We start from the raw sequence: 288,358 nt of genomic DNA on the forward strand, positions 1-288,358 counted from the left end.
GTTATTTTCTAAACCCATGCTATGTATTTTTTAAACTGGTTTGATTTTATATTGGCTCATTAAATTCTGTTTAAAGATAGAATATAAAGGAACTCATTTAAAAATATTTTTATTAGTTCTTTTTTTTACAGAGAGGAAGAGAGAGGGATAGAGAGTTAGAAATATCGATGAGAAACATCGACCAGCTGCCTCTTGCACACCCCCTACTGGGGATGTGCCCGCAACCAATGTATCCATACATGCCCTTGACCGGAATCAAACCTGGGACCCTTGAGTCCGCAGGCCGACGCTCTATCCACTGAGCCAAACCGGTTTTGGCAAGGAACTCATTTTTATACTATAGTTACATTGTATGCCAAGTGATTATTGGTTTAAGTAATTATCAGGCAACTACTTTATTAAAATATTCATTTTATAAAATGTTTGGTACTTGAGAAAATTTAAAGATAATACAGAAACTCTAGGAATTATTAGTCCAGACATGCTGCTGAATACATTTTAGAAAAGTAAAGAATTATACTAGTATATTTATATAGGAAATTAAATGGTTATTCAACTCCATTAGTTTCGGATTTAGGTTGATATACTTTACCAATAAATACTAAGTGACAGGCACCGTTCTGGACATCGGGGGAGTTTTTGTTGTTTTTTTTTTTAAAGCGTGCTCTCATGTAACTTACATTCTAATACTGTTTATTAATATACCATGTTACTCTGAATAGGAAATATTGGCCCATAGTAGGAAAGTGAAGACGTAACTCTGGAAATAGCTATACTTTGTAGTATGACTTATTCTTGGACTTACCTCCCCCCCCCCCATTTAACATTACAGTTAGCAAGGCTACCCCGATTATGTCCAAACGCACACAAATACGTTAGATCTGCCCAGACCAAGGTGCGGTCCTACCCGTCAGGTTTGGGCCATTCTGGTGAGCCCAGGTCTGCACAGAAGCCGCACGCACGCCACCTGCACAGAGATGCAGTGGTTACCGGGCGGGGCTTCCTCCCGGCCCTGCAGCTCGGAGGCTGAGCAGAGGGAGGGCCACGCCTGCTAAGTGGACCTCCGTAGGCGTGACGGAAGAAAACCAAGTAGCAAAAGACTGAAAAGATTAAACGCCATTTATCAGTCCAAATAACACACTAATGAAGTAACGCTAAGACATTTTTAACAGTGTGACGGGGACCCTCGCCTCCCTGGAGGGGCCGTTTCGTGCGGCATGACGCACTTCCGCTACGCGAGCTCCGCCCCTGCGCGTCCCGCCGCGGGTTTGAACGCTGCTCCCGCGGATACCGCGGCCCCGCACGATGGAGCCGAGGGTCGTCAAGCCGCCGGGCCAGGACTTGGCCGTGGAGCGTCTCAAAAGCCGCTACGGGCTGGGGGGCTGCCGCCCGGCGGAGGTAAGGCCCTCGCTGCCTGCGCCCGGCCGCTCGGGGAAAACGGGCGGAGGATTGGTAGCCGCGGGGCGAGGCTCCGGACCGCCGGTGGGTAAACGGTGGGCCGGGGACAGTCACACACTGGGGAAAAGCAGGAAAGTGCCTTCACCATACGCTTTTGAAGGTTTATGCTTTACAAATCGTGGTAAGTCATTGTTGAAAGTGTTTTTGAACTTTTATTTACAGTGACTTGAATGGAGTTAAAAAACAATTTAACTCCTTTAAGAGGCTTATTTTGAAATACGTTCAAACTTTTAGTTGCTAGAATCCTCTTCTACCCTTCTCTTGTGTTCACCATTATTATTTTGCCACATCTGCTTTACCATGCTCTCTCCCTCTTTTTGATTCCCTTTCCATACAAACATTTCCCCCTTGAACTATTTGAGGATAATTTGCAGACATCATGACTCTTTACATCGTCAAGTATAAATGCTTCAGTGTGTTTTTCTAGAAATAAGGGCATTTGTCTTGTATAAGCAGAGTAGAGTAATAAATTCAGGAAACTTAATATTGGTACAATATTATGTATTTCATATTCAAATTTTACCAATAACCTCAGTAATGTCCTTTGTATACAAATATTTTCTCCTGGTGCAGATAGAATCAAAACGAGCATTGTATTTGTTTGTTTGTTTGTTTGTTTTCCTTTTGCTGCCTTTAATTTAGAATCGGTCTTTTGCAATATTGATGTTTTTGAAGAGTTAGAACAATTATTAGAATGTCTGTGGGTTTGATGATATCTCAGTAGATACTGGTTATATATTTTTGTCAAGAATGTTACATGACTGATGTGTGGCTTGCGATGTTCATCAGGAGACACTTGATGTTGCTTTGTCACGTTATTGATGTTAACTTTATCACTTGGTTAAGGTGGTGCCTACCAGATTTTTCTACTGGTCTAATTAAAGGCTAACCTTTGTACATAATTTATAGGGAATTATCTTGAGACTGTAAGTTGATTCTTAGTATACACATTAAATGTCATGATTTTTCTTTTTTTAGTATTCTGTTTCAAGTTTTGATCAGGCTAAATGTAAGAGAAGGTATCTAACCTCCCCAGGTAAGCTATTAGAGAATTTTCTGTATTTGGGGTTTTATCAAATTTAATTTGAGAGAAAAGACTTTTAAAAAATGTTTAGACTTAATTGCTATTGCCAGATGCCTTGTAATGCTAAGCTTTTTTTCAGTTTGGTAATGATCTAATAGTAATCATGATATTTGGGGTGAATGTGTAAGATGTCTTTAAAGATAAAATTGAATTTTTTGGTGTTTCAATTATAGTATTTTTATATTAAAAATTAAACAGAGTATATTAGGTAAAGTAGGCTAAATGGCTATTTTTTCACACAAGCTTTCCCAAGTTATTAGAATAATTATTGCACTGGAGGAATTTATCAAATAAATTTATTTAGTAAAGTTAATTATACTTGTGGGATTGGATAATCTGTGACTAATATGCGTAGCTAATTCATCATTAGAGTTTTTATTTTTTTGATACTTATTAGTGTCTTTAGTAAGTGTAATTATTGAAGTTTGAAATGATTTTAGCAGAAACAGTAGTTAATATCTTTAAAAGTTCATTAGATGGTGGATTAAGGAATTTCACTTTTTCCAAGCTTATTTCATTTTGAAATTTTAATTGTATTTTAACAATCTTCTTAAACATTTGTTGAATATGAAAAAATATTCCAGTTATTACTGAGTCCAGTATCTTAAAAATAGCTTGTAAAGATTGAATTTTAATTTTGAAAATTCCCCTAAAACTTCATTCTTCCAAAATATAACTGAAAAGTAGAGGTTATTACATTTCTGAGGTAAAAATGAGTGTTAAAGTAGGGTGCATACATTTATAAGTAATTCTAAAAAGCTTATCAGAGAAGTTCTATTTTCCTTTTTTATTTTTAACTGAATTTAGTTATAGGCTAACAGTTTATTAAACATATCTTAATGTTTAAGTATATAAAATTGAAAATAAAATGTTTCATGGTTGAGGACTGATGAAATGCCATAAGTATTTAGAAAGAGGGCTCGATTTTCAATTTTATTCTTTCTATTTGCTGGTTGTGAAAAAATTTGCATAACTTCTCTGATTTCTCGGTTTCTAACCATTAAAATAGAATTAAAAGAACTTGTACTGCTTGGTTTTAGGGGTTAGTATCAAATAAGGTAATGGATGAAAAAGCTTTTTGTAATCAGTAAAGTGCTATAGTATAAATGTAAGAGTTGTTTATTTTCTGGAAGTTTGCATTAAGGAGACATAGATATAAGAAATTCTTTCACTAATTTTGCTATTTTATCTTTAGGAGCCTAGAATAATATAATTAGGTAAGTAATCTCTGCTATTTTCTTTTTTCCTTAATAGATGACTTGGATGTCTGCTCATCTGGAGATAAAATTGATTCCTCATTAAGATCATATTCTGATGAAAGAAAGCATTCCACTATACCTCTTTATAGTTCATCCAAGCACTTCAACATGAATTGGTAAATTACCCTGTATCCTTACTATTGTTAACGCTTCAGTTCCTCAAAACACTGAAAAAAGGCAAAGGATGGATTATTTATGTGTTTGCTTTTCTCTGAGAGGAAGTACAATATTATATAAGCAATCTGGAGCCTGCTGAATAGCAGTATATGTCTAGTAGTGTGATATGCAATGGATTTTAGATAGGCTGAGAGAGAGATGCTAAGTGGGCTGTGAGGGTTTAGTAGTTTTTGTATAGGAGGTTTTACCCTGGATAAAACAAGTATAAAAACACTGGAAGCTATCTGGCCAGTGTGGTTCAACGCTTGAGCGTTGACCAATGAACCAGGAGGTATTGGTTCAATTCTTGGTAAGGGCACTGGCCTGGTTGCAAGATGGATCCTCAATAAGGGGCCAAAAGGCAGTGGATCATTTGATTTGTTCTCATCATTGATATTTCTATCTCTCTGTCCTCCTTTCTGAAATCAATAAGAATATAATTAAAAAGGCACACACATATATACATAAAACAATAGTAGAAGCTAAGTTAAAATTCCAAATTCAATCTTATTAAATGCCAAAAATATGTGTCAGAAGAAAGTACTATTTGTGTTAAGGGTTAAACATTCTATCTAATAAAAGAGGGAATATACTAACTGACCATCACATGTCACAAAGATGGTGGCGCCCACAGACAGTGAGGGAATATGCTATTTGACTGCCAGACCCTCAAAGGTGGCGGCACCCACAGACACAGGATGGCGGTGCCCAGTCCTCTCAGCTTTCCAGCTGCCCAGGGCCAGCTCGAGGCCCAGGGCTGCCCAAGGCTCAGGTAACCAGGGCCAGCTGAGGCTTGCACTGCCGGCAGTGGCAGCAGCAGAGGTGTAATGGGGGTGTTACCTTCCCCTGATCGCCGGGTTGCCTCTGCCCCTGAGGTTTCTTGGACTGTGAAAGGGGGCAAGCCGGGCTGAGGGACACCCTACCTCCAGTTTTTTGTTTTTTGTTTTGATTTGTTTTTAAATATATTTTATTGATTTTTTTACAGAGAGGAAGGGAGAGAGATAGAGAGCTAGAAACGTCAATGAGAGAGAAACATTGACCAGCTGCCTCCTGCACTCCCCCTACCGGGGATGTGCCCGCAACCAACGTACATGGCCCTGACCGGAATTGAACCTGGGACCTTTCAGTCCGCAGACCGACGCTCAGTCCGCAGACCGACGCTCTACCACTGAGCCAAACCGGTTTCGCCTACCTCCAGTTTTGAAATTATGTTAAACAACTAAGACAGATACAGAATGAAATTTTGAGATAATTATGGAGTGAAAAAAAGACACTTGTGCCTAAAATGCCATATATTATTAAAGTAATTGATATTTGGCAGCTTAAATTTTTTTTAAGTATATTTTTTTATTCATTTCATAGAGGAAGGGAGAGAGAGAGAGAGGGGGGGGGGAGGGAGGGAGGGAGGGAGGGAAACAGAAACATCAATGATGAGAGTAAATCATTGGTCGGCTGCCTCCTGCACACTTCCCACTGGGGATTGAGCCCACAACCCCGTGCCCTTGGCTCGAATCAAACTCGGGATCCTTCAGTCTGCAGGCCAACGCGCTATCTAATGAGCCAAACCAGCTAGGGCTTGTAGCTTAAAATTTTAATATAATTGTTTCATTCTCTCCTTTAATGAAAATCTATGTACAGCACTTAAAACAGTGTTCAGCACGTAGAAAAACATTCAAATATGATCATTATCGTTATTACTCTATCATTCACAGAGTAGCCTAGTTGATCTGGATTAAGCATTTGGACATGAGGTATATTGAATAGAAATTAAGGAAAGTGAAAATTACTTTAAAATAATTAAGAATTCATGGAAATTATTTTCTTACTAGTGGCCCGGTGCACAAAATTCATGCACATTAAAAGGGAATTAGAGGAACTATTTTATTATTGCTATTTGCCCTTTCTCTGTAATAGAAGTGTCAGAGATGAAAGAAAATTAGTAAAATATTTATGAAAATCTCCCTTCTGTCAGAGTCTGGGGCATGCTGCAGGACCCACAGTCAAGTCCCTGCCCACCAGTGTGCATCTCAAAATTGTGCGATACCCAGACCTGGACGACCCCACCACCATTGAGTGAGACCCAGACCTATCTGGCCCCACTCCCTCAAGCCCCACTGGGCGGGGGGGCGCAGACTCAGGTCCCCCAGCCTGGCATCAGGTGGGGGGCACAGCCTCAGGTACCCCAGCCTGGCGAGAGGCAGAGTTGTGGCCTGAGGTACCCCGTCAAACCCTGCCTAATGGGGGGTGCAGCCTGAGGTTCCCCGCCCGTCAAGGCCTGCTGTGCGGGGGCATGGTCTGTGGTCCCCTGTCCAGCCCTGTCAGGCAGGAGACACAGCCTCAGGTCCCTGTTGATCGGTTGTTATGGTGTCAACAGTGTGTGACCATTTCATATTAGCCTTTTATTATGATACTGGTAGCCCTGCATATTAATCCATGTACCAGTAGGTTGCTTTTGTCCTCCTTTGGCTCTCCACCTGCTGCCCTGCCCTCCTATAGCTGCCCTGCCCTCCGATAGCTCCTCCATCTTCTTTCCCCCTCTCCCCCCAATAGCTTGTTGCCTGCTTGTAGTTCAATGCCCCACCCTCCTGCAGATCAGTGATCTGGTTGTTACAAATTCAATCGTTATGCCTCAGGGCTTAACGGATAATTAGCATATTCCTCTCTTATATAGGATTTAACTGGTAATTTTATAACTTTTTGTTTCTTGGTATATTTCAAATTATAATTTAAAGCTTTTTTTTTTTTTTTTAATATATTTTATTGATTTTGTACAGAGAGGAAGGGAGAGAGATAGCTAGAAACGTCGATGAGAGAGAAACATCGACCAGCTGCCTCTTGCACACCCCCTACTGGGGATGTTCCCGCAACCAATGTACATGCCCTTGACCCGTTTCGGCAATTTAAAGCGTTTTGACTATAAAGTGTTTTATATCGTTGGACAGTTTTTTCACTCATTATGACCTACTGTAGAATTATACTAGTCCAGCACAGTAGCTGCAAGCGGCAATTGAGTTCTTGAAATTGGGCTTTTCTGAACTGAGGTATGTTGGAAATCTAAAATACACATCAGATTGAAGAAAATGAACCCCAAAATGTAAAATATTCTAATTTTAAAATTCTGATTACATCTTCAAAGGATAATCTTTTACAATAGATATACTAGGTTAAATATAATATTGTTAGAATTTTATAATTGTTTATGTTTTTCATGTGGCTACTAGAAAATTTAAATAACCTTATGTGACTTGCATTATGTTTTTTTTGAATAGTACTTTCAGCTTTGAGAAAGTTCAACTTTGAGGTCATCTTTTTGATGAGAACACTTAGGAGTCTAGTTCTCTTTCATATTTTATTAGTTGCATCATCTGTCAGTTATTTAAATGATTTAGGGATCAGTTTCCTCATGTTAAACTAATTCTTTTAGCACCAGGCCTATAGTATTTGTATCTGTAGGAAGATACTTTTAGTGAGTTTGCAGGATCAATGACTTACTGTTTATATTTTTACTTTTTGCTTTTAAAAAAATGTTTATGTGTTACATTTTTCCCAGTTGTGATGCTGTTAATATTTAAAAACCAATTTTATCTTTTTAGAATGCTAAAGTAAATTTCTAGAATGCTTTGACATAATTTTTCTTAAAGCCTAGATGATGAACTGGATACTTTTCATAATTTGAAGCAACAGGAAAAAGAAGTAGAGTTAATTGAGAAGGATCATAGAGTGAATAACTCCAAAGTAACCAAGCAGTCTTTTAAAGTAGAAAAAGGTAAAAGAAATATTCTTTTTAGAATAATCATTTAAATAATAACTTTGTGAAGTAGTACATATAAAGCTTATCCCATAGTTATAACACTTGTCCTCAAGTGTCTGCATTTCTGTGTTCTAATTTTTGTAAACCATGACATAGGTACTGTGCTTATTATTAATCTAAAGCACATGTGTCAAACACAAGGCCCGTGGGCCAAATCCGTCCCGCCAGGCCTTGCAATGTGGCCCGCACCGCGCTGTCATCACTGCACTCCGCTGCGTTTCCATCACAATGGCAGTTTATGACTGTTCAGTAAACCATTCGGCCCTCGATTTAGGCTGGATTTTAGATTTTGGCCCCTTCTCTGATTGAGTTCGACACCCCTAATCTAAAGGAAAGAAGAAAAATAAACTTCATTTTTTTCTAGTAGTATTCCTAAATTCAAAACTTATGAAAATAAGTTAATCAAATGAATACTTTGTATAATTTCTTTAGTTCTTTTTCATGTCAGTATTTGTTGGGAAGTGAGTAAAATATTGTTAGTAGTATTTGACTAATACTTTAATATTTTTAGAAAATATCCCAGATTACTTAAGGTATGGCCTCCTTAGACACTGAATTGGTATTTAATCTCTATGTGCCTGGCTGCATAGGTCTGTTAGAATTTTAGGGAAAGAGGCAGTCAGAGATGAGGCCCTCTTGGCTGTAAGTTTTTGAGAGCACTATTGCCACATTGATAGCCATTATGTGGCATATCTTTACTAAAAAAAGGATAATTAGAATGGACATCTTCCAGTCATCCTTCCTGACAAAGCCAAGGAGACGGGGCCTAGGCAGAGGTGGTTAGGGGCAATCAGGGCGGCAGGGCGGAGCAGTTAGGGGGATCAGGACAGCAGGGAGAGCAGTTAAGAGCGATCAGGCAGGCAGGCAGGAGAGTGGTTAGGAACCAGCTGGCCCAGATTTTGAGAGGGATCCCGGATTGGAGAGGGTGCAGGCTGGGCTGAGGGACCTTCCCTCTCCCGTGCATGAATTTTGTGCACTGGGCCTCTAGTAAAAATATATATATCGAGTCTAGTAATAATTAATGTCGTTTTTAAACATTCGTTTAAAATCTTGCTTGGCGTTGACTTGTATTGACATAACCTTCAAACATGTGGTATCTACAGAACGTGTGAAGTGCAATTAACAAGTTTTACTTGAAATAGTTTGTGTTTGGTTTGGTTTTTGTTGCAAAACTAGGGCTAAGAAGATGGCGGATGAAGAGCATATTCGGCACTGCATGCTTTACGAGTTCCAATTAGGAAGAAAAGCAAGTGAGGCTGCAAAAACATCTGTAGTGCTCTTGGTCAAGATGCAGTTAGCGCCAGAAAATGCCAGCGTTGGTTTGAGAAATTTCGCGAGGGAAATTTTTCGTTAGGTGACAAGAGTGGTCGAGGCCGTGTGTCCAATTTTGATCAAGAAGCTCTTCAAGCTCTTTTGGTGCAAAATCCTCAAATTACCCAACAAGAGCTTGCGACAACTTTAAATTGTTCACAAAAAACAATTTCCAATCAATTGCGTGCACTTGGCAAAGTCCAAAAGTTTGGAAAATGGGTTCCTCATGAGTTGACCAACAACAACCGTAATCAAAGAGTCACAATTTGCAGTTCGCTCCTCTCTCGTCAAAACCGTTTGCCGTTTTTAGAGCAAATTGTTACCGGAGATGAAAAATGGGTGCTGTATGTTAATTTGAAAAGGCGGCCTCAATGGTTGGACAAAAATGAGGCTCCACAGCCCACGCCAAAACCTGACTTGCATGCGAAAAAAGTGATGTTGTGTGTTTGGTGGAATTTTAAAGGAATTCTTCATTATGAACTTTTACCATCTAACCAAACCATTACAAGTGCAGTGTATAGTGCCCAATTGGAAAGGTTAGCCCAAGCTTTAAGAGAAAAAGAACCCGCGCTGATTAATCGGAAGGGCGTAATTCTTCACCACGATAACGCACGACCGCATACTGCAAGAATCACTGCTGAAAAACTGCGCCAGTTGGAATGGGAAGTTCTCCCTCAGCCTGCATATTCTCCTGATATTGCCCCTTCCGATTACCATTTGTTTCGTTCTTTGCAAAACTTTCTTCTTGGAAAAAAATTTAATAATGAAGAATGCCTCAAAAATGCATTGACCGAATTTTTTGCATCAAAATCACAAGAATTTTACAACAGAGGGATTAAAATGCTTCCTGAGCGTTGGGCACAAGTAGTAGAAAACAATGGCAACTATATTGTTGATTAAATTTTGTTGTATTGTTTAAATAAATTTGATTTAAAAAAGTATTAGAAAACGACATTAATTATTACTAGACCTAATATATAGGATAAAGCAGTCAAGATAATTCTGGCATTAAACTAAGAACATACTATTTAAATGAGGAGGTTATAGGAAGTACATAATTACATTATATACTAAGAGACATTGTACAAAGCTAAAGATAGGCAAAAACCAAATAAATCTTATTTATTTTATGTTTTTGTTTTTTTTAAATATATATTTTACAGAGAGGAAGGGAGAGGGATAGAGAGTTAGAAACATCGATGAGAAAGAAACATCTATCAGCTGCCTCCTGTACACCCCCTACTGGGGATGTGCCCTCAACCAAGGTACATGACCTTGACTAGAATCAAACCTGGGAACTTTCAGTCCACAGGCCAACTTTCTATCCACTGAGCCAAACCAATCAGGGCAAGTCTTTTTTTTTTTTTTTTTTTTAAACAGAAAATGATTATATATAATACACAAGTTTGGTACAATAAAAAAAAGATAAAACATCAAAGTAAAATACCCTGTTTTCCCGAAAATAAGGCAGTGTCTTATATTAACCCTTTGCACTCCGCTGTCCCCTCTCAGGAGACATCGGAATTCTAGCATATCACTCGGATGTCCCCTCTCAGGGGGGACATTGCAGTTAATTAGTGATTACAGGGAATTGAGTTAATTCAACGCACGTGTCTGCCGCAAAGTAGCGTCGAGTAGCTGGTAGCCAATGTCCAGAATGGTTCGGAGTGCAAAGGGTTAATTTTTGCTCCCAAAGATACGCTAGGTCTTATTTTCAGGGGATGTCTTATTTTTCCATGAAGAAGAATACGGTACACATTTATTGTTAAATGAAAATAAAGGAAAGTTATTACCTGTATACGGTACAGTAGTACGGTAGTTGTCAACACAAACCAGACAAACTGTGAATCCTACAGTATCAAGAATTTACTCATTTATTCAATGACAACCATGTCATCATCTTCTGGAACATCATCATAACAATCCAATTCCTGAATTTCCTGGTGAATTTCTTGTGACTCCATTTCTTTCAGAATCAGTGAACCAAATCTCTCATGTTTAGCCTAGGGGGGCCTTATTTTTTTGGGGGGATTCCTTATATTTCACTCAGAAGGAAACGTGTAAGTAGGTCTTAATTTTGGAGGATGTCTTATTTTTGGGGAAACACGGTAGTAACAAAAAATATGGTATTTCATTTGCATTGCATGAGAAATTGTTAACATCTTTAGTCATAAAATAGCTCTTAAAAACCAGTAACAGTTTCACTACAATAGAAGAAAACTGGAAAAACTAAAATGAAATAATACAAGTGTTGATTAAGCATTAAGCATATATGATGATTTTGCTGAGCAGTGATGAAGAATAATTCTCAATAGTGAGCAGAATAAAGATACACCTAATATTTTTCAGTTTTGGGCAGTGTTGTAGAGGTTGAATGCATAAATACTGGGGGACAGATTGATGAGAAGTATATATAATTAGGGGGAAAGCTAGTTTGAATCTAAATAAAAATTGAGTATCCTTAGCGAGAGCAATTATAATTCACTGGAATTATTTTAACAAGTTAGTTAAGTAAATTCAAAAGGAACTATATGAAAGCATATTTAATGCAGAGAAAATATGTAGTCAGTATAAGCCCCTAAAACACTACTTGCTTATCAAGGCAAATAAGGCCTTTTTAAAAAATATAAGTAGCAAAATTTAAAAACAAGTGAACAATGATTAACACTATATTTGGGTTAGTGGTTAATATATCATCAGAAGTTTCTGAGTAATTGTCTAGGACATTTCTTGTCCTAGACAGTTAATACATGAGTGTTTTTGTGCACTTTGAAGTCTATTTTGAAACCATTTCAAACTGAAAAGTATCCAAAAGATCACAAAGAATTCTGTATAGCCTTTATCCACATTTTTACTACCTTTGCTGTATCATTCTTTCCGCATAAGTTACTTGAAACTTCAAAAATATACTAGAATTCATATTTAAAGTAGTTCTTCCTGAAGATTATCTGTGAATATTTAAAACTAAATTAATAAAGTTTAAAACTTTTATTTTCTTAGCAGCAGTCTGGCCAACTAATTTGGCCTCAAATTCAAGAAATTGGACTGAATGTTGTAGTGATGCAAGTGACTCTCCTTTGAAATGTGTGAGCTATCCAACATCTAAAGCATCAAATAAGCAGAGTTTCCTTCCACATCAGATCAATCAGATATATGATGAATTATTCCAAATACATCAGAAACTGCAGGTAAGAACTCAATACTGGGTTAAATATTTAGGAACGTTTATGTTCTAAACACCAAACATTTACAAAATTTAAGTGCTACAAGGTATTTCATTTTGTTTTCAATAAGTGTGTCAAAAGATTGGAAGGGAACAAACACAATTATAAGAACTATTGAAGAGGAAAATGTGTGGCTGAGAGAAAAAATAAACAGTGGTCTTTTTACGTGTAGGTGTATTTCTTAGACTTTAGAGTATTTTTTAAAGAATTCTTTATTGTTGCTGAAACCTGTTTGGCTCAGTGGATAGAGCGTTGGTCTGCGGACTGAAGGGTCCCAAGTTCAATTCCAGTCAAGGGCATGTATGTTGGATACGGGCACATCCCCGGTAGGGGGTTGTAGGAGGCAACTGGTCGATGTTTCTCTCTCATGGTTGTTTCTGGCTCTTTATCCCTCTCTCTTCCTCTCTGTAAAAAATCAATAAAATATATTAAAAAAAAGAAAAAAAAGAATTTATTGTTTAAAAGTATTACATATGCCTCCTTTTCCCTACATTGACCTCTCTCTGCCCATTCCCACCCCCTGGCACATGCCTTTACCCCTGTACTGTCTGTGTACATAGGTTATTCTTATATATGCATGCATACAAGTCTTTGTTTGACCTCCTGTCACCTGTCCCAACTCCCTGCCTTCTCTCTGAAGTTGTTCTGTTTGATGCTTCTATGTCTTTGGATCTTTTTGTTCATCATTTTATGTTGTTCATTATAGTCCACAAATGAGTGAGATCATGTGATATTTATCTTTCTCCGACTGACTTATTTCACTTAGCATAAGGCTCTCCAGGTCCATCCATGCTGCTGCAAATGGTAAGAGTTCCTTCTATGTTACAGCAGCGTAGTATTCCATTGTGTAGATGTACCACAGTTTTTTAATCCATTCATCTGATGGGCACTTAGGCTGTTTCCAAATCAGCTATTGTAAATTGTGCTGCTATGAACATCAGGGTGCATGTATCCTTTCTAATTGGTGTTTCTGATTTCTTGGGATATATTCCTAGAAGTGGGATTACTGGGTCAAATGGAAATTCCATTTTTAATTTTTTGAGGACATGCCATGCTGTTCTCCACAGTGGTTGTATTCCCACCTGCAGTGCACGAGGGTTACTTTTTCTCCACATCCTCTCCCCACTTATCATTTGTTGATGCGTTGATGATAGCCATTCTGACAGGTGTGAGATGGTACTTTATTGTCACTCTCAGATAATTAGTGACTTTAAGCATGTTTTCATATGTCTCTTGGCATTCTGTATGACCTCTTTTGAAAAGTATCTATTTAGGCTCTTTGCTTGTTTTTAAGGGAGGGGGATAGAGAGTTAGACACATCAATGAGAGAGAAATATCAATTAACTGCCTCCTGTGTCTTTCAATTGGAGCCTTTAAGGTTATTTTAGGTACTATTGTTGCCATTTTTATTATTTATATCTGTGCTCCTTCTTCCTTTTCTAGTTCTTCTTTTTACAACAGTTCTTTTATCATTTCTTACATTGCTGGCTTGGTGTAATAAACTCCCTTAGCCTTTTTTTTTTGTCTGTGAAGCTCCTGATTTTCCCTTCAGTTATGAATGGTACCCTGACTACATAGTATTCTTAATTTAGTTCCTTGCCTTGCATCATTTTGTATACTTCATTGCATTTCCTTTTGGCCTGATATGCTTTTGTTGAGAAATAGGTTGATTGTCTAATGGAGTTCCCTTGTAGGTAACTTTCTGTCTCTGTCTGGCAACCTTTAAGATTTTCACTTTGTCCTTGACGTTTGATAATTTACTAGTAAATATGATGTGTCTTGGTGTTGGTCATTTTGTGTTCATCTTGTTTGGGACTTTCTGTGTTTCTTAGACTTGTCTGACATTTTTCTTCTAAAGTCAGGGAAGTTTTCTGACTTTATTTTTCAAAAAGATTTTGTATTCCTTGTTCAGCTTCTTCTCCTTCTGGCATTCCTATTATATAGATGTTGTTTCTTTTTCTTTTTTTTTTTTTTTTACAGACTTTTTTTTTTTAATATATTTTTATTGATTTTGTACAGAGGGGAAGGGAGAGAGATAGAGAGTTAGAAACATCGATGAGAGAGAGTCATCGATCAGCTGCCTCTTGCACACCCCCTACTGGGGATATGCCCGCAACCAAGGTACATGCCCTTGCCCGGAATCGAACCCGGGACCCTTCAGTCCCCAAGCCGACGCTCTATCCATTGAGCCAAACCTGTCTCGGCTAGATGTTGTTTCATTTCTTGTTGTCCTATAGCTTGCTTAGATTGTTTTCCTTTAAAAAACTTTTTTTCCAGTTGCTGCTTTGTTGGATAGTTTTTTCTACTTTGTCTTCTAATTCACTGATTGGGTTCTCAGTTTCTTCTAGTTTACTGTTGAAACATTCCATTGTGTTCATTATTGCCACTATGTCATTTTTCATTTCCTCTTGATTTTTATACATGTTGGTGAATATCACATCCAGACATTTCAATATCCTTATAACCATTTCCCTGAATTCTTTGTCTATGAAATTGCTTGCCTCTGTTTCATTTATTTCCTTTTCTGATAATTCTTCCTTCTTTTTCACTTGGTAGTTGTGTCTTTGTCTCTCCATTTTTGCTGTTCTTTGTAGTTATTCCTATGTATTAGATCAAACTGCTATGCCATCCACATTTTGAACTGATCTTTTTTAGTAGATGTCTTGTGGGACCCAGTGGTGCATTCTTTCAGGTCTCCTGGGCTGTATGTTCTAGGGAAGTTCCCTACTTGAGATATTTGTGTTCTCCTGATGTAGTTGGGTCTTTTTTTTTAAATACCGTATATATATATTTTTTTTTATTGATTTCAGATAGGAAGGGAGAGGGAGAGAGAGATGGAAACATTAATGAGGATAGAGAATCATTTCAGCTGCTTCCTGCAGGCTCCTTATAGGGATCAAGCCCTCAACCTGGGGATATGTCCTTGACTGGAATTGAACCCAGGACTCTTCAGTCTTGCAAGCTGGTGCTCATATCAACTGAGCCAAACTGGCTAGGGCTTTAGTTGGGTCTTGAATGTCATTATTCCTTTCATGTATAGAGTCTTCTCTCAAGGTGTTTTACTACCGTGTTTCCCTGAAAATAAGACCTAGCGCATGGAAAGATAAGACATCCCCTGAAAGTAAGACCTAGTGCAACTTTGGGAGAAAAAATTAATATAAGACACTGTCTTGTTTTCGGGGAAACAGGGTATGTGGCTTGCTGCCTGCCACAAAGTCCCAACTGTTGTGGAAGTACTGACTGAACGGCACAAAATACAACAAGCTAAGACATGACACAGAAGGAACAGAACACTAGTGTACACAGGCACCTATACCCCGTTTAAATGTGACCACCAGCCAAAAGAGAATTAGGAAAGAGAAAAGAGAGCATGAATGATAGCGAGAAAAATAGAATGAAAAAATATGTGAAGAAAACACAACAAAACAAGCAAATAAACCAAAATGCACAAACACCTAGAAAGGGATGGAGGGCAGAATCTGTAGTTGCAGGGCTTAAATAAAGAACATAAGGTTAAGGAATTAGAGGAATAGGGGAAGGACCCTGGTTTAGGATATAGAAGGGAGAAAAGAAAGGAAACAAGAAGAAAAGAAAAATATTAATTAAAATTTTTTATTTCTTTGAAAAGGAGAGGAGAGAAGAGTGCAGATAGGCCTAAATTGAGGATCTGAACGAAGTTTAAAAATTAGGAGAAAAGAGTAAGATAAGAGAGAGAAAAAAAAGAGTAGTGAAGAAAAAGAAAAGAGAAGGGGTAATGGAGTAGAAGCAGGGAAGAGGAAATTAGATAAAATGAATAAACCAAGAAATACTAGAATAATATATCACTCAGGTGATAAAGAAGATCAATTTTTAAAAAGGGGAAAAAAGAAAGAGAAAAATTAAAACAGAAAAAGGAGTAGGAAAATGGGAGCGAAAAAAGAGAAGAAAGGAAGAAAATAAATAAAATTAGAAAAACAAAAATTTTATATAATAAAAGCTTATTATGGAAGTGTCCAGTCGGCTGGTCAGTCAAAGCGTAATATGTTAATGATATTCTAAGGCCGCTCAACTGCTTTTTATGATGTGCACTGACCACTTGGGAGCAGTCGACTGGTCAAATGGTCGCTATGACATGCACTGACCCCTAGGGGGCAGATGCTCTGACCAGTAGGTTAGCTTGCTGCTGGTGTCTGGCTGATGGGGACTGAATGAGGCAGACTGGACATGCTCTGGAGCCCTCATGCAGTCCCTCCCTGGCTGGCCAATCTTCTGTGTCCCTCCCCATCTCTGATTGTGCTCTGATGGGTCCCTCACCCTAAAGGGGTCTCACAATCCAGGACCCCTTGGGTGATGTCAGAGAGCCTGTTTTGGCCCCATCTCATAGGCCAGGCTGAGGGACCACACTTATAAAACAGAAATGAAGTGTCATTCGCTTTTGCTAAGTTTTAATGCCCCATGGGAGTTGGTTTAGGGCCCCACTCTTCAGTTCTGTCTGCCAATTCTAGGCTTCCTGTTAGTTATTTAGGTGCTAACCATTGTTAGGCACTTTCAGCTTTTAGTACCCTGCTTTAAGCTCCAAGCAATCCACAGGTTCTCTGCTTGTGTGTCTCATGCTTTTTCTGCAAGCAGATGGGACCAATATGCCCTCTTTGCCTGTCTGCTAGCTGTCATTCTTAATTGCTCAAGCATCTATTTCTGAGAGCGCTTTAACTGGGGTTGGTGCTGTTTCACTTTCAGGGAATAAGATGGGTATTTTTAAAAAATATATATTCTTATTGATTTCAGAGAGGAAGGGAGAGGGGGAGAGAGAGAAACATCAGTGATGAGAGAGAATTATTGATTGGCTGCCTCCTGCATGCCCCACACTAGGGATCCAGCCTGCAACCTGGGCATGTGCCCTTGACTGGAACCTGGGACTCTTCAGTCCACAGGCTGATGCTCTATCCATTGAGCCAAACCAGCTAGGGCAAGATGGGTATTTTTTCCTGCCCCACAAGTAGTGCTCCACAAGTAACCCAAAATATCATTCTGTCCTTGGTTGGACAGAGATCCTTGTATGGAGACCAATGGGTTTGGCTGGCAATCTGGAGTTTTTATCAGTCTGGTTCCCAGAATATCGGGGTCAACAGGGCCTTCTTCCAATCCAGTCACTGAGGACTCCTTGAGACTATTTAGACTTGTAAGCTTGGCCTCTGTCTTTGTTCCCTCTGCAAAGCTGAAAATACAGCATATGGCAGGCTGCATCACCTGCCCTGAGGCTACTGGGAGAGGTAAGCTCCTCTGGGAGAAATGGCCCCTTAAGTGTGGAAGCCTAATGCTGGACCCTTGGGCAGGTCTCTCTGCCCTGCTTCCCTCCCCAGCCTCTCTTCAAGCACCTCAAGTCAGTGCCTCCCTCCCTGTGCCAAAGCCTTGGCTTAGTGATTGCAATGAGTGTTCTGGGTTTAAAAAATAAAAACAAATACACAATGGAATATAGCACTGCTGTAAAAAAAGAAAGAACTCTTACCATTTGCAATGGATGGACCTGGAGAGCATTATGCTAAGCGAAATAAGCCAGTCAAAAAATATATATATATGTATCACATGATATCACTCATTTGTGGGATATAATGAACATGTAAACTGATGGACAGAAATAGATCCAGAGACATAGAAGTGTCAAACCTCAGAGGTAAGGCAGGGGTGGATGGGTGAGGGTTGGGGGCTACTGGTAAGAGATAAACCAAAGAACTTGTGTGCATATAAGCATAATCAATGGACACAGACAATAGGGAGGTGAAGGTCTGGGTTGGAGTTGGGAGTGGGCTAGGAGAGGACAATGGGGGATTAAAGGGGCATATGTAATACATTCAACAGTAAGAATTAAAAAACAAGAAGTACAAATTAGCTGGTACAGAATAGTCATGTAAAGTACAGCATAGGAAATGTAATCAATAATATAACTCTATGGTGTTTGATGGTACAAATTTTTCAGCATGGTCACTTTGTAAGTTACATAAATGTCCAATCAATGGGTTGTGCACCTAAAACTATACTATAATTAAAAAATATTATTAAAAAAATAAAGAATAAGCCTTGAAAACATAACAAAATGAAATACAAAACAAAAACAATGAAATCATGGCTTTCTCTCCTCCCCAGCACTCTCGTGGTGCAGCCTTTCACCGCTCTGGTCTTGGGTCCAGACTCCCCAGCAGCCCTGTGGCTCCTTTTCACAGTTGGATGTAACACCTGCCACCAAGGGACATGGTTTTGGTGCTCAACCTAGGCTGGGCATCTGTTTTTCTGAGGGAACTGCTACTTCCTTAATGCAGCTTCCTCCTCTACCTCTTGGCCCGGTGGCTTGGTGGCCTGCTGCCCTCTAGAGCTCTTGCCACCCTCCCTACTAGTCTCCAGGCATTTTCTGCCCTTCCTTGTTGTGGGTTGCCTCCGCAGCTGTGCCTAATTTAATTCCAGGTGTTCTCCGATTTAGGTTTCCAGTCTGGCCCCTGGATGAGGTGCACTACACTTCTGCCTAATTTGGCTGCCATTTTTTCTTCTCTTTATATTTTTATTTCAGTGATGAAGGGGGAAGGAGAGAGAGATAGAAGCATCAATGATGAGAGAGAATAAGTGATTGGCTGCCTCATGCGTGCCCCTCTACAGGGTTCCAGCCTGCAACCCAGGCATGTGCCTTGACCAGGAATCAAATTGTGTCCACTTGGTTCATAGGTCAATACTCAACAATTGAGCAACACTGGCTGGGCTCTACTTTTTTTTATTTTTATTTATTTATTTATTTATTTATTTAATATTTTTTTATTGATTTTTTACAGAGAGGAAGGGAGAGAGATAGAGAGCTAGAAATGTCGATAAGAGAGGAACATCGACCAGCTGCCTCTTGCACATCCCCTACCGGGGATGTGCCCGCAACCAAAGTACATGCCCTTGACCGGAATCGAACCCGGGACATTTCAGTCCTCAGACGGACGCTCTACCACTGAGCCAAACCGGTTTTGGCCTCGTTTGTATTCTTAGGAGTAGAGTTACTGGGTTATATGGTAACTGTTTAATATTTTGAGGAACTGTCAGACTATTTTCCAAAGTGACTGCATCATTTTACATTCTCATCAGTGAACAAGGATTCCAGTTTCTCCTCATCCTTGACATTTGTTATTTTGTCTTTTTGATTCTAGCCATTTTAGTGGGTGTAAAGTGATATTTCATTGTGGATTTTTAAAAGTATTTTTTTTTAAATTCATTTTTTCTTGATTTCAGAGATGAAAGGAGCAGGAGAGAGAGATGGAAACATCAGTGATGAGAAAGAATTACTGATTGGCTGCCTCCTGCCTACTTGGGATTGAGCCCACAACCCCCGCATATAACCTGATCAGGAATTGAAACTGTGACTTCCTGGTTCATACTTTGAATCTCAACCACTGAGCCATGCCGGTCTGGCTAAAGTATTTTTTATTAAAGTATAGTTGGTATATAATATTATATTAGTTTCAACATAGTGATTCAACATTTTTATATACATTGTGGTATGCTCAGCACACTAAGTCTAGGGAAGTTGCAAAGTTATCACACTGCTTTTGACTGTATTGCCCTTCACTATTTTCATCCATCCCTCCACTATCCTCCCCCCTGGCAACCATCAGTTTGTTCTTTGTTTCTATGAATCTAAGTGTGTTTTGTTTTCCTTATTTGTTTTGATTTTCCAAAAAACCCTCACATATTAGTGAAATCATGTGGTATTTTTCGTTGTCTGACTTATTTCACTTAGAACTATACCCTCTAGGATGATCCATGCTTTTGTGGGTGGCAATATTTTGTTCGTTTTATTGTTCATCATGGTAGTGTTCATTTCCATTTTCCTGATTGCTAATTGAATTCAGTTTTAGACATGTTTATTCAAATAGGTTGATTGGACTTGAGTTTGGAGCTTAGAGAAAGAGCTGAGTAGTTGTAGGTTGGGTGAAATTGGCCATTGTGTGGATGGAACCAAGCAGAGAGTGTGTGAAAAATGCGAAATAAATGGCTGAAGTCCAAAGCCTGAGAAACATTAGTAATTAAAAGACAAAAGATGAAACAGAGCCCACATAGGAGACAGAGAGGGATGTGGAAAACCAGTAGAATGTGGAAACTGATGAAATAATATTTTAAGTTGGAAATAAAGGGACAATAATATAAGACATTGCTGAAGATTCAATAAAATTAGGACTGAAAGGTGATCTTTAGATTTTGTAATAGTTAAGTCATTTAAATAGGGGTACATTGGCTGAGGCCAGATTAAAATAAATTCACAGATATTGAGAGGTACAGAAGAGGGCTCAGCAAATGTAGACACAGTTTTAAAGAAGTTTGTGAAGGGGAGGAGATAAGTTGAGTGGGGTCAAAAGATTTCATTTCAGATAAGATGGAAGATGTCAAAAATATTAAAGGAATACTCAGTATGGCAGTCTTCACAAGAGGGCAGAAGGCAATGAGATCCTGAGCTTATCTTACCTAATAATAGACAAACATGTAAACTGACTCTACCTCAGCTTTGCCCACAGCCAATCAGAGTGAGTATGCAAGTTAGAAGGCCAAAGATGGTGGCCACCCAAATGTTCCAGGTTCGGAGTGGCCAGGAGGGGCAGGACACTTGCTATGAGAGAGAGGGCAGGGGAGGGGAGGGAGTGGTGAAGGGATCTACAGGAGTGGAGTGCCGCAGCGAAGACAAGATTGCAGACTCTGGAGTCTGCAGCGCAGATGAGGATGGCAGACACTGGCTGGAGTCTGTAGTGAAGACGAAGATGTCAGATTCCAGCTGGAGTCTGCAGCAAAGACAAAGGCAGACTCTGGCTGGAGCAAAGGCCTGGGTCCTGAGTGCCGGAGAAAAAGCCAAGGGAATCCCTTTGTGCAATGGGCCTCTAGACCTATATAATAAAAAGATAATATGCAAATTAACTCTCATGCCCTCACAAGATGGCTGCCTATGACCAGGTCAGCGGAGTGAGGGACCACCAAACAATTGAACAGGAAGGCTGCGTAGGGCAACCAGGCTGGTTGGAGGGGCTGTGATGGGTGACCAGGCTGGCAGGGGGCAGTTAGGGGTGGTCAGGCAGGCAGGCAGGTGTGTGATTAGCATCCAGTGGTCCAGGATTGTGAGAGGGATGTCTAAACCGGCAATCAGACATCCCTGAGGGGTCCTGGATTGGAGAGGGTGCAAGCTGGGCTGAGGGGACCCCCTCCTGTACATGAATTTCATGCATCCAGCCTCTACTTTTATAATACGGAGTAAGGGCACATTTATAAATGTGTGTATTGAGGGCAGGGGGTTGATTTCTTTGGCTTTCTTCTATTTTCCCTGTGAAGATAGAGATGAGGCTGTTTGCACTGAAGGACAGAGAAGGTGATATGTTCAAGGTAAAGAGTGGAGAAGGTTTGAAATAGACACTGTGGAGAATGGGAAAGAGAGAGCCAACCATGAAAATATAAATAAGATTTCTAGACTGCATTAGAGGTGTGAGACAATACATTCACAATGGTACTGCTTTTCATAGTGTGTGATTTTTCTCCAGCAGTATTTAGCAGTATAGAACTGAGGTAGGAAAGGCAGTTAGTGCTTTAGTTCAGGGCTTGGGTCTTTTAGCCCAACGTAACAGAAGTAAAAAAGTGGAGCAGGGAATTTAAGCTGGATTAGAAAGAGGGTTAATTCAGTATAATACTGTAATTTTGGACCCCAAAATCTCACTATAGTATCATGTTATTTTTACAGCAAATTAAAATTTCTGTACAAGTTTACTTGCTGTTGTACTATTCTAATTATTACTGTAATTCAGATTTTGCTTGGTACCATTTGATTATTCTGTTTTAGTAAATAAAATATAATTTGAAGAATTTGTGAATGTACTTTTAAAAACACATTTTTAAATCTTACATTTTGATACAGTGTGAAACTGCAGCACAACAGGAATTTGCTGAAGAACTTCAGAAGCGAGAACATTTTTTAGTTGAAAGAGAACAACTATTGTTCAGACATGAAACTGCCTTGAGTAAAATGAAAGGTGTGGAAGAAGAAGTTCTTATAAGATTTCAGATTATGAAGGAGGTAACTATAGCATTTGAGTTTAGAGTTTCTCTTTTTTCTCTTAATTTAGATCCACTAGTTATTAGCATTTTCCATAGAGGCTTTTAAGTAATTTGATGTACAGTTCACACTCACTTTCCCACCTGGGAGAATGAAATGTATTTTATTGCTGCTTTTGTTGTATTTTTGGATCAAGAAACTAGACATAATCCATGCATTATGTTTCCTTTTCATATCTTTGTGCTTTCTTTGAATCTAGAGCAGTCAACTCTACTACAATATTTAAAAAAAAATATTTTTTTAATTGATTTTCTCACAGAGATAAAAGGAAAGGGATAGAGAGCCAGAAACATCCATCAGCTGCCTTCTGCACACCTCCCACTGGCACGTGCCCTTGACCGGAATCGAACCTGGGACCTTTCAGTCTGCAGGCCTCTGTCCATTGAGCCAAACCAGCTTAGGCCTATTTTTGTTTTTTGAAAGACTTCTCTTTGAAGGCTCCAGGCCAGTATTCTTATAGAGCAGCAGTTACCAACCTTTCGGACCTCATGAACCACCAGTGGTCTGCAGACTACCGGTTGGCGACCACTGCTCCAAAGGTTTTCTTAAACCGGCCGTTGCCAACCTTTTCAACCTCATAGACCACTAGTGCTCCCTGAGCACTGGTTGACGGCCACTATTATAGAGTATGTCTTATTCTGGATTTGATTATATTCAGATTAATTGTTTATGTGAAAAATGTTATATAGGTTGTACTAGAGGCCCTGTGCACAAAATTTGTGCATGGGGTATGTGTCCCTCAGTCCAGCCTGCACCCTCTCCAATCTGGGACCCCTCGAGGGATGTCCAACTGCCTGTTTAGGCCTGATTTCAGTAGGATTGGGCCTAAACAGGCAGTCGAACATCCCTCTCACAATCCAGGTCTGCTGGCTCCCAACTGTTTGCTTTCCTGATAGCTCCAAACTGCTTTGGCCTGCCAGCCTGATCACCCCCTAACCACTCCCCTACCAGCCTGTTGATGCCTAACTGCTCCATGCCAGCCTATTTGCCCCTAACTGCTGTCCCCTGCAGGCCTGGTCACCCCTAAGTGCCTTCCCTGAAGGCCTGGTCACCCCTAACTGTTCTCTGCAGGCCTGGTCCTTCTCAACTGCTTTCCCCTGCAGGCCTGGTCACCCCCAACTTCCCTCTTCTGCTGGCCTGGTCACCCCAACTGCCTTCCCTTGCAGGCCTGGTCCCTCCCAACTTCCCTCCCCTGCTGGCCTGATTGCCCCCAACTACCCTTTCTTGCAGGCATGATTCCTCCCAACTACCCTCCCCTTCTGGCCATCTATGGTGGCTGTCTTGTGTCCACATGGGGGCAGCCATCTTTGACCACATGGGGGCAGCCATCTTGTGTGTTGGAGTGATGGTCAATCTGCATATTACTCTTTTATTAGATAGAGGCCTGGTGCATAGGTGGGAGTCAGCTGGTTTGCCCTGAAGGGCATCTTGGATCAGGGTGGGGGTTCCCTTGGGGCGTGGGGTGGCCTGGGCAAGGGGCCTGTGGTAGATTGCAGGCAAGCCACGCCCCCTTAGTGACCCAAATGGAAACCCTGGTATCTGGGATTTATTTATCTTCTAAAATTGAAATTTTGTAGCCTTCAGTGGAGCCAAGCCTCCTGCTTGCTCCATGGTTGCAGCCATTTTTGTTGGGATTTCTTTATCTTATATAATTGAAAATTTGTAGCCTTGAGTGGAGGCCTAGTTCTGCCAGGGTGTGGGGAAAGGTTAGCTTCCTCCATTGCCAGGGAAACCCAAACCTCCTGCTCACTAGTGGCTGCAGCCCTCTTGGTTGGGTTAATTTGCATACTTGCTCCTGATTGGCTGGTGGGCATGGCTTGTGGGTGTGACAGTGTTGGGTAATTTGCATATTACTCTTTTATTAAATAGGATTGCTCCCTTCTTTGTTTCATACCAAGAAATATATTCCTGTATGTATAATATATAGTGTAGAATTCTTTCTGTTTTAAAAGTCTTGTAATCACCACCATAATCAAGATAATAATTCCAGCACTTAAATTTTCCTTATTCTCCTTTGTAGTTATCCTTATTCCCCTAATCTCAACCCTTTAAAACCACTGATCTTCTTTCTGTCCCTGCCTTTTCCAAAATGTCATGTAAATAGAAACATTACATGAATTTTCTATTATATATCTTAGCTTTTTTTAAGCTGCAATTCAATTATGCTGAATCTCCCTATGCTTCTTACAAAATCTTTATTGTTGATATTATTACAGATGTCCTTCATTTTCTCCATTATCCCCCTCCACTGGGTTCCCAACTTGCCTGAGAGTTTTATCAGCCTACACTAAAGCTGTACTTTGCAATTACTGAGGCCTGCCCTGGCCTAAGTCTGCTATAGAAAATGAGTAGGAAAAAAATCTTAGGAACTACTTACTTTAGGTTACTTCAAGTTTTCACTTCTTTTTACAATTTCCTGCTTTGTTTTCACAGTTTTTGTGCTTTGTCTAGGGGTTTTAGTTGTAATTAGTAAGAGAAATACTGTATACTGGTCTTATCTTGCCATACTGCAAACGAAACTCATATATTTTCAATATCTTTGGGATGTGCAAAACTTGAGAAATGAGAATTTTAACCTGATTTTTCAAGTAAGTATAATTTTAAATTTAATTTTTCTTTATTATTATTTTTTTAATTCTCACCTGAGGATATTTTTATTTATTTATTTATTTATTTAGGGACTTGGCCTCCAGCCCACTTCTTTTTAATTTAATTTAACTTAATTTTATTTATTTTTATTTTTTTATTATTAAGGTATTATATGTGTACATATCTTACCATTGCTCCCCACCATGCCCATACAAGCCCTCCCTCCCCAGAGTTTTTTGTCCATTGGTTATGCTTATATACATGCATACAAGTCCTTCAGTTGATCTCTTATCTCCCCCATATCTCCCTACCCTCCCCACTGTAATTTGACAGTCTGATTGCTTTACTCTCTCTGTATCTATCTTTTTGTTTATCAGTTTATAATGTTCTTTATTATCCATAAATGAATGAGATCATGTAGTGTTTTTCTTTCATTGACTGGCTTATTTCACTCAGCATAATGTTCTCCAATTCCATCCAGGTTGCTGCAAATTATAAGAATTCCCTTTTTTTTTTTTTTTTTTTGGTGAGTTAATTATTCTATTTTTTATTTATTTTTTAATTAAAAAAATCAATCTTTATTCATATTATTACAAAGGTTCCTCATTTCTTCCCCCCTCCACCAGGTTCCCACCCCACCCTCTGCCCTTTCCTCACCCCCCTTGTCCTCATCCATAGGTGCACAGTTTATGTCTAGTCTCTTCCCGCATCCACCACTCCCCTTTTCCCCCCGAGAATTGTCAGTCCACTCCCCTCCTGTATCTCTGATTCTATTATAATCAACAGTTAATATTGTTCATCAGGTTTTTTAATTTCCTCTTTTTTTTTTAATTAACTTTTATATTTTTAAGAATAAATTTTAAAATCTAATAATTTTAAACCTTGTTTTTTCTGCCCTGGGAACTGAGAAGCAAACTTGTTTACATGTAAACTTGCCCTTAGGCTATCAAAAGGCATAGCCATTCAAATGTAAATGAACACATTGTTTAAAGATAGCTGCTGGCTGGAATTGGATTACCTGTTCTGGGTGGGTAGGGGTTGTTTTCCCCTTTCTCCATTAAAATTAAGGTGTTAGCTTTAAAGCCTCTTTTGGCAAGAGACCTTAAACCACATGTGTCAAACACAAGGCCCGCGGGCCAAATCCGTCCCGCCAGGCCTTGCAATGTGATCACTGCACTCCGCTGCGTTTCCATCACAATGACAGTTTATGACTGTTCAGTAAACCATTTGGCCTGCGATTTAGGCTGGATTTTAGATTTTGGCCCCTTCTCTGATTGAGTTCGACACCCCTACCTTAAACTTTCAGAACTTTTAAATTTTTCAGGCAGTAAATCAATTACTTAGCATTTTCTCAAATCAATAATACCTCCACATGCCCAATGATACACTTCACACAAAAGACATTTCCAAATAGATCAACCAACCTCATCCAGACCCCACACAAGGCACTCACAGATCAACACCCCAGTGCTATAATAACTCAGCACATCCAGATCTAAGCCTTCATCACTTGATTCAGCAGACCCTCAAGTTCCCCCGAAAGTTTCCAGCCATGTCTTAGAAGCAGCTCTGGGGCATGGGCAGGCGAGGAGCGAGCTGTTCAGGGCCCAGCTGGTCCGGGCCTGGCCTCTGTTGCTCTGGGCCGCTCCACAACCAGCTGCTCCAGGTCTGGTCGCTGCTGCTTGGTGCCCTGTTGCTGCCGCTCCGGGCCTGGATGCTGCTGCTCCAGGCCTGTTCCGTGCCCTGCTGCTCCAGGCCCGGCTACTCCAGGCCTGGCTTCTCCGGGCCTGGCCGGTCCCGGCCTGGCTTCTCTGGGCCTGGCTGCTGCTGCTCCGGGCCTGGAAGCTGCGGGCCTGGCTGCTCCCGACCCAGCTGCTCTGGGCCTGGATGCTCTGGGTCTGGCTGTTCCAGGCCTAGCTGCCCTGGGCTTTGCCGCCTCCACCCCAGGCCTGGTTGCCACTGCCCCAGGCCTGGCTGCTCCGGGCTTGGCTGCTGCTGCTCCAGGCCCGGTTGCCACTGCTCTGGGCCTGGCCACTCTGGGCCTGGCCGCTGCCGCTCCAACATTTTGTCTTTTATTTTTTTATTTTTTAACGCACTTATGTTGCATTGTTGGCTGCTGAGTTGAATTCTGTCTTAATCTTCGATTTTTCAATATCTTCTTTGTATTCTTTCTTAAGTAATTTTACTATCTTTTTGCTACAACTTGATTTATTCACATGGAAAACTTCTTTGGTTTTTTCCTCCTCGTCCTGGAAGCTCAGCAGGCTGGCTCGCTGCGCCCCTTTTTTCTCCTCGGCCTCCTGCGCAGCTTCAGCCACCCAGGAAGCAGCCCTGGGTCTCGGCTCCGTGGCCGACAATTAGTGGTTGAGGGCCCAGCAGCAACAGCCCCGCCGCCCCCCGCCCCCTGGGGGGGCCCTGTTGCCCGGCTCCTTGCCAGCGCCCAGCTTGCTGGCCCTTGGCAGTGGCTCCCGCTCCTCATCGCGCGCCTCCCAGCCTGGAGCCTTTTTGAATTTCTTCTTTTTTTATGGCAGCATAGTATTCCATTGTGTAGATGTACCATAGTTTTTTGATCCAATCATCTACTGACAGGCACATAGGCTGTTTCCAAATCCTAGCTATTGTAAATTGTGCTGCTATGAACATAGGGGTGCATATATCCTTTCTGATTGGTGTTTTCAGTTTCTTAGGATATATTTCTAGAAGTTGATTACTGGGTCAAATGGGAGTTCCATTTTCAGCTTTTTGAGTAAACTCCATACTGTTCTCCACAGCTATGAACTTCCTCTCAAGATTGCTTTTGCTGTGTCCCATAGATTTTGGATTGTTGTGTTTTCATTGTCATTTGTTGCCAGGATGTTTTTAATTTCTCCCTTGATTTCTCTGGTAACCCAGTCCTTGTTTAATAGCACGCTGTTTAGTCTCCATGTGTTTGATTTCTTTGGATTATTTTTATTGTAGTTGATTTCTAATTTTATGCCATTATAATCTGAGAAGATGCTTGATATGATTTCTATCTTCTTGAATTTGAAGAGACTTTGCCTATATCCCAACATGTGGTCTATCTTTGAAAATGACCCATGTGCACTTGAGAAGAATGTATATTCTGTGGCTTTGGGGTGAAATGTTCTGAAGATGTCAGTTAATTCCAACTGGTCTAGTGAGTCATTTAGGATTGTTGTTTCTCTGCTGACTTTTTGTTTAGATGATTTGTCCAAAGGTGATAGTGGGCTATTAAAATCTACTACTATGAGTGTGTTGCTATTAATCTCTCCTTTAATGTCCTCTAGCAATTTTTTTTTAATGAATTTGGGTGCTCCTGTATTGGGTGCATATATGTTTACCAGGGTTATTTCTTCTTGTTGGATTGCTTCCTTTAGTATTATGAAGTGGCCTTCATTATCTCTTGTTATGTCCTTCACTTTGAGATCTAATTTGTCAGATATAAGTATTGCTTCCCCAGCTTCTTTTTCATTTCCATTCACCTGGAAAACCTTTTTTCATTCCTTCACTCTCAGTCTGTGTGCGTCTTTTTTTCTGAAATGGGTTTCTTGTAGACAGCAGATATATGGGTCTTGTTTTCTTATCCATTCTGTTACCCTATGTCTTTTGATTGGGGCATTTATTCCATTTACATTTAAAATAATCACATTATTATTAATAGGTACTTATTTGTCGCCATTTTTTATTCTTTGACCACTTCCTGTTTCTTTATTTTCACAGTAGACCCTTTAGCATTTCTTGTATTGCTGGTTTGGTGGTGATAAATTCCCTCAGTCTTTTTTTTTCTCTGTGAAGCTCCTGATTTCACCTTCAGTTTTGATTGATGGCCTTGCTGGGTACAGTATTCTTGCTTTCAGACCGTTCCTTTGCATGACTTTGTATATTTCATCCCATCCCCTTCTGGCCTGATGAGTTTTTGTTGAGAAATCAGTTGCTAGTCTGATTGGGTTCCTTTATATGTAACTTTCTGTCTCTCTCTGGCTTTTAAGATTCTTTGTTGTAAGTGTTTGCCAATTTAATTATAATGTGGCTTGTCGATCTTTTTGGATTCATTCTGCTTGGGACTCTGCGAGCATCTTAGATTTGTGTGGGTTTTTTCTTCTCTATCTCAGGAAAGTTTTCTGTCATTATTTCTGGAAACAGGTTTTCTATGCCTTCCTTAGTTTTCTTTCCTTCTGGAACCCCTATTATTCTAATATTGTTTTGTTTTGTCCCAAAGTTCCCTTAGGCTAGGGGTGTCGAACTCAATCAGAGAAGGGGCCAAAATCTAAAATCCAGCCTAAATCGCGGGCCGAATGGTTTACTGAACAGTCATAAACTGTCATTGTGATGGAAACGCAGCGGAGTGCAGTGATGACAGCGCGGTGCGGGCCACATTGCAAGGCCTGGCGGGACGGATTTGGCCCGCGGGCCTTGTGTTTGACACATGTGCCTTAGGCTTTCCTCCTGCTTTTTAATTTTTTTTTCCAGAAGCTGCTCTAATTGGGTATTTTTTTCCATCTTGTCTTCTAGCTCACTGATGCGGTCCTCTGCTTCTTCTAGTGTACTCTTGATGCTTTCTATTGAGTTCTTCATGGTAGCGCTGTCATTTTTCATTTCTTCTTGGTTCATCTTCATTTCCTCTTGGTTCTTCTTCATTTCCTCTTGGTTTTTATTTATATTGTCAAATTCGTCTTCGATTCTTTTTAGCAATCTTATGATCATTTCTCTGAATTCTTTTTTTAAAAATTTATATTTTATTGATTTTTTACAGAGAAGAAGGGAGAGGGAGAGAGAGTTAAAAATGGGGAAGTTCCTGCAACCAATGTACATGCCCTTCATCGGAATTGAACCTGGGACCTTTCAGTCCACAGACCGATGCTCTACCACTGAGCCAAACCGGTTTTGGGCATTTCTCTGAATTCTTGCTCTGATAGGTTGTTTGTCTCTAATTGGTTTACTTCCTTTTCTGCTGATGCATGCTTTTCTTTCATGTGCAGGCTATTTCTTTGTTTTCCCATGGTTTCTCTTTTCAGGATGTCTGATTATGTAGTTCTCTCTCTTTTGTGTTGATTTAAAGGTACAAAATACAACACAGAAGGCATTGAACAAAAATTTATTTGCGATATTAATAACCTCTAATAAAGGTGACCACTAGAAAAAGGCAAATTAGGGGATAGGAGAGAAAGAAGAGTAAAAAAAAGAAGAAGGAAAAAGAAAGAAAAGAAAAGAAAGGAAAAAAAAAGTAGTGTCGAAATGAAATTAGGAAAAGGAAAAAAAAAGAGAGACAAGAAAGAGACCAAGAGAGAAAATGGTAACAAACTATATATATGTGGAGAAAATTCCAATAGAACAACCACAACAAGGAAATGCCTGCAACAGTATTGGAGATTAATACAAACTACAATACCCACTAATACCAAGCAAGGCAAGGAGAAACAGAAGTGACAAAGAAAATAAAAAATACCAAGCAACAATAACAATGAAAGAATAAGCACATCAATCTCACTAAAAAGCATAAAAATTCAATATAATCAACATTCACTCAAACAACAACAAAGGGACAGAGAGGAAAACTTTTTTTTTTAATAGTTAAGATAGTGAAGAGAGTGGTATGTATGCACTTGGAACAGGGGATTGGAAATTAGGTTTATAAGTAGTGTGAATATTTTAGCAGGGGGTATACATAAAGACTAAAGCAGAAAATTTTAGGTGGGGGTATATAGAAAATCTAAAACAGGAAAGGGTTAAGATAAACAGGACACCAAAAGGGGAAAGGTTAGGAAGAGAGTGATGGTGTAAACGTTGAGTTGTGATAGGAAAAATGAAAATAGAATAAAGAACACTATTCCCAATGTAAAATAAAGAGAAAATAAAATGGCACTTAAAAAAAAGAAAAGAAAAGAAAAACAAAAAAAATGCAAAATAGCAGTAGTAATAATGATGATTGAAACTAAAAAATAATTAAAAAGGTAAAATCAAGTGAGGATAAAAGAAAAAAATTGTTTCTTAAGTAAAAGATGTAAAAAACGAGAATAAAATAAAAAATCGAAAAATTAGCATAAAAAATGTGCATTAGTGAAGGTCATTCACTTCTTCTATTCTATTTGGCACCCCTGTTTCTCAGACCAGACAGTATTGCAGTTCCCTGCATCCCAGTACATCCCAGTTTTGTAAGCTAGTCCTTATTTTTAAGTAGGCTATTTCTTAGTTAATTATGTCCCTTTATTTTTGATTAATTAAAAGTAATAATAAAAGAAGTCAGTTTGTAATTCAGCCCCTAGGTGGCAGTGTTTCTGGATTGCCTTCCTCTACTTTTTGGCTCCTTTTGCCTTCTTTCTCTATGGCACTCAATACCGCTTTGTGGAAGTGGGCTGCCTTGGTGCTGGCTCCCAGATGGTCTCTCCCCGCTCTGATCCCATTTACAGGAAGGCAATTTCCCCCTGCAGTCTCCCAGGATATGCCAAACTGGGTAGTCTTTTCATAGTACTCAGAGGCAAGGGGATGAAGGGCAGCAGGCCCAGGAGTGCGCAGGATGGGTTTGTGCTAAGGTGACCAAACTTTCTGCTTTTGGCAGGATAGTCCTGATTTTTAACAATTTGTCCTGCGTCCCGCAGCGTTTTAAAGAAGTCCTGATTTTTGGAAGGATCACACCAGACCCAACAGTGGGCCTTGCAGCACGTGCGGTTCTCTCTATAGCTGCTGCCTCTTTCGGCGCCCCTCTGGCTGCAGGGATGCCGGTGCTGTGGCCAGGACCCAGGTCCCTCACATTATTCCTGGCAAACTCTGTGCTTTCCATTGGTGATTGAAGAACTCCCTTGAATTCACGTGTTTGCGCTGATTAGGGCGTCACAGCTGTTTGGTGCTCTCCACTGTTGTGGGTTTTTCAGGCCTCAGATAAGATCCACTTTTCCTTGTAAGGTGGAGTAGTTTTTCCTCTGAGCCCGTAGCTCCGGGAGAGGTCTCCGCTATAGTGTGGGCTGCATTTAGCCCACCCTGAGGATATTTTTAAATTGATTTTAATGAGAGTGGAAGATAGAGGGAAAGAGAAACATCGATATGAGAGAAATGCATCAATTGGTTGCCTCTTGTTTGCACCCTGACCAGGGCCTGGGCTGGAGAGAAGCCTGCAACCAAAGTATATACCCTTGACAGACTCTATCCCTATCTCTGAGCCATTTTATTTTGAACTAGTTTTAGGTGCATAGCATAGTGATTAGATAATCATATACTTTTACAAAATGTTCCACCCAATATTTATAGTACCCAACTGGCACCATTTATAGTTATTATAATATCATTGACTGTATTACTTGTATTGTACTTTACATCCCAGAGACTATTTAGTATCTACAAATTTGTACTTCTAAACCCTTCACATTATTCACCCAGTACCTCAATTCTGCTCTAATCAGTTTGTTCTCTATATCTATGAATCTGTCTCTTTTGTTTGTTAATTTATATTGTTCATTAGATTCTTCTTATAAGTAAAATTATGTTATTTGTCTTTCATTGGCTGATATTTCATTTAGCATAATGTTCTCAATGTCCATCCATGCTGTCACAAATGGTAAGATTTCATTCTATTTTTTATGGTGAGTAGTATTCCATTGTAAATATGTGCCATAATTTTTTATTGATTTCAGGTCAACCACGCTGGCTGAGCTATACCACAATTTTTTTATCCACTCATCTATTGATGGGCACTTGGGTTGCTTCCTTATCTTGGCTATTATAAAAAATGCTGCAATGAACATAGGGATGTATATATTCTTCCAAATTAGTGTTTTGGGTTTCTTCAGATATACCCCAATGTGGAATATTTGGGTCATATGGAAGTTCCATTTTTAATTTTCTGAGAAACCTCCATACTGTTTTCTGTAGTGGATGCACCAATCTGCATTCACACCAACAGTACATGAAGGTTCTCATTTTTCTACATCCTCTCTAGTACTTGTTGTTTGTTGACTTATTAATGATAGTCATTCTGACAGGTGTGAGGTGATATCTCATTATGCTCTAAATTTGCTTTTTTTTCTAGTGATTGGTACATTGAGCATCTTTGAAAAAAAATATGCTAGTGGCCCGGTGCATGAAATTCATGCATGGAGAGGGGTGTCCCTCAGTCCAGCCTGCACCCTTTCCAATCTGAGACATCCCTCTTGCAACCTGGGACCGCTGGCTCCTAACTGTTCACCTGTCTGCCTGCCAGATTGTCCATAATACTCTGCCTATTGGCCTGCTCTCCCCCAACTGCCCCCCCCCTGCCAGCCTGATTGCCCCCAACAGCCCCCTGCCAGCCTGCTCAACCCCAGCTGACCCACCCTGTTGGCCTGCGTGTCCCCTGCTGTCCCCCTTGCTGGCCTGATCACCTCCATCTGCGCCCCCCCCCCCCCCCACCCCTCCACGGGCCTGCTTGCCCCCAACTGATACCTCCTGCCAGCCCTAGCCAGTTTGGCTCAGTGGAAGTAAACAAATATATATATATACATACTAGAGGCCTAGTGGATGAAATTTGTGCACCAGGGGGATATCCCTCAGTCCAGCCTGCACCCTCTCCAATCTGGGACCCCTCAGGGGATGTCTGACTGCCAGTTTAGGCCCAATTGGGCATCCCTCTCAAAATCCGGGACTGCTGGCTCCTAACAACTCACCTGCCTGCCTGTCTGATTGCCCCTAACCACTTCTGCCTGCCAGCCTGATCACCCCCTAATCGCTCCCCTGCCAGCCTGATTGATGCCTAACTACTCCCCTGCCAGCATGATTGATACCTAACTGCTTCCCTGCCAGCCCAGTCTCCCCCCACTTCCCTTCCCTGCTGGCCCGATCACTTCCAACTGCCCTCCCCTTCCAGCCATCTTGTGACAATGTGGGGGTGGCCATCTTGTGATGTGAGGGTGTGAGGGTCAATATGCATATTACCTCTTTATTATATACTATATATATGTATATATTAATAAAAATAAAGATGCTCAATGTACCAATAATTAGAGAAATGTATCAGCCTGCAAACTGAGGGGGCCTGGGTTCAATTCTGGTCAAGGACACATGCCTAGGTTAAGGGCTTGATCCCCAGTGGGAGGCATGCAAGAGGCAGCCAATCACTGATTGTCTCTCATCATTGATGTTTATATCTCCCTCTCCCTCTCTAAAATCAATAAAAATACATTAAAAAAAATAATTTAAGACTCGAAATCATAAAACTCCTAGAAAAAAAACACATATAGGCAGTAAAATCTCTGACATTTCTTTCAGCCATATTTTTGCAAGGGAAACAAAAGAAAAAATAAAGGGACTACATCGAACTAAAAAGTTTTTGCACACAAAGAAAACCATCAATAAAACAAAAAGACAACCTAGTAAATGGGAAAAGATATTCACTAATGATATCTGATAATGGGCTAATATGTAAAATTTTTAAAGTACTTATATAGCTCAAACCACATGCAAAAAAAAACAAAAAAAAACTTCAATTAAAAAATATGCAGAGGACCTGAATTCACACTTCTCTAAAGAGGACATGCAGATGGCCAATAGATATATGAAAAGATGCTTGCCTGGCTGGCATGGCTCAGTGGTTGAGCATTGACCTTTGAGCCAGGAGGTCATGGTTCCATTCCCAGGCAGGGCACATGTCCAGCTTCCGGGCTTGATCCCCAGTGGGCCTGCTACATGCCCATCAGTGATTCTCTGTCATTGATGTTTCTATCTCTCTTTCTCTCCATTCCTCTCTGAAATAAATATATCTATACTAATAAAAGGATAATATGCTAATTAGACTGGGAGATCTTCCGGATGTCCTTCTGGACAAAGCCATGGTGGTGGGGCCAAGGCAGAGGTGGTTAGGGGCAATCAGGCCAGGAGAGGAGGGCAGTTGGGGGCAAAAGAGCATGTTAGTTACACCAGTAATAAGAGTCTCATTCATTAAGGAAAGCAAAAAATAACTAAAGCCACATGAGCCCAAAATTCATGAGATCAGTTTTTAAAGATTCCCTTAATTATAAAAGTTTCTAATGAAAACTGGAACCTCTTTTCTCCTGTAGACTTTCCAGTTCACTATTCAGGGGATTTGAATACTTCTATTAAGGCAGTTTAGAAGTATACAGGAAGCTTACCTTAGCCTTGAATGGTGACTTCTGCCCAATATGTGGCCTCTTTTTCTTTTGTTAATAATACAATTCAAGTGAATATGCTGTGGGAAAAATAGTAATTTATACAGTGCTGCCCTCTGATAAAAGGAAAACAGCACTCAAAGCAAAAGGCCACAGAGGGCTCCATGCAAATCCAGTAGAACTAAGGCCTTCAACTTTCCAAATAAACTTTGTAACTGGATCCAGGTGGAACATTGCTCTACAGTAAGGAGTAGTGTATATGCCAATTAGCGGACCCAGCTTCCAAGTACTGTTACAGTGACAAGGAATCCTTACCAAATTTTTAAATAAGATTTTTTTCCCCCCCTAGCAACATGATGCAGAAGTTACACACTTAACTGAGGTCCTCAAGGATAAAAACAAAGAAAGCAAGAGGCTAAGGTCTTCTTTTGATGCCTTGAAAGAATTAAATGATAATTTAAAAAAGCAGGTAAGACCCATTTTAATATATATTAGATTATAAGACATTCTGGCTAGAGAAATGTTTGATTAACTTTGCTTTTGGCTTTATTAGAAAACTAGCAGCCCTGTGCACAAATTCGTGCACATCAAAAGGGGGACCCAGAGTCAAGTTCCCGCCCACCCACATGTCCCTCAAAATCACATGAGACCCAGACCCAGCCTGGGCCTTTCCCCCCTATTGGGCTAGATCCAGACCTGGCCAGTCCCACCCTTTTCAAGCCCTGCCGGGCCGAGGGCGTAGCCTCAGTTCCCCTGTGTGGCACCAGGATGGGGGGGCGTGCCTTGCGGTCCCCCGTCAAGCCCTGCCAGGTGGGGGCAAGGCCTGAGGTCCCCATCAAGCCCTTCTGGGGGGGAGGCATGGCCTGAGGTCCCCTGTCAAACTCCACCAGCAGGGGTGTGCAGCCTCAGGTCCCCCGTCAAGCCCCCCTGGGTGGGGAGCACGGCCTGAGGAATGCTATTCCCGCCAGGCAGGGCTTCTCGCCCTCAGGTCCCCTGGCCTAGTGCTGGGCAGGGGAGGGGGGGCGAAGCACGGCCTGAAGTCCCCCGTCAAGCCCCATCTGGTGAGGGGCATGGCCTCAGGTCCCCTGGCCTGGCGTTGGGGCGGGAGCATGGCCTGAGGTCCCCCAGCCTGACTCCAGGACCGAGGGGTTGGGGTGGCCTGAGGTTCCCTGTCAAGGCTTGCTGGGTGGGGCATGTGGTCTGAGTCTCCTGTCAAGTCCCATGGGGGCGGGGGAGGGTGTAGCCTCAGGCCCCTACTGATTGCTCATTAAGGCACCTTATGGAAACTTGGCTTCAGCTGTGGGTGCAGCCAGCTTTGTGATGGAGTTATAGCCAATTAGCATATTCCCTCTTTATTAGATAGGACTAGAGGCCAAGTGCACAAATTCATGTATGGGTGGGATTTAGCTGGCCCCAGTTGGTGGATTGGGGCTGGTCCTTTTGAGAAGAGGAGATAGCAGGAGGTTGGCTGGTGGGCCCGCCCTGATTGGGGCTGATCAGGGTTGGGCCGGCTGGGGGGAGGGTCCGAGGGCGATTGGTGGTGGGGAGGGAACATGGAGGCTCTGCCCCAGATTGGGGCAGGGTGCTGATTGGAGTTGGGGCTGGCCATGGGGAGGGTCTGTGGGTGGTGGGCCAGCTGGCCCTGCCGCTGATTGGAGCCAGGGGAGGTTGGTAAAAACCAATTGGTATAATCAGGCATGGAGCTGGCTTGGGGCAGGGGCTGCAGCCAATAGAATGGTAGGGGTCCTTCTGGAGTGGGGCTGGCCAGGGGGAGGGGCTGCAGGAGGTTGGCTGGCTGGCCCCACCCCCTGTTGGGGTAGGGAGGGGCAATCAGGTGTGGGGTGGGCCCTGGGGATGGGCTGTGGAAGGTTGGCTGGCCGCTCCATCCCCCAAGCAGTGAGTGTCATAGTGACTGGTCGTTATGGTCATTATATTGTTATGGTCTCTGGCTTTTTATATATATAGATACTTCCAATATAAAATACACTATTCTTAAGCTTTTGCTTTCTCATCATCTGTTCTGGCAACCATCTGAGAAGTTTGGCAAGTTGACATTTTTAAAAATATAAAAGCAAGTACTATATTTAAAAACATGCAAAAGTAGCCGAAACCGGTTTGGCTCAGTGGATAGAGCGTCGGCTTGGGGACTGAAAGGTCCTGGGTTCGATTCCGGTCAAGGGCATGTACCTTGGTTGTGGGCATATCCCCAGTAGGGTGTGTGCAAGAGGCAGCTGATCGATGACTCTCTCTCATCGATATTTCTAACTCTGTATCTCTCTCCCTTCCTTTCTATACAAAATCAATAAAATATATTTAAAAAAATATATAAACAAGCAAAAGTAAAAACCCCAATAACCTGGGGACTTTTAACTACTTTTAAGTGCTTATGTAACATTCATCTGTTTTGTGGGTATCTATTAACACGTTAATTGCCATATCAGTCACCAGTGACAAAACAGGCTGGGCGCATACTAGGCACTGTACTAGAAGGTAGTCTACGTTGTTCATACTCTTGTGAGTATAGGCTGGTATATTGCATTATAATTATTTATAAAAGTGGTGTAATTTAAATAGTATTCGATTATAGTAAAGTTGCATAAATAATAGTTTTGCACATTTTATTGGGTTTCTTTTTTCAACTTCCCTTTGCCAATTTTTTATTGGAAATGTGAAAGTGGAGGTATATGTTGAAGATGGGCAGGAGAAGGTATTTGTGGGAAGGAGAAATGGATGAGCAGAAAGGAATAACTTTAACAATTAAAGCACTGGGCTGGGAAAATTTATAGATTCTAAAATTTAACTTAACTCAGAATCTTAGAGTTAATTTGCCTCCTGGGATTCCTTAGTTGGCTGTGTGTTTTCTGTTTGTATTCTTTTTTTTTTTTTAATCCTCCCCCGAGGATACATTTTTATTGACTTAAGAGAGATAGAAAAATATCTGTCATTTGCACCTGTATGCTCCTGTAATCTAGGTATGTGTCCTGACCAGGAATTGAATCCACAACCTTTTGATTCATGGGATGGTCCAACCAACTAATCCATCTGGTCAGAATTTTGTTTTTATTTTTGATATTTCCCAATGAGTCTTGAACTGCTTGTAATATTTCTACTTTGCAGTGATAAATAGGTACCTTATTTTTCACTTCATTTAGTTGTTTGGCTTCCCTGAGTTCATTTGTGGTCTCCTGCAATTAGAATATGACCTTGACTTAATGTTGTCTGGGAGTTTGCTGTATCCCTAGAGAGATTCCTTTTTCCCATCACAGTCTCAGTCTAGCACTCAAAAAAGACAAGGATTTCTTTTTTTGCTAGCATAGGTACATCGTTGCCCATCCCTATCTCTAGGTTTTTTTTTTATATATACTAGAGGCCCGGTGCATGAAAATTTATGCCCTGGAGGGGGAACCCTCAGTCCAACCTGCCCCCTCTCACAGTCCGAGAGCCCTTAAGGGTGGGAGGTAACCTGGCGATCAGGGGAAGGCAATGTTCCAGCACACCTCTGCTGCTGCCACTGCCAGCAGGACAAGACTTGCCATCGAGACTTTCCTGTGCCTCAGGCCAGCCCTTGGAGGCTGGGCAGCCGCCACCTGAGGCTTGCCTGTGCCTTGGTCCTGCACTGGGTGGCTGAGGGAACTGGGGGGGGGACTTCTGAGGCAGGTGTGTGGAGCAGCCGGGTCCGCCTGGGGTTGGGCCTGGCCTTGCCGCGCACCTGCTGCTGTACGGGGCTGAGGGGACTAGGTGCTGCCTTCTTGTGGCTGTGGACAACCCATCTTTGAGGGTAGAGAAGTCAATTAGCATATTCCCTCCTTATTGGCTGTGGGCAGTACCATCTTTCTGTTGGCATGAGGGTCAATTAGCATATTCCCTCTTTATTAGATTGGTCTAGAGGCCTGGTGCATGAAATTTGTGCACTGTTGGGGGAGGCCCTCCGCCCAGCCTGTGCCCTCTTGCAGTCTAGGACCTTGTGCTCCTTACTGCCTGTCTGCTCGCTGCACCTTACAGCTCAGCTCACTGCTCCTTAGCGCTACCATGGAGGCGGGAGGAGCTCCTACCTCTGCCGCTGTGCTTGCCAGCCATGAGCCCGGCTTCGGGGCTCCCCTTGTTGGAGGGCATTGACTACCAGGGAGCAGCTCTTGTGTTCTGCATCTGCTCCCTATTGGTCAGTGCACATCATAGTGACCGGTCCGTCTGGTCATTCTGCTGTAGTGGCCGCTTAGGCTTTTATTATATAGAAGACAGTCCTTACTAATTTTACATGTGCTTGCATGAGTGTGTGGTGATTCGAGTGGCTATCAGTAAGTGATTGAATCTATTGGTAATTGGATTTATGGCAATGTGTCCAAACTGATGCATTGAAGTTGGGAGAAACTTTTTGTATTAAGTGGCAGAATACTTTAAAAAAAATGTTTTTATTGATTTTAGATAGAGAAGAAGGGAGAGGGAGAGAGATAGAAATATAGATGAGGAAGATACATCAACATTGATTGGCTGCCCCCTGCTAGGGTTTGAGCCTGCAACTCGGGCATGTGTCCTGAGTGGGAATCGAACTGGTGACCTGTTGGTGCATGGGTTGACGCTCAACCACTGAGCCATACTTACCTGGCCAGAATGCTTTTTTTCGTTGGTTTCCTTAAGTATATAATATGGGTCAGCAAATATTTTCTGTTAAAAGACCACATAGTAAAAATTTTGTACTTTGAGGGCCATATGATTTCTATCATAATGCCTCAACTCTGCAAAAGTAATTATAGACAGTAAGCAAGTGAATGAGCGTGAATATGTCCTAATAAAAACAGGCAGTGGTCAGATTTGGTCCACATGCAGTGGTTTGCCAAATTCTGGCATGATGGGCGATACATGCTTTGAAAAATTGCTAAATATAAAAGTTAGCGGGGAAAGAAAAGGAGAGATATGTACTATTATTTGTAATACTTTAAACAATAAAGAAAAAAATTAAAAATAATAGACTGGAAACCCCACTCCCGAAAAAATATCTACATTAATAAAAGAGAAACATCCATATTGGCCATCATTCCACTATGCTCACCAGCCAATCAGGAGGGAATATTCAAATTAGAAGGATAAAGATGGCTGCTGCCCAGCTGTTCCAGGTGCAGTGTGACTGGGCAGGGCAGGGAATGAAGGGATCTATAGGAATAGCACTCCAGCTGCAGCAGAGAGGAAGACTGTAGACTCCAGAGTCTGTAGCAAAGACGAAGATGGCAGACTCCGGCCAGAGCGAAGGCCTTGGTCGGTCCCAGGTGCCAGAGGAAATCTGGTGCTGGAAGCCAATGGGAAGGAAGGCTTCTAGTATATATAAAAGTCAGTTGTTTCTGTGATGCACTTACATAGCATTTTATGATAGCATTGGATATAAGTAAATTTGCTTTAGTAGTAGTAGTAGTAGTAGTAGTAATGATCCCATATAAGAAAAGCCTAATATGCAAATTGGCAAACAAACAACTGAATGACTGGTTGCTATGACATGCACTGACCACCAGGGGGAAGACACTCAATGCAGGAGCTGCTCCAGCCCAGCCAAGGCAGGTGCCAGCGGGAGCCCCCCCAATTGCCCCACTGGTCACCTGCAGAGGGAGGCAACCAGTGGCGGTGGTAGGGCGATCAGGCAGTGGAGCCAGAGAGTGAGCGGCGCCAAGATGGGTGCCCATGGGGGCCCCCCACGATCACCCTGGTGATCACCCCACAGATGGTCCCTGATCGCCGGCGAGGCCGAGGGACCCTACCCATGCACGAATTTCATGCACTGGGCCTCTAATAGTAATAATAATAATAATAATAATAATAATAACAACAACAACAATAAAAAAATTTCCCATTAAGTCTTACCCAGCTGAAGAGACAAAGATTAATATTAGGACTCATTGGGGACTGAATCCCAGTGAATATCCCAGAGTCACAGTTGAAAGCAGCAGGGTTGTACCCTAGGAGGAAGTGAATTAAAGGTAGGTAGAATCCTCTTCAAACTGAAACCTCTCCTTGACTCATCTCAGTTCCTGATCAGATTAAGATGATCAATCCCATTTTAAAGACCTAGCAGAGAAAAGGATCAGCCCTCATTAAAGAAGATATCATTTGTTTAAAAATTGTAATTTTCTGTCATTCTATACAGAATTCATAAGTACATTAACTAGACAGAATCATAGTTTCTGGTCTGGTAGTATTGTCCTGATACACTACGGTTGTGGGTTTTATCTCCCATCAGAATACACATAAGAATCAACCAGCCGAGACCGGTGTGGCTCAGTTGCCGAGACCGGTGTGGCTCAGTGGATAGAGCGTCAGCCTGCGGACTGAAGGGTCCCGGGTTCGGTTCCGGTCAAGGGCATGTACCTTGGTTGCGGGCATATCCCCGGTTAGGGGTGTGCAAGAGGCAGCTGATCGATGACTCTCTCTCATCGATGTTTCTAACTCTCTATCTCTCTCCCTTCCTCTCTGTACAAAATCAATAAAATATATTTAAAAAAAAAGAAAAAGAAAAAAGAATCAACCAATAAGTAAGTGGAAAAACAAATCAGTGCTTTTCTTTCACTTCCTACTTCCTTCCCTCCTTCTCTCCTTTCCTCTCTTTTTTTTCTAAAATCAGTTAAAATGACAGAATCATATGACTAAATATGAAGAGAAAAACACTCCAAACAATATGAACATACCTACAGGTGATCCAGATTTTAGAGTTAATAGGTAAAGACTTAAAAATAATGATTAATATGCTCTATAAAGTAGAAGGAATTGAGAACTTCATTAGAGAATTAGGATCTATAAAAGGGAATTAAATTGAAAATCTAAAACTGAAAAATGTGTTAATTGAATTTTAAATCACCAGTAAATGGGTTTAACAGCAGATGAGACACAGCTGAAGGCAGGTTAGTGAACTAGAAGATAGTTTCATGAAAAGTCTTGAAATGAAAACATTGAATGGAGGAAGAATAGAAAATTCATAAAATAGACATGGAATCTAGTTTAAAAGTTTAACATGGGATTCCAAAAAGAGATAATGGGGAAAAGCAAAATATGTGAAGGGATAATGGTCACAAATTTCCAAAACTGCTGGAAGTTGCCAATCCACAGACTTAAGAAATTATGTTAACCCTAAGCAGAATAAATTTAAGGAAAACCATACATATATAGACACATTATTTTTACGACTGTTGAAAAGTTTGGGTAAAGATAAAATCTTAAAAGTGATCAGAGGAAAATAAGATACTTTACCTTCAAAGTAGGAGCAGTAGGACTCATGGCTAACTTTTATGGATGAAGTATCATGTACCTTAAACATAGATAGAAAAAGAGGTAAAAATTCCCCTTCTTGTTGTATAAGGCCAGCATAACCTTGAAACTCAACCCCGTTGAGAACATTATAAACAAAGGAAAATGGAAACCAGTTTTAGGAATATAGGTGCAAAATTTTAAAATATCAGCAAATTGAATTTAGTGATGCATATAAAGGATAATACAGCCAAGTGGATTTAGTTCAGGAATACAAGGTTAGTTTATCATTTGAAAATTAATGCATTATTTCATAAAAGGAGAAAAACCATAATTTCTATGATAAAATTCAGCACAAATTGATATAATTACTAATAATAGAACTTCATAGTTCTAATAGAATATCTAAAAAAATCCAATAAATTTATACTTAATGCAAATTATTGAAATATTTTCCATCTGTAATCATAACAAAATAAATGTGCTCACTATTTGTTACTTTTTCTATTGAGCATTATACTGAAAGCCCCGGTCAATAAAATAAGGCAAAAATGGAAAGTAAGGATTGGAAAGGAAGAAATCAGAATTATGCACAGATGATATTATTTACCTATGTACCTAGGTATCCAAATGAATGTACAGATGAGTTATTAGAATTAAGCATATTTAGGAGAATCTTTGGATATAACTATGTATAAACAAAACTAAGTGTATATCTATATTCTAACCATCAAATAGGTAATAGCATAGAAAAACATTAGCTATCCAGAAATAAATCTAAAGAAAGATGTGTAAAACATATATACTGAAAAGTCAAAACATTATTAAACTACAGAAGACCTAAATAAATTGAAGGCTGTGTTATGTTCATAAATGGAGAGATTCAATATTATATAGTTATCAGTTTTCCCCAAATTAATATATTTAATACAATCCCAATAATTCACTACATATTTAATGATTTGCACACTTTTCTGTACATATAGTTCCATAAAAAGTTCAATTAAAAGAATTTTAAGATGTCTCGAGACTTGCAAATTTTTATTGAATGATACAGTCTTAGATAATGTATTATTATTTTGGGGACAAATGGTGATGTTAGCTATGATCTTTAATTATGAATGCTGCCTTTGTTTTGTTTCATTGCTTGGTTATGCGGATGAGATTATATAGATTATCTGGGAAATCTTTAGTATGAAGTCAGTTTAAGGGTTATATTGAAGTATCTAACATTTTTATATTTTAGTTAAATGAAGTTAGTGAAGAAAACAAGAAGATGGAGATTCAGGCTAAAAGAGTTCAAGCTCGTTTAGATAATTTACAGGTAAGTTGCTTGTTCTTTATGGCATAAATGAATTTTATAATGATTGCCTTTCGATTTTCTCACTTTTAACATAATTGTTCTTTAATTCATGGATATGTGCTATTGCAGAGGAAGTATGAATTTATGACAATACAGAGACTGAAAGGAAATTCCTATGCTGTTCATGAAATGAAAAGTTTAAGACAAGAAAAAGTACCAGTTTCAAAAACATATAAGGTATGATATTATTGAATTTTTCTCCAGTGGAAAGTCAAGAATTTTCTTTGTTCTTTAGCCTTTTTATTTCGTTTAGCAAACATTGTTTTTGGTATGAAAGGAATCCTATATAATAGAAACCTAGTGACCATAGCAACGTAAATTGACCACCCTTTGGCCGCAGGCTCCAGTTGCTGCATGGGAACCCGGTGGGTGACGGTGGGGCAGGACTGGCGATGGGTGGAACTGCCGACCTCTTGGTCCCTCCCCCTGGCCCAAAGGCTCTGATTACAGCATGGTGAACAGGGAACCAGGAGGGTGGAGGAGGGGCGGGACTGGGAACTGGCCAGCTGGTGGAAGATGGTCCTGATTGCAGGCTCGGCCTGGGGACCCTACCTGTGCACAATTTCATGCGCTGGGCCTCTAGTATCTTTATAATATTTCAAATAAATGCCTTTTAAAAATAATATATATTTATTGATTTAAAAGGGGAAAGGAGAGAAGGAGAGAGAGAGAAACATCAATGATAAGAGTGAATCATTGATTGGCTGCCTCTTGCATGCCCCAGACTGAAGATCGAGCTTACAGCCTGGTCTTATACACTGACCAGGAACTGAAATGTGACCTCCTGGTTCATTTGTCAACACTCAATCACTAAACCACACTGGCTGGGCTCAAATATACTTTTTTTTTTTTTAAATCAATCTTTATTGTTCATATTATTAAAAAGGTTCCTCATTCCTTCCCCCCTCCATCAGGTTCCCACCCAACCCTCCGCTCCCTTCCCCTCTCCCATTGATGCACAGTTTATGTTCAGTCTCTTCCTCCCTCCCTTTCCCCGATAGTAAATCCCTTTTCAGATAGTAAATCAGTTACTTAGCATTTTCTCATATCAATAATACCTCCACATGCCCAAAGATACACTTCACACAAAAGACATTTCCAAATAGGTCAACCAACTTCATCCAGGCCCTGCACAAGGCACTCACAGATCAACACCCCAGTGTTATACTAACTCAACATATCCAGATCTAAGCCTTCATCACTTGATTCAGCAGACCTCAAGTTCCCGCAAAAGTTTCCAGCCATGTCTGAGAGGCAGCCTTGGGGCGGGGGCAGGCGAGGAGCAAGCTGTTCTGGGCCTGGCTGCTCTGGGCCTGGCCTCTGTTGCTCTGGTTCGTTCCACAACCAGCTGCTCCAGGTCTGGCCACTGCCACTCCCGACCTGGTTGCTCCGGGCTTGGCTGCTGCTGCTCTGGGCCTGGCCTCTGTTGCTCTGGTCCGTTTCATAACCAGCTGCTCCAGGTCTGGCCACTGCCGCTCCCGACCTGGTTGCTCCGGGCCTGGCCGCACCCAAACCGGCTGCTCTGGGCCTGGCCGCTCCCAGCCTGGCAGCTGCTGCTCCGGGGCTGGTCGTACTGGACCCAGCTGCTCTGGGCCTGGCCGCTCCCAGCCTGGCAGCTGCTGCTCCGGGCCTGGCCGCTCCCAGCCTGGCAGCTGCTGCTCCGGGCCTGGTTGCACCCGACCCGGCTGCTCCAGGCCTGGCTGCTCCCAGCCTGGCAGATGCTGCTCCGGGCCTGGCCGCTCCCAGCCTGGCAGCTGCTGCTCCAGGCCTGGCCGCACCTGACCCGGCTGCTCTGGGCCCGGCTGCCCCGGACCCGGCCTGGATGCTCCGGGCTTGTCTACTGCTGTTCTGGGCCTGGCTGCTCCCGACCTGGCTGCTCTGGGCCCGGCCACTCCGGGTCTGGGTGTTCCTGGACTGGCCACCGTGGGCTTGGCCGCCTCCACCTCAGGCCTGGCTGCCACTGCCCCAGGTCTGGCTGCTCCAGGCCTGGCTGTTGCTGCTCTGGTTCTGACTGCTGCTGCTCTGGGGCCTGGCTGTTGCTGCTCCAGGCCCGGCTGCCACTGCCTTGTGCCCGGCCACTCTAGGCCTGGCCCCCGCCGTTCCAACATTCTGCCCTTTTTATTTATTTATTTATTTTTTTTATTTTAAAAACGCATTTATGTTGCAATGTTGGCTGCTGAGTTGAGTTCTGACTTAGTCTTTGATTTTTCAAGATCTTCTTTGTGTTCTTTCTTAAGTAATTTTACTATCTTTTGCTCTCCCTTGATTTCTTCACATTGAGAACTTCTTCGGTTTCTTCCTCCTTGTCCTGGAAGCTCAGCAGGTTGGCCTGTGGCACCCCTTTGTTCTCCGCGGGCTCCTTCACTGCTTCAGCCTGTTGCTGGGGTCGGCACCGCCGCCCAGGAAGCAGCCCCCAGCCTCGGCTCCATTGCCCACGCTCAGCGGTCGAAGGCCCAGGTGCACCCCCCGCCCTCCCCCGGGGGTCCCGTCGCTGGCTCCTTGCTGGCGCCCGGCTGGCCGGTGTCCGGCAGGGGCTCCTGCTCCTTGTCGCGTTCCTCCAGTTTGGAGCTTTTTTTCTCCTTCCCGCTAGGGGAGTCTAGGATCAGAGTCAACAGACTGTCCTCTGCACGCAATGTGCGCGACTCTGGGGGCTCGCTTTTCGCCGCTCCCCCAGGACTCCACCTCATAGCCCCGTCTCCCTCTGCTTGAGCCTGGGTCCCCAGGGATTGTCCTAGAGCTGGACTTCAGGGCAGTCGGGAGTGGGGCTCAGCACTGGAGGAAATTTTGTTTCTTCCCGCGAGGGCAATACAGCATCAGAGTCAACATTCTGTCCTCTGTGGGCAATGTGCGCAACTCCGGTGGCCCCGCTTTTTGCTGCTCCCCTGGGATTCCGCCACACAGCCCCGTCTCCCCCTGCCTGAGCCGGCTGGGGCTCCTGTTTCCTTTCCTCCAGTGCAATCCCGCATCAGAGTCAACATTCCGTCCTCTGCGAGCAATGTGCGTGACTCCAGGGGCCCTGCTTTTCGCCGCTCCCCTGGGCTTCTGCCTCACAGCCCTGTCTCCCCCTGTCCGAGCCTGGGTCCCCAGGGTCTGGCCCATAACTGGGGCTTAGCGCTGTCGGTTTGGGGGTTCAGCCCAGGCTGGGGGTTTTATTTCCTTCCTGCTAGGGAACGCCAGGCAGGCACCCAGCCTTCTCTTCCTCTCCGGCTGCTACCTTTCCGCGCGTGTAGCATGTCTCCATACCTTAGTCTTTTTTCAGTTCCTCTGATTTTCCTTCTGGTTTTCTCTTTCCTTCTTGTTGTAGAATTTTCAGTCAGTCGACTACCTGTAGCTCTGGGCAATGTCCACTCTACATTTTAGTTGTATTCCATTGAAATTGTTGTGTGCTGCTGCGGTTGTGTGTCTACCTGAGCAGCCATCTTGGATCCTGTACTCTCCTCTTTCTCAAATATACTTTTATTTGCAAAAGGAAAACAGTGTTTCACCAGTGTTTCAGGCACAATAACACTGATAGACCACAGGAATTTAAACTTAGTAACAGCTTTGTTATTCATTGTGTTTTGAGATTCCATAAGCTTTCATTGTTACTTTTCTATCAAAACTGCAATCCATCCCTTTGTTGGGTTCCATTTATTATTTTTTCCCTAAGAATTTTACTTATTTATTTTGGGGTATAAATTACATATACCAGTAATAAAATAATACACAGATTCTTAAGTGTATAATTTGACTAGTTTTGATAAGTGCCTACACTCATGTAACCTACAACTATAGAATATTTCCATTACCCTAGAAAGTTCTCTCATGTCCCTTTTTAGTTATTCCTTGCAAGAAATAGTTTATCTGATTTCTATTATCGTAAATTAATTTTGCCTATTTAAGAACTTCAGTCAATGGAATTAGGTAGTATTTACTCGTTTGTGTAAGGCTTATTATGTTTACCATAGTTGGGTATATCAGTAGTTTGTTCCTCTGTATTGCTCAGTAATTTACTATTGTATACAGTATGTTTATCCATTTTGTTGTAGACACTTGGAAATGTTACCAAGACTGGAATTTCTGGGTCATAAAGCAGATGTATATTTAATTTTAATGAAATTGTCAAACAGTTTTACAAAGTGGTTGTATCATTTTATTCTTCTGCTAGCCAAATTATTATTCTGGTTGCTCCACAACCTTGTCAACATTTGGTGTTTTTAGTCTTTTTCATTTTGACCTTTCCAATGGGTGGGTAGTGATATCACATTGTGGACTTTTATAATTTTGATAAATTCTCTAGTTGTTTTCATGAAGTAAATTGGGAGTTTAATAAGGGTGGCAGAGGTACCTCAGCAAGGGAAGCAGGACTAATGTTGGGCAGGGACTTTACAGTTGTTAATTGTACAATGATGAAGTCATCATGGCTCTACAGAACCAAATTCAGCAAAAAGATTGCTGTGTAGAGCTCTCTGGTCTCAGCTGCTGGAGCTTTCAGTCCTGTAACAAGGAGTTTGTGGAGGATGACACCAGTCAACAGAAGATAAAGACCTCCACACAAAGTATGTGGTTCATAGGTCGACACTCAACTACTGCAAGAGTAGGCCTGATTGTAACTGCTCCTATTGACCTTTGTAGGTGCAAAGAATTATTGTGATTCAAGGCTGTATCTGCAAAGAGCAAAGAGGACCTGGTGTCCCAGGGCTTCATGAGTTCACAGTTGAGGATTTCCACAACACTTTCATAAACTTGGTCGAGCAGGTTGATTAGCAGATTTTATTAGTCAACCTGTTGGCCTCCTTCAATGACCAGAGAACCTTGAATTACCTTGTGGTCTACCTGCAACTGCTTATCTCAGACTACTTACATTGTGAGAGCAGTTCCTTAAGCACTTCATCGTTGGGGGGGTGGGAGGAGGATGTCAAGGAGTTCTGTCTTCAGAAAGTCGAGGCCATGTACAAATGGAATAACCACAGCCATATCATCATGTTGACACAGGCCCTCAGGGTCCCTGGAGTCCAGGTACTCAGTGAAGGTGGAAACACATATCTGCACATATTTCCTGAGTGGTCTAAGTCCAAGGTCTGCCTATTCTATTGGCTTGGGCCTGTGATGTGTTATGCACATAGGGTTGGCCCCATTTGGCAGCTACTGCTCTGCTGGCCCTCCCCTTTGCCAGGCATGAGATATGTACAAAAGTTTTTTTTTAAAGTTCTACATGGTCATATTTCATAATTCCCACAACCCTCCTTTTTACTGGCATTCAGCTTTCCATGTATGCTGGCTATGGAACAAATTTTTAATTTAAAAAAGAATTGGAAAAAGTGGAAATTTTATATCAGGTACTCAAGATAATTGAAATTCTCATCTAAAGATTTTATTTGAAGAAAATTGAGGAGGTTAAAAGTTTATTTTATACAGAATAATGTAGCTTTTTGTTTTCAATAATCTGATTCACTTTTCATGAATTTCTATCTGCTTAATGTTAACCTTTATAATAATTTTAAAATTTAATTTGCTTTTATAGTTCTTTTTGGATTTTTAAAAATCTAATGAAGTATTGCATAGTTTCCTGCTTTAAGTAGATGTGTGATATTGAATTAAATTGACTAAAGGTGATATTAACTAATACTAAAATTAGCCTAATTAACTTTATAAATTGTTTTGTGACATTTGGTTTTTATTTATTTTTTCTCCTATTTGGGTAGACTCTCAGAGAACAGGATTTCAAAAAAAAAATTTTCTTAAATAAAAAATTTTCTTAGTAATGTAAACATGAAAGAAACATTTTAGAGAAGAAGAAAAGATAAATTTTTTAAAAAAATATATTTTATTGATTTTGTGCAGACAGGAAGGGAGATAGATAGAGAGCTAGAAACATCGATGAGAGTCATCGATCAGTTGCCTCCTGCACACCCCCTACTGGGGATATGCCCGCAACCAAGGTACATGCCCTTGACCGGAATCGAACCCAGGACCCTTCAGTCCCCAAGCCGTCGCTCTATCCATTGAGCTAAACCAGTTTCGGCGAAAAGATAAATTTTCATAGTAGAAATTATTTAGCTTTTGAAATCTTTCGTTTGTTGAAGTCTTTTAGTCATAGTAGTTCAGACTTTCAAGTTAAGACTAATTTTACTTTCCTATATTATCAAACTTGGGCAAAGAATTTTTATGAAACTTCTTTGTTTTGATAATGAGCTGTAGCACTTTCAGTATCCTTATTATGATAAGTTTCTCCTCTTTTCTCAGCCAGCATTTAATATGTTTCTAATATTAATTGGATATATTTGATTTGGAATTTTTTTCATTTGGAGCTTTTTGAATCCATATTTTTAGTGAAGTGGTTTAGATAAATTATTCTATAATCACTTAACCAAATTTAAAGCTTGCCTTTGAAGTTTTATGAAGTTGTGAACTGAAATGTTTGATTCAATTTTTTACATACAGGTACCACTTAATGCACAAGTTTTTGAACTTTTAACAGTCTTCATGGATTGGATTTCGGATTATCACCTTAGCAAATTGAAAAGTGAAGAATCTGGGATGGATGGTGAAAAGCTGCTATTTAAATTTGCTACTCAGAGAAATGATATTCAGGAGAAGTGTATAAAGGTTTGTTTTTTATTTTGAAATATATGTCTCTAAAAAGATTTGTTTCATACTTAATTATAAGTAATTCATATTTATATATTTTTTAACATGATAGGAATTAAAAAAAAAAATGGAGACCAGAAATTAAAAACCTACCTTCAAAATGAAAAAAATAATTGCATATTAGATTTAGGCAAATGATCAGTGATGTGAACAGTTTGTGATACACACCATTTTAGGATTTATTCCCACTAAAATAACTTTTATTTTGCCTTTTGTTATAAAGGGATGAAAGGTCTATTTTTAGGGGTCTTCTCATCAATAAAGAGAGATGTCTGTTTTATTAAATTATAGACATTAATTTGTATATTGGTACTCATGATTTCTAGTTCCCTATACGGGGAATAAAAAATTACACAAGCTCTTTTGCAACTTGCCACCTGGCTGGTTGCTTTGAAGGAATCGGAGTGGAATTTTAGAAGTCTTAGTACAAGACTTTGGTTTTTGGGGAAGGAAAGGTGACAGGTCTGTCTCTCTTGAAAGCTGAGCAAGTGTCTCTTTTAAATGACATCTTTTGCGATTGCTGTTTGGAATACTTAGAGAAAGCAGTGACACTGATTTCTTGAGCTCAGGTGTATTAGCTTTTTCATATAAATACATAGTTTCTCCAGCTTGGGCATCCATTTGAATGCTTCCCCAGAACCACTCTGGCTTGACAACATAAAATTTCTTTGAAGGTTCAAATTCTTTTACTATATTTTCTTCAACTATAAGGTGAGTGTACCTTTCATCTCCAACCTGTAAATAGCTACCTCCTTGCATTTCAGTTATTTCTTCCACATTGGTTTTCTCTTTATCTGAAAATCCCAGGAAACTTAAAATGTAATCTTGAAATGGAGGAACTTTAAATTCATTTCTTAAAGTCATCAGCTGAGGTGCAGAAATACTATTCATTCTGCCTTTCCCAAGCTTTATAAATCCATTCTGGCTTCATAATTGGAGTACCCAGGCCCACTGCAATCTGAATTTTTCTCTTTGTGTACAGTTTGCCACCAAGTGAATTACTTTGGAATTCAAGTCTTTTCGAATAACTCCACCCATGTGATGGACTAATGTCACCAATCTGACTAATTCTTTCTTACTAGATTCATCATGCTTATACAGTAGAGTGGATGACATGAAAATAGCAAAGGCTCTCCTTTTTGTACACAGTTTAATACTACTGGTGGTCCAATAACTTCACAGTCAGTCTTGTATAACTTAGTAAAGACAGGGTACATTTTCAAATTCTGGAGAATCCAAAATTTCATATTCTTTTATTGATTCCATCTTTACAAAGTGCACTTTAATTTCCATATTAACAACACTTTTAATTAATTTTTCGGGGCAACTTTCTTTTTATAACTGGTACATTTATTATTTTAATAGTCTTTAAGGCTTTTATAAGTTCTTGTTTCTTAGCTTCTTGAACCAATACCACTCTTGTTTCAAACTGAGGCATTTCTTCTTCAACGCATTTCTTCTTCAACATTCCAAGTAGGCCCATTAAGTTTTCCTTAGAAGTTCCCTAACTTTAGAATAAAAAATGGAAGAGTCTGCCGAGCTTGTCCTGCCAGCAAATGTTTGTACACTGTTGTCAGCCATTGTTTGTGCTCTTCTATTTTCACACTCTCACAAAGCGCCTGGAAATGCTACTTCTTCAGACTGATTCTCTCACCATTACTGCCATTCCTCCCTCTCTTTGTTTCTTGATTACTAGTAGTCTGGCTAAAGATTCATCACATTTGTTTATTTTTTCAAAGAACCAGCTCTTGGAGTCATTGATCTTTTATATTTTATTTTAGTCTTTATGTCTTTTCTGCTTGAATCTTTATTATTTCCTTTCCTCTTCTTATTCTGGGCTTTTCTTTTTTATTGTTGTTCTCAGTATTCAGTTTATTCTCCACAAAAGACAATTACGTATTTTTACATATGGCAGGCCTTCCAAACCTGTGCTTGTAAGTATTAACAGAGCCTGAAATCAGTGTTTCATTTCTTCAACTTGGAACAAGTTCTGTTCTTTACTGAGCATTTATCATAATAGAAGTCTCTTCTTCCAAATAAAATATTTAAGCATCAAAACTCTTGTGTTTCTAAAACCATATGGAAGAATAAAACTCTATTTAGTATTCACCAAGAACCATTCCACAGTAAATTGTTAAGTGATAACATTTTTCTTGGGACATTTTTTGGCCTTTTGGAAGGCATTCCATTTTTTGAAAATTTAGAAAGGATATATACGTACAATGTCGTTGCAACAACCTGTTTATTTAACAGGAAAGAAGGAAAGGGAAGACGAGGTATAGGCATGCCATTTATACAGCTTTGTGAAAAGCTGTGTTTAAGCCGAAACCGGTTTGACTCAGTGAATAGAGCATCAGCCTGCGGACTGAAAGGTCCAAGGTTTGATTCTGGTCAAGGGCATATATACCTTGGTTGTGGGCATATCCCCAGTGGGGGGTGTGCAGGAAGCACCTGATTGATGTTTCTCATTGGTGTTTCTAACCTAGTGGGGGGGGGAGGGTGCAGGAGGCAGCTGGATTGATGTTTCTCTCTTAAATATATTTTATTGATTTTTACAGAGAGGAGGAGAGAGGGACAGAGAGCTAGAAACGTCGATGAGAGAGAAACATCGACCAGCTGCCTCTTGCACACCCCCTACCGGGGATGTGCTCGCAATCAATGTACATGCCCTTGACCGGAATCGAACCTGGGACCTTTCAGTCCGCAAACCGACGCTCTACCACTGAGCCAAACCGGTTTCGGCTGATGTTTCTCTCTCATCAGTGTTTCTAACTCTCGATCCCTTACCCTTCCTCTCTGTAAAAAATCAATAAAATATATTAAAAAAAAGAAAAGCTGCATTTAACTTTTTCTTAGCCTGCTCCCTGCTGATCAATGAGGGAAGGGACTGGACAATAAACACATGCCCAGTAAAGGCTGGAGTGACGTGGGAAGGTGCCTATCCATCTGCCAGACATACCTGGGAACAAATTAGTGTCCAGGATGGGAATGGCCACTGCAAGAACATGAAACATGAATATTTATAACTTTCAAACAAAGGAGTTTCTCCCTCTCAGCTCCAGGATGCAAGGCTCCTATGACTTCTGTGGTACAAGGGTGCACTCCCCCTCAGGCTTTGGGTTTTTCTTGTTCTGTTTCTAATTCTTTAAATTCTAGTATTAGTTTATTACAGTCTTTTCTTGTTTCTTGAGGACTGCATGCCGCTAATGCTATGAATTTCTCTCTCAGGACTGCTTTTGCTTTGTTCCATAGATTTTATTTGTGTGTGTGCATTTTTGCTTGTTTCCAGGATGTTTCTTATTTCTTCCTTGATCTCTTGGCTAACACATACATTGTTTAATGACATGCTATTTAGCCTCTATATGTTTGGATATTTTTGGGTGCTTTTATTGTAGTTGATTTCTAATTTCATGCCATTGTGATCCAAGAAGATGCTTGTTATGATTTCAGCCCTCTTGAACAAAGACTTACTTTGTGTCCTAACATGTATTCTATCTTTGAGAATGTCCCATGAGCAATTGAGAAGAATGTATATCCTGCAGTTTTGGGATAAAATGTTTTGTAAATGTCAATTAAATCCATCTGCTCTAGTGTGTTATGTAAGCTCTCTGTGTCCTATTTGATTTTTTGTCTGGAAGATCTGTCTAGTGATGTCAATGAGGGGATTAAAGTCCTCTACTGTAACTGTATTGCTGTTAATCTACCCTTAAAGTCATCCAAGAGCTTTTTTTTTTTTTTTTTTACATATTTAGGTGCTCCTATATTGGTTGCATATGTTTACCAGGGTTATATCCTCTTGTTGAATAAATCCCTTTAGGATTATGTAGTTGCCTTCTTTGTCTCTTGAAGTCTGTTTTGTCAGCTTTTGCATTTTTTTTTTCCTGTTTACATTTGCATAAAAATTTTTTCCTCATCTCTTCACTTTTATTCTCTGTGAGTCATTTATTCTGAGGTGGATCACTTGTAAACAGCATATATATGGGTCATGTTTTCTTAACCATTCACCTACCCTTTGTCTTTTGATTGGAGCATTTAATCTATTTACATTTAAGATTATTATTATTGAGGGGGAACCAAGATGGTGGCCTAGGTAAGCACCTAAGCTGCCGACTCACACAACAATTTAAAAAACAACAATTAAAATCAGAATGGACTTCATCCAAAAACACAGGAAAGCTGGCAGAGTGGGAAATCTACAACTAGAAAGAAGGAGAGCGGCTCACAGATTGGACTGGGAGCTGCAAAGTGCTGAGGTAGGGTGACACTCGTGTGTGCAGAGAGGAAGTATGGCCTAATGCCTGGCTGGCAGGAGGGGAGGAATTCCCGATTGCACTGAACCCTTTCTGACTGTACTGAACCCCAACCCCGGCTGAAACCCCGTGAACCCAGGTTCATACGGGTGGAGTCTGGACTGTAGAGAAAGGTACCTAGAGACTCAGAGACTGGGAGACTGGTGGAGCCAGGAGCCGCAGCAGGCAGGTTCTACAGTTGCATAGTGTGAAAGTGAGCATGTGCAGAGGTCTGAGCGTGGAGATTGCCGCAGCCTCTCCATAGCGGAAGGAGTCAGAAGTTCCAGACTACAGAGACCCAACCCAATTCCGGGCAAGCCCCTGGGGCACCCACACTCTTGCACAGGGAATCTGGGACGGTCAGGCGGAAACTCAGGAGAGCTGCGCAAGATAGAGGTCAGGCGGAAACTCAGGCAAGCGCACAAGGGCAGGCTGACAGGAAGCCAAGACTGTCAGCTCAGCCCCGAGATCACCCTATCCAAGCTGAGCACAGAGGCTTCTGCAATTTTGCAAGTTTGATCCTATAAGACTGTCTCCAATACAGAAGGTATCCCAGAGTAGATGATACCCACATCGAATTGGCCTGAAGGTCAATTCCTCCCAGGGATACCAACAACAATAAAGACAGCTACAACAGGGCTGTACGCGCAGTCCACAAAGGGGAGCACCAAGAGTGTCTACCTTAGGTAACTGAGGAGGCTGAGCCACTGAGCCATATAGGACACCAAACACAAAAAACCAGCCTACGAACTCTGGGAAGCAGCGAAAATGCCGAGACAAGGAAATAGATCTCAAACGAAAGAGATGGAGGATATAGAGTTTAAAACCACGGTTTTAAGGTTATGTAAGAATATCCTAGAAAAGGCTGATAAATTTCATGAGACCCAACTAAAAATTAAACATAAACTGATTTCGGCCGGGGTTGGGGTTCAGTACAGTCAGAAAGGGTTCAGTGCAGTCGGGGACTTCCTTTCCCCTCCCGCCAGCCAGGCATTAGGTCGCACTTCCTCTCTGCGCACAAGTCACCCTACCTCAGCGCTTTGCGGCTCCCAGTCCCATCCGTGAGCCTCTCTCTTTCTTTCTAGTTGTAGATTTCCCACTCCGCCAGCTTTCCTGTGTTTTTGGATGATGTCCGTTCTGATATTTTATTTTATTTATTTTATTTTATTTTGTTCATTTTATTTTATTTATTTTATTTTGTTTATTTTATTATTTTTATTTACTTTATTTTATTTATTTATTTATTTATTTATTTATTTATTTATTTATTTTCCGTTCTGATTTTAGTTGTTGTTTTTAATTGTTGTGTGAAGTGGCAGCTTAGGTGCTTACGTAAGGCGCCATCTTCATGTTGTGTACCTTGTTCTGTTGAAGAAATACTTTATAGATAATTCCGTGTACTTTATCTTGTATATAAATGTGTGGTCTCATTTGAAAGATACCTCTCTAAAACAAATCCCTTTCATTTTTACCAATTTACATCTTTTTTAAAAATATAGTGTGGGTAGAGATTAAGCATATAAAATTTTATCATAGTGTTTAGTTGTCAAATTCCATTCATCCACAAAAGTATAATTTAGGCATTTATCAACATTAGGTGTCTGTAATTTTCAATTTTGCATGAAATGTCATTCAAGAAAGTGATAACCAAAACTACTAATAGGAAACCAATGAAAAGCTTTAAAGAGAAAATAGATTATATCGGCTGTTAGATGACAATAGGATTGAAGGGACAAAGAAGTGGATGTTAGAAAATAATTAGAAAACTCTTATGTAGTAAAATAAGATAATGTAACTTGCAATTAGGTGAAATAAGATAGTAACTTGAATTACAATTGTGGCTATGGAATTAGAAGGCAGCTATGCTCACCACCTGAATGGTTACCACCAACGCAACTTGAATGGTGGCTATGGAATTAGAAGTGTTCTATTTAGAAAATATTTAGGAGGTAAAATAAATGAGACTTTATAATAGATTCAGTATAAAGGTTGGATTGTCCAGGTTGATTTCAGGTTTCTGACTTTCGCAACGGTTTAATGTTGGTAGCATTTATTCGAAGTATATTGGAGGAGATACAGGTTTTTAGCCTCCTTAATTTAATACGTTCTTTTTTTAGACAAGTTGATTTGAGGTATCAAAATGGATGCATCTGGAAAACATTGATATAAGGGACTCACCTTTTTTAAAATTTTCTATTATTTTTACAAATTGACATTAATTAATATATTTATGCAAAACACACATAAAGAGGAAAGTAAATATTACCTCAGTTACTATAATCTGTTAATATATTTTTTAAAATTCTTCAATATGTTTATTTTTCTCTTTAAAAAATATGGTTTATTGCCGAGACCAGTTTGGCTCAACGGATAGAGCGTCGGCTTGGGGACTGAAGGGTCCCGGGTTCGATTCCGGTCAAGGGCATGTACCTTGGTTGCGGGCATATCCCCAGTAGTGGGTGTGCAAGAGGCAGCTGGTCGATGACTCTCTCTCATCGATGTTTCTAACTCTCTATCTCTCTCCCTTCCTCTCTGTACAAAATCAATAAAATATATATTTTTAAAAATGGTTTATTGATTTATTTTTAGAGAGAGAAAGGGTGAGAGAGAGAACGTTGATGTGAGAGAAACATTGATCAGCTGCTTCCCACATGCACCCTGACTGGGCATGTGCCCTAATTGCATGGGAAACGCTCGATGAGCCACACCAGCCCGGGCACTCTGTTTCTCTTTCAATGTTAATTCATATAGAAATGTTTTATATAAATGGGATCTTATTACATCTGCTCTTTTGTAACCTGTTTTTATCACCCAAAATAAGCCATTATAAGTATAGATGCCATTATCATTTCTAATGTTTATATATGTACCTTAAATTTATTTAACTATTTAAGGTTTGGAGTGTATGTTTGTCTAGATTGATCTCCTTAAAATACTAGATGTGCTAGCCCTAGTTGGTTTGGCTCAGTGGATAGAGCATCGTCTTGTGGACTGAAGGGTCCTGGGTTCGATTCCCAGTCAGGGCACACATCCAGGTTGCAGGTTAGACCCCAGTAGGGGGTGTGCAGGAGGCAGCCAATCAATGATTCTCTCTCATCATTGATGTATTCATCTCTGTCTCCTCCCCTCCTCTCTGAAATAAATAAAAATATATTTTAAAAAATCTTAGATGTGCTAATAATGTAGGATCAATGCATTGTAGGCAATTTGACCATGAGAACATCATGGGATATACTTACAGAAACTTAGCCTACACATGTAGGCTAAGTGGTATAAGGTACCACTCCTAGACTGCAAACTTGTACAACATATTATACTGAATACTGTAGGCAATGGTAACACAATGGTAAATATTTGTGTATATAAACATAGAAAAAGTATGGTATAAAAGATTTAAAAATGGTACACATATAGGGCACTTGACATGAATGGAGCTTACAGGACTGGCAGTTACGCTATGTGAGTCAATGAGTGGTGAATGAGTGTGATGGCCTAGCAGGGGTCCTCAAACTTTTTAAAGTGGGGGCCAGATCACGGTCCCTCAGAGAGCTGGAGGGCCGGACTATATGAACTACTAATTCCTACTGTAACACCTCGGCTGCGCTCACTGCCCAAAAAACCTGACGGGCCGGATCAGACTCCTCTGCAGGCCGTAGTTTGAAGACGCCTGGCTAGAGTATACTGGGCACTGCAGTAGACTTTATAAACACTGTACACTTAGGCCACTCTAAATTTATAAAAAAAAATTTCTTCAATAATAAATTAAGCTATAACATTTTTACTTTTTATAAACTTTATTTTTTTAAACTTTTTGACTTTATGTTAACACTTAACTTAAAACACAAACACACTGTGCAACTGCACGAAATATAAATTCTTATTCGATAAGCTTTTTCTCTATTTTTTCTTTTTTTCTTTTTTCTTTTAAACTATTTCGTTTAAAACTAAGAAACACACATTAACCTCTGCCTGCACAGGGTTAGGATCATCAATGTCACTGCCTCCACATCTTGTCCTGCTGAAGGCCTTCAGGGCAGTAGCACACATGGAGCTGTCTTCTCCTATGATGACAAGCACACCTCTTCAATGTCCTGCCTGGTGCTCATTTTGAGGAGGTGTCACTCTTTTCAGAAATATGTCCAGGGTGGTTTGCTTTTTTTTTTTTTTTTTCAGCATAGATTTTCTTGTAAGCAGATAATACACCATTAACATTCCTCTATATTAATAAAAATCCTTCCGAGTTCTCCTGGAGGTTCTTATTTTTCTTCAGCAGTTTTCCTTTCTCTTGCCCTTCTGCTGTGTATTTCTCTTCTAGTTCCAACAACTCCTCTTCAGTCAGTTCTTCAGGAACCCCCTCTTTAAACTCTTCAAGGTCATCCTCATCCACTTCAGGTTCAAGTTGTTTTCCATCTCAGTCAGAGCAGTCTTTGTGCTAAAATCTCATGATGGCTATGAAGTCACTAGGTGCTAGGGATTGTATAGTTCTGTTAATGATAATCTCATGAGACCATCATTGTATATGAGATCAATCATCTTTATGTGGCACATGACTTTATTTAAAATTTCAAATACATATCTCCATATTGTATTGCATGTCATTTTAAAGTAATTTTTGTTAGAGAACGCTTTTTTTTTTCTTATTTTGGAAAATTATGGTAATTGGTTTCAGATATCTAAAAAATTCTGTTCTTTTATATTTTCCATAATTTTAGCTTTTGCCTCTGATGACAGAGCAACTACAGTGGATGCCATTTGTGAATGCCAAACTTCATGAGCCTTTTGTAAAATTTATATATTGGTCTCTACGGCAACTAGAAGCTGGAACACTGGTAATTTATTAATAGGAACCTATTTTCAACTACTACTCTGTTGGCATTATTTTTCTTGATGTTCTTTCACTTTTTTTGCATGTATTTTGTTTATATTTCAGGACTTCTCCTTGCTTCCCTTGCCTCATTTACTACTTTCTCTTCTTTCTCTTTTCATATGTCTTATTTCTCAATGCCTTAGATGTGGCTCAATAATGTAATGCTTTGTTTTGAGTTTCAGAATTGTATAAATAAGGAGTTAAAATCAACTGTCATTCCCCCATTATTTAATTTATAATTTTTTATATTCCATTGAAGCTAATAGAAATTAATGATTGTGCTTATGCTAACACATTTTTTGCGGGAAACGAATAAACTCGTCATATCGCTTTTTATACCAAAGCGCGGGAGACGAGTTAACTCGTTTTGTTCCGCTAAGCGGTGGGGCGCGGGAAACTTGTAAACAAGGGCGCCAAACGGGTGACGGACTACGCATTATCTATTGTCAGCGGTACCCTATGAGTCTACCTGCCGATACAATAAATTTGGGCACGACCTGACGTGACCAGGAGAGGAGCTTCTGCCTCAGGACGCCTGGGTCCCGGGGGGGACAGGACGAGGGACGGCGCCGCCCGCACAGACCTTCCCCCAGGACAGCACCACGGCCTGCAGGACGCCCCCTGCCTCCGTGCATGACGGGCCGCCCAGCTGTCCGTGTACACGCACACATGTGCACTCCTGCGCACACACATGCACACCCGAAGCCAGGCAGATGGCCGTCTGTTTCTCCTTTTTTTTTCTTCCTAGAAACTGGAGAAACGGATTTTTTTAGAGCCCACCTCTCCCAATATTTAATACTCCTCCGCGGGCCCGGGCTGCCTCCCCCAGGAACGCAGCGGCAGCGGCAGCCCGCAGAGATAGCGTGTATTTTTCTAGGAAGTAAAGGATCTTCACAGACAAAAAAACAAAACAATAAATTTGGGCCCGAACAAAAACAATAGCCATAAAAATAAATAGCAGTAAGTGGAAAGATATCACTGTGAAAGAAATGAAGTTTTTGGGGCTTGTAACACTTATGGGACAGGTACACAAGGACCGACGAGATGATGATTGGAGCACGGAACCGTGGATGGAGACACCGTTTTTTCCAAAAACGATGAGTAGAGACAGATTCCGTCAAATATGGAGGGCCTGGCATTTCAACAGCAACGAAAATGTGCAAGACAAATCAGATAGACTGCAAAGTCAGACCATTATTGGATTTCTTTCTTCCCAAATTCAAAGAAGTTTACAAGCCTATTCAGCAGTTGTCTTTAGATGAAGGCATAGTACCGTAGAGGGGAAGATTATTCTTCAGGGTTTATAATGCAGGAAAAATTATAAAATATAGGATTCTGGTGCGTATGGTATGCGAAAGCAGTGCTGGCTACATATATTGTACAATTTTGAAATATATTGCGGTGAAGGAAAGATTAATCGAAACAATTCAAACAGTGGTATCTCCTTATACAGATTTATGGCACCATGTATACATGGATAATTATTACAATAGTGTTCAAAACAGCGAGATACTCTTGGGGAAAAAAAACAATCAGAATTTGCGGTACCATACGGAAAAATAGAGGACTTTCGGATTGTCTAAAAGGTTTCATTGAAAAATAGTGAAACAACTTTCAGAAGGAAAAAGGATATTTTGCTGCAAGTCTGGCAATAAAAAAAGACAGTGTTTCTCATATCCAGCATTCACTCTGCTGAGATGAGGGAGAGTCAAAACATCGATAGAAGGAGAAGACAAAAAATTATAAAGCCAAATGCTCTGATCGATTACAATCGATACATGAAAGGCGTAGACTGGGTGGATCAGTACTTGTTGTATTATTCAATTTTATGCAAAACGGCTAAATGGACCAAAAGAATGGCTATGTACCTTATAAATTGTGCCTTATTCAACTCATTCGTAGTATGTAATTCGGTTAATTCGGCTAACAAAAAGAAATATCTAACTGATGAAATTTCGATAGATGAACCAGCCGAACCTGTACCATCGACATCTAGGAGCAAGGGTTGCAAATCGGATCCACCAGGGAGACTGTCAATGGACATGAAACATACATGGAACCTCTAGTTGGAACCGGCAAAAATAAAAATGTTTTACGTCGTCGTCGTGTGTGCCGCTCATAAACTACGAAGTGAAACGTGGCACTTGTGCAAGTTTTGTAATGTACCCCTGCACAAAGGAAAGTGTTTCAAACGCTGCCACACAGTGAAGCACTATTAGGTTATAGTTTTTTTTTTTATAAGATCTGTTGAAAATTTCGAGAAAATATATTGTAATTTTGTATAAATAAAATTATTTTGATTGTGAAAGTGTTTTTTTCTATGTTTACCTAGAATGTAGTGATTTTGTGTACATGAAAAATAGAATAGCACATATTTTGCAAAGTAAATAAGAGACCTCTTTTTAAACTAAAACACTGAAAGTTTCATAGAAAAATATCAAATAGATCGAAAGATATGAATATTTTACGGAAAGTCTAATTTTGGCGAGAAAATGTCAAAAAAGCTCCGCGTTACGACGCAATTTGGCGGGAAAATGCCCGATTACAAAATGCTAGTGAATACACTAGCTAATGGGATGATAAATTTTAGGGTAACCTAATCAAAGAATAAATTTTTTGCACCTTATAAAATGAATGGTATGTTACCTACTCATATAAGGGCCATTTATTCCAGATTATGACATGTATATATAATCATTAGTGCAAATTGTAGTAAGTTTGTAAATCCCCCCTCAGCCCTATTACTATGAATAAATGTTATAGCTTTCATTTAGTTAAAAAAGGAGAACAAATTTGTGCATATGTAGTTTAATCTTAGCTGTGTGGAATTGAAGAAGCACATAGCTAAACCACTCAGTGCAGTATTGAGGATTAAGTAGCATTAACCATCAGTGATTGAGTTGCATGATAATTAAATAATGTGATGGTTAAGGTTAAGGAAACATATTTTTTTCTGAGGTTGTATCCTAGATATTTTGTTCCCATGCTGCACATGAGTAAGAACATGAATATTTATGTTAGTGTGTACATATATATATATATATATATGTGTGTGTGTGTGTGTGTGTGTGTGTGTGTGTATATATATATATAACTTTTAATTTATTGGTCTTAATTATGTCTTACCAAACAAAGATATGTAAATGACAAGATCTATACCAGGTGTACCGGTATAGTGGCAGATTTTGTATTCAAAGAAAACACGATAATTTCAAGAGAAACATCAAAAGTGGTTTATTCAAACTAATGTCCATTGCTAGCTACACATTTCCTCCATCTTTAAGGTAATTTGTGGATACATCCCAATAGAACTTACCTTGTTTTGAGGCAAATCATTCAGAGACCCAATTTTCCACTTCTTACATTTTGAATTGCTGCTCTGAAAGTATGTGTGCCATCTATCTGAACAAGTGCAAAAATAAAAAAAATCCTATCTAATAAAGAGGGAATATGTTAATCGACCCTCACACAATTGCAAAGATGGCAGTGCCCACAGCCAGAAAGGAGGGAATATGCTAATTGACTGCACCTCCCTCAAAGATGGCGGCACCCATAGCCAATTAGGACGAAATATGTTAATTGACTGCCTCGCCCTCAAAGATGGTGGACCCATAGCCAATAAGGAGGTAATATGCTAATTGACTGCCATGACCTCAAAGATGGCAGTGCCCAGTCCCCTCAGCCATGCTGGGATGGCCAGCCTGAAGCACAGGCAAGCCTTGGATGGTGGCTACCCAGCTACCCAGAACTGCCTGAGACTCAGGTAATGAGGGCTGACCAAGGCTTGCACTGCCGGCAGTGGCATTAGCAGAGGTGTGATGGGGCGTCGCCTTCCCCTGATCCCTGGAGCACTTCCTGTCCCTGAGGACTCCTGGACTGTGAGAGGGGGCAGTCCTGGCTGAAGCAACCCCCCATCCAGTGCATGAATTTTCATGCACCGGCCTCTATTCTTTTTATATTAACCATCATTTAATTGGGTTGTTTATTTTTTTTTTTGGTGTTGAGTTATAAATTAATCCCTTAGCAGTTGTATCATCTCCTTACCTTTTGTCTGTATGTGTCTTAGGTTCTGAGGGGGACCTTTTATTTATTTATTTATTTACTTATTTATTTACTAGAGACTTGGTGCATGAACTTTCTCCCTCCCCATCTTCTCCCCTCCCTCCCACCTTCTCCACTTAGCATTTTTTGCAATGCAGGTTTGGTGGAAGTAATCTCTTTTATCCTTTTTTGTCTGTAAAGCTCTTTATTTTACCTTCAATTTTTGAAAGATGGCCTTGCTGGATAGAATAATCTTGGGTTCAGTCCCTTGGTTTTCAGTATTTTTTATACTTCATGCCACTCCCTTTTGGCCTGAATTGCTAAGTCAGCTGAGGTTTAATGGGAACTCCCTTGTAGGTAACTTTTTTTTTTTAAAATATATTTTATTGATTTTTTACAGAGAGGAGGAGAGAGGGATAGAGAGCTAGAAACGTCGATGAGAGAGAAACATCGACCAGCTGCCTCTTGCACACCCCCTACCGGGGATGTGCCCACAACCAATGTACATGCCCTTGAATGGAATCGAACCTGGGACCTTTCACTCTACCACTGAGCCAAACCGGTTTCGGCAGTTGTAGGTAACTTTCTTTTTCTCTCTTGAAACCTTTGAGATTGTTTCTTTGTTTTTAATGTTTGCTATTTTAATTATCATGTGCCTAAGTGTGGCCCTTTTGGAGTTCATATTGACTGGGACTCTGTGTTTCATGTTCTTGAGAGAATTTTTTCTCTACCAAGTTTGGGAAGTTTTCTGCCATTGTTTCTTCACACAGGATCTCTGTTCCTTTCTTAGATTCTGCTACTTCTGGTACCCTGTAATGTTGCCCATGCTCCTTTAGACTTTCCTCCTGCTTTTTAATTTGTTTTCATTTGCTTCTTTGAATAGGTGTGTTTTTGTTTTTGTTTTCTTTCTTGCTTTTTAATTCACTGGTTCAATCCTCAGCTTATTCTAGTTGACAACTCCCAGCCAGGCCAGAATGTCCTTTCTTCTTCTTCTTTTTTTTTTTAAACATAACAATTATTTTATTTTTTTTAATCTTTATTGTTCATATTATTACAAATGTTCCTCATTTTTTTTTCTCCCTCCATTGTTCCCCTCCACCAGGTTCCCACACCACCCTCTGCCCTTTCCCCACCTCCCATTGTCCACATCCATAGGTGCACAGTTTTTGTTCAGTCTCTTCCCACACTCCCCACTCCCCTTTTCCCTGAGAATCGTCAGTCCACTCCCCTTCCATACCTCCGATTCTATTATATTCACCAGTTAATATTGTTCATCAGATTTTTTTTAATTCCCTTGGTTTTTAGATTCACTTGTTGATAGTTTAATATTTGTTGTTCATAATTTTTATTTTTATTTTTTTTCTTTTCCGAAAGAACCCCCTTCAGCAATTCATATAATTCTGGTTTGGTGTTGATGAACTCCTTTAGCTTTTTTATTTTTTTATTTTTTTATTAGTGAAGCTCTTTATCTGGCCTTCGATTCTGAGTGATAGCTTTGCTGGGTAGAGTATTTTTGGCTGTAGGTTCTTGCTATTCATCACCTTGAATATTTCTTACCATTCCCGTCTGGCCTGCATGGTTTCTGATGAGAAATCAGCTGACAATCGTATGAGTGCTTCTTTATAGGTAACTACCTGTTTCTCTCTTGCTGCTTTTAATATTCTCTCCTTGTCTTTTGCTCTTGGCATTTTAATTATGATGTGTCTTGGTGTGGTCCTCTTTGGATTCCTTTTTTTTGGGGGGGTTTGTGCACTTCCTGGACTTGTAGGTCTAATTCTTTCACCAGGTGGGGGAAATTTTCTGTCACTATTTCTTTCAGTATGTTTTCGGTATCTTGTTCTCTCTCTTCGTCTGGGACCCCCATAATTCTGATGTTGGTTCGCTTGAAGTTGTCCCAGAGGTTTCTTACATTATCTTCAACTTTCTGGATTCTCTTGTCTTCTTGCTTCTGCGAAGGAGTTTCTTCTGGCTCTTTATGTTCCAAATCTTTGACTTGATCCTTGCAATCTTCCATTCTGTTTTTAGGACTCTGTATAATATTTTTTATTTCAGACAATGTATTCTTTATTTCTTGTTGATCCCTTATTATTTCTAGTTGATCCTTTTTCATATCCTCATAGGTCTCATTTATTTTATTGGCCTTTTCTAGAAAATTCTTGAAAAACCTTATAAGCGTGGTTTTGAACTCTATATTCAGTCATGATTATAGAGCATGATTAATATTTCCCGTAACCATAGCTAGTCCCCAGTATTCTACTTTTGCCCCTAACATTTGTATGGAGACCAGTGGCATCAGCTGAAAACCTGGAGTTTTTATTAGCTCTACCCTGCAGGATTCTCTTGAGACTGTTCTAATCCATGGGCTTGGCCTCTGCTTTTGTTTCTTCTGCAAAGGTTAAAATGAAGAGTGTGGCATGCAGAGCTCCTGAGGGTGAGCCAGGCTGTATCACCTAGGGTGGGATCTTTTCTTTTTCCTGCCCTGTGGCAATTGGGAGCAGCTTGCTCACCTCTGGAAAAAATCTTCCTATGGGTTTGCGGGACTACCACCAAATACTCCTGACTGCTGCTTTTCCCACAATGCTTCCCATCCCAGCCTCTTTGTAGGCACCTTGAGTCTGCAACTCCCTCCCTGTACCAAAGCTTCAAAATAAAACTGTGCCTAGGTTTAAAACAAACAAATAAAGGAAAACACAAAAAATGAAACTGTAGCTTTCTCTCTGACCAGCTCCAGTCTACTGACTCCAGACTCCGCCTAAATGAGCAGATCTGCCACATTTCATGGCAGGACTGGGACTCAAATCTGGGTCTGGCAACTCTAAAACCCAGAGCTCCTACCCATTCATTAAACAATATATATGTATTTATATTGACTTCAGAGAGGAAGAAGGGGGGAGGGGGAGTGATTGTGTTCCTCCTGCACATTTCCTGCTATTGAGCACCCAACAGGAGCATGTACCCTTACCAGAATTGAACCCTGACCTTCTGATTCATGGTTTGATGCTCAACCAATAAGCCATACTAACTAGGGAAGAGTCTATTTTGGAGGTAGTTATATGCTATAGTTTCAGTCTTGCCCATTTTCTTGCTTTAGTTTATTTTTCATGAGAATTATGATTCTAATCCAGCATTTTTTCTTCTGCAATTATTAAAAGTTAGCAAAATCATTGACATTTATAGTCATACTGAGCTGTGTAAGGTAGTGAGGTGTTTATAAGCTAACACTATCAGATATATCTGATAAGCCATTTATCAGCAATGGTAGAGCAAAGAAGACCTTTATTCCTTTGATTTCTCTATGCCAGAAATACCTCATGATCCTATGTTCTTCAATGTATTGAAACTGAATTTTCTCTCAGTTCTTCTCCTAAATTTATACTTAGAAAATTACCTTTCCAATTTTCTAATTCTAGTAGACTGCCAATTTCTTTTAGAAAAATATCTAGTTATGCCGAAACCGGTTTGGCTCAGTGGTAGAGCATCAGTCTGGGGACTGAAAGGTCCCAGGTTCGATTCCGGTCAAGGGCATGTACGTTGGTTGCGGGCACATCCCCAGTAGGGGGTGTGCAAGAGGCAGCTGGTCAATGTTTCTCTCTCATCGACGTTTCTAGCTTGCTATCTCTCTCCCTTCCTCTCTGTAAAAAATCAATAAAATATATTTAAAAGAAAGAAAGAAAGAAAGAAAGAAAGAAAGAAAGAAAGAAAGAAAAATATCTAGTTATAATTTTTAAAAGTTGATTACTTTTTAGACTTGCATGTTTCAACTCTATTTTATTTTCTTAATTAGAAAAACATTGACTTATCAGAGATAATAAAGATCAGAATAGGAATAAATGACAAGAGACAAAAAAAAAAATAACACACCACAAAACACAATTAAAAAGATCAATGAAATCAAGAGCTGGTTCTTTGAAAGGATAAACAAGATATATGAACCTTTAGCCAAGTCATCAAGAAGCAAAGAGAGAGGACCCAAATAAACAAAATAAAAAATGAAAGAGGTGAAATACCAACAGGCCCCACAGAAATATAAAGAATTGTAAAAAAATACTATAAACTCTATTCCAACAAACTAAGCAACCTAAAGGAAATGACCATATTCCTAGAAATATACAACCTTCTAAAACTCAATCAGGAAGAATCTAAAAATCTCAATAGGCTGATAACTATGGAGAAGGTGTGGCCAACCTTTTGGACCTCACAGACCATCAGTGGTCCATGGAGAAAATTTCTGCTATGGAGAAAATTGAAGCAGTCATCAAAAAGCTTCCAGCAAACAAAAGCCCAGGGCCAGACAGCTTCACAGGGGAGTTTTACCAAACATTCAAGGAAGAACTAAAATCTATATCCTTCATACTATTCCAAAAAAAGTCAAGAGGAACACTTCCAAGCTCATTATATGAAGCCAACATTACCCTAATACCAAAACCAAATAAAAACAGCACCAAAAAAAAAAGAGAGAGAGAATTAAAGGCCAATATTCCTCATGACATATATGCTAAAATCCTCAACAAAATTTTTAGCAAATCGGGTCCAGCATTTAACATATATGCTACAATCCTCAACAAAATTTTTTAGCAAATCGGGTCCAGCATTACATCAGAAAGATTATATACCATGACCAAGTAGGATTTATCCCAAGCATGTACAATATCTGCAAATCAATAAACATCACATAAACAAATTGGAAAATAAAAGTCATGTAGTCATTTGATGCAGAAAAAGTATTTGACAAAATCCAACACACTTTCTTGATGAAAACCCTGAGCAAAATTGGAATAGAGGGGTCATACCTCAACGTAATAAAAGACTTACATGACAAACCTACAGCCAACATCATACTCAATAGGCAAAAACTAAAACCATTTCACTTAACACGTTGCAGACCAGTAGTTTTATTGCTAGCTTTACTCAGTTTCTAGATAAGTTTCTATTGAATAAGTACAAAAAATGTTTTGTATAAATGTTATAGACATGCTTTAAAATTAAATACCCATTGCATTTTGAAGTTATATATTACATGTTCTGACAAGCTAATATCTTTTTAAGTATGATACTTTGTGAAACACTGTGTAATATAAAGTGAGAATTCTAGTGATCCTGCCGCCCATGTGCTAAGACTAGTAACAAGACAGGGATGCTGACTTTTATCACTCCTGTTGAACATAGTACTGGAAGTGCTAGCCATAATGATTAGACAAGAAGGAGAAATAAAAGGTATTCAAATTGGAAAAGAAGTAAAACTATCATTATATGCAGATGACGATATTGTACATAGAAAACCCTAAAGACTCCATCAAAAAATTATTAGGCTTAATAAATGAATTCAGCAATGTAGCAGGATACAAAATTAAAGCCAAGAAATCTAAGGCATTTTTACACACCAGTAGTGAACTTACTGAAAAAGAGATTAAAGAAACAATCCCATTTATTATTGTCAAAAAGAAATTAAGATGCCTAGGAATAAACTAAGGAGGTAAGAGACCTGTACTCAGAAAACTACAGGACACTGAAAATAGAGATAGAGGAAGACATAAACAGATGGAAGAATGTACCATGTTTGTGGAATGGTAGAACCATTATAATTAAAATGTCCATATTACCCAAAGAAGTCTATAAATTCAATGCACTCCCCATTAAGATGCCAAGGACATATTTCACAGACCTAGAATGAACTCCAAAAATTCATCTGGAATAAAAAAAAAAGACCCTGAATAGCAGTAGCAATCCTAAGAAAGAAGAATAAAGTAGGAGGGATCTCAATACCAGATATCAAGCTATATTATAAAGCCACTGTTCTTAAAATTACCTGGTACTGGCACAAGAACAGACATGTAGACCTATGGAATAGCATAGATAACTCAGAAATTGACCCAAACCATTCTGCTCAATATTTGACAAAGGAGGCAAGAGCATACAGTGGAGTTAAGACAGTCTCTTCAATAAATGGTGTTGGGAAAATTGGACAAATATATGAAAAAAAACCAAAAAAAAAAACTATACTACCAACTTATACCATACACAAAAATAAACTTAAAATGGATAAAGAAGGTAACCATAAGACTGCAAACCATAAAAATATTACAGGAATGCATAGGTAGCAAAATCTCAGACATATGTCATAGCAGTATCTTCACCAATACAGCTCTTAGGGCAATGGAAACTAAAGAGAAAATAACCAAATGGGACTACATCAAAATAAAAAGCTATACAGCAAAAGAAACCATCAACAAAACAACAAGATAGCCCACTGCAAGGGAGAACATATTTGCCAACATTATCACCAATAAGGGTTTAGTCTCCAACATTTGCAGGGAACTCGTACAACTTAACAAAAGGTAAAAAATCTAATAAAAAAATTGGCAATGGACTTAAATAGATTCTTTTTAAAGAGGACATATAGAAGGTCAAGAGACACGAAAACATGCTCAAAGTCACTAGTCAGCTGAGAGATGAAAATCAAAACAACAATGATGTACCACCTCCCACCTGTCAGAATGGCTATCAACAAATAAACAAATGACAAGTGATGGTGAGGATGCATTCCCACCCTCGTGCACTGCTGGTGGGAATGCAGACTGGTGTAGCCACTGTGGAGAACAGTATGGAGTTTCCTTTAAAAAAAATACCACTAAAAATGGAACTCCCATTTGACCCAGTAATCCCACTTCTAGGAATATATCCTGAGAAACGTATAATACTAATCAGAAAGGACATATGCACCCCTGTGTTCATAGAAGCACAATTTACAGTAGCTAAGATTTGGAAACAGCCTAAATGCCCATTAGTAAATGAGTGGATTACAAAACTGTGGTACATCTATACAATGGAATACTACACTGCTGTAAAAAAAGAAGTTCTTGCCATTTGCAACAGCATGGATGGACCTGGAGAGCATTATGCTAAGCAAAATAAGTCTGTCAGGGGAAAATAAATATCACGTGATTGCACTCATTTGTGGAATATAATGAACAACATAAACTGATGAACAAAAATAGATCCATAGACAGAGAAGCATCGATCATACCGTCAAACCTCAGAAGGAAGGTAGGGGAGGGTGGGCAGAAGCAGGAGAGATCAACCAAAGGACTGGTATGCATGCATGTAAGCATAACTAGTGGACACAGAAACCAGGGGTATGAGGGTACGAGTAGGGGATAATGGGAGCATTGATGGGAGGATAAGGACACATACGTAATACCTTAATAAAGAAAAAACAAAAACAAAAAATTGACATCTTTAGTTCATTTTATATAATAAAAGCATAATATGCAAATTCACCTGATGTCAGGTTGACTATTTAGTGGGAGGTGGGGCCAGTGAGCAGGTGGCATTGGGAGGAGGGCAGAGAGATTGGCCTCTCACTGGCCAGTGCTGTCCCCTGATTGGCCCACCTGGTCACCTCTCACAGAGGGAGTACACTGGCAGTGTCAGTTGACGGGGTGGTTGGGGGCAAGGCTGGACGCTCACCAGCTGGCACCATCCCCTGATCAGCCCACCAGTCGCCTCCTGCAGTAGGAGACCAGTGGTGGCAATGGAATGGTGATGGGGGGGCGGTCCGTCGCTGGCCTGCGCCATCTTCTAATCGGCCTGCCTGTCACCTCTCGCAGAGGGAGACCAGACTGCAGCTTAGTTTCTCTTCCTGCAGGGAGCTGGCTTAAGCTGTCAGTCGGACATCCTGTGAGGGCTCCGGACTGCAAAAGTGTGCAGGCTGGGCTAAGGGGCCTCTCCCCCACCCAGTGCACAAATTTTATGCACTGGGCCTCTAGTATGTTTATAATGTTTAAAATTATATTTTCTGAACATTAATAACTATACTAAGATAATACATATTTTTTAACAGCATTCAACTATGACTTCAACATTGAGGAGATTGGGTGAAGACATATTCAAAGGAGTAGTAAATAAGGGAATTCAGGATAATTCTTTGGAACATACTGTGGATAATAAACCAAAGACAGCTGCTTTCTTTAGGAGTTCCAATTTGCCATTGAGATTTTTGTCAACTTTAATTGTTCTCAAAACAGTCACTCAAGGTAAGCTTTCAGATATATTTATGGTATAATTTTTCTTAAACAACTAGAAGAAAATACTATACAATGAAGCAATTCTTACTCAAATATGGTTTGCATTTTTAGAATGAGATTTTAAATTGTTTTAAAAAAATTATAAAAACTATTTTTGTTTCCTGAATTTGAGACAATGGAGGCATTAGTTAAAATTGTTGCCCCCTCCCAGAAGCCTATGTTGATTCTCTTAGATCATGTTCCATAACAACCTTTGCCCATTATCACTGCATTTACCATGTAGTATTGGAATTGCTAGTTAATTTCCACTAGAGCAGATGTTGCCAAACTATAACCCATGGGCCAAATCTGACCTACCACCTGTTTTTTTTTTTGTTTTTTTGTTTTTTTTAAGAATAAAAATAATTATAAGGTTTATTGGTTAATTAGCCACTCGTTCAACAAATATTTATTGAATGACTGTAATACCAGGCCCCTTGCTGGATACCAGGAATACAGCAGTAAACATAGATATTCTCCATCTTAGAGCTTGCATTCAAATTATATTTACTGAACTTTGTATCTCATAGATGGAGAGCACACCTTTTTCAATGCCAACAAAAACTTACAAATATTGACCCATTAAACTCTGAAAGAAATACCAAATTCCCCAAACCTGAATTTATCTTGGCCACATTCTCTCTCCATAATACAATAAACTAGAGCTTTACCAATGTTTAAGCAACCTCTTAAAAACCCCAAAACTGTCCTAAGTAATTCTTTGATAAATTTGAACATCCAAATTACAAAGGTTATTGTAAACAGGCAATGAGAATGTATCTTGGCAAAACTTGAAGAATGGGCATAAATAATACCAGATGATTATTATTTTTTTAAAAGGTCCTTTTTTTTAAAAATAAGTTTTTATTGTTCATATTATTACAAATGTTCCTTTTTTCCCCCCCACCATTGCTCTCCTCCACCAGGTTCCCACCCCACCATCTGCCCTTTCCCCACTCCCCATTGTCCTCATCCATAGGTGCACAGTTTATGTTCAGTCTCTTCCCACGCCCCCCTCTCCCCTTTTCCCCAAGAATCGTCAGTTCACTCCCCTTCCACACCTCTGATTCTATTATATTCAACAGTTATTATTATTCGTCAGATTTTTTTTTTTAAATTTCCTTGGTTTTTAGATTCACTTGTTGATAGTTACGTATTTGTTGTTCATAATTTTTATCTTTGTTTACTTTCTCTTCTGAAAGAACCCCCTTCAGCAATTCATATAATTCTGGTTTGGTGGTGATGAACTCCTTTAGCTTTTTTTTATTAGTGAAGCTCTTTATCTGACCTTCGATTCTGAGTGATAGCTTTGCTGGATAGATTATCTTTGGCTGTAGGTTCTTACTATTCATCACCTTGAATATCTCTTGCCATTCCCTTCTGGTCTGCATGGTTTCTGTTGAGAAGTCAGCTGACAATCGTATAGGTCAGGGGTCCTCAAACTTTTTAAAGTGGGGGCCAGATCACGGTCCCTCAGAGAGCTGGAGGGCCGGACTATATGAACTACTAATTCCTACTGTAACACCTCGGCTGCGCTCACTGCCCAAAAAACCTGGTGGGCCGGATCAGACTCCTCTGTGGGCCGCAGTTTGAAGACGCCTGGTATAGGTGCTCCTTTATAGGTAACTACCTTCTTTGCTCTTGCAATATTCTCTCTTTGTCTTTTGTTCTTGGAATTTTAAGTATGATGTGTCTTGGTGTGGTCTTTTTTGGATTCCTTTTGTTTGGAGTTCTGTGCGCTTCCTGGACTTGTAAGTCTAATTCTTTCACCAGGTGGGGGAAGTTTTCTGTCACTATTTCTTTCAGTATGTTTTTTTTTTTTTTTTTTTTTTTTTTTTTTTTTGAATTCTTTTTTTTTTTTTTTAATTTAATTATTTATTTTTTTTTTACATATTTTAATGATTTTTTTTTGCCCCCCTCCCTCCCTCCCCCATAGCCCCTCCCTCCTCATAGTTTTATGTCCATTGGTTGTACTTATATGCATGTATACAAGTCCTTCGGTTGATCTATTATCTCCCCCAGATCCTCCTCCCCTCCCCGCTGTAATTTGACAATCTGCTTGTTGCTTTACTGTCTCTATATCTATCTTTTGGTTCATCAGTTTATAATGCTCTTTATTATCCACAAATGAGTGAGGTCATGTGGTGTTTCTCTTTCATTGATTGGCTTATTTCACTCAGCATGATGTTCTCCAATTCCATCCAGGTTGCTGCAAATGATGAGAATTCCTTCTTCTTTATGGCAGCATAGTATTCCATTGTGTAGATGTACCATAGTTTTTTGATCCAATCATCTGCTGACGGGCACCTAGGCTGTTTCCAAATTCTGGCTATTGTAGATTGTGCTGCTATGAACATAGGGGTGCATATATCCTTTCTGATTGGTGTTTCTAGTTTCTTGGGATATATTCCTAGGAGTGGGATTACTGGGTCAAATGGGAGTTCCATTTTCAGTTTTTTGAGGAAACTCCACACTGTTCTCCACAGTGGTTGCACCAGTCTGCATTCCCACCAGCAGTGCACGAGGGTTCCTTTTTCTCCGCAACCTCGCCAACACTTGTCGTTTGTCGATTTGTTGATGTTGGCCATTCTGACAGGTGTGAGATGGTACCGCATTGTTGTTTTGATTTGCATCTCTCGTATAATTAGTGACTTTGAGCATGTTTTCATGTGCCTTTTGGCCTTCCTTCTGTCTTCTTTTGAAAATATTCTATTTAGGTCCCTTGCCCATTTCTTAATTGGATCATTCATCTTCCTTTTATTTAGTTGTATCAGCTGTCTGTAGATGTTAGAGATTAAACCTTTATCAGTAGTGTTATTTGCAAATATGTTCTCCCACACCGTGGGCTTTCTTGTTGTTTTGTTGATGGTTTCTTTTGCTGTAAAAAAGCTTTTTATTTTGATGTAGTCCCATTTGTTTATTTTCTCTTTAGCTTCCATTGCCCTAGGGGCAGTATCAGTGAAGAAGTTCTTTTGGCATACGTCTGAGATTTTGCTGCCTGAAGATGCTTCTAGTATTTTTATGGTTTCCCGTCTGATGTTTAAGTCCTGTATCCATTTTGAGTTTATTTTTGTGTATGGTGTAAGTTGGTGATCTAGTTTCATTCTTTTGCATGTGTCTACCCAATTTTCCCAACACCATTTATTGAAGAAACTGTCTTGACTCCATTGTATATTCTTTCCTCCTTTGTCAAATATTAATTGAGCATATTGATTTGGGTTGATATCTGGGTTCTCGATTCTATTCCATTGATCTATATGTCTGTTCTTGTGCCAGTACCAGGCTGTTTTGAGAACAGTGGCTTTGTAATACAGTTTGAAGTCCGGTATTGAGATCCCTCCTACTTTACCCTTCTTTCTCAGGATTGCTGTGGCTATTCGGGGTCTTTTATTGTTCCAAATGAACTGTTGGAGAGTTCTTTCTAGGTCAGTGAAATATGCCCTTGGTATTTTAATGGGGAGTGCATTGAACCTATAGATTGCTTTAGGAAGTATGGACATTTTGATGATGTTGATTCTACCAATCCATGAACATGGTATGTTCTTCCATCTCCTTACATCATCCTCTACCTCTTTTTTCAGTGTCGTGTAATTTTCTGCATATAGATCCTTTACTTCCTTAGTTAAATTTATTCCTAGGTATCTTAATTTTTTTGGTGCGATGGTAAATGGAATTGCTTTTTTAGTCTCTGTTTCTGTAGTTTCACTGTTGGTGTATAGAAATGCCATGGATTTCTTGGCGTTAATTTTGTATCCTGCTACATTGCCAAATTCATTTATTAAGTCAATTAGTTTCTTAATGGAGTCTTTTGGGTTCTTTATGTACAATATCATGTCATCTGCAAATAAGGATAACTTTACTTCTTCTTTTCCAATTTGGATGCCTTTTATTTCGTCCTCTTGTCTAATTGCAATGGCTAGTACTTCCAGTACTATGTCAAACAGGAGTGGCGAAAGTGGGCATCCCTGTCTTGTTCCTGTTCTTAGAGGGAATGGTTTTAGTTTTTGCCCATTGAGTATAATGTTGGCTGTGGGTTTATCATATATAGCTTTTATTATGTTGAGGTATGATCCTTGTACTCCCACTTTGTTAAGAGTTTTTATCAGGAAAGGGTGTTGGATTTTATCGAATGCTTTTTCTGCATCAATTGATATGACTATATGATTTTTATCTTTCAATTTGTTTATGTGATGTATCACGTTTATTGATTTGCGGATATTGTACCATCCTTGCATTCCTGGAATAAATCCTACTTGGTCATGGTGTATGATCTTTGTGATGCTCTGCTGGAGCCGATTTGCTAGGATTTTGTTGAGGATTTTGGCATCTATGTTCATGAGGGATATTGGCCTGTAATTCTCTTTCATTGAGTTGTCTTTATCTGGTTTTGGTATTAGGGTGATGCTGGCTTCATAGAAGGAGTTTGGAAGTGTTCCTTCCTCTTGAATTTTTTGGAAAAGTCTGAGGAGGATAGGTTTTAGTTCTTCCTTGAATGTTTGGTAAAACTCTCCTGTGAAGCCATCTGGCCCTGGGCTTTTGTTTGCTGGAAGCTTTCTGATGACTGTTTCAATTTCTTCCCAAGTCACTGGTCTATTGAGATTTTTAGATTCTTCCTGATCGAGTTTTGGAAGTTTGTATTTTTCTAGGAATATGTCCATTTCCTCCAGGTTGTTCAGTTTGTTGGAATAGAGTTGTTCGTAGTATTTTGTAACAATCCGTTGTATTTCGTTGGGGTCTGTTGTTATTTCACCTCTTTCATTTCTGATTTTGTTTATTTGGGTCCTCTCTCTTTGTTTCTTAGTTAGCCTGGCTAGAGGTTCATCTATCTTGTTTATTCTTTCAAAGAACCAGCTCTTGGTTTTGTTGATCTTATGTATTGTTTTTTTGGTCTCTATGTCGTTTATCTGTGCTCTGATTTTTGTTATTTCCTTCCTTCTGCTTACACTGGGCTTTTCTTGTTGCTCCTTTTCTAACTCTTTGAGTTGTAGAGTTAGATCATCTGTTACCCCTTTTTCTAGTTTTTTGCAATAGGCTTGTAAGGATATGAACTTCCCTCTCAAGACTGCTTTTGCTGTGTCCCATAGATTTTGGATTGTTGTGTTTTCATTGTCATTTGTTTCCAGGATGTTTTTAATTTCTTCCTTGATTTCTCTGGTAACCCAGTCCTTGTTTAATAGCGTGCTGTTTAGTCTCCATGTGTTTGATTTCTTTGGATTATTTTTATTGTAGTTAATTTCCAGTTTTATGCCATTATGGTCTGAGAAGATACTTGATATGATTTCTATCTTCTTGAATTTGAAGAGACTTTGCCTATGACCCAAAATGTGGTCTATCTTTGAGAATGTCCCATGTGCACTTGAGAAGAATGTATATTCTGTGGCTTTGGGGTGGAGTGTTCTGAAGATGTCAATTAATTCCATCTGGTCTAGTGAGTCACTTAGGATCGATATTTCTTTGCTGTTTTTTTGTTTAGATGATTTGTCGAAGGGTGACAGTGGGGTATTAAAATCTCCTACTATGATTGTATTGCTATTAATCTCTCTCTTAATGTCCTCCAGCAGTTTTTTTATGTATTTGGTTGCTCCTGTATTGGGTGCATATATATTTACCAGGGTTATTTCTTCTTGTTGGATTGTTCCCTTTAGTATTATGAAATGGCCTTCATTATCTCTTATTATGTCCTTCACTCTGAGATCTAATTTGTCAGATATAAGTATTGCTACCCCAGCTTTTTTTTCATTTCCATTTGCCTGGAAAACTTTTTTCCATCCCTTCACCCTCAGTCTGTGTGCATCTTTTTTTCTGAGGTGGGTTTCTTGTAGACAACAGATGTATGGGTCTTGTTTTCTTATCCAATCTGTTACCCTATGTCTTTTGATTGGAGCATTTAATCCATTTACATTTAAGGTTATTATTGATAGGTACACATTTGACGCCATTTTTATTCTATACCCGTGTTCCTTCTTCACTTCCTATTTCTTTATTTTTACAGTAGACCCTTTAGCATTTCTTGCATTACTGGTTTGGTGGAGATAAATTCCTTCAGTCTTTTTTTGTCTGTGAAGCTCCTGATTTCCCCTTCAATTTTGATTGATAGCCTTGCTGGGTACAGTATTCTTGGATTCAGACCCTTCCTTTGCATGACTTTGTAAATTTCATCCCATTCCCTTCTGGCCTGGTAAGTTTCTGTTGAGAAATCAGTTGCTAGTCTGATGGGGGTTCCTTTGTATGTAACTTTCTGTCTCTCTCTGGCTGCTTTTAAGATTCTTACTTTGTCATTGTTGTTTGCCAATTTGATTATAATGTGCCTTGGAGTCTGTCTTCTGGGATTCATTTTGCTTGGGACTCTGCGAGCATCTTGGATTTGTGTGGGTTTTTTCTTCTCTATTTCAGGAAAGTTTTCTGTCATTATTTCTTGAAATACTTTTTCCATGTCTACCTCAGTTTCCTTTCCTTCTGGAACCCCTATTATTCGAATATTATTTTGTTTTGTAATGTCCCAAAGCTCCCGTAGGCTCTCCTCCTGCTTTTTAATCTTTTTTTCTAGAAGCTGCTCTACTTGGGTATTTTTTTCCATCTTATCTTCTAGCTCACTGATGCGGTCCTCTGCTTCCTCTAGTCTACTCTTGATGCTTTCTATTGAGTTCTTCATGGTAGCGATGTCATTTTTTATTTCTTCTTGGTTCTTCTTCAATTCCTCATGGTTCTTCCTCATTTCTTCTTGGTTATTGTCAAATTTCTCTTCCATTCTTTTTAGCCAGCCTATGATCATTATTCTGAATTCTTGCTCTGGTAGGCTGCTTACCTCGGGCTCGTTTACTTCCTTTTCTGGTGATGCCTGCTTTTCTTTCATGTGCGGACTATGTTTTTGTCTCCCCATGGCCTCTCTTCTCAGGATGTCTGGTTATGTGGTGTTCCTTCTCCTGCGTTGATTTAAAATTTGAAAATACAAACACTACCTGGTACAACACAAGAGGCACTTAACAGGAATGTACTTACAATATTAATAACCTTTAGTAAAGGTGACCACTAGAGAAAGGCAACTTAGGGGATAGGAGAGAAGGAAGAAAGGTAAAAATAAAATAAAGAAAAATTTTAAAAAGTAAAAATTAAAATTAAAAAAAATTAAGTAAATAAAATAAAAAAAGAGGGATAAAGAGATATAAAAAGAGGAAAAAAAGTAATGACAAAATAAAGTTGGAAAACAGGGAAAAAAAGAAAGGAGAGGAAAGAGAAAGAGAGAGAAGAAGCAAACTAAAAGAGAAATGGGAAACAAACTATATATATGTGGAGAAAACTGCCATAGAACAACCACTGAACCCAGCTAATGCCAGTAACAATACTTGGAGATTAATACAAACTACAATATCCCCTATTATTAAGTAAGGCTATGATATACAGAAGTAAAAGATACAAACAAAAACAGAGTATTTTTTTTTAAAAAAAATACAAAGCAACAATAACAACACAGTAATAATCATAACAATTTCACTAACAAGCCTAAAAATTCACAATAATCAACCTTCACACAAACAATGCGAAAAGGATAGAGGGGAGAACAGTTTTTCTTTCTTTTTTTTTTTTTTTTTTTTTTTTTAACTAGTTAATATAGTGCAGAGATTGGTATTTATACACTTGGATCAGGGGTTGGAACATAGGTCTATAAGTATAGTGAGAGTTTTAGCAGGGGGTATACAGAAAGAATGGAGGAAAAACTAAAGCCGGAAAGGGATAGGATAAACCGTAGACTAAAAGGGTAAAGTTTAGCAAGAGAGTGATGGTGTAAAGGTCGAGTTGAGATAGGGTTGAATGATGCTATAGTAGAGATTAAAATAGAATGAAGGTTACTCCCAAGGTAAAATAAAGAAAAAAAATAAAATGGTACTGAAGAGGGAAAAAAAAAAAAAAATTGCAAAATAGCAGTAGTAATAGTGATGATAGAGATTGAAAAATGTAATAATTAAAAAGGTAAAATCAAGTAAGGAAAAAAAATCGTTTCTTAAGTAAAAGATATAAAAAATGAAGATTAAATAGAAGAGGTAAAAAATGAAAATAAAATAATAGTAAAATTAGCATAAAAATGTCCAGTAGTGGTCATTCACTTCCTCTGTTAATGTATTTGGCACTCCTGATTCTCGGCCCAAAAAGTCTTGCAGTTCCCAGCATTCCACTGCACCTCAGATTTGTAAGGTAATCCTTAATTTTAAGTAGACTATATCTTAGTTATTTGTGTCCATTTATTTTTGATTAATTAAAAGATAAAAGAAAAGAAAAGAGAAGGAAAAAAAAAAAAAAAAAAAAAAAAGGGGGGGGGGCAGTTTGTAATTCAGCTCTTAGGTGTCAGTGTTACTGGTTTGACCTTCCAGTCTTTTTGGTTGCTCTGGTCTTCTTTCTCTATGGCTCTAGCTGGCAAGGTGCCAGCTGGCTCCCAGACTATCTCTTCTGGTACAGATCCCTTGTTTCCAGGAAGGCAATTTCCCCCTGCAATTTCCCCGGATATGTCCAACTGGGCAGTCCTTCCCTAGTATTCAGAAGCAAGGGGGTGAAGGGGATCAGGCACCAAGGTGTCCAGATGTTCCGCCCTTGGCGAAACAGCCGAGATTCTTAACGCTCTGTCCAGTGACCTGTGGCGTTTTAAAAAAGTCCCGCTTCTGGGGAGGATTACGTCAAACCCAGCACTAGGTGTCGCTGCAGCCTTCTTTGAGTGCTGCTCGGCGGCCGGTAGTGCGCGCTCCCGGCTACCCTGAGGGAGGGGTTGGAGCTCCCCGGCTACCGTAGCTGCCTTGGCCGTGGGACCCCGGTCCCCTAGGCTGTCCCCGCAAACTCTGACCTTTCCGTGGGTGACCGAAGAACTCCCTGGATTCCACGCGCCCGTGCCGATTCGGGCTTCTCAGCTGCTTGATGGACCTCCCCGCTGTGTGTTTTTCCAGGCCTCAGGGATGCTCCTCCTTTCCTGGTAAGATGGCGCTGCCTTCTCTCCGCGAGAGCTCGCTGGGAGAGCCGCTGCAGCCGCGGCAGTGCTGGCCTCTTGGTCAGGAAATCTTGTCCAACGGACCTTTCCTTACCTTCCTAGAGAATTCCGAAGCCCCTTAGCTGCCAATCAACATTCCCTGAGCGACTCAGACGCTGTTTCTATCTGTTCTGGGACCAGAGTCAGAACAAGTCCGACTGTTCGGTCGCCATCTTCAAGCTCCGCCCCCTCTTTCAGTATGTTTTCAATATCTTGCTCTCTCTCATCTTCTGGGACCCCCATAATTCTGATGTTGGTTCGCTTGAAGTTGTCCCAGAGGTTTCTTACATTATCTTCAATTTTCTGGATTCTCTTGCCTTCTAGCTTCTGTGGAGCTCTTCTGGCTCTTTATGTTCCAAATCTTTGACTTGATTCTTGCGATCTTCCTTCTGTTTTTAGGACTCTGTATAATATTTTTTATTTCAGACAATGTATTCTTTATTTCTTGTTGATCCCTTATCATTTCTTGATGACTCCTTATTAATTCTAGTTGATCTCTTTTCATATCCTCATAGGTCTTATCCATCTTTTCTAGGAAATTCTTGAAAAACCTCATAAGCGTAGATTTGAACTCTATATCCAGACGCTTTTTGTCCTCCATTTCTTTCGTTTGTGATCTATTTTGTTGTCGCATTTTGCAGTTACAGATGGGACGGGGTTTCAAGGTGGAGCCTGCAGCTTTGGCTTTCGTCAGCCCCGCCCTATGCGGGTCCTTCAGTGCTCGCTGCCAGCACCTCTGAGAGAAAGGTGCCCTCGATTTTCGCCTGCTGCCAAACAGTCTATGCTCTCCCCCAATGAGCCCGGTATTGGGGTTCAGTTCAGTTGGAAGTGGAGTTGGAGGTGGTGTTCAGAGCAGTCTGGAGCCCCAGTCTCCTTCCCGTCAGGGCAATCCCGTGGCACAGCCGACTGTCCCTTCTCTGCGTGCAATGTGTGCGCGCCTCCAGGACCTCCTTTCGCCTCTCCCCGGGGTTCCACCTTACAGCCCGGCTCCCTATGGCTGAGCCTGAGTCCCCGGGATCTGGCCTAGAACTGAGGTTCAGAGCAGTCGGGGGCCCAGCACAGTCGGAGTTTTATCTCCTTCCCGCTAGGGAACGCCCACCAGGCACTCCGCCTCCCCCTCCTCTCTGGCTCCGTCCTCTCCGCGCCGTGTCTTCGTACCTTGGGCTTTTCCAGCTCCTCCGTGCCTCCTTCTGGTTTTCTCCTTGCTTCTTGCTGTAGAATTTCCAGTCAGTCAACCTTCCTGTAGTTCTGGGCAATGTCCGTTTTATATTTTAGTTGTTTTTTATTGAAATAGTTGTGTGTGGCTGCGGCTAGGTGTTCACCCGGGCGCAGCCATCTTGGATCCCCCTACCACCTGTTTTGCAAATAAAGTTTTATTTAAACACACCGATGCTTATTTGTTACCTTTGTCTATGACTATTTTTGCCTCACAACAACAGAGACTATATAGTTCTCTAAAGCCTATGTTATTGTTATGTGATCCTTTACAGAAAAAGTTTGTCAATTCCTGCACTAGTTTGTAAGTTTTCTGGGAAAAACTAAAAAGCCTTTTAACAATATCTCTCTTCATCTAGCATAGTATTTGATGTATAATGTTGAATAAGGGAATGAATGAATTGAAAAGTGTTTCAAAGTTGGCCATTTTTAATGTATTTTGATATATAGTGAATGAGTTACTATTTTGGATTATTAATATGGGAATTTTTGTTAAAATAAGTCATACCAATGTAGTCAAACAATAAACACACCATCTGTCTTTCTTTCCTTTTTGTTAAATTATATAACTCATTTTTGTAAGTGGGCAATCTCAGTAATTTAATTTGCCTACTTTCTCTGAAATATGTGTCTATTTAGTTACTTTTAATTATTTTAAATTGAAGAAAAAGAAACCCTAATCTCTAACTCTTACCTTCTTAGTTATTTTCTTTCTTATAGTTATGGTTCTCAAAGTTATAGTAAATTGAATGGTAACTGTTTAAAAAGTCATTTATTAGCCCCAAATAAAGTTACCATGTACCAACATACATTTGATAAAAGATATCGTTCATTACTGATAAAACCAATGAAATAGAAAAATAAAAGAGGAGGAAATTAGATGCTTCCTGTCACCACTTCTGTACAATATAGTATTGGATGTGCAGACCATTTGTAATGAACCATAAAAAATTACTCTATATAAATTACTCTATATAAATTGAGGTTACTCAATGTAAATTAAGGATATTTGAAGAAACTGGCTAAGAAATCCTATATAATATAAACCTAATATGCTGTGTCTGGTCATCCGCTCAACCAATCAAAGTGTAATATGCTAATCATATGTTAAGGCCGCTCAACTGCTCGCTATTACATGCGCTGACCATCAGGGGGCAGATAATCGATTGACTGACCAGTCGCTAGATGTGCGCTGATTACCAGGGGGCAAATGCTCCAACCAGTAGGTTAGCTTGCTGCTGGAGTCCGGCTGAGCGGGACTGAGTGAGATGGCCAGACATATCCTGGAGCCTTCTCGTGGTTTCTCCTGGCTGGCCAACCTCCCATTTCTCTCCCTGGCCCTGATTGTACAATGCTGGGTCCCTCAGACTAGCCTGTGCTCTCTCATCATTTGGGATCCCTTGGGGAATATTGGAGTGTCAGTTTCAGCCCAATCCCGCAGGCCAATCCAAGGGACTCCTCTCGTGCACGAATTCGAGCAATGGGCCTCTAGTTTAATAAAATGTGCTATGTTTTGATGTTTGTCCCTCTCCCAATTCATATGGTAAAATCCTATGACCCAGAGACAGTGTTATTAAGAGAGGCCTTTGGGAAGAGCTTAGGTCACAAAGGTAGAGTTCTAATGACTATGACTAATGGCTTTATAAAAGAGACCTCATAGATACCCCTAGCCTCTCATACCATGTGAGGACACAGCAAGAAGGCATAAAGTTTGGACTAGGAGGAGGATCTTCACCAAAATGTGACCATGTTGTTGCCTTTATTTTGGACTTTCCAGCCTCCAGAACTGTAACAGTACATTTTTGTTGTTTATAAGCTACCCAGTCTCTCGTGATTTGTTATAACCACTGGAATGGACCAAGATATGATTTGTGTTTCAGAAAATGAGTTCTAAAGGAAATTCACAAAAAAATTTTGACTTTCAGTGCTATCTATACATATAAAAAGCCAGCTACCATAATAGTCATAACAGCCTAACAAACGGTTGATATGACGCCCACTGTAGCCAGCAAACCCGCTCGATCAGGAGGTGGAGCCAGCAGCCAACCTTGTGGCTCCTCCCTCCTGCCAGCCTGCCCCTGATTGGACTCTCCCATCCTGATCAAGAGTGTGGTTGTGCCAAAACTGGTTTGGTTCAGTGAATAGAATGTCAGTTTGTGGACTGAAAGGTCCCAGGTTCGATTCCAGTCAAGGGCATGTACCTTGGTTGTGGGCACATCCCTAGTGGGGGGTGTGCAATAGGCAGCTGATTGATGTTTTTCTCTATCCCTCTCTCTTCCTCTCTGTAAAAAATCAATAAAAATATATTTAAAAAAAAAAAAAAGTGGGGTTGCACAGAGCCTGGACCCTTCTTGGCAGCTCCAAGTCCGTGGGGTTGAGAATTGTCCTTCCTTCCCCCAGGCCAGCCCTCCCAGATCAGTCTGCTCCACCACTATAGGCCCACAGCCCCTTCCCTCAGCTGGCCCACCCCTGATCACACCCCCGACCCCAATAGGCCCAGGACATTTGGAAGTGCCTTAAGGGGTCTGGAAAAAAAAAAAGGGGGAAAGTACAAGTTACCCTGACATTTCAATGATGTGTTATCAGTGATGCAAGAAGACAATAAGGTCAATTAAGGTAAAGATTGACCTTGTCAGGGAAGATACAGGTCTAAGAGGTGACTATCTACCATAACTGCTTTTATTTTATTTTTTATTTTTTAAATATATTTTTATTGATTTTTTACAGAGAGGGAAGGAGAGAGATAGAGAGCTAGAAACATTGATGAGAGAGAAACATCGAACAGCTGCCTCTTGCACACCTCCTACCGGGGATGTGCCCGCAACTGAGGTACATGCCCTTGACCAGAATCGAACCCGGGACCTTTCAGTCCGCAGACTGACGCTCTACCACTGAGCCAAACTGGTTTCGGCCCATAACTGCTTTTAGTTAAAGTTTAATTTTAAACTGTCCTTTGTGTATACTTTAGGTCTTCAATTTTGCCAGATAGCTATGTAAGCCTTCCCTGAGCTTGTCAGGTTAGCATGTGGCCCCTTTTGTCCCCCAAAACAAACTAAAACAACAACACTGGGGGCTTGCCTTAGCATATCAATCTATATAAAACACAAATATGCAAATAGACCGAATGGCAGAATGACCAGTTGCTATGACATGCACTGACTGCCAGGGAGCACATGTTCAATGCAGGAGATGCCCCCAGCCCACAGGCCCCGACTGCTCTTGTGTTGGGGGGTGAGGCTGGCAAGCGGGCAGCACCAGCCAAGGCATGTGGGACCAGTGGCCCCAATCACCCTGCTGGTTGCCTCACAGATTGGCTCTGATCGCCGACCAGGCCTAGGGACCCTACTGTGCATGAATTTTGTGCACCAGGCCTCTAGTTTGAAAATAATTGTGATATATCCTAGCTAATAAAAGAGTAATTTGCAAATTAACCATCACTCCACTCCATACCCACAAGCCAAGCAGGGGAGGGCAGTTAGGCAGTTAGGGACAAACAAGCTGGCAGGGGAGCAGTTAAACATCAATCAGGCTGACAGGGGAGTAGTTAGGGGGTAATCAGGCTGGCAGGCAGAAGCAGTTAGGGGCAATTAGGAAAGTAGGCAGGCGAGCATTTGGGAGCCAGCAATCCTGGATTGTGAGAGAGATGTCTGACTGCCCGTTTAGGCCCGATCCTGGTGGGCCTAAACAGGCAGTCAGACATCCCTTGAGTGGTCCCAGATTGGAGAGGGTGCAATAAATAAACTGTTTTGGCCCTAGCTAGTTTGGCTCCCCCCATGCACTGGGCCTCTAGTTATATAATATAGTAATATGCAAATGGTCGTTAAATGCTGTGATGTCTAAGATCAGATCAGCAGGAGGGCGGGGCAGCAAGCTACTAGAGTGGAAATCTACAGGAGAGCAGTCAGTGATCTACGAGTGGGGAAGAGTTATAGGAGGGCAGGGCAAGAAGCTACGGGTGGCTTGGTGGACAGCTGAGGCAAGAGGTAGAGAGCTACAAGTGCAAGGATTCGTACGCAGGGCCACTAGTATAATAATAAAAAATGAGTAATGTTGATTTAAAACATAAAACAATTCGATTAATCCAGAAATGACATAAAATTGGCACTTCATATATATGTATTTTTAATGAGTTTAGTTGGTGTATTTTTTTCTTTTAAGATTTTTATGTATTTGTAGAAACCAAGGAAGGTAGAGGGAGAGAGAGAAACATTAATCAGCTACATGCCCCTTGGGAACAAGCCCACAACCTGGGCATGTACCATGACTGGGAATTGAGCCAGTAACCTTTCTGTGCATAGGACGATGCCTAACCAATTAAGCCACACTGGGCAGGGAGTTTTGATTGCTAATCCTTGTCTAAGACATTTAAAAAAAATTATGCCCCCAACCAGAATCGAACCTGAATCATATGCCCTTGACCACAATCAAACAAGAATCCTTCAGTCTACAGGCTGATACTCAATCCACTGAGCCAAACTAGCTAGGGCCAAAACAGTTTGTTTGTTTGTTTATTTATTTATTTATTTAACATATTTTTATTTACTTCAGAGAGGAAAGGAGAGGGAGAGAGAGAAACATCTATGAGAGAATAATTGATTGGCTTCCCCCTGAATGCCCCCACTGGGAGCCCACAACCCAGACATGTGCCCTGTCCAGGATTTGAACTGTGACCTCCTGGTTTATAGCTTGATGCTCAATTACTGGGCCACACCAATTATTTCTAAGAATCATAGGAGAGTTCCTGCTCTCAATGATATTAGTATTTAGTGGGTAAGTAACTATAAGTATTTCATTCTGCTTCACTTTATAATTATTGATAACTAGGGGCCTGGTGCATGAATTTGTGCATGGTGGGGTCCAGCTGGCCTGCCCAAGTTGGGGCCAGCCAGGGGCAGGGGACGTGGGAGGTTGTCAGGCTGGCTGAGGACAGAGGCCATGGGTGGTTGGCTAGCCAGTTCCTTCCTGAATCAGTGTAGCCTGGGAAATCTGGGGTGGGGCCACCAAGGGAGAGGGGCCGTGGGTTTTGTCAAGCTACCCCCTCCCCCCCGGTCAAACTCCTGGTCAAAATCCCAGTCCAGGGGAAACTTCCATATTATCCTTTTATTTTATAGGATGACAATAGAAGTTTAAATAGTGTGCTGGTTAAAGAGAAATGATATGTTACTTTTGGAGATGTAAGATAGGGAATCAGGAGAGTATTTAATGTAAATAGTCAGCAATGGAGTTGAAACCATGTAGATTATGTAGGATTTCATAGGCACAAAGTAAAGAGAAAAGTCCTTCTTGAGTGAACAGTATGAACAAATGCTGGGAATTGTAAGAGGTTGCCATGCAAGAAAATGAGTTGTCAAATATGAAAACACTAGAGGCCTGTGTTTGAAATTCGTACAGTTGGGGCATGGTGGGTTCCCCAGCCTGGCCTGTGCCCTGTCTCAGTTTGGGAGCCCCGTGATCCATTCCCCACCCATCCATCCGGGTTCCTTGATGGATTGCCCCAAAGAGGAAAGGCGGAGCCAGTGGAGGCCTGCGTACCCCAGGCGCAGGCGCATGGAAGTGCTGGCCACAGGCTAGGCTAGGCCACAGCAGAGACTGCAGATATCCACGCACCTGTATAGCCCTGGATGGGGCCATGGCAGAGAGGCTTCTCTGCTGTGGCCCCGCACCCAGGCCAGGCTCTTTTCAGAGGCCTATTTGCATGCCTGTGGACCTCCAGCCGTGGCCACAGTTGAGAGACCTCACCCTTGTCCCTGACACTGCTGATCATTCGTTACTGTGATGGTGTCCTGTCTAATTTGCATATTACCCTATTATTAATATAGATTATTAGTATAGATAGTTGGATGACAAATGCTTCTCAAATGCTGTTTATATAACTCTCTAAAAACACATTACTTTTGGTTTATCATTTCTTAAAATCTACAATTTATATTTTACCATATTTTTCTACAACTTACTATTTTTGCCAACAGTGTGTTTGCAGTTTATTCATATTGACACAGTAACTAGTGAATTTTAAACTCTCTGTGGTAACTGGTAATAAACAAAGTCTCAAACCAGAGTTCACATAATGGTAACTTTTACATATCTAAGTCACTTCATACCCGTTTCATTTTTTTCTTATGAATCTTGTCCAATTTCTAAGTTATTTTTATTTAATTTAATTTATTTATTTTTTATTTTTTTATTAAGGTATTACATGTGTACATATCTTATCATTGCCCCTCCACTTCCCTACATGTCCTCACCCCCCAGAGTTTTGCGTCCATTGGTTTTGCTTATATGCATGCATACAAGTCCTTTGGTTGATCTCTTATCTTCCCCAGATCTCCCTCCCTTCCCCACTGTAATTTGACAGTCTATTGCTTTACTGTCTCTGTATCTTTTTGTTCATCAGTTTATAATGTTCTTTATTATCCATAAATGAATGAGATCATGTGGTGTTTTTCTTTCATTGACTGGCTTATTTTACTCAGCATAATGTTCTCCAATTCTATCCAGGTTGCTGCATATTATAAGAATTTCTTCTTTTTTTATGGCAGCATAGTTTTTTGATCCAATCATCTACTGACAGGCACCTAGACTGTTTCCAAATCCTAGCTATTGTAAATTGTGCTTCTATGAACATAGGGATGCATATATCCTTTTTGATTGGTGTTTCTATTTTCTTAGGATATATTCCTAGGAGTGGGATTACTGGGTCAAATGGGAGTTCCACTTTCAGTTTTTTGAGGAAAGTCCATACTGTTCTCCACAGTGGTTGCACCAGTCTACATTCCCACCAGCAGTGCACGAGGGTTCCTTTTTCTCTGCATCCTCGCCAACACTTGTTGTTTGTTGATTTGTTGATGTTGGCCATTCTGACAGGTGTGAGATGGTTCTGCATTGTCGTTTTGATTTGCATCTCTCGGATAATTAGTGACTTTGAGCATGTTTTCATGTGTCTTTTGGTTTTCCTTCTGTCATTTTTTTTTTTTAAATCAATCTTTATTGTTTATATTATTACAAAGGTTCCTCATTTCTTCCCCCCTCCACCAGGTTCCCACCCCACCCTCCGCCCCCTCCCCATCCCCCATTGTCCTCATCCATAGGTGCACAGTTTATGTTCAGTCTCTTCCTCCCTCCCTTTCCCCGATAGTAAATCCCTTTTCAGATAGTAAATCAGTTACTTAGCATTTTCTCATATCAATAATACCTCCACATGCCCAATGATACACTTCACGCAAAAGACATTTCCAAATAGGTCAACCAGCCTCATCCAGGCCCCACCCAAGGCACTCACAGATCAACACTCCAGCGCTATACTAACTCAACACATCCAGATCTAAGCCTTCATCACTTGATTCAGCAGACCTCAAGTTCCCGCAAAAGTTTCCAGCCATGTCTGAGAGGCAGCCATGGGGCAGGGGCAGGCGAGGAGCAAGCTGTTCCAGGCCTGGCTGCTCCGGGCCAGGCCTCTGTTGCTCTGGTTCGTTCCACAACCAGCTGCTCTGGGTCTGGTCACTGCCGCTCCCGACCTAGTTGTTCTAGACTTGGCTGTTGCTGCTCCAGGCCTGGCCGCACCCGACCCGGCCGCTCTGGGCCCGGCTGCTCTGGGCCCGGCGGCTCCGCGCCTGGCCGCTCCCAGCCTGGCAGCTGCTGCTCTGGGCCTGGCCGCTCCCAGCCTGGCAGCTGCTGCTCCGCGCCTGGCCGCTCCCAGCCTGGCAGCTGCTGCTCCGGGCCTGGCCGCACCCGACCTGGCTGCTCTGGGCCCGGCCGCCCTGGGCCCGGCTGCTCCGAGTCTGGCCGCTCCCGGCCTGGATGCTCCGGGCTTGGCTACTGCTGTTATGGGCCTGGCTGCTCCCAACCCGGCTGCTCTGGGCCCGGCTTCTCCCTGCCCGGCCACTCCGGGTCTGGGTGTTCCTGGACTGGCCACCCTGGGCTTGGCTGCCTCCGCCTCAGGCCTGGCTGCCACTGCCCCAGGTCTGGCTGCTCCAGTGCTGGCCGTTGATGCTCTGGTTCTGTCCGCTGCTGCTCCGGGCCTGGCTGCCACTGCCTTGTGCCTGGCCACTCTAGGCCTGGTTGCCGCTGTTCCAACATTCTGTCCCTTTTTCTTTTTTTTCTTTTTTTTTAAAAACGCATTTAGGTTGCAATGTTGGCTGGTGAGTTGGGTTCTGACTTAGTTGAACTAAGTGCATGTTGACTCAGCATCAGAGTCAACATGCACTTAAGAAAGAATACAAAGATATTTTTCAATATCTTTGTATTCTTTCTTAAGTAATTTTACTATCTTTTAATCTCACTTAATTTCTTCACATTGAGAACTTCTTTGGTTTCTTCCTCGTCCTGGGAGCTCAGCAGGTTGGCCTGTGGCACCCCTTTGTTCTCCGCGGGCTCCTGCGCTGCTTCAGCCTGTTGCCGGGGTAGGCACCGCCCAGGAAGCAGTCCCCGGCCTTGGCTCCGTTGCCCGCGCTCAGCGGTCGAAGGCTCAGGGGCACCCCTGCCCGGCTGGCCGGTGTCCCGCAGGGGCTCCTGCTCCTCGTCGCGTTCCTCCAGTCTGGAGCTTTCTTTCTCCGTCCCGCTAGGGGAGTCTAGGATCAGAGTCAACAGACTGTCCTCTGCGCACAGTGTGCGAGACTCCGGGGGCTCGGCCTTTCGCCGCTCTCCCAGGACTCCACCTCACTGCCCCGTCTCCCTCTGCTTGAGCTTGGGTCCCCAGGGACTGGCCCAGACCTGGAGTTCAGGGCGGTCCATACTGAGGCTCAGCGCCACCGGAGGCTTTGTTTCTTCCGGCTAGGGTAATCCAGCATCAGAGTCAACATTCAGTCTTCTGCGCACAATGTGCGCGACTCCGGGGGCCCTGCCTTTTGCTGCTCCCCCGGGATTCCGCCTCACAGCCCCGCCTCCCCCTGCCGGAGCCTGGGTGCCCAGGGTCTGGCCCATAACTGGGGCTCAGCGCTGCCGGTTCGGTTCAGGGGTTCAGCCCAGGCTGGGGGTTCTATTTCCTTCCTGCTAGGGAACGCCAGGCAGCACCCAGCCTTTTCCTCTTCTCCAGCTGTGACCTCACTGCGCGCACGTGTGTGCGGGCGCGCAGCATGTCTCCATACCTTAGGCTTTTTTTTCAGCTCCTCTGATTTTCCTTCTGGTTTTCTCCCTCCTTCCTATTGTAGAGTTTTCAGTCAGTCGACTACCTGTATCTCTGGGCAATGTCCACTCTACATTTTAGTTGTATTCAATTGAAATTGTGTGCTGCTGTGGGTAGGTGTCTACCTGAGCAGCCATCTTGGATCCTGCTATCCCTTCTGTCATCTTTTGAAAAGATTCTATTTAGGTCCATTGCCCATTTTTTAATTGGATCATTTATCTTCCTTTAATTAAGTTAGTTGTATAAGGTGTCTGTAGATGTTAGATATTAAACCTTTATCAATGATAACATTTACAAATATGTTCTCCCATACAGTGGGCTTTCTTGTTGTTTTGTTGATGGTTTCTTTTGCTGTACAAAAGATTTTTATTTTGATGTAGTCCCATTTGTTTATTTTATCTTTAGCTTCCATTGCCTTAGGGGCAGTATCAGTAAATAAGTTCCTTCGGCATATGTCTGATATTTTGCTGCCTGTGGATTCCTCTAGTATTTTTATGGTTTCCCATTTTATGTTTTAAGTCCTGTATCCATTTTGAGTTTATTTTTTTGTTTGGTGTAAGTTGGTTGATCTAGTTACATTTTTTTTGCATGTATCTGTCCAATTTTCCCAACATTTATTGAAGAGACTGTCTTGACTTTATTGTATGCACATGCCTCCTTTATCAAGTATTAATTGAGCATAGTGGTTTAGGTCATATCCAGATTCTCTATTCTATTCCATTGATCTATAAGTCTGTTCTTGTGCCAGTTCCAAGCTGTTTTGAGAACGGTGGCTTTGTAATACAGCTTAAAATCTGGTATTGAGATTCCTCCTACTTTATTCTTCTTTCTCAGGATTACTGTGGCTTTTTTATTTTTAATTCCAGATGAATTTTTGAAGAGTTATTTTTGGTCTGTTGAAATATGCTTTTGGTATTTTAATGGGTAGTGCATTGAACCTATAGACTACTTTGGGTAGTATGGACTTTTAATGATGATGATTCCACCAGTCCATTAACATGGTATTTTCTTCCATCTGTTTACATCTTCCTCTATCTCTTTTTTCAGTGTCCTGTAGTTTTCCACGTATAGGTTTTTTAACTCCTTAGTTAAGTTTATTCTTAGGTATCTTAACTTTTTTGGTGTGATGGTAAATGGGATTGCCTTTTTAGTCTCTCTTTCTTTAATTTCACTATTGGTGTATAGAAAGGCCGTAGATTTCTTGGTGTTGATTTTGTATCCTGCTACATTGCCAAATTTATTTATTAAGTCTATTAGTTTTTGGATGGAGTCTTTTGGGTTTCTTTTTTTTTTTTTTTTTTTTTCTCTTTTTAAATATATTTTATTGATTTTTTTTTACAGAGAGAAAGGGAGACGGACAGAGAGTTAGAAACTTCGATGAGAGAGAATCATTGACCAGCTGCCTCCTGAACCCTCCCCCCCTCCATTGGGGATGTGCCGCAACCAATGTACATGCCTTTGACCGGAATCGAACCGGGACCTTTCAGTCCGCAGACCGACGCTCTATCCACTGAGCCAAACCAGTTTCGGCTCTGGTTTCTTATGTACAATATCATATCATCTGTAAATAAGAACAGCTTTACTTCTTTTCCAGTTTGGATGCCTTTTTTTTCTTCTTCTTGTCTAAATGCAATGGTTAACACTTCCAGTACTATGTCAAACGGGAGTGGTGAGAGTGGACATTTCTGACTTGTTCCTGTTCTTAGAGGAAATGATTTTAGTTTTTGCCCATTGAGTATGATGTTAGCTGTGGGTTTATCATATATAGCTTTTATTATGTTGAGGTATGATCCTTCTATTCCCACCTTGTTGAGAGTTTTTATCAAGAAAGGGCATTGGATTTTCTCAAATGCTTTTTCTGCATCAGTTGATGTGACTATATGATTTTTATTTCTCAATTTGTTTATGTGATGTATCACATTTATTGATTTGCGGATATTGTACCATCCTTGCATTCTGGGAATAAATCCTACTTGGTCGCGGTGTATGATTTTTCTAATGTACTGCTGAAGCCGATTTGCTAGAATTTTGTTGAGGATTTTGGCATCTATGTTTATGGGTGATATTGCCTGTAATTCTCTTTCATTGTGTTGTCTTTATCTGGTTTTGGTATTAAGGTGATACTGGCTTCATAGAAGGAGTTTGGAAGTGTTCCTTCCTCTTGAATTTTTTGGAATATTTTCAGGAGGATAGGTTTTAGTTCTTCCTTGAATGTTTGGTAAAACTCTCCTGTGAAGCCGTGTGGCCCTGGGCTTTTGTTTGCTGGAAGCTTATTGATGACTGCTTCAATTTCTTCCATAGTTATTGGCCTATTGAGCTGTTTAGATTCTTCCTGATTGAGTTTTGGAAGGTTATATTTTTTTAGGAATATGTTCATTTCCTCCATGTTGTCCATTTTGTTGGAATAGTGTTGTTCATAGTATTTTTAAACAATCCTCTGTATTTAGGTGGGGTCTGTTGTTATTTCACCTCTTTCATTTCTATTTTGTTTATTTGGGTCCTCTCTCTTTGCTTCTTGGTGAGCCTGGCTAGAGGTTCATCAGTCTTGTTTATTCTTTCAAAGAACCAGCTCTTGGTTTTGTTGATCTTTTGTATTGTTTCTTTGGTCTCTATGTCGTTTATCTCAGCTCTGATTTTTATTATTTCCTTCCTTCTGTTTACACTGGGCTTTTCTTGTTGCTCTTTTTCTAACTCTTTGAGTTGTAGGGTTAGGTGATTTATTACCATTGTTTTTTGTTTTTTGATGTAGGCCTGTAGAGCTATGAACTTCTGTCTCAAAACTACTTTTGCTATATCCCATATATTTTGGATTGTTGTGTTTTCATTGTCATTTGTTGCCAGGATGTTTTTAATTTCTTCCTTGATCTCTCTGGTAACCCAGTCCTTGTTTAATAGCATGCTGTTTAGTATCTATGTGTTTGATTTCGTTGGATTGTTTTTTATTATAGTTGATTTCTAGTTTTATGCCACTGTGATCTGAGAAGATGTTTGATATGATTTCTATCTTATTGAATTTAATGAGACTTTACCTATGTCCCAACATGTAATCTATCTTTGAAAATGACAAATGTGCACTTGCTAAGAATGTATATTCTGTGGCTTTGGGGTAAAATGTTCTGAAGATGTTAATTAATTCCATCTGGTCTAGTGAGTCATTTAGGATTGTTGTTTCTTTGCTGGTTTTTTGTTTAGAGATTTGTCCAGTGGTGATAATGGGGTATTAAAGTCTCCTACTATGATTGTATTGCTGTTAATCTCTCCCTTGATATCCTCCAGGAGTTATTTTATGTATTTGGGTGCTCCTGTATTGGGCGCATATATGTTTACCAGAGTTATATCTTCTTGTTGGATTGCTCCCTTTAGTATTATGAAGTGGCTTTCATTATCTCTTTTTATGTCCTTCACTTTGAGATCTAATTTGTCAGATATAAGTATTGGTACCCCAGCCTTTTTTTCATTTCCATTCACCTGGAAAACCTTTTTCCAACCCTTCACCTTCATTCTGTGTGCATCTTTTTTTTCTGAGGCGGCTTTCTTATAGACATCAGATATATGGATCTTGTTTTCTTACCCAATATGTTACCCTATATCTTTTGATTGGGGCATTTAACCATTTACATTTAAAGTTAAGCCGAAACCAGTTTGGCTCAGTGGATAAAGTGTTGGTTGGTGGACTGAAATGTCCCAGGTTCAATTCTGGTTAAGGGCATGTACATTGGTTGCAGTACCCTGGTAGGGGGTGTGCAGGAAGCAGCTGGTTGATGTTTCTCTCTCATCAATGTTTCTAGCTTCATCTGTCTCCCTTCCTCTCTGTAAAAAAAAAATAAAATAAAAAATAAATAAAACAAAGTTATTTTTGATAGGTACTTATTTGTTGCCATTTTTATTCTATACCCCTGTGTTCCTTCTTCGCTTCCTATTCCTTTTTTTTTTTTTTTTTTTTTTTTTTAACAGCAGAACCTTTAGCATTTCTTGCATTGCTAGTTTGGTGGAGATAAATTCCCTTAGTCTTTTTTTTTTTTTTTTTTTTGTCTGTGAAGCTCCTGATTTCACCTTCAGTTTTGATTGATAGCCTTGCTGGGTACAGTATTCTTGCTTTCAGACCCTTCCTTTGCATGACTTTATATATTTCATTCTATTCCTTTCTGGACTGATGAGTTTCTGTTGAGAATTAAGTTGCTACTCCAATGGAGGTTTCTTTGTATGTAACTTTTTGGCTGCTTTTAAGATTCTTACTTTGTCTTTGGTGTTTGCCAATTTAATTATAATGTGCCTTGCCGTTGGTCTTTTGGGGTTCAATTTGGTTGGGACTCTGTGAGCTTCTTGGATTTGTGTGGGTTTTTTCTTCCCTATATCATCAGGAAAGTTTTGTGTCATTATTTCTTCAAACAGGTTTCCTATTTTTTGCTCAGTTTTCTTTCCTTCTGACAGTCCTATTATGCGAATATTGTTTTGTTTCGTGCTGTCCCAATGTTCCCTTAGGCTCTCCTCCTGCTTTTTATTTTTTTATTTTTCCTAGAAGCTGCTCTACATGGGTATTTTTTCCATCTTGTCTTCTAACTCACTGATACAGTCCTCTGCTTCTTCTAGTCTACTATTGAGTTCTTTACAGCAGCTATGTCATTTTTCATTTCTTCTTGGTTCTTCATTTCCTCTTGGTTCTTACTCATATTGTCGAATTTGTATTCCATTTTTTTTAGCCACCTGTCAATCTCTCCCTTGATATCCTCCAGAATTTTTTTTTTTTTTATTTGGATATTTCTTTACTGGGTGCATATGTTTACCAGTGTTATATCTTCTTGTTGGATTGCTCCCTTTAGTATTATGAAGTGGCCTTCCTTATCTCTTCTTATGTCCTTCACTTTGAGATCTAATTTGTCAGATATAAGTATTGCTTCCCCAGCTTTTTTTAAATTTCCATTCACCTGAAAAACTTTTTTCCATCCCTTCACCATTAGTCTCTGTGAATCCTTTTTTTTTTTTTTTTTTTTTTTTGAGGTGGGTTTCCTGTAGATATATGTGTCATGTTTTCTTATACATTCAACTATCCTATGTCTTTTGATTGGGGCATTTAAGCCATTTACATTTAGAGTTATTCTTGACTAGAGGTCCAGTGCATGAAAATCGTGCACTGGAGGAGGGGTCTCCTCAGTCCACCCTGCGCTCTCTCCAATCCAGGACCTCTCGGGGGATGTTGGCTGCCAGTTAGGTCTGATTCCAGAGATTGGGCCTAAACCAGCAGTTGGATATGCCTTTCACAGTCCTGGACTGCTGGTTCCTAATCATTCACCTGCCTGCCTGCCTGCCTGTTAACTCTTAACTGACAAATCCCTCCTGCCAGCCTAGTCACCACTAACTCCCTGCAGATGCTGGCCAAGACATCCTCAACTGCCTCCTCCCTGCCAGCCTGGTCGCTCCTAACTGCCCCACACAGCTGGCCTGGTTGCCCCTTACTGCACCCCCTGCCGGCCTTGTTGCCCCCCAACTACCTCCCTCTGCCGGCCTGGTTGCCCCTAATAATAATATGCAAGTTATCCCTACTCCCTGCTGGCCTGGTCACCCTCAACTGCCCCCCTCCCCGCCCCCGCTGACCTAATCACCCCTCTCTGTCCCCCTGCCTGCCAAATCTACCCCAACTGTCACCTCTGCTGGCCTGGTTGCCCCTAACTGCACCCTCCCCCCCTCTGGCCTAGTCTCCTATCATGGCGCGCCTGCTGGCCTCATTGTTGCACACAGCCTTCTGTTCAATTGTTTGGTCGTCCCTCACTAACTCCCCTGCTGGCCTGTTCACAGGCAGCAATCTTGTGAGTGAGAGTTAATATGAATATTGCCTTTATTATTTAGTGTAGGTAAATATTTTGTCACTATTTTTATTCTTTATGCCTTTGTTCCTTCTTTGCTTCCTATTTCTTCTTTTTACAGCAGACCCTGTAGCATTTCTTGCATTGCTGGTTTGGTGGTAATAAACTCCCTTAGTCCTTTTTTATCTGTGAAGCTCCTGATTTCACCTTCAATTTTGATCAATAGCCTTGCTGGGTATAGTTTTTTTGGATTCAGACCATTCCTTTGCATGACTTTGTATATTTCATCCCATTTCCTTCTTGCCTGATGTGTTTCTGTTGAGAAAATAGTCTTTAGTCTGTTGGGGGATCCTTTGTAGGTAACTTTCTATTCCTCTCTGGACACTTCTAAGATTCTTACTTTGTCTTTGGTGTTTGCCAATTTAATTATAATGTGAAATGGCATCTGTTTTTTGCGGTTCATTTTGTTTGGAACTCTGTGAGCCTCTTGGACTTGTGTTTTTCCTTTCCTATATCAAGGAAGTTTTCTGTCATTATTTTTTCAAACAGGTTTTCTATTTCTTGCTCAGTTTCCTCTCCTTTTGGCTCCCCTATTATGCGGATGTTGTTTCCTTTCGTGTTGTCCCAAAGTTCCCTTAGGCTCTCCTCCTGTTTTTTAAGTTTTTTCTTCTTCTTTTTTTTTCTTCCTAGATACTTCTCTGCTTGGTTATTTTTTCCTACCTTGTCTTCTAGCTCACTGATACGGACCTCTACTTTTTCTAGTCTACTTTTGATGCTTTCTATTGAGTTCCTTATTGCAGCAATGTCATTTTCATTTCTTGATTCTTCTTCATTTCTTCTTGTTTCTTCGATATATTGTTGGATTTGTCTTTCATTCTTTTCAGCGACCTTATGACCATTTCTCTGAATTCTCTCTCTGACATATTGCTTGCCTCTATTTTGTTTAGTTCCTTTTCTGGTGATGCCTCCTTTTCCTTCATATGCGGGCTGTTTCTTTGTCTTCCCTTGATCTCTCTTCTCTGGGTGTCTGGTTATGAAGCTCTCTCCTGCATTGACTTAAAGGCACAAAATACAACACAACAAGGCACAACACACAAGGTACTGAACACAAATGTATTCATGATACTAATAACTCCAACTAAAGGTGACTGCCAGAGAAAGTAGAATTAGAGTATAAAAAAAAGAGAAACAGAATGAAAACTTGATATTGAGGAAAGAAAAAAATGTCTGAGACAAGAAAGAATTTTAAAAAAGGGGAAAAACTACATGGGAAGAAAACTCAGTAGAACAATAAAAAACTAATTAAAAAAATGCAAACAACTAACACCCTGATATGAATGCAAAGTACAAACTGTAACTAATAACAAGCAAGTAGAGGAAAAACAGAAGCTAAGAGAGAGAGAGAGAGAGAGAGAGAGAGAGAGAGAGAGAGAGAGAGAGAGAGAAAATCACACACACACAAAAAACCCCAATCTAATTAACAATCAATCAAACAAACACAGTAGGACTGAGAGAAAGAAGGGCAAAACAAAACAAAAACTATGAAACAACAGCAATAAATTAAAAAAGGGGGGGGAGAGAGAAAAAATTGGATAGGGAAGAGAGGTGTGTATGGACTTGGAGCAGGAGATCGGAAATTATATATATATATAAGTAGGATGTATTTTTAACGGGGTAAAGAGAAGGAATAGGGAAATCTAAAGCAGGAATATGGTAAGAGAAACAAGACAATAAAAGGGGTAAAGTGAGGAAGAGAATGTTATAAAGGTAAAGTTGAGGTAGAGTAAAATGATGCTAAAGGAAAAATTAAAATAAAATGTAGAACATTAGTCCCAAAATAAAATAAAATGGAGGATAAAATGAAACTTTAAAAAAATATAAAATAATAGTAATAATACTTATTGAAAATATAATAATTAAAAAGTTAAAATCAACTGAGAAAAAAAGAAAAAATAGTTTATTAAATAAAAGATAAGAAATAAAAATGTACAGGAGTGAAGGTCATTTACTTACTCTACTGTTCTGTTTGGCATGCCCGTTCTCTGTCAGGTAGTTAGGACAGTATTGAAGTTCCCTGCGTTCTACCACTCTGCTTTGTCGTAAACTACAATTCTGTTTTCAAACAGTCAGTGCTTCTTTGTTTCTCAGGCTGCCTTTAGTTGTATTTACACAAGAGCCAATTTGTGATTCAATCCCTGGGTTGCAGTTTTTCTATATTTCTCAGTGGTTAGAGCATCAGCCCACGGACCAAAGTGTCACTGGGTCTGATTTCCGGTCAAGGGCACATATCTGGGTTGCAGGTTTGACCTCAGCCCTATTCTGTGCCTATGAGGGAGGCAACCAGTCCATGTGTCTCTCACATTAATCTCTCTCTCTCTTCCTCTCTCCTTCTGCTCCCTCCTTTTCACTCTCTCTAAAAATCAATGGGAAAAAGCGTTAGAATTAGCAACAACAGCAACAAAAGGTTATGAGATATCAGTTGTATTAATATCTCAGTTTTCTAAATGAGAAAATTGAGGCATAGTAATGTTAAGCCTACACTCTTGATCATTATGCTATGCTGAATCCCTGAAATAAAATTAACTCGTAGATATAACCTCATATTTATTACATTTACAAAAGGAAGATGATCAAATATAATGTGTCACTGAGATGAAACATAATTTGTATTATATTATAAATTACTAGAGGCCCGGTGCATAAAAATGCATGCACTGGAGGGGCCGGTCCCTCAGCCTAGCCTGCCCCCTCTCACAGTCCAGGAGCCCTCAGGGGCGGGAGGAGACCCGGCAATCGGGAAGGTGACGCACCATCACACCTCTGCTGCTACCACTGCTGGCAGCGCAAGCCTCAGCCGGCCCTGGTTACCTGTGCCTTGGGCAGCCTTGAGCGGTTGGGAAGCCACCATCTGAGGTTTGCCTATGCCTAGAGTCGACCCTAGGTGGCTGAGGGGCTAAGGGGACTGGGGCATTCCAGAGGCATATGCACGGAGTGGCTGGGCCCTTCTGGAGACAGGCCTGGCCTTGCCATTTGCCATCCCGATGTGGCTCAGAGGACTGGGTGCCACCATCTTGTGGCTGTGGGTGCCACCATCTTTGAGGGCATGGCAATCAATTAGCTTATTGGTTGTGGGCGCCACCATCTTTGTGACAGCATGAGGGTCAGTCAGTATATTCCTTCTTTATTTGACAGGATAATTTTTTTGAAGTACATTTTTCTTCCAGGAATCACCAAAATGTATTATAACCTTTAATAACATTTATTGGAAGGAAATAATTCATAAGAGAAAAAAGTTCAAGGATGTTAATTTGCTGTTTGTAATAATGTTAAAGGATAAATAACTGGCAAACCCACAATTGGAATGAAGGAAATGAACATTAAATGAATTCTTGCACTATTGCTGGCATTTTTTTAGTCATTCACTAGTTTCTCCCCCAAATGACTGTATTGTCATTTTGACAGAAGAGCATACAGAGGGTCAGGCAAATGTAAAGGATCCAGATCTTTCTTGAGCCCCCAAAATCAGGCCCTTAACAATATCATGAGGACAATACAAATGTTATACGTCAGTGTTTCCCAAACTTTTGACATATATGTACCCCTTTTATAATTTTCGTAATGCTGAGTACCCGTCATACTAATGAGAACATAGAATTAGGCACAGCTAAGCATGGTGCAGTGCATATCCCCATCAAACTCCAGTGCAATGCGTACCCCCACCAAACTCTTCCTGTACACGTACCACACCTTGGGAAACATTGTTATATGTTAATAATTATAAATAACGCTATGTAGGCATGGGGATCAATGTGAAAACATTTTTTAATCATCACCCAAGGATAGGCAGAGAGAGAGAAAGAGAGAGAGAGAGAGAGAGAAACAACAATCTGCATGTGCCTTGGCCAGGAATTGAACCTGCAACCTAGATATGTTCCAGGATTGAGAATTGAACGTACAATCTTCTAGTACACAGGACGACAATCCAATAAATTGAGCCACCAACCAGGGCAATGTGAAAAACATTTTAATTAATAAAACTTGCAATATGTACACATTTGTTCTATGTAAAGATGATCATTAAAATAAATAATTTTATCTGAGAATTGTTTTAGGGACAATTTTCTTCTTCTTTTAAATATATTTTATTGATTTTTTTACAGAGAGGAAGAGAGAGGGATAGAGAGTTAAGAAACATTGATGAGAGAGAATCATCAACCAGCTGCCTCTTGCACATCCCCTGTTGGGGATACACCCGCTACCAAGGTACATGCCCCTGACTGGAATCGAACCCAGGACCCTTCAGTCCGCAGAATGACGCTCTATCCACTGAGCCAAACTGGTTTCGGCACAATTTTCTTCTTTTTAAATAAAAATATACTCTTTAAAACAGAGGTTGCCAACTGGTGGTCCAAGTGGTCCATAAAGTCTGAAAGGTTGGCGACTGCTGCTTTAAAATGTTCATCAGGGGAAAACCAAGATGGTGGCATAGGTGAGCAACTAATCTGCCGCCTTGCACAAAATTTCAAAATTACAACTAAAGGAAAAAACGTCTACTACCCAAAAGCACAGGAAGGCTGGCTGAAAGAGAAAGGAGCACAAGCGCAGAAAAGCTGAAAAGCCTAGGTACGCAGGCACGCGAATCGGGCTGGTGGCTGGGGACTGGGCGCAAGGTTTTTTTTCAACCTGAAGGGAAACAAGCTCCTGATCACTTTGAAATCCAGTTTCTGGGGTTACTTGGGGGACCCAGATGCCTACAGGGAGAAGCTGGTCTGTCGGCCATCCGGTCCGAAAGTGAGGGTGACTCTTTTGCAGAGGTGCGCGCAGCAATCATTGTTTACTGCACTGGAGCATGGGACTTGGAAACGCTGAAAGGTAGAGATGGCTGACGGCCGCCATCGTTGTTTGCCAAGGCCCAGCCTAGTTAAGTCCTGAGATCCCGCCCTGCCCTGAGGCCCTGTACCTCACATTCTACAAACCCACCCAGGCTCCACACAGCTGCTTTTGCATAAGCAGCGAAAATGCCGAGAAAAGGAGATCTCAAACAGAAGAAATGGAGGAGAACAAAAGACTGGATATAGAGTTCAAAACCACAGTTATAAGGCTTTTCAAGAATTTCCTAGAAAAGGCCGATAAATTTCACGAGACCCTCAAGGGTATGAAAAATTAAACCAACTAGAAATTAAACCTACACTGACTAAAATAAAAAATATTATACAGAGACCCAACAGCAGACCACAAGAACACAAGAATCAAGTCAAAGATTTGGAATACAAGGAGGAAAAGGACACTCTTCTGGAGAAGCAAGAAGAGAAGAGAATCCAGAAAGTTGAAGATAGTGTAAGGAGCCTCTGGGACAACTTCAAGCGTACTAACAGCAGAATTATGGGGGTGCCAGGAGAAGATAGAGAGCAAGACACTGAAAACCTATTTGAAGAATTAATGTCAGAAAACTTTCCCCACCTGGTGAAAGAAATAGACTTACAAGTCCATGAAGCACAGAGAACCCCAAACAAAAGGAATTCAAAGAGCACCACACCAAGACACATCATAATCAAAGTGCCAAGGACAAAAGACAAAGAGACAATATTAAAAGCGGAAGAGAAAAACAGTTACCTACAAAGGAGCACCTATAAGACTGTCAGCTGATTTCTCAACAGAAATTATGCAGGCTAGATGGGAGTGGCAAGAAAAATTCAAAGTAATGAATAGCAAGAACCTACAATCAAAATTACTCTATCCAGCAAAGTTATCATTCAGAATTGAAGAGCAGATAAAAAGCTTCATGGATCAGAGAAAGCTAAAGGAGTACATCACCACCAAACCAGTATTATATGAAATGCTAAAAGGTGTTATTTTAAAAGAGGAAAAAGAAGAAAAAAGTAAAGATAAAAGTTATGAACAACAAATACATATCTATCAACATGTTAATCTAAAAGTCAACTGAATTAAAAATCTGAGGAACAGAATAAACTGGTAAATATAATATAATCAGGGGCATAGAATGGGAGGGGATTGATAATTCTCAGGGGGAAAGGGGTGCCTGTGTGGGGGGTACGGGAAGAGACTGAAGAAAAATTACCGGTATATACCTATGGATGAGGACAGTGGTGGTGGGGGGAGGGGGGGAGAGTAAGGGCAGAGGGTGGAGGGGAGCTATGTGGGGGAAAACCGAGAAACAATTATAATAATATGAACAATATAGTTTTATTTTTAAAAAATGTTCGTCAGGGCTAGTTCTACTGTCTTGTCCTACTCAGCACTTAGCCCTATCTTAATGCAATTTAATGAATTTACAAATTATGTACTTATTAGAGGACCGGTCCACGAAATTCATGCATGGGTTGTGGGCAGGGGTGTGTCCCTCAGACCAGCTTGCACCCTCTCCAATTTGGGAACCCTCTGGGATCGGACCAAAATGGGCAGTCAGACATTTCTTTCACAATCCAGAACTGCTGGCTCCCAACTGCTCACCTGCCTTCCTGTCTGATTGCCCCTTAACCACTCCCCTGCCAGCCTGATCAACACCTAACTGCTCCCCTTCCAGCCGGATCGCTCCTAACTGCCATCCTCTGCCACCTGGTTGCCCCTAATTGTTGTCCTCTGCAGGCCTGGTCGCTCCCACTTGCCCTCCCCTGCAGGTCTGGCCCCCCCTAACTGCCCTCCCCTGCCAGCCCGGTCACCCCATTTGCCCTCCCCTGCCAGCCCGGTTGCCCCTACTGCCCTCCCCTGCAGGCATGGTCCCCCACAACTGCCCTCCTCTGTTGTTCTGATGCCCACAACTTCTCTCCCCTGCTGGCTGTCTTGTGGCAATCTTTGGGGCAGCCATCTTGTACGTTGGAGTGATGGCCAATTTGCATATTACCTCATTATATAGGATACTTCAAGTCTAGAGAAATGTAGAGAATAACTACCATTCTCAAATAATAAGGTTTGATCTGGTAAGATAGTGGTGTAAAGAATTCCGACTCTGAGATCAGTCAGCAAGCTTATCGGGTCTAGTAATACTTAATGTTGTTTTTAAACATTCGTTTACAACACATGTGTCAAACACAAGGCCCGCGGGCCAAATCCGTCCCGCCAGGCCTTGCAATGTGGCCCGCACCGCGCTGTCATCACTGCACTCCGCTGTGTTTCCATCACAATGACAGTTTATGACTGTTCAGTAAACCATTCGGCCCGCGATTTAGGCTGGATTTTAGATTTTGGCCCCTTCTCTGATTGAGTTCGACACCCCTAGTTTACAATCTTGCTTGGCGTTGACTTGTATTGACATAACCTTCAAACACGTGGTATCTACAGAACGTGTGAAGTGCAATTAACAAGTTTTGCTTGAAAAAGTTTGTGTTTGGTTTGGTTTTTGTTGCAAAACTAGGGCTAAGAAGATGGCGGATGAAGAGCATATTCGGCACTGCATGCTTTACGAGTTCCAATTAGGAAGAAAAGCAAGTGAGGCTGCAAAAAACATCTGTAGTGCTCTTGGTCAAGATGCAGTTAGCGCCAGAAAATGCCAGCATTGGTTTGAGAAATTTCGCAAGGGAAATTTTTCGTTAGGTGACAAGAGTGGTCGAGGCCGTGTGTCCAATTTTGATCAAGAAGCTCTTCAAGCTCTTTTGGTGCAAAATCCTCAAATTACCCAACAAGAGCTTGCGACAACTTTAAATTGTTCACAAAAAACGATTTCCAATCAATTGCGTGCACTTGGCAAAGTCCAAAAGTTTGGAAAATGGGTTCCTCATGAGTTGACCAACAACAACCGTAATCAAAGAGTCACAATTTGCAGTTCGCTCCTCTCTCGTCAAAACCGTTTGCCGTTTTTAGAGCAAATTGTTACCGGAGATGAAAAATGGGTGCTGTATGTTAATTTGAAAAGGCGGCCTCAATGGTTGGACAAAAATGAGGCTCCACAGCCCACGCCAAAACCTGACTTGCATGCGAAAAAAGTGATGTTGTGTGTTTGGTGGAATTTTAAAGGAATTCTTCGTTATGAACTTTTACCATCTACCTAAACCATTACAAGTGCAGTGTATAGTGCCCAATTGGAAAGGTTAGCCCAAGCTTTAAGAGAAAAAGAACCCGCGCTGATTAATCGGAAGGGCGTAATTCTTCACCACGATAACGCACGACCGCATACTGCAAGAATCACTGCTGAAAAACTGCGCCAGTTGGAATGGGAAGTTCTCCCTCAACCTGCATATTCTCCTGATATTGCCCCTTCCGATTACCATTTGTTTCGTTCTTTGCAAAACTTTCTTCTTGGAAAAAAATTTAATAATGAAGAATGCCTCAAAAATGCATTGACCGAATTTTTTGCATCAAAATCACAAGAATTTTACAACAGAGGGATTAAAATGCTTCCTGAGCGTTGGGCACAAGTAGTAGAAAACAACGGCAACTATATTGTTAATTAAATTTTGTTGTATTGTTTAAATAAATTCGATTTAAAAAAGTATTAGAAAACAACATTAATTATTACTAGACCTAATAGGTTTGATTCCCAGCCCTATCTCTAGCCAAGTAAAATTTCTGTTTTTCCACCACAATTAAAAAAAAAATATATTGTTTTTTTACAGAGAGAAAGGGAAAAGGATAGAGAACTAGAAACATAGATGAGAGAGAAACATCAACCAGCTGCCTCTCGCACACCTCCTACTGGGGATGTGCAACCAACGTACGTGCCCTTGACCAGAATCGAACCCGGGACCTTTTAGTTTGCAGGCAGATGCTCTATCCACTGAGCCAAACCGGTTTCGGCACAGTTTTTCTTTTTTTAAGATTAAATGAAACGTGAAGTTTTAGCAGAGTCTGGCATATAGTAATCAATTATGCTGGCTGCTATCCTTGCAAACATCATCATCATTATCCGTTTCTAAGAGTTGGTTTTGATTGAGATCAGAATTGAAATCTATTAGATTGCATTAGGTTTCTGTGGTTGCTTCACAGGCCAACAAATACTTAATTCCTTAAAACACATGTGTCAAACACAAGGCCCTCGGGCCAAATCCGTCCCGCCAGGCCTTGCAATGTGGCCCGCACCGCGCTGTCATCACTGCACTCCGCTGCGTTTCCATCACAATGACAGTTTATGACTGTTCAGTAAACCATTCGGCCCGAGATTTAGGCTGGATTTTAGATTTTGGCCCCTTCTCTGATTGAGTTCGACACCCCTGGCTTAAAACAACAACCGTGATAATTGCTAGCTTACAGTTCTTTGTTTGGTAACTTGGGCTCAGCTCAGCTGGGTGTTTGGGCTGAATAGAAAGATAAAAGAATAGAGAGAGAGAAACATCAATGAGAGAAACATTGATCAGCTGCCTCCTGCACACTCCCTACTGGTGATTGAGCCTGCAATCCAGGCATGTGCCCAGACCAGGAATTGAATTGGTGACTTCTTGGTTCCTGGGTTGATGCTAAACTGCTGAGCAACACCAGCCAGGCAACTTAGGGTATTCATGTATTGTTAAAAGCACAATGTAAAATCATTGTAAGAATAGTGTCTTGGGTTGTTTGGTGTATTGAAGTATAATTATATGAGTATCTTAATAGTTCATTTGTATTGATTCGGGTTAAATTTATACTTTTTAATCCTGGCTTTACAAGCTTCCCAATCATCTTTGGAATATCTCTAAGAAAGTTCCAGGCCTCTGATCTGGCAGGTGCCATCATAGCATTGGCCATGATGAAATCTTGCCATTCATAATGGCAGATGTATCACAAAAAGAAACACACCAATGCAAATCCAATCTTCTGAAGCTGATTTTAAAATGCTAATGTTGTATCTTTATTAGGAGACAGAAATCCTAGTTTAAAACCCATTCAGCAAGTTTGTATAAAGTGATATTTTGAAATAGATAAACACTTAGAAAGCAGAAACCAACAAAAAGTATAATCTTAGAAGCTGTTGTAAAAGAAATACTAGTACTGTTTAAACTTATGGAAGTAAGTAATTGATATAATAAAATATGCAAAATAAACACTACCTGTGATATTTACTATTAACCATCATTTGTTTTCTTGATATAAAATAGAAATGTTTATTATTATTTCAATGTTAAAATATGAAAATTTTGAGTAAAATTTACCATATTATAATGTGGGTCCTTTTCTCTTTTCCCATTTGAGTTCTAACAAATTAGTTAGGTATGGAATGTCTAAATTTAGCCTGTAATCTCTGGTCATTTAAATTGTTTCACTTTTCAATTTGTTAAAGTTATGATATTTTCTTTGTACCTTCAGGTTACCAGCTGGACTATTAATATGAAAGTGGATTTTGCATATTGTTTTTCAGCTGACTACCTGGCTCAGGCATTCGATTCTCTTTGTTTGGACTTGAAGACCGATGAAGGAAAAATCTTATTTTTGGAGTATCAAGCTGTTCCAGTAATACTAAATCACTTAAGAATATCCAGTAAAGGGCTCTTATCCAATGTCATTGATAGTTTGCTTCAGATGACAGTGGAATCCAGTAAGTTTTAAAGTTCTATATACATAAATTATGGTGGGATGATTTTTCTAATCTCTTTTGAATGTATAATTCTACATATCAGATACCATTATATTTTATAATAGAAATGCTTTTAAATATTTTAATAGTTGTATAATAAAGTTTGTTAATAGCATCTCTAAGTTATAAAACCTAACCCTTTGTCCAGATTTTCACTAACTTTTAATTTCTATTCCAATAGTAGTCATCTCAGTTATGTGGATATACTTTGCAAATGTTACTCATATATTCAGGCTTCTTTCTTGTTTTTCTTTTGTCTCATTATTCTGACAGATCTATTCTTATATTTACTGTTTTCTCAGAGAGAGTGAGACAATCAAATGTGTCTCCATTTAAAGTGAGCCATTGTCCAGTTGTTGCCTCTTCACCCTTACTCTTTTTGTTGGTGGCTACTCTTTTATATTCATACTAGAGGCCCAGTGCATGAAATTCATGCACCGGGGGAGGGGGGGTGTCTCTCAGGCCAGCCTTCATCCTCTACAATCTGGGACCCAACCACTCGCCTGCCTGCCAGCCTGATCACCCCATAACTACTCCTCTACCAGCCTGATCAATGCCTACCTACTCTCCTTTTGGCCTGATCACCCCCAACTGCCCTCCCCTGCTGGCCCAGTCGCCCCCAACTGCCCTCCCCTGCCAGCCCAGTTGCCCCCAATTACCCTCCCTTGTAAGCCTGGTTCCCCTAACTGCCTTCCCCTGCAGGCCTGGTCACCCCCAACTGCCCTCCCCTGCTGCCCTGGTCACTCCTAACTGCCCTCCCCTGCTGGCTTGATCACCCACAACTACCCTTCCCTGCTAGCCATCTTGTGGCAGCCATCTTTGACCAGATGGGGGTGGCCATCTTGTACGAGGGCATGAGGGCCAATTTGCATATCACCTCTTTATTATTAAGATTTGTAATATTTTATAGTATGTGGGGATTTTTATATTGATACTAGAGGCCTGGTGCACAAAATGTGCACCCTTTCGCAGTCTGGGACCCCTTGTGGGATGTCCACCTGCTGGCTTAGGCCCGATCCCTGTAGAAAGGGATCGGGCCTAAGCCTACAGTCAGACATCCTTCTCACAGTCTGGGGCTCTTGCAGCCAGGACCCCTTGCTCCTTACCGCCCGCCTGAAGCAAGGCAGGAGAGGCTCCCTTTACCGCTGCTGTGCTTTCCAGCTGTGAGCCTGGCTTCTGGATGAGTGTGAATGCCCTGACCACCAGGGGGCAGCTCCTCCGTTGAACATCTGTCCTCTGGTGGTCAGTGCACGTCATAGCGACCCATCATTCCGCTGGTTGTTCTGCCATTCAGTCAATTTGCATATTAGGGTTTTATTATATTGATATAACTAGTTCTTTTAATAAAAGAAATATAACTGTGGCAGTTCCTAACTCAGCACAGATATATATTAGGGGTGTTTTCCATAAATATTTTCATTATCTTTGGTTGGCTTAGCTCTTTCAATCTACAGTAACCCCTTGACTTATAACAAACAGTCATTTTACTTCAGTAATTCTTTTCACTGTAGTTTGTCTTTTATCGATTCCTCTTCCCTCTAGCACTGCTAAAATTAAAATGTTAAAGCCTTCCAGAAAGTAGAAAGTAAAACTGGAAAGCCATTGCTCAGTGTTGTAGTAAGCAATCTATCTTGCTTGATGCTCCATGCTGGAGAATTCCTAATGGCTGGGTGCATAGTGTGATTATACTTCTAACTAGGCACATTTGATGTATGGTTTCACGTTTTCAATTCCCTGTTATATACAATTTAATTTCCCTTTACAACATCCCTCTGAAGGAGACCTAATAGGAAAACTGAGGCCTGGAAAATTTAGGTAACTTGTCCATGAATTCCACAGCTGTAAAGAGGTAGAACTCAGACTTGAAACCAGGTTTCTGATTCCAGATGTAAAGTACATTTTATCATATAGCACCATGAACAGGTTTTCCAGGTTTGTTTGTTTTTTCCAGCCAAAATGTCATATTTTCACTTATTTATTTTGCTAATATTTTCATCCATTTGTTACCATTAAGATAATTAATTGTAATTGGGGAACTAGCAATCTAGGTAAGTGATTTAGTGTATTAATTTAAGGTATAAAGCAAAAAATAAAAAATTAGTAAACTGAAAGACAGAGACCCAAGGTTATTTGTTTTAAGAGTGTAGATTTCCAACTACTAGTAGTTTCACAAAATTTTTTGTTTAATGAGAAAAACAAAAATCCTACCAGATGCAAATATCTATTAATTGAAAACAAATCTGAATATGTCTGACACTGGTGAAATCTTGTAGCCAAGGGAAAACTAAGTAAAATTTTAGGAAACAGTGGGCCTATTTGGGTAAAATGACTTTCTGGCACCATAATGTTCATATTAATATTTGGAGAAATAGTTTTAGATTAGTCAACAGATGTTCAGTTCATTTACATTTCTTTACCCTTGTTTAAGTTATGTTCAAATCCAAGGTTATTGTTTCTTGCTCAATTTGAGTAAATGAAGCAAATACTAGTGTGGATTGCAAGAAACCCATGTTGTTTTTAGTGATGGGAAACTTTTGGAAGTTCCATAATGGGAAGATCTTTGATATTTATACTGGAGGCCCAGTGCATGAAAATTCATGCGCTGGAGGGGGGTCTCTCAGCCCAGCCTGCCCCCTCTCACAATCTGGGAGCCCTTAGGGGTGGGAGGCAACCCAGCAATCAGGGGAAAGTGATGTTCTGTCACACCTCTGCTGCTGCTACTGGCGACAATGTAAGCCTGGGACAGTCCTGATTACCTGAGCCTCAGGTGGCCCTGTTCAGCTGGGCAGCCGCCATTCGAGGTTTGCCTGTGCCTTGGGCATTGGCTGGGCAGTTGACATCTGAGACTTGCCTGCACCTCAGGCCGGCCCTCGGCAACTGGGGGGCTGAAGAGGCTGGGGAATCGAGGCAGGTGTGTGAGAGGCTGGACCTGCCTGGGGGTGAGCACGGTCGTGCTGTTTGCCTGTTCCGTGGTGGGACTGAGGGGACTGGGCGCCACTATTGTGGCTGTGGGCATCACCTTCTTTGAGGGCGTGGCAGTCAGTTAGCACATTCCCTCCTTACTGGCTTTGGGCACTGCCGTCTTTGTGATGGTCAGTTAGCATGTTCCCTCTTTATTAAATAGGAGTAATTTTCTTGATATATTTTATATTTTTTTATATAAATCTAGCACCTGGTATTAGTGAGCCAACAAAATTTGTTAAAGGGATAAATGAATGATAGATTAATGCAGCAAATACTTTTCTAGTTATTGGTTTTATGTTTTTGTGTTTTTTTCCCCCCTAGATTTGAGATGGGAAACTTATTTCACCACATACCAGTGCATGATTTCCATGTGTCATTTTTTTTAAAATTCATATGAAAAAGTTGTTGAAAAAAAATCTTGGTTTAATTTATTTATAGATGCTTATCTCACCCATCTAATGTGCATTAGTAGCCAGATGTGTGTTTGTGTAGTGCCATGTTTCAAGCACTATATTTGCAGTACTCTGCTGAACATTGGGGCTTCCTTTGAAGCCCATTGGAACTTCAGAGCAAGGAGCTGGAGTTAGGTGTTGTGGGCTGGTATCTAGCCCTGCACTACCCAAGGTACCCATTACTCATTACCCAGGATGTCAGTATAGAAAGTACTTAAAAACCTGTATAGTGCTGAAACCGGTTTGGCTCAGTGGTAGAGCATCGGTCTGTGGACTGAAAGGTCCTGGGTTCGATTCTGGTCAAGGGCATGTACAGTAGGGAGTGTGCAAGAGGCAGCTGGTTGATGTTTCTCTCTCATCGACGTTTCTAGCTCTCTATCTTTCTCCCTTCTTCTCTGTAAAATATCAATAAAATATATATATTTTTAAAAAACCTGTATAATAATTTAACAGTAACTTATATCTGTTAAATCCTACCTAATAAAAGAGTAATATGCAAATTGACCATCACTCCAATACACAAGATGGCTTCCCCCATGTGGTCACAGATGGCCACCCCAATGTGTGGACACAAGATGGCCAGCAGGGGAAGGCAGTTGTGGGAAATCAGGCCTGTAGGGGAGGACAGTTGGGGGGGACCCAGGCCTGCAGGGGAGGGCAATTGGGGGCGACCAGGTCGGCAGGTGAGGGCAGTTAGGTGTGACCAACTTGGCAGGGAGTGGTAAGGGTGGCAGGCAGGTGAGCAGTTGGGAGCCAGCAGTTCTGGATTGTGAGAAGGATCCCAGATTGGAGAGAGTATACGCTGGGTTTAGGGGCACACACACACACATGCACAAATTTCATGCACCAGCCCTCTAGTCCAATATAATAATTTCAAACATTTGGACTTCTATTTTGTATATTTGTTTTATTTCATTTTCTATTGTTTTTTAATGGTATATTGTAAAAAGATAAACTAAGACATACTACATTTTGGAAAGTTTATTTGAGCAAATGATTTGAATGGGCAGCACCAAAATTAAAAATGATTCAGGGTACTCCACAGGTGGGACCTGGGGCAAAGTTTTTAATAGTGAAGACATGGGGGTGGGCGGTGGGGAAGAAGCAAAGCAATTAATTGGCTGCAGCTTAAATATTTGCCATATTTAGGGAAATTTAGTAATTTGGCTGTTATAATAATTGTTCTTGAGTTTGATTTTCTCAGGTTCAAGAAAACCTAGTTTAATGTTTATTACTAGTTGATTTCGAGTTTTGTTTTCTTAGATTCAAGTACATTGACTCTGGCTTAGGTTTTGTTTAAGCTTTGCTACAGAAAGCATTAGAGCTTCCCCAGTCTAACAGCCTTCTTGTTGAACTATTTTAAAAAATATATATTTTATTGATTTTTTACAGAGAGGAAGGGAGAGAGATAGAGAGCCAGAAACGTCGATGAGAGAGAAACATCGACCAGCTGCCTCCTGCACACCCCCCATCGGGGATGTGCCCGCAACCAACGTACATGCCCTTGACCGGAATCGAACCTGGGACCCTTCAGTCCGCAGACCAAGGCTCTACCACTGAGCCAAACCGGTTTTGGCTTGTTGAACTATTTTAACAGTATTTTGTAAATGTGTGATGGATTCTTTTTGCTGGATTAGAAATGTTAAAAGATTGGTCCTTCACCACAGTAGCTTCAGAAACAATGGGATACTACATCTCTATGGATACTTTTTCTTAAGCTATGCTATAGTTAGTGCTACAGGTGATTTTTTTTTTTTCTTCCCTCTGCTCTTCCCCAAAATTCATATTTTGATATATGAGAAATGTCATTAGCTGTATAGGTATTGGTTTTTTTTAAGCTATTCAAATAGATTTCCTTAAGTGTAAGTTAAGATCTGCACAATGCTCTGGCTTGGGTTGCTCATGGTTAGAGTGTCAGCTTGTGCACTCGAGGTTGCCAAGGGCATAAACATGGGTTACAGGTTCCATCTCTGGCCCTGATTGGGGTGCGTGAGGGAAGAAACCAGTAGATATGTCTCTCTCACATCAATGTTTCTCTCTCTCCCCCTCTCCTTCCCTTCTACTCTCTAAAAATCCATGGGAAAATATTCTCACTTCTTGGGTAAGGATTAAAAAAAAAAAAAAAAAAAAAGATCTGTACCTTTATTTACCTTAACATATATATTTTGAACTCAATATTTGTTTTAGATTGAGGGCTTCTAATTATATATATTTGGGGCATGCATGTATATTATATAATATCTTAGTAGTGTTGCTTTTAGAAAATTACTTTTTGACTTTTTTTTTCTTTTTTCTGTGAGTGGTGGAAAGTTATTACCTATTTAGATGCTGTGTAAGAATTTCAGTCTAATTTTATTTTATTTTTAAATATATATTTTATTGATTTTTTTACAGAGAGGAAGAGAGAGGGATAGAGAGTTAGAAACATCGATGAGAGAGAATCATCGACCAGCTGCCTCTTGCACACCCCCTACTGGGAATGTGCCCGCAACCAAGGTACATGCCCTTGACCGGAATTGAACCCGGGACCTTTCAGTCCGCAGGCCAACGCTCTATCCACTGAGCCAAACCGGCGTCAGCTTCAGTCTAATTTTATGTCATACTAGATGCCTGGTGCATGAAATTCATGCATGGGTGCAGACCCTAGGCCTGGCCAGCGATTGAAGCATGAGTGACTAGTGTGGAAGGGCAGGTCCCAACTGACTTCTGGGCCCTGGACAGCCCCTGGGCCCCTTCATACCTCCCTCTGCCGAGTCATAGCGCCCAAGTCCCCATGTGGAGTTCAGTGAGCGTGGCCAGACACCACAGGCCAGGGTGCAGCGTGGGCCTGCATGGAAGCCAGGTGGGTGGTGTGCTCTCTTCCGGTCGGCCTCAAGACTGGCTCCTGTGCGAACCATGGGGATCCCAACCTATCCCTATGGTTCCAGCAGCTGCAGCCCAGCTCACTCAGAAGAGGCCACATGGGTGTGGGGCTGGCTCATTGTGGGGGCCCGGCACCTGAGTGTGGGGGTTTCCCTGGCGCACAAGCCCTAAGGTCTCTAGCAAGGGAAGTGAGAGTGAGCTCAGTGTACACCCTACATTCTCACCCTCCCTCCCTCCCAGTCACCCCACCCCCAGGTAGCTGGTGAGAGGTCGCAGTCCCCCACTGGCCGCCGCGGGTGATTGATCACTGCCACCTACCCTCAGTTCCCCATTCCAGCCTGAGGGCTGGCCTTGATCGGGTGATCAGGGCTTGCTGGCCACTGGTCACTATCTGTGGGATGATCATTTGGGGCTGGGGGCCCCCGCCTGCCTCCCTCAGCACCTGGGAGCCAGGCAGCAATCCAGCCCCCTGCCGCCGCCGCTGCTCGGCATCTTCAGGGCGATCAGTTGGGGGCAACACAATACCCATTATGTTCTGCGCTGCCCCCTGGTGGTCAGTGCATGTCATAGTGAGTGGTCAAACTTCTGGTCGAGGGGACAATTTACATATTAGACTTTTATTATATAAGACTAGTGGTCCAGTGCATGAAATTTGTTCACGGGTGTGTGTATCCCTCAGCTGGCCTGCACCCTCTCCAATCTGGGACCGGATGCTGGCAGTTGGACATCCCTCTCACAATCCTGGACCGTTCCCCTGCCTGCCTGCTTGATTGCCCCTAACTGCTTCTGCCTGCCAGCCTGATCGCCCCCTAACTGCTCCCCAGCCAGCCTGATTGATGCCTAACTGCTCCCTTGCCAGCCTGATCGCCCCCAACTGCAATGAGTCCGGTATTGGGGTTCAGTTTAGTTGGAAGTGGAGTTGGAGGTGGCGTTCACAGTAGTCTGGAGCCCCAGTCTCCTTCCCATCAGGGTAATCCCGTGGTACAGCCGACCATCCCTTCTCTGCGCGCAGTGTGCGCGCCTCCGGGACCTCCTTTCGCCACTTCCCTGGGGTTCCACCTTACAGCCCGGCTCCCTATGGCTGAGCCTGAGTCCCCGGGGTCTGGCCTAGAACTGGGGTTCAGAGCAGTCGGGGGCCCAGCACAGTCGGAGTTTTATCTCCTTTCCGCTTGGGAACGCCCACCAGGCACTCGGCCTCCCTCCTCTCCAGTTCCGTCCTCTCCGCGCCACGTCTTCGTACCTTGGGCTTTTTCAGCTACTCCGCGCCTCCTTCTGGTTTTCTCCTTGCTTCTCGCTGTAGAATTTCCAGTCAGTCAACCTTCCTGTAGTTCTGGGCAATGTCCGTTTTATATTTTAGTTGTATTTTATTGAAATTGTTGTGTGCGGCTGCGGCTAGGTGTTCACCTGTGCGCAGCCATCTTGGATCTCCCTGAAATGGGTTTCTTGTAGACAGCAGATATATGGGTCTTGTTTTCTTATCCAATCCGTTACCCTATGTCTTTTGATTGGGGTATTTAATCCATTTACATTTAAAGTTATTATTAATGCTAACTTAATTGTTACCATTTTTATTCTATAGCCCTGTGTTCCTTCTTTGCTTCCTATTTCTTTATTTTTATAGCAGACCCTTTAGCATTTCTTGCATTGCTGGTTTGGTGGTGATAAATTCCTTTATTCTGTTTTTGTCTGTAAAGCTCCTGATTTCACCTTCAATTTTGATTGATAACCTTGCTGGGTACAGTATTCTTGGATTCAGACTCTTCCTTTGCATGACTTGGTATATTTCATTCCATTCCCTTCTGGCCTGATGTGTTTCTGTTGAGAAATCAGTTGCTAGTCTGATGGAGCTTCCTTATTATGTAACTTTCTGTCTCTCTCTGGCTGCTTTTAACACTTTGTCGTTGGTGTTTGCCAATGTAATTATATTGTGCCTTGGTGTCAGTCTTTTTGGATTCATTTGGTTGGTACTCTGCAAGCTTCTTGGATTTGTGTGGATTTTTTCTTCTCTATCTCAGGAAAGTTTTTTTACATTATTTCTTGAAACAGGGTTTCTATGCCTTCCTCAGTTTCCTTTCCTTCTGGAACCCCTATTATTCTAATATTCTTTTGTTTTGTATTGTCCCAACGTTCCCTTAGGCTCTCCTCATGCTTTTTAATTTTTTTTCCAGAAGCTGCTCTAATTGGGTATTTTTCTCCATCTTGTCTTCTAGTTCACTGATTTCGTCCTCTGCTTCTTCTAGTGTACTCTTGATGCTTTCTATTGAGTTCTTTACTGTAGCGATGTCATTTTTCATTTCTTTTTGGTTCTTCTTCATTTCCTCTTGGTTCTTAGTCATATTGTCAAATTCGTCTTCCTTTTTTTTAGCAATCTTATGATCATTACTCTGAATTCTTGCTATGGTAGGTTGCTTGCCTCTAACTCGTTTATTTCCTTTTCTGGTGATCCCTGCTTTTCTTCCATATGCGGGCCGTTTCTTTGTCTCCCCATGATCTCTCTTTTCAGGATGTTTGGTTATGTGGTTTTCTTTCTGCTGCGTTGATTTAAAGGCACAAAATACAACACTACCAGGTACAACACACCAGGCACTGAACTAGAATGTATTTGCGATATTAATAACCTCTAATACAGGTGACCACTAGAGAAAGGCAAATTAGGGGGTAGGAGAGATAGAAGAGAAAAAAAAAGAGTGGCAAAATGAAATTGGGAAAAAGAGAGAGAAACTAGACTGATACTACGAGAGAAATGAGGAACTAACTTTATATATATAGGAAGGAAACTCCAATAGAACAACACTTAATCACAGCAAATGCCAGCAACAAGTATCTGGAGATTAATACAACTTACAATTCCAACTAATATCAAGTGAGGAAAGGGAAAGCAGAAGTAAAAACTAACTAAAACACATGTAACAAAAACATACAATTAAAGATAAAGAATAAGCAAAACAATCTCACAAAAAAGCATAAAACTTTGATATAGTTAACATTCAGCATACTACTACAAAAGGATAGAAAGAAAGTTTTTTTTTTAAATAAGGAAGTTTCATTTCTTTTTTTTTTTTTTAATATATTTTATTGATTTTTAACAGAGAGAAAGGGAGAGAGATAGAGAGCTAGAAATGTCAATGAGAGAGAAACATTGACCAGCTGCCTCTTGCACACTCCCTACTGGGGATGTGCCCGGAACCAAGGTACATGCCCTTGACCGGAATGGAACCTGGGACCTTTCAGTCCGCAGACCGACGCTCTACCACTGAGCCAAACCGGCTTCGGCGGAAGTTTCATTTCTTTTCTTTTTAAAAAAATTTTTTTTATTGATTTCTTACAGAGAGGAAGAGAGAAGGATAGAGAGTTAGAAACATCTATGAGAGAGAATCATCGATCAGCTGCCTCTTGCACACCCCCTACTGGGGATGTGCCCACAACCAAGGTACATGTCCTTGTCCGGAATCGAACCCGGGACCTTTCAATCCCCAGGCCAATGCTCTATCGACTGAGCCAAACCGGTTTTGGCTGTTTTTGTTTTTTTAGGACAGCGAAAAGGGAAGTGTGTATGGGCTTGGAGCAGGGGGTTGGAAATTAGATATACACAAGTAGGGTGAAATTTTAGCAGTGGGTAAACAGAAAGAATAGGGAAAATCTAGAGCAGGAAAAAGTTAAGATAAACAGGACACCAAAGGGGGAAAGGTTAGGAAGAGAGTGATGGCATAAAGGTAGGGTTGAAATAGAATAAAGCATTGGTGAAGGAAGGATAAAAATAGACTGTAGAACACTAAGCCCGAAGTAAAATAAAGAGCAAATAATATGACACTTAAAAAATAATAATAAAAATAAAAGTAAATAAGAAAAAAAAGGTAAAATAATAGTAGTAATAATGGTGATTACAAATAAAAATGTGATAATTAAAAGCTAAAATCAAGTGAGGAAAAAAGAAAATAGTTTTTTGAGTAAATGTTGCAAATAATGAAAATAAAAATAAAAATTTTTTTAAAATAAATTTTTATTGTTCATATTATTACAAATGTTCCTTTTCCCCCCCTTCTCACCCCACCCTCTGCCCTTTCCCCACCCCCCATTGTCCTCATCCATAGGTGCACAGTTTATGATCAGTCTCTTCCCACATCCCCCTCTCCCCTTTTCCCCAAGAATAAACAGTTCACTCCCCTTCCATACCTCTGATTCTATTATATTCAACAGTTAATATTGTTCCTCAGATTTTTTTTTTTTTTTAGTTTCCTTGGTTTTTAGATTCACTTGTTGATAGTTACGTATTTGTTGTTCATAATTTTTATCTTTATTTACTTTCTCTTCTGAAAGAACCCCCTTCAGCAATTCATATAATTCTGGTTTGGTGGTGATGAACTCCTTTAGCTTTTTTTTATTAGTGAAGCTCTTTATCTGACCTTCGATTCTGAGTGATAGCTTTGCTGGATAGATTATCTTTGGCTGTAGGTTCTTGCTTTTCATCACCTTGAATATTTCTTGCCATTCCCGTCTGGCCTGCATGGTTTCTGTTGAGAAATCAGCTGACAATCGTATAGGTGCTCCTTTATAGGTAACTACCTTCTTTGCTCTTGCTTCTTTTAATATTCTCTCTTTGTCTTTTGCTCTTGGAATCTTAATTATGATTTGTCTTGGTGTGGTCCTCTTTGGATTCCTTTTGTTTGGAGTTCTGTGTGCTTCCTGGACTAGTAAGTCTAATTCTTTCACCAGATGGGGAAAGTTTTCTGTCACTATTTCTTTCAGTATGTTTTCGATATCTTGCTCTCTCTCATCTTCTGGGACCCCCATAATTCTGATGTTGGTTTGCTTGAAGTTGTCCCAGAGGTTTCTTACATTATCTTCAACTTTCTGGATTCTCTGGCCTTCTTGCGTCTGCGGAGGAGTGTCTTCTGGCTCTTTATGTTCCAAATCTTTGACTTGATTCTTGCGATCTTCCATTCTGTTTTTAGGACTCCACAAAATATTTTTTATTTCAGACAATGTATTCTTTATTTCTTGTTGATTCCTTATTATTTCTATTTGATCCCTTTTCATATCCTCATAGGTCTTGTTTATTTTATCGGCCTTTTCTAGGAGATTCTTGAACAACCTTATAAGTGTGGTTTTGAACTCTATATCCAGTCGCTTTTTGTCCTCCATTTCTTTCCTTTGTGATCTATTTGGTTTAGGCATTTTCGCAGGCAGCTTTCCTGATGGGGCGGGGTTTCAGGGTGGAGCCTACAGCCTTGGCTTCCGTCAGCCCCGCCCTATGCGACTCCTGAGACTCAGGGTCCTTCAGCACTTGTTGCGAGCGCCTCTGAGAGAAAGGTGCCCTCGGTTTTCGCCTGCTGCCAAACTGTCTATGCTCTCCCCCAATGAGTCCGGTATTGGGGTTCAGTTCAGTTGGTAGTGGGATTGGAGGTGGCGTTCAGAGCAGTCTGGAGCCCCTGTCTCCTTCCCGTCAGGGCAATCCCGCGGCACAGCCTGCCGGCCCTTCTCTGCGCGCAGTGTGCGCGCCTCCGGGACCTCCTTTCGCCGCTTCCCCGGAGTCCAGCCTTACAGCCCGGCTCCTTATGGGTCAGCCTGGGTCCCCGGGGTCTGGCCTAGAATTGGGGTTCAGAGCAGTTGGAGCTGGGCCCAGCACAGTCGGAGCTTTTCTCTCCTTCCCGCTTGGGACCGCCAGCCAGGCACTCGGCCTCCCTCCTCTCCGGCTCTGTCCTCTCCGCGCGCGCCGCGTGTCTCCGTATCTTGGGCTTTTACAGCTCCTCCGTGCTTCCTTCTGGTTTTCTCCTTGCTTCTTGTTGTAGAATTTCCAGTCAGTCGACTTTCCTGTAGTTCTGGGTAATGTCCATTTTATATTTTAGTTGTATTTTGTTGAAATTGTTGTGTGCGGCTGCGGCTAGTTGCCTACCCGAGCAGCCATCTTGGATTCTCTCAAAAATGAAAAATTTAAAAATTAAAATATAAAAATAAAAAAATTAAATTAAATGTGCAGTAGTAAAGGTCATTCACTTCCTCTATCATTCTGTTTCGCATGCCTTTTTCCCAGTCTGGACAGTATTGCAGTTCCCTGCGTTTCACTGCTTCTCAGTGTTGTAATCCAGGCCTGAGTTTTAAGCAGGACTTAGGTACTTTGATTTTATTACACTAGGGTCAATTTGTGATTTAGCCTCTGGGTGGCAGTGTTTCTGGGTTGACTTTCAGGGCTCTAAAGCCTCTGTAGCTTTTTTTTTTTTTTTTCCCCCTCCCCTCTATGTGACACTGATCTGGGGGCGGGGAGTCGGAGCCTACTGCACTACCTTGTAATTCTCCGGATATCCCTCTGAGTCAGATCAAAACGTGTTGCTCTTTAGATATCTCCTCTATTAGGAACCTGTTCCACAATCAGGGGAGACACCAGCCCAACAGCCCGGGGCTTCTCCTTGTAAACACCGTCCCAGTCCTTCAGCTTCCACAAGGCGCGCGGGCTTCTGTCTTCTGCCGGCGGACTCACCCTCTCCCGGAGAAATCTGACCTTTTTGCTCTGCGGTGGGGCATTCCTTTGAGTCCACGTGTTCGTGCTGCCTGGGATCAGCGTTCTGGTGGTCACAGCTGATTGGTGTTTGCTGCAGATGTGGAAATTCAGGCCTCTGACAAGATCCACTTTTCTTTTAAAGATGGCGAGATTTTCCCGTTTAAGCTTGTAGGTAGCTCCGGGAAGGAACCCAGCCCCGCCGTGGGTGCTTCCCTGTCAGGGGCACCCTGATCAGCAGCCCCCACCTACTCCTGGAGTTCGCCTGTCTCTTAGTTTGCTAATAAACACTCCCAGCGCGACCCTCAGCTGCTCTCTCTTTCTGCTTTGGGACAAGGCTCAGAACCCGTCCATCTATTCTTCCGCCATTTTGCTGTCCCCCAACAAAATTTCTTATTGCTAATTATTTAAATTCAGCCTATTGTTATGAACTTATTGAAGAAATGACTACCTCCCCCCCTTTCTTTCAGATATGGGATTTCTGCTCAATTCTGCTTAATGGAAGTTTAATATTAGGGAAAATAACCTTATCTTTGATTTGCATTATTCAACAAGAGCCAGTGGGTATTTTAATTTTTAAGATGATGATATTTTTGCCTCAAAGTTTTCATATGAAAATCAACTCAATATTTAAAAATACTTAATACAATTCTGATTTTATTTTGGTTTTTAATTTCTCTTTTTTTCTTCTTTTTTTTCTTTTTTGGCTACTCCCTAACATTAAAACACTGGGATTTGTTTTGCAGAATCCTTGCAGCCTTTCCTGGAAGCCTGTAGCAACACTCTGTTTTTTCGTACTTGCTCTGTGCTGCTTCGAACCCCTAAGCTTGACCTTCAAATACTAGAAAAGCTCAGTATTATTCTACAGAAACTTTCTAAAATCAAGTAAGAATTTTTCATTTCTAATATTTTTATTAAAATATATCCTTTAGTGATCATAGACCTTTCTGAATCCTATACTATAGTTCAACTTTATTAAATCAAAATTGTCACTAAACATGTAGAAAATTGAGACTCATGCACATTAATACTTGTTTGAGATTCATGCATATTAGTACTTGTTTAACACTTAGTGATACAGTAAAATTATAGTTTTAATCTTAGAATGTCTTATTGTTTCTGCTAAGTGAACTTTAAATACCACAGACAGAGTATCTAAAACTAAGAGCAATTTTTAGCAATCAAGTGATAGTATTAGAACAAATTATTGCACACTGGTATTCTGTACCACCACAAGTGAAAATAAAAATCATAATAAAGTATATTTCTCAGATTCTTTTTTTTTAATATATTTTATTGATTTTTTTACAGAGAGGAAGGGAGAGAGATAGAGAGCTAGAAACATCGACCAGCTGTCTCTTGCACACCCCCTACTGGGGATGTGCCCGCAACCAAGGTATATGCCCTTGACCGGAATCAAACCCAGGACCTTTCAGTCCGCAGACCGACACTCTACCACTGAGCCAAACCGGTTTCGGCTATTTCTCAGATTCTTATTGTGTACTAAAGCTAGTTTAGGGAATAAGAAAAAGTAGGCAGAAAAGTTTTTAAATAATGTTTATTTTAGGAAATTATATGAGCTTCCTGCCACTAATTTGGATTTTACTGTAAGAATTAGGGGCTTGCTTTTCATATTTCCTCTTAAGCAAGTATATGTATAATCGTTTTTAAAATTATAAATAGATTTTAAGCTATATTTTCTTAGACTCTTGGTATGGTCCAGTTTTTATGACAGTTAAATTGTAGTTTTGGTTCAGCTCCTCTGTGCCCTTTCTTTCCCCTCAGTCATGACTTCTATTGTGGTGAACTTCGATGTTTACCAGGCCTCATTCAAGTATGAATACATTTTAAAATTACTTGCAGCTGTGTGATACGTCCTATTTGGTGCCATAGTAAATTATTAGTTATCAAATTACAGTCTCATACTCATCTCACCAAATTATTGGTTTTCATCTGGTGTCAGTTAAACTTACCAAATCATTGTCATCCTTTTCTTGAAGACTGACTGTAATATGATTGTCTTGATTTGTAATCAGTAAATTCTCAATAAGGCCTGTTATAGTTACTTGTGGTGGCATGAAACTACAATTACATTCCTTAGGTTTCATTCTTTCTTAGGTGTTAATTCATGGGATTTTTTTAAGTGGTCCCAAAATTGCAAATATATCCTTGGATTGGGAACAGTTGATGCTAAAGCAGTCTTAAAGTAATTCTTTAAAACCACAAAGATATAAATTCTTCTGTATCAAATAGATGGTTATATACAGTTATTTAATAATTTCTCCCAAGATATAAGTATATGTAGACAGGAAATAAGAAATATATAATCAGATATAATTCTAACTAATTGATCATGAAATTACTAACTGATTATTAGAAAGAGGAACATGGTTGAAAAGATATTTTGTTACAAAGGCAAAAGATAAACCAATATTCTGCTACTTTAAAAAGTTTAAAATAAGTTGATCTAGTACTTGTATTTGACTTATTCTAGCTGTTATGGAAAAAGCTATTCTCAACTGTTGTAATAGTGAATTGTACAGTTTTAAGGATTATGAACCATTTTCTTTTTCCTTGAATACTTTGTCATTTTAGGCCTATCTTATGAAACTCACTTTATTTGTCTTGGGCATGCTAATTCTTTTTAAAAAAATATATTTTTATTGATTTCAAAAAGGAAGGGAGAGGAAGAGACAGAAAATCAACAATGAGAGAGAATCATTAATCAGCTGCCTCCTGCATGCCCCCTAGGATCGAGCCTACAACCTGGGCATATGCCCTGACCAAGAATCAAACCGTGACTTCCTGGTTCATAGGTCGACGCTAAACCACTGAGCCACACCAGCTGGGTGGCATGTTAGTTCCTTATAGTTACTTATTTTCTTCACCTTTTTAAAAACAGATGCCATTTTTCTATATTCACACATGTTATCAATATAATTACAGATGATTTCCTTAAGTGTGTGTAATTAATGTACTCATTCTCTTACAGGAGTAATAAGAAGTTCTTTGAACTTTTTACAATTCATCTGATGCTTCAGGAATTACAAAGGACAACACATCCAGAGCATGCCTTTCTCTGTATTAACCTAAATTCAACTCTGTTCAATTTGGGTTTAACGAAATGCAACACCCTGGCCTCCAATGCAAGCCTAAATTAGACTGGCTTATTATTATTTTATATATATTATATATGTGTTGCTTATTTGTAAGATTGCAAAAATCATCAGAGTAACTAAAAGTCTAACAAGTAAAGTTTCCAGTAGCATCATTTATCATGAAAAATAAGAGAAATTTTTTTTACTTTAAGAATGAAATCTAGAGGAGTTATGGAATTATTGTAATGTTACAGTTCAACTTAGGTAGTACTAATGTGTAAAATGGAATTTCCAGAATTAATGACACTGGGGTTATTTTTTGTAAAAATATTTAAAATTATGTGATTATTTGGAATAAAACTGGTATTTATGTGGGAACAGGGCTAGATCATGTTGTCATTCTTTTTCCTTAATATATTAGAAATCTCCCCCTTTGGAAACAAAAATACATAATTTTTAACTATCATCTTTATATTATAACTTTTCTATATATCCTAGATTCACAGATGTTGATATTTTATTGTGTTATCCATGAAGCACTTTAGAGAAAAATTTATTTTTCTAGTTTATTTTCCAAAATAATTTAATTACCACCAAAGCATATTTGTACAAAATAAAAAAGTTTTTACACTGAAAAATTAAAATGTCATAATCATAACACCCAGAAATATCTATCTCCTGCTGTAGCCAAAGATGAGTGAAGTAGCCAGAAATAAACAAAAAAAAATTCCATTATGGATACTTCAGAAAAATTCCAATATGGGTACTTTTGTTAACAGAACAAAAGACTAGCTTCTCAGAACACGCAATGCCTAGAGATGAGACAAGTAAGAGAGTGGATGCCAGGTGGGAGTCAGCAGAGGTTGGCACTTCAGCATGGGATATTTGATGTTTCTGAAGAAGAGAACAAGACAAGTAAAGCAGAGCGTTATTCAAAGTTGTAGTTGAATAAAGATTTGAGGCAGGGGTGGGGAGGGTGGGGGGCAAGCTAAAGAAAGATCTGCATGTACAGATTGGAAAAGCTCATCATGTTCCAGAAAAATCAGTGAGGAATAGAGTCTAAATTAGACACATCCTGTATTTTAGATACATTGCAATTATAATTTAATGATGTGTTAAATATTAAGGATAAAGCAGAAACAAACAAAAGCCAGTTATCTGCAAGAGTAGAAAAACAAAGCTAGCCTCATACAATGTCAGAAGTTGATAAGTAACCATCCCTTCAACTTTTGGAGAGGGAAAATTTAAACTAAGAATTTATACCTAACGAAAATGTCTTTCAATGGAGAGAAATGTTCAGATATGCAAGTGTTCAGAAATTATATTGTTTACATTATATTTCTTGAGAAAACAGGAACATGTAAAACACAAAAGTATTTAGGATGAATAAAAGGTTTTAAAATTATAGATGAATTTTGTATTACCCTGTGCTGATAAACTTTAAAATGTGGATGAAATGAATGATTTTCTAGAAAAAGACATCAAAAGTATCTCAATAAACCCACAATAGAAAATCATTAAAACTTTTTATAAAATTATGGAAGAATTTTTTAAATGATATCAAATCCAGGTGTTTTATAGATTGTTTTAACATTTTAAATATATATATATTTTATTGATTTTTTACAGAGAGGAAGAGAGAGGGATAGAGAGTCAGAAACATCGATGAGAGAGAATCATTGATCAGCTGCCTCTTGCACACCCCCTACTGGGGATGTTCCCGCAACCAAGGTACATGCTCTTGACCAGAATCGAACCTGGGACCTTTCAGTCTGCAGGCCGACGCTCTATCCACTGAGCCAAACTGGTCTCGGCTGTTTTAACATTTCAAGGAAGATATATTTAAAGCTATTTAAACTGTCCCAGAATGTTAAAAAGGCATTCTAATGTATTTTTAGAGTTACCATGAACCCAATATAAAAAAATTGACAAAGTAAAATAAAATAGATTCAAAAGTCTTAAAGAATTATAAATAGCCCTGGCCAGAGATCTCAGTTGGTTAGTGTCATCCCCATACACCAAGGTTGTGGTTTCAATCCCTGGTCAGGTCATACTACAAGAACCAACGAATGCAAAAGTAAGTGGAACAACAAATTAATTTTCCTTCTCTCTCTCCCCCCCCCCTCAAAAAATCAATAAAAATAAAAAAGAATTATGAACCAATCAACCAACTACATTTTACAGAAACACTAATCCATGATCAAATAGTGTAGCATGCATTCTAGAAATATAGTTGACCTCAACACAGTTTTATTTTCAGTAAATATATGTATTTTCTCTTTATGAGTTTCTTTTGTCTACTTTATTGTAAGAATACAGCATATGTTAAATGCAGCAAAGAAATTATATGTTCATCAACTGTTTCCATTATCAGTAAGGCTCTCATCAACAGTAGGGCTATTAGTAGTTAACTTTTGGGATAGTCAAAATTTATATGCAGATTATTAGCTGCAGGGGTGGGTGGTTTGGCAACCCCACATAATTTAAGGATCACTTGTACAAGGTTGGTATCCTGTTTTGTTTTAAGTATTTTATTATATTTGTAGAGCAGCAAAGGAGGGGAATCACACTCATTTTAATAAATGCCTAAAAATATAATTCAACTTGCAGTCCTGATGAAACTTAGTACAGTATGTTTGCAGGGGTGGGGAAACTTTTCTGCCAAGGGCCATTTGGATATTTATAACATCATTCCCAGGCCATACAAAATTATCAACTTAAAATGAGCCTGCTCTGTTTGGTCAAACATTTGATTAACTTGCCCCTAATGCCTTAGCCGAACCAGACCAAATTATTTTGGTTCCCCACTCCTGGTCTAAAGGAATATAACATTAACAATAAATTTACTATGAAACATGAAAGACATATCTCTTAAAATTAGGAATAAAATCAGGGAGTCTCCAGAAGAACATCACAAAGATCATACACCATGACCAAGTAGGATTTATTCCAGGAATGCAAGGATGGTACAATATCCACAAATCAATAAACGTGATACATCACATAAACAAATTGAAAGATAAAAATCATAGTCATATCAATTGATGCAGAAAAAGCATTTGATAAAATCCAACACCCTTTTCTGATAAAAACTCTTAACAAGGTGGGAGTACAAGGATCATACCTCAACATAATAAAAGCCATATATAATAAACCCACAGCCAACATTATACTCAATGGGCAAAAACTAAAACCATTCCCTCTACGAACAGGAACAAGACAGGGATTCCCGCTCTCGCCACTCCTGTTTGACATAGTACTGGAAGTACTAGCCATTGCAATTAGACAAGAGGAGGAAATAAAAGGCATCCAAATTGGAAAAGAAGAAGTAAAGTTATCCTTATTTGCAGACGACATGATATTGTACATAAAAAACCCAAAAGACTCCATTAAAAAACTAATTGACTTAATAAATGAATTTGGCAATGTAGCAGGATACAAAATTAATGCCAAGAAATCCATGGCATTCCTATACACCAACAGTGAAACTACAGAAACAGAGGCTAAAAAAGCAATTCCATTTACCATCGCACCAAAAAAATTAAGATACCTAGGAATAAATTTAACTAAGGAAGTAAAGGACCTATTTGCGGAAAACTACACAACACTGAAAAAAGAGATAGAGGAAGATGTAAGGAGATGGAAGAACATACCATGTTCATGGATTGGTAGAATCAACATCATCAAAATGTCCATACTTCCTAAAGCAATCTATAGGTTCAATGCACTCCCCATTAAAATACCAATGGCATATTTCACTGACCTAGAAAGAACTCTCCAAAAGTTCATTTGGAACAATAAAAGACCCCGAATAGCCACAGCAATCCTGAGAAAAAAGAGTAAAGTAGGAGAGATCTCAATACCAGACTTCAAACTATATTACAAAGCCACTGTTCTCAAAACAGCCTGGTACTGGCACAAGAACAGACATATAGATCAATGGAATAGAATCAAGAACCCAGATATCAACCCAAATCAATATGCTCAATTAATATTTGACAAAGGAGGCACGAATATACAATGGAGTCAAGACAGTTTCTTCAATAAATGGTGTTGGGAAATTTGGACAGACACATGCAAAAGTATGAAAGTAGATCACCAACTTACACCATACACAAAAATAAACTCAAAATGGATACAGGACTTAAACATCAGATGGGAAACCATAAAAATACTAGAAGCATCCACAGGCAGCAAAATCTCAGACGGATGCCAAAAGAACTTCTTCACTGATACTGCCCGTAGGGCAATGGAAGCTAAAGAGAAAATAAACAAATGGGACTACATCAAAAAAAGCTTTTTTAAGGCAAAAGAAACCATCAACAAAACAACAAGAAAGCTCATGGTGTGGGAGAACATATTTGCAAATAATACCACTGATAAAGGTTTAATCTCCAACATTTACAGACAGCTTATACAACTAAATAAAAGGAAGATGAATGATCCAATTAAAAAATGGGCGCTGTCATCACTGCACTCCGCTGCATTTCCATCACAATGACAGTTTGACTGTTCAGTAAACCATTCGGCCCGCGATTTAGGCTGGATTTTAGATTTTGGCCCTTTCTCTGATTGAGTTTGACATCCCTAACATAGACTATTATACCAAGGCTTGGAGACATGCAAGTCTACCTAATACATATGAACAAATACAGAGGCAGCTAAAATGGGGGGCAAGGAAGCATGCCCAAATTAAAGAACAGAATAAATCCCTAGAAAAAGGAATAAGTGGAATGGATGCTTAATTCAGTTCTTAGCACAGAAGTATGACTGGTCTGGATGACTTGATCTAAATTCATTGCATGATAAGCAGCTTCACCATGAGATAAACTATCAGTAAAAAATAATTAGTTCTCCAGGAATAGGTTCCTGCCTAGTAGAATTAAGTTCCCCTGAATATTCACTTATTTCAATTTGCCAATTTAAATCAGTCTGAAATAAGGCTTATTTTCTACCTTGGGTATGGACAGTAAATGACAGCAATGGAATTTCTGCTATCAGTCTTTGAGTATATTGACATAAGCTTTGTTTAGGGAAGCAAGAAGCAATGTATTAAGCCTCAAAAATAAAGTAAATATTTACTTTATTTTTGAGGCCTAATACATTGGTTTTTAATTATAATTTTTCAGATATTTGAAGGAAATCTGTTTTTTCTCCCAGAGTAATTTCTAGGCCACATTTAAGGAGTTTCCTTTAAAAACCTTTTTCTTTCTTTTAAACAGAGCAACAAACTTGGTTGCTTTTCAGATGCTGGCCCATATGGTAATGCATACATATCAAGTAAAAGTAACTTTCTTTTCTTATGGTGTCTTATTAATGGTGAGATATAATGCTTGAATAATAACTTTTAGTTTACTTTATAAGTATTAGCAGAAGAGATTTTAAAATTTCTCCTTTTTATTAAGCTTAAAATTTACTTTTAAGCAACATTCTTTTTGGCTAGTGCTCATTTGCATAATATGCAAATTTTTACTTTGGCCTTTACTAGAACCAGGTTGCTCATAAAATATTGGCTTCTCATATAAATGAGTTTATATGAGACCTTGATCATACTGTTGAAAGCTAATTTATTAAGTAACTAAAGTAGGCATCTTTATTAAAAAGTAAAGTAAGTAAACTTATACATTTGACCTATGAAGCACAGATGCTATCCCCTTCCCCAGTCTATTTAAAGAACAGGCTGTCTGAGGCTTTTTGTCCTAAAATTCTGTTGCTGAATAATCTGGTTTTGCTTAAAAAGTATTCAGCAACTCTGCTGAAACCGGTTTGATTCAGTGGATAGAGCTTTGGTCTGTGGACTGAAAGGTCCCAGGTTTGATTCCGGTCAAGGGCATGTACCTTGGTTGCGGGCACATCCCCAGTAGGGGGTGTGCAAGAGGCAGCTGGTCGATGATTCTCCCTCATCGATGTTTCTAAACTCTTTTTCCCTTTCTCTTCCTCGCTGTAAAAAAAATCAATAAAAATATATTTTTTAAAAAAAGAAGTACTCAGCACCTTTGTCTTGCCCTCCCTTAGAGGTTGAAACCTTTACAACATTTAAAATATGTTTATAAATAGAATACAGTTATTAATTTTTACTTGATAAAGCTTCTCATGTGGTTTTAGGTATACTAGATCAGCCTATTTAGTTAAAAAATATTTCTTTTAAGAGAGAATAAATCCTTGAATCACCCCAGGGCCCAGCCAAAGCTATCTCTCAGTTAAAGTCTTGAAATTTAACCTGAAAAGACTATCAAATATACATAATCCAAAGATTATATTATATACTTTTTGTAATTATTCTAAAAGATACTAATTAAATTTAAACTGGATTTTATATTAAAAATTTGTTTCAGACCATAGAATTAATCCTCATTTTTTAATTAGACCATACAAAATATTATATCTTAGGTTAAAATTTTACTATACGTAGTACACATAAGGACGAATATATTTTGAACTACTAATTTCTCCAGAGAAAATACAAGAATTATTTTCTAAAAAAAAAAAAATAAATTTCTATACTTTATGCATTTTGTTATCATAACCATATGATTTCTCCCAACTTATTTGAACTTTAAACTCTTAGAAGTCTTAAATTTTAGGTGGCAAGTTAAGTAGTTAGCATTTCTTAAATTAGTAATATCTTCACATTTTTTAAGGATATATTTTAAATGAAATATAAGACATATTTAATTAATATATAGATTCAATTCTGTTCTCTATATTTTTCATATGAGGCAAACTCAGATTTATATTTCAGTATTTTGTCATTTTAAAATACCTAGATATTTAATAAGTTTTACTATTTAATTTAGTAAACTCTGAAGTTTTCAAAGACTTTGGAAAACTGTTTGAGGCTGGTAGGAGGAGGAGGGAAGCAGGCTGACCTAGCTGCTTGATTTTTAAAACTGGCACATTTTCCCTGAGGTAACATCTAAGGTTACTGCTGCAGGAAACGAAGCTGGCCCCTCCCTCAATAGAGAGTGAAGCCAGTCTCCCCCCACCCCCGTGCGACTGTACCCCACCATTAATCTATACGAATAAAAGGGTAACATGCTAATTATACCAGGTGACTGGACATCTTTCAGATGTCCGACTTCCTTCTGGACAGTTAGGGGGTGGTCAGGCAGCGGGGTGGGGGTGGGGGCAGTGGAAGGGCAGCCAGACAAGCAGGCAGGCGGCAGTAGTGGGGAGGCCAGGCAGGCCAGTAGGGGAGTAGTTGAGGGCTGGTCAGGCAGGCTGGCACAGGGGCAGCTGGATGGTGGCCAGGCCGGCAGGGGGGCAGTTGGAGGCAGCCAGGCCAGCAGGGGGGGCAATTACGGGGTGGCCAGGCAGGCCAGCAGGCAGATAGTTGGGGGGGGGGGGGTCAGGAAGGCTGGTGAAGGGCAGTTGGGAGGTAGTCATGTAGGCAAGCAAGGGGCAGTTGTGGGTGGCCAGGCAAGCTGGCAGAGGGGCAGTTGGAGGATGGTCAAGCAGGCCCGTAGGGGGGCAGCTAGAGGGCAGTCAGACTGGCAGGGGGCAGTTGGTAGGGGGGCAGTTGGGGGCAGCCAGGCTGGCAGGGGGCAGTTAAAGGGGGCCAGGCCAGCAGGGGTTCAGTTAGGAGGGGCCAGGCTGGCAAGGGGACAGTTGGGGGGCTACCAGGCCAGCAGGGGGGCAGTTAGGGGGTGATCAGGCAGGCAGTCAGGCAGGCAGTCCTGTTTTGTGAGCCAGCAGTCCTGGATTGTGAGAAGCATGTGGAATGGGGCTGAAACAGGTGGTTGGACATCTCCCTGAGGGGTCCCTGATTGGAGAGGATGAAGGCCGGGCTGAGGGACCTCCCATGCACGGATTTCATGCACCAGATCTCTAGTATACCTATGCTTATTACTGAAAAGCTCCACCACAAATCCTTCATTTTAGTTACATTTATTTATTTATGTTTTAACAACTTTGAGATTCTAAAGCCAATTATTACCATCTAAAGCAAATTCTGCAACAGAGATAACTTACTTTCAGTGGCTTTTAATGTTAATCTTGCAAAGCGGTCCATTATTATTAAAAAACTACTCATTATTATGGAAATACTAATTTTTTTTAAATAAATTTTTATTGTTCATATTATTACAAATGTTCCTTTCCCCCTGCCCCCCCCCCACCATTGCTCTCCTCCACCAGTTTCCCACCCCACTCTCTGCCCTTTCCCCACTCCCCATTGTCCTCATCCATAGGTGCACAGTTTATGTTCAGTCTCTTCCCACATCCCCCTCTCCCCTTTTCCCCAAGAATCGTCAGTTCACTCCCCTTCCATACCTCTGATTCTATTATATTCAACAGCTAATATTGTTCATCAGATTTTTTTTTAATTTCCTTGGTTTTTAGATTCACTTGTTGATCGTTATGTATTTGTTGTTCATAATTTTTATCTTTATTTACTTTCTCTTATGAAAGAACCCCCTTCAGCAATTCATAAAATTCTGGTTTGGTGTTGATGAACTCCTTTAGCTTTTTTTTATTAGTGAAGCTCTTTATCTGACCTTCGATTCTGAGTGATAGCTTTGCTGGATAGATTATCTTTGGCTGTAGGTTGTTACTATTCATCACCTTGAATATTTCTTTCCGTTCCCATCTGGCCTGCATGGTTTCTGTTGAGAAATCAGCTGACAATCGTATAGGTGCTCCTTTATAGGTAACTACCTTCTTTGTTCTTGCTGCTTTTAATATTCTCTCTTTGTCTTTTGCTCTTGGAATTTTAATTATGATGTGTCTTGGTGTGGTCCTCTTTGGATTCCTTTTGTTTGGAGTTCTGTGCGCTTCCTGGACTTGTAAGTCTAATTCGTTCACCAGGTGGGGGAAGTTTTCTGCCACTATTTCTTTCAGTATGTTTTTGATATCTTGCTCTCTCTCATCTTCTGGGACCCCCATAATTCTGATGTTGGTTCGCTTGAAGTTGTCCCAGAGGTTTCTTACATTATCTTCAATTTTCTGGATTCTCTTGCCTTCTAGCTTCTGCAGAGGAGTGTCTTCTGGCTCTTTAAGTTCCAAATTTTTGACTTGATTCTTGCGATCTTCCATTCTGTTTTTAGGACTCTGTATAATAGTTTTTATTTCAGTCAATGTATTCTTTATTTTTTGTTGATCCCTTATCATTTCTTGTTGATTCCTTATTAATTCTAGTTGATTCCTTTTCATATCCTCATAGGTCTTATTCATCTTTTCTAGGAAATTCTTGAAAAACTTTATAAGCGTAGATTTGAACTCTATATCCAGTCGCTTTTTGTCCTCCATTTCTTTCGTTTGTGATCTATTTCGTCTCGGCATTTTCGCAGCTTTCCTGAGTTGGTAGCCTTAAAAGTCTCTGTGTTCTGCTTAGATGGGGTGGGGTTTCAGGGTGGAGCCTACAGCCTTGGCTTCCGTCAGCCCCGCCCTATGCGGCTCCTGCATCTCAGGGTCCTTCAGAACTCGCTGCAAAGCGCCTCTGAGAGAAAAGTGCCCTCGATTTTCGCCTGCTGCCAAACAGTATATGCTCTCCCCCAATGAGCTCGGTATTGGGGTTCAGTTCAGTTGGAAGTGAGGTTGGAGGTGGCGTTCAGAGCAGTCTGGAGCCCCAGTCTCCTTCCGGCCAGGGCAATTCCGCGGCATAGCCGGCCGTCCCTTCTCTTGCCACTCCCCCGGGGTTCCGCCTCGCAGTCCAGCTCCCTCTGTGTGAGACTGGGTCCCTGGGGTCTGGCCTAGAACTGGGGTTCAGAGCAGTCAGAACTGGGGCCCAGCACAGTCGGAGTTTTATCTCCTTCCCGCTTGGGAACGCCCGCCAGGCACTCAGCCGACCCTCCTCTCTGGCTCCCTCCTCTATGCGTGCCATGTGTCTCCATACCTTGGGCTTTTACAGCTCCTCTGATTTTCCTTCTGGCTTTCTCCTTGATTCTCGTTGTAGAATTTCCAGTCATTCGACTTTCCTGTAGTTCTGGGTAATGTCCATTTTATATTTTAGTTGTATTTTATTGAAATTATTGTGTGCGGCTGCAGCTAGGTGTTTACTTGTCAGCCATCTTGGAACAACCTCTGGAAATACTAATCTTGTTGCCTAAATCCAGCCTATATATTTTACTTGCGTCATTTTCTCCATCTTTTAAAGAAAAACAGTCGTGGGTTTATCCTATTACATTTGTAAAGAGATGGGGCCCAGTCCAAGAGGCACCCAAAATTGGGTGGGATATGCCTTTCTCTTAAGCTAGCCTTTTCTCTTCACAGGTACAGAAATCCCAGATGCATTCCTAAAATTGTGAGAAATGTCTTATCTATCTAAATTTCAAATGACGGGCTGGGAAATAAAAACATGGTGAAAATAAGACTTTTAATAGCACTTTGAGAGTGGGTATTGATTTAACAGGATCACCAAAAGACTTAATAATTAAAGAGCTGGAGCCTTTTTAGTTATCTCTACCTCCCTTTGTCTCCTAGAACATGTACCATTGGCCATGTGTCTCCTCACCCCCACATCCTGTTTGCTCTGGGGAAATTCAGTAAATGGTCTTGCCACCTAGGATTCTTTTCTTATTAAATTAAATCAAAGGCATGCTTAATAAAATAACAATAAACAACAAAGACAGATAAAACAACAATCAACAGACAAGCACCCATAACATATAGACAAGACTTAATAAATCAGAGCTCTTTTCATGATTTTTTTTCAGATGTTTTACATTTGCCTGGGACTTACAGCCAGAATGTAGCTCAGATGTTAGTTCGTTGTTCACAGGTCTTATTCTATTCTGCTTTTCATAGCATTGACTGGCATCTAAAGTTATTTTAGCTTTAATCTGCCTATCCCAAGGTGTCATATGGTAATTTTCAGACAAAGCATTAAAGAGCCCTTAGGGAGAGGACTGATGGCTCCATTTTCTGTAGCTGTTGAGCCTTGCCACACTGGAGGCAGATGATCTGAGGCCTTAGGTATAACAGACTTTTGATCTCCAATATGAATAAGGCTTAATACAGTTTGAACAAGAGCCCACATGGTTAAAGATGACAAGAGCACTCGTTTTCCTTGAGCCTAATTTAAGAGAGTACCTTTTGACATTTTAATTTCTTTTTAAAAAAAATATATATTTTATTGAGTTTTTACAGAGAGGAAGGGAGAGGGATAGAGAGTTAGAAACGGAAGGAGAGAATCATCAACCAGCTGCCTCCTGCACAGCCCCTACTGAGGATGTGCCCAAAACCAGTGTACATGCCCTTGACTGGATTCAAGCCTGGGACCTTTCAGTCCGCAGACTGACGCTCTATCCACTGAGCCAAACTGGTTTTGGCCATTTTAATTTCTTTATCCTTGAGCATACAAGCTAAAAATTTACAATGATAATTTTGCCTTTTCTCAAATTCTTTCCCATTATAGCCTGGCTTGAAAAGATGTTCCCTCCCACTTTATGGTTCAGGACATCCAAAGCTGGCACAGGCTTTGTGTGCAGTGAATTTCCCCACATTTTTCGGTCCCTTCCCACCTTCCAGTGATACCACCTTTCTGGTGAATTTCTTTTTTTCTTCACTCAGGCAAATCTCCTCTCCATGTCCTTTTCAATGCACTAGATGTGACCACTGCATCCATCTGGCTAGGGTGCAAGGTCTGGAGAAGGGGCTGTGCACAAATGGATACACTAGACAAGAAATATAAATTTAGAAGGCATGGGGAGAGCCAGGTAGAGACCTTACTCTCCAGTGGAGAGGTTTCCTGCAAAGCAAACAGACATTTCAGTGGTAAAGTCTGGTAAACAATAAAAGGATTATCAGGTTAGGGAATTGCCTTCAGCCATTCATCCAGCAGCAGGGTAATACAATGCTGATTTTCAGCTCTTGCTGAATATCAAAGTCCATTGGCCTTCTAACAGACTGTTCACATAACTATGCTAGCTACTTGTTGTTCTCAGCCTCCAGCAGCTGACCTCAGGGAGCCTCAGGACCAGTCGCAGATCTTCCCCAGCTCTAAACTAAAAGAAGCCATTTACACAATTGGTACCTCCTATGAACACACAGGTCTAGCAGAAGCAGACAAATAATATGAATATATGGTGATAAAGGTTTACCACCAGAGACACACAGTCTGAAGTGCTAATTATTGTGCCACTGAGCCCATCAGGAAACATCAGGACTGCACCTGTACAGCAAATTTCACACCATTGTTGGGGTTGAGTCTCACAGTCAACCAGACTTATGGTCAATCTCAACCACAAAAGAGCCATGAGCAATCAAGACTAAATTACAATAGGAGGGTCCAAACAACCCACATAAGAGACGTTCCTAGAGCACCCAGCTCAGGAGAACAAAGTGACTACACCACTGGAAGCTGCAGGACACCTATAATACAAGGTTACCCCACCAAGACTGGAGTCATAGCAGTCCTTTCTAAAACAGAAACAAATATATGGATGGAGGAGGATCCAAGATGGCTGCTCAGGTAGACACCTAACCGCAGCAGCACACAATAATTTCAATGGAATACAACTAAAATGTAGAGTGGACATTGCCCAGAGCTACAGGTAGTCGACTGACTGAAAATTCTACAACAAGAAGGAAAGAAAAAACCAGAAGGAAAATCAGAGGAGCTGAAAAATCCTAAGGGACGGAGACATGCACGCATGCGCACGTGGAAAGGACACAGCCGGAGAGGAGGAGAAGGCTGGGTGCTGCCTGGCGTTCCCTAGCAGGAAGGAAATAAACCCCCCCAGCCTGGGCTGAACCCCCGAACCGGCAGTGCTGAGCCTCAGTTATGGGCCAGACCCTGGGGACCCAGGCTCGGGCAGGGGCAGACAGGGCTGTGAGGAGGAATCCCAGGGGAGCGATGAAAAGCAGAGCCCCTGGAGTTGTGCACATTGTGCGCAGAGGACGGAATGTTGACTCTGATGCTGTATTGCCCTGACGGGAAGAAACAAAACCTCCAGCGGTGCTGAGCCCCACTCCTGACTGCTCTGAACCCCAGTTCTAGGCCAATCCCTTGGGACCCAGGCTCAAGCAGAGGGAGACGGGGCTGTGAGGTGGAGTCCTTGGAGAGCAGCAAAAAGCAGAGCCCCGGGAGTCCCACGCATTGCGATCAGAGAACAGTCTGTTGACTCTGATGCTAGACGCCCCTAGCGGGAAGGAGAAAAAAAGCTCCAGATTGGAGGAACGCGACGAGGAGCAGGAGCCCCTGCTGGACACCGGCCAGCCGGGCGCCAGCAAGGAGCCAGATGACGGGGCCCCTAGGGGGGGGGGGGTGCCCCTGGGCCTTCGACTGCTGAGCGCAGGCCATGGAGCCAAGGCCGGGGGCTGCTTCCTGGGCGGCGCTGACCCCTGCAACAGGCTTAAGCAGCACAGGAGCCAGCGGAGAACAAAGGGGTGCCACAGGCCAACTTTCTGAGCTTCCAGGACAAGGAGGAAGAAATCGAAGAAGTTTTCAATGTGAAGAAATCAAGTGAGAGCAAAAGATAGTAAAATTACTTAAGAAAGAATACAAAGAAGATCTTGAAAAATCGAAGACTAAGTCAGAACTCAACTCAACAGCCAACATGGCAACATAAATGTGTTTAAAAAAAAAAAAAAAGGACAGAATGTTGGAAGGGCGGCGGCCAGGCCTAGAGTGGCCAGGCACAAGGCAGTGGCAGCCGGGCCCGGAGCAGCAACGGCCAAGCCCCAGAACAGCAGCAGTCAGAACCAGAGCAACAACAGCCAGGCCTGGAGCAGTCAGACCTGGGGCAGTGGCAGCCAGGCCAGAGGTGGAGGCGACCAAGCCCTAGGTGGCCAGTCCTGGAACACCCAGGCCCGGAGCTGCCAGGCCCAGAGCAGCCGGGTCGGGTGCGGCCAGGCCTGGAGCAGCAGCTACCAGGCTGGGAGCAGCCACGCCCGGAGCTGCCGGGCCTGGAGCATCCGGGCCCAGAGAAGCCGGGTCGGGTGTGGCCAGGTCCGGAGAGGCAGCAGCTAGGTTGGGAGCAGCCAGGCCGGGAGCAGCAGCAGCCATGCCCGTAGCAGCCAGGTCGGGAGCGGCAGTGGCCAGACCCGGAGCAGCTGGTTGTGGAACAGACCAGAGTAACAGAGGCCAGGCCCGGAGCAGCCAAGCCCGAAACAGCTCGCTCCTCGCCTGCCTCCGCCCCAAGGCTGCCTCTCAGACATGGCTGGAAACTTTTGCGGGAACTTGAGGGTCTGCTGAAGCAAATGAGGAAGGCTTAGATCTGGATGTGTTGAGTTAGTATAGTGCTGGGGTGTTGATTTGTGAGTGCCTGGTGTGGGGCCTGGATGAGGTTGGTTGATCTATTTGGAAATGTCTTTTTTGTGAAGTGTATCCTTGGACATGTGGAGGTATTATTGATTTGAGAAAATGCTAAGTAACTGATTTACTATCTGAAAAATTTAAAGTTCTGAAAATTTAAGGTCTCTTGCCAAAAAGAGGTTTTAAAGCTAACACCTTAATTTTAATGGAGAAAAGGAATGACAAGCCCTTCCCACCCAGAACAGGTAATCCAATTCCAACCAGCAGCTATGTTTAAACAATGTGTCCATTTACACTTGAATGGCTACACCTTTTGATAGCCTAAGGGCAAGTTTACATGTAAACAAGTTTGCTCTCAATTCCCAGGGCAGAAAAAAAAAAACAAGGTTTAAAATTATTAGATTTTAAAATTTATTCTTAGAAGTGTAAAAGTTTATTAATTAAAAAAAACAACAAAAAACAACAACAACAACAACAAAAGGAGATTGAAAAACCTGATGAACAATAATAGTGGTTCATTGTAGTAGAGTTGGAGATATGGGAAGGGAGTGGACTGACTTCTCGGGGGGAAGGGAGGGAGGAAGAGACTGAACATAAACTGTGCACCTATGGATGAGGACAATGGGGAGTGGGAAGGGGGAGGAGGGTGGGGTGGGAACCTGGTGGAAGGGGGAAGAAATGAGGAACCTTTGTAATAATATGAACAATAAAGATTGATATAAAAAAGATAAAACAGAAACAAATATAAAGAGACAGGTAAAATGGGAAGATAAAAACAATCAAACAAACAAGCAAACAAATAAAATAGGCTCCAAATGAAAGTACAGAAGGAAACTCTAGAAAAAGAGCTAAATGACATGGAGAAGAGCAATTTATCAGATAGAGAATTTAAAGTAATGATTATAAGAAAGCTCAAAGAACCTGGTTAAAGCAACAACACAATGAAGAATAATATAGAAACTATGAAAAAATGATCAGGTGAAAATGCAAAATGCCATATCTGTAATACAGTATACATTGGAAGGAATTGCCAGTGGATGAGACACAAGATTGATTCAGTGAAACAGAAGACAAAATAAAAAAAATCACTCAATCAGAACAGAAAAAAAAGACAAAATATTTTAAAAGCAGGAACATAATTTAAGGAAACTGGGATAACATAAAACATAACAATGTCCACATAATAGGGATGCCGGAAGGGGAAGAAAGCAAGCAAGGAATAGAGAACCTGTTTGAAGAAATGATGATAGAAAACTTCCCTGGCCTGCTAAAGGAAAATGTCATACAAGTTCAGGAAGCACCAAGCATTCCAAACAAGATCAACACAAAGAGACCTACACCAAGACACATCATAATTAGAAAGGCCAGATCAAACACAAAGAATCTTAAAGGCAGCAAGAGAGAAACAAGCAGCTACCTACAAGGGAATTCCCATAAAGCTATCAGCTGATGTCTCAACAAAAACACTTCAGGCCAGAAGGGATTGCATGAAGTATTCAAAGTAATGAAAAACAAGAATCTGTACTGTAACCAAGATTTCTCTATCCAAGAAGACTATCATTTAAAATTGAAAGTGAAATAAAGAGCTTTCCAGACATAAGAAGACTAAAGGAGTTCATTACCTCCAAACCAGCATTGCAAGAAATGCTAAAGGGACTGCATGAAGAAGAAGAAGAAGAAGAAGAAGAAGAAGAAGAAGAAGAAGAAGAAGGAGGAGGAGGAGGAGGAGGAGGAGGAGGAGGAGGAGGAGGAGGAGGAGAAAGAGAGAACTTAGCATCTAAAAAAATGGCTGTAAGTAAGTACCTATTGCCTGGCCAGCGTTCTCAGTTGGTTGAGTGTCATCCCATGCATCAAGAGGTTGCTGGTTTGTTTCCCAGTCAGGGCATATGCCTGGGTTATGGGCTCGGCCCCCAGTAGGGGGTGTGCAGGAGTCAGCAAGTCAATGTTCTACTTTCATATGTTTCTTCCTCTTCCTTCCTCTCTGAAAATCAATAAAAATATTTTTAATTTTTAAAAAATTCTCACTTGAGGATGTTTTTCCATTTATTTTTAGAGAATAGAAGAGAGAGGGAAAGACAGAGAGACATATCTATGTGAGAGAAACACATTGATTGGTTGCCTCTTGCACACACACTGTCCAGGGCCTGGGCCAAAGAGGAGCTTGCAACCAAGGTATGTGCCCTTGACCAGAATTGAACCTAGGACCTTTTGGTCTTCAGGCTGAGGCTCTATCCACTGAACAAAACCATTTAGGGAAATAAACATATTTTAAAAATAAACAAATAGCTTTAAATGTAAATGGCTTAAATGCTCAAATCAAAAGGATAGCTGAATGAATAAGAAAACACAATTCATATATATGCTGTCTATCAGAGACCCAACTCAGAACAAAGGATACACACAGGGATAGAAAAATATTTCATGCAAATGGAAACAAAAAAAGGTGGTGTAGCAATATTTATGTCTAACAAAATAGATTTCAAAATGAGGGCGTAACAGGCTACAAAGAAGATCACTACATAATAATAAAAGGATTGATCCAAGAAGAGTATACAACACTTGTAAATATATATGCACCCATTATAGGAGCACCTAAATATATGAAAATTTTTTTGTGGACTTTAAGGGAGAATCTACATCAACAAATCACAGAAGGGGACTTTTAACACCCCGCTGTCAACAATGAATAGATCTTCCAGACAAAATATCAACAAGGAAACAGCAACCTTAAACAACACACTACACAAGATGGATTTAATTGATATCTACAGAATATTTTATCCCAAACCTGCAGAATATACATTCTTCTCAAATGCATGTGGAACATTCTCAAAGATAAACCACATGTTAGGACACAAAAGAAGTTTCAATAAATTTAAGAAGATTGAAATCATATCAAGCGTCTTCTCTGACAACAGCGTGAAACTAGAAATCAACCATGACAAAAAACAAGAACAACCTTCCAAACACATGGAGGCAAAATAGCATGTTATTAAACAACTGGTGGCTGGGTGCACAAAATTCATGCATATTAAAAGGGGATTAATTAGAGAAAATATTTTAATATTGCTATCTGCCCTTTCTCTATAATAGAAGTGTCATAGATAAAAGAAAATTAGTAAAATGTATATGAAAATCTTCTTCCTGCCAGAGTCTGGGGTGCGCCATGGCACCCAGAGTCAAGTCCCCGCCACCAGCGATGCCTCAAAATCTCATGAGACCCAGACTCAGCTGGCCCTACCCCCATTGGGTGAGATCCAGACCCAGCCGGCCCCACCCTTGTCAAGCCCCACCAGGCAGAGGGCACAGCCTCATGTCCCCCATCAAGCTCTGCCATGAAGGGGGGAGCAGTCTGAGATCTCCTGTTAAGCCCCATGGGGCGGGGGGCATGGCCTCAGGTCCTCTGGCCCAGCACTGGGACTGGGGTTTCAGCCTGAGGTCCCCTGTCAAGCCCTGCTGGGTGGGGAGTGTAGCCTCAGGTTCCCTGCCCTGGCCCAGCACCAGGCAGCCTCAGGTCCCTGCTGATTGTTTGTTAAGGCTAGTTATGGAAACTCAGCCTCTGCTATGGGGCAACCATCTTGTGTGACAGAAACCCCACTTCCGCTGTGGGTGCCTCCATCTTTGTGATGGTGTAATGGTCAATTTGCTTATTCTCTCTTTATTAGATAGGACTAGAGGCCCAGTGCACAAATTCATGCACTTGGGGGACCCTCAGCCAGGCCTGTGCAGTTGGGAGCTCTTGGGAGATGTCCGACTGCCGTAGAGGCGGGAGAGACTCTGCCACTGCCACTGCTCTTGCCAGCTGTGAACCTGGGTCAGGGCTTCTGGCTGAGTGGCACTCCCCCTGTGGGAGTGCACTGACCACTATGGGGCAGCTCCTGCATTGGAGTGTCTGCCCCCTGATGGTCAGTGCGTGTCATAGCAACTGGTTGTTCCATCATTTGGTTGATTTGCATATTAGCCTTTTATTATATAGGATTACCAGTGAGATCAAGGAAATAATGAAAAAAAAAATTACCGGGAAACAAAACAAAAATGAATACACAGCCACCCAAATTCTATGAGACACAGCAAAAGCAGTCCTGAGAGGGAAGTTCATAGCTTTACAGACCTATCTCAAGAAGGAAGAAAAATCTCTAATAAACATTCTACACCTAAAATAATTGGAAAATGGAAAAGCCCAGAGTAAGTAGAAGTAAGGAAATAATAAAGATCAGAGCAGAAATAAATGACATAGAAACTAAAAAACAATAGGTCAATGAAACTCCAATCTGGTGTTTTGAAAGGATAAATAAGATCAATGAACTTTTAACCAGACCCATCAAGAAACAAAGAAAAAGAATCCAAATGTAGTCAGAAATGAAAGAGAGGGAATAATGTTCTTAATGTCATAAGAACATTATCTTATAACATTAAGATATCCTTGCTGTTTTTACAACTCAGGGATAATTGGCACCCAGGAGTCTCTAGTTAGTAGATAGTTCTGTTCCTTTTCCCTTCAAACAAGCCTCTTTTGTACTCTTAATAACTTTGCTCTAAGAATGTTTTACAGGCTTGAGAAAAATACTGACAAGACACCACCCTAGGACATCTACTTGAAAAAGAAACAAACCATAACCTTTCAAGACAGCCCCCCTGGTATCTGTTCAACTTCAGCCCAAATCCTCCCCCCTTTTTTGTAGCTTAGCAACAGCCAGGACTTAAAAGGGGAAGCTGTCTTTTGTTTCTTGCCCTACATTGATTAGCAGTGCACAGCCCTTTTCCTCTCTTGGAAAGTAAAAATAAACTTTCTCTCTGGATCTCTTTTCTCTGTTGTGAATTCTTTCACAGCCGGTCTATCCTGGCCAAATCCTAGCAATTATGTTAAATGAAATAAGCCAGTGAGAGAAAGACAAGTACCACATGATCTCATTTTTATGTGGAATCTAATGTGTAAAACAAAATAGGTCCAGAGACATGGAACAGAGTGATGTATTTCAGAGAGAAGGCTGGGGCACTTGAAATGGGGTGGGAGGGGATCAACCAAAGAACTTATACATTATGCATAACCCACGAACACAGGCAATAGTGCAGCGAAAGCTTGGGGAGAGGGCAGAGCAGGGTAAAGGGGATCACTGCGGGGAGAAAAGAGTCTGTAATACTCTCAATAATAAAGATACATTAAATTTTTTTTCAATGAAAAGAGTTCCACAGAGAATAATGTTCTTATAACTTCAGATAGGTTACAAAGAATAATACCTTAGAACTATACAGCTGGGAGGAAAAACTGTATTAGTTGGCTATTTTAAAAAGTGATTCAGGATTACATAAAAATACAAAGCTTTTTTTACAGCAAAAGAAGCCATCAACAAAACAAGAAGAGAAAAAAACCAAGATGGCGGCATAGGGTAGACACCCGAATGCAGCCTACCACAACAAATTTGAATTTAGAACTGAAAAACAGGGGAGGCATTGCCCTGAAGCACCGAACAGCTAGCTGAGAGGAGGCTCTGCCATCTGGGAAGGAGAGAGAAGGCACGCTGAACCTCAGGAACTGTGAAGGTACAGAGAACTGTGTGCGCGAAAAGGCGCTGGCTTACTCCTGGCACGCGGAGAGGAAGGGCCCAAACGAGATTGCTGCTGGCTTACTCCTGGAGTACAGAGAGGGTGGACCGCTAACGTGCGGCTGGCTTTCTTGTTTGAGAGGAAAACAGAATCACCCTATTGCTCTGATAGATGGCCCCAGACAGGAAGAGGCCAGACTGTCAGGCAGTGGGCAGAGATCTCTCGGAGGTGTGTGAAGCCAGAGGCCATTACTGCAGGACTTGGGGAGGAGCCAAAGGGAAAACAAAGTTTGTCTGCACCAACCCAAGACTCCGCCCCATCTGTGGCTGAGCACAGAAACTCTCCCAGAAGCTGGCTTTCTCTAAGGAGGGACTGGCCAGAATCCAAAGCTTGTCTGTGCCTTTACCAAAAAGGTGCGCGCGCGCCTGCAACCAATCTTCCAAAACTCTCCACGAACAGGACTTTTCTAAGGCAAAACTGACAGGGAACCAAAGATAGTCTGCGCCACCATGAGACACCGCCCTATTCAAGCAGAGTACAGAAACCCTCCTAACTGAGACACTGCTGATCCTCACAGCCAATTGGCTTGGAGATCAATGCTTCCCAGTGATACCAACAATAAGCAAGGCTTAACAACAAGACTGCACACACAGCCCACAAAGGGCTACACCAAGACTGTCCACCGCAGGTAACTGAGAAGGCTGTGCTTCTGGGCTCTACCAGAACACCTAGCACACAAAGCTATTTCATCAAATCAGGGAAACAACTAAAATGCAGACAAGAGGAAAGACACAGAGGAAGGAGATGGAGGAAAAGAAAAGATGGGCATTGAGTTCAAAAGTACAGTTATAAGGTTATTCAACAATATCATAAGAAAGGCCGATAAAATAAATGAGACCTATGAGGTTATGAAAAGGGAGCAACTAGAAATAATAAGGGATCAACTAGAAATGAAGAAAACATTGAAATAAAAAATATTATACAAAGTCCTAAAAACAGACTGGAAGATCGCAAGAATCAAGACAGATTTAGAACACAAAAAGCCAGAGGACACTCCTCTGCAGAAGGGAGAAGATAAGAAATCCAGAAAGTTGAAGATAGTGTAAGAAACCTCTGGGACAATTTCAAGCAAACCAACATCAGAATTATGGGGATTCCAGAAGAGAAAAAGCAAGATACCGAAAGAATACTGAAAGAAATAGTGACAGAAAACTTTCCCCACTTGGGGAAAGAAATAGACTTACAAGTCCAGGAAGCCCACAGAACCCCAAACAAAAGGAATCCAAGGAGGACCACACCAAGACACATCATGATTAAAATTCCAAGAGCAAAAGACAAAGAGAGAATATTAAAAGCAGCAAGAGTAAAGCAAGTAGTTACCTATAAAAGAGCACCCATACGATTGTCAGCTGATTTCTCAACAGAAACCATGCAGACCAGACGGGAATGGAAAGAAATATTCAAGGTGATGAATAATAAGAACCTACAGCCAAAGATAATCTACCCAGCAAAGTTATCACTCAGAATCAAAGGCCAGATAAAGAGCGTCACAAATAAAAAAAAAGCTAAAAGAGTTCATCACCAGCAAACCAGAATTATAAGAATTGCTGAAGGGGGTTATTTAGGAAGAGGAAGAAGGTAAAGATAAAAATTATGAACAACAAATATGTAACTATAAACAAGTGAATCTAAAAACCAACGGAATTTAAAAATCTGATGAATAATATTAACTGGTGAATATAATAGAATCAGAGGTATGGAAGGGGAGTGGACTGATGATTCTCAGGGAAAAGGGGAGTGGGAGTGTGGGAAAAGACTGAACAAAAACTGTGCACCTATGGATGAGGACAATGGGGGATGGGGAAAGGACAGAGGGTGAGATGGGAACCTGGTGGAGGGGAGCAATTGAGTGGGGGAAGAGGATCTCATTTGTAATAATCTGAAGAATAAAGAAACAACAACAACAACAACAACAACAAGAAAGCCTATTGTATGGTGGGAACTGTGGTCCTAAGGTCTTGGTAACTGTATTTGTTGTTTATGCTGAAGGGAGGTAGGCTGAGTCAATGATTTGACTCATGCACATAAGACAAGGGGGGAATGAAAGGGTGGGGCGAGGATGAGCTCCTGACTCCACTGCTGGGCAGGGCGGAGTTAACCCTAGCCCTCACCCAACCAATCAGGGTTAGCCGAGGCAGTGACATCACCACTGACTGGAGTAAAACCCCTGGACTGGACGAAATTCGCTCTCTTCCGCCATGCTGCCGGTGTGAGTGGGACAGAGCCCATGGTAGCACGGAAGAGGCTCTTTTGTTTATTGCATCGGACTCGGCTCCCTGGTGGTCCTTGGGGATCATGAAGTCTGGGCGTAACACTATGCAGTGGTAAAAAAGAAGAATCTCTTCCTCTTTGAGATAGCATGGAGGGACCTGGAGCGTATCATGCTAAGTGAAATAAGCCAGTCAGAGAAAGACAAGTATCACATGATTGCACTCATATGTGGAATCTAAGTAAAAATAAACTGAACAACATAGTGGATCCAGAGAAGCATGGAACAGAGTGCAGAATCTCAGAGGGAAGGTGGAGGAGGGTGGGTGGAAGGGAGGTGATCAACCAAAAACCTGGTATGCATATATGTATAACCCATATACCCATAACACAGACAATAGGATGCTGAAGGTCTGGGGCAGGGGGCAGGGCGGAGCAGGATGGGAGTTAATGGGGGGAGGGGGCGGAGAGGGGAGGAAGGGAACATATGCAATACTTTCAACAATAAAGAATTATTAAAAAAAAAAACTCTGGGGAGGGAGGGCATGTATGGGATTGGGAGAGAGGCAATGGTAAGATTGTACACACATAATACCTCAATAAAAAAAAGAGAGAAAAAAAATAAAAAGTAATACTCTTGGGAGAAACCAAGATGGCGGCATAGGGTAGACACCCGAATGCAGCCTACCACAACAAATTTGAATTTAGAACTGAAAAACAGGGGAGGCATTGCCCTGAAGCGCCAGACAGCTGGCTGAGAGGAGGCTCTGCCATCTGGGAAGGAGAGAGAAGGCACGCTGAACCTCAGGAACTGTGAAGGTACGGAGAACTGTGTGCGCGAAAAGGCGCTGGCTTAATCCCAATGCGGAGAGGAAGGGCTGGACCGAGATTGCTGCTGGCTTACTCCTGGTGCGGAGAGGGCGAACAGCTAACGCGGCTGGCTTTCTTGTCCGAGAGGAAAACAGAATCACCCTATTGCTCTGATAGACGGCCCCAGACAGGGAGAGACCAGACTGTCAGGCAGTGGGCAGAGATCTCTCGGAGGTGTGTGAAGCCAGAGGCCATTACTGCAGGACTTGGGGAGGAGCCAAAGGGAAAACAAAGTTTGTCTGCACCAACCCGAGACTCCGCCCTACCTGTGGCTGAGCACAGAAGCTCTCCCAGAGGCTGGCTTTCTCTAAGGAGGGACTTGCAGGAATCCAAAGCTTGTCTGTGCCTTTTCCAAAGAGGTGCGCGCGCGCCTGCAACCAATCTTCCAAAACTCTCCACGAACAGGACTTTTCTAAGGCGAGACTGACAGGGAACCAAAGATAGTCTGCGCCACCATGAGACACCGCCCTATTCAAGCAGAGTACAGAAACCCTCCTAACTGAGACACTGCTGATCCTCACAGCCAATTGGCTTGGAGATCAATGCTTCCCAGTGATACCAACAATAAGCAAGGCTTAACAACAAGACTGCACACACAGCCCACAAAGGGCTACACCAAGACTGTCCACCGCAGGTAACTGAGAAGGCTGTGCTTCTGGGCTCTACCAGAACACCTAGCACACAAAGCTATTTCATCAAATCAGGGAAACAACTAAAATGCAGACAAGAAGAAGGACACAAAGGAAGGAGATGGAGGAAAAGAAAAGATTGGACATTGAGTTCAAAACTACAGTTATAAGGTTATTCAACAATATCCTAAAAAAGGCTGATAAAATAAATGAGACCTATGAGGATATGAAAAGGGAGCAACTAGAAATATTAAGGGATCAACAAGAAATGAAGAAAACATTGTCTGAAATAAAAAATATTATACAAAGTCCTAAAAACAGACTGGAAGATCGCAAGAATCAAAACAAAGATTTAGAACACAAAGAGCCAGAGGACACTCCTCTGCAGAAGGGAGAAGATAAGAGAATCCAGAAAGTTGAAGATAGTGTAAGAAACCTCTGGGACAATTTCAAGCAAACCAACATCAGAATTATGGGGATTCCAGAAGAGAGAGAGCAAGATACCGAAAGAGTACTAGAAGAAATAGTGACAGAAAACTTCCCCCACCTGGGGAAAGAAATAGACTTACAAGTCCAGGAAGCCCGCAGAACCCCAAACAAAAGGAATCCAAGGAGGACCACACCAAGACATATCATAATTAAAATTCCAAGAGCAAAAGAAAAAGAGAGAATATTAAAAGCAGCAAGAGAAAAGCAGGTAGTGACCTATAAAGGAGCACCCATAAGATTGTCAGCTGATTTCTCAACAGAAACCATGCAGGCCAGACGGGAATGGCAAGAAATATTCAAGGTGATGAATAATAAGAACCTACAGCCAAAAATAATCTACCCAGCACAGCTATCACTCAGAATCAAAGGACAGATAAAGAGCTTCACAAATTAAAAAAAGCTAAAAGAGTTCATCACCACCAAACCAGAATTATATGAATTGCTGAAGGAGGTTATTTAGGAAGAGGAAGAAGGTAAAGATAAAAATTATGATCAACAAATACGTAGCTATCAACAAGTGAATCTAAAAACCAAGGGAATTTAAAAATCTGATGAATAATATTAACTGGTGAATATAATAGAATCAGGTATGGAAGGGGAGTGGACTGACGATTCTCAGGGAAAAGGGGAGTGGGGGTGCGGGAAGAGACTGAACAAAAACTGTGCACCTATGGATGAGGACAACGGGGGATGGGGAAAGGACAGAGGGTGGGGTGGGAACCTGGTGAAGGGGAGCAATTGAGGGGGGGAAGAGGATCACATTTGTAATAATCTGAACAATAAAGATTTATTTAAAAAAAAAGTGATTCAGGCACTGGCTTCAGCAGTATATGTACTAAAATTGGAATGATAAGAGAAGATTAGCATGGTCCCTCAGCAAGGATGGCACACAAATTTGTGCAGCATTCTATAATTTTATTTATTTTTCTTTCTTTCTTTATTTTTTTTAGAATTACCAGTAGTTTATTTTAAAGCCATAGATAAACAATTGAGCAGTTTGCTGTCTTAGAACAGTTTGTGAAAATATGGTATAAAGATGTTTTCAGGAGAATCCAAGATGGCAGGATAGGTAACACCTAAATGCAGCCTCACACAACAATTTCAATAAAATACAACTAAAATACAAAATGGACATTACTCAGAACTACAGGAAAGTTGATTGACTGGAAATTCTACAATGAGAAATTGTAGAAGGGAAATCAGCGGAGTTGTAAAAGCCTAAGGTATGGAGACACATTGCATGCAGAGAGAAAGAAGCCGGAGAGGAGGGGTGGCTGAGTGCCTGGCTGGCGTTCTCTAGTGGGAAGGAGATAAAGGCTCTGGACTGTGCTGATCCCCAGATCCAACAGCACTGAACCCCAGTTCTAGGCCAGACCCTAGGAACCCACTCTTATACAGAGGGAGCCTGGGCTGTAAGGCGGAAACCCAGGGGAGCGGTGAACAGAAATCCCGGAGGTGCGCACGTTGCTCACAGAGGACGGACTGTTGACTGTGCCACCCAATTGCCCTAACGGGAAGGAGACAAAAGCTCCAGACTGCTCTGAACCCCACTTCCAACCCCACTTCCAACTGAACTGAATCGCAGTTTCGGGCTCATTGGGGGAGAGTCTAGACTGTTTGGTAGCAGGCGAAACTCGAGGGCACCTTTCTCTCAGAGGTGCTTGCAACGATTACTGAAGGACCCTGAGGAATACGGAGACTCAGGAGCCTCATAGGGCGTGGCTGACGGAAGCCAAGGCTGTAGGCTCCACCCTGAAACTCCACCCCATCCAAGCTGAACACAGAGACTTTTAAGGCTACCAACTCAGGAAAGCTGCAAAAATGCCAAGACAAGGAAATAGATCACAAAGGAAAGAAATGGAGGACAAAAAGTGACTGAATATAGAGTTCAAAACCACGCTTATAAGGTTTTTCAAGAATTTCCTAGAAAAGGCCAATAAAATAAATGAGACCTATGAGGATATGAAAAGGGATCAACTTGAAATAAAGAATATATTGTCTGACATAAAAAAATATTATACAGAGTCCTAAAAACAGACTGGAAGATCGCAAGAATGAAGTAAAAGTTTTGGAACACAAGGAGCCAGAGGACACTCCTCCGCAGAAGATATCCCTGGGAGGAATTGACCTTCAGGCCAATTTGATGTGGGTATCAACATCTGGGGTTTTCATTCAAATAGGCAACTGACTGGAAAGCCAATTAGATCAGGTGCTCAATGCATAGAGTAAAGCTCAGATCTGAGAGGCCCAAGACCCTCAGAAATAGCAAGAAAGACTGAACTCAAAGGGTTGTGGGGTAGCACACCTGTGCTTCTCATTGTCCCCAAAGCCATTAGAAGTGCACTTTGGAGTCTGTCACTGGCATCAACTCTGTAAAAACAAAATTCAATGTAAATTTAAAGATCAAATTGGATTTATTCAGTGATTCATGAGTGGTGCAGTGTCCCTTCTAGCACAGATAAAAGTGCTCTGAGGAGCTGTTCAAAATGCATAGGCAGAAGGGGGAGGGACATTGTTCCAGGCAAGGTCACCTTCCTCTAGGGGGATGAAAAGGGCAATTAGGTTACAAGTAAGTCTTGGTTTGATGATATGAGTTTTGCATAAGTTACTCCATTTGGGGACTGTTATATCTTTTTTTTTTTTTTAATAATTCTTTATTGTTGAAAGTATCACATATGTCCCCCCTTCCCTCCATTGGCCCCCTCCAGCCCGCCCCCTCACCTCCCGCCCCAGGCCTTCAGCACCCTATTGTCTGTGTCCATGGATTATGCATATCTCTTATATCTTTTTTAACACTCCCAGGTAACAGGAAGCCTGACGGGGGAGGGCAATCCAAGGTATGACCAGCACGGCTTAAGTGCTCAATGTCCATGTGCAAATACAATGCAGCAGTCACCACCCAGGCACGATGGACAGTCAGAGAGAGGGGGGCCCATCTCAGCAGCTCTTTTGGAAGCCCCATTAGCCAACTTCCACATAATTTCATGACTAGAGCAAGTCACATAACCATCCTAACAGCAGGTAACCTGGGAAGCTGAGTATTTTAACTGAGTAAATTACTGCCCCCAATAAACTCAGAATTTTGTGAGGCAGGCAGAGGGAAGAATGGGTATACTAGTAACCAAATAGGTAGGGTCTGCTGTGCTCACTATAGTACTCCTATCCTGAGCTGGTTATTCATCAGAAATTCATCTCCACTTAAATTTTTAATGAACAAAAATGAGATGGGAAAATATCCTCCATGGGACAGAACTAATCACGCTCAGTCACAACATTTCTCCAAGAAAACAGGACAGTTGCACATACAAAACATAGTTAAAAAGCTGTCCAAACGTCCTAGTGTATAGAAATCACCTTGAATTGTTAAGTTGCTAGACAAAATTCTATATAATAAAAGGCTAATATGCAAATTGAGTGAATGGCAGAATGACTGTTTGCTATGATGTGCACTGACCACCAGGGGGCAGACACTTAATGAAGGAGATGCCCGCTGGTGGTCAGTTCACTCCCACAGGGGGAGCACCACTCAATCAGAAACCAGACTCATGGCTGATGAGTGCAGTGGTGGTGGCAGAAGCCTCTCCCACATCTGCAGCAGCACTAAGGATGTCCATCAGTGGGACATCCCCCAAGGGGCTCAGACTGCGAGAGGGCACAGGCAGGGCTGAAGGACCCAAGCCCTCAGTGCACAAATTTTGTGCACCAGGCCTCTAGTATATAAATAAAGAAAAACCGTTTGAAGGGCTATAAAGTTTTGTTCTGTAATTTGCATATAATTCTTAAATGAAATGGAAAGCCTTTTTGTTTAAAACTTACTAGTACGAAAGACTTTTTAAAAGCAATTTTTAAGGTTAATTTAGAATTTTTTATTTGGTTAGAAAATAGTAAGACATCCTTCAATGTATCAGTTGTTTGAACACAACTTCATCTTCATGAGTTGAATATTTATGGAGTGAAAGGTTGGCGGTTTGAGCTGCCCAGCATACTTCTGGGAAAGGAGGCATGTTAGTAAACCATATCAGCTAACTCATATTCAGAATTGCTCAGCATCAATTCTCTGCGAAGATAGTTGTTGGCGGTATTCCAATTAGTTTATTGGGAGGGAATGATGGTGTAGCTATTCTCATTCTACAGACGGGAAACTTCAAAAGCCCCTGCTGACGGGCATGGGGGAGGAGCTGAGACAGCTGTCCACTGAGCAAGGTGTTTCAAACGAGGGAGTTTGGCTTGATAGGCACATTTCCCATTCCTGTGCCTGCACCCAGGGGTGTCATGCCTGGATTCGTGGCTTTTAAAAGGAGAGAGAGAGAGAGAGAGAGAGAGAGAGAGAGAGAGAGAGAGAGAGAGAGAGAGAGAGAGAGAGAGAAAGATCAAGTGCCCCTTCCCAGCTTGAAGATCTCAAAGGAAACTGCCATGGTTGAGTTCTATCCCAGGAGGCCAGGCATCCTCTGGCACACACTTGCCAAAGGGGGACACACAGGGACACGCTGCAGCCGCGGCCTTTGCTTCACCCTTTGGATGAAACCAGCTTCTGCTTTCTCATGTTTGTTTTATGTGTACCTTTATCACAGACTCCAAAGTAAATGGGGCTTTTAAATACACCATTGCTACCATCAAAAGCAAAAGCAAAACAAAGTTCTCCTTTCCTCTCCTTCTCTTCTACAATATTCTTTTCTCTAGTTTGTTTTTACCAGGTTTTTCAGAATAGAAACATTCAGCATCTCAGAGGCTCAGTTTTCTCACAAAGGATGTTCTAATTCAAATTATGTATTAAATACTCATTCTGTCCCTCTCAGCATTATCTTGCTGGCTCACATTATTTATGTTTTCCAATATGCCTTTCCACCTGTGATTTTCTTCTAGTCACAGGGGGAATTGATCCCTGCTTGACAGGTAAAGATTAAGCCCAGAGAACTTGATAGTTCACACAATTCAGGAGTGAGATTGGTGCACCAGTGAGGCTCCTGGCAGGAAACAAAAGGCACACTCAGGTTGGTGATTTATGAAGGGACTATTTACAAAGAGAGAAAGAACCTGGTCTAAGGAAAACAGCGAGAGGCAGGGGAGTCTGTAGTTACCACAGCCTGGTACCAGAGGGCGCTGTGGAGAGCGCAGCCTTAAGGCTGTGGCCTTGAGCAGAAGGATACCCGTGGTGTCAGGGACTGCTGGAGAGAGCTGGAGGAATGGATGCCTACCCACCTCCTCAGGGTTCTCCCTTCTGGCCAGACTCAGTAGGAAGCCCATATGTGTCAAGCCTCCCAGGCCAAGTGGGCCAACAGATTCCGAACAACCAGGGGGACAGTAGCTACATCCTGAATCCAGTCTCTTCACTAAGCCAAAAGATTCTGGAGAGAATACTGTGCATGTGCCAGGCTCTGGGCCCTGACACATGCAGGCCCATCCAGCCTGACCCTTCCTTGGGCAAGAGGTTCAATTTAACCTCCCCGAGTCTTCATCTTCTCACCTAAATGTCGGGATAGTACAAGTGTTTAATCCTGACATTGTGCTAGGGATCAAAAGATTAATATCTGAACATCAATCGGCCCATTGCTAAATAAATGCTCAATGAGCAGTGGACATTCTTGCCAGTGATCCCATCTTCATTTTACATAATTTATAATGTAGCTACTGAGATTTTTTTCGTTTGGTCTCATTTCAAATGGGTGTTAAAGATTGCCAGGAAGTGCTTTAAAACTTCATATAAATAACTGTAGACCTTGTGATACAAGCTATTACTTAGGCAAATTTCTTAGGTTTGAAAGCTGACTTATACCTTTCTTCTCAGTAGTTCAGTCCACAGTCCCCATTCTTTGGGGTCTGCTGGGTCAGTCCTCTCCTCAATCCCCAATTTCCACATTGGGAACTGCTTGCTGGTGGTTGCCAGCCAGAGTTGGACTGAGTCCAACTTAAACAACAAACTGGGTCTGGGATCGGGCTGGGTGGGTTCAATTTAAAAACTGGAGCGGGTGGCTCCAGAGTGGGAACAGCCAGGCTGGAGCTGCAGTGTGGCTCTCCACTGGCCACGTGTTGTAACTGACCTCTCATGAAACCTCTTCACCTGGTCCTGGGTTGGGTGTCGTCCATGTCCTGCTGGCCTGACTGAAGCCTAGGGATGCCAGCACAGCATCTTTTTGGACAGGTCACTCCACAACTGCTCTGCCCTGCCATAATGCCTCTTCACTTAGGAAGAGACCTCTAATGAGCAGTACTCACTGAGTCCTTTGCATTTATTAGTTATGAGATAGATATTATCACAATTGGTTTGCTTTAAGCTCACTTTGGCTTTTTCCTTTCCATGTCTAAACCAACTAAGCTCTGCTTCCCACATTCTCTCTTCCACTTCCCATGGCCGCCCCTTCCTGGCCTGTGCACCTCTCCTATTTCCAGGAAACTACTTCGTGCTGGCCGCTTCCTGAATGCCTTCCCTAAAAAGCACACACTAGGGACTCAGGTCTCTAGGCTCATTTGAACTGGTGACAAAAATTTGCATTAATAAATTTTGCTTGCTTAGATTTCAGAATGTAGGAAGCCACTTTTTTATCTCTAATTTTAAGTTCATTTACAGTGTATCAGATTTTAACTCAATTTTATTTTTTTTTGTTGAGGTTATCTTTTTTAATGTATCTATATTTTGTAAAAAAGTATATCTCACTTGATTTTCTCACTTAGAATTTTGGAATTAATGGTTCTAATACTTTATTAATCTATAAGATTGATAATTTAAGTATATCTGTAGTCATTTACTTTAAAATAAGGTCCCATCAGCTCCATTTTTATCCTGGAAATATATGAATGAAATATATTATACTGAGCCAGTCTTCTTGACTTGGAGATTTAGCTTAAATAAATGATATCAAAGAAATAATATATGATAAAGTTGTTTCTTGAAATGCAATTTATAATAGAAAAAATCCCCAGGAACAAGTTATATATGTAAAGGGCAATAGAGCATAGAGTTTGGTGGTCTACATCAGAGAGTATTATGCAACATTAACATAATAAATTCAACAACTCTCTAGATGCATGGAAAAGTTACATGAAATAGTGTTAAGTAAAAAAATAAAAACAAAACCCCCGAATATTGCAAATTCACTGTGGATTCATATAATTTAACTTTAAGAGAAGAGGCCGTGAGGACACATTTCTGTAGTTGATGAAGAAGTGCTTCCAGAAAGTGGCCAGCACCTGGGTGGTGTTAAGGGGTGTTTCTGTGAGCCTGGCTCTTAGAAGATTATCTGAAAGACTTGCTGGCTGTAAAGCTTTAGAACTGAGTTGCAAATCTAATTATACACCTACTTGGGAGCTTGAATTTATAAAGAAAAACTTGGTGAGAATGATGTAAATTTAGTATGGCTAAGTTCACATCTCTAAAACTGTGTATGCTGAAAAAGAAACAATGCAGGAAAAACTTCAAGTTTTCAGTCAGGGTAACAGCCTCCCAGACTAGGAATAGTTCTCACTGCAGAGGGAGCTCTGGGCAGTGATGTTGGAGCAGGATAGACAAGGAGCGACACTCCAACTTCAGGTACTGGGAGTAGGTCATGCTGATGAGGGCAATCTCTGAGATTTAAGGAAGAACAACAGGGATAATGCTTGTGAAGACTGAATTGATCACTTTCAGATCTTTGATATATTATTTCCACTTGATCAAAAAGAGGGGAAATAAATAAAACACACACACACACACACACACACACACACTCCTTTACTTGGTTATACTTTAAGATGGTGAATGGGGTGTGGAGAGGGTACTGGCCTTTCTCTCCCTCAGAGTATGCTCTCCCACTTGTAAACCATCCTTTTTGCATGTGGGTCATCTATGATTTCATATCACATCTTATTGGACTCATCCTTTTCTATTCAAGTAGTTGTTATTACTACTGCATATGTATAATTGTATATGACAATGTAATTATTTTTTTTCTGTTGAAGAAAGAATAAAGATAGGGAGTAATTTTAACCAAGTTGCAGAAATTATTAATAATATGAAGGCTAAGGCAGGAGGAAAGACTCAATTTTTGTTCTAATTAGCCTGAGAACTTAAACTTTTTTGAAGTTTCCACTCCTGGTCACTACCTGGATATATATCTAGAAACCTTTTAAGTAGCCTCTGACGGACTCATGTACATCCACCTGACATCCATTATCCAAACCACTGGAAGTGACCAGACCTCCTAGTGTAACTGCATAGAAACTTCATTCTTTATTGATTTTGTACAGAGGAAGGGAGAGAGATAGAGAGTTAGAAACATTGATGAGAGAGAGTCATTGATCAGCTGCCTCTTGCACATCCCCTACTGGGGATATGCCCACAACCAAGGTACATGCCCTTGACCGGAATCGTACCTGGGACCCTTCAGTCCCCAAGCCGACACTCTATCCATTGAGCCAAACCGGTTTTGGCAAAACTTCATTCTTTAATGTAACCTTTCCTTCTTTCTTTCCTTTGGATTTAAACAGGCCTTAACCAGCACCTGACTCACCTGCCTCCCTCTCCTGCAGGACCACTCCCTTAATAACTAAGCCATGAGGACAATGAGACCCTGGTCAACATTAGACAATTTTAGGAACAAAGCTTCGGGTCTGCTGTTTTCAGAGACTGAGTTACAGTCAAACTGAAGATAACATCTTGGCCTCAGTTTGTTTCAGCTCCAGGCCTAGAAAATCAGGGACACCAGATGAAGCAGCCCCATGACTGTCATGAGGACCAGATGTACTGATCAACTACCCCTACCCTAACAAGACCTATCAGTAGAGACCACAACATTAACTCCCTGATCACCATGATTAATGATTTTTCTTCTCTGTAACCCATCCCTTGGAAGTCAGAAAATCAGGTCTTTGTACATTAGCTCACTTGTCTCTCAGCATGGGCCAGTCCTGAAAATAAACCCTTACTTTATTTGCCACAAACTCATCTTCTTGTCTTATTGGGCTTTGATACATTTAGGAAAATAGACCCCTTTAGTCTAATAACATTGGCACCCATCTTTTGGATCATGTGGCATCCATCATCCAGACTGACTGACATCTGACTGATAATTGTTCTGGACCTATTTGGGCTAAGAATGCAGAATTTATAATCCTCAAGAATATACTCCCTAAACTTTTTTTCTTTAGTACATCCCTCCCCGCCCCCCCACACTGTGTTCTCAGTTTGCAAACTCTAAGACCTAGGAGCAAATATTTATCATTTATATATAGCCAAAGCCTCAAGACCAATTTTTAGTTCATTTGACACTTTTATTTGACATTAAATAAGAACCACATGGAAGATGGTGGCATAGGTAAATGCAGTACTCGCCTCTTCCTACATAATTTTAACTAAACTACAGAACAATCATCATTCAGAAATTTGGCTGAATTGAAGTACTACAAGTGGATGGCTCTGTAGCTCATATCATGCATTGGTTGGATCCCTCAGCCAGTGCACCTGGCGGTCAGCTTTGGACCACACTAGATTACAACTGATGGACTCAAATATGGATCTGTGAGCACCAAGGCCCCTATGAAACAAAGTCCTGCTGCATAGGGGCATCTCCTGCACAGCAGCTCTTCCACTGTAGATGCAGCCAGTCCACATAGCTAATTGGCCTGGGGGTCAATCCCTCTTACTGACACAAACAGCAATCAAGGCTCAACTACAACAGGACAGTGCATACAGCCCACAAAGGGCACATCTAGAGTGCCCAGCTCAGGTGACTATGGAGGCTGAGCCACTGGGCCCTACAGGACACCTACTACACATGGCACTCTACCAATTCCAGGGGACATAGAAACTCTACCTAATACACAGAAATAAACACAGGGAATAAGACAAAATACAGAGACAATGAAGCATGTCATAAATGAAAACAAAACAAAACAAAACAAATTACGCAGAAGAAATCTCCAGAAAAAGAACTAAATAAAATGGAAGAAAGAAAACTACCAGTTACAAAGTTCAAAACAGTTGTATGATAATAAGGATGCTCTGGGAACTTAATGAGAACTTAAAGGAACTGAGAAATAACTTCAAGGAACTGAATGAGAGAACACCAATGACATAAAAAAGGACCAGTCAAAAATGAAGAATAATTTACAGGAAATCTACAATACAGTATAGATTGCTGGGAATCAAATCAACGATTTGGGAATATGAGGAAGCAAAAAACACCCAATCAGAAGAGAGGGAAAAAAAAAGAATTTAAAAATATGAAGGTAGTGTAAGGAACCTCTGGGACAACTTCAAATGTTGTACCAACATTCGCATCATGGGGGTGCTGGAAGAAGAGAGGGAGCAACAAATTGAAAACCTATTTGAAAAAAATAAAATAGTGACAGAAAACTTCCCCCACCTGATAAAAGAAATATATTTACAAGTTCAGAGTCCCAAACAAGAGAAACCTATAGACCCACACTAAGACATATCATAATTAAAAGTCCAAGGTTAAAGACAAAGAGAAAAATAGGAACAATAAAATGGCAATGAATACATATCTATCAACAACTGAATCTAAAAAAGGGAAATAAACAAAGAATCTAATGAACAATATAAACTGAAGAATAAAATAATTAAAAGTCCAAGGTTAAAGACAAAGAGAAAAATAGGAACAATAAAATGGCAATCAAAGCGTAATATGCTAATGATATGCTAAGGCCACTCAACTGCTTACTATGATGTGCACTGACCATTAGGGGGCAGATGCTCTGACTGGTAGGTTAGCTTGCTGCTGCTGGGGTCTGGCCAATCAGGACTGAGTGAGACGGGCCAGACAGCCCTGGAGCCTTCCGGTGGCCCCTCCCCAGCTGGCCAACCTTCTGCGTTTCTCCCCAGCCTCTATCATGCATTGGTTGGATCCCTCAGCCTGGCCTGCACCCTCTCACAATCTGTGACTCCTCAGGGGATGTTGGAGAGCTGGTTTGGACACAATAGCAGAATGATAGGTTGCTATGATGTGCACTGACCACAAAGGGGCAGATGCTTTACACAGGAGCTTCCCCCTGGTGGTCAGTGCGCTCCCACAGGGAGAGCACTGCTCAGCCAGAGCCAGGCTCACGGCTGGTGAACACAGCCTCCGTGGCAGTGCTAAGGATGTCCGACTGACAGTTTAGGTATGCTCCCTCCAGGGAGTGGGCCTAAGCTATCAGTTGGACATCACCTGAGGGCTCCTGGACAGCAAGAGATTACAGGCTGGGCTGAGAGATCTGGCCCCCCTCCCCGCAGTGCATGAATATCGTGCACCAGACCTCTAGTAATTAAACAAACAAACAAACAAACAAACACCACATGAGTTGTTGATAGAATTAAAGAAATACTTAACACACAGTTAGTTCTATTGGAGATCAGTTCTCTGTAATTGGCTCTGATGCCACACAGAACTTCTGAGGGGTTACATTTTAACAGCCCCTGCTGAGATGAATGAAAAAAAAAAAAAGTGAAGGGATTAAGTACAAATTAGCAGTTACAAAAATAGTCACAGGGATGTAAAGTTCAGCATAGGGAATCTAGTCAATAATATTGTAATAACTTTGTATGATGCCAAATCAGTACTAGATTTATCAGGGTGATCACTTCATAAGTTAAATAAATGTCTAAATGCCATGCTGTACATCTGAATCTAACATAGTATTGCATGTCAACTATAAGTGAAAAATAAAAAATCATTTTTAAAAATCCCTTACTAGCATTAAGGGAGGATTTTGGTAAATTTCTTTCTTCCTCCCTCCCTCCCTCCCTCCCTCCCTCCCTCCCTCCCTCCCTCTCTTTCTCTCTATTTATTTCTTTCCCTTTCTTTCTTTCTTTCTCCCTTCCTTCCTTCCTTCCTTCCTTCCTTCCTTCCTTCCTTCCTTCCTTCCTTCCTTCCTTCCTTCCTCCCCTTCTCCACATGAGGATATGTTTATTGATTCTAGAGAGAAAGGAAAGGGGAGAGAAAGAAACATTGATTGGTTGCTTCCTGATTTGGCCTCAATTGGGGTTTGCACCCAGAACCTAGGTATGTGACTTGACTGGGAATCAAAACCACAACCTTATGGTGGACAGGACAACACTCCCACCAACAGAGCCACTGTGCCAGGCATGGTAATTTTCTTATACCAGTCCTGAGTGTTTATTGAGTAGAAGCCTACAGGCGTTTTTAACTTGAACTCTAGAAGATGTAATGCAGTCTTGGCTTTCTGATGTGCTGCAGTTTTAAAGTAAATCTTTTATCTGTATTATATGCTAAACCTTGAAGTGCAGATGATAGCATCATAATTTAATATCAGTTATTTATGATATGCCCAGGTAGTTGGTATCAAAACCCAATCCAGCCCTAGCCAGTTTTGTTCTGTGGTTAGAGTGTTGTCCCACGGACTGGAGGGTCCCAGGTTTGATTCTAGTCAAGGGCACGTAGCTTGGTTGCAAACTCAATCCCTGGTCCCAGTTGGGATGCATGCAGGAGACAATCAATGTGTCTCTCTCACATCAATGTGTCTCTCTCTTAGTCTTTCTCCATCCCTCCCACGCTCTCTAAAAATCAATGAAAAAAAATTCTCCAGGTGAGGATTAAAAAAACAAACAAAATAAAAGAAAAAAAACAATCCAGTCTTTGCTTTAAAAGAGGCCCCTTTTACCTTTCTTCCCACAGGTTCCATTACTCCAGGGCGACAGCTGCAGGGCCAGAGTCTGAGGGCTACTGCAGGTTTGAAGTCTCTGGTTTGCCCTCTGTGATCTTGCTGCTTCTTCCTGGTACCAACAGGGGCAGCAGCACGCTGAGCACTACCACTTTCTCTAGCTGGAATGACTTCCTCTTCCTTCTCTCTTACACTGATATTTCTCCTGGCAGTAATGATTGTAAGCCTTATAATCATTTTTCCTACCCAAATGTTATTTAGAAATTCTTTGCAGTTAATTAGCTTCCACGTATCAAGATTAGATAATATCTGTAATGTAATGATAGCTAACATCTGTTGAACTTTATTTTTTTTCTCCAATTATTAAAATGTTTTATTTATGACCAGTTTCTGTAAACTAAATACATTTTTAGTGCATATTCATTTGCATGCTTAATTTTTTACATTCTTTGAAAAATTTTTTTAAAATAAATTTTTATTGTTCATGTTATTACAAATGTTCCTTTCCCGCCCCTTCTCACCCCACCCTCTGCCCTTTCCCCACCCCCCATTGTCCTCATCCATAGTTTATGTTCAGTCTCTTCCCACATCCCCCTCTCCCCTTTTCCCCAAGAATAAACAGTTCACTCCCCTTCCATACCTCTGATTCTATTATATTCAACAGTTAATATTGTTCCTCAGATTTTTCTATTTTTTAGTTTCCTTGGTTTTTAGATTCACTTGTTGATAGTTACGTATTTGTTGTTCATAATTCTTATCTTTGTTTACTTTCTCTTCTGAAAGAACCCCCTTCAGCAATTCATATAATTCTGGTTTGGTGGCGATGAACTCCTTTAGCATTTTTTTATTAGTGAAGCTCTTTATCTGACCTTCGAATCTGAGTGATAGCTTTGCTGGATAGATTATCTTTGGCTGTAGGTTCTTGCTATTCATCACCTTGAATATTTCTTGCCATTCCCGTCTGGCCTGCATGATTTCTGTTGAGAAATCAGCTGACCATAGTATAGGTGCTCCTTTATAGGTAACTACCTTCTTTGCTCTTGCTTCTTTTAATATTCTCTCTTTGTCTTTTGCTCTTGGAATCTTAATTATGATTTGTCTTGGTGTGGTCCTCTTTGGATTCCTTTTGTTTGGAGTTCTGTGCGCTTCCTGGACTTGTAAGTCTAATTCTTTCACCAGGTGGGGAAAGTTTTCTGTCACTATTTCTTTCAGTATGTTTTCGATATCTTGCTCTCTCTCATCTTCTGGGACCCCCATAATTCTGATGTTGGTTCCCTTGAAGTTGTCCCAGAGGTTTCTTACATTATCTTCAACTTTCTGGATTCTCTGGCCTTCTTGTGTCTGCGGAGGAGTGTCTTCTGGCTCTTTATGTTCCAAATCTTTGACTTGATTCTTGTGATCTTCCATTCTGTTTTTAGGATTCCATAAAATATTTTTTATTTCAGACAATGTATTCTTTATTTCTTGTTGATCCCTTATTATTTCTAGTTGATCCCTTTTCATATCCTCATAGGTCTTGTTTATTTTATCGGCCTTTTCTAGGAGATTCTTGAACAACCTTATAAGTGTGGTTTTGAACTCTATATCCAGTCGCTTTTTGTCCTCCATTTCTTTCCTTTGTGATCTATTTGGTTTAGGCATTTTCGCAGGCAGCTTTCCTGATGGGGCGGGGTTTCAGGGTGGAGCCTACAGCCTTGGCTTCCGTCAGCCCCGCCCTATGCAACTCCTGAGACTCAGGGACCTTCAGTACTTGTTGCGAGTGCCTCTGAGAGAAAGGTGCCCTCGATTTTCGCCTGCTGCCAAACTATCTATGCTCTCCCCCAATGAGTCCGGTATTGGGGTTCAGTTCAGTTGGTAGTGGGATTGGAGGTGGCGTTCAGAGCAGTCTGGAGCCCCTGTCTCCTTCCCGTCAGGGCAATCCCGCGGCACAGCCGGCCCTTCTCTGTGCGCAGTGTGCGCTCCTCCGGGACCTCCTTTTCACCGCTTCCCCGGAGTCCCGCCTTACAGCCCGGCTCCCTATGGATGAGCCTGGGTCCCCAGGGTCTGGCCTAGAATTGGGGTTCAGAGCAGTTGGAGCTGGGCCCAGCACAGTCGGAGCTTTTCTCTCCTTCCCGCTTGGGACCGCCAGCCAGGCACTTGGCCTCCCTCCTCTCCGGCTCTGTTCTCTCCTCGCGCGCCGCGTTTCTCCGTACCTTGGGCTTTTACAGCTCCTCCGCGCTTCCTTCTGGTTTTCTCCTTGCTTCTTGTTGTAGAATTTCCAGTCAGTCAACTTTCCTGTAGTTCTGGGTAATGTCCATTTTATATTTTAGTTGTATTTTGTTGAAATTGTTGTGTGCGGCTGCGGCTAGTTGCCTACCCGAGCAGCCATCTTGGATTCCCCTGTTGAACTTTATATGTGCCTGATGAAGTACTGTATATTTATTACATAATTTAATTCTCTCAACAATTATAAAAGCAACATAATATTACTACAGTATTACCATTTTTAGATGAGAAAAATGAAGGGTAGAGAAATGACTTGAAACTGTCTTAAGGCCAATACAGGTGACTGTGAATGAATAGGAGCAATTCTCCGAGAGCAGTAGTTATCCTGATCAATGCTGATCAGAATTATGAAAATAAGATAAAAACAAAACAAAACAAAACAAAATAAAATGAATCATGAATAACCTTGTTTAAATGGAACGACTAGGTAACTTTTAGTTTGAGGGGTAGGTCAAGTTTGTAGAAACTCTCAGGAAAAAGTTTTCAAATATCTCTCTATTTTGCCTGTGGTTATCTCTATGCTGTTTTTTTAAAAAATAAAATATCTACAAAACTTCTGCTCCTCATGAGATATCGGGGAACCAGAACATAAAGCTAAGAAAGACTCCTCTGACCCTCTAAAGTGCTTGTGCTACTTCCAAGTTTTTCTGATTCTAAAACACACCAACATATATGGGAAGTGAAAGAATAGAAAATAGGCCTCTCTTTTTCTTTGTTGTGATTTTTCCATAATTTATGAGAAGCGCCTGATAATTAAGCCCCAAGACAGTTGTTTCCTGTGTACATAGCAGGACAACAGAAGGCTGCCCTCCTCCCCCTCCTCCCTGCTGTTTTAATAGACTCAGGATGACTCATACTGAGTAGTCTCTGGTAATAAGTTGAATTGGTATTCCTTCTCCTCTCCCTGCCCTTCTTTCTCCCTTTCAAACAGGCCTCCCCTTTGAACTCTTCATGACTTTGTTCTAAGCTTGTTTCACAGGCATGAGAAAATGCTGGTATGGCATAGTCTCAGTGCATCGCCTGACCATCTCCTGAAAACCAAACAACTATAACTTCACGATAACTCCCAGCATCTGCTTATAGTTGAACCACTAAACCAACACAACACCCTTCCTTCCTTATTGTTCACAACACAACTGCTTACTCTTTAAAAGCCAGAGCGATTCTCTCTTCAGGATCCGTATTGCTCCAACAGGACCTGGCCCTTTCCATCCTTGGAAAGTAAACTTCATCGTTACTTTCCTTCTTCTTTGTGAATTCTTTCACGACCCATGTCACCAGCCACTCAAATAGGAAGATGTGCCAGAATTTTAGTTTTCTACTAGGAATGCAATATTGAAGGGCTCGATGCATTGACCATAGCAGCAAAATACACCTTACCTGTTGGTTCATTACAAAGTCAATAGGCTTCCGAAGCCATCATTGTGTTGCCAAAGTGAATGGCTCACTAGAAATGGGATGTTCTCCAATGGAAACTGGGGATGCAGGTGACTGCCACGTCTGCTCTGAAGATGAAAGTGGAGGAAAGCAGAGCTCACCCAGTCAGGGAGGGGAAAGCTCTGTGGCCGATACCTGCAGCACAGTCCATTTCTCTGTCCTCAGAAGGAAGGCAGCCACTGTGTAGTTGACATTTCAGCCACACAGAAGATAGACTCTGCTGGACAGTTTCTTCACTGCGCTTCCTCTGCAATGTGACATCGTCATATTCCAGAGTCACTTACACACTCACTGTGGGTGTTACATTGTAATATTCCACAGCCACTACACACTCACTGTTGGTGTTACATTGTTATATTGCAGAGTTACTACACACTCACTGTGGGTGTTACATTGTGATATTCCAGAGTCACTTACACACTCATTGTTGGTGTTACATTGTTATATTCCACAGCTACTACACACTCACTGTTGTTGTTACAACACTATTGTTTTACAGCAATTACTGTCATTGGCAGAAGGATGGACCTTCCAACATGTCGACCTTCTAGTTTCCAGCAGCTGTGAATATGTGATCTTATGTGGTAAAGGATCTTTGCAGTGTTGATTGCATTAAGGATCTTGAGATGGTATGTTCCTGACTTAACATTCTTGTAAAGGTACGAGGAATGCAGCATTTGGAGTCAGAGAAGGAAGCAGCAGGGGAAGCAATGTGATTGCTGGCTAGAGGGGGTGGAAGAGGATCATCCAAGGAGAATGAAAGGACTTTATGAATTAGCAAAGGCAAGAAAACAGATTTGTTTGCTAACGTCTCCACAAGGAACACTTGATTTTAGGACTTCTGACCTCCATAATGATAAGATCATAAATCTGTGTTGTCTTAAACCATTAGATTTGTAGTAATTTGTTACAGCAGGTGTAGGAAACAAATATACCTGTGGACATTTTCATCATCTGTCCTAATTTTTGACATTTCACTCTTTGACTTTACATTTGCAGAGCTATCCCAATGAAAGTATTCCAACAGACAGAGGTCCCAGTTGAGCCACAACCACCTTAGTATAACCTAGGTCAGCTAGAAACCTTACTAACCCCTGAATTGTAATAGCCAAATGGTTGTTGCCCGGCCAGTGTGGCTCAGTGGCTGAGCATAGACTCATGAACCAGGAGGATCACTTGTTTGATTCCTGATTGGGACACATACCCAGGATGTGGGCCCCACCCCGGTGGAGGCATGTGGGAGGCGGCAGATGGATGTTCCTCTGTCATCGATGTTTCTATGTCTCCCCCTTCCTCTCTTTCTAAAATCAATGGAAACATTAAAAAAATATTGTTGGCTTAAGCCACTGAATGTTGGGGCAGTATTATTACATAGCTGTAGTTAAGTGAATCAATGTCTTATAAACTAATGATAGCAACTGGGAAAGCAATGCTCCTAGTATTTTTCACATGATCTCGTTGCAATGCTTGCTTTTGTTGAGTGAATGGCTCAGCTCATAACATTTTAGGTATTTCAAATCTGCTGGTCCCAATCCTACAGATTTGTTAAACACAGAGCAATAACCAGGAACAGAGAAATCAGAATCTTTTCACTTCTCCAAAGGCCCCCTCCCAAAGAACTCACATTGTAGCAGTCTGTAGCTCTTTTTTTTTTATTAGTTTATTGAAACTGTAAAATATAATAAGTTATGTATACAAAATTAGACAAAAAATTGACAATTAAGACTTCATTGGCTATAGGCTACAGCTCTAGCCTGGGGTATTTTCTAAATGTTTTTGCATATAGCAAAATAATGACTGTCTCCACACAGATGTCAGGGTGGAGTCCCAGCTTTAGTCAGTAATAATCGTATGGTCTCATTGTCCATATGCAGGCCAAAGCTTATCAGAGTAAACATTTTTTGGATTTGTCTCCAAATAAGTAAATGACAAAGAAATACATAAGTGTATGTGTAACTAGCTCCCTAGAAATGGCAGGTTAAGTAAAAAAAACATGATCTGATGCTGGTTGACCTCTGATCCCAGAATTCAACAGTAGGTGGGAAGAGGGAACTCTTCTCCCCACCCACAAGTGTGTGTGTGTGTGTGTGTGTGTGTGTGTGTGTGTGTGGAGGGAGGAGGCAGAGAACAGCCATCCCTGCTCCATTACTGGAAATGTTGTTCTAGGAAAACCGCAAACTATTATCTTAGAAATGTGTGCTCTTCACATGTGACATTTGCAGTCTAATTAAGGGGGAGATTCTCATCATCATTATCACAAAGCAGGGGAAAGGGGTACCCAGGACTTCAGAAGGAATAAAGGTAACTATGTTTTGCCATGGCAGATTTAGCTTGCAGAATATATCAAATAGGTTCTGACAAAGAGCAGCAAACAGACATAGTAAATGATGATATTAAATATTCATTATGACTTTATCACAGTATGTTCTACATTCATTGGTGGAAAATTGTTTGTTGGCTTTAAACATATGACTGATTTTCACCCCCAAAATATTTGCTCAGTCATGCAACTTGTGATTTTAGAAGCATTTCTTCATACGTGAGAGGCTGGTTCTAATTCAGTAACAACCACAGTCAGACCTGAACTTAGGGAGCTCAGCCATGGCTCCAAACTAAGCCGTGGTGAGATCTTCACCCTGCTCTCCAGCTCTTTACAATTACAGATGTAGGAAGAGAATCTGCCAAGGACAATGCCAGTTTATTAACTTCATTTCTGAATGTATGCCAAGCAATTGCAGTTACTGCAATTGAAATCGGAGGGTTTTTTAAATTTCCATTTTACTTGGTGACTCACACTGTATTCACTTCCATGGACCTCAGAGGCCTGGCATTTCCCAGAGATCTACTTTCCTTTTGCTTATTTGAACCTTACTTTTCCTGTGATTATAGAATCACACGCTAGCCTCTCACTTGCAGAAGACAAACTGAGGCCTGGGGAAAAAGAACAGAATGGTACCAAGCCCGGGCTCTCCCTGCACAGGGGGCTCTGCTTTCCCTGATTGGCTCAGAAAGCCAGGCCTAAAACTCTCACACCATGTAACCCATGCACACGTCTCAAACTCTCTGGAAATCAAGAGTTATGTGTGGCTGAGCTGTTAGAAACTAATCATTTCTCTTTTTAAGCAGAGTTACCACCCATTTTTCTTTGAAGCAAAAATAGCCTGGCATATAGTATAAATGGCCGTGTCCTTGGAGCACTGCTGACCCCAAAGGTCAAATGTGACTGAAAATGAGAGTTGGAAGGCAATTCATCAATATATATAAAAGTCCAGGGACCAGAATGGCAGAATGACCAGAATGACCAGAATGACTGGTAGTTATGATGCACACTGTGGCAGCCAACCAGCCTGATCTGGGCCCCAATCAGCTGCCCCCCCCCCCCCCGCCATCCTGGCTCTCGATTGGCCCCCAACATAGGGGTGGGGATGGTTGGCCAACTGCCCGCAGCCCCTCTCCTCAGCCGGCCCTGCCCCCGATTGGCCTGCACTGACCCCAATAGGGGGCAGGGCTGGCTGTACAACTGCCCATGGTTTCTCCCTGCTGCTGGCTTGGCCTGATTAACCCCCATTGGTCAGGCCAGCTGGACCCCACCAGTGCACAAATTTTTGCACCGGGCCTCTAGTATGTTATAAAAAACAACTGGGTCCCCAGGCCTAGAACTCATGCAGTAAATAAGTTGACTATTGCACAGGTCTCCTTGATTAGACAGACACATGCCTTCCTATCAGTGACATAAAGCAGGCTCCAGAGAAAGTTCTCCCATTAGTGACCAGATGGCTGCAGGAATACGATGGCCTCAGAAACAGGCAAAGTTATCCTATGAACCCACTTGTATTGATCCGGAAACAATACATGCAGGGGGAGGGGGAGGGTGGTGGTGTCTGCATTTTGTAGCCATTTCACCAAACTCCCGAGCTGCTTTCCTCATGAAAATGCTGCCTCACCATCTCAGTGGGAAGCATCACTCTCTCTAAGAACTTTTATTACATTTTCTTAGAATCCCCTCATTCAGATTGTTTGATATCTTCTAGCAAAGTGGCTTGTGGACATGTCTCTGTCTCTCCCTGGGTTGTAAACTTCTTAAACAGGGACCAGATTCTTCACTTCTGTCATCCCCACATTGTTTGGCTCACTTGAGTACCCAACAATATCCCTTGAACAAGTTCATGGTGAGTGGACTAGCTGAATAAATATTTATTCAATCTGGTGAGCTGCAGGTGGGTAGCTGGGAGTATCCTAGCTTTAATCTTTTCTCTTTAGTTATAGTGGAAGACACCTCATTTCCTCTTGTTTCTTGAAACAGCCTAAGGCATACCCTGGAAACATACCCTTGATTCTTGGTCGTCTGTTGGCATCACCCACAGCTCTAGAGTCCTCATTAGATCCTGAGCTCTCATTAGGTCCTTGGTGCATCCCAAGAAGAGTGGTCCACAGGCATGATCTTCAGGATGTAGCGGGCAGCTGGGAGGCAGGGGGTACGACGCCGGCCCACTCCAGTATGTCTGCACACAAGGACTCCACAGCATCCAGCCGTTCTATCTGCACCAGTTTTGTGAGCAGCTCTGGGATGCTGTAACCTGCTGTGCTGATGCGATCAAAGAGCTGCATGCCATCTGTCATGCCCCCAATCTCATCCCTCTTTAGTCCAAAGCTCTCTGCAAGGTGGCGCCACGTTTTCACAACAGCCTTCTCAGAGTTGTATGTGGAGCTGAGCATTCTGCTGGTCTTCTCAAGGCAATCAAATGGCAGCTCCGTAGGGCTGAGTCCTGTGGAGACGAAGGGCCACAGTCAGATGCTGCAGATGGCAGTCAACAGAAGGCAACACCATGACATTTATTTTTAAACCTTTGAAAAATATGTAAAATAAAACACAGATACAGAAAAAACACTAAAAATAAATAGCTTAAGGCCAATAGTACCCAGGACTTCGGCAACCACATGAGAAGTCTTTTCCTAAACCTCAGTCTCAATAATGGCCTTTCTCCTCCTAAGAAAATAACCACCATAACCATATTGACAGTGACCGTTATCCTCTCGACACCATTTTCAGCAGTCACCAAAGCCTTCCATACAGGCTACTCTTAGTTGAGTAACCTTGCATACTTCCTGGGCCAGGAAGGAAGTCAAAGGGATAGTATCATGTCCCTTTATGGGGACAGTAGTAACCTTTATGAAAGGTGCTCTCAAAGACAGACCAGACTTAGTGTTTGAGAAATCTGAGCCAACTCAGTGGTTCACAGACTTTGCTATACATAGATTCACTTAGAAACATTTTAAAAAATTGATGTGTTGCCACTTCTGGAAGATGGAATATTTTTCTGGGTAAGTAGAGCTAAACCCCTGGCACTATGCATAAAGCAAACATATAAGGATTCTAGAAAATGGAGGGGAAAAAACTGCCAAGGACCTCAGTACTGGAGCAATAATACAGTGGTGAGTTCCTTGGGTTTTCTTTTGCCTCATCATCCAAATCATGGAGCTGAATAGTTCAGCAATCCAAATTCCAACAATAACAAAAATACCTTCAACAAAAGCCTGTTATCTCTAATTAAAATACTAGGAAAACAGAAGCTTAGCAAGAAGAAAACATTTAGACAATAATGCTTTATTGCAGCCAAACACCTCAGAAAAACTGTGATTTCACCACCACCATGGCCAGCAAAGGCTGACTGAGGAGTCTGGCTACAATCCTGCACCCAGTGGTGTCAGGGAAGGCTAAGTAGGGAGCCTGGACTTTCCTATTTTCAGCTGGTAACAAGTCCCCCAACTCCCATTGTATCAGTGGAGACTACTTGGAGAAACAGAGTTCCACTCTCAAACCAGCAATAAAAAGGAGCCAACACTTGGATGTCAAATAAGGCTGAGTGGGAACTTGAACATCTATCTGCACCGCACCTGCCAGTAACAAGGTGGCACCTGCCCCCTACCACAGAGGGCGCCAGCTACAATAGAAGGCTTAAGTAAGATCCATAACATGACATAAAAACTCAGGTTTCAATAGACACTACTCATCATACCAAGAACCAGAAACATCACAAAAATCAACGAGGAAAAAAAAAAAAAAGACAACCAATAGATACCAACACTGATGTAAGATATGTTAAAATTATCTGACAAAGTTTTTAAGTAAGCCATGATAAAAAATACCTCAAAAGTAATTTCAAACACACTTGGGGAAAAAAATTGAAAGCAAAAGATAGAAAACTCATTAGATATGTTTAATGGCAGAATAAAGACAGAGAAAAGAGCTAGTGAACTGGATAATGGAATGGAAATTATTGAATCTGAACAACAGAGATAAAACAAACTGAAAGACTCAGAGCCCTAGGGACCTGTGACCCTGTGACCAAAAGTCTCACATATGTTCCATGGAGTCCTAGGTGAGGAGAAAGAAAGTGGAGCTTAAAAAAAAAATGGCTGAAAAATTTCCTAATGTGGAAAGAAACAAAGCCTACAGATTAAAAAGTCTGATAAAACTCTGCAGAAACCAGTTTGGCTCAATGGATAGAGCGTCAGCTTGGGGACCAAAAGGTTCTGGGTTCGATTCTGGTCAAGGGCATGTACCTTGGTTGAGGGCATATCCCCAGTAGGCAGCTGATGAATGACTCTCTCTCATCAATGTTTCTAACTCTCTATCTCTCTCCCTTCCTCTCTGTACAAAATCAATAAAATATATTTAAAAAAATTCTGATAAAACTCTGAACAGAAAAAACTCAAAGGAAGTCATATCCAGACACATCATAAATAGACTTCTGAAAACTAAAGACAAGAAAGTCTTAAATGCAGCCAGAGAAAAACCACATATTACTGATAGGGAAAAAAAAAAAAACAATTAGAATGACAGTGGGTTTCTGAACAGAAATATGGAAGCAGAGGGAAGTGGCAGTGTTTTCCAGTAATGAAAGAAAAGAGCTGTCAACCCAGTATCCTATACCAGTGAAAATATCCTTTAAGAATGAAGGCAAAATCAAGACATTCTCAAGATAAAGAAAAACGAAAGGAATCTGTCACTACCACAGCTACCCTAAAAGAACAACTAAAGGACGTCTCTAAACAAAAAGGAAATAATAAAAGAATAAACCTTGGAACATCAGAAAAGAACACAGTAAGCATAATTTGAGTAAATATAATAGGCTTTTTTTTTCTTTTTAAGTTTTCTGAATTATTATTGTAAGTTGATGCAACAGATGTGGTTCTAACTATATGTAGAGAAAATATATAAAACAGCTATAAACAAAAAGGACATAGGGAGGTAAGGTTTATATATGTCACTGAAGCTAGTAAAATAATGGCTAGTAAAAACACTGTGGACAGGTTGAAAGTAAAATGTTAGGAAAAGATAAATCATGTAAACATTAATAAAAGGAAAGCAGAAGTGGCTATCACAGCAGATAAAGTAGACTTCAGAACAAGGGAAATTATCAGAGACTTAGAGGGACATAATATAATGATAAAAGGGTCCATTCAGAAAGAAGACAGAGCAAACCTATACATGTATGCATAGAACAACAGAGCCCCAAAGATGTGAAATAAAAGCTGGTATAACTAAAAGAATAAACAGACAAATCCACAATTATAGTTGAAAACTTCAACCCTCTTCCTCAGTAACTGGTAGAATAATTACAATATAGAACTTAACCATACCAGTATCCAAAATAATCCAATCAACATTTACAGAACACTCCAACCAATAATAACAGAATATACATTCTTTTCAAGTGCAGGACATATACTTCAACAAAAAAATTTAAATGAACTGAAACTGTATGCAGAATGTATCCTCACAATGAACTCAAACTGTAAGTCAACAACAGAAAGATAATAGGAAAATCTTGACATACATTTGGAAATTAAACAATACAATTTTTTTGTTTGTTTTTTTAAGCAGAGATTGAATTTGGTTCATTACATTCATTTCCCCATGGAGTTAATGCATTTATAGACATGGTTTATTTTTCAAAGGCTGAAACACTGTTTTCAGAGACCTTTATTAGGTTTCTGCCAGCTTCCTTGATTTTCTGTTCTAAGAAGATTAGTTTGAATGTGGGGCCGAGGGAGGAGAGATATAGGGATCCTCATCTTTCTGGGAGGTCCTGGAACCAAAAGCTATTGGTGCTTCCTAGGTTGGGGCGGGCCACTGGCAGTCACATCCTGCTCTGCATCCTGCCTCCCTCCTTGAGGAGAGCCCTAGCACCGGGGATAACCCACAGAGCTGACCTCCCACTGCATCTAAGAGCTCCGCTGTCCCCCGGGCCTCTGTCTTGCACCACTATTCATGCATTTGGTGTACTATCAGGGATAAACAAACACTTCTAAACAACCCAGGAGTCAAAACAGAAATTAGAAAGAAAAATTTAAAAATAATTTAAAATGAAAATTCAACATATCAAAATTTGTAGGACACACCTAAAGCAGTATGAGAGGAATACATATGATTCAAAATACATAAAAATATTATCAAAGAGGAAACATCTCAAATCAATAATCTAAGCTCCCATCTCAAGCATCTAGAAAAAGATTAGCAAAATATACCCACAGTAAACAGAAAGAAAACTATAATAAAGAGCATGAATCAATGCAATTGAAAAAAGAAAAACAATAGAGCTAAACTTGAAAAGAGCCAGCCAGTTCTTTGAAAAGATCAACAAAACGGACTAATCTCTAGTAAGATTTTTAAATAAATAAAGAAAGAAATATAACACAAATTATCAATATCAAGCAATTGAGCATATCACTACAGACCATGAAGATGTAAAAAGATAATAAGGGAATACACACATAAATTTGACAACTTAGATGAAATGGAACAATTCCTCAAAAAGCATAAGCTACCATCACTCACCCAGTTTAAAGTAGATAATTTGAACAGCCTTAATATGATTGAAGAAGTAGAATTTGTAGTTTTAAAAATCACTACCCCCCAAAAAATTGATAGGTTCACATTGTTCCATTGGAGAACTCTACCAAAATTCAAAGAATCAACACCAATTCTACATAAAATCTGGACAATAGAAAAGGAGGAAACACTCCCCGCTTATTCTGTGAAGCTAGTATTAACTTGATACCGAAACCAGTACCAAAAAAGAGAAAACTACAGACCAATATTCCTCCTGAATGTACTAGTAGATGCAAAATCCTAAAAAATGATTAGACAATAGAATTCAACAATATATTAAAAGAATTATATTCATAAGAGTGGGCTTTATTCCAGGAATGCAAGACTGATTCAATAATTTAAAAATAATGTAATCTATTCACAAAATTAATGTAAATTACAAACAAACAAACAAACAAACAAACAAACAGAAAACACCCTAGGCTAATGTTATACTTAATAGTGAAAAACTGAGTGCTTTCACTCCAAGATCAAGAACAAGGCAAGGATGTCTGCTCTCCTCATTCTTAGTCAACATGGTGCTGAAGTTATAGCCAGTGCAATGAGGCAGGAATGGGCAATAGATTTTAAAAAAAAGGAAATCAAATTGTCCCCATCTGCAGATGTGATTATCTGGGTGATTATCAAGGAATCTACCAGAGAACTCCTAAACCTTATAAGTGACTTCAGCAAGGCTGCAGGATATAAGATAAACACACACAAAATGAATTATGTTTTTATATGCTAGCAATTAAAACATACACTAAAATTAACATAAAATATCATTTGTAATCATTCAAAAATAAATGAAATACTTAGGCATAAATCTAACAAAACAGTAACAGGACTTGTATTCTAAAAACTATATATGGTGAAAGAGATAAAAGAAAATCTAAATAAATAAAGAGACATTCCATTTTCATGGTGATAGTATAGATGTCAAATTTCCCAAACCTTGGTTTACAGGTTTGCTGCAATTCCTATCAAAATCCCAGCAAAATATTTTGTAGATATGGGAACAATTATTCTAAAATTTATATAAAAAGGCAAAGAAACTAGAATAGCTAAAACAATAAAGAAAAAAGAATAAAGTGGGAACAATCAGTCTATTTGATTTCAAGACATATAAATATGGCAATCAAGATTATGTGATTTTGGCAGAGGAATAGACACACAGATTAATGCAAAAGAACAGAGAACCCAGGAAATACACTCACACAAGTATGCCCAAGCTGATTTTTGACAAAGGTGCAAAAGTAATTCAATGGAGAAAAGATAGTCTTTTCAACAAATGTTCCAGGAGGAAGTGAACATGTAGAGGAAAAAACAAAACAAAACCTCAATCTAAGTCTCATATTATGTGAAAATTAACTCCAACTGCTCATGGACTTATGTGCAAAATATAAAACTTTTAGAAAAAAATCATTGGGATCTAGAGCTAGGCAAAGTGATCCTAGCCTTGATACCAAAAGCAATCTATAAGAGGAAAATGATAAATATGACTTAATAAATTTAAAACTTTGCTCTGTGAAAGATCCTATTAAGAGAATGAAAAGACAAGATACAAAGTGGAGAAAATATTTGCAAATCACAAAATTGAAAAGCTCCCAAAACTCAACAGCAGAAAAAAAAAATTCACACAATCCAACTGAAAGATGGGCAAAAGACATGAAGAAACATTTTGGATAGCAAATAAGCCCATGAAACGATGCTCAAACACAAAGAAAATACAGATAAAAACCACAATGAGATATCAAATACACATACCAGAATGACTAAAATAAAAAAATAGTAACACCACCACATGCTGGCAAGGATGTGGAGAAACTGGATCACTCATACATTGCCAGTAAAAATGTAAATGGTACAGCCATTTTGGAAAGTCGTTTGGAAGTTTTAAACAACACTAATCTACCATACCACTCAATAATTCTGGGCATTTATCCCAGAGAAATAATGATTTATGTTCACATAAAACCCTCTACATGATTATTTACAGCAGCTTTATTTGTAATGGCCCCAAAATGGAAACAACTAAGATGTTCTTAAATGGATGAATGAGTGATTAAACAAATTGTGTTACATCCTTAACACAGATTACTAGTTAGAAATAAAAAGAAACAAACTATGATACATGCGCTAATCTGGATGAATCTTCAATGAATTATGCTTAATGAAAAAATACATTTGCAAGAGTTTACAGTATGTATGATTCCACTTATATTACAATTTTGAAATTACAAAACTATAGAAATGAAGAACAAATTAGTGGTTGCCAGGGAGTGGGGTAGCTAGGAAGTGTGTGGCTATAAAAGGGCAAGCAGAGAAATCCTTGTGGACGATCTGCAGTGCATCCATGTGGATATCCTGGTTGTGACTTTACGGATGGCTTGGCAAGATGTTACCATTGGGAGAAACTGGGGAGAGTATCACATGACCTCTCTGTCTTATCTCTTACCAATACGATGATCTCAAAAGGAAACGTTTAATTAAAAACACAATAAGAGACACCGATGCCTAGGACTCACCCCAGACCAATTACATCGGGGCTTTGGGGCAGGGGAGTAGAGGGAGCCAGTGTAAGACTCTCCGAAGGCCTTATGTTCACTCAAGACTGGGCCCTGCTGGTCTATGGTTCTCAGCGGCACCATGGGTGCTGCAGGCACATGAGAGGGCAGCTGAGTGCACAGGGGCTTCAAGCCCTTCATCCTTCCAGTCTCACTGGAGGAGCTCCTCTATCCGAAAATTAATTTGAAAAATCGCTGTCCCTGGGGTCTGGGCTCTTAAAATAAAGACATTGTTGGAGCTGAGAAGACAGAATTCTAATCACCTTTCTGGGTGATAGAATACAAATCTCAGACCATCCTCCACTGGGCAGCTGATGGCTCCCAGCCACATACGCTGGGTCGGACAGGCTGACCTGGGATATGACTGGTGGAGAGAGGCCACATTTCAACACTCAGAGCTTTTGAAGAGAGCGTGTGGCCCTCAGGAGTTATTTTTGACCACCAGAACACCAGCCAGTAAGCCTGCCCTGGGTTCAGTGTGCTGGGCTTGGCCCAAGTGGAGAAATGAGTGGGTACCAGGCTACACGCCTGCTGCCTGGGCATATGGAAAAATCCATGGAGGGGGCCAGTGAGACCAAACCAAGTGGCCCGATGAAGCCGGGAAAACCCCCTAACCTCAAGGATGAGTTTTGTCTCCTGAAAACAAGATGGTAACATAGAAACTTCATTTGGCAGAAATTGGGAGTGCAGATTCTGGTTTCAGATAGAAATATAATTAGAAATATAAACTCATCCTGCCCACACTCTAAACTGCAGTTAGTAAGGCAGTATGATTCAGTCTGCTTAGGAGACATCCTTACGAGAGGACACCTCCACACACACTGCCAGTGAGAGGGAAGGGAAGGGCGGCTACCACATTTTGGATAAGTGATGATTATCAAAAATTTTGAAGATGATAATGCCAAAAAGAGACAGCCTGTGGGGTCTGGGAGACATCTAGCCCTTCCACCCCTGCTTTCTCTAGAGCAGTGAGTGTCCTGACTGCGTGTTCCCCTCAGCGAGGCCCTGCACTGGGGAATGCTGGCTCCCTGGCCTGAAGGGAAAGGAGGGCTGATGGGAAATGCTGGGGAAATGTGCTAACATAGCTTGGAATCAAATTTCATGTCCCTCCACCTGAAATCAGTTCAGCCAGAGCTTCTGATGAGGAAGTTGGATGGGTGACTTTTCTCGGCCCCTCCCTAGAGCGCCAGGATTCCTGTCAAAGCCCCCTCCTCGCCTCCGGTTAGAAAGCAAGACCTGGGGGAGTGCCCCCCGGTCAGTCCTTCTATGCTCACCTTCGACAACTCCACACACGTTGGCATACACATCCAGTATCTTTTTCCTTCGACTTTGAATCTATGAAAATAGTTTAGAGAATGTTAATTTTCAGAAAGGAGGGAATGGCAGAAAACAATGAATCTACTCTTCCATCTCAGTGTTGGCAGAGAGCCGCTGTCCCCTGATTTCCAGCTGGAAATGCTGAATCAAGGCCCCACACGAACATCTTATCCATAACTCAGAGAGCACGCCCTTTTCTGGCCTCCAGCTCGAGAACTGTTCCTGCCCTCCGGCAGACTTCCTCGGCTCATAAGACAACCAGAGGTCACATGTGCACAGGTCTGTTTGGAGGGCAAATGCCAGGGACTGCAGCTTGCCGGCAGGAGGCCAAGAGGTGAGGCCCCTAGCGGGCAGGTATAGAACTAGTCCTGCTTGGAAGGCCCCCTCGTATCCACCCACTCACTAGGCCTCCAGGTTCAGCAAATGATCAGCCCCACTGCAGAGGTCACTGAACTGGACAGCCCATGATGTCTCCGTCAGAACCCAGGCCCAGTCCAGTCTCTAATTATAAGGGACACTTTTACCAAGAGCAGCACTACCTAGCAACACAGCTGCCCTGAGGCTTGGATGCTAGACTGTCAGGCAGCCTGGGGCAGGCAGCCCCACACCCCTCCACAGTACCTTTAAGGCCTGCTTCAGGTGATAAACCTTGTGGAGCATTTTTTTACCTGAAAATGTGCATGCTATGTCGATATGCTATGTGGTCATATAGTACACAGCTATTTGTTCATACAGTAGATAGCTATGCATTCACATAGTATATAACTATGTATTCATATACTTATATTATAAATAGTTATAATATTTAACTATTATATGTGTGGTTGGATATAGGGCAGTATATTTACAAAGTTTTTTCTGTCCTATAGCATTCCAAGCAATTTTAACTTATTGTCTTTGCTTATTTATTTTCTTCTATGAAGCTACATAAGATAAATAAGTTTTCTATTTTTATAATATTTTGCTTTAAATCTGTCCCTCCATCTGAGTTTGCTAACTTGGGCGGTGGGAGTAGCGCCACGCCCCACAGCAGGCTCATTGGAGAAGGGGCGTGTCTCCGTGCCTTAGGGCTGCACAGAGAATCGCAAGGTGTGAGCCTGGGCTGCTAGCGCCTCACCCCGGCTGACTTGGGGGTGGTGGCGGCTTTCTCCCTGGCCAGGTGGACCAGCGACAGCAGGCACAGCTCCGGGGAGCCCTGCTTGTCGGTGGCGGGCTCCTCGTCACTGTCCATGCTCCGGCTCAGCAGCTGCTCGTTCTCAGAGGAGGCGTCGTTCTCACTGTGGAAACAAGAAGGGTTCGTTAGCCGAAGCCGGTTTGGCTCAGTGGTAGAGTGTAGGTCTGCGGACTGAAAGGTCCCAGGTTCAATTTCGGTCAAGGGCAGGTACATTGGTTGCGGGCGATGTGCAGGAGACAGCTGATCAATGTTTCTCTCTCATCGATGTTTCTATCTCTCTATCTCTCTCATTTCCTCTCTGTAAAAAAATCAATAAAATATATTAAAAAAAAGGGGGGGGGGGAAGGGTTCGTTAGCGCTGCCTGGGAAAGTGCCGCCGCCTGCACGTCCTTCCAGCGGTGGGCGGAGCAGGGACGAGGTTCTTAAGCTTTTACTCAGCATCTCCTGGGCACGATGTGAGAAGCCTCAGCCTGCTCTCCATTCCGTCCGGACAAGGAGGGTGGATGCAGGGTGGCGCACAGGCACTGGGTGAGGAGGACTCGCAGGGGCCAGTAAGGTAGGGATGGCACCAGCTCACCCCTCCACCCCACCCAGTTTGGGAAAGGGTTCTTGAATATGCTAGGGCTTTCTACATTTCATTCAGGGAAGCAAAGAGTTTAACCTTGTGTCTTCATGTAGCAGACGAGGTGATGTGGCGGGCACAGACTTGATGACAGCTCTCTGGGGTAACGGAACACAAAGCCCATGCATACACACAGAGCTGAGCCTGGGGCGCCTGGGAGGGGGCTGCTGGGATGTGAGACCACAGCAGCCCAGGGAGTGGGTCTGGGAAATCTTGCAGGGAGGCGGGTGGCTCAGTCACACTGCTGCTCACCGCCCAGCCCACACCCCTAAGCACATGTGGGTTGAAGCTCAAACTCTCAAAATCATTCCAAATATATGAAAACAATATTCTTTTTTTAATAGGCATCCTGCTTGTTTCCTGTGGTTTGGCTGAAGAATTATATTTGCTAATAACTGGATTGCACTAGGAAGCCCACACCAACATAACCGTGGGGACAGAATGATATACAGAAAGGAGAAATGGTGAGAGACACCCCCAGGGTTCCGGCCCTGGGAGAGTTGGCTGGCTTGCTGCTGGCCCCACCTGTGTGCAGGCCAGGTGGGAAGGCACCACTGTCCACAGACCACTGAGTGGCCTCAGGCCCTTTCCCTAAAACCTGAGAGAAGGCGGAGAGGATGAAAGCTCAGTGCCTTGTCTTTTAAAACAATTGTTGAGTGTTAATTTTTATTTAACATTTGTGTATGAAACAAGTAGGGTCCCAAAATATTTCCTTAGCTTTTGAGGAAACTTAAGTCTTAGAATGTGTCCCAGCACTTTTGAGTGTTCTACCTCCCGTCCCCGGGGCCCCCGGCTCTCTCCTCTTGGCAATGAGAAAAGGCTGGAAGGTCAGATAGAGAGTGGCTGACACCACATGGGATTGGACAGAGGAAGGCTGGAGGAGCGACTTGTCTGCAAGAGGCACACTGCCAAGCCAGTCCCCGTCACACAGCTGCCAGCCTGGGTTCCCTCCTGCTAACAGCAGCTTGGACCTGGCAGACCTTTGCCAGATGTGCACGAAGTTGCTCAGACCAAACATGTGTGAGGTTTTGAAAAATGACCATTGGCAATAGAGGCACTTATCAGAAACAACCATTTTCTACAGGACTGCCAAGATGAGCACACGCAATTGCTTTTCTTTCCCAGTGTGCAAAGGTTTTATGATCTAAGTTTGCTTCCTACCCTTGTGTCAGGATGTTGAGTTTTCTAAATGAGGTAACAAGTTGGGTAGTGCTTTATAAACGGCAAAGCTCCATGCAAACATCTTGGTTCATTATCATGCCTAAAAAGCAGGCTCTGCCAGGTTCAAGTCCCCCGGAAACCCCCTTGCCGGGAGCCAGGGAAGCAGGGCAGAGCCCCTGCTCCTCCTCAGCTTGCTGACTCCACAGGGCCTCTGCCCGCATCTGCCACGGGGCAGTTTGCATGGATGGGGTCCTGGGACAGCCATGGGTGGACTATTACCATGGGATGGATTTTTGGAATCTAAGCAGGACTAAGTACAAATGACCTGGCAAGGTGACTCAGAAAAATCATGGGTTCAGTTCCCAGTCAGGGCACATACCTGGTTGCAGATTCAATCCCTGGTCAGGGTGCGTGTTGGAAGCAACTGATTAATGTTTCTCTCTCTTTAGTCAATGGGAGTTTATCCTTGGGTGAGGATTAAAAAAAAAAGTTTACTTCCCTGCACTCTCAATGTTAAAGCTGGAGCTGATTCCACATCCCAATGTGTGTGTGTGGTAAATATGGTAAAGACTTCATGCATCCAATCTCTTCCTTAAGGGGCTTTATTTCTCTAAGTGTTAGCGCTTGGGCCAGAGCCTGTGGAACACACACTGCAACCAGATGGCCTGGACTCGCCCCCTGCCCTGCCACTCCCTAGGGATGTGCCTGTAGGCCCATGACAGCTTCCTACAAATGTGCGCAATGTTAGCACCTTGCTCAAAGGGTTTATGAAGGCAGCACAGGCACACTGGAGGTAACCAGCACCAGGTATGTGGTAGCCGTCTCCATCACCACTGCTGCAGTATCACGGGGACATCAGTCCTGGTGTCAGCACTGTGCCGTCACTTGCGCACGGCCAGCAGTGGCAGTCATATTAACCAGGCTGCTGGAGAGAAAGGGGCACGCAGCAGCTGTGGGGTCTGCATGAAGCAGGTGCATGTTGCAGAGAAAGGCGTGGGGCATCTGGCCTCGGAGGATGGCAGGTGTTCACCACCTTTCCCTGATACCACCTGGCCCTGCTGCAGCCCAACAGTGAGGCTGAGGCTCCGGGTTGACTAGGACTGCCTTGCTGGCTGGCCGCTGGTTGCTCTCTCTGGAGCTGTCCCAGCACGACCTCCAGCCAGCTGCCGGATTTCTCAGAGCACTTCTCACCCGCGTGGCCAGCTGCCCTTCCTACTCAGGACCCCCAAGGACTCTTCACTTCAGCCTGGAACTGGGCATGCTTTGGTTTGACATACCTCTTGGCAGTCTTTGCTGGAGCTGCTGTCAGTTTCTCAAATTCGTCCTTTTCAGAGAAAATCACCACACTGTCTGTGGGAAAGATTGGGGGAGCGAGGAGTTAGTGTCGGCTCCAGCTCTGAGCTTGTCCTTCCGCTGCTCACTTCCTCTGTAGCAGACCTTACTTGGTGACTAAATCACAATGCCCTGAAGATTAAGCACCACGTGGCTGCACTAACACCCCTTCCTAGGACCCCTGCACTAAGTGGCACAAGAGCATAGCCCACATGTGTCAAACACAAGGCCCGCGGGCCAAATCCGTCCCGCCAGGCCTTGCAATGTGGCCCGCACTGCGCTGTCATCACTGCACTCCGCTGCGTTTCCATCACAATGACAGTTTATGACTGTTCAGTAAACCATTCGGCCCGCAATTTAGGCTGGATTTTAGATTTTGGCCCCTTCTATGATTGAGTTCGACACCCCTAGCATAGCCAGTTAGAAGGCCAGGCTGCCGGGGTAGTGGCAAGAGGGTCAGACAATCTCCACACTGAAGACAGACACCCATGCTTGTGGGGACTCTGTTTACAGACCTTGAGCCTCTTTCTTCTCTCCTTCCTGGCTCACTTGGGCTTCCACACTCTTCACTGAGTGGCTGGTGCAGCAGGCTAGTTAGAGAAAGATAAGTGTGTGAGCAGCTGGTCTCGACTGGTAAGGAGATGGGGCTGTTCAGGGGAGAGGGGATACGAGGCAGGCATGGGGAACAGTCACCTGGGGAAGAAGGCTTCGTCTTCATGATGTAGAACATGATGATGAGGACGATGGCAATGGCCATGATAAAGATGGTGGACATGGCAATGATCAGAGCCGCAGCCAGGTGTCCTTGGCCTGAGAGCTCTGCTGAAGTTGAGGAGAGAAGGCAATGCCTTAGGACTCAAGCGTCCCTACAGGAACCCATCCACCAGGCAGGGTCCTTTCTCCTTAAGACCATGCCCCTGTGAACAATGGCCCTGGGACACTTCCTGGGGCTTCAGAATCAGAAATGCTTGCTTAGTCTGAGAACCCAACCCTACAAGTTCCTTTGCCCTCCCACAGTGCCGTGGCTTGTACTTGCTCAGTTGTTCCTGGGGTGCTTGCCCTTGGTTCGACTGCTTTGGGAAGCCGGCATGTGTGTTGAGTGCACTGTGGGCATCTGAAGGCAACCCTGCCTCACTGGGGACCGGGCCATAAATGTGCTTAAACCACAGATGGCATTGCGACTGTACAAGAGGGGATGAGGAGTCAGTATGAGATCTTGCTCGGAGAGAAACTGTTGACCTTGGGGGTCCTCCCCCATCCTTCCACCCCAAAGAGACTGGGGAGTAAAACATAGTTATTGAGAACAGATATTCAAGTGTTGAGATCAGCAGGCTCAGATGAAAGCCTGCAACAGAATTGCATCAGAGCCACCACAGCTCAGGAAGCTGGCTCCTCTCCACCCTGCCACACTCGCCCTGAGCAGCATTGCCACACCCATAGAGTGAGCAGCTCCCCTCCTCCCAGAGAAATTTCTAATTTCTAGAGCTGGGGGCAGTGAGTGTGATTAAATCACAGGAGGAAGGTGATTTGAAGTGGAGAAGAGCTTGTGGTCATTTCTTTTCTTTTCTTTCTTTTAAAAAATATATTTTATTGATTTTTGTACAGAGAGGAAGGGAGAGAGATAGAGAGTTAGAAACATCAATTAGAGAGAGTCATTGATCCACTGCCTCTTGCACACCCCCTACTGGGGATATGCCCGCAACCAAGGTACATGCCCTTGACTGGAATTGAACCCGGGGCCCTTCAGTCCCCAAGCCGACGCTCTATCCATTGAGCCAAACCGGTCCCGGCTTCGTGGTCATTTCTAATAATTATTTTCTCTCTTCCTCTCCAGCCACCCACTTCCCCCACTTACATCTAGGTGGTTAGCACCCTGCCTACCTTTATGGGCTCGGTGGAAAGGAGAGAGGGTGCTGCTGCCCGCGGTGCTGGACAAGTGGGCAGAAATCCCCACGGTGGCTCCTGCACCTGCAAGGAGAACAGTCGCTGTGGGCTCCTCAAAGCGACCCGCAGAAGCTCCACCACCAGCACTGAAACACACGGTGTGGCCACAGAGCTATTGGTTCACAGTCCCAGGTTATAAAAGGGCTGGAGAGGGGCCCACCTAAGACCTGCCATCTAAGTTATCCAAGTAAAGTTATCCATGCTTATTATTTAAAAATATAGAAAATAACCAAAACGCAAGAAAGAAATACAAGAATCACCTACAGCCTCTGTCTACAGTTGACAGTTTGGTGTATTTTTCTTCAGTATTTTTTGTATAATACATTTTTAAATAGTTGTGACCAAATTGTTAAAAGAGTAGGCATGAGCTTGGTCTTCTCTCAAAACTGTGATTTGTAAAACTCCCATTGTATGTAAAAAAGTGACACTTAGCAGGCTTAATATGAAGCTGATTTTGTGATCAGACAAATCACTAAGTTGTTCAGTTAAAACAAACAAAATGTTCTACCACAGAAAAGATGACATAGTCAGCCTTCCTTTAGGCCAGACTTGAATTTTGAAGTTAATAAAAATGATCATGTTTCAAATAAGTGTCCTCCTGCCTTGCTTTGTTGCTGACAGTTCTGAAGGAGCTGGAGAGTGTGGGCTTGCTTGTCCGAGTGAGGCCAAGTGAGGGTCCTCCCGAAAATCAATGCATGTTGGCCCTCTTAGCTGCCCAGCCAGGACTAACAGCACCGATGCCTGGATCCTGGTCAGCAAGGCTCCATGAGAAACAGGGGTGTTTTCTTTAACAGAAGCTTCTTAGGAGAAACACAGCCACCTGCTCCGTGAGTGGTATTTCTAAAGCCACCTGCACACATGGCCTGGGACGCCCAGGTGACAGTGACCACAGCCAACTGGGCAAGAGAAGTCCTGCTGAATTATCCATACATCAGTGGCCAGTAGGAAGAGAAGGTCCTAGGAGAGAGCAGGGTCAGAAACTTTTGATCCTCACACCTTTAAGAACAAATGGAAACCCTACAAATAAAATAGGGCTGCAGTTTGGGAGGGAGCAGGCTGAAGACTGGCTCCTGCTGCAGTTCTGCATTTCTTTTTCTTTCTTCCTTCCTTTCTTTCTTCCTTCCTTTCTTCCTTCCTTCCTTCCTTCTTCTTCTTTCTTTCTTTCTTTCTTTCTTTCTTTCTTTCTTTCTTTCTTTCTTCTTCCTTCCTTCCTTCCTTCCTTCCTTCCTTCCTTCCTTCCTTCCTTCCTTCCTTCCTTCTTTCTTTCTTTCTTTCTTTCTTTCTTTCTTTTTAATATATTTTATTGATTTTTTACAGAGGAAGAGAGAGGGATAGAGAGTTAGAAACATCGATGAGAGAGAAACATCGAATAGCTGCCTCTTGCACACCCTCTACTGGGGATGTGCCCGCAACCAAAGTACATGCCCTTGACTGGAATCAAACCCGGGACCTTTCAGTCCGCAGGCCGATGCACTATCCACTGAGCCAAACCAGTTTCGGCCAGTTCTGCATTTCTGTTAGGTGTCCCAGGGTTCAGGCCAGCCAGTTGCTGGGTTGGACAGGAAGTTAAACTGTCACAGGTATATGAGAAATGCGATTTGCCACCCAAGGGGCAAATAGACGAGTTTTTAAGGAAGCACTGTGAGGTGTGAAGGCTCACACCCTCTTCACACCCTGGACAGGGCTCACCCTGGGGAAGCTTGCTAGGCCAGAGTGTGTGCTCCTGGTGCCATCCTGCGTCCTTCAGCTCACACTCAGCAGTTTTCCACGTTGTTTGAAACAGCCCTCTTGTTGAGTTAGGCATCGCTCTCTGGGGATTTGCCACTTCCAGAGCCCAGGGACTTCACTTATTGGGAGCTCCTGGCCTCTGGCTCTTTGTCTGGTCTCTGTCACCTGCAGTGTTGCCTCAGACATGGGTGTGGGTGCCACCCAGATCACCAACACGATGGAGGGGCCAGAGTTTTTCCTCTGCAGGGCATGATGAGCTCTGTGGTTCCACTTCTTTCCTTCTATGTTCTCAACTGCTGTCACTAGGATGGCTTCTTAGTTCTACTGAGAGCGAGGGATGCTGAGAGGAATAGGGGTACCAAGGCAACAGCCCAGCATGGGATAACCTCAGAATCAACAGAGACCCAAAGGTGACAGGCTCAGAACAGAGGGGCCTCCTGATGTCCCAGCCCCTATGCTACTGTCCCCAGGGCCTTGCCCTTTCTTCTGTAATTGCTGGTGGGTGATGGGCAGGAAGCTGGGAAGTGGGCCCTGGGACCTGGGAGGCTGGAGGAGGCGTGCTCAGGATCCCCGCTGGAAAATTGGCTTTTCTTTCTTCCTCTCCTCAGCCTCTGAGAGCAGTCTCTGCTCTGTTCAGAGCTCACAGAGACATTTCGTTACCTTTCTGGAGGATGAACAGCTTTCCTGACCCCCAAACTCATGATAAAGCTCATAATTTAGATGCTGTTAAATTAATTTAGCCTTTTCACCTGACCTCAGAGCCAGTGGTCCATTGGGGAGGTGCAGTTGGAGGTGTGTGCTCCCCGTGAACAAGACCAATCTGGAGGTTGCCTTTTGCCATCACAGGGTGGTAAGCTGGGTTTCAGGTGTTAGCCCTGTTGGCATTGTACTGGGAGACAGCTTATCACATTTGGCCCAGTGAAGCGAGAGAAAGCACATGGGCACAGTTTCAATTGGACATTGAAAACGAAGCTCATCCATCTGTTTGGCCAGGGGCTCAAGGGAGCTTAGGCCCTGTAGTCGGGAAAAGACTCTGGGGTCTGTCTGTACTTGGCTGACTCCTGTCTCTCCTGTACCTTGCTGGCTGAGGCTGGATAACAGAGGTGGGAGTTTGGGACACAATATGCCCAGCCTGTGGCCCAAAGAGGGACAATGAGAGCAGTCTAGCAGCATGCTGACTTATGGAATGCCTTTGCATCTGACTGGCAGGGCCGGTCACACGTAAACATCAGTGGACAATGGACGCCAGCTATTGCAAGTCAATAATATGCACCTTGCTGCCCCTGCTGAGCCCGCCCTTGGTCGATGTCTCCACCTTAATTCTCTAGACATTTCCCCCCAAAGTGAACTCAATCTGGTACTAACTGAACAGCCTGGGCTGGTGTGTTCTGAGCACATCCAAAGATAACAGGGAGAGTGAGCAGGACTAGAGGTCCCCTCTGGGCGTGGGTGCCCTCGGGCAAGCACACCATCAACACAGGACCTGTGCAGGATGTTCCCCTGCCCAGGTCTTGCACTGGTCTAACGAGGATTAGCTCAGCATTAATAAAAACAAGGTGCCTGGGAGGTTTCCCTTTGCTCCAACACATGTTGTGTCTTTCCAGGTCACTTGGCCTCTTTGGAATGGATCATTGATGAAAATGTTTGTCAGTGTTGTTTCTGATAGGTGGTGAACTACTAACTCATCTTATGCTCCATCATGTTTGGAGTCCAGCTTTGAATAAGCAAAGATAAGATATTTTATGATAGGGGTAAGGGAAAGTTGTTGGAAACTATATTCCAGAAAGTAGACAGAAATATCCACACAAGGTCTCTATGCAAACGAAAGAAAATGGAGTCTGAGTGTGAGGCAGCACTGACTGTGGACATTGGTACAGGCAGTACCATTGGTGGGCTCTGCGGGGAGTACACTTACCTCCTCAGAAGGAGTCTGAAATTGTGAGCATATGGCTTAATGTCAGCAATGTGATGACAGGGTTTACTAAGAACCTTTGAGGTTTGTTAATCCACACTATTTATAAATGTGCTGATGAGTATACTAGTAGAGATGGCTGGCATTCTCTACATATGGCAAAAATCTTGAGTTTTTAGGAATTTATTTGTTGATTTTTACAGCTGTCATTGAGGGGCCTGAGGCTGTTTCACTGGCTCAGTGCCCCCTACTGGCAGCTGCTGGAACAATGAGCAGAGTCATTAGAATGTAGCTGCTCAAGTTGGGCCTAAGAGCTTGCTGGGAGAGCAGTCTTGGAGCCCATCCAGACCTCTGAGGCAGGACCTGTTTCTTAAATGAATCCCAGGGATGGTGTGACAGATTGACATGTTCACTTTCTCGGACTCTACCTCTGGTCCAGCCTGCATTTCTCCCATGGCCTTCAAGCTACTAGCTACTGCTACTGCTACAAATGTGATCATTATTAGAGAAATTCTTCTTGGGGCTACATTTTTTGGAGAAACAACCTTTTGCCAGGGGGTGCCTCTCCCCAGGGAGATGAGGAAATGTGTACAGGGATGGTAATCTGGAACAAAGAGATTTCGAGAGAAACCAAGATGGTGGCATAAGATAAACACCTATACTGATGTCTCGCACAACAATTTTAAACCTGCAACTGGAGGACAGAATGAACATCATCTAGAACCACAGGAAAGCTGGCTGAGTGGAAATTCTACAACTAGAAGGAAAGAGAAAAGGACACTGAGAATCAGAGGAGCTGTGGAGGTATGGAGATCTGTGAGCATGGAAAGGACGGGCGGCTGAATATGGGGCTGGCTTACTCGCAGCATGAGGAGAGGGTAGGCAGCAAATGGGAGGCTAGCTTTCTCATTCGGGAGGAAAACAAAACCTCCCGACTGCACTGAAATCCAGCTCCGGGTGAGACTTTCGGTACCAGACTCATTTGGCAGCAGGCTAAACTTGAGAGCAGCTTTTTTTCAGAGGTGCATGTAGTCATTGCTACAGGACACTGAGACACAGGGCCCTCTTAGTGAGGGGCTGATGTGAAACCAAGGCTGTCTGCTTCACCTTGAGACTCCGCTCCATCCAAGCTGAGCACAGAAGCCCTCCCAGCAGAGACACTGCTAATCCTCCAGTCAAATGGCCTGGAGGTCATCTGCCCCCAGCGATACCAACAACAATCAAGGCTTAACTACAAGACTGTAACACAGCCCACAAAGGGGTGCACCAAGAGTGTCCACCCTCAGGTCACTGGGAAGGCTAAGCTACTGGGCCCTATAGGACACCTAGCACACAAAGCAACTTTATCAACTCAGGGAAGCAGCCAAAATGTGAAGACAAAGAGGCAGGCCACAAATGAAGGAAATAATGAGCATATTTGTAGCAGTAGCTGGATATAGAGTTCAAAACCACGGTTATAAGGTTTTTCAAGAATTTCCTAGAAAAGGCCAATAAATTTAATGAGACCCTCGAGGATATGAAAAAAGATCAACAAGAAATTAAGCATACACTGACTGAAATAAAAAAAAAAAAATTTTACAGAGACCTAAAAGCAGATGAGAGGATCACAAGAATCAAGTCAAAGATTTGGAACACCAAGAAGCAAAAAACACTCCTTCAGAAAAGCAAAAAGCATCCAAAAAGTTGAAGATAGTGTAAGAAGCCTCTGGGACAACTTCAACTGTACCAACATCAGAATTATGGGGGTGCCAGAAGAAGAGAGAGAGCAAGATACTGAAATCTATTTGAAAAAATAATGTCAGAAAACTTCCCTCTCCTGGTGAAAGAAATAGACTTACAAGTCCAGGAAGCACACAGAACCTCAAACAAAAGGAATCCAAAGAGGACCAAACCAAGACACATCATAATTAAAATGCCAAGAGCAAAAGACAAAGAGAGAATATTAAAAGCAGCAAGAACAAAGAAGGTAGTTACCTATAAAGGAGCACCTATACGATTGTCAGCTGATTTCTCAACAGAAACCATGCAGGCCAGATGGGAACGGAAAGAAATATTCAAGGTGATGAATAGTAACAACCTACAGCCAAAGATAATCTATCCAGCAAAGCTATCATTCAGAATTGAAGGTCAGATAAAGAGCTTCACAGATGAGAAAAAGCTAAAGGAGTTCATCACCGCCAAACCAGAATTATATGAAATGCTAAAAGGTATTCTTTAAGAAGAGGAAGAAGAAGAAAAAGGTAAAGATAACAATTATGAACAACAAATATATATCTATCAACAAGTGAATTTAAAAACCAAGGGAATAAAAAATCTGATGAACAGTATTAACTGGTGAATATAATAGAACCAGGGGCATAGAAATGGAGTGGATTGACAATTCTCGGGGGGAAAGGGGTGTGGGGGGTGCTGAAAGAGACTGAACAAAAAGCATACACCTATGGATGAGGACAGTGGTCGGGGGTAAGGACAGAGGGTGGGGTAGGAACCTAGTGGAGGGGAGATATGAGGGGGAAAAGAGGAACAATTGTAATAATCTGAACAATAAAGATTTATTAAATTAAAAAAAAGAGATTTTGAGATTTCATACTCTTCTTTGGATCCCTGTTGGTGGCCAGATGCTTTTGGTGATCAATCATCTCTTGTCCTTTCCATTCTCCCTTCTGTTGACATAAAAGACACCTGAATTCTGGGCTCTTGGAAGACCGATTTGAAGAACCATCTGCTTGACTAGGCACCTTCTCAATCAATACAACTTTCCTTACTCAACTCTGCTGTTTTGAACACTGGCCTTTAGCAGTGTGGGCACATGGACTTTGGACCGGTAACAAGAAACACTGCTTTGGAAACAGCTAGAAACTGTCATTTGGGGAGGCCAAGGCTTCATATGGCATCTGGAGGAAAACACAGTTCTCAGGGGTCACAGCCACTGACAAGTGGTCATAAAAATGGTGACGTCAACCAGGGAACAATTGCTGGGTGCCAGACCCACCACTCTCTCACTGATTCCTCCAGCACTCTGTGCAGGAGGGGTTCTTGCTCTCTGTGTCCCAGGCGAACCGACAATGCAGAGAAGGTCAGCTGTATGAGGTGGAGCTGCAGGGGCTAGTTGGTGCTCACCTATGAGACTGAAGCTTTATCCCACAGTAAGTGCCGCGTGTACACTGAAAAGGGGGCTCACACACACCTGACATGTCATCTCTTCCTCCCAACAATCTTCTGAGAAGACGATCCTCATGTAACAGGTGGGGAAACTGAAGTACAAAGTTAGGTAACTGTCCCAAGAGTGGAAACTTGAACGAATCCCAAATATTATGCAATCCCTTTCTTCCTCTCGCACTGAGCCACCCCATGCCATCACAGCATGGGTCCTTTCAGAGGCAGTCCTCAGGCCCGTGCAAGGAAAACAACAAAACCGAAAGCTTTGGTTGCACCCAGTGGGTCTTGCTCTTGGATGTAGCTGAAAAATAACTGGAGGGCTGCTTCTTTCATTTCCAGGACACAGTGATGGGTCTAGGGTTGCGGAAGGAAGATAGTGTTTGTTCACTGTGGTGGAAGCTTCTGGAAGAAAGGCTTGAAGCTTTCCTGATGGGCAAGTCGCAAGCAGGAGAGGTTTCAGAGCTCTTGAATACTTGGGGGCATCCCTTCCACACCCACGTGGTTTATGTAAGAGCCATCACTTACACTTGTTTTTCAGGAGGAAGGATGGAAACCAGGGAGTTCATGGCTCCCTGGCACTTCCAGTCCCTGAGGCCCAGGTTCTGTTTGAAGCTCCACGCATGTCTGTTTGCCTGAAGATGATGATGACCCAAAGGCAGGGCCAATGGTGACCAGTGGCAATCCTCTGGCTTCCCTCTTACTACTCGATGGAGCTGGAAAGTAGGTTTAACAACCCCCCCTCCCCCCCATTTTAACAATACCTGTGTAGTGCTTTGCCACTTCTCCTGAGGGTATTTGGATGGGCCATGACACAGAAACCAGCATTGTAGCTCAGTCTAGCTGCACAACAGCTGGGGAGGTGGGTATCTTTGGCAATGAGGAAACAGGAATTTAAACGCAGGCCCTGAAGTTCCAGAGCAGGGTCCGTACCGCACATCAGGGCTCTCCGTGGGGTCCGGGCAGCCCCTGGGGACAGTGAGCATGTATTCTCAGCCCCACCCGAGCAGCTAAAGTGGGACTGGGTGACTGCAGCCCGGGGCTCCTGGGAGAATCTCAGCATCTGGGATGGCAGAGAGCCCCAGGCAGATTCAGGCTGCGCAGTCCAGGGCTCACTCCTACACAGCCGGCACCCCTGGCCTCCACCAGCCCTCACACGTGTGCATCTGTCACACGCTTCCCTGGGGTTTGTGCCAGGTTCTCTTTTACTATGGGGTGTGTAATCCACTGACAAGGGCATTAGCTTGCCTGGTATGTGCCTAGGTAAGTCACAGCCAAACAAAACCAAAGCAGGCTTCTCAGGTGGAGGCAAAGGAGTTCTCAACCACTGACCAAGGCTCAGGAATGGCAGAGTCTGGTGTGGCCTGGGCAGTTAGCTAGCAAATTGGGGTCCTGATTGGTTTTACCTAATTCCTGGGCAGGCTAGAGCTGCTGATGGCAGTTTTGTGAGTTTGGGCCTCATTACTGACCCACTAGCCCCATCTTCTGATTCCTGAGCATGAGCCCTATGCAGGAGAAGTGGAGACCTCGAAGTGGAGAGAGTAACTTTCACGTCCACACTTGAGAGCCATGTCACCCCACATGGCCCATCTGGCTGCATCTCCCCATTTCTCAGATGGGAAAGCAGAGGTTATGTATGAGAACTAACAATTGTCTAGAGCTTTGTAGTACTTTGCAAAATACCTTGGACTCATTGTTTTATCTAAGAATTGCATAACATGGATAATTCAGATTTTAGCACCCTCAAATTACAGATGAAAAATCTGAGGCTCACAGAGGTTATGAGATTTATTCAAGGTCACTTGTCCAAGGTTACTAATCTGAGCCTCTGACTCATGGTACAGCAAACCTTTTTCATGGACTTGCTTTCCGATTGGTTAGACCCGTGGTCGGCAAACTGAGGCTCGAGAGCCACATGCAGCTCTTTGGCCCCTTGTGTGTGGCTCTTTCACAAAATACCATGGCCTGGGCGAGTCTATTTTGAAGAAGTGGCGTAGAAGAAGTTTACGTTTAAAAAATTTGGCTCTCAAAAGAAATTTCAATCGTACTGTTGATATTTGGCTCTGTTGACTAATGAGTTTGCCGACCACTGGTTTAGACTACGGGGACATTTTTGTTTATGCCTTTACTGTACTTAACTTGTTTAGGTGCCAGGACTGGCCTCTGTCTAACACACCATGTAATACAAAACATCAGTACTGAGCCAGTACCGTTCTTATGTAGGACAAAGCGCACTCACATTCCTTGGTGTTGGGGGGTGCCAGGAGGCAGGAATAGCAGACCATGCCGTAGATGTTCCTGGGTCTGTTTTCCAATATGTAGTAACTACAGGGAGGGCAAACAAGACAAAGTAGACAGTGAGCTGGGCTCTACCCCAAGCAAATGCTGACCACTTGGCATACCCACGACCAAGCATGATCCCAATCAGGCCTGAGACAGATGCCCGGGGAGCAGGAGCCCTGCTGAGGCAGCAGCCCATTCTGATCACTGAGTTCCCTTGGAGGTTTTCAACTTGTCTTAAAACGAATTTCCCCCCAATATTAGGCCAGTTTGGGCCTTATAAAAATCCCCCTCCCCCCTTTTGGTTCCTTTCACTGATGAATCATTGATGAAATCATCACCATCTTCATCAACATCCTCCACCTAAACATCTGTGTGCCCAATGTGTGCATGCCCGCCACCACTGTGTGCACTGCCAGCACATGTATGCTCTGGTTAGCGCTTTGGGTGTCTTGCCAACCAGAGATTCAGGCACCTTTGGAGAAGGAGTACTCCTTTACTGAATGCCCGTAGATATGTCTCTGCCTGTGACACTGGGACCTCTCGGGCAACACTTGCTGCCCACCAGTGAGCGGCACTGGCCGGCAACATGGCTGTAGCAATGTCCAGGGATGTCATCACAGAGGGCTTTAGAGACAGCCTGAAGTACAGCCAGGCCATAACTGAAATTTATTTGCTTCCTCCTCAGGAAGCACTTGTCCGAAGACACACATATAAATTCATGCTGGGGTTCTGACATTTAAAGAAAAAGACAAAGCCTTCACAGTGATTTCTTTCGAGCTTCCCAATGTCAATACTCCAGCCCCATGACCATGCTGGCTCTAAGAACACCCTGCCCAGAGCCTGCCACCAGGGGCTGCCGTTCACTGCAGGCCACACCTCCTGGGGCCTCCACCTTCTGGCCTCCCCTTCTAGCCTCACAACTCAGCCTCCTTTCCACCTACAGGCAGGCTTTGGCACTTCTCTTGATGTATGCTTGTTTTCCATATATATACATTCACAGATGATCATGGAGCCAGCTATTGCATTGTGAGAAATCAATTCTCCCTTACTACAATTTCAAAAAATGAAAAATACCTCTCCGCTGTTGAATACTTTCATGGTTGTTTTAAAATCTCTTTCATTAGCCATGCACACCTAGGCCCCGCGGAGCATGGAGCATGGAGCAGGACTTGGGGGGGGAGGTTTGAGGGAGGTAGTTTTCGGACTCTAGCGGCTAGGAGCTGAACCATTATCAGTAACATTATGATCATAATTACCTGCCCTTCCTCAGAGCGTTTTATCCCCAGATTCCTGTGTATCTAAAAACATCAATTAACCAATTTCAAAACATCCCTCGGAGAAGCCAGCACAGCCAGGCTCACAATTAAACCTCTGGAGAAAGCCTCTCTCAAATGCACACCTTGTCCCCTCAGAAGCCATCTGTGCTGGGGAAGCAGGAAGCCATGGGGCCTCCAGTGCATGGGCTCCAGGAGGGGCGTGTCTGCACCAGGAGGGGCGTGGCCTAATCAGGGCTATGGCCTCTGGGCTTCAGGTTGGCCAGGTCAGTCCTCCTGCAGCTTTTTGACATACAGACCCAAAGTTGCCTCTGTGACCTGAGAAGAAATCTATCTGCTAAGAAGGCCTCCTCATGGTTAACTGGGTCCAAATTCATAACAAGAATCTGGCAGCCATTGCTGACAAAGGCCTCTCACATAGGCTGCTTTCAGGGAAAAACTGCAGACTGAACCTCAGCCTCCTCCTGGTGCTCCTGCCTGTGGAGTCCATCCTGATGAAGGAGTTTCTGGTATTGCATTTCAACCAGGGGGCTGAGACCTGCCCTGTCCATTTAAAATTACAGAGCTATAATCTTATTTGCATCTTTACTAACCAATCAGAGCTGCTCCATAACAACCAATCAGAATACATGAAGCTGACCAATTAGCACAGTGCTATTTGGACCAGGTTGTGCAAATTTGGATTCCTCATTTGCATAAAAATGGACCAATCAGGGACAACGATGGGGACTTTATGAAGACTGGCCTTCTCTTTATCTCAGTGGAGCACAAAATTTGGTTTTCACTAGGGACTGCTTCTCTGGGCTTTGCAAACTCTTTATCTGAATAAAGTTTCTCCTTTTACCACACCCTAGATTGGAGACTACTATTGGCATTAGATTGGTGGCAGCGAACCAATCTACTATTAGTTGCTCCTGCTTTCACCTCCACCTCTAGTGCATTCTTCTTCCCCAGATTGTGAATGCCTCTCTTCCTGGCCTGGGAGTCCCTCAGGGCAGCCTTGTTCAAGCCTGCATTCCTAGTACCTTGCACTAGGTGATGAGGAGGGAAGGTGTTAGGCAAGAATTGATTTGAAGAGAAGTGAATGAGACCAAGTTTTTCTCTATAGAATTTCACAGTGCTAAGACTGACAGAAGTCCAATGGCATTTTGTACACCTTTCCTCATTTTCAAAAGCAGAACCACAGCTAAGCCCATCCTGGTTAATAGCCTGGTGCTGAGCTCCATTTTGGATGAAATTCCACAGCCACCTGGGTGAGTGTAGGACACTTGGTCTTAGAACTGGACACCGAGTGAGTCCTAGGGAACACCACGCTCTGTGCACACCAGGGACAACTCCAAATGGGATCAGTCAGCTGCCTTTGCTGGGCATACAGGCACCTCCTTGGGCAGGCCGACGGCTCTCATCCTGAGTGGTCCTCTCTGTGACTGCCAGAGGCCCCGATGGCTGCCACTACACCTCCTGTCCTGGCTGCGTGTCTGCACCAAGACGTGTGATGTGTTCAGCAGCTTAACTGAAGAAACAATATGGAAGGGCTATAATTTTTTAAAAAAAATGTTGGCTCCCATGCCGAGACCGTTTGGCTCAGTGGATAGAGCGTCGGCCTGCAGACTGAAAGGACCCGGGTTCGATTCCTGTCAAGGGCATGTACCTTGGTTGCGGGCACATCCCCAGTAGGGAGTGTGCAAGAGGCAGCTGATCGATGTTTCTCTCTCATCGACGTTTCTAACTCTCTATCCCTCTCAATTCCTCTCTGTGTAAAATCAATAAAAGATATATATTAAAAAAAATGTTGGCTCCCAGAGGCTGTTATAAAATCATGAGTGTTAAATATGTCACACATTTCCTAGAATATATTGCTCAGAAGATTTTTAAATGTTGGTTTTTTCTCTTTAAGACAACCTCAACTCCTTGTGTTTAGTTTACCCCCACACCTCCCATTCCCAGCCAGGGAGGAGTGGAGACTAATTGTTTGGCTTCTATGAACTTGAAGCTGGGTGTTCATTTAGGGAGCTGTGCCGGGTTAGAGTACCAGGCCCCTTTGTCTTTCTGTGAAGGTCTAATTTCCCACTCTTTGATCTCTATTTAGACTTTTCCCTGATCTTTTTTCTTTCTTTTTGTTTTTCTTTAAGGGTCGATTAAGGTGGGTAACTTAATCATTAAAAGTGTAAAAACATTAAGACTCAGTTTAAATGCGCCTCTAGAATCTCCTGTGTGTGTAAATTTTCTCCAAAGGTTCCCTTTTCTTAGAGCTCCTGAGCTTGCAATGGATGCCACTGAGCTCTTTGAAGCTCCCTTTGCCCTCTACAATGTTGGTATGTAGAAGCAACCACCTGCCCTTTGTCCCTGTTTCCCAAACATCCTAGAATGCCTTATTTGCAGAGAATGGACGTGGTGTGGAAGCTAGCCAGCAGGAGTGTCTCCAATGGGTAACTTGATGCCTTGGGGGAGGTTATGGAATTTCACCTCTTCTCTCTTCCTCTTCTCGGGTTTTACTCCCTGGTCCTCCCACACAAGTCTTTCTCAACAGGAAAGCCCCATGTACTGCTCATTGTTCAGCCAGTGTCTTGGCTACATACTGATATACAGCAGAGATGGCAAAGAATGAGAAGGCGGTGCTTGCCAAACCACAAAGGGGGAACAGGCCAAGGCAACCTGTGGTGTCAGGAAGACAAATAGGAGGCAGTCTGCATCCGCAGCCTGGGGACCACGGGGACTTGGAAATGAAAACAGCTTTTCATGGAGCTGATGGCTCCAACTTGCCAAAACTCCCTATAATCCTCCTTTGTGACACAGCCTGAGAGCTTCATTTTGACTCAAAACCTGTAATAGGAGGGAGGCCTTTGGGGTCCCACCCTGTTAGAGCATTGTGCTTATTAGAGCCAGGATGAGGAGGTTAGGCCTGGAGATAAAGTAAAGGCCCTCTATTCCGTGGCCTTGGGTTAGGGAGTGATTTATTTGAGGTCATATCACAGCACAGCCAAAATGGAAACTGACTATATTTTCACTTCCGTGGGGTAATGAGAGGTGCACTGAGGCGTGTCTGTTGCACAATATCCTTTGCACTCAGCCAGTGCTCCCCTCACCTTGTTCCGGTGCCGGAGACAAAGTGTGGAGGAAGCAGGTCACTGTTCTACATGGAGCAGGGAAGGAGCCACTTATGATTTCAGGCTGGGAAGATCCTTGTAAACAGATGCTGGCCTCCCTGCTAATTCCACAGAGGGCTGTCCGGCATTTGAAGCCTTCCAAAGGGACCACTACCCATACCACTAATGGGTAGGTGATTCCAGATGTGGCCTGAGCTATTTATTTATCTATGTGTTAGATACATTGTTTTGCATGTAACAATAACCTAAATTCCACACATACCTCCTCCATCTTTCTTCCAACTCCCCATCAAAATTATTCTTCCTCCTGTAGTCCACATCTTAGCAAATGGCCTCCCTGTCCACACAGCTGCCTGAGACAGACACCTGAGAATCCACTTAAAAATCTCCTTCTCCAAATCCCACATGCACACGGTCTGCAACTCTTGTCTCTGCTGTCTTCCAACAAGCTCTTGAATTTTCCCTTTCCTTCCAACTTCCAATGCTTTTGCCTTGCCCTGATCCTCACAACTCCCCACCTCATCCCTGTTCCCCAGGCTTCCATCTCTTCTTGCTCAACAGTTTTTATCTTCACTGCTGCTAAGGGGGTCATCCTAGGGTTGATTATGCCCTACACCAGCTTATACGTCTGCATCAGTGTCGAGCTAAAGACGAGAGCCCTCAGCATCATTTTCCAGAGTCTAGTTTCTCCACACCCACCTGTGTGTCTTCCACTTGGCTCAGGGACGCAGCTCTATGTCCTGTTGGATTGCTCACCCTCTGGGCTTTGGCTGAGCACCTGCACTTCTCAACTCTGCTCCACCCATCCTAGCATCACACTGAGAAGTCTTCTAAGACCCCACTGACCCCAGTCACAGAAATGGCCCTTCCTGGACTTCCTGAGCACCGTGTGTCTCCCACTGTGACCACAGGTTTTCTTCTCTCCTCCACTGGAAAGAGAGGCACCACGTCTTCCCTCTTTGTCTCACTAGTACCTACCCGGTGGGCTTAATCTAAAGGTTTACTAAAATAAATGTTACATTGTGAATGTCAGGTCAGATTCTCACACTAACAGGCTCTCAAAATTAGTTGAGGTTTTGCAAAAAGGGTTATTTTCTTTCCAAGGCTAAGCATGGCAAGGGGAGCATGCTTTTCCTTGGCACGTCTACAGTTAATCCATGAAACTCTGCATTTCTTTCATGAATTATGTACCCACAGCAATTAAAAGCAACGCAGAGAAGAGTCCTGGGAACTATGTTACCAGAGACTGATTCTAGCCACCTAAAGTCAAGGTCCTTCTGATCTCTCTCCTTCAAGCCCAGTGTCTGCAGGCCCTCCACAGACGTGTGACCCACTGGGCAGGATAGATCGGCTGCTTCTTTATCTTCTTTTTTTAAAAAAATTTTTATTGATTTTTAAAATATATATATATTTTATTGATTTTTTTTTACAGAGCGGAAGAGAGAGGGATAGAGAGTTAGAAACATTGATGAGAGAGAAACATCGATCAGCTGCCTCTTGCACACCCCCCTCTGGGGATGTGCCTGCAACCACGGTATATGCCCTTGACTGGAATCGAACCTGGGACCTTTCAGTCCACAGGCTGATGCTCTATCCATTGAGCCAAACCGGTTTCGGCTATTTTTATTGATTTCAGACAGGAAGGAGAGGGATAGAGAGAGATAGAAACATCAATGATGAGAGAGAATCATTGATTAGCTGCCTCCTTCACACTCCCCTACTGAGGATTGAACCTGCAACCTGGGCATGTGTCCTTGACCAGAATTGAACCTCAGACCTTTCAATTCTCAGGCCGACACTCTATCCACTGAGCCAAACCAGCTAGGGCTCGACTACTTCTTCTAACACTTTCCTCTGGTGGATCCCCCACAACACAATGATCACAGCAACTGAACTAAAGAAAACCCAGTGAAAGAACTTTTATTTCATCAATAGAAGCCCTGTGCACAAATTTATGCATCAGTGGGGTCCCTCAACCTGGCCTGTGGGATTGGGCCAAAACTGGTTTGTGAGAGGGTGCAGGCCAGGCTAAGGGACCCCACTGGTGCACGATCGGGACATGGGAGGGATGCGGGAAGGCTTCAGGGTTTGTCTAGCCCGTCTAATTCAGTGTCCATCTGCTAGACCCTAGCAAAAAGCGAACCTACCCTTCCCTCTGATGGTCAGTGCACATCATAGCAAGCAGTTGAGCTGCTTTAGCTTATCATTAGCATATTACGCTTTGATTGGTTGAATGGACAACTGGACAACAGGACACTTAGCATATTAAGCTTTTATTTTATAGGACTAGAGGCCCAATGCATGAAATTCATGCAAGGGGCTTGGCCCCCTGCCATTGAGGTGGCCACTTCTGCCTCGGCTCACACTGCCGTGGTTTCATCTGAAAGGTTGTCTGGAAGGACGTCTGGTCTAATTAGCATATTACCCTTTTATTATTATAGATATTTTTTTAAGAGAATAGATTATTTGGGTATAGCTACCTTTTTTTTTTTTTTTTTTTTGTGTGTGTGTGTGTGTGTGTGTGTGTGTGTGTGTGTGTGTTTTCCTGTAAAGGTTCTGGAATAAGGTTCTCATAATTTATTTATTCATTTGAAAAATATGTTTGAATCAACCTCTGGGTCAGGGACATTGACATGGTTGTCCCTGTGGGGTTTGGATAGGCAGTTATGTAATTCAGGATGTAGGTATGAACTCATGACAGAAAACTAGGGAGATTGGAGGTGGGGGTTGGCAAATCACCAGCAGAGAGATGGTGGTGGAAGCCATGGAAATTGATGCTTCTCTGTAACAAATCTGAATTAGGGTAAATTTCTTCAAGTTTAAAATATCTCCTCATTTAAAAGTTATTCACACACACAAAAAAGTTATTCACTTTCATTCTATTCCTAAATTGGTGTGACTTTTTGCCTTTTTTGTACTTTCTTTTTCTTAGACTAATGGCCGGTGTTCTCATTTGAATGTATTCGTATTTTCTTTCTCCTCTCAATTCAACACAGTAAGATGATGGGTTAACAAGCAGTTTGTGAAATACAGTGTAGTATTCAGAATGGTGCTGCCTCCATGACCAACACCATGGCCTGCACCCTCGCCAGCTCCATCACCCTTCAGCCTCACCACTCTTAGTTTCCAGGCAGCCCATGCAAGCATTATGCTGTGTGGCCACCAGAGGGAGCAGTAGCAACTGCAGAGGCTTGTGTTTACTGGGCCTCTAGGCTGCCCTGCCCTCATCTCAAAGAGAACTTGCTTATGTGTTCTGCCCACGTGAAGGAAGATTTTAATTCTTCTTTCAGGATAACTGCATTTGCACTTTGCTTTTTCTGGGGAAGACTTTTGATACATAACAGAATTGTGGTGGAATTATATGCACATTACACTCAAATATTCCTCTCAGTGGCTTTTATCCTTAGTTGTCCTCAGAATATTAAAAGTAATAGTCTTGTATGGAATCTTAGTGTTTTTTTCCAAAGCATCCCACATGTATTATCTCACTGTAAGTAGTCAGCAAATTTGTTTGATTTGAGTAGTCGGAAGATCTGACTGATGTTGGCTTTAAGAACACAGAAACTAGGCCTGGGCCAGCTGCCTGCTCAGGAAAGGTGGCAGGACTCACCATCCTAGGTGCCTCGTGTCCTTATTCCAGATAAGTGCCCTCCTCTCTGCATGCCGCCCTTGTAGAATGGGGCAGCCTGCAGGAGTGATGCTGCACTGCAGCCTGAGGGGCTCATGTTCTCAGAGGGCCTCCCAGAGACACGAGGGGCCTCTGAGAGCGTGTGCTGGGGTGCCGTTTGGAGCGCCCATATGCTTACCCAGGGAGACAAGGCCCGCACTCGGCGTCATTCTCCATGTCCCCCGGCATCAGCACGGTGGCCCGGAAGAAGCCCTCGCAGTCTTTGTGGCGCCTGCATATCTGGTAACCTCCTTTGGAAAACTTCTCTGCTGGGCAGGGAATGCAGCCGTAATCCTCATCTTTGGTGCCATAGCCACAGGACTGGCCAAGGAAGGGGAGAGGACACAGGTGAGTACAGGGCCACACCTGCCAGGACCAAACCTGCAGTCTTTGGGCACACCACGTGATGGGCACACAAGGCCCAGCAGGCACTGGGGTGCACCGGGTGCAGGGGGCACTGATGTATTAGGGACCACATGCAGAGCAACACAAAGTATGGTGACAATACCCCATGAAGGCCCCGAGGCTGTGGACTGGCAGCCAGGCAGGGGGCCTTACCATGTATGGCTCCTCCCCCGGCCCACACTGGGGACACTCATGGCACAACCCCGTGGTCTGGTTGTAGTATTCATTCTCGCCGCAGTTGTTGTATTCTGCTCTGGCTGAGCACATCAGAGACACCTGCCACAAGAAACGGGTCATTTGGTTTTCATGCTTCCTTGAAGACACACAGTTACTCAGTTACTCAGGGTTCATGCCTAGGCAGCCCAAGGCCGGGTGAGAAAGGGCCCGCTCAGTCCATTAGTGCTCATCCAATGCCCATTTCCAGGAACTTAGCTGATAACTGGGCAGGCCACCTGCTTCAAAAGCCTGGCCTCACTCTGTCTCCCCCTGTCCCACACCCACCCCACCTTGGAGGCCTGATCCAAACTCTCTTTCCCCTGAAATCTTTCTTTCATTCCTTCCAAAGTCAAGAATGAGGCAGTTCCTGGCCCACGCCTCTAGCATAGCAGGTCTCTCAATCACCTGGTGCCTCTTTTCCTCCCCGGAGGGCTCCTGGTAAAGGCTTGGATCTTTCCCAATTGTATGACCCACAGATGTGGCTTGTCACATAGGCACGTGTATATCACAATGTAAATGAGCATTTAAGGTCATTTCTATCCATGAAATCCTATAAAGGGAGCCACCAACCAGGAAAGTCTAGTTTAAACCCTGGGCACTGTTCAGTGTGTTGCAGGAGTTACATTTTTGCATCCTCAGAAGAACTCAGTGAAGAAGATGCCATTGTTGTTCTCATTTTACAGCCATGTAAACGAGGCTTAAGAGGCCAAGGAACCTGGCCAAGGAAGTGTGGCTGGTGAAGGAAGTGAAGCTTGGGAAGTGAAGCTTGGAAGGGGCCCCAATGGGATCTCTGCCAAGGCTGTGCAGTGCAGGCAGGTGTCCTGACCCACTTACCACCAGGACAGGGAGCCAGGGCATCTGTCTGTAGTCTCCCACGTGGGCCATCCTCTCCCACAGGCTCACCTGAAAGATATATCTCATCAGCATCAGTGCTTGCAAGGCCTGAGGCTGCTCCAGTTGCCTTCATTGTATCCCACTGGCTCAGAGGGACCTCCCAAAACCAGAGTGAGGAACGGATAGGCCCCAAAGATAAGGCAGATTTAAGCTGTCAGGGCCTGGGACTGACTCCACCACTGTCCTCCCAGCACCACCCCATTCCGGGAAAGAGTTCCAGAAAGGTGGGTCAAGAGCACACTGCAGGCCACAGCTGAAGCAGCACTGACCAGCTTTCACCTGCTGGAGAGTCAGAAGATCCTGGTTCTCCAGGCTGCTGCTGATCCCCTGGCTGCAGGGGAGACCCTGAGACAGTGCCAGGGGTCAGACAGCCCTCCCCACCTGACTTCCTGCTCTCGTAAGGTTCGTCCCTCTCTCTGTGAAGAATGGGTCATCTGTCAAACAGAATTATCAGTCCAACCACTTAACTCCACAGTTGGGGCAATGGAAGCTCAGGAGGCTAGTGACTTGCCTAAGGTCACTCACTAATGAACAGAGGAAGCCAGCTTTGTTCTCAGATGCTTCTCCCAAGTACTAAACTGATGCACTGCTTTGAAGGTGTTATTTTTCACTTTCAGAATGAGAGACCTGTGTTTCCCACTCAAAGCTCTTGTACCCAGGAGCCCACTATACAAAGGGAGACACTGTGCTCATGTGAGCACCTACATGCCCCAGTTGCCACATGCTGGGTCACTGTTTTTTGCTTTGACAGAGGGGATGAATTAGTGACAAAACAGCTGAGTTATGTGAGGAACCTTTAGAATCACCCTCTACCTCAGACCATGTGTCATCCTATGAATCCCCTAGTTCTCAGTGAGCCATTTGGTCATGGAAACCCATAATCCCCAAATACCACCCCAAAATGACTATACAGAAACACAAAGCAGAAAATGATAAATGGGAAATCCATTTTTTTTAAAGGAGAAAACACCTGAACTCTGTCTTTATAATTCAATATCCTAAAGGCATTAGGGAGGAAAGCAGCCAGAAGATTATTTATTGGAAATAGGAAGTTAAGTTTGAGAAAGGAGGAGGGCATGTCAAACTGGTTTGCATTCCATTTGGGTTATTAGTTCTACAGCAGCAGAATCCGGAGAGGCAGAGAATGTGGAGGAAGGGAGCCCTCATGTATTGCTGGTGGGATGCAGAATGGTGCCACCACTGTGGAAAACAGTGTGGAGGGGGGTTCATAAAAAAATTAAAATTGGAACTGCCTTTTGACCCACCAATTCTACTTCTGGGAATATAATCTAAGAAACCCAAAACATTAATTTGAAAGAATATATACATCCCCATGTTCACTGCAGCGTTATTTACAACTGGAGGCCCAGTGCACGAAGACTTGTGCAATAGGCCTTCCTTCCCCTGGCTGCTGGCCATCAGTTTTCCTCTGGCACCCGGGACCCAGGCCTTTGCTCCTACAGCAGCAGAGAAGCCAAGCCTCGAGGTTAGGCTTCTCTGCTCGGGCTGCAGCGAGGTTTGGGTTCTCTGCTCTGGCCGCAGTGGAGAAGCCAAGCCTCTTCAGTCTGTGCTCTGCATCTGTGTATGCAAATTAACCCACCATCTTTGTTGGGTTAATTTGCACATTTGCTCCTGATTGGCTGGTGGGCACCCTGGAGGCATGGTCAATTTGCATATTTCTCTTTTATTAGTGTAGGTAGTCAAGATCTGGAAGCAGCCCAAGTGCCCATCAATAGGCAAGTTGATAAAGAAGTTGTGGAACATGTACACAGTGGAATATTACTCAGCCATCTTATACTAATAATAGACAAATATGTAAATTAACCATGCCACCATGACACCCACAGACAATCAGGAGTGCATATGCAAATTAACCAAACAAAGATGGCAGGCCTGTGGGCAGCATGCTTATGAGCAGGCGCTGAGCAACTGGGGGCAGGCCAGGATGCTGGCATTGTTGCCTGGGCAATGAGGTCCAATGGTTTCCCCACTGTATCTGCCTCCCAGGGGCTTGTCTGCACTGGTGGCTCCTACATGTGGTTCCAACCACTGAGGAGAGGTCAGACCCCAGGTCTCTGCTGAGAACCAGGAGCCGCTGCACCAAGGCCCAGGTGAGAGCACAGCTCTGCCTCCTGCTTTTCAGACCCACCAGGACACAGGAGCAGAGCCCGGCCTTCATGTTCTCTTTAGAAGCAGCCTCCTCGAGGCAGGTGAGGGGGCTGGAGATTGTGCCTAGGGCTCTGGGCCTTCCTGCATGTGGAGAAGAGGCAGCTCGACTCCTCCTTTCCCCAGTTCCCTCCCTTTCTAACCAGAGGCCTCACTGGGAACTTAACTTTCTTTGTCAAACAAGGGAATTCTGGACAACCATTGTCCGATCCCTGCAAACCCAGTGGGAGAACATGTCCGGGGCCGGGTGCCCCCGCCGGCCTGGGACCGGGTAGTAACTGTGCACAAGCACACACCTTTCTTCCTGCGGAAGATGGACGGCTGCTCAGAGAACTCTGTGGAACAGCCGGGATCTGCTGAGCAGTTCCTGGGCATCTGGAGACCAGTCCTCCTGCAAAGAGGTTACGGGAGAAGGATGTCTCTCTGCCACAGGCACTCCGGCCAACCCCTCTGACACCCCCAATGGCGAGGTTTCCCACAGAAACCGCAACGCAGGACGAGACCTGCATTTTCTCACCATCGAGCTCTCTGAGAAATTAAGAGGCTTCCAAAGTTGTGACTGTGAGCACTTCACGCAAACCCACACGATCACCTCCCCAGCCAACACCTGGCACCTGCGATCACTCAGGGGTCTTCTATGTTCTGTTCACCCAAACGTATGACAGCACACCTCTATTGCTGCGAGCTTAGGGGACTGTGATGGAAGAAGGCACTATGACTGCTCTGAGGATGCAATAGTTGGGTGACTCAGGGTGCAGAGAACTGGCCGAATTCCCAATGCCCGGATGTGGTTATTGCGTGGGATCAAGGCTCTGACTCCTCAGGCCATGCCTTCCCCATAAGCTACGTACAGCTCCAATGGGCACTGCAATGCTGGGCAGCATGGAACAGATGCATGAAACCCTCTAGCCCAGGAACGAACCAGTCTCAGGCAGCTGGTAATGAACTGGCCACTGCAGGGATGGCCCAGCTGGCTGAACCTGCACTCAATTGCTTGCTGAGGTCCTGACCCTACGGTTTGGTTCACTCCTCTTCCTCCCAAGCCCACTCTAGAGATCCAAACGTGTATATATTTAATCATCTGAAGAAAGAGTGATTCAAAAATTTCAAAATTTAGCAAAATATAGTAAAAAATATAAACCCACAGACCTAAGAAGCTCAGTGACTAGCAAGCACAAGGACATAAAGAAAGCTACATCAAGGCACATAAAAATCACATTGCTCCACACCAATGATGAAAAGAAAACTCTTTTAAGTAGTCAGAAGAAAAGAGACACACTATGCACAGGAATAAACATAAGAATTACAAAAGATTTCTCATCAGAAACAGTGTAAGGGAGAAGATAGTAGAGCAACATCATTAAAGTACTTACAAGGGGGGAAAATTCTCTCAATTTATAATTCTAGAATGAGTGAAAATATTTAAAAAATAGTTTAAAATAGTTAAAATATATTTTTCATATATAAAAAATTGATTTTTTTATGACCAGCAGATTTGTAGTGTAAAAAATGTTTTTTAAAAAAAGTCCTGCAAGCAGAAATAAAATTTTACCAGATACAAATAATGATCTATGCCAAGAAATGGAAAACAACAAAGACAGTAAATGCATAGAAAAAATATAATAGAAGTTTCTTATTATTTAAATATATTTAAAGATAATTAACTATTTAAACAAATAATAATGTAATGTCAGTTTTATAACATCTGTGAAAGTAAAATACATGACAACAATAGCACAAAGATTGCCCAGGAAAAATGAAATTTTGTTACAGTGAAGTTTCTTTTTTCTTTTTAAAAAAAAAATATATTTTATTGATTTTTTACAGAGAGGAAGAGAGAGGGATAGAGAGTTAGAAACATCAATGAGAGAGAATCATCAATCAACTGCCTCTTGCACACCCGCTACTGGGGACGTGCCCACAACCAAGGTGTGTGCCCTTGACCGGAATCGAGTGGATAGAGTGTCTGCAGGCTGACACTCTATCCATTGTGCCAAACTGGTTTCGGCTACAGTGAAGTTTCTATACAAGATGTGAAGTGATAAAATATCCACTTGAAGATAGACAATGACAAGTTAAAATCTTATATAATAAAGAGCTAATATGCAAATAGTAGTCACACCCTCATGCCACATTTCATAATGGCTTAGACACTCAACACTGGGGAGAGAGGGATGGGGACCAGACAGGCTGCGGACCGGGAGAGGAACAAGCCACCCACTCCAGGGTCCCAGATGCCAGCAGTGCACCTGCGCCTGCAGTCCAGGAGAGGGACAAGCAGCATACCCTGAACTCCTGGGGGCCTGCGGCTGAAGCCTGGATGAAGCTGCCTGCCCATGGTCCCCTGTGGCTGCAGCTGGCCTGAGTGAAGCTGGCTCAGGTCCTGGGTGCCTATAGCTGGCCAGAGGGAGGGAAGTCTGGGTCCCAGGTGTGGGGCAAGGCAGAGGCAGTTAGGGGCAATCAGGCCAGCAGGGGAGCACTTAGGGGCGATCAGGCTGGTAGGGGAGCAGTTAGGGGCTATCAGGCAGGCAGACAGGGGTGGTTAGGGGTGATCAGGCAGGCAGGCAGAGACAATTAGGGGTGATCAGGCAGGCAGACCAGTGAGCAGTTAGGAGCCAGTGGTCCCAGATTGGGAGAGGGATGTCCAATTGGAGAGCATGCAGGCTGGGCTGAGGGAACACCCTCTTTCCTCCCCCCCCGCCGCCCATGCACAAATTTTATCTTTTTATTTGACTCTACTTTTCCTGTCAATTCTTATTTTTCTACATATTAACTATTGGTGATAGCAATTGTTTCTGAAGTACTAGAGATAGCCATGGCCTAACAATATTTCTTAAACACCAAATTATTATTATTATTGTTTGTCAGCCTCAATCTGGGCTTTATACCTAGTAGAATACGAATTTCATTACTAAGTAGGTGCACATGTATTCATGCATCGAGCTTCACCCCCTCACACAGTGAGACTATTTTAAGGTGCCGACTCACTGTTCTGTAGTGAGTCCAGAGACAAGAAGAATAGCTGGGTTTGGGGGTGACAGGGCAAGCTGAAAGTATTGCTTTCCAAACAATTCTGAGCTGATGAGAGCAGAGAAATGAGACAAGGAGATAAGGGAGAAGCCAGCACAGTGGCCTCTTGACAGAAAGTAAGAATCTTTTATTTCTTTTTATTATTTAATACACTTTAGAAAATAACTCGTTCACCTGTTGCTAAGAGCAGAGGACAGAGAAGTGACCTGTGGGAACTCAGTGCCACTTTTAGCTTCCAGACAGAATATACCTGCCACAACATTTCATGTTTATATATTTACATGAGTTCTAAAAATTTGCATTTTGTCATTTAAATCAATGCATTTTAGTTAAAATAACTTTCCTATTTTACCCTGAAAACGCTTTCCATCAATTTTGATGAGGCAATAAATAAGGGAGTTTTTTGAAGCTTCACGAGGCTCCTCACTTCTGGTATCTCAGTTACACCACCTATGCTCAACAGCACAACCAAAACAACAGCACCATACACAAGTGCTAAGACCTTCTACTAGGACCCCAACATGTCAGCAAAACACACCATTGATCTGATAGTGCAGATACCCTGGCAGCAAAGGCAGTTGAAGGAGATAAACCATTTATTGGCACTGGAATTAATAGATGCTTAAGTAGCTACAAAGCTGTGAAGCAAGGAGGCAAGGAGGATCTAGAAATGATCACTATTACTATTTGCTCCTGAGGGGCCCTCAGAGGGCTTGCTGATCTCTGAGAATCATCACCCTGGGTGATTGAGAGGCCTCCCACATGGGTGGCGGAGGTGGGGCAAGGGGCTTCCTGAGACAATTGTCTGAAAGGAAAGGTGAAGTAAGGGCAGGTGGAGGGCACACAACTCTTCAGTGCCTCATCTCCCATCCCACCCGACAACATGCTCTACTCTCCATACCTCTCTGCAGCCTTGAGCCTCGGGAGAAGCGGTAAGGGAGGCTGCTGTGTGCGGCCTTCGCACTCCAGGCTCTCAGGCAGCGAGAGCTTTAGGCAGATGCTAGAGATGAAGGTGCTGACTCATTTCTGTGCCATCCAACAGCATGGCCACACGACCTGAGACAGCTTCGGCAGAAGCAGCAGTGAGGTCTGTCATGCACACTGCAACATGTAACATGCCACAACCATGGCCCACATGTGCAAGGCACATCCCAGTGGGAAAGAGCACACAATGACTAAAGCGGAGCTCTCAGTCTGCACATCTGTTCGGAACCAATGCTTTATTCTTGTTAACGGCACACATTTTATATTCTTATTGCTAAGACTATACTTTTAAAGAACAATCAGCTTATGGTAGTTTAATTAAGTCACAATAAAATTCACACGTTTCCAGTGTACAGGTCAGTGACTGTGGTGATATACACACACAGAACTAGCACCCAGTCTCACACAGAACATCCCTGTCCTTCCACAGTCTTCTCATTCCCCTATGCCCACACCCTGCCTGCCAAGCCACTTCTAACTACCAGGCATTAGTTGTGCCTGTTCTAGCTCTCACATGAACATGGATACCTGTGGTCAATCCATGCGGGGAGAACCAGCAGTTTCTCTGTATTGCAATGATTGATATTCCACAATGTTTATCCATTCACCCATTCAATTTCTATTTGCTAAACTTAGATTAAAATTTTTTTTTCTTTTATTGTTTCCTGGACTTTGGGCCGTCCTGACCTCACATGACGTAGGGACTAGACTATCAGGCAGGTTCCAGAGGGAGCTACTCCTGGGCCTTCATCCAGGGGGTCTGTGGACATTCTCAGGAGAGGACCTAGGGGTACAGCCACTTTTATCTGCGTCCAGTCATCACAGCTATTCAAAAGTCAGCAGCCTGGTTGCAGCTGCCAAACTGCTTCCATTGAGTTGTTCCCTTCAAAAGGCGAAAGGCATCCTTTCCAAACCCCTTCCTGGCTTCCCTGCTGGTGGTTACCATGAAGATGCTACTAGAATCCCAAATTCTGAGGATTGACAAATAAAACCTGCACCCCAGTCCCACACCAACAGTGAGTATGGTTTAAAGGGGAGGTTCGAAGAGGAATAAAAACAAGAGCATTTGTCCAAAGCTAACCCCAGTGATGCTCTTCAAAAATTCACTTCAAAATGATTGTTAGTGTATTGCAAACAACAGCTGTTCATCATGGTAAATAATCATCCTCAACAAAATTCTTCTGTCCTGAGATGTTTTATGCTGACAGAATGGGCTCAGAGGAGAAGGCACACTGCATGCTGTGACCCTCACTGCCGAGGACTCTGTGGTCCTGGCGCCTGTGCCCTGCTCCCAGCCTGGGGGTGAATGTGTGTCCAAGGCTAGGGGGTAGATATGGATTTATCTGGATGGCTGGTAAAACTCTGCTACCAAGAGAGGCCTCTCCACTCAGAAGTTTCCTTCCAGCTGAGAAGCACAGGTTGTGTGTCCCTTATCTGATGAGAACCTGGGAGTCCCTGAGAGAAATGTCATTGGATTTCTTCAGGCATCTGTGTGTGGGGGGAGTGTAGCCCTCCAGTGTTCGCTGCAGATAGTTGTCTCTCAGCCTATGGAGAGTATTTATGGAGGCTATACCAAGGGCCTGGCCCTGTTCATGCACACATTATTATTTTTTTAATTGATTTCAGAGAGGATGGGAAAGGGAGAGAGAGAGACATGGTGAATCATTGGTTGGCTGCCTCCTTCATGCCTCCTACTTGGGATCGAGCCGAAACCCAGGCATGTGCCCTGACTTGGAATTGAACCGTGACCTACTGGCTCATAGGTCGATGCTCAACTGAGGAGCCACACGGGCTAGGCCATGTACACATTCTTGTGTTTAGAAGGTAGGTCAATGATGGCTTGGAGAAGCTGAGTGATTTGCCTGAGGCCACACAGACAAAGGTGGCGCAGACCCAGATCTCTCCACCTGCTACCATTCTACGTAACCTCAGGAGCAAGGGTCCCAAGAGTGACAGAGAAAGGCTGGAGACTGTTGGGAGTGGAGGAGTAAAAGGGTCAATTCAGCAAAGAGGTCAGGTCCGTGCAATGTGGACTTGGTTTCCTCTAACTTCTGCAGACCTGTGAGAATTGGACAATTCTTTACAAGGCAAGATGAAACCCAAGAAACAGGGATGGCAGTAGTCAGTGTAACCTCCCCACCTCCGCCCACCTTTAGAATTTTCTGGAGCCATTTGGTTCCAGGGATGCCTGATTTCTCCTCTCTCCTTTCAAATCATGCCAGATCCGTGGATGCTTAACTCCCAGGCATACCTGTGTTAGTCTGGACTTCCACGAAGAGTTCTTGCCCTGAGAACTTAGAGGTGGGGCATGAAGAAAACATAAGAGCAGCAACAAAGATGTCTCCATGAGCCCAGTCTTGTAGATCAGAGTGGGCAGGATTTTGTTTGTTTGTTCATGGCCATGCGATTGTCTCCTTGCCCTGAATCCTGGGATTAGAGCATCCCAGCCTCAGCCCTTGACTCTCACTGAGGTGGAAATACCCAGTGCAGATGGCATCTCGTCAGGCAGGTGACCCGGGTGATGCAGGGCTATAAATAACCATTAAATGTCCCGTTTGGAGAGGCCCATTTCCCCCTTTGAATTCAAGTCCCAGCATGAAGTAAGTAACAGATTGGGATCCTTCCTGTCAAATGCAGGGTCTTGTTCTACCAGTTTGAAAAGGGATTCATTTTTCAGGCTGTCTTTTCAACTACAGTAACAGGGAAGTGTTGAGGAGGGCAAGCTTAGGAAAGGCACCTTGTGGGTTCATCAAAACACCTGAGACACACCTGCTCCGATGAACATCGGAGAAACCAAGAACTGATATTCCTCAGTGTTTAGGGATCATTTGGGCTGAGATTAAAGCTGTAATTAACGTGCTGCAGATTGCACTGCAATCACACATGTTCATTTCCCACCCTGTGCCCTCCTTTAAGCAGGAGCTGAAGGCAGTTCTGAAGTCCTGAGCACCGTTTTCAAAAGACCGAAAGTGTGGCATTACCAGGCCAGGCAGGTGGCAGCCAGCCTGGGTGCTCCAGAATCAACACCAGCGTTACCGTACATTTGGGAATGCTGGCTTCTGAGCTCATCCTGATTTCAGAATGAACTTTTCAGAGCAAAGACCATGGTGTGTTTTCCTTGGCTGGTGTGTGAATATGAGCAGGAGTTGGCACTTGGCACTGTCTGCTCTCCAGGCTGTCGGAGGCGGGTCCGCGGATGGGCACCCTTTCTTCCCGGGCCCCCATGGAAGCCCCAGCGTGTCACGTGCTGAGCAGGATTGGGCTGTGCATTCTTCTCCCCCTCCCTGAACTGAGCGTGAGTAGCAAAGGCTGCGTCCACAACAGGGGACATTTTCCTCATCTGCACAGCAGCTGAGCAGAGATGAGTGAAGGCACTGAGACTACTGGCCTTGAGTGAGCTACTCCGTGTTTCAGGGCCCGCTGCTTGCCCATTTTCCTGAGGGCAGGACGAGGTGGATGGATGTGGAAGTGGACTGTGGTTATTCAAAAGTGAGCATGAGCAGTTATTACCCAGCCACACAGGAGCAAACATTCTTTTGTTGGGCAGGAATGATATTTTCTGAGTAAATTTAAAACAGTCTGACAGTAACTGAAAGGATTTTGGGCATGGAGCCCGGGCTGTTGTCTTTAACCTGAAGAGGCAGCTATTCTCGGTGTGACTGGGTAGGGGCTCCTGGCTCCTGGATTGGGATCCTTTAAAGCAGGCTTGTTATGCGGGAACTTATTTCTTTATATTTACACACTCAGTGTGGGGACAGGATGTGCCCCGCTGGCTGGCCCTCCTCGTGGGTCAGTTGCTGTGTCAATCAGGAGCCAGGTCCTGTGAGTGTTTCCACTGTGTGGATGGAGAAACCGTGGCATCCAGCTGGAATGGACCTTCCTGAGGTCACAGGGTCAAGGAGAGTAGCCCAGCCAAACACCTGAGTGCAGAGGTCAAGCTTGTAATCTCCAGGCCAGAGACATGATTTTGCCTCATCCTCCGGGAGCTGGCCTGGGGGAGCCTCTGTGCTCCAGGACAGGAACTGCATGTGTGCAGTGTCCCTGCCATTCGCAGCCTTGACCTTTACCACCAGAGGGAGAGGCAAGTGCTTCCAGGACCACCATGTTATAGAAGGTCGGTGATTTTGGAAAATTGCACCATGCCCTCTGGTTTGCATTAGTACAGTTTGGGGCTTTCACCCTGGAAAATCCTAGGAAGTGACTGTGTATGTAGTGCTGCCTGTTGTGAGGATTTCACCTCTGTGCCCGGGGAGTAGAGGTACACAGGGAAACAAGCAGCTGTGTGGCCATCAGCCTAGTCAGTGTTCGTGTCTGAGCCCTCCCCTGGGGTACTCCCCAAAGTTCTCCTGCTTTAGCAGGACACTCTGTTTATTCGAGGGGCCAATAAGAAAAGCCATGCCAATGAATCTGAGGACATAACATTTAAGGACACCTTTATGGGGTGTTTCATTATGTATTTGACTACTCTAGCAGTTTAAATGCCATTTATTCCTATGCCAAGAGCTCTAAGATAATGCCAAAGTATTTGGAATTAGAGTATGCTGGTATTAAAATAAAAAAATACATTTAAAGCCCAGAAACCTGTTAATTAGAAACAACTATTAAATTCTTAAAAGGGGAAAATGTCTCTGTGCTTTAAGGGGAGCTAATTAGAGGACTGGGTAGAATGAATACAATTTAGTTTATTTAGACTGCCAGTGTTTTAAATATCAAGCACCAGAAATGCTAGGAGAAAATGGAAAAATAATTTAAAAGTAAAAATACAGCTAACATATTTATGTTAAAACACCATGGATATCAAATGGATAAACAAAAGAGTGCATGTAATGGAAGGAAATTCTGACATGGGCTACAGCAGGGATGAGCTTTCAAGCTATTATGCTAAGTTAAATAAGCCAGACATGAATGAATAAACACCATATTATTCTATTTACAAATTAAGAGAGACAAAAATTCATAGAGAGGCTGGCAGAGAGCAGATGGGAGTTACTGTTTAACGGGCAGAGCTTAGTTGGAAAAGACAAGAATTCTGGGGATGGATGATGGCACAACAATGTAAATGCCTTAAATGCCCCCGAGTTGTGCACTTATTAGTAAAAAGGGTTAAGATGGAAAATGTTTTATGTACATTTAAAAATATATTTTTATTGACTTTAGAGAGAAAGGGTGAGGGAGAGGGAGACAGAAACAATCAATAATGAAAGAGAATCATTGATTGGCTGCTTTCCGCACACTCCCCACTGAGGAGTGAGCCTGTAACCCGGGCAGGTTCCCTGACTGGGAATTGAACTGTGACCTCTTGGTTCATAGCTCGACACTCAACCAATGAACCACACTGGCCAGGCAGTTATTTACATTTTACCACAATAAAAAAAAATGCCATCGATATCATAGGAACAAGGGTAATTTAAACTTTATTAATAAGTGACCATTCTATTCCTTAAGCCTAAATAGGATTGCACCCAAAGGTGGGTAGGATGGAAGACATGGATATAAATGTATTGAAGGCATTAAGGGAAAGTTATGGTGTCTAGGCTCCCAGGCCCGGCCGCTGAAGGCCATGCCTCGGTGCTCCAGAGCTCAGGCACATGGGGAAACAAGGCAAGAAAGGCCGACAGGCTGCAACAGGTCCTGGGCCCATGACTTGGCTTCCCTTTGTGAATTTTGATGTTAATTTTGAATCAAATGGGAATGACTCTGTTTTAGCTGGGAATTCATGTATTTTCTTAGAATTATGTCCTCTAGAGCCCGGATTTTTCCTGTGAAGATTTTTCTTCATGCCGGCCTGGCACCTTCCTTTGGGCCCTTCCTCTAGCTCGGATAAGCACACCTTCTGTTTTGAGCCTTTGTCCACCACAAGCCTGGAATTGCCCAACTCTGCAGAGCCTTTCTTTAGGAAAACAGATTGGAACAAGAAATTGTCCAGCTTTGGTGCTTGACACCTATAAAAAGCCCACACTTTAAATAATGCTTCTAACTAACTGGTTGTGTGATTTAAGTGGGAGGTTTGTACTGTCGACAATGAGTGATTCAAAAGGGGAGAAAACCAAATGTGCTGGGGAGGGTCTGGCAGGGGTTTCAAAAGGGCTCTTCTCACCTCAGCCTGTTGTTTTAAAGCTGTGTAATGTGAAACACCTGCAAGGCACCTACCAAACATGGCGTACGTACATTTATGGCAAAAGTGGCAGCAATTTACCCAGATAACTGACTTTCAAAGGCAGAGTGGCCAGGTTTCCAGCTCACACTGTCTCCTTAATCAAGTGGAAATGTCAGGCCCTCCGTGCTAATTTTTCTCATGTCCTGTGAGCCTGAATTCCTACTCAAGATTTTGACCCTTGCTTTAGTTGGAAGCCCTCCATGAAAATGGACCATTTCTTTGTAAAATTTTAAGCCCCTCAGGAGATAGTCAGAAAGTAACATTCATGAAGAAAAATGCAAAGTGAATAGGAAGGGTGCACTCGAGTCAGAGATAAGACAAAGATGAAGTGCTGGGAGCCAAGTGCCCCTGGCCCCCCAAACTGGCTAGGCCTCCCAAAAACCTTCGGAGCTTTGCAGACCAGAGCCTGGAGAGTCTGGCTCATGAGGTCACATGAGCAGTCCTGTAAACCAGTGTATTCATGAAGGTTTGCAAGGTAAGTTGCTTTCCTGCTTGACCACTTGTGGGCCCCCTGAAGCGGGTAACAGGCCAGGCCCATGTAAATTTAATTAAAAGAGAAGAAACTTGGCATGTTTAAGTACAGCTGTAGGGATAGGCATGTTTAATGCTAAGCCTTGTGCGTAGACACAGTGCAGTCTAGAAGAGATTGACCAGCAATGGTGTGGGGCAGGAGTGACTCAGGAAGACTTTGAAGAGGAGAAGGTGAGCGTTGTGAAGAAAAGCTTAAGAGGCCATGGCAGGAAGATTTCCCAGAAGAAATGGGCATGGGTCTGAATGTAAATAAAACAAATTATATTACATATTATCAGACAATTCTGGGCTTCCTTAGCTCCAGGTCTTGTGTGGAGAGGAAGGAAGCAAGGAGCCAGGACTGCAGAGAGAGCAGAAATGGGCCAGTGGGGGAAACACAGCAAGGGACGGTCAGATTTTTCTATCCTCCCATATGACCCTTCCTATAAGGAAAAGGTAATTCAGCCACACTGATGACTCCCAGCTATGCTGGATTTTCTCACTCCACTTCTCTGCACTGCTACTGGAAGCACTGACCCTTCAGGGTGAAGGAATCAGCCACTTTGGGAGGCTTGCCAAATGCTTGGTGTCTCTGAGGACACACTAGCCCCTCCTTTTGGCAATCCTCCACATCCTGGTAAAATGTTCTCGAGTAACTTCAGGCTATGAGGAGCAGTCATGGTACAAAATGGACCTGGGCATTACCCAACATTCTCAAAGTATACTAAAATTTTCAAATATACTGAAAAAGTTTTTATGTATTAAAAAGTAAAACTGGTGGGAATACAAAATGGGCAAAGAGTATGGAGTGTCCCTAAAAAAATTAAAAATAAAACTACCATATGACCCAGCAATTCCACTTCTGGGTATTTACCTAAAGGACTGAAGGAAATGATAACACTAACTTGAAAAGATATCTGCACTCCCCATGGTCACTGCAGCATCATCTACAATAGCCAAGACATGGGAATAACTTGGCTATTGTAGCCAAGTTGAAAAGATAAAGAAAATATGGTATATATAGAGAACGGAACACTATTCAGCCATAAAAAAAAAGAAAATCCTGCCATTTGCAACAACATGAATAGACCTTGAAGTAAAATGAACCAGACAAAGAAAAACAAATACAGTATGACCTCATTTACATATGAGATTCAAAAACTGAGAACAGATTGGTTAATGCCAGAAGCAAGGAATGGGGAGTGGGCAAAATGGGGTACAAACTTTATGTTACAAAATAAATAAGTCCAGGGGATGTAATATATAGATAACATGGTGATTATAGTCAATAAACACTGTATTTTATATTTGAAATTTGCTAAGAGATAGATCTTAAAAATTCTCATCACAAGACAAGACAAAAATCAATTATTTTTTCTTTTATGAGATCTTCCCTAGGACCTTCCCTAAAATCTCCACCCTTAAGCCCTTAGTATGGAGGACTCAGAAGACTCCTTTACCTTTGCCTTTGCCTCCCTCGCCCCTTTCTCCTCCTCGCAGATGGGTTACCATTACCTTCCTCCCAAACTCCAAAGGCCCTTCCTTTATCTTTAAATTTTGTTTCCTCAACCCATTTCTTCTACAAATTACTTCTACCTCTAATTTTATAAATAAATGTTCTCTTATAGTTTGGGTGTTGGCTCTGAATTCTTAGCCAGAACTCATATACTGAAGTTGCTGAACTCAGGTCTGGTCTGACTCCACCGTTCTAATATCTGATGCCATTCTCACGCCCACACAAGACAAGTCCAGGTGATTCTGAGAGTACTCCCATTAAAGTCGGGGACAGTGAAACAAGGAAGGGCCTAGGACAGTGGTCGTCAACAGAGCCAAATATCAACAGTACAATGATTGAAATTTCTTTTGAGAGCCAAATTTTTTAAATTTAAACTTCTTTTAATGCCACTTCTTCAAAATAAACTTGTCCAGGCCATGGTATTTTGTGGAAGAGCCACACTCAAGGGGCCAAAAAGCTTCATGTGACTCGTGAGCCACAGTTTGCAGACCACGAGCCTAGGATAGTAGAAGCAACAGGAGAGGGACTAGGTGGAGAAATGACCCTAGGCTGGGCTGCTTTGGCTCACTGAGAAGTTGGAGAAAAGGGGGTGAAGGGATTATCCCAGGACTACCATGTTTCCCCGAAAATAAGACATCCTCCGAAAATAAGATCTACTTACAGGTTTCCTTCTGAGTGAAATATAGCCCCCCCCCCCCCAGGCTAAACATGAGAGATTTGGTCCACTGATTCTGAAAGAAATGGAGTCACAAGAAATTCACCAGGAAATTCAGGAATTGGATTGTTATGATGATGTTCCAGAAGATGATGACATGATTGTTATTGAATAAATGAGTAAATTCTTGATACTGTAGGATTCACAGTTTGTCTGGTTTGTGTTGACAACTACCGTACTACCGTACCATATACAGGTAATAAATTTCCTTTATTTTCATTTAACAATAAATGTGCACCGTATTCTTCTTCATGGAAAAATAAGACATTCCCTGAAAATAAGACCTAGCGCATCTTTGGGAGCAAAATTTAATATAAGACACTGTCTTATTTTCGGGGAAACAGGGTAGCTGCTGCTGCCTATTGTTTCCTGGTTGCAAGCCTCCTGGGGATCCCTTAAATTTAGGAGATGCATGCCTATGGGGAAGAAATGGAGGAATGGGAAGGTATGGTTTGGAGATACGCCCAGAAGGAAGAAAGTCACAAAAAGCAATTGTATGTGGTGTTGGATGTTAACTAGACTTATTGTAGTTATTATTTTGCAACATATACAAATATCAAATCATTATATTGTACATCTTAAATTAATGGAATGTTATATGACAATTATTTTAAAAAATATATTTTATTGATTTTTTACAGAGATTAAGAAAGAGGGATAAAGAGTTAGAAACATCGATGAGAGAGAGTTATCAATCAACAATTATTTTAAAAATATATATTTTATTGATTTTTTACAGAGAGGAAGAGGGATAGAGTTAGAAACATCGATGAGAGTCATCAATCAACTGCCTCTTGCACACCCCCTACTGGGGATGTGCCCACAACTAAGGAACATGCCCTTGACCGAAATCGAACCTGGGACCTTTCAGTCTACAGGCTGACACTCTATCCACTGAGCCAAACCAGTTTCGGCAATATATGACAATTATTATCTCAAAAATACTTTAAAAAATAAAATTGTCTTGGAGTGAATTATTCCCCCAAGATACTATATTTTTTTCTTTCTGGGTACAGTGAACTTTATTGATGGTGCACGACAGACAAAGTAGGGATTCCTATGCTCCTCCCCTTCTTCAGGGGGTCTGGGATGGTAACGGTGGTCAGGAGGTTCTTAGTGTGTCGGGGGACTGAACCGGGGCAAGGACTCCCCAGCAGCGGAGGGCCTCTCTTCCTCTTGCTGGGGCTGGTGGTCCAGAGCGCTCTTACTCCTTAGAGGCCATGTGGACCATGAGGTCCACCACCCTGTTGCTGTAGCCAAATTCATTGTCATACCAGGAAACGAGCTTAACAAAGTGGTCATTGAGGGCAATGCCAGCCCCAGCATCAATGGTGGAGGAGTGGGTGTCGCTGTTAAAGTCGCAGGAGACAACCTGGTCCTCAGTGTAGCCTCGGATGCCCTTGAGGGGGCCCTCTGCTGCCTGCTTCACCACCTTCTTGATATCATTTTTGGCAGCTTTCTCCAGGTGGGAGGTCAGATCCACAACCGACACGTTGGGGGTGGGGACACGGAAGGCCATGCCCGTGAGCTTCCCATTCAGCTCAGGGATGATCTTGCCCACAGTCTTGGCAGGGCCAGTAGAAGCAGGGATGATGTTCTGGGCAGCCCCTCGGCCATCACGCCACACTTCCCTGAGGGGCCATCCACGGTCTTCTGGGTGACGGTGAGGGCATGGACTGTGGTCATGAGTCCCTCCATGATGCCAAAGCTGTCATGGATGACCTTGGCCAGGGGGGCCAAGCAGTTGGTGGTGCAGGAGGCATTGCTGACGATCTTGAGGGAGTTGTCATACTTGTCATGGTCCACACCCATCACAAACATGGGGGCATCCGCAGACGGGGCAGAGATGATGACCCTCTTGGTTCCGCCCTTCAAATGAGCCCTGGCCTTTTCCACGGTAGTGAAGACTCCGGTGGACTCCACAACATACTCAGCACCAGCATCACCCCGTTTGATGTTGGCGGGATCTCGCTCCTGAAAGATGGTGATGGGCTTCCCGTTGATGACAAGTTTCCCGTTCTCAGCCTTGACGGTGCCTTTGAACTTGCCATGAGTAGAACCGTACTGGAACATGTAGACTAGGGGTGTCGAACTCAATCAGAGAAGGGGCCAAAATCTAAAATCCAGCCTAAATCGCGGGCCGAATGGTTTACTGAACAGTCATAAACTGTCATTGTGATGGAAACGCAGCGGAGTGCAGTGATGACAGCACGGTGCAGGCCACATTGCAAGGCCTGGCGGGACGGATTTGGCCCGCGGGCCTTGTGTTTGACACATGTGATGTAGACCATGTAGTTGAGGTCAATGAAAGGGTCGTTGATGGTGACAATTTGCACTTTGCCAGATTCCATAGCAGCCCTCGTGACCAGGCTCCCAATGCAGCCAAATCTGTTCACTCCGACCTTCACCATCATGTCTCAGGGCTGTGGCTGCTGGCACAGTGTGGGAGGAGAGGCTGTCTGACGAACAGGAGGAGCAGAGAGCCCCTAGATACTATTTTTAAAGTAGAGCTCTCTACTATCTTTCTTTCATGTGCTGTGTATTTCTTTATTTTCATCAATGTAAGAAGTAACAAAACTATTGGAGATACTCCAAGATTTTACACATACACATATACACATGTACTCACATGCACACACTTGGAATGTCTAGTTAATGTCAGTTTCCAATGGGAGAATTAGACTTTTTCCCTTGCTTTCTTTTTCACACTTTCTTTTTCTATATTGCTCTTTTTTTTTTCTTTCTATGAGCATAGGCTATTTTGAAAAAAATACACAATAAAATAATTATTCTAAAGAAAAAAAGCAATGGCATTGATATTCATACACACAAAATATCTGATGATTTTGCCTAAGGAGAGAGCATGGCTACTGTGAGCCCAGCTAACCCATCCTCACTAACAGCTCCATTATCAGGGGCCTGCAGCCCACCAGTTCTGAGTGACACTGCCTGGTGCCAGTTTCTCTACGTGGTCATCTCCCTCCTGCTGCCATCACTCCTCTGAAACCAGCCTCAAAACTAGTGCATGGCCTGCGATCGATTTTGCTATGAAACTTTTTTTCTATAACAATTATGATGAGATTAGGTTGGAAGGGCATTTGGGGCCTTGCAAATGCTCAAATATCAAGATTTGGTTTTCATTAAGTACCAAGGTAGGAAATAGGGATTTTCTGAATAATGAGGGAACATGAAAGAAAATGTTTTGTTTAAAAAATCTCTCTTCTTTAGATTAGATGATTTCAGTTGCTCAGGATTCAATTTGCTGCTTTTTTTCTTCAAAAATAGCCAGCATACTATTAAGTTCTCTGGTGAATATTTCACTTCAGATATTGAACTTTTTAGTTCTCAAATTTCCTTTTTAAAAAATACTTTCACTTTCTCTGCTAAAATTCTCCATCTGTTCACTCTTTGTATCTAAATTTTCTTTAAGCCAAAACCTATTTGGCTCAGTAGATAGAGCATCGGCCTAAGGACTGAAAGGTCCCGGGTTTGATTTTGGTCAAGGGCATGTACCTTGGTTGCAGACACATCCCCAGTAGGGGGTGTGCAGGAGGCAGCTGATCAATGCTTCTCTCTCATCAATGTTTCTAACTTTCTATCTCTCTCCCTTCCTCTCTGTAAAAAATCAATAAAATATATTTAAAAAATTTTTTCCCCTTAAATATTTGAACATATTAACAGTAGACATCTTAAAGTCTTTGTCTGCTAATTCTAACATCTTTGCCTTGGGTCTGTTTCCATTCACTACTTTTTTTTTCTTCTGAATTATAGGTCACATTTTCCTTCATTTTCATATCTCTGGTAATCTGTTATTGTATCCTGAACATTGTAATGATATGTCATAGAAAAATCTACTTTATAAAATTCTTTAGCCACTTGGGCTCTTGGTGCCCACCACAAATGCCCGTGGCCTGCCTTGATGCAGTGTCCCCACAGCCCTAACCTCATACTCCAGTAGCAGGACCCAGTCTCCAGATGAGCAATTTAAAGAATGAGCTTGAGACAATGATTCAAATGTAACACATCTTGCTTCTGGTCAAGATGGCAGTGTAGGTATATGTGGTATCTTCCCACAACCACATAAAAAATACAATTAAAACATCATTCAAAGCACCTGAAATCTAGGTGAATAGAAGTCCTACAACTAAGGGTATAAAGAAGAAGCAACATCAAGACTGGTAGGAGGGGCAGAGACATCGAATGGGCTGCTTCCATGTGATAGATAAAAATTGGGAGGGAAATCTTGACTGTAGAAGTCTGCCCAACCTTTTCCCCCTCCCACCAGGAGAGAGGGACCTCATTCCAGGGATAAGTCCCCATAACGTCGGTTATGAAAAAAAGTAGGGAGTTCAGATGGTGTAGCTCAGTTGGTTGAGTGTTATCCTGTGCATCAAAAACTTGCCAATTTGGTTCCCAGTCAGGGCACATACTTGGGTTGCAGGTTTGATCCCCAGTTGGGGCATGCATGGAGGCAACCAATTGATATTTCTCTCACACATTGATGGCTTTCTCTGTCTCTCTCTCTTTCTACACCCCCCACCCCATTCCTCTCCTGTGGAGGTGGTCTGAAGCAGGTCCTTGGGTGAAGAAGAAAGATTGTGGCTGAGTGAGACAGAGGGATACAGGAATTCCCAGGCAGTTCCTCTTAAAGGGCCTAAGCACAGACTTACTTGGACTCACTCTGAGTTACAGTGCTTGGGCAGCAGCTCAAAAAGCACCAGAGACATATGGGGAGGAACTGAATTTTATGGCATAGGAGCACAAGTTGGAGGGGATAGCTGTCTCCTAGACTGAAGTGGTGGCAGAGGCCATGGTTTCTTTGCAGAGCCTTCCCCCATCAGCTGGAAGACAAGCACCATATTCGAGTCTCCATCAATCCGAATATAACTGTTCACCCTGCCCTGGTGATCCCTAGATCCCTAAGGCTTAGACTATGCCCCACCAACTTTTAGGCCCACCCAAGCTGTTTTTGGTGGCTTTCCTATACAAATGGCCTGCCTTTCAGACTCTCCTAAAATCTCTCAAGCAAGCAGCATCTAGCCTCAGCATGCCCTGTACTTCTCTATAAGTGGCCCCTGCCCAGCAGTAGTGGTTGCACCCTGGTTCACAGCTTGGCCTCTCCTAAGCACCTCCAAGGACAGCACAAGTAGCAACCATCTGCGGTCAGTTTGTGGTTCATGCTGGGTGTGCCTAGGCAGAACACAAGTGGTGGCTGACCTTAGCTTACACTTCTTGGGAAGCCCCAGAGATAGTGCACCAGGTGGACAGCTTCAGACCACCTCCACAAGCAACAAACTCAAGGGGCACACTCAGAGGGGAACCATCATTCAAAGCCACCTGAAATCTAGGTGAATAGAAGTCCTACAACAAAGGATATAAAGAAGAAGCAACCTCAAGACTGGTAGGAGGGGCAGAGACATTGAATGGGTGCTTCCATGTGGTAGATAAAAACTGGAGGGAAATCTTGACTGTAGAGGTCTGCCCAACATTTTCCCCCTCCCACCATCAAACTAGTATAACATAAAATGTTAAAAGGTCTTTTTGAAGAAGAAGAAGGAAGACGATGAGGAGGAAGGAGTGTGAGTGGGGAAGAAGAATGGGGAAGGAGAAGAAAAAAGATAGAAAACATGAACAATAAAATGGAAATAAATACATATCTATCAATGATTGGACTAAACAATAAAATAAATGAACAAGCAGAACAGAAGCAGACTCATAGATGTTGAGAACATTTTGATTATTGCCAGATAGAAAGGGAGGGGGCGGGCACGGATTAGGCAAAAAAAAAAAATGAAGGGATTAAGCAGTACAAATGGGTAGTGATATTATAGTCATGGAATATAAAGTACAGCATAGGGAATATAATCAAAAATATTCTAATAACTGTATGGTGTCAGATGGGTGATCTACCATACAAGATTTATTGGGATGATTAATTACTTAGTAAGCTATATAATGTCTAATAACTGGGGTGTACAGCTGAAATTAATATAATATTGTGTGTCAACTATAATTGAAAAATTAAAAATGATTAAAAAAAAAACAAAAACAAGAAAGAAGAGGAAGAGACACCAGGAGTGCATGAGGCCAGAGAAAAGGCTATATAGGACATAGGGCGAAGTGGTTGTTTGCAAGCCAGGAAGAGCGGCTTCATCAGAAAACCCTCCCTGCTGGCACCTTGGTCTTAGTTTTAAATTTCTGCTATTAAAGCAATAATGATAATAATAATAATAATAATAATAATAATAATAAATCCTTTAGCTATTGTAGCCCAGAGAGCACAAGAGGGCTTCTACATTATGAATTCTGTGTCCTGGACTATTTTCTCTTCAGAATAAGGATCCTGTTCAGAATCAGAAAGAGGCTGGTGGTGTGCCAGGCTGGTAGTTATACATCAAGACCTATGATATATAAGCTGTAATTTTCCCCATCTTAATGTGTTTATTATTTAAACTAGGAGCCCAGTGCACAAATTTGTGCACTTTGAAAGGAAATGTGGGTTGCAAGGCTGCAGTGGGCACTGGGCAGATCTCTGCCCATCCTCTGTGCCCCTGCCTGGCCCCTCCCACCACAGGCCCTGGTCCCCTGTCTGCCTGCAGCCCCACTCCTCTGCTACTGCTCCCACACGCTGACAGTGCCAGCCCCACTCACACCTGCTGATGGAGTGGAGTGATTGGGGCCAATGGCAGCAGTGGGTGTGAGTGGGGCCAACACCGTCAGCATGTGGGAATAGCCACCGCCATTCACCCCTCAGGAGCAGGAAGAGGTAGAGAAATCCTCAGGGGCTATTGTAGCTGGCAGCTGCCGCTCACATCTGCTGACAGCCCTGAGCATTTGGGACTGGTGTTTGGCACTGGCAGCAGGTGAGAGCAATGGCTCCAGTGCTGGCAGCGGGTGTGAGCTGAGCTGTTGCTGGGAGCAGGTGTGAGAGGTGGCTGCCCACCCCGATCGCCCCTCAGGAGCAGGGGGAAGTAGAGAAGCCCTGAGGGGTAATCAGGACTGGCAGCCGCTCACACCTGTTGATGGTGCTGAGCGATGGGGGGAGAGGGGGGCAGGGCAATGCAGGGGGGGGGTGATGCCAGCAGCAGGTGCAAGCACTGGGTGGGATTGTGGTGTGTGGGAGCAAAGAATTTTGAATAATCACCAGAGGCTTGCCCCAATGACAGCGACCAACACCCTGCCTTGGTCTGGTGCCCCTGCTCACCTGCTCCACCCTGGTCCCCTGTCTGCCTGCAGCCCCACTCCCGGCCAACACCTGCCATGTTCCACGAGTGCCCCCTGGTATTCAGTGAATGTCATATAGACCGGTTTTCTATTTGTTCTGCTGTTCAGTCTATTTGCATATTAGGGTTTTATATATAGCGAGAGTGGCTCATTACTTAACAGAATTTCACAGACTTTCTGAAGCCAATCACCTTCTCTTTTCCAACTTTGGAGACCTAACTTTGGGTAGGTGTGGTTTTTTCCCCAATCCACCTGGCTACCAAAGACTCCCCACTGATTCCTCTTGGCAAAATTGTGAAACATCTTAGTCAATGCCTGACCCTCACAGACCTGTACCTCATAAGGTGTTTTACCAGGTCGCTGAATTCTGTGTCTACCTGCTTTCCTCCACTGGTTCCACCAGTGACTTTATTCAGCCAGCTGTCACTAAGAACACAATTTGATACAGAAACTCATACCAGGTTGTAATTGTCACATCTCCCTATGGAGGCACTCACAATTAATTTTAATAATAACATTATAAGGGAGTGACTGTAAACACAGGGCATTAAATTCAGATATCCTGGATTCAAATTCTGGCTAGATAATTTGCTACTTTGGGCTAGTAATTTAATTATTTCTGTGCCTTGGTTGTCTCATTAGTAAAATTATGATAATAGAATCTATCTCAGAATGCAAAGATTAAGTGAGATGATATGCATAAAATGCTCAGAACAGTGTTTAGTGCATAGTGAGTGAAAACGAATGCAAGTTATTTTCCATTTTTTAGAATTTTTTTTCCGATTATGGAAAAATTAGAAAATAAAAAAAAAATAGAAAGAGGAAATAAAAAATCATAAGACATCTATTTTGATGCATTTCTTTTAGTCTTTTATTTGTACAGACATATATCTTATAAATTAAAATTAGGATAGCAGTATGCATGCTACTTCTACTTTGCCTTTTTCCTTTCCCATAGCCTTAATTATTCTTAAACTACAATCTTTTTAATGGATCCAAACTATTCCATTGTGAAGCTGGACCATAATTAAATCAACTAATTTCAGACCTGAAGATCAGTTCTCAATTTTCAGTATTAAAAATACTATGCAATGAATTTCTTTATGTCTGTTGGATGATATCCTGTTTATAAATCCCAAAACGAACAATTATGAAGGTAAGGGGCATGAGACTGTTAGGACTTGATGCATAAGCATGACACCTATAGAGGCATCCTCTTTTTAAAAAATATATTTTTATTGACTTCAGAGAGGAAGACTCTTTGAAACTTGTACAAGACCTGGCCTGTGTGGCTCAGTTGGTTCCATACACTGAAAGGTAATAGGTAATAGGTTCGATTCCCAGTCGGGGCACGTGCCTAGGCTGCAGGTTCGATCCCTGGCCTGATCAGTGTTTTTCTCACACACTGATGTTCCTCTCTCTCTCTTAAAAAAAAAAAAAAAAAAAAAAAAAAAAAAAAAATATATATATATATATATATATATATATATATATATATATATATATATCTTTATTGATTTCAGAGAGGAAGAGAGAGGGAGAGAGAGAAACATCAATGATAAGAGAGAATCATCGATAGACCGCCTCCTGCACCCTACTGAGGATTCGGTCTGCAACCCCAAGCATGTGCCCTTAACCAGAATTGAACCCGGAACCCTTCAGTCCTCAGGCTGATACTCTATCCGCTGAGCCAAACCAGCCAAGGCTGATGTTTCTCTCTCTCTCTTCTTTCTCATCCTTCTAAAAATCAATGAATATGTCCTCAGGTGAGGATTAAACAACAACAAGGACAACAAAATAAAACCAGAATCAGACTTGTTCTTGTTTCAGTAAGAACAAGTCAGATTTTGAATACTGGTGTTCCTGATACCACTCAGATCACCCATATCCTCTGCCTACTGTCCACCAGTGGTGCGCCGAGTTATTCAAACTGGAAGGTTCTGGCCTTTCTCAGTCCTACAGAGCCAAGACACATAGTAGTACTTGGTGTAGTGCCAGGGTCCCGTGGCTGCTTTTTGGGTTCTTGATTGGTTAGCATTTACCTTGTAAGATATCTGATTGTGGGAAACCCCTTCAACCTGCTTAGCTATCATCTTCATCACCAGAATTTGCTGAAAATCTGTTTTGCATCCTGAATTTTTTTCACCCCTGGTTAGGATCTCAGTTAATGAAGCCCAGTAGAAAAGGCGACTCTCTAACCATGTGACTTTGCACAAGTTCCCACAATTTCCCCAGGTCTCAGTTTTTTTACCTGTGAGCTGGCCACCATCGACAGTTCCAGCTTTCAGGCTTGAGATTTCCATGAATTTCCTGGTGGCTCTCAGTGGGCTGTTAGCCATTGGCTTTATGAAGTAGATAAAAGCCCACATTCTTTTGTTTATAGGCAGAGGTGACCCCTTTGAAACTATCATTTGGAAGCCAAAAGTCTTAGTCACTAGGTTAGGAAGTCTCAGACAAGGCAGCTGATGTTGCCCGTTTGAAGACATGTCATCAACACTGTGTGGATTTTCCTCACAAAAGTCCCTCAAGCAGAAGGCTCTAAATAAAGTATCCCCCAGCCTTGCTCAGCGCCCCCAGTGGGCTACATGGTCCTATCAGGTTCTACCTGCCTGTCTGGTTTCTTCACCACCTTCCCCAGGAAGAGGCTCTCAGACTCCAAGCCTCTGATCCACAGCCACGCACCTGGATAAACTTCAGCCAAGTGAAGAGAGACGTTTGGTGCCTCCAACTGCCTTTAAAGCATAATTGATGTGCATTACCAGTCATCTGATGTCCAACCCAATCTTTCTCTCACCAGGCCTACCAGGGAAGGCTAGTGCAGGGAAGACGCTCATAATCCTTCCTCTTTAGTGCATCCCAGTTATTCCAAAGGAAAGGATAGTGTTTTCCCTTTTGCTCCTCTAATTGCAGCAGCTGTTGCCCAGCCTCATCTGCATTAAGCTAAATATTATGTCTTTGTAACGTTTTTGATCTTCATTAATTATAGCTCAGGAAAGCTGACAAAAGCAACCTGTCTCTTTAATATAAACAAGATTAATTGCACGGTTCCTGCAGAAAATGAACTACTAGTAGTTTAAAAAAAATGTTTGTCTTTAAGCAACCTATGGATGAAAAAAAAAAAAGAAAGAAAGAAAAAAAGAAAGAAAACTGTTACAGGAAGTGCTAGAGCTGCCAAGATACTGTGCCCGTGAGCCTCGCCCTCATTATCAAACCAAGCAAATGCCTGTACCCATGCACTTTCATCCTCCTCCAGGCTCAAGGAAAAGAAAGGGAGGATAAAAAAAAAAAAGCACTTTTGTACAAAGAAGTGTCTCTGAAGTCTGGAATGCACGCTGGCTGTTTGAAGACAAGATTTATACCTGACACCTTTCCTTAAGCTCATTGTTGAGACTCGTCTGTTTTCAAATCAACCGCAGACTAGCTGCTTGAAGTACTTCATCTTATAACGACCACATAATCTAAGATAAATACACAGGGGATTGCTATCACTTTCATTAACAACCATGAAATAGTCCTTCCTTCAGCAGGTAAAACAAAATAAAAACAGGCAAATGCACTTAGTGGGCTGAGGTTAAAAGGGTGGTGGGAGAGGGTTTGCTTGGGCAGAAGGCAGGGGCAGAGGGCAGGAGGGCAGGAGGGCAGCTAGAGGGCATCTCACAGCCTCCCTCCTTCTCCAGGACAGCTCACTTAGAAATGGCAAAGCCAGATGTTGGGCTCTGGTTTCTCCTAGTGCTCCCCCTACAGATGAGTGGCTGAAATCTAGTCCTCAGGCCTCTGCAAGTTTGTCTGCTGGAAGGCCAGGAGGCCTAAAAGCCCAACAGTGAGGCTTCTGATAGCTTGAGATGCTGTGACTGTAAGGCCAACTGGAAAGATCAATGGGGAGAGTGGGCATTCCAGGCCCATGAATGGCTGAGAAAAGACACTAGGTTTGGGACAGGATGATGACACAGTTTGCAAGAGAATCTAAGGGCTATAGCCGTGTAGTGAAATATCCTCCTCCTGTGAAGTAGCCTCTGAGGCTGGTGGAGAGGCGATTGGAATTGGCACCCACAGAGAATGGGACACTCCTCTCAAGGTCATGCTTAGAAAATAGGCAAGTCAGAGAATAATTTGTGTCAACATCTAGTTCACTGTGGCTTCCTGCCTCTGAGAACATGTTGGAAGGATGCCTAATGAGGTGTGTATGGAGGTGGGAGTGACTCAGGGGAAGCAAAGGCTTCAGTGAAGCCAACTAGGTGAAGTGTGGGCAGAGGGGCAATGAGCCGAGGAGACTCGCACAGCCTGGTAAGCACAATAGGTGACCGAAGTTGGCAATTTGCTTCCTCAGAGAGCAAGACAGATGGATATGAAACTGAAGTTTCCCAATATTTGTGATGCAGAGGACATAATGGGCCAGATGCCTGGAGATGAGTCTAAAAAATGGAAATCAAACTGCCTTTTAGAGAGTGTTGGGAGAGTCCAGGAAGGTGGGGACAGGGGAAGGGTGGGCCACTGCTGACGAGCCAATGCTGATGGAGGAAGGAGTGAGCCAATGTTGGTTTGGAGAAGTTAAAGTGTCATGTTCCCAGGCAAGGAGAGACCATGCTCTGGTCCATTCTGGAGTCCTCCGGGATTTTTTATGAACAAAATATTGCATTTTCCCAATGCTTTGTTTTTCTGTGAGTTCAAATGTGTGACAAAGGACTCAAGTTGTAAGGTTCCCAAGAGATAATGGTTCCCATGGCAGTCACCTGGCTGAGGAGAGGGTTGGGCCCCGCACACCATTGGGGCTACTGCCAGTCCAGCGCCTGGCTGTGGGGTGTGCCCTGAGAACTTAGGGCTGGGTGCTCAGGGAATGGCTCCTGAGGCCATGGGCAGTTGTTAGAAGTCAGCTTTACAGAAATGACTGGACTGAAGTTTTCCTGGAGTGTGTCTGCATGACTAGAGCCAAATGTTTGCTGGTTATTCAGCAGCTTGGCACAAAACACTTCTGAAAAGGAAGAAGATGTATCTTCTGAGACACTAACTTTTACCAGGTGTGTCACCCTGGAACTAGAGCCTCCTTTTACAACACTTACACATGCATATGAGCACATGCATATCTATCTGAAATAGGAGATTCATAAAACATGATATTTTCTACTCTAGCCCACACTATACAGTGCTATACTGTGTTTTCCACTCCATCAAAAACTGCTAGTCTTGAGCCCTAAATTGATTTTGCAATATACTAATGGGAGGCAACTGGCAATTTGAGGAAATATTTCCTTCAGGGAGGAAGGACTGGTGCAGCTCATAGCTCATGGAGGAGCTGATGGAGTGCCACCAGTCCGGAGTCAGGTAGGTGGGTTACCCTCCTGGCTCAGTTGGGCATCTTAGGCAATCACGGGGTCTCTCTAGGTACAGTGTCTCATTTGAAAAATTAGAGCCTATAGTCAACAATTACACAAGGTTCTACTATGATGATTTCAAGAGCTGACTTGATATTTTCCTAGGAGACTGAACAAAACATAGGTGCTCAGAACCTTAGAGATTTTAGTGGAGAATGGACTGAGTTCATAAGATGATCTTGATGGTGAGAGCCTTTATGACCAAAGTACCCCTCTGAAACACTAGATCTCAGAAATTTTCAAAACCAGACCATCAAGTATGAGTATTTTCTAGAACTTCTGGAAGGGAGGGAACACGAGGAACCAGTGCACAATTCTGTCTCCACTGCCCCCTCACCAAACAAACAAACAAACAAAAAAAGTGGATGGTGACCTCATTATTTAGCCTCAGAAAAAAATTATGATTTTTTAAAATAATTTTTATGACAGTAAAAACAGTATATACTAATTGTAGAAAGTTTTCAAATATATAAAAATATAAAGAAGAAACTTAAAAACTTCCTGTAGCCTGTCTGTGTGGCTCAGAGGTTGAGTGTTGACCTATGAACCAAGAGGTCAGGGTTTGATTCCCAGTCAGTGCACATGCCCAGGCTGCAGGCTCAATCCCCAGTGGGGGGCATGCAGGAGGCAGCCAATCAGTGATTCTCATCACTGAGGTTTCTACTCTCTCTCCCTCTTCCTTCTCTGAAGTCAATAAACATGTATTTAAAAAAAAAATCACTGTAGTCCTATCATTCAAAAACATTATTGAAATTTTGATATATTTCCTTCTATTATACATTTGGTATACACACTTTTGCATTTGCTTTGCTTAATAACTTTATAAACACCTTTCTTTGTCTACAAATAGTCTTCAGGAACATGGCTACAAAGTAGTCTATCATATGGATGTGCCAAGAGTATTTAATCCATTCTCTAGGACTGGACATTCAAGTTTATTCCAATATTATAATTAATATAACTATGTATTTAAATCACTCAGTGTAAGCACTCTAACTCTTCCCTTAAGATAAGGGCCAAATTGTTGGGCCGAAGATCCATAGTTGCAGAAGAGGTGGGCTACCTGGCAGCCCCTCCCTCTGAGCCTCTCCTGACCGGCAAGGGGCAGATTCTGCAGAACTGCCATCACTTTGGAATTCTGTTGACTCCTGACTAAAATTTGGAGTCCCAGAGAGAAAAATGAACGTGGTTTGTAATGAAAGAATAAAGGTGGAACTGCTTTTTTGGTTATGGAAATTCTAAAATTCTAAATGTTTATGATAGAAAGTGCTATAATTGTTTTTTTTGTTTTTTTTTGTTTTTTTTGTTTTTTGTTTTTTTTCTCTGAAGCTCTGTGGTCAAAGTGAACTCAATTTCTTGTAAGGAGCCCTAGGCTCAAGTCAGCTTTAGGTGGGTGGCAGGGATTTATAGGGCCTCATGGGAGAGGTCAGAAATGAGACCAGTATTTGACCTGCTGCGGCACCTCTGCAGCTGGAGTGTAGGGCCGAGGCTACACTGGAGTGGTCCAGTGCTAGAAGGACAAGGGATGAAACACTTCCTTTTCCAAGTTGATGTTTGCAAGAAAACCCCAGGGAAACCAAGGAGGGAGTCATGAATCCCAATGTCCTTTCCCAGAGTAAAACAGTTTGTATAAAATTTTGGAGAGATTTTGTCTCTCCCTGTGTAGACACTGTTAAGCACAGAAGGGAAATCGACAAAGAAATGCAAGTGGGAAAATGAAGTCTGTCACGGGCCAGGGTGTGGGACACTCCCGGGCATCCCCTGCCTGGCGTTTCAGGAAGCAGGGATGGTGCTGCCTACATTGCCACTCGGGCAAGTCGCTCACGTTTCACCACATTAAACCTGTTAACCGAGCGGGACGTATAAATACGTCAAACGTAAACAATATCGGGTATGGGTAGGACATATGAATACGTCCTTGAAATATATGTTGCGCCCTGAAACTGGCGGGACATATATTTCTGAACAACAAAGGTATTAGTCATCCATACATGTCTTGACATGATCTTAAGACACGGAGGGAATCAGTATAATATCGCTAGTGAGAGTGCTGGACATGTTCAACAAGAATTGTTTTGGAGTTAACACATGACTTACTGAATTAAGGGTATAGGATTTACTTAGATAATTTCTATACATCAATTCATTTGGCTGAACTCTTGTGTCAAAACAACATAGACATTGTTGGAACAATGAGGATAAACAGAGTTGGAATCCCCAGTGAAATAAAAACAAAAAAATTACAGAAAAATGAACATATAGTAAGATTCAAAGACAAACTTATGGTTTTAAAATGGAAGGATAAAAAAGACATTGATGCTCAATTCTATTCATAATGACAAAAAGACAATGATTGAAAAGAGAGGAAAAAGGCAAGAAAAACCGAATGTTGTACTGGATTATAACAAGAATTATAATTCTTGGGGGGCGTAGATTTGGGAGATGGAGTTATGGTGGCCTACATGGCTGCCTGTAATAGGGTAAAAAAAATTTATAAGAAAATTTTTTCTACGATTAATTGATATGTGCTGCTTCAATGCATATATTATATACAAAAAAGATAAAGGTCATTTGGATCGATTACACTTTTTGATAGAGTGTGTAGAGAAATTGGTAGATAACAACATAGTGAAAACCCACCCAAAGACATCAACAAGTAGCTCTACATCTAAACCATCATGCTTAGTTGAAAGGCATTTTCCAGAACAAATTAAAAGCGATATAGGAAAAACTACATCCAGGAAATGCCGAGTTTGCTATAAAAAAGGTGTTAGGAAAGAATCTACATACTGGTGTCTGGATTGTAAGGTAGCACTATGTATCAACAATTGTTTTAAAATATATCACACGGAAGTTGAGTTTTGAATTTTTACATCTATTTTTTAATTTTTTAGATTCAATTTTTTTTTTTTTTTGCAAAAAGTAATTTATAATTTTATTCAGTCAACATCAAGCATAATTGATTATGTTTGAGTTTTCCAAGTGTTTCTTAAAACACTGGATTTTAGTAAATCATGCTATTGGTATAGTCTATTAAATAGATTGCCTCTAAATTTGTATATTTTTTTAAAATTTTATTTTATTTATTTTTTTTGCCCCCCTCTCTCCCTCCCACCCACTCCCTCCCTCCCCAGAGTTTTATGTCCATTGGTTGTACTTATATGCATGTATAAAAGTCCTTCAGTTGATCTATTATCTCCCCCAGATCTTCCTCCCCTCTCTGCTGTAATTTGACAGTCTGCTTGTTGATATACTGTATCTATATCTATCTTTTGGTTCATCAGTTTATAATGTTCTTTATTATCCACAAATGAGTGAGGTCATGTGGTGTTTCTCTTTCATTGATTGGCAATGGAGTACTATGCTGCCATAAAAAAGAAGGAATTCTCATCATTTGCAGCAACCTGGATGGAATTGGAGAACATCATGCTGAGTGAAATAAGCCAATCAAGCTAAACTCAATATTTCTATTTTATTTTTGTGCTTTTGTTTATTGTTCTGTAATTGTTAACTTTTTTATATTTTTTATTGTGTATCAAAATAAAAAATGTTTATTTTTTGTAATATTTATAATTGTTTGTAAAATTTATAATTTTTTAATTCGATGTTTCCATTGTTTTGTTGCTATTCTTTTCCATTTGTTTGTAATTTTGTATTTCCCTTTCTGCTTTATATATATAAACAAAAAAATATATATTTCATAGTCTTTTCATTTATTTTAAGTATAAATAAAAAATAATAATAATATGAAATTACATACTCCGGGCGTGACGTACTGACACATCCTAGTGAAAGAGTATGTGCCCGTTATATGTTGCGTAATTAAAAAGGGAATTCCCCGATTAACAGGTAAACTGAAGTTCCTCTCATGAAATCTCATAAAATAGCTGAGCTTTGTTGTGCCAGTCTTACAGATAAAGAAGTCAAGGATTAAAGAGGTTAGATCAATTGTCTAAGTTCACACAACCAATAAATGATGAAAAAGGTACTACAACCAAGAACTTCCCACCAAGACGAGCATTCTTCCCAATGCCCATCACACCACATGACGATAGTTAGCACACACACTTCTCAAAGCCAAACACACTACTATTTGGTCCACGAGACTCTCATGGAAAGAAAAGCATACATTAAAAGATCCTTGCTCTTTAGTAGTTATGTTAAGATGACAAATAATACAAGTGCTGTTCTAGGTAAGAAAACCAAAGACAGGCACATAGAGATGCTAAGGAAAGGGTTTGCCCATTATATCTTACCTTTTGCTACGTAGTGACTTCAACAGCAACAGTCTAGTGAATGGAATAAACCCTGTGCCCTGCACGTCTGTGAAGATCAATTGCTGTCACTGACAGGGCGGTGTCCAGGCCTCAAGGCCGCAGCCTGGCTGTGCTTCCCAGCCTCGGGTGAGCCGTGTGCATGTCTGACAACAGAGACGCCTGACAGTTTGGCAAACTGAATCCCAAAGTTTATACTGTGCATTCTTACTTTAAATTCTGGGCAAATGTAAAATGGCTACTGTAAGCATAAAGATCTTTATTGAACTCCAAATCTAGAAAATTAGCCGAAACCGGTTTGGCTCAGTGGTAGAGCGTCGGTCTTCGGACTGAAAGGTCCCAGGTTCGATTCCGGTCAAGGGCATGCACCTTGGTTGCGGGCACATCCCCGGTAGGGGGTGTGCAAGAGGCAGCTAGTCGATGTTTCTCTCTCATTGACGTTTCAAGCTCTCTATCTCTCTCCCTTTCTCTCTGTAAAAAGGCAATAAAATATATTTAAAAAAAAAAGAAAAGAAAACAAATCTAGAAAATTAAAATTCATGGGAACAATAAGAAAAAAATTCAATTTGCTTTAAAGTCAGTTTGCATTCTGGTACCAAGGTACCCAGATCAGACATTAACTTTAAAATGATTTAAATTTTAAGGAATACAAAAGGACATTTAAAAATAATTAACCTTTTTGTTTTGAGATAATTGTAGATCTACATGCAACTGTGAGAAATAATACAGAAAGATCTCATGTTCTCTTTACTCCAGTGGTCTCATCTTGCAAAATTAAAGTAAGATATCTCCCACACAGTCAGTGTCTACCGTCACACAGTCAGGATGCAAAACAGTCATGAGAGGATTTCAGCAGAAGAATGAGCCTGGGCCTTTTCTGAATGTTATGACCAATCTGGGGCAATTCCCAGACTCGGGGTCTCATGGAAATGCCTTGCCCTGCCCTGCAACCTGCAGATGAGGTCCTTTCTTCCTGTCAGTTCTGCCACTCTCTGGAAAGATGTGACAAGAAGGAGGGCAGTGTGAGTTGGTAGAAAAGATGTCCAAACCATGAGACTAATGATGAACCAGGCAGCCCAGCTCCAGTGCTGGCCAGCACTGCACTTGTATTTCAGGTCATTTTCCTAGCCTTAAGGTTAAGTGGCTGAGCCAGGTGCTGTCCAATACAATGGTCAGTATCCATGTAAGGCTGCTGAGCACTTCAAACATGGCTAGTGAGACTGAGGAGCTGAGTTTTTAAATATTAATTAACTTTAATTAATGTAAATATAATATAAAGACATATGTGGCTAGTGGTAACTACAATAGACAGAAGATAGTCTTTCAGATACCTCCCATCTCTCAAATATTCTAGAACCAGAAGCATGCCCCAGGCCATGTGAGTCTAGACCAAATCACAGACCTTTTGTTTTACACATAGCTCAACAGCAACCCCACACATTCCACTGTACAAAAAGGAATGAAGTCCTGGAGCTGTCCATGCTTCCAGCACTGAAAACAAAACCCAAAATATGGGCAATAAAGTTATTATTCTAACTAAGAGAAAACCATGGTAACCAGTGTCTGCAATGAGGATAATTTTTGACAGCTAAGAGACTCCTACTTAAAGATCCAGATTTCTGTGAGCAAAATAGAACAGCAAGTAGCAAACCAATACTAGGGTAGAAGTGCTGAAGATAAATCCATATGAGAGCTTACAAAACCCTAGCTTTGCGACTGCCTTGTGTTAGGTAAAGCTCATTGCTCACTCAGTGATGGCCAGACCCACAGGTGGGCTTCTGCCAAGAGACGCGGTCCTTCCTCATCAAATGAGGCTCCAGACAACTACAGGTACATCGCATTTGGAAGAAATTCCACCAACCATGTAGTATGACAAGACATATTTAACTGCACATTTTGAATAAAAAATAACTTGTGCATACATTTTTAATAACCTAAGACTCTTTATGTTCAATAACACAACCTACTTATTTTACACTCATTTCCTAAAAACTTTCTTTTATTTAACATTCCCTCAAACATTTAAAAATTGTCCCACTAAACCAGAAAATGTGTTTTTATGTGTATGGGAAGGCAGATCTGAGACCTCAAGTGTCAGAGTTATATCTTTTCATGATTATAAATGTCCCAGTTGTTCCCAGATATAGGCGTTGTAGTGAGAGAAAGAAACTGCACCCTGGCCAGATAGCTCAGTTGGAGCGTTGTTCCAATAAACCAAGGTTGCGGGTTCGAACCCTGGTCGGGGGACATACAAGAATAAACCAATGAATGCATAAATAAGTGAGACAACAAATCTACTTTCCTCTCTCTTTCCCTCTCTTTCTAAAATCAATTAAAAAGAAGAAATTGCAAACACAGGAAGATCCTCAGAAGGCTTTCCCCTGCAAGGATGTTCTCCTCTGGAGCGTCAAAGGCTTAGAGGGTTTGGGTATTTTCCCCTTACCTTTGGGAGTCTGTGCACGTCTTTCATTCTCCTTCAGTGACTGCTGCAGTTGAAAGTCTCCTTTGGCCTTCCCTGGGTTTATGGTAATTGAATGTTTGATGTAGGAGAGGTGTGGCTCTCTGTGCACTATTGGCAGGTGAAGAGAGGAAGGCCTGAGGTTTGATCACATCGCAGATGAAATTCAATATTGGAGCCTTTCATGTCTCACAGCCCACCCCCATCCCTCCCTGCATCTGCCCTCCATCCACCTTTCCCTTCTGTACTCCCTTACCCCCCCCAGGCAAAGATATATTTCCTGAAAACTGGAAAAACCAGGTACTAGCAACCTCAGATCAGTGCTAATTAAATTAGGTTATAAAATTCAGGCCCAGTTCCCTTATCTGTGACACCTTCTACTTTCCAACTAGGCTCTTAATATGCACAATTAAAGCATCTGACATCACCATATCCTTGCATCTACTGCAGTTTATGCCATTAGCATATCAAAGTGTTTAGATCAGACTGACTTTGAAGCAATCATGTTCTCCAGGTCTTTTTTTTATCCCTCATTCATCTCATATTAAATTTCAGGCACTCAAAAAAAATGTATCCTGTAGCATTTTATTAACTGCTTAAGTTCTGTCTTTGTTATTTCTATTATTAATATTTTTATTGGATCATCTATACAATGAACACATGGGCTGTGGGTGAGGGATTTGCAAGGCATGGCCTTAGGCAATCAGAAACTTTAAGAAGCGTAGTGGGGCCCATCACAGGTTGAGCCTACAGGAAACCCCATTGAGTGATGTCTCTCTGGGCCGCTATGTGGTAATGTGGGGCCAGAGCATGGAGCGTGTGACCTCAGCCATACCTTGGGCTCCTTCCTCAAGGCAATGCCAAGACACCAGTTATAAGAGAGTTCTACCACTCTACTTCCTCCCAAACACCTCAGCTACCACACTTCGTTACCAGGTTCCTGAGGAAATGGGGGTCAGCCGGGTTGGCACTCCCTGTGGAGTAGGGTGAAAGGGTTCACACTTGTCCTTCTTTTGAGCTCTGTGTGAAGTTCCACTTGAGGAAGTCCAGGAGCCGGCCCCGGAGGCAGGACTGGCCTCCTTGGAACAGAGGGCACTGGCTGCAGGAGCCATGTCCTTGGCTAAGTGGCGAAGCAGGACAGCTCCACAAACATGGTGCTCCAAGCCAAAGCGGGGAGAAGAGCAGGCCCCTCACCGGGGTTTGTCCTGGACGCCAGCCAATCTTGTACTTTTAAGATCTAGTCCCTGGGATAATCAGTCGTGTACTTATATTTCACAGAGAAAACCAGAAAACAAAATGAAGACTATCAAAGGCTAGAATTTTCTTTTCTTGTTCCCCCTGAGGCTGCAGTGGATGCACTTGGGAAACAGTTTGAGGGTCTGCAGGTTGAGAACAAGAGCAGAGGAAAGGGGAGGCCTGCTGCTCTCAGGTCTTTAAAGTTAGTGTTTATGTGTTTCTTGCTTGTCTTTTCATCTTTTTTTTTTTTTTTTTTTTTTTTAATCAAAGAGGTTTATAAGAGTCTTGTGTGCAACAAGCAACTTCCTGACTTTTTCTGCCAAAACAGGGCGGCTATAAAAGTTAAAAAGAACTGGGTTCTGTCCATGCATGGAAAGTGTGTCTTTGTAGAAAAATTTAAGGTGAGTTTGATCCTTTAATTGCTTCAGTTTTACTTCATAAACTAATTTATTTTCCCCTTTCCTTCAAAGCTTCCGATGACACAATCTACTGGGTAAAACTAGACTGTGTATTTCTTTTGTTTGAGGGTTTCATAGTGGATTAAAAAAAAAAAAAAAAAAAAAGGAAAGTGAGAGCCCGCCACAATAAAATCCTCTTCATATAACAATGTTCCTGAGAGCAGCAAGTCATAGAGACAGGAGATGGAGACCCGCGAGACAGGAAGTCTAAGGCCTGTGAGAGCGGTTCTATGGGGACAGAGAGCCCACAGCCCAGCGCCCGTCGCAGAGGAGGGCCCCGTGCACTCACGAGAGGAGAGACCCCTAGAAAACGATGTTCCTTCAGAAGCAGACAGTTATAATGCAGTTTGGTGAGCTTACAAAATGGCGCTGTATTCCTTTTCTTTCTCAGATTTCTGATTAAGTACAGGAATCTTATGTTGAGTAGTTTAAAGAAAAAAATATTTATTTAGTGCCTAATAAGTGCATAGCACCATTTCAGTGCTGCAAGAAATACAAAAGAAGTAAAAGATGAGTAAGCCACAGTCCCTGGGCTTTAGTAACTAGCTGGAAAGGCAGAAATAGGTAAAAAATGGTGACAACAATGCTAGGTAGTGTGTGACTAAGAGCAAAGGAACAGTGGAGACCAAAGTCGTGCAGGGACTTAATGGCAGCAGCCAAAGAAGGCTTCAGGGAGAATTAGGGTTTGATCTGGGTCACAAGACTGACTAGACTTTAAACAAAGAAGAAGAAAAGTAGGAGAATTGTTAATGGAGGGACAGGGCGAAGGCTGGTGTCACAGCTGAGCCGTGCTGCCGGCTATGCTATGCAGCTATGCGCAGAGTCTGACTCAGAGGGCTTGTGCTGCCGCGTGCATGGTGACAGGAAGGATGGGTGGGGTTAAACCACTCAACATTGTAGGGTACCTTAGATGGCCAGCCTAGAGCTCACCCTAGCTCCATACTGCATCTCAGGCCCCATGTCATACCCGCTGAGTCAGGATTGACATTGGCACAGGACTCTAGGTGTTGCTCACTAGAACCTGAGAAGCACTTCGTTTAGGACATGAGAATCCAGGAGGTGTTTGTAACCAATGACAGGACGAAGGTGATATTTCGGGAACATTAATCTGCCAATGGTGAATAAAGTTAGAGTGAAGAGAGCCTGGAAGCCAGGAATTCAAGTCGGAGTCTGCCTCAGTGGCTGAGCTATGAAGTGAGGAGGGTCTTGACATCACTTTGTGTATCCTGAGCAAAGGGCAGGGCAATGTGTGGAGAAACCTGGACAGGTTCCCAGGAGCCAGGTGGTCTGGGAGTGTGGACAGCCCACCCAGAGCAATGAGTCCAGGAGACAGGGTTGGTTCAAAGGCTAACATGGGCCAAATAACCAAGATATAGTGTATGTGAGCCACAAAAAACCAAAAGCTTCAATTTTCATAAAAACGTAGTCCTGCCTCCGATTAGCAGCCAGGACAGTGAGCCTTCTGTGGGGGTGAGAGCCTCTCTCTCAATCAGGACTGACTGGGCGTGGGCCTGAGGCTGGTGCAACAGCAGGCCAGGATGAGAAGCAGGAGCAGCAGGCAGGAGCGGCAGGTGGTGTTGGGCTGCTGGTTTTGGCTCAGTCCCCTGCAGGCAATACTGATGGAACCCCACTTGTGCATGAATTTGTGCACCAGGCCTCTAGTATATTATAAAACTTGAACAAATATGAATCATAGATTTGCTAATACTTTTCTTTTCCCATGAAAATAACTACTGTTCAGTAAAATGAATTAGTGAAAGACTTCTGAAGATCATGGAAGGCCCTGAACTTCCTGCTCTAGCCTACTGTGTTGATGACAGAATAAAAGGGAATAATCTTTGCGGTGGGGAAACCACAGTGCAGGTGGGATTCAGCAGGTAATGTGGATACCCTTCAACACCTCAGCTCAGCTCAGCTCCTGGAACTTCTGGTTCTGGCCACATGTCGGGCACTTAGGTCTTGGGTTGCTCTTCCCCTTCCCAGCAGATTCTTTGCTCTTTGAGGATAAAAATTATCTGCATATCTCTGTACCTTTCCCCCAGCAATTAAAACTTGCTAGTCCCAGTGTAGTTCCTAGAACACATCGCATCACAGGGGAGTTCCTTAGAAGTGTGAGATCTGGGGCCCCACTCACCCCACAGCATCAAATCTGCAGTTTAACCAGATGTTCAGGTGATTTATGTGCTCATCAAAGTTCAAGATTTTAATTGGGGGAGTTTTTAAATACTATAAAATTCCTGGGCTCTGCCCCAGACTAATTAAAACTAGGTTTCTTGGGTGGGTTTCAGGCACCAGTATTTTTAAGAAGCTCTCTAGGCTTGCCAGTGTGAAGTCAGGAATCCAGAAGATAGCTAGAGTACATGTTTTGTACATGGATGAGTGATAGGGTGTGAGGGCTGATGGGAGGCTCCTGGATATCTGATCAATTCTCATTTTACAAAAGGAGAGACTGGGAACTACAGATTTGAAGTGATTTGCCCAGAGTTGTATGGAAGTTAAATCAAGTGTGGTGGTTGAAATATGAAACAAATTATTTGGCAATGTGACAGAAATTAAAATGTTACACAAATTCTTTGACATGACCTTTAAAAGGTTGAGCCTTTTTTCCCTCCCTGTGAATATGGGCTGGTTTTAGTGACTCACTCTTAACAAATAGACAGAAGCAGAAGTGACTGTGGGCAGCGACAGAGACAGGTCAGAAATGACCCTGGAGTTTCCTGCTTTCTCACATCACTCAGCTGCCCAATTGGGGACCCCACTGCAATCTCTGGAGGGGTTTCCTTGGTGGGGAACTGCCTCTGATTAGCAGCCAGGACAGTGAGCCTTCTTGCAGCCCTAGTCAAGCCTACAGATGGTGCAGTTCCTGAGACTTAGCCAGAACCACCAGTCGAGCCACTCCCAGATCCTAACCAGCAAACATTGTCTGAGACAGTACAGGTCTGTTTTAAGTGGCTATGTTTTGGGGTCCCTTGAGTCCTCTGCTATTTCAGCCACACCCCAGTGAGACATCTATGTTCTGCTCCATAGAACTTAAATAGACATGCTGACCCCAGTTCTTGAGAAGCTGAGGGTTTAGAGTAGACAATGACAATGAAATCAAACACAGAGGGAACAGGGCACCGGGTGGTGTGGTCCCCCAGCCAAGCACATGGAGTCATGCTGTGGTCCTCATTCCTTTCTCGCAGCCCCTCAGGCATCCACCCAGCCCTTCTGGCTAGACTCCAAGCTCACATTCCAGCTACTGCCCTTTTCAACCTTGCCAGGCTATGGGAGTGCTGGGGTAGGGCCAGGTCAGGCTGAGGCAGCCTCCTAGAAGAGAGACTGTACCTTGATTCACAACAGGATGTCTCCCAGGAATGCCAAGCTTTGGCAAGCCCAGTGCCCATTGTCTGATGAAGATTGATGGGGTTTCTGTGCTCTCCCTTGTTGCAGTGGTGGTGATTGAACTAGAGTGAGAACTTACTGGCTAATTTGAAAGACAAACAGCACCATTTGATTTGTTAATGGCCAGTGGCCCAGAAAGCAGATGCGGAGACCCAGAAAGGAGGTGAGCAAAAGTGGCCTCAGGCTGGCTCCCACAGGGGACGCTCTACCTGTGCCTCTTCCTCTGTCTGCCCTACTCTGGCTAGCTAGATTCTCCCCTTTGCCTTTTTTTTTTTTTTTTTTTTTAATATATTTTATTGATTTTTTACAGAGAGGAAGGGAGAGAGACAGAGAGCCAGAAACGTCGATGAGAGAGAAACATCGACCAGCCGCCTCCTGCACATCCCCTACCGGGGATGTGCCCGCAGCCAACGTATGTGCCCTTGACCGGAATCGAACCCGGGACCTTTCAGTCCGCAGACCGACGCTCTACCACTGAGCCAAACCGGTTTTTGCCTTTTTTTTTTTTTTTGAATTTTTTTAAAATTAAATTATCTGTGTACATATTTTAACATTGCCTCCCCCCCCCCCCATACATACCCTCCCTCACCAGACCCTTTGCCTTCTTGAATTTTCTTCTAGCGCTTTCTGGGCTGGGCATGCCCAGAACACAATAACCTGTGTTGCAAGTCCGAAGTATTTCCTATGAGGATGCTTTGCTGTGTGTTTATAAGGCTGCTTTTCTATCTTTTGTAAAAAACAGGCCAGTAAAGGCTGGATAGTTCCTCAAGGGCTGGTGGGGGTGGGAGTGTGGTGCTGACAGAACAGCAGCCATCAACTCTGTCCCTGAAGCAGCTCAATCTTGAGGGGAAATCCACAGGCCTGCACTTGTCACAGCAACTTTCTAGTGCTCAAGGGCATCTTGGGCCCCTGTGAGTGAGCAGATGCCCCTGCCTCCCTACTCCATGGGTTCAGCCCACACACAGGTGCTCATACACTCTGGTCACGGCCAATCCTCACAGTTAGTTAGCATGAAGGTCAACTGACATGCTAACAGCAATCAAGGCTCAACTACAACAGGAGGGCACACAAAACCCACACAGGGACAGTCCTGGAGCACACCGTTCAGATGATCAGGGAAACTGTACTACTGGGTCCCACAGGACACCTACTACATAAAGCCACCTTGCCACAACTGAGAGATGTAACAGATCTACCTATTGCATAGAAACAAACAAAGAAATGCAGCCAAAATGATGAGACAAAAGAAAACATGTCCCAAATGAAAGAACAGGAGAGATCTCCAGAAAAAAAACAACTAAACACAATGGAGGTAACCAGCTAGAGTTCTAAACACTGGTTATAGAAATGCTCAAGGAACATAGTAACAACTTCAACAAAGAGATAATAAGCAAGCAGGCTTGGGTGGGTGGCTCAGTTAGGTGAGGAATTGTCCCATACACCAGAAGGTTGCAGGTTTAATTTCCAGTCAGGGCACATACCTAGATTTTGGGTTTGATCCCCAGTTAGGGCACATACATGAGGCAACTAATCAGAGTTTCTCACATTGATGTTTCTCTCTCTCAAAAAAAAAAAAATCAATGAAAACATATATATTTTTAATTATATTTTATTGATTTTGTACAGAGAGGAAGGGAGAGAGATAGAGAGTTAGAAAGATCAATGAGAGAGTGTCATCAATCAGCTGCCTCTTGCACACCCCCTGCTGGGGATATGCCCGCAACCAAGGTACATGTCCTTGACTGGAATCGAACTTGGGACCCTTCAGTCCCCAAGCCAACGCTCTATCCATTGAGCCAAACCGGTCTCAGCAATGAAAACATATTATTGGGTGAGGATTAAAAAAGATATAGCTCTACCCAGTTTGACTCAGTGGATAGAGTGTTGGCCCATGGACTGAAGGATCCCAGGTTCACTTCTAGTAAAGGGCATACACCTTGATTGCACGCTTAATCTCAGGCCCTGGTTGGCATGTGGGAGGCAACCAATTGATGTGTCTCTTTCACATTGATATTTCTCTCACTCTATCTCTCTCCTTCCCTTTTACTCTCTCAGAAATCAATGGAAAAATATGCTCGGATGAGGATTAACAAACAAACAAAAAGATTTATAGTAAGCATAAAAAGGACATAGAAACCATAAAAAAGAACCAGTTGGAAATGAAGAATACAATAACTGAAATGGAAAATACACTAGAAAGTATCAACAGCAAATTAAATGAAACAGAGGATCAACTCAGTGATTTGGAAGACAGGTGGCAAAAATATCAATCAGAATAGCAGGAAAAATATAATTTTAAAATATGAGGATAGTTTAAGGGACTTCTGAGATAGCACCAAGCATAACATTCAGATCATAGGGGTAACAGAAGGAGAAGAGAAAGCAAGAGATTGAAAACTTATTTGAAAAAATAATAACTAAAAACTTTCCTAACTTTGTAAAGGAGATAAAAATACAAGACAAGGAAGCACAGAGAGTCACAAACATGATAAACCCAAAGAGGCCTTCACAAAGTCACTTCATGATTAAAATGCCACAGATTAAAGAAAAAGAGACAATCCTAAAAGCACCAAGAGAAAAGCAAGGAAGCTCTCATAAGACTTTCAGCTGATTTCTCAACAGAAACTTCTCAGGACAAAAGGGATGGGCATGAAATATTTAAAGTGATGAAAAACAAGGACCTAAAACCAAGATTATTACTCTACCCAGCAAGGCTCTCATTTAAAATTAAAGGAGAAATAAAGAGATTCTCACACACAAGCCCCCCCCCCCCCCAAATTTCATGACCACCAAACCAGCACTAAAGAAATGTTTAAAAAACACACACATAAATATGTATAATGAAATAGCAATACCTATCAATAATCACTTTAAATGAATTAAATAGAAATATATTAAGTGTCCTAATAAAAAACAGTGTAGCTGAATGGATAAGAAAACAGACCCACCTCAGAATGAAAGATACACACAGATTAAAAGTAAAGGGATGGAAAAAGATTTAATGCAAATGGAAAGGGGAAAAAAAGCTAGGGTATCTGACAAAATAGACTTTAAAACAAATCTATATCAGAGACAAAAAAGAACATTACTAATGATAAAAGGATTGATCTGACAAGAGGAAAAAAATCCTAGTAAACATTTATGCACCCAACAGAGCATCTAAATGTATATAAAGTAAATAGTGATGGATATAAAGGGAGAGATAGACAGTAATATAGTTATACGAGGAGAATTTAACACATCATTGACATCAATGGATAGATCTTCCAGACAGAAAATCAACATGAAATCAGTGGCCTTAAATGACATATTAGATCAGGTGGATTTAATTGATATTTTTAGAGCATTTAAAGCAGCAGAATATACATTATTTTGAAGTACACAAGGAATATTTTCTAGGATAGACCACATACTAGGTCACAAAACAAATGTCAACAAATTTAAAATATCAAGCATCTTCTCTGACCAGTGGTAAAAACTAGAAATCTATTATAATAAAAATACTGAAAAACACACAAAGATATGGAGGCTAAATAACATGTTACTAAACAATGAATGAGCTAACAATGATATTAAGGAATAAATCAAAAAACGACTTAAGGTAAGTAAAAATGAAAACACAATGTTCCAAATTCTATAGAACACAATGAAATCAGTCCTAAGAGGGAAATTCATAGTAATACAGTCTTAACACCAAATCTCAAATAAAAAATCTAACCTTACACTTAAAGAATTTGTCAAAGAACAACCAACAAAGCCCAAAGTGAGTAGAAGTAAAGAAATAATAAAGATCAGAGAAGAAATAAACAAAATAGAGTCTAAAAAATAATACAGTGCAAAAAGATCCATCAAACTTTTGAAAAGATAAACAAGATTAATAAACCTTTAACCAGATTCATCAAGAAACAAAGAGAAAGGGCCAAAATAAATAAAATCAGAAATGAAAGGAAGTAACAACTGATACTACAGAAATACTAAAGATTATAAGAAAATATTATGATCAATTAAATGCCAACAATTGGATGATCTGGAAAAAATAGATAAATTCCTAGAAACATACAATATTCCAAGTCTGAATCAAGAAGAAATAGAAAATTTGAACAGACCAATTACCTCTATTTGATAAGAAAATCAAATCAGTAATAAAAAAACAAACAAACCTCCCAACAAACAAAAGTCTTGGACTGGATGCTTTACAGGTAAATTTTACCAGAGTCAAAGAAGAATTAACATTTATCCTTCCCAAACTATTCAAAAAATACTCAAGAGGTGGCAAGTTTCCCAAGATTATTTTTTGAGGCCAGAATTACTCTGATTCCAAAACCAGATAAAGACATTAAAAAAAAATTATAGACCAATATCACTGATGAACATAGATGAAAAAAAAAAAAAACCCAAAAAAACCTCAACAAAATATTAGCAAACCAAATTAAGCAATATATCAAATATATTATAAAACATGGTCAAGTGGGATTTGTTCCTGGGATGCAAGGTTGGTTCAATATCTGCAAATTAAGTAATGGTATCACACACAGTTTTGGAAGGAAAGCCTCTCGTATTTCCCCTCCCAGGGTTAGATTAATTGTGAAGGATAAAAATGGTAAAACGAAAGACCCAGAGGAGGACTCCTGCAGAACTTAGGCAACAATAGTCAACAGGTAAAAGCAATTTAGGTGTGTTTAAGAAGAAGAAGCTATGGTTCCCTCTACCCTGCTCTCCTCTGGATTACTGATCTATTGAATTAAGTTTCTTTGTTTTGATTACCTGACACGAACTGTTCCTAATGTGCTGCTGACCATGCCTGAGCTCTGACTTGTAGCAGGTGGAGAGGCAGGGACCCTGCGAGCATGTGGGGGCTTGAGGCAGGTAGGGCAGGGACTGCAGTCCTACCCCCATGACAGAGCCAAGATAACTTGCCTCCAAAGCTTGTTGTGAATATATGGATAATGTGGACACTTGCACTTAATAGCACCAGCTCCCTGGGTTGGGCATGTGGGTTGAGGGACAAATTGCTTGGTAACTTCTGTGTTATCAACCTGAAACCCAACTATGTCAATGTCTCCTAATTGTTCTTTAACCTCAGCTCATTTCCTCATCTTTCCTATTTGCTTTGCTGGTTCCAGGCAGATCCACAATGTAATAATCCCAGGAAAGCTCCTGAGAGTCACATCCTGAGAGCTCTGCTGGGGCAGTAGGGGCAAGGGGGAAGTGAAACTTCCCTGTGAGGCTCTCTGGCACAAGAGGAAACCCCCCTCTCCAGTTCCACAGACTTGCCTGCCTCTGAGCTCCATAGCAATCCATGTTTTTAAACAAAGATTTGTTGGTTACCCTGCCAAGTCTAGGCTCACATACATATGATGGTATTTATGTTATAGTATGTGCATAATAAATCATCTAGTGATAGATGTTATACACAGAGGTTTGGGGTGGGAGCTGGGGTTTTATGTAAAGTGGGGCCAGGAAGCGATTTTGTGATATGGTCACTTGTTAGCAGAGACCTGAAGGGAATGAACATAGAGATCTGCTGAGAACCAATTCCAGCATGTGATAATTACAAGAGTTCTGTCAAAAGGTTGATGGGACTTGGGGGGGGGGGGGCGCGTGGATTTCAAGGTTATGCCACATATGTAATTTACCTGTTGGTAACAGTTAAGGCACTTCCCCCAAACCTGAATAGGGTTATTGTTAACTGCCAGTCAGCTCAGGGCATTTTATTGCCTCCTGTTGGCCAAACACCTGAACAGCTATAGGCTATTCCCCAAACTGATAATGCTTCTGTATTCTATCCTTTGATACTTTACCCTTTGAAGTGTATATTTCCATCTCGCCTTGGGACAAATTGTGTTAGAATAAAAGCAGATCCTTGGTCAAGGTAGGAGTCTTTCCTTTAGCTGAAGCTCCTCTGACCACCAATGCCTTTCAAAAATATCTTTTGTCCTTGGACTCCTTAATATCTACTGCAGCCCCTTTCTCCAAACGCTGAACCCTTTGTAAGGCTGGGAAAAGGACCCCAGCATTAGGCCGCCCTAATGAGGGACACCAATAGAGTGCGAGCATTCTGGGCAGAAGGAACAGCAAGATGCAGCACCTGGCGGCTCATGTGAGGAGCAGCATGAAGGCTAGTGTGGCCAGAATGTGGTAGGGTGTCACTTTGGGAGTGGCAACAAGACACTGTGCTCCAGGGGTCTCACAGACACTGCCCTGTCCTCCTTGGTGTAGCCACCCCCTAACTACAAGGTCTTGGAGGTATTCTGGATCCTGGCCAAATAGGCAGGTGGCCTGAAGGAAAGAAGAACACATCAAATGGATCATCTCCACAAAAGCAAATGCATTTTCCCCCCTAAATGCATGATTGATAAGAGGAGGCCTAGCTGACATTAACTTCAGTCCATGAGGCATGCGGAGCACTGAGGGCTTACAGTGTTTCCTGTCCTCTTCACCTTGCTTAAATCCGCACATTAATCCCATAAGGTGAGAACTATTACTCTTTCTCAGTAACCAAAAGACTACCCAACAGTGACTGTCCAAAGTCCCATCTCTGGCATGTGGAGAGCCAGAATTGGAACCACATCCATCAGATGCTGGAGGCTGAGCTCCTCTCACCCTTTCACACTGGCCCAGCCTCAGGATCCCTTCCCAGGGCTTTGCTGCCTCCTGTGTCCATCCCCACTCTTATCCTCCCCCAATTGGACACTTTGTGCCCAACATCAGAGGAGAAGAAAGGTCCCTGACGTTGAGGTGGCCCTGGTTGGTCCTGGGACTCTGACGTTGCCACTGTGAGAGCAGCTGCTGGAGCTGCTCCTGGCTTTGAGGGAACAGAAAGAGAAGGCTCTGTTTTCTGCTCTAATGCCAGCAAACAACACCTGCGCAGGCTCTGGGACCCAGGACGCAGGGGTCCCTGAGGAATTAGGGGAGCTCAAAGATGTCTGGGTTTTAGACATCTGTCTAGGTAGAAATTGTGCTCCACCCTGAAATGGTTATAACATAAATTCAGCATAATTGTAATAGCCCACCTCATCCCAGATCCGATATGAAGGAGCTCATGGAAAGACAGCAGGTTGAGGTCCAGGATCCTGGGTTGAAATCCTGCCACTTCAAGAGAAAGTTCCTGGGCAAGTCATCTCACCTCTCTGAGCCTTACCTACACATCTGTGACACTGTGATGATAACCTCTATCATCACTATCTCTATCTGTTAGGCAGAGTAAACAAAATGAAAATATTTGGAGGTAATAAGTGTCTAATAAAGATTGGTTTATATAAATATTTATTGAGTACCTGCTATGTGACAGGCATGTGCTAAGTGCTAGAGACTAGACATGTTTCCTGCCCTCAGAGAGCACAGGTGGAGGACACACACTGAAGAGACTGATTACATTCTATACAGTGTGATGTGGCAAGTGCTGTTATTTTTGTCTTGTATGTACATGTCTTTTTGTTCATATGTGAATCTGTGGCTATTCTATTCCTTTTGATATTATGGGCATGAGAGCAAGAACCTTGAGCAAGATTTGGGAACATGATCCTACAGCAAACGCAGTGGCCTCTCCAGTGTAACAGAAAGAACATCCAGGGGGGCCTTCCAGAAGCATTCTCCAGGCCACACTCAGGGAGCCTGTGCTCTCCTGACTCGCACCAGGTGGGCAGGCAGAAGGATGCTCAACAGACCGACCAGGGCCAGCTTCCCGAGGCCCCTGACTGATGCTGCAGGAGGCGAACGCCGGTTCCACAGAATGAAAGGGACAACACATTTGTTAGAGTCTCAATTCTGTTTATTCTGTAAACACAAGAAGCTCAACATCCTACTGTTCTTGGTTTTGCAATCTCCACAAAATAAATATTTACCTTCAAAAGCAACAACTGTGATAATCATCACAGTAATATCCTTAAGCGCCGTTTCCCTCACACAAGCCAATCTCAGAAGTCAAGTCAGAGAGCTGTGTGTGGTCTGTTTGGATAATGATTTTCATGTGGAAACCTCATGCTGGAAATCAACTAGCAGCAGTTTTGCAGCAAGTCTGGTCTCTTGCTTTTTGACTTGACTCAAAACCAAAGCAATGGAGCATCCAACCCAGTGTTGGTTTTCTGTCCATAAAATGAGGAGCAAAATTGCTTAAGTGACTACAGGGAACCAAGACACTTGCTCAGATCACAGTGGTCCTGGGAACAGGTCAGTCTCTGCCCGAGGCTATCAGGAGAAGTCAGTGTGTTCCCATATCTTAGGGATGGATCTCTCTCTCCCAAACCCTCAGAGAATGAGCTAAAATTTGAAACATGTTCTGCTGAATTTCAATGATACTGATGGGTAATTTTAAGACCCATAAAGGAATACAAAAACACACATTCTGCAGGTCTAACGTGCCATTTACAACTGCTCCCCTCTTCCCAGTGGCTGCTGTCCCTCTCTCAGCTGCACCTCTTATTTATTTATTAAAAAAAAAATTTTTTTTATAGATTAAGGTGTTACATATGTGTCCTTATTCTCTCATTATCTCCCTGACACTGCAGGAAGGCCCACCCATGGTCAGATGGAATAACAATTTCTATTGGTTTGGTTGATTTTGTTTACTTGGTAAATAGTTTTATGGTTTAATATTTTGATTGAAGTTCTGTGTTTTTGCATAACAAACATTAACTCTGGCCTAGAAAAGAAAAAAAAACTTAACCTTAAAAATATTGGAATGCAATGCACTTTCTTAAAGGCACCTCTGACAATTCTTCAAGGTTCATTTTCTTCAAGATTTAGTCCTTAATAATGTCTGGAAATAGCTGTTCCTAAAACTTCTTGCTCATAATAAAGAAATTCGATCAAAATGGACACTTTGGGGATGTGGCTCTTTAAATGCTCTGACCAGCTGCACCTCTTAGAGCTGCAAAGAGGAAGAGACTATGTTTGACTACAAAAATGTCAAGCATTTTCTTTATACTTTGAGACTTCAAAATGTAAGCATGTATTTCAAGTTGGAATCTTTAAATTTTTTCTCAGAAAAAATTGCCACTTGTTAACTGCAAGGAGAACAGATATTGGACTGAGAGAGATTGTTCCACCATCCCACCAATTTCTCTGCCTGCCCCACTCTGCACAGCAGCCAAATCAGCCCTCTCAAGAAGAGGCTGCCTGGGATCTGGTTTATGGGGGAGGCCAGCAGGGTGGGTTTCAAATACAGCAGTTGGTGTGCTACAGCACTAATGGTCGCCAGACAACACAGGGCATGAACAATCGCACTGAACTTCCACCCTGAGTTAATATAGTATAGATTTATCTGTCTCCCTTATCCTTAATGGAAGGCCTCTAGCCTGGCATGTTCTGGCTCCTGGTTCTCCTCCCTCATCTTCTGTTCTTGCCACCTTTCCCTGTGCTGTAGCCACACTGCCTTCCTGGTGCTGGGACATCCCAGGTTCATCCCTACCCATGGCTCCTATTCGGGTCACTCCCTCACTTCATTTAGGTTTTGTTAGGATATCATGTTCTCAAGATATCTTCTCACTCTTACCCCAAGCACTTCGTCTGCCCTACTTATTTGTATATTCACGACATTGGATTATCCTGAAGTCATACTGAGATGTCTCCACACTAGAATGTGAGCTCAGGTATGCCAGTGTGTTTTCTTACCACCGCGGCACCACTGTGTTCCTGAACACAGGACAGGGCCTGCCATGGAGGAGAGGCTCAGGAAATATCTACTGGGTGATGTATATTAAAATCAATGTGAATCTTTTACTTTCTTCTTTCTCCTGAGCATTAAGTTTATGGAATACGGAATTGGAAATAGGACAACATGGACATTTTGAGAGAAAGGATTTGGTAATGATGGCCTGACAGCTGCCAAAGCTGTGACCTTTCCTTATTTATCTGCACTCTAGATTTGTGTCTTTCTTCATGTCTTAAGAAAGTGCTTTATATTAGGATTAAAGTGTTGTTGGTGGAATTATCTCTCTATTATTTTCTGGAGACTAATATCTTATTTCAGTGAATATTTAGGCTCAACCTTTAGTTGCTTCTATCCAGCTATTTAATGGTGTCATATAATGTATCAGTCTTAAGGGATCTAGAAACCCCACAGCTAAGCTTAGCTGCGTGTACCCTGGGCTTCACTGTTACTATAATAGTAACAACAACACGGCCATGGCTGCTCCTGCTCTGCTTACCAATTCCATTGAGACTCCCAGGCCAAAGCACCTTCCTGCCATGTGTGGGGCACAGGCTGACGAGCTGGCTGGGTGGCAGGCTGCAGCTATGAATGCAGGGACATCTCCCTGTTCAAGGCTCATTACCACCCACCCATTTTCCACAGGGATCTGGTTTGTCAGAAGTGGGATACAAAGAACTACTGGTTAGTTAAGTGTGTTACTATGTGCACAGGCCTCTGGCACTTCCAGACCTGGGCAGAGGGCAAGCAGCTCCAGCTTTCCCAACTTGTGTCTGATCCACTGTACAGCCAAGCAGAGTGTTTGTCATCCTCAGGTGCCCAGCCTTTGAGAAATAGTGCATGTCTCTGCTCCTAGAGAAGGTAGCTTTGCCAACTGGAATATGCTTGCTGACTTAGGGCACTGTGGTATCCAGGCAATCCCTTCTCCCACCGTGTGATTAAAACAACAACTGGTGACCTTTTTAAAAAATAATTACATTCATTCATTAGACATATTTTCATCGAATGCCCACTATGTACCTGAGAGGAACTGGGACTGAGGATACCTTGGATGGGAAGGAGTCCCTTATAGCGTATCTAATGAATGGCCCACCTTCCTGCCAAGATCCAGGGTAAAGTTTTTTCTTTAACTTTGACTGGATAAAGCTAACACCCCTTGGGAAATGCTTTGTGCCTGTCTTGGGACAGACCATGATGAAAAATTAATGCAGTCCGGTGTCATTTGTTTTTGTACTAACAGAGGCCAAGGAGTTATTGGGATGCCTGAACCCTAAAAGCCATTTGAAAAATTTCTCAGTTATTAGACTATATTAGATCGAAATACCTGAAATTACCTACATTCAACTACATTTATACTATATACAAAAACAATTTCATATTCTCCACTCCAATATTTCTTCTATTGTTATACCTTTAGTGGGATGGCTCACAAGAATGAGATGGTCATTTCCTCTTTAGCCCTTGCCTCTGATGAGGCCAGAGGCCAGGAAATAGAGTGATGGTCTGGTTGACACAACTCTGGGAATATGAGATACTGTATACCCTATTCTAACTAGTGGTTGTCATAGCACCTTCTTTGGTTGTTCTTACAGAAGCAAACTGTTAGCCTGAGGCAGGAGACAAGGTTCTAGTCCTAGTCCTTCTAATTACAAGTCACACAGCAAGAAGCCGAGGCACTTCAGACATGGAACCCATGTCAATTATTACTGGTATCACCATCACAATTAGCAATATGGCTTTGGGCAAGTCACTTAACCTTTCTAAGCCTCAATTTCCTTATTTGAAAAATAAGGAAGACATGCATAAAAATGCTTTGCCAAGAGCTATTGAAATACAGTGGAACCTCATTTCTCAAACAGCTCTCATCTCAAACAATTCTCTTCTCAACCTGACAACCCTTTCATGCTGATTCCTATATGGTCAGTCACACATCTCTCAGGTGACAGAGGAGAGAGTCAGTTTGCAAATATGAGTCAGTTTGCCACTGTTAAAAATCTTAGGATTTTATGCTGTGAATATTTTCATGTAGTTTTTTTTTGTTGTTGCTGCTTATAATTATTGTTAGATTTTCACTTTTTATTATACATTTCCTTTAATTTTCACTTATACTTCATGTCCTTGTTTTTAAAATGTTTACTTATAGATTAAACAGTACAATAGACATGTATAGTATGTAAGAAAGATTAAAACAGGGAATCATTTGGGGTCTGAAACAGGTTAATTCAATTTACTTTCTTTCTAATGGGGGAAAATGATTCTGTTTTCAAACAGCCTTCCAGAAGGAATTAAGTAAGAGAAAGGAGGTTCCACTGTGTAGAGGAGAGGTAAACGACTGGACATAGGCTTATCTTCCTCCTCCTGTTTCACAGTATGTGAATTCAAGGGCAGGACCAGGCTGCCAGTGATGGGGGCACTCTCAGAGGCCTTTGTCTCTAATTGATCTAATGTGCTAAGTGAGCTTAATGTAAGTTAATTAATGGTACTACTTAAGTTGGAATTACCTGCAGAGCCTAAAACAGCATCAAAGGAATGAGCAGGCAGGTGTCTTTGGGGTAGCTGAGGAAACATGGCCAGGAGGAAAGCTGCTAAGAGGCATGCAGACCAGACCCTGAACAAGCCCAGGAGGGAGACTGCCTGAGGGCAAAGCACTCAATCAAAGGCTGGCTTCCACACCATCCTGTATAGCTACGGTTTGAACTTCAGGTTTTCTTGAATCTTTGAAGCTGAGTTTCTGGGCATTTCCTTGGGAATGGAGTCTATTTTTTGGAAACCACAACTTGAACCGAGGAAGGAGACTAGATGATCTAGCTTTCATCCGTGTTCCTTTTGGACTTAGGGAACTTTGGTGCTCCCTGGTTAAAAGAGTTAATTTGGTTTTGTGTCCTGTGAAATGGGGGAAATACGAGGTCTCTCTTCACCTCCTTGAGCAAAGGACACAAAGACCGTTTAGAAAGGAAGGTGAACCCCTGACACTTCGGAGCTTTGAAATATGTGTTGTCAACAAAATGAAAACCCTGTTTATTTTCTTAGAAGCCCACTAGTGCACAGAGAATGAAAATCAAACATTCCAAGGAAATTTTATTTTTTTTCCCCAAAGACACATGCTAGGACTAACCTACAAATGTGCTGTCACAAGTTAATTCAGCACAGTCTGGCTCACTTGAGGGTGGGGAGAGAGCAGAGCAGAGATCCCAGCTGATTATCACTGGGGTCCCCAATCTTCTCCTCCAGTGACAAGGGCACAGGCAGGTCATCATAAGGACAAATGCAAATTTCCTAGTTTTGAAGAGTAACTGTCTTTTTGGTGGACTTTGTCAACATGTAACTTTAAAGATTGTAAGTGGCTATGGCTTAGAAATCTCAGAGCATCAAGTCAGGCAAGCAATATTTTGTATCTTAATTATTTTCCTTGACTCTTTTTCTCCTTTAGCCCAGAATGGCTTTTCACCACCTTAATATTTGGAATTAGCTGCAGTTTCACTCTTGACTAGAGGTGTCTCAAAAGTGCAGCCTCAGAGCCACAACTGTAGTGGCCGCAGAGCAGCGGAGGGGCTGGTCTGTTTGCTCCCCTCCTCTCTCTGTTCTTCATTCTTGTCATCTCAAAGCCATGTGTCCCACCATCTCTGTCAAAGTCCCCTGACTGATAGGACTTCTATTGCTTTAATTGTCCCTCTTGATTCTCTTCCGCTTTGGCGGGACAGTCCAGATTTTTAACGATTTTCCCACATCCCGCGGTGTTTTTAAAAAGTCCCTATTTTTGGAAAGAATCTTTCCAATCCTTCCAAAAATTAGGACTTTTTAAAAATGCCACTGGACGTGGGAAAAATTGTTAAAAATCTGGACTGTCCCGCCAAAAGTGGGACGATCTAGTCACCTTACTCTTGAACCCTCACCTGCTGTCCTCTCCGCCCAGCTGCCTCTGTCCTTGCCTTGACACCTCCAGCCTTTGCAGTGTGGGAGCAATTGCTGCAGGTTGCTTGGAAATCAGAGGTGCTCTTGTTCAGGAACCCAAACTCCTCCATGATCTCTCAGAGCATCTAGAGGAGCCTCTTAGCTGGAACTGAAACCCTCAGTCATCAGAAATACAGCCCTCCTTCCCCATTTCCTCACAGAGGCCAAAACCACAGCTAAAATGTCTCTGTAAAATCATTGTTTTTGTGAGGGTCAATCTTCCAGAGCTTGTCAGTGGGGAGGGGACTATAGCCACAGGGTGCAGCCAAAGTCCCAGCTGCTGCTTGCCTTCCCGTGACCAGGCTCAGGTCAAACCTGAGAAACACACTCTCATGCTCTCTGCAGACACCCACTGTCCTAGTGGCCAAATCTTAAAGCCTGGTAAGCACATACAGAGATTAGCTCACTAACCAAATAGCAAAACAGGGTTTCTGATGTTTTCCTGAAAAACAAAGAAACAATCATAGGTCTTAGAACTAGCAGCTCAGACATATAGTAATTGGGAAAGCTTGTTCAAACGCAACCCAAATATGACATGCATTTCAAAAATGCACTCAGGCTGTTTTGCAGCCCACGACACCTCAGTCTTATCCAGAGCTTATGAGTTTAGGAAACCAAAGAGAATGACCAAGGCTTACCTGAACGCCGTTGTAGGGTCAGTTTCTAATCCAAGCAGAAGACAGTCTGTGAAAAAAGCCAAGCACAGCCTTATTTTGGGCCACCAGGTTGCACAGGTGCTCCCTGAAGCAGGTGCTGGCGGCCCACAGAGCTGCCGAGGATGAGACACCTCTCACTGTCAGCCTCACCTTCCGTCTGTTCCAAAAGGCTTCCTGGGACTCTTGCCTGCTCCCGTCCTGCGGGCGACTTCGGAAAAGGCAGAGGAGAGGGGCTTTCCCTCACTGCAGACTCACCTGCGCCATCTGGAGGTCTCTCCCGGAGCTGACGATGCTGGCGCCTTGCTTTGCAGGTTAATCCCTTCTGCAGCCTTCCCGGACACGGACACACACACCCTTGGCTTTTGGCTTCCTGCTCTGAGACAGCAGTTGGAATCTGTAAAATCATTGTTTTTGTGAGGGTCAATCTTGCTTCTGTCAGAACAGCCGGAGCCTTGGGGCACTGGAATTCTAAAAAGCTATGTTAGCATTAAAATACCATTGATGAAAATGGGGTCCTCAAGGGAGAGGGCCTTGACACATCTACTCAGCTTTGAAACCTGCTGGCACATTCCTGCCCTCCACTCATCTACTGCAGGCTCTGTGTCCCTGGCATCTCTTTCTCCCCCTTCCAACACTGCACACGCCACCATATGCTCCACGTAACTCCAGATAACCATTTATACCCATTTAACTCCAGATAATTAGAGATATCTCATATAACTAGATAATCAGGAAGATGTTTGAAACACAAACATTTTGAAAGAATATTGCCTTTCAGTATCAGTTGTTTCTTTCCGAAAAGTTAAATGAATAAAAACCAAAACTCTCTCCCAACCCACCTACACCCGGAGGAACAGAGCGGCTCCTCTAGGCTGGGTTGGCTATGTTCTCCTTTTCCATCTCAGTCTGTCTGCTCTGAAACACAGGATGCAATTCACACTCGAACAGGTGTGTGAATGGCTTAAGAGAGAAAGAAACAGACAACTGTGTGGGACTCGGGTGAGGACCCCGAAATACTCTTCCTGCCTCTAACAAGGTTGGGCAGAACCATATTTAACTCCAGCGACTTGGCCAGTGTGGATGACCAATCCAGACAGTGTAAGTTCCCAAATAGGGAACTTAACTTGAATTTTAGGCTTCGTCATTTATATTGCTCATGCTCAACCCAAACTGAGGGTTTGTGATAAATTAAAATTGCCAACACTATTAAATTAGAAATGTAGGAAGACAAACAGAAAGTAAGTATTCTGGGATTAAATCCTTTCATGTCCTTTTTAAATTGCTGCCAGACATTCAAAGAGTTAATCTGTAAGTTTGCTTGGGATAATTGTATATTATGCTGTTGTAATTCTAGAATATCAAGAGATGTGTTACCTTTGTCTCCAAGCACCAAAAAGATGATTTTTATTGATCCCCCAAAGGTTCAAGGTACTATTATAAGTAATGGGGGTAACACAAACCTGGGAAAAATTCTAATGACATTGTAGAATAATATTATGTAAGGATATTCTTTGTTCTAGGTCATGGCAATTTCATTTCAAACTAGCTGTCCATTTCTTTTTGTATATAGATCAGGTCTTAGTTACATTTTCTGCACCTCTCCCAGGGGCAAGTAGTGATAGTAGTGACACCCTTTCTTTGGTGTCCACACAAGCTAGAAACCTCTCTAATTTTACACACAAAGGGGCACTATTTTGACTTTGTGTCATACAAAAGGGAAGCTGGGTGGCGACCCCTATGTAATTATACTTTCTTGCCCTACCCATGGTTCTCCTGGATGACCAAGGTGTTTGGTATTATTGGTGACAACACTAGGCGGGGGATCACCCCACATAAGGGCTTTTACCTGTGAAGGGTCAGGAACATAAGTCCAAAATACTCCCCCATTTGCTCCAGGTAATGTTACCATATACATCTGATGATTGCTACCCTGTTTCCCCGAAAATAAGACAGTGTCTTATATTAAATTTTGCTCCCAAAGATGTGCTAGGTCTTATTTTCAGGGAATGTCTTATTTTTCCATGAAGAAGAATACGGTGCACATTTATTGCTAAATGAAAATAAAGGAAATTTATTACCTGTATACGGTACGGAAGTATGGTAGTTGTCAACACAAACCAGACAAACTGTGAATCCTACAGTATCAAGAATTTACTCATTTATTCAGTGACAATCATGTCATCATCTTCTGGAACATCATCATAACAATCCAATTCCTGAATTTCCTGGTGAATTTCTTGTGATTCCATTTCTTTCAGAATCAGTGGGCCAAATCTCTCATGTTTAGCCTAGGGGGGGGGGGGGCTTATTTTCAGGGGGATGTCTTATATTTCACTCAGAAGGAAACCTGTAAGTAGGTCTTATTTTCAGAGGATGTCTTATTTTCGGGGAAACACGGTAGCAGGCTAGAAAGGCGTTCTCAGGTGTTCTTGGGGTTCTGGTTACCTCACAATTTCTTCCCTGAGGTTTGACATTCTGATTGGCATTTCTCTGTATCTGAATCTATATATTTTCTTCCACTGGGTAGAGGGCCTCCGAGGCAGGCACCTGAGCATTCTATATTGGCCCTTCTTGCCCTTTTGGCCAAGAGGGGCCTTCTTCTCACAATCCATTTGCCCACAGCTATTGCCTGAGCTTTCTATTCATGTTGAGGTTGAAGCCTCATGATGACTGGTACCATAGATCTGTCTCTCACCCAGTGGGGAGAGCTGGGCCTTCCCTGGAGAAGAAACCCGGGTTCCCCAAGATATGTGATCAGTGCCAGGACTCTGCCAGCAGGCAAGGGGATCCAAGGCAGGAGCTGGGTGTGGAGGCCACAGGGGCAGAGGGTACCAAGGAGACAGAACTGAACCTCATATCACCCTGCATGGCCCAGAGGATGGCTGGTTAACCAGAGACAGGTAAGATTCCTCAGGGAAGAAACAACAGGGGTTGGGAGATTGGAATGGGGGGATGAGGACAAATATGTGATACCTTAATAAAGAAATTTAAAAAAAGTAAGTATTCTGGGCTAATCTTTTTTTGTTGTTATTGCATATAATTTTGACATTTTGATGTGTTCAAAATAAGTGGTTTGAGGCTGGAGATTATTTTAGGTGTAGCGTTTTTCTATTGAAAATTAAAAGGTAACTTTAAGTTTACAAAAGAGAGATGACACTGATATTACTAAAAGATAGAAAAAAGATAGGAGAAAAAATTAGAATGGGCACAGAATATGAATGCTGTAGTAGTGTGATATAGTGTAGTAGGCAGTTAGGCAGATATGAGCAGAGCAAGGATGATGGGCCAGTACAGAAGGTCACCAGGACAGAAAGCCCTGGGTGCCCAGCAAGGACTTTGCCCCCAGGGTAATCTTTCTTCCCCTAGCATATCACTGGCCATTAGACCCATAACCTCTCATATCACTGGTCAAGGGGTTCAGACCTTCCCCTGACCTTTCCTCCCCAGGAATGTTGCTAGTAATGCAGGTTAGACTCTCTTAGATGGGGAAACATAGAAGGGAACTGGAGAATAGCCCTTAAGCATTAAGACCCCAGGACTAAGAGGTTCTGACCCACATCAAAGCCATCTACGTAGCTATGTTTCAGCTCCAGGCCCAGAAATCAGCAAAACCAGACTATTGATGCCATGGCTGACCCAGGACCAGCTGCATTGAATAATAACCTCTCCTCCCCATCCCCACCCCCAGCTCCAACCAATCAGTGGAGACACCCCTGGAAAGCTGATGAATATTTTATTGAGATCTTCCTCTGGGACCTTTCCTAAAATCCCTTAAAAGCCCTTAGAACAAAGGACCCAAAGCTCTCCTTCCCCAGAACAAGCTCCACCTTTCCCTTTCCCCTTTTCTTTCCGGCTAGGGCAATGTGCTTTACCATTAACTTCCTCTCTCCTAAGCTCCAAGTAACTTCTTTTGCCTCGGTAACTTTCTCATATAATTTGAGTCTTTAAAATGTTTTTTTTCTGCCGAAACCGGTTTGGCTCAGTGATAGAGCATCGATCTGCAGACTGAAAGGTCCCAGGTTCGATTCTGGCCAAGGGCATGTACATTGGTTGCGGGCACATCCCTGGTAGAGGGTGTGCAAGAGGCAGCTGGTCGATGTCTCTCTCTCATCGACGTTTCTAGCTCTCTATCCCTCTCCCTTCCTATCTGTAAAAAATCAATAAAATATATTTTAAAAAATGTTTTTTTCTCTCCCCCCCTCTCTTTTGTTTCTTTATTGTTCTTATCCCCACATTGGTGCACCTCCCTCCCGCCCGCCCACCCCCCCCCAACCACAGATCAGATAGTTTGAGTCTTGACTCTGAATTCTTTCTTAGCCAGAACTCAAGTACCAAGTTTGCTGAATCAAGGTCCATTCTGACCCCACAGGTCTAACACCTGGTGCCATTCTCGCTGCCACCAACAGGAGAAACCAGAGATGTTTTTTCCCTCTCTCTTTGAAAAATCTAGACTATTATGCCATTAAAAAGTGTTGCAGATGGTTATGCTTGAAATTTTCACAGCCATCATATCCAAATAAAAATGAGTATACAAACTAGTTCAGATGATTAAGACAAAGAATGAAACAAGAGAGATTATTGATTATCTTCGTCATTTAAGGCTCCAAAGCTTTGTAGATATATGACTTTGTTTTGTTCATTTCTTAAAAGACTGGGACTGAGATAGCAAAAGGTTACCAATAGCATTTTAAAATAAAAACGTGAACCAAGCCGAAACCGGTTTGGCTCAATGGATAGAGCGTTGGCCTGCGAACTGAAAGGTCCCAGGTTTGATTCCGGTCAAGGGCATGTACCTTGGTTGCGGGCACATCCCCAGTAGGGGGTGTGCAAGAGGCAGCTGATTGATGATTCTTTCTGATCGATGTTTTTAACTCTCTATCCCTCTCTCTTCCTCTCTGTAAAAAATCAATAAAATATATTAAAAAAACACATAAAACAAACAAACAAACAAACAAACAAAAAACACACACCCGTGAATCAAGATTGCAGGCCACGATTGGGTGAATGGGGTTTTTTGTGATGGTGAGATGGAGTGTAATGTAGCACACATGCATTGTGCACTGAGCCCTGACTTCCAGCCTGCCCTTCATGGAGTGTGCACAGATGCCCAGCTCAGTAGAGGGACCCAGCTGAGGGCCGCGGCAGATATGGAAGGCAAGCCCCAGCTCTCAGCTTTACTGAGCCACAACTTTGAAAATGGTTGTGGATATTTAATAGGACCCCTATACAAGTAGAAAACATACATGGATTAATAGGAATGACTTCTTATTATATTCGACAATTTCCAATGAGAAAAACTCAGCCATATTCTGGTTGTCATTATTTAAAAACCTGAGTCCCAATTACTAATCTCATGTTGAATGAGCAGGAAGAAAACCCTTGATACTCACTTCTTTCATCAAAATAGCATTCTTATATATTGATGTGTTTATGCATCATTTATTCATCCAGCAAATTCATATGGAGCACCTCTAGGAGCCAGGCACTCTATGAGGTGCTGGGACAGCACAATGAGAGAGACAGTTCAAATCATTGGCCTCAAGGAGCTTACACAGTTGACCCTTGAACAACAATGGGGTTAGGGGTCCCTCTCAAAAGTCCATGTGTAACTTTTTACTCCCCAAAACTTAACTACAGTTGTCCTTGGCATCCATGGATTCAACTAACTGCAGATTGAAAATAGTATTTTTGATCCATGGTTGGGAATCTGCAGGAGGAAATCTGTGGTGTGGATGTGAAAATACTGTTTTTGAAGTGGGGTTGGTTGAATCAGAGGATATGAAACCTGTGGCTATGAAAGGACACCCATATTTACCAGTATTGATGAAAATCCACATAAGTGGACCTGCACAGTTCAAATCCATGTTCTTCAAGGGTCAACTGTACTTCTGTTATCTAAAACTATGTCATACACTTTCTGGAGGTGCTACCAGCAGACAAGGAGTAGAGCACATCTCAGCTGTGCGGGTGGGATTATCATCATCTGCTGGTGACAACTTCCTGCTATCTAATTACTGTCTGAAAAAGTGTCATCAGAACAAATGCACCAAATTATGGTGCTTCTTTCTGGAAGCTGACCCTGACATTTAACTGTCTTTACCTAACAACTCACCACAGCAAAGTTCAAACAGAGTTTGTACAAATACTGTTTTGATCTGCAGTTAGTTGAATCCATAGATGTCAAAGACAACTATAGTTAAGTTTTAGGGGAGTCAAAAGTTATACGTGTTTACCTACAAAGAGAGTTTTCTCCGAGTTCCCTCTAAGAAATTATGTTGTACAAATCATAGTATGGTTATGAGTATTTGATGTGATTTTTTAATGCCCATGCTGGGTGCTCAGTAAAACCAAGTTATTCAGAATAAAATGACCATGAAATTTGCAGCTTCAGATCTGTCCCATGACTGAAATAGAACTATAATTGTTTTCTGAGGGAACCCTGCCCCTGCCTTCTTGGAGTGAGGCCACTTAGCACAGCTTTTCTGTTCTAAGATGTGCGGACCTCAGCTCTGCTGGCAGGCACCTCATCGGTTCTGTCCTTCTGAGAGTATGGCTAGCTAGTTGTTAAAGTATTACCTAGTCCTCTGCTGCTCACATTTATCAGAGCTCTGTAGGGAGAAAAGACAGGAAAATAAATATTTGTGACTTAAAGTCTCATGCTGTTGTCCTAAAAAGTGAGGATCCTATCCAGGACCTTGGTTTGCAAACAGATACCCAAAATAGAAGAATGAAGTTAGGTGGTACAAAGGACACAAGCTAGCAGATGGAGAACGAGGTTGCAAGAGGGTAGTGCTTTGGCTAATAAAGGGGTCAGGATTGGTTGTTCTGAGAAGAAAGGAGGGATTCTTGCAGAGTAGGAGGGAAAGGTGCAAAAGCCCTGGGGAAAAAGCCAGTTGTGCTGGCAGCCCTTTAACATAGAGAAACCCGATGGCTGAAGAGCAGGGAACTGGCCTGAGTGGGCTGAGCAGGCTCGGGAAGGGCAGTGGAGACCACAGGGTCAGGGGTAAGGATTTTTATATTATTCTAAGTATGTCATGATTTAAAAATCAAGGAAACTTATTTTAGGAGAGGAACATCCTCTCTACACCTAGCAGAATGAGGAAGGAAAGACACTGGGTCACGAGGGAGCATGTGCACAGGTTAGACCCTTGATCTTGTAAACTAGACCCAGGGAGATAAAAGGCTAAGTGAGCCATTAGTAGGCCTGGGGAGTGTGCCTCTGGAGCAGAAAACAGGATGGGACAACTCCAGGGCAAAGGCAGAGCAGAATAACAGATGTGGGCTACAGGTCACTGATTTGATTCCGTTAGAGAGTGAGATTCTGCATTTAGTTATTTAACTACTTTGCCACACCCAATACTCTGCTGCTAATTAAAGCAGTACAAGCCTGGCTCTCCTTTACTACCTATTTACTCAGGATTCCTAAGGTGGCCAGTTTATTAATAAGGCTGCCAACCTGGATTTGGCACCCTCAGCTATCAGTAATGATTCTGTTTACAGAAAGTATCATCACAAACCCTGAGAAACAGACCTGAGCCAGGAGAAAGCCTCAGGTCAGGATCAGAGTGGAGGGCAGGGCATCTCCCCAGTGCCCTCAGCTCTCTCCGCTTTCCTTCCTGAGCTGGCCCAACCTATTGCCATTATGTTAGCAATAAAAGTATAATTGAAATTGATCCTCACCCAAAATGACTTTGGGAGCTCCCACAGTGCAAAGGTTTAAAATACAAAATCTTTTTTATAACCTTTAATATTGTCATTTAACCCAACAGTACAGATCAACATAAATTATAAAACCTACTTGCATTGTACCAGAAAAATTAAGAGAGGGAGGAAACAGTTTGGAAATATGAAATATTGATGTCTTCATTTAAAAATCAACAAATTCATTTTTTAATGAACAAGTTTATATTGATGGCTTTTGGGCAATGGAATCAGGGGTCCATGAGATTATTACTATATTATCAGTGGATATCCACAGCAGGGAAAATAAGGCTATAGTCTAATCATTTGTGAATGGAATTTTATCACATTTTTTGCAAGTTATTTGTAAGGCAGAGGATTCATCAATGTACAAGGGCTAATGTGTTCTAGGGGGACCTTTAATTCTGCAGAGTATATAGCATGTCCTTACCTTGCACCTAGTAGCATGGGTGTGAACTTAAAAGCTATGGTGGGTAAAAAAAAACCAGATTGGGGACAAAAAAATATTCTGATAGGATTTGACTTGGCTGACACAGCTGCTACCTCTCAGCTGCTATCCAGTCTCTCATCACAGTCATAGCTTCCCATCTCTATTCAGGGCAATGCACCTGGCTAAACAGCTACATCTCTCAGCTTCCCTTGCAGCTAGCATACTCTCAGGCTGTAGAACTGGCCAATGAGCCACCACAGAAGTGTGTGGGACTTCCAAAAGGGCTGCTTACCAACTCATCTGGGAGGAGAGCTGATTTATTCTCTTCCCCCTACTCCTTGCTGCCACCTGGTGCTGATGTGATGACTGGTGTGAAAACAGTGTAGCAATAGGACAACTGAGCTTTGGCCCCTTCTTGGAGCTGTCATGCCAGCCCTGAAGTATCTCCCCCATTAATGGGAAAGTGTAAACCATCATGTCTCTTAGCCATTGTGCTCAGGCCTCTGTTAATAGAAGCCTAATTAATTTGAATAGTCTCTCATGAAAAATCTGAATATGCAATTTATTTATTTTTAGACAATAGAGATTTAAGAAAGCTTAGCTTTTATATTGGTTTTAGTGAAGTCTCATTCAGAGTATAGAAGAAATTGAAGTGTTGGTTAAGTGAAAAGATTCTGACTTGTGAATGGGTAGTAAAGAGTGAGAGTTCCTTGCTCCCTAAAGATTGTCCTCAATGGGCCAGAGAATCTAGCCCATCGAGAGCCAGAGGTGCCAGGCTCCAGGTTCTGAGTTTGAGTGCCAGGAGGGTGTGGGTCAGGGCTTGGCCCCTCTCTAACTCACTCAGTTTAGAAATCCTCAACACTCAAGTATAGGGATAGGGTTTTAAGTTCAACATGGTTCCCCACAATTGGACTAGGCATTAGAGAGATGGGACAGGCTCTCCTCTGCCCATCTTTTCAAGGGGACCAGGAATTTCCAACCACACTCTTTGGAGCAACTTCAAGTATAAGAAAAACTCCAGATGGATGATGCCTAATTAAGAGGTTTATTAACTGTATGCATAGCATCTTCAAGGTGGAAATATGCATCCCAGAGGTGATTAGAACAATTCACTGGGAGGGGAATAGAATATTAAGACTTCCACTTACATTGATTTCTATTATCCTATATAATAAATGCCCAGTGACCCAAACAGCACACTGGCCAGAATGACCAGGGACCAGAATGACAGGAGCCCCTTGTCCAGGCCGTGCCTGCCCCCCTTCAGCAGGAATCCCCACCCTGATCAGAGACATGGCCAGTCTCCAAACCGTCTATGACCCCTTGCCTAGGTTGGCTCTGCTCCCTGGTAGGGACCCTTCACCCCAAATGAGGGGATGGCTGGCCTGCAAACCCTTGGCGGCCCCTTGGCCTGGCCAGTCCCACCTCCCAGTGGGGACCCCTGCCCCAATCTTGGCCCCCCATCAGGGCTGGCCAGCCAGCCCCCACCCATGCACCAGGCCTCTATCCTATATAATAAAAGGGTAATATGCAAATTGACCCTAATGGCGGAATGATCAGAAGAATTGCTGGACCAGTCACTATGAGGTGTACTGACCACCTCTCGGTCCCTTTCCCCAGGCTGGCAGGCTTCAAGCACCTGATGGCAAATGGGGAGCCAGGGGTGGGTGGTGGGGGATAGGGGCAGTGCCAGGCCAAGGCCCTCGGCCTCTGGTCAACCCACACATAGAGGGTGACCCACGGTGGGGGTGGGCTGGCAAGCGGGTAGCAACAGATGCCATCTTGGTCCCTTTCCCAGCACCAATCACCCAGTGGAGAACGGGGAACTGGTGGGGGGTGGGGGCCAGCTGCAGGCAGCTGAAGAAGATGGCTCAGATCGCAGGCCAGACCTAGGGACCTTACCTGTGCAAGAATTTCATGTACCAGACCTCTGGTCTGAAAAATAAAAAAACAAACCGCACATTATTCACATCTAACCTAGGAATTGCTTTTTTTTCTTTTTAAATGTGTTTTTATTTATTTTAGAGAGAAAGGAAGGGGGAAGGAAAGAGAGATAGAAACATAGATCAGCTGCCTCCTGTCCCCCACCCCCCTACTGGGGATCAAGCCCAAAACCCAGGCATGTGCCTTGATCTGGAATTTCACTGGTGACCTCTAGATGCCTGGGTGGATGTTCAAACACTGAGTCACACCAGCTGGGCAGGAATGCTTCTTTTTACATGTCTTCTTTTACATGGTAAAAGCAGGTCTAATTAGGACATCCTGGAAGTCTGCCAAAATGTTTTACAATTCTCAAGAAGAGTTAGACTATGCATTTACTTTCATTACTTGTTGTTGTTGTTTGAAGGCAAAATAAAATCTTTATTTCCTTTTCTTAGTTGACCTAACAATTAAAATAATAACAGCAACAATGTATTAGATTATCGATGCATATGTTGCATTTGATTTGCTAATGTTTTGTTGATGATTTCTACATCTTTGTTCATGAGAGATACTGTTTTCTAGTTTTATTTATTTGTGATATCTTGTCTGGTTTTGGTATTAGGGTGATGCTGGCTGGCCTCATAGAATGAGTTGAAGTGTTCCCTCTACTTCTATCTTCTGGAAGAGCTTATAGAGAACTGGCATAATCTCTCTTTCTTTCTCTTTCTCCTCATCTGAGGATATTTTTTCCCATTGAGACAGAGAGAGAACAACATCTATGTGAGAGAGACACATCGATTGGTTCTCCTGCTTGCACCCTAGTAGAGATTGAGCCCCAAACCGAGATGGTATGTGTCCTTGACCAAAATTGAACCTGGGATTCTTCAGTCATCTGGCTGACCACTGAGCAAAAATAGCCAGGGCAGAGAACTGGCATAATTTCTTACTTAAATGTTTGGTAGAACTCATCAGTGAAACCATTTGGATCTGGTGCTCTCTGTTTGGAAGGTTATTAGTTATTGATTCAATTTCCTTAATTACTATAGGCCTATTCAGATTGTGTATTTTTTCTCATGTGAGTTTAAATTGTCTTTCAAGGAATTGGTCCATTTCATCTAGGTTATCAAATCTGTTGGAATAAGTTTTTATAGTCATCATTTGTTAGGCTTTTAATGCCCATAGAACCTGCAATAATGTCCCCTTTTTCATTTTTAATGTCAGTACCTATTGTCTTCTCTTTTCTTCTTATTCTGGCTAGAGAATTATTGATTACAATTTTGTTTACAATTACAGTTGACATTCAATATTATATTAATTTTATGTATACATAATAGTGGGTAGACATTTATAAAATTTATGAAGTGATCCCTGGATAAGTCTGTTACCCACCTAACATCTCTTTCTTGTGTGAAAAATCCAACTGCTCTGTAATAGTGATTCCCTTGGGTTCTCTCTGTCTTCCTCTGATGGTTTATTCTTGATCACTAATGTTCAAACATGAATCACACCAGCTGTGCGGGACAGCTTCTTTTATATGACTTCTTTCATCTTTACCTGCCCCTCGGATGGTGGTGTTTCCAGAGTCCACTCCTGGCCTCAGTATTCTCCCAGTGTCATTGTTCCATCAGTTATATGTAGGCTGATTACTTACATTTAAATTTTTAGCCCAGAATTCGTCTTTTGAGCTTCAATTTTTATACCAACTGAGTATAAAGAACCTTGCTGGGAAGTTGCATAAATGCTGGGAACAAAAACCACATCCAAACCCATTAGTCCCCAAATCTTGCCAGTTATACCTCTTACATTACTTTTCAAATATATTCCCACCATTCCACTCTAACTGCTTTTGCCCTAGATCAGGTTCTCATTGTGTCTCATCCTATATAATAAAAGGCTAATATGCAAATCGGCCAAACAGAACAACCAATCACTATGACATGCACCAGGGGCAGACATTCAACTGCAGGAGCTGCCCCCTGGTGGTCAGTGCACTCCCACAGGGAAAGCGCCTCTCAGCCAAAAGCCAGGCTCACGGCTGGTGAGCACAACAGCAGTGGCAGGAGCCTTTCCTACACTCCATAGCAGTGTTAAGGATGTCCTCCTGCAGACTTAGGCCTGCTCCCCTTAAGCCATCAATTGGACATCCCCTGAGGGCTCCCAAACTGTGAGAGGGCATCGGTCAGGCTGAGAGACACTCCTCTGAGTGCATGAATTTCATGCCCAGGCCTCTAGTTAGGATTATAAAATGCTTCAGTTTTTCCTGACTCTGACTTTGTCTCCTCAATCCAGCCTCCAAAACAATCCATCTAAAACCCATATACGTAGCCTAGGTTCTTGGCCTAGTAAACCATGTAGAGCACATGTGTCAAACACAAGGCCCGCGGGCCAAATCCGTCCCGCCAGGCCTTGCAATCTGGCCCGCACCACGCTGTCATCACTGCACTCCGCTGCGTTTCCATCACAATGACAGTTTATGACTGTTCAGTAAACCATTCGGCCCGCGATTTAGGCTGGATTTTAGATTTTGGCCCCTTCTCTGATTGAGTTCGACACCCCTAATGTAGAGTATCCATTCATCAGTCTGCCAATTGTCGCTGAAATGCAAGTCCATAGAGCTTCAAGAGAAACTAAACAATATGGATTTTTTTTAAAAATTCAAAATATTCCCATTTAAAAATATTGACTACTAATCTATGTTTCTAACCTGCCCACAAAAACTCTGTCTGTAGAGGGCCCCCTGGGAAGCCACATGGCATTCTTTAAATTATTGTCAGCTGAATTCAAGGCAACAGGCAGAGCTGCATCTTGGATACACATTTATCAAAAAGGCGGATGTGGCCGAAACCGGTTTGGCTCAGTGGTAGAGCGTCGGTCTGCGGACTGAAAGGTCACAGGTTCGATTCCGGTCGGGGGCATGTATGTTGGTTGCGGGCACATCCCCGGTGGGGGATGTGCAAGAGGAGGCTGGTCGGTGTTTCTCTCTCATCGACGTTTCTAGCTCTCTATCTCTCTCCCTTCCTCTCTGTAAAAAATCAATAAAATATATTTAAAAACAAAAACAAAACAAAAACAAAAACAAAAAAAAAACCCAAAAAGGCGGATGTGTTATCAGCACTGACTCTTACCTTTGCCCAGGTGTTGGGTAGTGGGACTTTACATGTAAATCCAGAAATGCTTGGGCCTACTCAAGAATGCAAATGATCTCCTTTGATCCTAAGTTTTGGTAAAACTTTCTGGTATTTGGGGGTATAAAATAAACTTACTGTATCGGCTTAGGGTCCCTGTCCCTCTATCAGAGAGGACGGTGGTCCCACCCAGTCCTAGCTTTTTTCCTTCTGTTTTGTGTCTTATCTCTTTCTTTTTTTATTTCTCCATTCCCAGCTCCTCTATTCAGGAACTGGACCCGGTCTCTTTCCATGCTTGATGCAGAAAGAGAGAAACACCTCATTTGGTGCCGAATCAGGGACTGAGTACAGAGGCAAGAGGCAAGGGGGTCCTCCAAGAAGTGTGCACACCACAGGATAAAGATAAGGTAAAGAGTGGATTGTTGGGAATTGAATTAGCTGGGTATAAAATATGGGTAATTCTCAAATGCTTAAAACTATGCTCAAAGCTCAAGGATTATCTGTTAAGCATAGTCAGATTCTTGATTTCTTAAGTTTTGTTAATGAAATGTGGGAAAATGTCAGAAAGCAGTTCCGTGACCAATACTCAGCAGAAGGTCCACAGAAGGTTCCTATTCCTACTTTAATTGTTGATGGCCTTGATTCAGCATATGTCTTGCATGCTGGCACTATTTCAAGAAAGGACGCTGGTGGAAACGAGGCCTGTAAGAGTCTGTCTCCACTCTTTCCTGCTTTACAGAAATCAGACCTTAAGACTATCCCTTCCTACTTCGTAGAGCAGTGGTCCGCAAACTCATTAGTCAACAGAGCCAAATATCAACAGTACAATGATTGAAATTTCTTTTGAGAGCCTAATTTTTTAAACTGAAACTATATAGGTAGGTACTTTGTTATTAATTTAATTAGGGTACTCCTTCAATTGCACTGTATATGCGCACCTGCCCATGGTATTTTGTGAAAGAGCCACACTCAAAGGGCCAAAGAGCCGCATGTGGCTCACGAGCCTCGATTTGCTGACCACTGCCGTAGAGAACAGGAACTATTCCTCTTGCCTCTCTAGGCAGGGGGCAGAATTTATGAGGCCCATAGGAGAATTGACAAGTTGCCCTGAAGTCCTGAATATCATTCATAGGCTGAGCGCTAACAATTATTCGTTTCTCCGTAACCCCCAGGCAGATGTCTGGTGGTATTGTGGGAAAGGGAACCTCCATAAAAATTGCCCTGCAACTGACTGGAATATGTGCTTTAGTTCAAATAGACATACCATTCACCCTAGAATTTCATCGAGAGTTCAGGCAGAATAGTCAGAGAGCACGAAGAGTAGTAGCAGAATCTTTTGACTTCAAAATTTATATTAACTCAAGAGGAGTTCCAAATGAATTTAAGGCCCAGAACCAGATAGCTGCTGGATTTGAGTCTACATTCTTCTAGTGGTCCACTATCAATAAAAATGTGGATTAACCACATCTATTATAATCAGCAGAGATTCATCGATTACACCTGGGATGCTCTTCAGGGGGTAGCTAGTCAATTACATGCCGTTAGCTAGATAGCTTGGGAAGAAAAGGTAACATCAGACATGATATTAGCAGAGAAAGGAGAAGTCTGTGTAATACTAGGAGGAAAATGTTGGACCTTTATTCCAAACTAGAGGCCTGGTGCATGAATTTGGGTGGGGTCTGGCTGGCCTGCCCCAATGGGGGCCCATTGGTCTGGGCCAGTGGGGATTGGGGGAGGAGGGCGAGGGAAGGGCTGTGGGTGGTTGGCCGCAGTCCTAGCCTCGATTAGGGTGTTGGGGGTTGATTAGGGGCCAGGCTGGCCAGGAGTGTGCAAGGGGGAGTGGGGGGCACGGCATTGAGGCCCGGATCAGTAGAATGGTTGGCTGCTGCAATGTGTGTCATAGCCACTGGTTGTTCTGGTCGTTCTAGTCATTCTGCTGTTCCAGTTGCTTGGCATATATATATATATATATATATATATATATATATATATATATATTATAGCCCCCAATGGCATAATCACTAAAGCACTCCAAGGACTAATGACTTTAGCTAAGGAACTAACCTACAATAGAATGCTGATATTGATGACCCATTTACTGGTTAGTAAGAGAGATGGTTTGAAAAATGGAAAGGCTTAATGGCCTCAATGCCTACATCTCTTATCCTTGTAGCAGGAGTACTAACAACAGTTGGATGTTGTATTATCTCCTGTGTAAGAGGATTAACTCAAAAATTAATTGAAACAGCTATTAACAAACAAATGTCCCTGACTTATCAATAGAACAACTTTTTATTGCTAGAAACCAAATGAGACCCACCCTCCTATGATGGAGAAAGCTAACAGGTTCTAGAATGATTTGAAAAACATCAATGAAAATAGGACCAATAGATAGTTTGTAGAAAATAAGTCTCTGTGGTCCATCCTTAGTGTAGTTAGATTTTAGTAGAAATATACTAATAGCATGCCTAGCATCCAGTTACTGAATTGCAAGGCTTACATAAATAAAGTCTTGGGACAAATTTGTAAAATAAGAACAAGAAAATGTGTATGTGACCGACAGCACATATTCCAGGAAGACCTTCCCAAAACAACTAGACAAAGGAAGGTTGACAGCCTACTTTTAAAATAACCCAATAGGAAGCAATAAGACTTAGGCAACATTCAGGAAAAGAATGTTAACCCACAGTACTCAACTAATAAGAAACTAGGGCAGGGGCTCTCCTGCACTAGGATAAATTGCTTCTTGTAACCATCCCAGATGTGCCTGATCAACCAGACACCCAATTTTGCAAAACCATCATTAAAAGTTTTGCTTTTGCCAGACTTGTTCTTTATGTCTCTGAGTCCATTATTTGAATTCAGACAGGCGAGCTTTTCTCACAGTATGGATTACCTTTTTATATGTATTCACGTCCCCCAAATTAAACCACAGGGGAATAGTCCACTTACACCAATGCTGTTGTACCTCTTGGACTCCAGATTCTGTATATATGGCAATGCTTAGTGGAGCCCAGGCCACCTGCTGGCTCCTTTTCTTTCTCTGCCATATAATTTCCAAAACAGTATCATTGCGTTTTCCCCAAAGATAGCAGCAGCCATTCTAAATTCCAGTAGCAGACTTCCTTCTGGTTTGCTTGAACAGGCTGGTCTCCTGCTATTCCTGGTCTTCTAGGGCCAAGCGCCCTGTACCCAGAGCCTCTCAGGAGACTCCAGGGCAGGAGATGCCCAGGTCTCTGGCGGAGTGGAGTGTGTGGGGGTGGGGTGGGCACAGAGGTCACTTGCACAAGCCCATGGGTTGTGTTGCTTCCCTGACCCCACTGGCCAGCACACTGCCACAGGTCTCCCTTGTTGGACTATATAAGGTGCCCTGGGTGTGTGTGGGGGCACACTTGCATCATCAGGGCCATGTTAGACATCTGGGGCCCTGATGTTCTCTGGCATAGTCAGTGGTTTTGGTCTTTAAAAAAATTTTACATAGGCCAGCAAACACAGGATCGCTTTACTGTTTACAATGCACACGGGTCATGGTCCCCTGATGAACGACCTCAGTTAGCATGGGTCCTGTTCTTGGCCTCTTGGTGGCTGCCCTTAAGACCAAGCACAAAAGGCAAAGCCTGTGGTCATCGATAATAAGTGAGAGCACAAGTTCTGTAGCCAACCTCCACTCCACTGGACAGACCTGTGTGTGACACACTTCCATGACAAGTGCTGATGTGTGTGTGTGTGGAGGGGGAAGAGGGCCCCACCCCTGGCTAGAAGGGCCAAGACACTTGTGCTCCTCAAATTAGAAATGTATGTTTACCAAGTGTTAGTTGAATTTGTTGCTAAACCTTTTTAGGCCAGTTGCCTGTGCTATTTAAATTATTTAAAACTTTGAATTTAGTTGATGCCATGCAAACGGATGAGTAAAATGGGAATACAAGTGAAAAATACTTTGGAAAACCTGCTGAAGGTGACTTGTTTAGTAAATTACCAAAGGTATTTGTGAGACAGCTGTAGGAGAAGGAGTAGAGAAATTACAAAAGTATAGAGGACTCTGCACTCCGGCTTCACTGTTTTTTTCTGATCTAACTGCACTTTAAGGAAGCGCAGGCTGGATATCCAATTGGGTGCATTACACATATGGCCCTTGCAGAGAGGACCAGGAAGACTCGGAAGAGGCCTTGACTCACTTTCAAAAGATAAAGATTGGCAAATAAACATATTCTTGTGTGCTTTAAGTTAAAATGGTTATTTTATTTTATTTTTATGATCCCCACTTTAACTGTTTTTTTTTTTTTGTTTTTTTTTTCCATCCAGTACCCACCAGTGGTCTGCCTGTATCAGATAAGATACATGCACAGCTCCACTGGGCATACACTAAAGTCACCCTATAACTTCACCTTGGTTAACTCACCCTGGTTAGATTTTCAGTAACTCCTCCCCTGGCTAAACAATATGTACCTACAGCTTTTAGTTCCTCAGAGTGAGGCTGTGACTACTCATGGATTAGCTCATCCAGGACTGGCTGCTGCCTGTAATTAGAAAGGCACACTGCTGCCTGTCCCTTACCCCCCCTCCCACCCCCCAGCATTCTGAGCATTCTGCCCTCAGCTGACCCACAGATGAAGCTCTGGCTCTCACACAAGACAGTGTAGATGTGGGGATCAAGAGAAGGTGGGAAGAATGAGATAAATCTTTAGAAGCCTGGGCTCCTTTTCACCTGCTGCTTGTGGGTGGAAGAGAAATCCCCATTAATAACAATTTACTGGGATGGGTGTGGGTAGAAATGGATACCTCTTCTTTGTTGTCTTGGAGCACAAAGTTGAGTTCTCTTGCCTATTGGGAATGGTAAAAAGCGGCCCTCTTGCAAGCTCACATAATCAAGAAACTAAGAAGAGAAATTTAAACCTGTCAGCAGCATGACTGACAAGACAGCAGCAGAAATACAAGAGCTGACATTGCAGGGTGAGCCGACGACACCAGAGCGAATTTCTTTTCTTTGTTTAAATACTATGCTTTTAAAGAGTTCATTTTGTGAAGTGGTAAATAATGCAAGAAGTGAATAACAAGAGAATATTGACAGACCTGGTCCCACAATAAATCACAGAGTTGAGAGTCAATATCTTCCACATTCTCTAATCCTTTGGAAACCCTTTGTGCCTTTCACACAGCTCCTACCAGGTCTGATCCTGTACCACAGGCTCATGTGCTCCTGCACTCTCATTGCTGGGTGTAAGCTCCTTGAGGCCAGCATGCATCTCTGAGCCCCACACAGAGTGTAGAAGTGTAGCAGAGTCTGTAAGCACATGGTAGATGCACATTTCATATTTGTGCAATGAATGAATGAGGTGGAGGTAAGGCAGTAACAAAGATAAAAGAGACTGAACTTTCATCAACTTCTGAGTTATGCCCACCAAACTGATCTGAGTGCAAAATCAATTTTAATTTTTTTAAAGGATTTTCCCTTTTTTTTTTTTTAATAAAGGGAAGGGAAGGGAAGGGAAGGGAAGGGAAGGGAAGGGAAGGGAAGGGAAGGGAAGGGAAGGGAAGGGAAGGGAAGGGAAGGGAAGGGAGATAGAAGAGAGATACAAGAGAGAGATCCACTGGTTGCCTCCTGCACACATCCTGACCAGGGATCTAACCTAAGATGACCAGACGTCCCCCTTTTGGCGGGACAGCCCCGATTTTTAACAATTTGTCCCTCATCCTGCAGCGCTTTAAAAAAATCCTGATTTTTGGAAAGAATGCATGACAAGCTAGGGAATAAACGATTTTTGTTGGCTATGTGGCTATTTAGCCAGGATATGAGTTTTATATAATTATTTTTGTTAATTTTATAATGTTAAACTTTAATAATAACAAATAATTGTTAAGAACTGATTATCATCGAGAACTGCTTATCAAAGTTCGCATTGTTGATCAGTTGTTAGAATTCGACCAGCATTGTTTGGACTTAATGAACAATGGCTTTTTTTGGAATTGGCAATGACGAAAACATTTTGTAACTGTCTCAGATGATACACATTATACTGCATGCTAGTAAGCTAGTTAAACAAGTGATGTCATTACAAATCAGCTATTCTGATAATTTAGGTAAGTAATTTATTTATTTATTTCATAAATACATAAATTTTCTTGAATTTAGCAGACAGTACTCGTATTATTTATATTTTATAGTGGCGGCAAAAAGTCTAACACCGGCCTTGAAAGTGACACTTACAACTATACATAATTTTTATTTATTTTATTATATTTGTAAATTGTACTTATGTTGAAATTTTAAAAAATATATTACAATACTATTTTTGCATTCTATGAAAATTTTTGTTGCTGGTACAACTAATTTCCCCTGAATAGTCACTTATTTTAATTTGCCAATCTAAATAGTCTGAAATAAGGCCTGTTTTCTAACTTTATTTATCCTTGGGTGTGGACAGTAAAATGACACTAATTGGGTTTCCATTGTCAGACTTTGAGTATATTGACATAAACTTTGTCTAGAGATGCAAAATGCAGATTATTTACTTTTTCTGAGGCCTAAGACATTGACTTTTACTTACAGTTTTTTTTAGATATTTGAAGGGAAGCTCCTTCTGTGGTTTCTTTCAGAGTAATTTCTAGGCCACATTTAGGGAGTTTCTTTAAAAAACCTTTTTCTTTCTTTTAGACACAAACTTGGTTGTTTTTCAGATGCTGGCCATATGGTAATGCATACATATCAAATGAAAAACTAACTCTCTTTTTACTTATGGTGTCTTATTAATGGTATGATTTAATGCTTCAATAATAACTTTTAGTTTACTTTGTAAATAGTAGCCGAAGAGATTTAAAAATTTCTCCTTTTTATTAAGCTTAAAATTTACTTTTAAACAGCATTATCTGAAGATCAGTCTGCCTGAGGGTTCTTGTTTTAAAATTCCATTGCTGAATAATCTGGTTTTGTTTAAGAAGTATTCAGCAACTTTGTCTTGCCCTCCCTTAGAGGTTGAAACTTTTATAACCTTTAAAATGTATGTATATAAATGAATTATAGTTATTAATTTCTATTTGATAACACTTCCCACAAATTTCAAGTATAGTAGATCACCCTAATTTAGTTAAAAATATTTCTTTTAAGAGAGAATAAATCCTTGAATCATTCCAGGACCCTTGAAATGTCCCAAGACTATCACTTGGTTAAAGTCTTCAAATTTAATTTGGAAGGATCAACAAATATATTGATATATAATCCAAAGATTACATTATATACTTTTTGTAATTTTTCTAAAAGATATTAACTAAATTAAAACTTAGTTTTAATATTAAACATTTGATCCAGACCATAGAATTAATCATCTTTTTAAAATTAGACCAATAAAATATTATATCCTAGGTTGAACTATTAATTTATCCAGAGAAAATATAAGAATATTTTCTTAAAAAATAAATTTCTATACTTTATGCATTTTGTTATTACACTTATATAATTTCTCCTAACTTAATTTGAACTTTAAACTCTTAGAAGCCTTAAATTTTAGCGTTTCTTAGATTAGTAATACCTTCACATTTTTAAGGGTATATTTAAAAAATACAAGACATTTAATTAATAAATTCAATTCTGTCCTCTATATTTTTCATAAGAGGCAAACTCAGATTAATATTTCAGTATTTTGTTATTTTAAAATACCTAGATATTTAACAAGATTTATTATTTAATTCAGCAAACTAAAGTTTTAAGTTACCAAAGACTTTGGAAGCAGGCCTGGCCTAGCCACTTGATTTTTAAAACTGCCACATTTTTTCTTAGAGTTAACATCTAAGGTTACTGCTATGGGAAACGTGGCTGGCCCCCCTCCTCCGTTATTCCTATCTAATAAAGAGGGATTATGCAAATTGACCATCACACTGTCACAAAGCTGGTGGCACCCATAGTCACAAGGCAATGTCCAGTACCCTCAGCCCCGCTGGAGCCTCCCAATCCTTTCAGCCCAGCTAGGGGGGTGGCAGGCACCCGGTGTGGCCAGACCTGCCCTCAACCCTAGAGCCACCCAGGGCCGGCCCAAGGCGTAGGCAAGCCTCAGATGTTGGTTGCCCAGCTGCTTAGGGCCACCCAAGTCTCAGGTAACCAGGGCCATCTGAGGCTTGGGCTGTCGGCAGTGGCAGCAGGAGAGGTGTGATAGGGTAGTCCTTCCCCTGATTGCCGGGTCTCCTCCCACCCCTGAGGGCTCCTGCACCAGGCCTCTAGTATACTTATAATTATCATTGAAAAGCTTGACCACAAATCCTTCATTTTAGTTACATCTATTTATCCAAGTTTCAACAATTTTGATTTAAAAAATATATATATTTTATTGATTTTTTACAGAGAGGAAGGGAGAGAGATAGAGAGCTAGAAACGTCGATGAGAGAGAAACATCGACCAGCTGCCTCTTGCACACCCCCTACTAGGGATGTGCCCTCAACCAATGTACATGCCCTTGGCCAGAGTCGAACCTGGGACCTTTCAGTCTGCAGACCGACGCCCTACAGCTGAGCCAAACCGGTTTCGGCAACAATTTTGATATTTTAAAGCCAATTATTATTATCCAAGGCATTTATTTTGGCAAATTCTGTAACAGAGATAACTTATTGACTTTCAGTGGCTTTTAATGTTAACCTTGGAATGCGGTCCATTATTATTTAAGAACAACTCTTTATTATGGAAACACTAATCTTTTTGCCTAAATCCAGCCTGTATATTTCTCTTGTGTCATTTCCACCATCTTTTAAGGAAAAAACAATCTTGGGTTTATTCTATAGCATCCATAAAGAGAGGGGGCTCAGGCTTAAGAGGCCATCCAAAATTGGGTGGGGTGTACTGTCCCAATCTAGCCTTTTTCTTTTCATGAGTACAGAAATCCCAGACATATATCTAAAGTCTGCCAAGTTTTAAATGATAGACTGGGAAATTTTAAAAAATGGCAAAAATGAGACTTTTAATAGGACTTTCGAGAGTGGGCATCCATTTTACAGAATCTCCAAAAGACTAGAAATTAATGAGCCATGTGTGTCCCTACCCCCATATCCTGTTTGCTCTGGGGAAATTCAGTAAATGGTCTGGCCACCTAGATTTCTTTTCTTATTAAATTAAATTAAATTAAATTAAATTAAATTAAAGGCATGCTTAATAGTCTAACAATAAACAACAAAGACAGATAAAACAACAATCAACTATAACATATAGACAAGACTTAAGAAAATAGAGTTATTTTCCTGGATCTTTCTCTCTATAGATTGACTGGAGTCTGAAGTTATTTTAGCTAAAATTTGCCTGTCCCAAGGCATCATATGGTAATTTTCAGACAAAGCATTAAAGAGTCCTTTTGTGAGAGGACCGATAGCCATATCTCTAGCTGTTGATCCTTTCTACTTGAATTGGAGGATTCAATGGGGCCTTAGGCATTACAGACTTTTGATCCCCAATACAAATTAGGCATACTGTAATTTGAACAAGAACCCACATAGTTAAAGATGACAAGGGCACTTGTTTCTCTTGAGTCTGATTTAAGAGAGTATCTTTTGACATTTTAATTCTTTTATCCTTGAGCATAGAAGATAAAAATTTACAATAATAATTTTGCAGTTTAATCAAATTCTTCCCCATTATGGCCTGGCTTGAAAAAGATGTTCCCGCCCACCTCAGATTGCGAATTCCAAAGATTGGTATGGGCTTTATGCACCGTGAGTCTCCCCACCTTTTTCGGTGAATCCCCACCTTTTCTGGTGAACTTTCTTCTTTTTTGCTCTGGTAAATCTTCTTCTCCAGATGTCCCTTTCGAGGCACCAAAATGCTGCAGCCTTTTGTAGTGAGGATTCAGGATCTGGAAAAGGGGGTGTGCAGAAATGAATATACTAGATAAGAGATATAAACTTAAAAGGCATGGGGGAACCAGGTGGAGACCTACTCTCTAGTGGAGTGCTCCCTGAATCTCTGAACCCATAGCTTTTTATTTACTAGAATATGCATTTGCCCTTTTGCAAAGCAAACAATAATTTCAATGGTAAGGTTTGATAAACAATAAAGGATTATCAGGTTAGGGGGTTGCCTTCAGCCATTCAGCCAGCAGCAGGGTAATACAATGCTTATTCCCAGCCCTTGCTGAATATCAAAGTTCATTAGCCTTCAAATGGACTTCTCCCATTTATTATTATTATTATTTATTTTTTATTAAGGTATCATATGTGTACATATCTTATCATTGACCCCCCCACCCCACTCCCATACATATCCTCACCCCAATGTTTTGCATCTGTTAGTTATTCTTTTTTATTTTTATTTTTTTATTTTTATTAATTTTACACAGAGAGGAATTGAGAGGGATAGAAAGTTAGAAACGTCGATGGGAGAGAAACATCGATCAGCTGCCTCCTGCACACCCCCTACTGGGGATGTGCCCGCAACCAAGGTACATGCCCTTGACCGGAATCGAACCCTGGAGCTTTCAGTCCGCAGGCCGACTCTCTATCCACTGAGCCAAACCGGTTTTGGCTGTTGGTTATTCTTATATGCATGCATATATGACCTTTGATTGATCTCTTATCTCCCCCACCTCTCCCTAACCTTTCTGCTGTAATTTGACATTCTGTTTGATGCTTTACTGTTTCTTTATCTTTTTGTTCATCAATTTATAATGTTTTTTTTTTTATTATCCACAAATGAGTGAGATCGTGTGGTATTTTTCTTTCATTGACTGGTTTATTTCACTTAGTATAATGTTCTCCAATTCCATCCAGGTTGCTGCAAATGGTAAGAATTCCTGCTTTTTTATGGCAGCATAGTATTCCATTGTGTAGATATACCATAGTTTTCTGATCCAGTCACCTGCTGATGGGCACCTAGGCTGTTTCTAAATCTTAGCTATTGTGCTGCTATGAACATAGGGGTGCACATATCCTTTATGATTGGTGTTTCTAGTTTTTTAGGATATATTTCTAGGAGTGGGATTACTGAGTTAAATGGGAGTTCCATTTTCAGTTTTTTGAGTAAACTCCATACTGTTCTCCACAGTGGCTGCACCAGTCTGCATTCCCACCAGTAGTGCATGAGGGTTCCTTTTTCTCCGCATCCTCACTTGTCATTTGTTGATTTGTTGATTTGTTGATGATAGTCAGTCTGACAGGTGGGAGATGGTATCTCATTGTCATTTTGATTTGTATCTCTTGGATAATATTCTTTCTTCTTTCGAAAATATTCTACTTAGGTCCTTTGCCCATTTTTTTTATTGGATCATTTATCTTCCTTTAATTAAGTTGTATAAGCTGCCTGTAGATGTTGGAGATTAAATCTTTATCAGTGATAGCATTTGCAAATATGTTCTCCCATACAATGGGCTTTCTTGTTTTGTTGATGGTTTCTTTTGCTGTGAAAAAGCTTTTCATTTTGATATAGTCCCATTTGTTTATTTTCTCTTTAGCTTCCATTGCCCTAAGGCCCGTATCAGTGAAGAAGTTCTTTTGGCATATGTCTGATATTTTGCTGCCTGTGGATGCCTCTAGTATTTTTATTGTTTCCTATCTTATATTTAAGTCCTGTATCCATTTTGAGTTTATTTTTATGTATGGTGTAAGTTGGTAATCTAGTTTCATTTTTTTTTGCATGTATATGTCCAATTTTCTCTTAGTATAACACCATTTATTGAAGAGACTGTCTTGACTCCATTGTATGTTCATGCCTCTTTTGTCAAATATTAATTGAGCATAGATGTTTTGGTCAATGTCTGGATTCTCTATTCTATTCCATTGATCTATATGTCTATTCCTATGCCAGTACCAGGCTGTTTTGAGGACAGTGGCTTTGTAATACAGCTTGAAATCTGGTATTGAGATCCTTCTTATGTTATTCTTCTTTGTCAGGATTGCCTGGCTATTTGGAGTCTATTTTTATTCCCGATTAATTTTTGGAGAGTTTTTTCTAGGTCTGTGAAATATGCTGTTGATATTTTAATGGGGAGTGCATTGAATTTATAGATTGCTTTGGGTATGTTGATTCTACCAACCCTTGAACATGGTATGTTCTTCCAACTGTTTATATCTTCCTCTTTCTCTTTTTTCAGTGTCCTGTAGTTTTCCCCCTACAGGTCTTTTACCCCTTAGTTAAGTTTATTCCTAGGTATCTTAATTTTTTTGGTGCAATGGTAAATGAGATTGCTTTTTTGGTCTCTATTTCTTTAAGTTCACTATTGTTGAATAGAAATGCCATAGATTTCTTAGCATTAATTTTGTATCCTTCTACATTGCTGAATTCATTTATCAAGTTTGTTAGTTTTTTGATAGAGTCTTCTGGTTTTTTTATGTACAATATCATGTCATCTGCAAATAAGGACAGCTTTACTTCTTCTTTTCCAATTTGGATGCCTTTTATTACTTCTTCTTATCTGATTGCAATGGCTAATACTTCCAATACTATGTCAAACAGGAGTGATGAGAGTGGCATCCCTGTCTTGTTCCTGTTCTTAGAGGAAATGGTTTTAGTTTTTGTCCATTGAGTATAATGTTAGCTGTGGGTTTATTATATATAGCTTTTATTATGTTGAGGTGTAGAGGGCTGCCTGGGAAGGCACATGGGAATTTCTTTTAATTGTTTCCAGCTAAGATTGAGACTATTGGCAGAGCTGTATCTAGGATACACATTTCCTCAAGATGGCAGAAAGTTTAATAAGCTTGGCCTTCATATTGTTGGCAGGGGCAGGTCTAGATATGTAAATCCAGGCATGCTAGGGCCTACTTAAAAATTCAAATAAGCTCCTTTTGATCCTAAGTTTGGGTGTACTTCCTGGTATTGGAGGTATAAAATAAATGTGCTGGGAGGGGTTTTCGTTGTTGTGCCTCTCCATTAGAAAGAATGGTGGCCAACCCAGCTCCCAGCTTTTAAATCTATTTCTTTCTCTTTCCTTCTTTCCTTCTTTCCTTCTTTCCTTCTTTCCTTCTTTCCTTCTTTCCTTCCTTCCTTCTTTCTTTCTTTCTTTCTTTCTTTCTTTCTTTCTTTCTTTCTTTCTTTCTTTCTTTCTTTCTTTCTGTCTTTCTTTCTTTCTTTCTTTCTTTCTTTCTTTCTTTCTTTCTTTCTTTCTTTCTATTATTTCTCAATCCCTGGCCACCTCTATTTAGAACTGGTTCATTCATCTCTCTTTCAATGCTGGACGCTGAAAAGGGATATCCCCACCATGTCTGGCCTCCACGAATCAGGCACCCACATTGAGTTATGATCCTTCTATTCCCACCTTGTTGAGAGTTTTTATCAAGAAAGAGTGTTATATTTTGTCAAATGCTTTTTCTGCATCAATTGATATGACTATGTGGTTTTTATCTCTCAATTTGTTTATGTGATATATCATGTTTATTAATTTGCGGATATTGTACTATCCTTGCATTCCTGGGATAAATCCTACTTGGTGATGGTGTATGATCTTTCTGATATACTGCTGGATCTGATTTGCTAGAATTTTGTTGAGGATTTTGGCATCTATGTTCATGGGGGATATTGGCCTGTAATTCTCCTTCACTGTGTTGTCTTTATATGGTTTTGGTATTATAGTTATGCTGGCTTCATAGAAGGAGCTTGGAAGCGTTCCTTTCTCTTGAATTTTTTGAGATAGTCTGAGGAGGATAGGTTTTAGTTCTTCCTTGAATGTTTGGTAAAACTCCCCTGTGAAGCTGTCTGGCCCCAGGCTTTTGTTTGCTGGAAGCTTTTTAATGACTGTTTCAAGTTCTTCCATAGTTACTGGCCTATTGAGCTGTTTAGATTCTTCCTGATTGAGTTTTGTAAGGTTATATTTTTCTAGGAATATGTCCATTTCCTCCAGGATGTCTAATTTGTTGCAATAGAGATGTTTATAGTACTTTTTAACAATCCTTTGTATTTTTGCAGGGTCGACTTCTCGCTTTTATATGTTAATTACTTATTGGTCTTAGCCTCCAGTAGCCGCTTCCCAGAATTTCTGTTCTATATTAAACTTCAGTCCAGCATCTGGCTAGCTTAGCCTGTGTTCTCAGCTGCAGCCCACTGTGAGTGGGATCCACATGGCCATGGGCAATGCGGCTGCTTAAGGCCACATGGCTATGGAGAGTGAACAAGAAAGTGAATAAGAGCAAAAAAGAGTGAACAAGAATCAACAAGAGAGAGGGAATTCTTTGGGGATTTTAATTTTCCAAGATTTTGTGTGCTTGCAGTGGCTCCACCTTTCTAGCCAATCCAATATTCCCTAGGCTAGATGACAGGCAAGCACCTTCCTACATCACCCCCACTTCACTGAGCATGTGACCATCTCCTCATTTGTGTGGCCTCTTCCCCAGTGATTTACAGGGAATGGACTGGTGGTTCTTTGGGGAGCATAAAGCTGTAACTTTCTGGTGAAGTTTCCCAGATGACCATGCTTATAATGTCTCACCTTTGCATTCTTTCTATTTTTAATATTAACTAGTGAATTCCAACAATAACAGTATGACCACTGAACACATGATGCACTCAGCCATCTGTCTGTGAACAAACCCATGGGCCATCAGTTAGTCCAGAGGGCAGAAACCTTAGGCTAGAAGGAGCAAGACACTTCTCCAAATCCACTCTTCTTAGCACTGAGCTGGACAGTTTTCATTACTGTTTTTGTACTGTTTTTGCATTTAAGATAGTCACACTGAGTTTTTTATGAAGTGGTTGAAGTCTAATTAGGTGAGAATTCCAGTTAAAGTGATAGGGAGGGACATCCCTGATTCTTACATCTCACAGGCCTTATTAATTAAGTGAAGGTAACAGTGCTTGTTTAGAAAAGAGATTTTGCAGTAGTAACCATTTTCTTAAAACCAGTCCATTGCCTCAGAATTAGGATTAAAAAAAGGACAGAATGGGGCAGATTAGGACAGCCTATTCATTATGACTTACAGTGAGATGTTGCAATGTATAAACTCAACATAAAGGTTTCTGTTTTAGGCTACAGATATTAGTTGGCCTCCAAAGATAGAAAATACTGATAATTTTAATTCATTGACAGACCCAGGACTTGAGGTTATTAAAGCAGGACAGAAGGAATCAGGAGAAAACCTGTCTGCAAAATCACTTGGTGAAGCCCTTTCCCCTCGGAACAGCCTGTGGACTGCTCCTCTCATCTGATACCAACAGGCTTCACAGCACCCAACCCACACTCCGTCCTGTGCTCAGAGTGGTCTTCTTTCAACACTAACAGAGGCATGTCATTCTTCAACTCTTTATTCAATCTTCTGAATAAATTCCTCAAAGGCCCCTTTTGCTCGGGGTCCTTCCCTCTGCCTCTAAAGAACCACAAGATCCTTCCCGTGTGCCATTACTATGTTCCTCCTCCCATCCCGGCCATGCCGTGCTCCCACCTCCCACAGGAACTTAGCATGTTCTTTTCCTTTTGTCTGGACTACAATTCTCTCCCCGTTTCAACTAGCAACTGTAAATTCTCCTTTAGGCATGGCTCATCACCCATCACACTTGAGGGGAACCTCAAGTCAGGTTCCTCTGTTACAAGTATGCACAACACCACATTTCACATATGAGTTACACACTGTCTTGTTTGATTAAATGTATCTCCTAATTTATAAGGAGACTAGGCTTTGCTCACTGTTGATTGGGTCTTTAGCACTGGCCAGTGTGGACACATGGCATGCCCTCAGTAAACATCTGTGGAATAGGTGGAAAAGGGAGCTGAGTAAAAAATGTATTTCCAACATGTGACTGTCTAGATCAATTAGCTATTTATTAAAGGGAGGAAGAGTCATGTACTAGTTTAAAGGCATGATCTATGGGGTCAGAACTCTGGGATTCAAATTCCCTTCTGGCACATTACATAAGTGCTCAGTGAGTTTGTTTCCTCATTTGAAACTGAGAATACATGTGCCCCATTGAGGTTCACATTGAATACAGATCACTCCTTAGCTTGGTAATCATAGTAAGAGTTTACACATGCTTGCTGTCGCTGTTGTATCCCAGTGTGGGAGCAAAGTGTCAGTGGCTGGTCAGGTTTGAATGGAATTTCAGCTTAGAAAGGGGGTTGGGGAGTTGTTTCTGGCCAGGGCCTGTGATTACAATCTTGGAATAAGTAAAATGTCTGGGGACATTCTAACATTATTGGTATTAGGAAGGTGCTATTTCTGGTTGCCCCACGGAGACTGAGATAGCTTCTGCAGGGAGGCTGCTGCCCTGCCGCCTTCCTCAGGGGAAGGGCATGGCACCAGGTTATCCTGAAAGAGCCTTTTCTGTGGTCAGACTCAAGCCAAACACCATTGGTTTAGTTCAGCAATTTGATGTGTTGGTTTAATTTTTGGCTCACTGATTTTTGTTATTAGTACAATTCATATTCATGTTCATACTGCCTGATAAGGAATGTATCTCTCTACTAATATATCCACCCATACACCTCTCTTTTAACTATCTATTAAATAAATTAAATTCATCTGGCTTATTCAGTTCACATTACACTATAAGAAAAATAACATCAGGGATTAGTCCAGTCTGGGGTCTTGAATTTTCTTACTGAGTTTGGTTTCTATTTAAATGATTCAAGTGGTTCCTTATTGTTAATGTAGTCCTGTGGTCGTCTAAATCACAAAGACAGTGTTTGTGACAGAGTGGAGGGTGACCTGTTGTAAGAGAGCCACCTCAGAGTGCAGGGAAAGCAGATGGTGGGAAAACAAAGTGTGGACAAGTTTGTGGGCTCTGTGTTCAACAGAACAACAGGAAAGGAGCATGTTATTGCACTACTTTTCTTGTGATTTGTTCATTTTCTTTCATAACTTCTTCACTGTTAGTATTGGAAAGGGAATTCTGAAGGGAGGCATGACATATTATAAAGATGTGGAAACAAAGCACCATTTGCAAAAACAACAAAGAAAGCCACGAGCAGTGAACACAGAGTAAACAGCAGAAATGCCAGTGCTGTTGAGATTGGCCATTGAAGGAGCCTGGAAGACAAGTCACCACAAGCACCGCGATAACCCTTCCCCCAGTTTATGAAACAGGCAGAGATCAAACGAGTTAGCTCCGGGTTAGAATTACCTACACAGCCTCTCACTGGGTTCAGCAGAGAAAGTCAGAGGACCGTTAAAGGGTCTAGGGTTTTTATAGTGAAAACAAAGAAGAAAACCTCTCAGGAGTAGATGCCATTATGAATGATATAGTTACTTGACCGCTGATGTTCTCTGCTGCATATGAACAGAGAGAATAAGTTAACAACTTTACTGGACCCAGAGGGGGAGAAGAAAACCAACTATATCATTAACATTAGTCTAACAATAAGGAATTGGTAAACTGCGACAACACCCCCAGCTGGCCAGGGAGCATGACCAAATGTAAGCTTTCTTTATGAGATGACTGGGATTAACACAGGGAGCATTTTCAGTTTTCACATTAAAGTATGATAAACCATAGTCAGTAGGACTGCATTTCACAAATATAGGCACTGCAAGTGTAACCGGACAGCAATGGGTCTGTGCTGCCTGGCACTACTTGAGCCATTTAAGCAGAGACAGGATTGAATCATATATGAATGTTTATTCCAATACTGCTGGCAGTAGAAGGGATCAGCAGGTCATCTATAAAAATCTGCTCTGTACGCCCCCATAAGCCAGCTGCTTATATTGATAAAACTACAAAGGATTACATGGGAAAGTAGACAAAGAGGTAAATGGGCAATTTACAGATTTGCAAAAGAACCGAGTCCTCACAGGGCTGGCGATTCTGGTTTCTGCAACAGTTGTTAATCTTCCATGAAAATAGGCAGCTCCAAATGGGAAGGAAGGGCTGCATTTCCAGGTGAGCCTCCAGCTCCTGAGTGTAGCTGCCAGCCAGGTTAGAACGTGCCTTCTTTAATCAGAATACAATAATCACAGTTAACATGCTTAATATTTCTTACAATTCTAGCTGATTCCCCAACATTCTATTTCTGCCCCTATCACAGGGTAGCTGGCCAGGAGGAAAGTGGTGGCAGAAATGTTCGGACTGAGGCTGGGAGACCCTGATCCGCAGGGAGAGTCACGTGCCAGCCTGCATCTCCCGATCTTAGAAGGGCACCGATAAAGCCAAGTGGGCACACATCCTGTGCAGGAACAATTTCAAACCCATTTTCCAATAAAAGGGACACAACTGGGAGCTGGGGAAGATGAACCTATGACAGAAGCACAAGCATCAGAAGACAGCAGAAGTGGGACATGTGGCTGTTTATGGATTGTGGCAATTTGGTGAGTGCTAACCAAGCATAACCAACACCAAACATCAGAGTGTCTTGGTGTAAAAAAATGATGGCAAAGAATGACTTCAGTGAATGAGTTCTGGGTGAGGTGGAACTTTGTGGGACTGAAGCCTTTGGGGGAGGAGAGGGGGAGGTGGTGCTGCCGGAGAGTGACAGAGGGGTGGAAGGCACAGAAAGCAGAGATCAGGAGAACTGGCCTTCCTGGTAACATTTCATGATCAATTGTTCTAGGCAACAAGGGTTTGTGAAACAGAGTTCAAGGACTTGGGAGCCTTTAACTCACTGTTGGGCAGCACCCTGAGGTCCATTTAAAAGGAGGTGGCAGCCCTGACAGTATGGCAAAATGGTTGAGTGTCGACCAATGAACCAGGAGATCATGATTCAATTCCCAGTTGGGGCACATGCCTGAATTGCAGGCTAGATCCATAGTGGGGAATGTGCGAGGGGCAGCAGATAGGGGTCAGCAGATGAATGATTCTCTCTCATCATTGATGCTTCTGTCTTTCCCTCCCTCTCCATTCCTCTCTCTGAAATCAATATAAAAATATATATTGTCCGAAGCAGTCAAGAGGGTATTTGGAAACCCAAAGTCTTTTAAAGATGCCTTTCCCATCCTAATGAGAAGCAAATCTGTAAGGACATGACTTTCACCTCCAGTAGGGACTCAGAGTGCTCTGGGATGTTGACATGAACCCTGAAGCCAAGCAGGAGCTGGCTGACAGTTGACCATGCACACGGCTCTTACACAAGTGGCGCTTTAGCCTGCACAGACGTCTACATATTTTGAAAGCTTTTGGAAACCGTGCTGCAGAGCCGTAGGCCCAGGCTTGTTTATATCTGGCACTGGTGGGTACTGCTCAGCACTTTGCTCCAAGTTGGCCCCAGGTGTGCTCCCGCTGATACCGCCCCACTCAGGCTGTGGCAACCCTGTCTTCAGCCCTTTGCCGCGCAGCCTTGGTGGAGGCTGGGAACAGGAACTGAATCCCAGCCCTGGCGCCCCTGGGTGAGGTTTGTAGTTACATTGTCTCTTGGAATCATCAATGCTATCATCAGAAAGTGAACTTTCAGTCAATAGTTCTTTTCTTTTCTAACTCGAAATACTTTAAATACACAGCAAGTTCCGTTTGGCCACCCCTGCTTTACTGAGTGACTTTTTGCTTGTTTGTCTGGAATGAATGGGCTCAGGCAGATGTGTGTTCTGATGTGCTGCTTTCTGCATCAGCAGCAGTTATGCACTCAGGCATCACAAAGGTCATCACCCAGCTTTGCCCCAGGCCGGGTGGCCCTGGGGAAGAGGCACTCACAAAGGTGCACTGTCCAATCACCAACAGTTCAAACTTCTGTAGTGTAAAAACTTTAAAAAGTTACTGTTGTTTGTTTTTGTTTTGAAACCTTTATAAACACGAATAAATGTTTCTGTGCTTTACTAAGCAGACATATGTAAGGTAATTCAGTTTCTCAAGGAACTGCTTTCCCTACAATAAGTGATCCCAGATCTCACTAACAAAAACCCATATAGAAAACAGAACAACTAGACCGTTTGAAAAAAACACACAACAAAACCCTGCTCTTCTAACTATAAGGATAATATATGTTCCTTGCAGAAAACTGTATTTACAAAGTAATAAAAGAAAAATTAAAATCACTGTATGCTGCCAGCCATTACTATTTGCTACTGTTAAAAATTTCTCTGTTTCTATTTAGTGATTCTTATCTCTCAAGGTAATATGCCTGGGCTTTGTGACCCCCATGGCAGTGCATTGTTCAAAGTTTGTATAGCCTGACATGCCTTGCAAGACCAGTTTCCTCCTCATCCCCTCCCACCCACCTTGTCCCACAAGCTTCTTTTAGCTTTGTGGAGCAAGGACCACAGGATGTTATGGTGAAAAGGGGTGACTACCACTCTTAGCTACTTCCTGCTGGAAAGGGACAATGACCAAGGGGTTAGCATCCTGCTTTTTCCTCTCAGAGGGGTTTGTAGGGAGTTCTTCTGATTTGTAGGATCATCTGAAGTTTAAAGGCAGGCAGAGGTAAGCAGTTGTCCCACATGCGTAGAATGTTCCTGCAGGGGTTATCAGGGGTAGGTGGTGTTTTTAGCCTTGGGGGTAGAGTTGCATAGTTCATCTGAGAGGTGACCTGTTGGATGTTGGCCCTGCATACTGCTGAAACAAATAGAAGCAACATTAGAAAGCTGCACATTGGCCATCACAGGTCCTGTTATTTTATTTTTTTCCATCCAAGACAA

The 288,358-nt window shown here is 42.1% G+C and overlaps 2 protein-coding genes, 1 non-coding gene and 2 pseudogenes across 11 annotated transcripts; 3 read left to right on the forward strand and 2 right to left on the reverse strand.

Annotated features, from left to right (window-relative positions):
* The first annotated feature begins 1,256 nt into the window (after positions 1 to 1,256).
* On the forward strand, positions 1,257 to 123,260 carry CCDC138 (coiled-coil domain containing 138). 8 transcript variants are annotated; one of them, XM_036447979.2, is made up of 15 exons: positions 1,260 to 1,398; positions 2,437 to 2,494; positions 3,797 to 3,917; positions 7,599 to 7,723; positions 12,083 to 12,267; positions 22,199 to 22,357; positions 35,426 to 35,545; positions 43,547 to 43,624; positions 43,733 to 43,840; positions 50,087 to 50,251; positions 59,295 to 59,411; positions 71,331 to 71,523; positions 106,986 to 107,162; positions 120,719 to 120,857; positions 122,965 to 123,260. In XM_036447979.2, the coding sequence occupies exons 1-15, from the start codon at positions 1,306 to 1,308 to the stop codon at positions 123,131 to 123,133; spliced, it is 2,007 nt and encodes a 668-aa protein (XP_036303872.1). In that variant the 5' UTR covers positions 1,260 to 1,305; the 3' UTR covers positions 123,134 to 123,260. The 8 variants fall into 8 exon arrangements, with proteins under 8 accessions (XP_045440134.1, XP_036303872.1, XP_036303874.1 ...); XM_036447978.2 differs by having other exon boundaries at positions 1,261 to 1,398; positions 12,080 to 12,267; XM_045584178.1 differs by lacking the exon at positions 22,199 to 22,357 and having other exon boundaries at positions 1,257 to 1,398; positions 12,080 to 12,267.
* LOC118724809 lies at positions 48,063 to 49,034 on the forward strand (annotated as a pseudogene).
* A 24,615-nt stretch (positions 123,261 to 147,875) lies between the features above and the next one.
* LOC118725031 lies at positions 147,876 to 147,981 on the forward strand. Its single transcript, XR_004989795.1, has one exon. It is a non-coding gene; the product is annotated as a U6 spliceosomal RNA (small nuclear RNA).
* An 18,147-nt stretch (positions 147,982 to 166,128) lies between these two features.
* On the reverse strand, positions 166,129 to 203,958 carry EDAR (ectodysplasin A receptor). Of its 2 annotated transcripts, none has more exons than XM_045584182.1 (12): positions 203,457 to 203,958; positions 200,935 to 201,003; positions 200,038 to 200,160; positions 199,619 to 199,800; positions 191,388 to 191,473; positions 182,290 to 182,376; positions 181,102 to 181,227; positions 180,924 to 180,998; positions 180,354 to 180,426; positions 177,237 to 177,396; positions 176,077 to 176,137; positions 166,129 to 168,126 (listed from the first exon to the last, which is right to left on the reverse strand). In XM_045584182.1, the coding sequence occupies exons 1-12, from the start codon at positions 203,667 to 203,669 to the stop codon at positions 167,804 to 167,806; spliced, it is 1,578 nt and encodes a 525-aa protein (XP_045440138.1). In that variant the 5' UTR covers positions 203,670 to 203,958; the 3' UTR covers positions 166,129 to 167,803. The 2 variants fall into 2 exon arrangements, with proteins under 2 accessions (XP_045440138.1, XP_036303887.2); XM_036447994.2 differs by having other exon boundaries at positions 181,102 to 181,230; positions 203,457 to 203,956.
* A 13,121-nt stretch (positions 203,959 to 217,079) lies between these two features.
* Positions 217,080 to 218,498, reverse strand: LOC118724578 (annotated as a pseudogene).
* Between the last annotated feature and the right edge of the window lie 69,860 nt (positions 218,499 to 288,358).

This window comes from Pipistrellus kuhlii, unplaced genomic scaffold (assembly GCF_014108245.1).
Source record: "Pipistrellus kuhlii isolate mPipKuh1 unplaced genomic scaffold, mPipKuh1.p scaffold_m20_p_2, whole genome shotgun sequence".
Taxonomy (NCBI): Eukaryota; Metazoa; Chordata; class Mammalia; order Chiroptera; family Vespertilionidae; genus Pipistrellus; species Pipistrellus kuhlii.

Excerpts from the sequence above, each read along its gene's own strand:
- EDAR (XM_036447994.2), bottom strand. The coding sequence starts at position 203,669 with ATGCAGGTCTCGTCCTGCGTTGCGGTTTCTGTGGGAAACCTCGCCATT. Across the intron at positions 201,004-203,456 it reads CATCTTCCGCAGGAAGAAAG|GTGAGCCTGTGGGAGAGGAT; the intron begins GTGTGTGCTTGT and ends TATATCTTTCAG. Across the intron at positions 191,474-199,618 it reads TGCGGGCCTTGTCTCCCTGG|TTACTACATATTGGAAAACA; the intron begins GTAAGCATATGG and ends CCCTCCCTGTAG.
- CCDC138 (XM_036447978.2), top strand. The coding sequence starts at position 1,306 with ATGGAGCCGAGGGTCGTCAAGCCGCCGGGCCAGGACTTGGCCGTGGAG. Across the intron at positions 35,546-43,546 it reads ATGATAATTTAAAAAAGCAG|TTAAATGAAGTTAGTGAAGA; the intron begins GTAAGACCCATT and ends TTTATATTTTAG. Across the intron at positions 59,412-71,330 it reads AACTAGAAGCTGGAACACTG|CATTCAACTATGACTTCAAC; the intron begins GTAATTTATTAA and ends ATTTTTTAACAG.